The sequence below is a fragment of the Thamnophis elegans genome, chromosome 8 (genome assembly GCF_009769535.1).
Source record: "Thamnophis elegans isolate rThaEle1 chromosome 8, rThaEle1.pri, whole genome shotgun sequence".
NCBI classification, from domain to species: Eukaryota; Metazoa; Chordata; class Lepidosauria; order Squamata; family Colubridae; genus Thamnophis; species Thamnophis elegans.
The window spans coordinates 37,986,792-38,196,032 of NC_045548.1; the positions used below are offsets into that span (position 1 = coordinate 37,986,792).

Here is a 209,241-nt window from a genome sequence, read left to right on the forward strand (position 1 = left end):
GACTGTAATTATTATTTAAAAATATTAATACAAGTAATAATCTTGAACAATACCTGCCCACACCAGTGGGAAAAGAAAAAATCAAAAAGAAAAGGTAAAAAAAAAAAAGAACAAAAAAAAAGACAAAAACGACAAAGGACAAGGCAGGAAAAAAGAACAAAACACAGGTATCTATTATAAACAAGAAGAAGTATATCAACTGGTTACAACATGCTTTGGTGCTTCTCTTCCATTAACTCATATTAATTCAAATATCTTAACTCAAATGTTTACCATATTAGTATCATTATACCTCCAGTTTTAATTACCTATAGTTATTTAAACATCCTTCATCCTTAGCTATGCCAAAGAATTACTCCATAACACATGCTGACATTTCATTTACTTACTTATAAAGTCCTCTATTTACATCAAATCCTCATATCCTATTTTAGCTGAGCATCCATAATATTTAGTTATATCATATATCATAACATTTTCCCAGTATTGATTAACATTTGATTGTATGTATTTTATTTAGTTTTTATAATAGTGATAATTATTATAATTAATACTCTTTATGTATAATCCAAAAGTGTTTTCTCATACCCAATTGTTATTTATCATGTCAACTCCACATTATATACATTACTATCAATATCAATTATTATTCAGCTATATCTGTTACAAAGAGAGCAATTAGGTTAGCAAAATTTCAATTGTATTCTTCAATCTATCAGCCAATTCCACATTATATACATTACCATCAATATCAATTATTATTCAGCTATATCTATTACAAATTAAAGTAATCAGATTTAGCTAATTTTAAGTTATATTCTTCCATCTGTCAGCCTGTGTCTTTCCAACAGCAAAATTTTATCAATCCAATTGCCATTCGTTGAATAAGTTTACCAAATGTTTTTATAAGCAAGTCCAGACGAAAATATCTTCGCACCTTTTGGCTCTGAATGTCAGTGCTGAAATAATAATGTTGTCCCAGGCTTGTAAAACTTTTCAAATTGACTTTAATTCTCCAGGGTGGAGTTTCCATTTCTCCTACACTCTGTCTCTTTAAATGAATCTTCTTTATAGCTCCCCCCCTCCTTTCTTCCTCTGAGATAGACCAGACGCCATTTCTCACATTTTCCATTTGTATTTCAGGAACATTCAAACATTCAGCGATCTCAGTTTTTCCTTCATATTTTAAAATCAGATGATCCAATTTTCTTTCCAATCTCTGAAAAGAGTCAAAAAGCTCTCGACATGCGGAAAAAAGAATCTTGAATGAGACCTTAGAAGTATTTTCAGGCGCCATGATGTGTCGCAGTTAAAAATTGCAAGTAAAGACACGCTGGAAACTGTGCAATCTTATCTGATCGTAAACACAGCCAGGTAATAAAAATGTCAGATCGTGAAGGGCTAATTAGTAGAAAGTTGACTTTACGATCCACTTAAAAAGAGTCAGTGAGGAGGGCTGCCGAAGGGTTCCTTGAAGCGTTTAAGAGATAAAGTAGCCACCAGACATAAATCCATTAAAGAAAAGACCAATTCGCCGCTAGATTCTTCTATTTTTTGGTTTCAATTAGCTTAAGCTTTTAGTGTGGACAGTCTCTCTTGAATAATAAAATCAGCTTACCAGATGACATCACTTCTGCCATTCTTAGGGGCAACCTGCAGTTTCAGTTAGCACGCAGCTAATCCAGAAAGGAATTGGCACGAGGAGTTAATACCCCCCCCCCAGAGACTTTGCGAATGTCTCTGAGGTCCTGGGTCTCTCCTCACCTTCACTGTCGTCTCCGGGACAGCTAGGGTCCAAAGAACCCGTCCAAAAATCCTTCGGAATAGAGGAATTTCAGGAATAGCCTGAAACTCCGTCTTCTCACTGCTAAGCCCCGCCTTCTCTCTCGGCGTGGGTGCTGTATTGAGCCACTCCTTCCCGGACGGCTCAGAGGCACCCATTGCCTTCTACTCGCGTACCTTGTCCAGGGCTGAACGTAATTACAGCCACCTGGACAAAGAGGCGCTGGCGGCCGTAGCTGGCGTAAAGAGGTTTCACCACTACCTCTACGGCCGCCCCTTCATGCTCCTGACTGATCACAAGCCCCTCCTGGGCATCCTGGCAGGGGACCGCACCATGCCCCCTATCCTCTCTCTGCGCATGACTTGCTGGTCCGAGTTCCTTTCGGCTTACACTTACTGGCTGCACTACCAGCCTGGCAAGTATATGGGCCATGCGGATGCCCTCAGCCGGTGCCCGTTGCCCCTCCCACTCTCCGACCCAGCCCCCTCCGTGGCCTCCGGCGTCTTCCTCATAGACGACCTGGAGCTGCCTCTCTCCGCCTCGGATATTGCCACCTCCACGGCCAACGACCCACTCCTATCCAGGGTGTTAGCTGTCGTTCGCCGGGGCTGGACGGCGGACTCTCGGTCTCCCGAGTTCCAGCCGTTCCTCCGCCGCTGCACCGAGCTTTCTGTCCTCCAGGGATGCCTCCTCTGGGGATCCCAAGTCATCATTCCGCCCTCCCTACGCCAGCTGGTGCTCCGCCGGCTCCATGAGGGCCACCTGGGCATAGTCCGCATGAAGGCCCTCGGCCGCGGCTATGTCTGGTGGCCCTCTCTGGACACCGACATCACTGACTGGGTGCAGCGGTGCCCTCCCTGCCAGGCAGTCCGCCCCGCGCCTCCCTCCTCCCCGCCCCAGGAATGGGACATTCCCTCCTCTCCCTGGAGCCGCCTTCATGCCGACTTCTTCGGCCCCATTGATGGCCGCTCTTTTCTCCTAGTCGTTGATGCCCTGTCCAAATGGGTGGAAGTTGTCCACCTCCGCTCTCTCACCTCCGCCACGACTATCCATGCCCTGGAGTGCCTGTTCTCCACCCACGGCCTCCCTGACACATTGGTGACCGACAACTGTCCCCAATTTACCTTGGCAGAATTCCGCCTCTACCTTGCCAGCTTAGGAATCCACCATGCCCTGTTGGCCCCATATCACCCTGCCAGCAATGGCATGGCGGAGCGCCCTGTTCGCTCCGCCAAGGAGGGCTTGGCCCGCTTGAGCCACCAGCCATGGACAACCCGCTTGCCCACCTACCTCTGGGCCCAGCACTCCATCCCCTGCGCTGCCACTGGGAAATCGCTGGCCGAGATCCTCATGGGCCGCTGGCTCCGCACCACCCTGGACCGGCTACACCCCCACTTCTCTCCCCTCTCTGCTTCTCTGGCTTCCACCCCTAGGGCCTTCCATGTGGGGGAGGAGGTCTACGCCCAAAATTATTCGGGCGAGCCTAAGTGGATCCCGGCCGTGGTCCAGGAACTAACAGGACCCTGTTCCTACAGGGTCCAACTTGGTGACGGAAGAATTTGGCGGCGCCATGTAGACCAATTGCGCCTCCGCGCATTGGTCCCACTCCCAAGACAAGAGGGCCGAGCCACTCCACCGGCTGCACCTGACTCTAGCCTCCAGCCGCAACCGCAAGAACCTCGGCACGCACCACCCGGCGACCGCCCACCTCCACCCATTTTGTCCGCTGCCGTGCCTACCTGTTTCGGTGCAAGGCTAGGGGCTGGGCCTCGACCTCCACTCCTCCTCCCGGCCGGAGCTCCTCGTCCACTACCGTCCTCCTCGGAGACCACACCCGAACTGAGGCGATCCCAGCGCGTGCACAGTAGACCAAGATACTTGGATGACTACGCATGCGCCATCCGGGGGGAAGGGGTGTTGCGTCCTCCTGACGCAGCCGGCAGCCAAACCACGCCCTGCCGCAACCTAATTGGTCCAGGCGCGGTTGGCTTCCGGCGGGAGATTTGTGCCTCGCCCATTGGCTGGCCGCCTGACAGCTATCCGTATAAATAGCTGTCAGGCGGCGCTGTCCAGCGCGCATGTTCTGAACTGTCAGTTGTATTGTTCCTGTTAAATAAAGTTCTACAATTTTACCTCAGCACCTCCTCATATCTAAAAAAAGGATAAATTCTATAAGCTATGAGGCTGGGCCAAATGAGACATGATGCTAATTGAATGTATGATTTTAAAAACCTTTGCAGATTTTAGTATGTGGCTTATGGGGGAAAATGTCATAATTTTGAAACAAGGTTAGTGTCATCTGCCTGAAAAGTCATTGTTTTGACCCTAGCTCAAGATTTGGGATGGCGGTGGGTTCAACTTTTAAGAATTGGATAATGAAGTTCAACTTTCAAACAGCTTTCATGTTCAGCTTTGAAACAATTTCACAACCTGGGCAAATAGCTTATTCACTGTCACGTTTTATGGAAACCTCTCACAAGTAAAGATAATGATGCCTAGAAAAAATGTTCGCATTTGGAGTTGGATCTGTCCTTAAAAGGCAAGGAACTTTGGAATTGTCTGATTTTTAGCAGGACTGTAGGTGTTATTCAGGTAAAAATATAGTCTGCTATTTCTATAATTCTTCTATGAAGTAGCCTTTGGATTAAGGTGACCAGATTTTCAGATTGGTAAAGAGGGACACCATTGACCAGAGGGGGGGGCTTGATTAAAATTTTTATATTTTGTCAAAACGTCACATGACCCCAGCACACTGAAACCATCATAAATACAAATCTGTTGCCAAACATCAAAATTTTGATCACGTGACCATGAGGTAGCTAAGTGTGAAAAATGGTCGCTAAGTGTGAAAAATGGTCATCAGTCATTTTTTTCAATGCCATTGTAACTTTGGTCACTAAATGAACTGTTTGAAAGCTAAGGCTAGCTTGCATTGTAATGCCTTATGCTAGCTTACATTTTCAAGAGAGAGAAGCTAAACTCCTAAACACACAAGGAATTTGTCTTTGGTGAATATGCTCTCAGTGTACATAAAGAAAAATAAAATAGAATACATTCATCAAGAATCACAAGCTACAACACTTAGTGATAGTCACTAAAGCCTGGAGGATTGTTCCCTCTGTGCTTCTTTAAAACAATATACGTTAGAATAGAATAACAGAGTTGGAAGGCACCTTGGAGATCTTCTAGTCCAACCACCTGCTTAGGAAGGAAACCCTACACCATTTCAGACAAATGGTTATCCAACATCTTTTTAAAAACTTCCAGTGTTGGAACATTCACAACTTCTCTTCTTGATTAGTTTCCACCCATTGCTGCTTCTTCTACCCTCACGTACCTTGGAGAATAGTTTGACTCACTCTTCTTTGTGGCAACCCCTGAGATATTGGAACACTGCTATCATGTCTCTCCTAGTCCTTCTTTCTATTAAACTAGACATAATTAGTTCCAGAAACAGTTTCTCATATGTTTTGGCCTCCAATCCCCTAATCATCTTTGTTGCTCTTCTGACTTGTGACTGTTTTTCTCCTTTATGACCACTGCACCATCCTCATGACTACATGGTCAAAATTTGCTTGGCACCTGGCATGTGTTCATGATAGTTGCAGTATCCAGGATTATGCGATCACCATTTGTCACTTTCCCAGGTTGTTGGTTTCCATTAAGCAAAGTGACCAGGAAAAGCCAAACTTGCTTAATGACTGCATGGTTCACTTAACAATTGCAGTGACTCACTTAACAAATGTGGAAAGAAAGGTCATGAAATGAGGAACCGTCTTGCTTCGCAATGGAAATTTTAGGGTCAATTGTGGTTGTAAATCGAGGTCTAGCTGTATAGATATGGAAATAATCCCAGTCCCTTAAAATTGAAGTGTGCTTGCCTTGCATTCTAAACAACAAAATATCCAACCATTTTTTCTTAAATATTTTAAGCAAATGTTGTACAAAATCTCCCAATGCAATAAGCTTAATACTGTATCCTGAAGTATTGGAATATAGTATGTGAAAATAGCAATGAATTTAAATGTATGAATTTAAAACTAAGTTTGGAGCTATTGTTTATTAGCCAATGTTGCACTCTATTTTATACAAAATGCTTCTATATCAAAAAATACCCATGTTCTTCTATTCCAGACACCTGTAATGACCCCAAAGGTCAGCTATTTGTTTATGACCTTCTATAACAAATTCATGGCTTTATACAGAGATACAATAATATCAACACCCTACTCTGCTCACTGGGTAGTTTCAGATAACTGCTATTTGAGAAGTTTTAGAAGTTACTTGCAATCTTGTGGCGAGTTTTCTGTTTAATCTGCTAGTTTTGCAAAAGGAAAAACTACACAGCCGTAAAAATAATTCCTGTTGCTCAATGCAGCTGTGCTGAGCTGCTTTCTTGGCACAATTTGGAAGATATTTGGTCACAGTAGATCAAATATGGATAAGAGAGCCAGTTTGCCTAGTAGTGGTTCAGGCACCAGACAAGAAATCAGGAGTTTCTAGTCCCATTTTCGGCATGAAAACCTGCTTGGATGAAATGAGGCCAGTCACTCTTTTTTTCCCTTCTTTCCTTCCTTCCTCCTTTCCTTCCTTCCTTCTTTCCTCCTTCCTTCCTTCCTTCCTTCCTCCTTTCCTTCCTTCTTTTCCTTCCTTCTTTCCTTCCCTCTTTCTTTCCTTTCCTTCCTTCTTTCCTTCCTTCCCTAACTTCCCCCCTCCCTTTCTTTGTTGTGGGGAGTCGGAAGGAGCATTAGATCTGCTCACCGCCTTAAAAGTGGGATTTTTAAAAAATTGCTTTTTTAAAAAGTGATTTCAGCCGGGATGCCTTTAGTACTCACCCTATTCGTCCTCCCATCCACCTTCCAAAAAGTTGATTTAAAAAGCCAGCGATCCGCGCCCGCTTATCCAGCGTTCCTGATTTAGGGGCAGAGTCCTGTTCCCCCCTCAAGGCTTCGAGTTAAAGCCAAAAAGGACCTCCACAGAGATGGCTCTGGGAAGGCAGGGCAGGGACGGGATGCTGGAGAGCAGCGTTCGCCTATAGCCTTGGGGGGAGGGGGGTGTTTGCAACCCTGCCCTGCTTGGCGCCTCTCGTTGCTTGAAATGGGGTGCTCCGTTTGGGGGGGATGCAGGAGGTCCAAATAAGAGGCAGGCTCAGCCTCCACTGGGATGGAGCAAGCAGAAAGAAAGGCAAGAGCGGGGTGGGTGGGAAATGGGACTTCGCTGGCGGTTGCAAAGCAGCCTTCCCCCAACGCCCTCCAATCCTTTCAAAAGCCACCCCCATCGCCAGCCTCTCCTAAGCGGATCCCCGCCTGTCTCCCCTTGGCTCACCCAGAGACTGAGCCGCTTGGCCCGGGACCGAGCCTCCTGCTTGCCACGGTGCCGCCGCCGGAAAGCCGTCGCTCTCCCTGCAGAAAAACGGTGTGTGTTGGTGCGGGCACGCAAAGGAGGGGAGGGAGGGAAACCACTGCCCTCTAAAGGCCACATTGGGAACGACACTTCAGAGAAATAAAAACTTTTTTTTTAACGGCGTCCTTTTTAAAATTGATTTTCTTTCTTTTGGAAAATCGGGAGTTTTTGAACACACCGCAGGACACAGGACAAATTATTAAAAATCGTGACTGTCCTGCCAAAAGCAGGACGTCTGGTCACCTTACTTTGGATGTATTTAATGTTAAAATAAAAAAAAGTTTTCCTGAGTTTCCTAAGCTGATATGTGCTTAAATTATTCATTCCTTGTATTCATATTATAGAAATCGTGATTCATTTTGTGTTCTCTTTATCACAGCCTATGGTATAGTGTAATCCTGTTTATAATAAACTTTCCTTTGTGGTATCTAATAGAGTTAGTTATTCTGGATGAAATTTAAATGAATGATTTATGTCTTCCAGTTGCCACAACAGTTATTTCATATACCAGCTTATTCTTATGATGGAACTCTCAGTAAATTACATTAAATCTAGTGGCTAGGATTTTGTTTGAGTTTCAAAGACTTTATTTGGGGGGAAAATTCTAAAAAACCTCAAGACTACACTAGTATTTGAAATGACTTTTAAATACACATTTGATTTTGTGCCTCACCATAACAAGCATCTTGCTCAAAATATCATTTGTCTTACATTCGGTGATGCAGAGATGATTCTGGGAGTGACAGATATTGTCATTTCATTTTTATATGTTAAAAGAGATGGGATATGTGTCAAATTGCAAATTAGATTTGGGATTTTTCTTCCAAAATACTTGGATGTAAAACTCAATTTCTTCTTCAATACAGGAATTCATTATTTTCTTACAGCAGTGAAATCTGTATACAGCATATTTCCTTACAGTTAAAGTGGAATCAGTGGGACCTTCAAGTAAATGAGTATAGGATAGCCCAAGTTATGATTTTCATCAGAGGCTTCCCATTATACGAAATAGCTAACAGGTTCATCACTATTTTCCTCTAAGTAATTTTCCAGATGGAAGGGCCATCTTAAATTCAACTCATTTGCATTATCAAATGAAATGATTTATGCTAGAACTCATTTGAAGATGGAGATTAGATTTGCATCAATCAGGATGGTTCAATCCACTGAAATTCCAGTCATCTGATATAGTAGCAAAGAAGGTTCTAGATAAAACTTATTGCATGTAACCTTTAAAAGAGATCACTATTACTTATTAATATTGGTTTTGTTGTTAGAATAAAACATAAAATTTCCCAAATATAATGACATTAAATCATATCCATTCTCTAGCAAAATGAACTTTGGTCTTGTTATCTAGTATATCATGAAATATTTCTTGGACTTGTATGGTGTCCAGAACACTGTAATAACTTTTGGACAATTTCCCTTGAATTTGATTTATAGCTTATTAGAAGTAACCCCTCCACCATTTCATAACATTCAGAAAAAAAAAATAACCCTTCCTCCCCATCCCATGAAGTACCTTCTCTTTCTTTGTACAATTTTAAACTCAATTTAAGACTAAATGGTAAGTTTCTCCTAACTTTTTCTAGTGGCAATATCTGTGGTTTTGTTTTCTATTATAGTATATTTTGCTTATTAATAAAGAGGAAATTTATGTGTTATTCATTTGGTGGTAAGTAGTTTACAAATTTATTGAACTACAAGTATAAAAAAATACAGGGTAGAAAACTGGTCAACATCTAGTTTTAATACTGGAACTTTCCAGTTGGTGGCTGGATGGAGTCACTGAAGCAGTAGGCATCAGCTTGAGGATGGTAGAGGACAGGAAAGCCTGGAAGAACGTTGTCTATAGGGGTCGTGATGGGTCAGACATGACTTCGCAACTAACAATAACAACAACTTACCAGTTTAATTACTAGTTCTCATAAAAGAAAAAAACCCAAATATCTGGAGAAAGTTATTGAATCCAAGTAACCTCCAATCTCTTTTTTTTTGAGAATTTTTTTTATTGTTTTAGTTAAACAGAAAAGAAAAAAAGAAAAAAATCATCTTTCGTTACATCTTGTTGAAAGCGTATCGATTGGTTACAAATATATTCCGTGCATTTCTTCCACAGTCCTTACATATACTTCATTCAAATCATATTGTACATTTTAAGTCAAGAAAGAAAAGTTATGTATTTTACTATCCCTATACCATAATTCTCATTTGGTTACCATTGTTTAAACATGTTTTATCTAGAATCATTTATATTAGAAGACACAACCACCTACTGGCATTCATTTACAATTTCAGTAGATCTCCAATACCATTACACCTTTATGACATGTTCTAAAATTAATTCGGTTAAGTAAGATATCTAGCACCCCCCCCCCCGGTAACACACCTGTATGTATCATTAAATATTGTCCATTAACATTTCATTGTTTATTGTAGTTAACTAAATGTTATTTACTGATTATCTCACCTCTCCTCTCCAGGCCCACAAAATATTATAACTTTATAACCGTCTTTAAACAATGATTTATTAATAAGATTTATAGGACTTTTCCCTCAATCCCAAATTAGTTAATTATGTGCTAAGAAAATAAACATTAGACATCTAAGACAATCTAAGAAATATTAACATTTCTACTTGACAATCACCCAGAATGTATATTAGCATTTCTATGGCCTGGTTATTTATCCTAACTAGGGTTATTATTTCTCTATTAGTATCATAGTAAATTTATGTTAATGGATAAACATTCAGTGGTAATTTAAAACAGTCTATAAGGTACTAAAATCTCTACTTAATAATCATCAAAAATTAACTAGCTTTTTTCCATCAATTGGCATTATTAACCAGTATCTTTCCAGTAACAAAGTGGTCTTTCATCTCTCACCAGTTGTTGTGTCAATTCTATATCCAGAACCTTTCCAGGGTTTAAGACTTCTCTCTGCACATTGAACCTTAAACAATCTCTCATGTAGTTTTGTTGCCCTTGAGTTGTTATTAATGTAAGCTTAACTTTAGTTGTCAGGGTTGTTTCTGAATAGATTTGTCTTATTAACTCCATCTTTTTTGCTCTTTTTTTTTCTCCTACATCTTGGAGTTTGGGGTGGAACACCAAATTATCAAAGTCACTTTTCCAGCTTCCCTTCTTTCAACTTTCACTCACGTTTACTCCATTTATAAGTTCATCTGAGTTCTTATCTTTGTTTTCTGTATTTTCATTCACTTCTTTAATTTCTGGGGCTATAACCCCATCATCTTTTTTTGTAATATCCCATAGTCTGTCCCATTTCTTGTCAAATCTCTCAAATCCTTCTGAGATGTTTTGAAGTCCAGCCAAAATGTTTTGAATTAACAAGTTTTCTTCATCTGAGTATTGCTCCATTTTTTAGAATAAGGAAAAATATAGAGAAAGAGCAAAAAGAAAAATTTGGTACTATCTGCCACTCTAGCCTGTCAAGATTTTGAAGAATATATCTATTTTTATTTTAGACAAATGTTCTTTTATAGTTTTCAAAGAAGAAGGGTTCTAAAGTTTTTCTTTCCTTTTCCAATTCTTGTCAAAATATTTTCCACACATCACTATTTGAGTCTTGAGTCTTTATCAGGTTTTAAAGAGACGTTCCAGTCCCTTCTGTTACACAGTCAGTATAGTCAGATAAGAGTGAACAAAGAAAACATTGTTACAACAGCAAAGGAAAAAAAACTTCAGACTTGAGCTTCCAAGTGGCAGATTCGAGTCTTTTAAAACCTCTTTCCTTAAGTATCTCCAATATAATATTGCAACAAGTAGAAGAAGAAATTTATTAAAGTAAAAAGAGTTTTAATTTAAGCCAAAAAAGTTAAGGTAGTAAAGGGAAATAGGAAAAAAAAATCCCTTCACCTCAAGCGGAAAGAATGGGAGCGTTGCAATCACTCAATCCACAAAAGATTACAAGCAAGAGCAAAAAACTTTCTAAGGCAGTCCAATGGGGATTAAATACGCCTTTGTTCTTGCTTAATGGACTAATTAAGCTTAAGAAAATAATTTCTTAGGGCAATCTTCTAAAAGAAAAAAAAAACCTCACCAGGTAGAAACACTTTCATTCTCTCTTTCTGGAGCCGTCTCCAACTATGTCAGCCGGGGGGGGGCTGCCTGTTTGCTGCCGGTTGGAAGCACTCCCCTTGGGTCGATCAGGGACTTTGCGATGTCCCTGCGACCAGCAAGGTCTTGTCTTCCCAGTTACCATCTCTTCAGGACGGTTCAGGTCCTGCCGGACCGTCCAGGGGCAAAAGTATCATCGGCGGATTCGAACAGCCAAATCCGCACAATGTATTGTTGCGACGTTGGCTCCTCTCCCAATCTCTTATTATCTCTTCAAGAAATTGGATGGAGCTGTTTATTCAGAAGCAGTAGCTTGTTCAGTTCATTGGAATGTGTGCAAAAAAAAAATTCATCCAAGTGCACTCAAATTAAGGATAAGCTATTAAGGACCAATTTGTGGATACTTTTTCAAATGCTTGAATGGAATATGCTTTTTTTGTTGGAATTAGGTGACAAATGGATACACAAAACTCTCCACAAACTGACTGAGCAAGAGGAGGAGCAGGAATGGGGGTGAAGAAAGGCAACTTCGGTAACTCAGGAAGCCAGAAAAACGATTAAAGATCTTAACAGTGGATTTAGAAAATCTATGCATCCCTATTATAATGCAAGGTTTTTGAAATGTTTAAAAAAACAAACCCAAATCAAACCAAGATAAATCACTTCATAATTTTTTCCACCTTTAACCTATAAGCTGTACAATTCAATAGAAAAACAAGCTGAAATCTTTTAGGAATAAAAAAAAATAAAAATAAAAAGCTTGTACTACTGTCCTTGCATAAGTGTTTTCACCCTTAAGCTAATACTTTGTTAAAGTACTTTTTGATTTTAGGACAGCATTCAGACTTTCGGGGTAGGAGCCTATCAACCTGGACATCCTGTCTTGGGAATCTTTGTCTACTCTTCCTTGCAAAACCAGTCCAAATCTGTCAGATTGTGAGGGCATCTCCTGTGCCCAGCCTTCTTTAGCTCACCACGGATTTTCAAATGAATTTAAGTCTGGGCTCTGGCTGGGGCATTCCAAAACTTTGTTTTTCCTCTGGTGAAACGATTCTTTTGTTGATTTGGAGATATGCTTTGGGTTGCTGTCATATTGAAAAGTGAAATTCCTCTTCATTTTTGGCATTTTAGCAGAGGCTTGAAGGTTTTGTGCCAAAATATTTGGAACTGTTCATAATTCCTTCCACTTTGACTAAAGCCCCAGTTCCAGCTGAAGAAAAGCAGCCCCAAAGCATAATGCTGCCACCACGATGCTTCCCTGTGGGCATGATGTACTTTTAGTAATGCACAATGGTGTCTTTGCGCCAAAACACACTTTTTAAATTATGGCCGAAAAGTTCAACCTTGGTCTCATCAGATCACAACACATTTTCCCACATGTTTTTGTCAGATTTGATACGGTTTTTTTTTTTTTCAAAATGTAGCTGGGTTTAAATGTTTTTCTTTGAAAGAAAAGGTGTATGTCTTACTACCCTAGCCCACAGCCCAGACATATGAAGAATGCAAGAGACTGTGCCACATGTATCACAAAACCACTACTTGATAGAAATTTCTGCATGTTCTTTAACTGTAGGCCTCTTATCAGCCTCTTGGTCTAGGTTTTTTTTTATTTGATTTTAATTTTTCACCTTAAAAGATGATACAGACCATCCTGTTCTCTAACGGCCGTCACGTCCAATTTACTTATACAATGTTGACTTTACACTTTCTAGGCCATTTTATTTAAGCGACAACTTTGATTGGACTCTGTAGATCTCTGGCTTTGAATCGTTAAACCCTCAGCTTCTAGTCATATTGGCAATTCTGGCATTGTATCCTGACTATCAGATTGGATCTCTTTTGTGGATCAAGTAATGAAAGGTGCATTGTGAGGTAATGAAAATGCTGGTTTTGCCTCTCCAATCTAAGTTACTTAAATGTTCCTGCATCCAGGTTGATAGCGCAAAATGGTGAGATTTGTGTCAATACTTTTGATGGGAATGCTTGTAATTGTCAGAGAGAATTAATGATTCATGAAGAAAATCTCTTTTGTTTACTTCATCATTTCCCTTAGTCTCTGATTACAAATACGTTACTCTGGCACAAGCAACCCTAAACATCTAATTTAGTTTAGTTTATTAGTTTTGTATGCCGCCCACTCTCGAGGACTCCGGGCGGCTTACAATAAAAAGGGAGGGGGGATAAATAAGACAATACAATAGTTTAAAAATTACACCAACATTCATAATTGAAGTGGGGCTGGATACTTCAACAGCCCCAGGCCTGCCGGAACAGCCAGGTTTTAATAGCTTTACAGAAGGCCGGGAAGGTAGTAAGGGTCCGGATCTCAGCGGGGAGATTGTTACAGAGGGCCGGAGCTGCAACAGAGAAGGCCCTCCCCCAGGGGGTCGCCAGCCAACACTGGCTGGCAGATGAAATCCGGAGAAGGCCTAGTCTGTGCGATCGAATCGGTCTTTGGGAGGTAATTGGCAGGAGGCGTTCTCTCAGGTAACCAGTTCCGATGCCATGTAGGGCTTTAAAAGTAACGACTAGCACCTTGAAGCGTGTCTGGAGACCAATGGGCAGCCAGTGCAGCTCGTGGAGGACACCCACAATCACTCGCGCGGCTGCGTTCTGGACTAACTGAAGTCTTCGAACACTCTTCAAGGGCAGCCCCATGTAGAGCGCGTTACAGTAATCCAGTCTTGAGGTGACGAGGGCGTGAGTGACTATCCAAAGGGCCTCCCGGTCCAGGTAGGGTCGCAATTGGTGCAAAGGCCCCCTGGTCACAGCCGACAAGTGATGTTCTAACATCAGCTGTGGATCCAGGAGGACTCCCAAATTGCGAACCCTCTCTGAGGGGCGCATGATTTCACTCCCCAGGCTAAGTGATGGAATGGCTGGACCACCTTTGGGAGGGAGCATCAATAGCCACTCGGTCTTGTCGGGATTGAGTGCAAGCTTGTTCGTTCCCATCCAGACCTTAACAGCCTCCAGGCACTGGCACATCACTTCTACCGCTTCACTGAGGTGGCACGGGGCAGACAGATACAGTTGCATGTCGTCCGCATATTGGTGGTATTTAATCCCGTGCCGTCGTATGATCTCACCCAGGGGCTACATGTAGATGTTGAATAGGAGGGGGGACAGGACCAAACCCTGAGGCACCCCATAATTGAGAGGCCTGGGGGTCAGCCTCTGCCCTCCGACCAACACTGACTGCGACCTGTCCGAGAGGTAGGAGGAGAACCACCGAAGAACGGTGCCTCCTACTCCCACCTCTCGTAACCGTCGCAGAAGGATACCATGGTCGATGGTATCGAAGGCCGCTGAGAGGTCAAGGAGCACTAGGATAGAGGAATAACCCCTATCCCTGGCTCGCCAGAGATCATCGATCAGTGCTACCAAAGCAGTTTCCGTGCTGTAACCAGGCCTGAAACCGGACTGAAAGGAATCCAGATAATCGGTTTCATCCAAGGACCGCCGGAGTTGAAAGGCCACCACTTTCTCAACAACCTTCCCTACAAAGGGGAGGTTGGAGACTGGACAATAGTTACTTAAAATGTCTGGGTCCAGAGAAGGTTTCTTCAGGAGGGGTCTCACCACCACATCCTTTAGGAGGAGCAGGAAGGATCCCTCCCGGAGAGAGGTGTTAACTATCCTCTGGATCCAGCCACGTATCACCTCTTTGCTGGTCGAGACCAGCCAGGAGGGGCACAGGTCCAGTATACAGGTGGAGGCACTCACCGCTCCCATGGCCTTGTCCACTTCCTCAGGAGTGACAAGTTGAAACTCGCTCCATAAAATCCGCTCAAGACCTTCCCCCGGTACCTCAGCTGGTACCGTGCAATTGGAGTCCAGATCTGTCCAAATCCGAGCAACTTTATCCATTAGAAACTGAACAAATTCCTCAGCTCTATCTTGTAAAGGGTCGTCCGCATCCTTCCCTTTCAGGAGGGAGCGGGTTATTCTAAACAAGGCGGCTGGGCGCGATTCAGCGGATGCAATAAGAGCGGCAAAATGTGCACATTTCGCTGCCCATATTACCACAAGATAGGTCCTGATATAGGCTCTCATCAGTGCTCGGTCTGATTCAGAGTTATTGGCCCTCCAGCGGCGCTCTAGGCATCTCTTTTGGCACTTCATCTCCTGGAGTTCCTCGGTAAACCAAGGAGCCTCCTGGATCCGCAACCTCGGAGAGGCCACAAAGGCGCAATCTGGTTTAGAGCCCCGCCGCCGCTGTATTCCAGGCAGCGACTAAGGTCTCCACCGGACTGTGGATGAGAGCATCAGGTATTTCTCCAAGCACCGTCTGAAATCCCATAGGTTCCATCAGGCGCCTGGGGTTCCCCCTCCCTACAGGGGGTTGGTTTCCGAAAGTCAAGCCTCAGTAGGGAGTGATCAGACCATGACAAGGGCAAGATCTCAATGCCCTTCAAATCTAGATCACGTCTCCACTGCTCCAAGAGAAATACGAGGTCAAGCATGTGACCCGCTGAGTGAGTCGGACTCTGAATTACTTGGGTCAAGTCCATGGCTGTCATGGCAGCCATGAACTCCTGCGCCCCATCAGAGAGCTCACCAAGCAAAGGCAGATTGAAATCCCCCAGCATCATAAGCCTGGGGAACTCTACTGCCAGCTCAGCTACTGACTCGAGGAGCGAGGGCAGGGCTGTTGCAATGCTGTTGGGAGGTTGGTACGTTAACAGCAAGCCCACTTAAAAACATGTTTTTAAAAGAAGGATAAAGTTTATTCCTCAGTTATTTTTACTAGGTATATGTACTGACTTTACAGTGGTAGAGACCAATTTGATTCTGCACCTGATAACTGCAGCAAGACTGTTGGTGGCGCAATATTGGAAGAAGGAAGACTTGCCTACAATCCAAGAATGGACATTGAAAGTAACAAACTTAGCCGAAATGGCTAAAATATCGGCATATCTCAAAGATCATTCAAATGAGATATATAAACGAGACTGGAAAAAATGGATTGACTATATACAAAATAAATACGGGACTAAGAAATTCCAGTTAGCCTATGCTTAAGATCAGAAATGATTTAAACTGTTAAAAGTCAGTTCAGTAAGAAGAAGCTAAGGTCAATCTAGAATGTCATTAATTTCTTTATTTCTTTTTCTCAATAGATTTTAGACTGTGTTAGTTAAAAATCCATACCGTGTACGGGTTCTGGGAAGTCGGGGGGGGGAGGAGGAGGGGGGGTGGGGGGGCGGAGGGAGGGAGGGGTACACACAACAAAAAAAAATTGTACTTCAATGTCTTAATGATTGACAAATGATGACATATTTGTGTTTGTTTTTTTTAAAGAAAAATAAAAAAGTTCTGTTTAAAACAGCAAGCCCACTTGACCCCCAAGGTCTAACTTCACACCCGACAAGCTCCGGAGCAGGGATCCTACGAGGGACTAATGACCGTCGGAAGATGACAGCCACTCCCCCACCCCTTTCCTGGGGTCGCGGCTGATGGAACACATGAAATCCTTCTGGGCACATTTCAGTGAGGGGGACTCCTCCCTTTGGGCCCAGCCAGGTTTCAGTAATACATGCCAGGTCTGCCCCCTCATCTAATATTAGGTCCCGGACGAGGGGAGCTTTGTGAACCACAGACCTGGCATTTAGCAACAACAGCCTGAGACCAGGGCCCTGACAGTTCTCGCCATCTGGCCCTGGAGTGGAGCTAACAGGGCCAGAAGGGGGGATCGCTGTGATGTAGCGAACCCTCCTTCCACGGTAATGGCTAGCCCTGAAGTTCCTGTCGTACCTGCCCCTCCCCGTAATGACCGTAATGCTCCGGCCCACCCCCGCATCCGTAGACCCCAATTCCCCTCCCGTAGCCTCCGCTCCTTCCGGCAGGCAATTTATAACAGTCATTCTAGGACAGGAGGTAGGCCTGGGCCCCCTACCACTTCTGCAATAGCACTCAGTGGAGGAGGCACCAGGCTGTACTCCCAGTCCTCTCTTACATACACAACCACTCACCTATACAGTCCCCACGTAAGTCAGTTAAAAACACAAAAAATACAGCAATAATAGGATTTTAAAAAGTGGGTACAGACATCAAACAGTCACACCATCCACACCATATTCATAAAATTTGCGGAGCACTGCGCTAGTGCAATTTAAGGTAAACAGTGGTGCGGAAGGAGGAGGGAGAGCTGCTCCGCCCCTCTCCCTTCCTCTAAGTCCTGAAGAGAAACCTAAAGGCCAAAGTTCCAAAGTCCGTATTGGGTGAGGTGGTTGCAAATGGAGGGGGGCAGGGCGTAAATGCCAGATTTTAACAAGCGGTAGCTTCGCAGTCTCACCCCCTCCAGATCAAGGTATAATCCAAAACAAAAGCCAACAATGGTCCATAGAAGGTATGTAGGTGGTATGCAGGGGAATGTCTTGTCTTCCCCCTCTCCTATAGGCCCGAGGGGGTCCAAAGTCTTTGGGTGGTTGGCACAAGTCGAGAAAGAGGAGGGGGTGTCGGTTGTTGAGACGCCAAGTCCCCACCCGTATTTCTGCCATCCTCTATCGCTCCTTCCATAAAACGAATGCACCGCAAATACACAGTCCATGACATCCTGAGAGTTGTAATTAGGTGGGCGCTGTCCGAGTTGGTGTTCCAGGGGCAGTGGTGGCAATGCGGTCGGAGGAGGTTGGATGTTGAAAGGCCAAAATCAGATGGTCACAGGCCAGGATAGTGGAGAGCCAATGCTAGGCAAGGGAACAGGAGGAGGCTCCGCAGCAGCGAAGGCAAACAGAAGAAAAGATATTGCCAAAGGACAAAGCCCAGACATGCAAGGGAGCGAAGGGGAGAGGCTGCGACGAGGGAGCCGAGCGAAATGGAGGGAGGGGGGGCATCCAAGGAGGGCTACGGCGGCGGTAACCACAGTCAGCCACCCGATCCGTCCGGTCCCGGTCAGTCCAGATAGCTCCCCGCCTCTCTGGGGCAATGATGATGAGTAGTAATGTCAGATTAATAGGGCCCCCAAAGCTCGCCGCTTCTTTTATTTGTTGGAGTGAAGAACACCGGTTCATTATTATGATGCTCTATCTGGTATTATAATCAGACTTTCACCAGGGAAAAAAGATTCTGCAGTTATTTCAGAAGCACTTTTTTCTGTACTATAATCTAAGTTTTGTATTTGCTCTATTCAGTTGGGAAGTGTTGTTAGCCATAGCATTAATTTATATTAGCTATGACAGATATACTCTTAATTTTATTTTCTAAGTATAAAAAATGTTTTTAAAAATGAATGAGAAAAAAATAACTTTTCATACATACATTGTGCAGATAATTTCATCTTATAGCATCTCATTAAATCAATTACAAAGTTAAATACTCTTTCTTTTTTCTTTTTTAATGCAGATCTAGAAATTGATTATCTTTATTTTGATATGATTACATGCTATTTTGTCAGGAATCCTATTAATGATCCTGCAATTAAAAGTAAGTAAATTTATACTGCTTATAAATTTGTTTTCATCTACATACATTTCTTTGTTGAAAGGGAAACTATCAGTCATCGGCTGATTTCCATATATCTCTAGATTAGATATGGTCATACTGCAGAACCTGAATAGGAGCAGGTTGAACATGGAATGGATGGGACAGATATGTGTAAATCCAGTCCATTTTGATTATAAAACCATGAATTTTTGAAGTTAGTTTGTTTTTGTCATGCTGTTCTCCATTATTAAAAAAAGTCCTCCTGGTGTTTATGTAGAACAGTGTTTCTCAACTGTTTCTCTCAGTTCTCTTGGCAACTTTAAGGTATGTGGACTTCAACACTCAGCATGCTGACTGGGAAATTCTGGATGTTGAAGACCACACATCTTAAATGTGCCTAGGTTGAGAAATTCAGATGTAAACTCTGTGCTGCTTATAGTAAAGGGTAAAGATGAGATAGCACAAAAACAGGAAAAGGAAGTATTTAATGTCTGATACATCTCTTCTTAACTCAAATTTTCTTATCACTACCTATCTACATATCCTTTACCGTTGTCCAACTCTTCCTAAAGTTTTGTTTGAAATTTGTATCGATATTCCAACCCATAATTCACCACAATTTATCATCTGAGAGATCACTCAAAAGAAATACATTAAAGGAGCATATCTATACCTATTCCTACAAAATCTAACACTCTTCATTCCCTAACCACCTTCCAAATTTCATCTGATTGATAGAAGATAATTTACATACATTTCTGCCTTTTCTGTAAGAATCTAACTCTGTTTCTCTCCCCCCCCCCCGCCCCTGACCTTATTTGGACCTCAATAGTCATATCAAATTGCTTCTAGGATCACCCAGTCCATTAAGTACCCTGTTTCCTCGAAAATAAGACCTCCACGGATAAGAAGCCCAATCGGACTTTTGAGTGCATGCACTAAAATAAGCCCTCCCCTGAAAATAAGCCCTCCTCTCAAGTATTGCAGCACAGCAGCAGCCATGAGGTGACCACGCTCGCCGCCTCCTGCACTTCAAAAATAATAAGACCTCCCCGAAAATAAGGCCAAGTGCTTATTTCGGGGGTCAAAACACAGTAGGTAGATGAAAATGTCAGCCAGTATAGCATCTGCAAAAGAAAGTTCTGTTTCTCTAAATGAGGTATTTAAAAATATCAACCTGCATATAGATGGACTGAGAAGGGCTAAGGAAAATAATAACAATTTGCCCTATAATTAAACAAACAAATAAGCCCAAGTCATAGAGCAGATATATTTCAATATTTTTTTATGTGTGATGAATTTTATCCAGTAAAGATCAAATTTGCTGTCATACAAGAGGCTCCAACACCCCAGAAACATTTCAGAAATACACACTAGAAGCTTAAGTAAGGAAGGTACTACTAATAGTCTGAATTGATGGGTGATTTTTAATAGCAGGAAAATTTCGTCATGGTATTTTGTCCTTCTGGTTTAAATATTATCTATCAGCTATTCAAAATCTTTTCTTTGATCTTGGGCATAACACTAGAAGTTAGGTAACATTTAGAGGAGGGAGCTTTCTGACTTCTGAAGAAAGCAAGTCATACATCTGTCGGCGTGAAAATTCCTGGGAATACTTTAAAAAAGCATCATGCAACATGCAGAATTTTTAAAAATGCCAAATAACTTGTGGAAGCCATTCCAGTATCAGTTTTTATTTCCTACCATACACCAAATGTACAGCACAGAACACAGTTTTGTTGCTTTGATGTAAGAAATATTAACTGTATGAAGAAACAGTATACAAACTACCCAAAAATAAAAATAAAAATGCATACATCATTGTCCTTTACAAAAGGTCTAATTTACAGGATAGCTCATCAAAGCAAATTAACCCAGAAAAAGGAAAGGGGGAAAAAGAATGAATGGGAAGACAGAGGAAGGGAAGAATCACAGCTCACATTACAGAACATCAAATACAAAGAAGGCAAATCAATATGAAAGTACATCTTGAGCAAAAATCCAAACACAGATAAATTAACTGAAAGCCATAGTAAATAATAATAGATTAAAAAGAGATTGCTTAATTTAATTTAAATAAAATATAGAATTACTCTTAAAATATTTAGTACATTACTTCTTACTTTTTGTCATGAGTGAATGCCTTTGTATGCCTTAAACTGGTGTCAGCAAATGTCTTATAACAAACAAACCAACAAGTACAATAATTTAATAGTAATTTGGTGTTCTAATTTATATTAGCACATACTGTAGCTTTGTCAAAAAAATTTCTTTAAAAAATAAGCACAGCTTCTAAGAACATACACCTCTCCTGTCTAAACTAAGGTCTGAGGGCCAAGCCAGTCCCTCCATACACAAACAGCAAGCCCACCTAATGTCAAAGAGCAATCACAGCATATGAAAGTTGGAGAATGACCGAGAGGCAATCTGTGGATAGGAACACTATAGATATGAATGAAGACTCTTAGCAGGGTCATACCCAGCTGAGATATAATGTTGGCAAATAAAACTGGCCATTGTAGCACCGAAAAAGTAAAGCCTATGCTGTAACCATTATACACTTTCCACTGAGGCACATATGCACATGAGACATGTATGGATGGGTAAAGGCGTTTAGCTGGTGGCTTGTATTTCCTTTTTTCTTTTTAAAAAATTAGTTAACGTTCAGGGGGGATTATTATTATTATCCAACATCCCTAAACTAGCTGTTGGATCTTTATTCAGAGCAGTTACAAAACAGGAACTGAATAGAGATTATGAAAGGGCTCATCTTGGACAAATGTAAACATGTTTCTGAATGAGGGCTTACAGCACGGCAACATTTGAAGACCTCCCTTGCCATCATCAGTAGAAACTAAAACTTGAAGCCACCTGATTCGAAATTATACAAGACTCCAGTATGTACACTAATCACTTCTGGATGTTCTCTATTTTCTTCGGTGTAAAAATCAGTTTTATCAATGAAGCCACTCCTAAGATTTACTACTAGTCGATGTTGACAGTATTGAGCTGAATGATAAGTAGAGTTTAATGGCCTTGCTTTGTGATATGTACAAAACAGAGGTGGGTTGCTCCTGATTCAGTCCGGATCGAGTGAACCAGTAGTGGCAGTGGCGGGAGGCCACACCCACCAACCCGGAAATGTTTGCGCATGCGCAGAAGTGTCACACGCACATATGAGCGCGCTCATGAATGAACCGGTAGTAAAAAAAAAATGGAAACCCACCACTGGTACAAAATCATTGACTTAGGAAGCACTTTTCAAATATGAAATTATATAGATAGTACCCCCCCCCACACTTCTGTACTTTGAACCTATCTTATTTGAATGATTAAACAGTTTGATCTTCCTGCATGAATGAGCGTGAAATTAGGCATTGAGAAAGTATCCTTCAATCAGTCCAGTCTTCCCCTGAATGGTTTCAAACAATTGTTTAATGTAGGCTTAGCTGGATCCAGTGGTTTGCTAATTGCTATATTTCATTATTGCTACAAAAATTCTTGAACTCTTACTGCATGCTGTGCTCAAGGTGATTAGCCACTAGAGGGCACCATCCACCTTGGTATCACTGGGTCTTTGCCTCTCATGCTATTTGCAAACCCATTCTTATTTCATAAAAAAAATTGTTATAAAAAGCAGGATGTGGTGAAAATAAACTAGAATCACAGTTCTGTTACTTTGTTTCTTTCATAGTATTTTTTTCTTCCTGTACAAACCCAGCACATTATTTAATTTACACTATAACTTTCAGTCTATTTAAAATCCCATTGGAAAATAAATTAACAAACACATTTGTAAAAATATGGCAGGCTGCAAGAAATGCGGTTAAACAATCTTTTCTTTTAAAAAAAATCCATACAATTCTTTGATTGAAAATAAATTAAAAATGTAAAAAAATAGTTACACACACTTTGTACATTCACTTTACAAAAATGAAACAAGTGCAAAACAACAATGGCAACAAAAAGGATTTGTACATAAATAAATATGTTTGATGATCTAACTCATTGCTGTTAATACAATAGTCTGTTATGTTTAATGTCCTTTTTATGTCAGCTGGAAAAAAATAGTGCAATGTTGTAATTAAAAATGCAGCACAGCAACCAATATTTCTAAGCAGTCCAGGTGCTTTTCATGGATTCATCTGGAATTTGCAGCTGCTGAGACCTTCTTGTGCCCAGCAGTTCTTCCATCCTACACATGAATACCCTTCACTGCTTGCTTGATACTTTCCAGCAGAGCCTTGCAATCTGGGGAATAATCCTTTTCCAGATTGCTGTACATCTCTGTGAGTGTATTCACGTATGCTTCAAAATTCTGCTCGCTGATTGGGCCCTAAATAAAGGCAAAGGCATGACACAAAACAATGAAATCAAAGTTCAGTGAGATGTTAGCAGGGGAGATGAAAATTTTTATCTGTGGACTGCAAGCCTGAATCTGGCTGAGATCCATGCGAACTGAGTTTTTAAAATCTAAATCAGAATATTTTTTTGGGGGGGGGAAATGGTTGGAATTACATTAAATGGACACCTCTTTTCTCCCTGCCTATCCCAATTTTCTGTAAGTAAGTGCATTCACTTGTAATACTAATATACTTGCCATATGATGAACAAATAAAAGGCTTGTCTATACTATCTGCCTTGGATGTCCCAGCAAGTTGCTGCAGGCAGATATATGCAATTCTTCATTATCTGTGGCTGCTATTCCAACATCACAAGGACTTCTGTCCAGATATCACTTTTTTGTCTTAAAACAATAGGCATATGGAGGCTTAATTGAGTTGCAATATGATTCAAGGCAGAGGAAAGTGATAATGATGATTATTTTTGCCCAGGGGCTTTGTGTGTAAGCGTATGTGTGTTTAAATCTTTGAACATATATGGATGATGCCACCAGTAGTTCTTTTTTTGGATTACTCATACAGTATTTATCTACTTCCCTGTTTCAACTTGTGGCCCTTGGCCACAATGGGGCACCTTTCCCCCACTTGCCAAGTGATCATTGTCATCTGGTTTGTAGCAGAAGTGGAATTTTATTTCCCTGCTGCCATTAATGGAAGGGGACCAAATAACTTGGCCTATATTGGTCCCTAGCTCATGGGGCTGGCAGGGACCAGATGCTGGTTTCCCATTGATAATGTTGGCAAATAAAAGCAGTACAATATGCCATTGGCAAAGTCACTGTGTCTATAGGTTCAACCCTTGGATTTGACATTAGAAAAGGAAATCATTATCCATCTTCATGTTAGCTGTGTAAGATAGTACAGGTAGTCCTTGACTTGAAATGGTTCATTTAGTGACCATTCAAAGTTACAGCATCATTGAGAAAAGTAGTTACCGTTTTGCACACTTACAACCGTTGCAGCATCCGATTACTCACATGATTAGGATTTGCTGCTTTGCAACTGCAATTTATGATGGTTGCAGTGTCCCGGAGTCATGTGATCTGTTTATTCAACCTTCTGACAAGCAAAGTCAACTGGGAAGTCAGATTCATTTAACAACTGTATTACTAATTTAACAACTGCAGTGATTCACAGAAAGGTCATAAAATGGGGGAAAACTCATGTAACAAATGTTTCATTTAGCAACATAAATTTTGGGATCAATTGCAGTTGTAAGTCGAGAACTACCTGTATATCTCTTATCTCTCTACAAGATGACTTGTCCCACTCCAAAAATAATATTATTTTCTATTTAAAGTATTGTCATTTTTCTATCTGGAATTGCTAATACAGATTTTTCAATAATTGCACAGTGGGATTAATAGAATATAATAGAATTGTTTATTGGCCAAGTGTGATTAGACACACTTGTCTCCAGTGCATAATAGCACTTAGACTTATATACTGTTTCATAGTGCTTTACCGCCCTCTAAGCAGTTTACAGAGTCAGCATAGTGCCCCCAACAATCTGGGTCCCCGTTTTACCCACCTTGGAAGGATGGAAGGCTGAGTCAACCTTGAGCCTGCTGAGATTTGAACTGCAGAACTGCAGCTAGCAGTCAGCTGAAGTAGCCTGCAGTACTGCACTCTAACCACTGTGCCACCTCGGCTCTCAGTGTACATACAACAATAGTGATAATGGATTCTGCATCATAATTTTCCATTTGACAGTCCTGCAAGATACTACCATATGCTTCTCTATTCTTCGACTCTTAGAGAAAGTGCAGAATTCTTAGTCACAGACATACTATACCATTTGTGGAAGTTGAATGTCGGCAAGACTGGAGATGAGAGCTTGGCTTAAGCCAGCTAGTTCCTTCAATAAGCTCTCATTATTCTGCTCTATCAGTTTATTCTCTTCTTCGATGGTTTTCAGATTGCTCTCCATTGATGTGATCTGAATCCATAAATAAAAATGAGAGACGGCAGAATGAATAGTGAGGCTCTTGCAATAAAGCTACAACTATGTATAAGTACTTGCTCTGAAAGACCGAGCAGAGGATATGCAACCCTGAGGCTCCTAAAACCATGTTAACAATATTCATAAAAAAAATGGCTAATTTTAGCAACACATTATTGTTTTTGAAAAAGTGTAGAGAAATGGAATTTGTTTGCCACCTGCTTCCGTTTCCCCTTCCCAACACTTCCACCCAGCTCCAATTTGTGGAAAGCTGCCTGTCTCCACTCTCAACAGCAGCAGAAAAATCTTTAGGATGAAAGGGAGTTCACAGGTGGATGGAAGGCCCCGATTTGACAAAACAGGAGAAGGCTTAGCGGTTGGTTAAAAATGCCTGGTTAAAAAAAGAATTGTGCTGTTGGGCATACAGAAAAAGAAGCAAACAAACTGCTGTTTACATTGGTGATTTTTCCCCCCTTGCAGCATCCCTGCTGACTCACTACAATAATAACAACCTTGGTATTCGCAGTAGAGCTGGGTAAGGCAATGCTGTAGGATGACACAGATTATAACATTTCTGAATGTAAAAATTAAAGAAGCACAATAGGAAAAAAAACCAGGGACCCTCTTCAACAAGAAAGGCTAACAAAAATATCATCTTGAATGAATGATCCATCACAGTAAATAATCCTAGATTAGGAGCATCAATGAAACCTACACATTCTTAAAAAAATATTTTAGATCATATGAGTCAAGTGAGAGCCAAGCAAAGACTCTGACAGATCAGTCCATTTTGTTCAGGCACCACTGGCCATCACAATAAGCTGCGAACTTTCCGTGAGTGTATCATCACTTTGCAATTCTCACCACTGTTTGCATGCTGCTACAGGGTCAGATTTATGAGTGCAATTATAAGACTGCACATTATGCATTACAAGCAAATCTATATTTAGTTAAGATGCAGTATATAGTTAGCATTCCAAAGCTAGAGATTTAGTCACTCCTTGTGAAGGTGTTAACTATTTGTTTCAATGGAAACATCTGATAACTCTCCTGTGGTCTGGAAGAAAAAAAGGAATTCCATAAGAGAAGAGCTCCTGCCAACGGCCTACAGATTCTTTCTCACCATATTTCATTGGTAAGGGGGGCTCAGCAAGCAGATTCCATTTAGAATTAGTGGTCTGCAGATAATCAGGCAAAAGCCAGATAGGATTTTAAAAGTTACAAACATTCATCTTTAACCCAGAAATAAATCTATGCTATTAGTCTTATAATGACAGCATGCCGCATTGTGCATTGATGGCAATTTCCTGATGGTTGTGGATTGCTCATTACATATCTATATGCTACCGTATTTTTTGGAGTATAATAAAATCTGGGTGTGTCTTATACACTGAATCCAGCATTTTTTGCCTCCCGAAACTCTGCCCCTGTCAGCCTCTGCTTTGCTGCTGCTTCGGCTGCCATGAAACGGGGAGGGGGGCATGGTATTTGGGAGGGGAATCATTGATGTGCTGGAGGAATTTTCTAGATGCTGAACTGACCACCTTACTGTGCATGTGGAGGAGGGGTGTTTCCCGCCAAAGCCAACGGTCCAGCATTTCATCCTGGTGATGCCTTTCGAAGTTATCTCACACCTGACATTTGGGGGATATATGATTGGACTGTGCACAGGGATGCCAGGGGGAGGGGAATGAATTATACATTATATTATTAGCGTTCGCGCCTAATTACCCAGACTCAGCTTAGCTTTGCAACTGTTCATTTATAATTAGTAAAAGTACACTTGATTTCAATACAAATGGAGTCCAGCGGTTTTCTTTCCTGATTACTGAATGAAGTGATGCTGACAGCCCCCTTCACCTTGCAGAGTGCTCCTAGGGACTGGAGATGGCAGAAATGAGCAGAAAATGGGCTGTTATTTTGCTCAATCCCCCCCCCCCAGCCCTCAGGAGCACTCTATAAGCCTCCTAAAGGCTATGCATGCCCTTTTTTTGACAAAAAAAAACCAGACCTGTTTTTGTGAAAAATGGACCATTTTTTGCTTGTTTTTGTCCCTCCCCCCAGGAGCACTCTACAAACCTCCTAAAGGCTATTCATGCCCTTTTTGGAAAAAAAAATTGGGCCCATTTTCGTGAAAAACAGGCCGTTTTTAGGAGGTCTGCAGAGTGCAAAAATTTTTGTTTTTAATTTGCCTCTTTGCCTCCAAACCTTGGTGTGTCTTATACGCTGGTGCGTCTTATACTCTGAAAAATACTGTATTTAAATTCTCATGCCTGTAACCTTTCATTGAGCAAAATGGTTTACCATGGAGCAGAACTTTTTTGCCTCAAATAGGCTAACTTATGGAATGTGTCAAAAATCCTGTGGAATTGAAATTTGGCAAATTTTATAAAACATTTTATGACATGTAATTTTTTAAAATCATAAAGTGTTTTATGACATCAAACAAAATGACACAAAACATTTCTTGCAACCTCTGATGTTTGACTGCTGTGCATTTCAACATGGGCTACTTTCAAACCATCATCAATAATGACCATTCTAATTTCTATCCTTTGCCCCACACCCGGATTGTGACTGAAAAGACGGCAGATAATCCTTCCTACAATCTATACTTCAGAAGACAACTGGAATCCTAACAGAACCACCCTGGAGACTGCTGGTAACTCTCCAAATGCCATTTGGCAGCTAGTAGAATCTCTTCTATGCTGGGATGGGCTGATCTAACTGGATTTATCTTCTTGCATAGATCAGTAAAGCCAATCAATTCCATGGTCATTGAAAAGTGATCTGTCAATGACAATGGAGTAACTCTAACATCTACCACCACCAGATCATGCCTCAATTGCTCCAAAGTATAAACCAGTTCTCATATGTAGCCTCTGAAGCATTGTACAGTGATAACTTGGCACAAACCCCCAGTTGTCATGGGTTGTCATGCCACTATGATGTGTCAGAACATCACCCCTCAGGGATGACTGAGATAATCTATACTAGGGGTGTCAAACTCAATTTCATTGAGGCCTGCATCAGGTTTGTGTTTGACCTTGGGGGGGCAGGGGGCGTGGCCAGGTCAACATCACTCGTGTTGGGGGCGCCTGTGGTGGCTCAAGTGCTCTGCCAGCAAAAATGGGCTCCCAAGCTTCATTTTTGATTGTGATGGCTTCCTGCAATTATCAGTAGTAAAGCTACTTGTTTTTACTAGCAGTGTCTGAACTCTATTCGTCTGTTTCTACTAGCAACATTCTTTCTCTCTAGCTGTACATTCCGCTGCACTACTTTCTGTCTCCCAACGGAGATACCCCTAACAACATGCTTTTTCATAGCACATCACTTTAAAATATTTCACTTTTCTTCTTCCTTTCTTTCCAATAGATCTGGCAAACAAACATTCCTAGACTCAGCCTCAAGCGATATGAACCACTTGCCGGGTCAGGATAGTCAGCATTTTAAAATTCAGCTAGTAGTGCTCAGTGGCAGCCAAGGCCTTAGTGTGGTCCAACCAGGAAGAGGCAGAGCATGTGCCAACTGGCAAATAGCACACAGGGAAGTGTTCATGTGTTGTTCATGCTATTACCATCTGTCACTATTGCCCCCTTTTCCTGTTCTTCTGAGAAGGAGCTGCACACAGAGAATGTCTGTACTGACATGGTCACCAGTATTCTTCCTTAGCAATGGCCTTCTTCTCAATAGAGCTGGAGATAGCATCCACTTATGGGTTAACCCTGTCCGTTCTCCTATTGGACTGAGTTTGATTAATAATTAATTAGTTGCATATATAACCCACCTCTGTGAGTGACTCCACACATCTTTCGACTCAGTCCACTCTGGACAGTAGTGTTGTCCAGTATCTGATCTTCTTCATTGGCAAAATTGTTTTTAACAGGAAAAGTGAGTAACAGAGCCTTGGGCTATTGGAGAGAGAGGCTCGTTGAGGTTTCTGCTAGCCTCGAGCCACAGGTGTAAAAAAGCGGAGGAAGGATCACGTGCTGACAACCAACCACTTCAAACACGTCCCCCCTCACCTATTGTGAAAGGCTGATTGCTGCTGGGAGAGCCTTGCTGGCCTTTACATGACCTCTCCAAGGTAACTAGGGATTGGAGCAGCTGCGCTGTCAAAGAACGGCATGCTGAAGCTGCGGAGAGGCAAAATGGCCTCACTCAGAGAGAGAGAGAGAGAGAAAAAAAAGGCCTCACACATTGCCTTTGATCCCGGCAGTTGCCTTTGCGAGGCCCGCAGAGGGAGATTTGAAGCATGAGTGGCCACAATAGGCTGAGGAAGGCCTCAGGAGCCCAGAAAGAGAGCTGGTGGCTGTTTGTAAGGAGGAGAATTTTGGTGCAAGCGCCATTTTGAATAGGAAAATTGGCACAGCCGCCATTTTGAATGCCAACGGTCCCTCAAATGGCAGATAGCACAGCATCAGGCCAGCCTGACAAGTCAGGGAGCGCCCAAGGAGGTTTTCTGTCAGTGGCTGGGGGCCACGATCCACCGGCCTTGCCTGCCTCATCCCAAAGCAGCAGTGCAAGTAAACCTCAAGATAAAGGTTCTAAGGACTCTAAATCCTCCAGCAAGGGCTCCAAATCAAAAAAGACTCCCAAATCAGCAGACAAGGAGGCCCCACCCCAGGCCAAGACTGGGTCTCATTCTCATTCCCCCACTACCATCTCAGGCCGCAACCCCCCCTCACAGTTGGATTCTGGGCCTGGCCCATTTTGTCCAATGCTGTCTATTAATACCTCAGGGATCTGGGGGCAATCAGTGCTACCTCCCCCTATGGAACCTCGCCTGCCTAGCAGACACACAGAAGCCACATTTACGCCCACAGCTGCGGGCCTTTGTCAAGAGTACCCATCCCAGGCCATGCCTCTGGACTACCAGTCATTCATTGCAGAGGCAATTAAGCAGGGGATTGCGGTTGGGTTGCAGCAGCAGGTGCCGCCACCACCTCCACCAGCTACTCAGGTGCGCGCACATGATACCCTTGTTCCCGATATGAGGGCGGAACATTCACCTCAGCGCCCAGAGCGCACTCATTCTCCAGCTTCAGAAGAAGGGGTGATCAGGGAGGACGGCTTATCTGAGGAAGAGGGGGAAGGCCCAGACAAGCTGGTGGCCTTGGCCTTTTTCCACCAACCCTTTTCAAACCTCTCCTAACCAAGGCAATTGCTGCAGCTGATATGGTGGGGGGGCAGGTGGAGGATCCATCAACCTCCGGGACCACCAAATTAGCCAACAGCTGGTTTACAGAACATAAATTGTAGATGGACACCATCCCTGCCCCCCAATTGTTTATGGACACCATCCAGAGGCAATGGGCTACACCAACATCAGGCCCGTCTCCGTCCAGCTCAAACAAACGTTTTTATTACATGGCTTAGTGCCTTGACAAGCTGTTGCAGTGGCTGACTGTGGATGCCCCGATTTCGGCTCTGCACTCTAGCACTACATTACCAGGGTCACAGGAAGAGGTCCTGAAACCTGAAGTAAAGAAAGCCGACCAAACCCTCCAGCGGGGCCACCAAGCGGCTGCTTGGGCGGTCCGGGCTTCAGCAGCAGCTTCCTTTTTTTCTCATTCTAGCTTGAGCTGGTTGCAACAGCTGCAGGGGAGGATCCCAGCCAGGGACTCCAGGGCACACCAGGACCTGAACAAAATCATAGCTGTGGTGCAGTTTTCAGCGTATGCCACCCTGAGTGCCACCAGATTTGCATCATGGGCCATGGCATCCTCCGTGGCATCACGTAGACTCCTGTGGCTGCGCCTGTGGCAGACTGATCTCCTGCACAAGTGGCACCTAACCTCGGAGCCATACAAAGGGGGTGACCTATTTGGGGATTCCCTCACGCCTCTCCTAGTAGAGGGGAAAGATAAGCATAAGATCTTGCCCACCAATTATAAAAAGGGGCCGTACCACCCAAGTCCTTATCCCAGGAGGCAGGGGGCTAGACAACTAGATTATGGGGGATCCTTTAGGAATAAGGATTATGGTCCTTCCTCCTTTAGACAGCAGGGTAACTTTGGGCAACGTCAGAGACAGCAATCGTACCGCCAGCAGCGGCGAAATCAGTCCAAGTGGCCCTTTCGGGGTGGGGGCAACTATTTCTACCATAGGCCCTGAGTTACTTGAGGAGCGATTCCCCATTGGCAGCCGGTTAATGCATTTCGCGGAAGTGTGGGAGACCATCACTTCCGACAATTGGGTCATCACTACAGTTAAAGTGGGGTTGGCCCTTGAGTTCATTTCGTTCCCTCCACGGTTTTTTATTAGGTCCCTGGTCTCGGGCAATAGGCAACGGCAGCTCTTAATGAGCTCGGCCATACGTCATCTGCTAGACATTGAAGCCATCCAATCAGTGTCAGTAGACCAGCATTTTCAGGGTTTCTATTCTGTGTTATTTGTTAACCCCAAGTCCTTGAGGGGTTGGAGGGCTATTTTGGATTTGAAGCGCCTTAATAAATACTTGAAATATCGACATTTTAAAATGCACTCCTTGCAGTCTATATTAGAAGGGGTACGGCAGGGTGACTTGCTCACCTCTATCGACTTAACGGAGGCATATTTGCATATCCCTATATGCCAGGACCACCGCTGTTTCCTCCGGTTTTGCTATGATAAACACCATTATCAATACAAAGCCTTACCCTTTGGCCTCTCATCTGCCCCTAGGGCTTTCACTAAGGTGTTGGCTGCCCTGACAGCACGTTTGAGGATGGTGCCTATCAGGATTATGTCTTATTTAGAAGACATTTTGGTATTGTCACGCTCTCACGATAGGACCTTGGCCGACCTTGACACCACTGTTCATGCCCTCCAGTCCCATGGTTTTTCCATCAACAGGGCCAAAAGTCACCTTTTGCCCACCACTCACATTTTACACCTGGGAGCCTGGATCAACACGGAAGCAACCCAGGTGTTCCTCTCCAAGGACAGACAGGACAGCATCCGCCAATTGGTGTCCCAGGTGGTGAGGGAAAGGAAGGTTTCACTAGCTATCTTATCTAAATTGCTGGGGAAGATGGTTTCAGCCATCGCTATTGTTCCTTGGGCAAGACTACACACCAGGGAATTGCAATGGCTCCTACTGCCCTTCCAGAAGGAATGGAGGAGCACCTCTCTGACTAGGGTTACCTTGCCTAGCGAAGTACGTCAATCCTTGCATTGGTGGAGGTCCCCTGCGGTTACGAGAGGGTGTTATTTCAGATAGAGGACAGGATCACGATCACAACTGACGCGAGCCTCACAGGTTGGGGCACCCACCTTGATACACACTTTGCCCAGGGCAGGTGGTCAGAGGTGAAAAGTGCCTTGAGCATTAATCTCCTCGAGCTTATGGCCATCCGTCTTGCCCTCCTCCACTTCGGAGACAAAGTCGAGGGGACACAGATAACATTATGGCCAAGGCCCATGTCAACAGGCAAGGGGGCACCCAGTTCAAGCAGCTGATGGGGGAGGCGGAAGAGCTGGGTCGCTGGGCTGAAGAGCATCTCCTGTCCCTGGCTGCTGAACACATTTCAGGGGTTGATAATGTAAGGGCAGACTGGCTCAGCCGCTTTACCCTGGATCAGGCGGAGTGGAGATTACATCCTTCTCTCTTCCAGGAGATTACACGTCAGTTCGGGGTCCTGATCATGGATCTCTTCGCCTCTCCAACCAATGCTCAGCTGCCATGGTTCCTCATGAGGTTCCCCATGCCAGGGGCAGAAGGGACGGATGGTCTCCGCTGGCTCTGGCCTCAGGGACTTCTATACGCCTTCCCGCCACTTCCACTGTTAGCCAGAGTCGTACAAAGAATCATTACATCCAGGGCAGAAATCATACTGATTGCATCACACTGGCCATGCCGGCCATGGTTTGCGGATCTTCAGACATTGTCTGTGGAAGGGCCCTGGAGGATCCCGCCAATCCAGGCATCCCTCACCCAGGGGTCGCTGGAGCATCCGGACCCCCAGTGGCTCCAGCTAACTGCCTGGCGCTTGAGCGGGAAGGCCTGAGACTCAACAGGTTCTCCGCTAGGGTCATAGACACTATACAGGCATCCAGACGACCCTCCACAGATCTTATTTATAATGCTACCTGGCGGATGTTCTGTGAATGGTGCTCTGATAGGGTAACGCTGGTTTCAGCCTCGGTTCCCCAAGTCCTCGAGTTCCTCCAGGATGGAATGGAAGAGGGATTGTCACCCAATACCCTTAGGCGGCAGGTAGCAGCCTTGTCCACTATGTTGTCCTGGGGAGGGGGACAATCATTATCTCAGCACCCGGCTTAAAGGTGGCCTAAGATTAGAAGCCTAAAAGGGGCTTCTAATCTTAGGCCACCTATAGTGCACAGATATCCCACATGGGACTTGGCGAAGTTCCTCGCCTCCCTAACGAAAATGCCATTTGAACCTCTAGACACTATTCTTCTACTATTTCTTTCCCTGAAGGTTGCATTCTTAGTGGCCATCACATCTGCATGAAGAATATCAGGGCTCCAGGCGCTATCCATTGGCGAAGGGCTGTGCAACTTTTATGAAGATAGGGTGGTCCTCAGGCTTGACCCTTCCTTCCGCCCCAAAGTCAACTCGTGGTTCCATAGGGCGCAGGACATTGTATTACCTGATTTTTGTCCCTCGCCTTCGAGACCCTTGGAAGAGCAGTGGCACATGCTAGATGTCTGGCAGGCCCTTCAAACCTATATTCACAGGACTGCAGCTTGGCGGAAGATGGAATGTCTCTTCGTTTCTTTCCAGCCTTCCTCTCTGGGGCAGAGGGTTTCGATCACTACCATAGGCAGGTGGGTTAGGAAATGTATAGCCACAGCCTATTTCTCCAATGAGGAGCCAGTTCCGCAAGGGATTACGGACCATTCCACCAGGAGCTCGGCCACTTCTGCGGCATAGAACACCTAGTCTTCCCTAGGGGAAATTTGTAGGGCAGCAGCCTGGGCAACCCCATCGCCCTTTGTTCAGAACTATAAACTGGACAAATTCGCTTTGGCAGACGCTGCCTTTGGCCGCAGGGTTCTACAAGTGGTCCATACTGCAAGGTGATACGACAGTCTCTCCCTCCCTATGGGGACTAGCTTGGGTATGTCCCATAAGTGGATGCTATCTCCAGCTCTATTGAGAAAGGGCGTTGGTACTTACCTGATATGCCTCTTCTAATAGAGTGGAGATAGCATCCAGCCCCGCCCTGATTGGAGACTGTTCCTTAAGTGATTACCTGGACAAAGGGTTGATGAAGTTGTTGGTCATTGCATTTTGTATCGTTGTGGAATTTAGTGTTGGGTTTATTATATATCGTTACTAAAGTTGAAAGTTGGATAACATGTGGAGTCTGTGTTTTTGTTCTTCGTTGAAAGATGGGTGGAGTCACTCACAGAGACGGGTTATATATGCAACTAATTAATTATTAATCAGACTCAGTCCAATAGGAGAACGGACAGGGTTAACCTATAAGTGGATGCTTATCCACTTATAGATTAAGAGGCGTATCAGGTAAGTACCAACGCCCTATCTCCCCCCCCCCAAAAAAAAACAAGCTAACTTTCTGAAGACCAGATTCTTTCAAGCACTAAAAGGGATGGCTGGGGAAAATGTGTATTATTGCTATATCAGTGAAATGGTTACGTTCTTACCTGTGTCTGGAGTTTCATCATGTCAGCTTCAATTTTAAGGTTGGATTCATTTAGTTCTTTAATTTCTTCATCCAAGTGTCTGATTTCATGTTCATTCTCTAAACCTGCATAAGATTTACTAATTCAAATCAAGCATTAAAATTTCTTCCTGAAAATATCCACATCTGTCTTTAGAAACACTGTGAAATTGAGGCTTACATTGGTTAGATAACCACCCATTTAACTGGAATCAAAACTAGATATTAGCAATTTCATTCTACACTTATCGGAATCAATATAAAACTCTCCGTTGTGACATATCAAGGACAAGGAAGTCATGAACGACTTCAAAAGGTTTATGCACGTCTACTACATTTCTCAATATTTTCGTCATCTTCCTGCTTTACTACTGATTTAGATGCCTATTGTTCAGGAAGTGTTATATCTAATGGGAACACAGTTTTGGTATGTAATCTATGCATCAATGTCAGCTATATTTATAGATCAATTTCGCCTATATGAAACAGGTCCAAACATTAAGCGATAATGTGTTGTATTATATTGGAGTAGGGACTGCTGATCTTCCCTTTCATATCAGTAAAGTGATAAAGTGGTAAATATAAATTTATAATTAATGCAATTCAGGAGTGGGATCCTACTGGTTTAACAACTGGTTCACTGAGGGCACACTTCACGGGTGCACACTTGCTTCTCTCACACACATGCCTGATGTGCGCTCTGCACAAATGCACATTTTACAGCGGAATCACCTTTTGCACTACTGCTGGGGAGGAAAACAGCTGAGGCATGGCAATCCACTCTGCCATGCCTATCAGCTGGCCTTCAGAAAAGGGAATATAGGTGAGTATAACGCGGGGGTGGACCCAGCTGAAAGTTGGAGCAATTGGTTCATTCCCAGCTGATAGTTGAAGCTACTGACTCGGGCAAACCGGTAGAATCCCACCCCTGATGCAAGTACATCTATGTTTATGCATAATCACAAACTTCAATAGCTTTGAAAAGGGGATCCATGGTGGCTAATCAAAATGACTATGTTACTTATATTCAATATTTATTGATGGAAGACAGAGAGCAACGTGTATCACATAAATACTGAGGGAAAATAATACATAGTCAAACCTTTCACAATAATACTATCGTATTGCACCACAACAGTTCTTATAATTGTCAGTAAATTAATGGGTTGATACTATATTTGTGCAATCTAATCTCCTTACCTCCATTTGCTTTCAATTTAACAGTCATTAGTTCTTCAGATATTTTGCCTTTTTTTAAGGCTTGTGCATTCAGGGGACATCCAGACAAGCTAAAAAGAGTAGAAAAGGGACCTATATGAAAGTTGAAACATATTTTGATTGCCACAACTCAGCTTCCAACATCTTGTCAGTATAAATCCGTTTTACTGTGCTGTCCATTATGATCCACCCTTATAATAATGTTAATACAATAGCATTTGTTGTGTATGATTTCCAGGGACATGCCTACAATTGTCTTCTCTTTCAACTCATTGTTCAGTTCTATTATGGCTGTACCTTGATAGCACTTGCTCCAAAGCACCAAATCTGATATTTTTACACTACTGTTTTACTAACAGCCATGCCAGCTACATTCATGCTAGGAAATCTACGACCTTGAAGTCACATTAGAAGATCAACAGAACAAATTATGCACAGCTTATGATGTCAATTCTTTATAGACCTTTGGTCTATAAAATATTAGTTCAATGATTTGATTCTAGGAATAATTTATTGTTATATATAGTATGCATAAGTAATCATTAAAGGTTCGAGCCCCAATCATCCCTGAAAGATGGGCTATTTAAAATGCATGAAAAATTGGATTGTCAATAGGATTGTCAAATAAACAAAACTCCATTGATTTACAGATGTTTGCTAAGAGAAGGGAAGAAAAGGGAATAAAAACAAAGGGATACCTTCTGTGGGTGACAAAAACATTATTAACGTGACCCAGCCCATTGCAGCCTGGCAAAGGGCAGTGTGGCAGTTCTTGCTTGTTCAACTTCCAGGGTAGTGAAGATCCATTGAGGGGACTTTCCTTCTGTCTCTTGGTAGCCATGGGACAACCTGAAGCTGTGCGATGGGAAGTGTATTTACCTGATACATGACCTTGGCCATCACAGCCGAGCACTGGGCATCTGTAGGAGCACAGCAAAACTGATATTTATCTAAAGATCTCTCTTTAGAGGGAAAATAAATTCAAATTAGCAAAATAATTTGCACGGCCAGGATTTTTAATGGAAACTCTTAGCATATTTGATCTCATAAATGACATAAGTCACTAGAGCTATAATGTGGGTTGCTTTGGAGTGAGTGTCCTGTGTTAACCCACATTATATCTTGGCATTTTATGTGAACTTAACTTTGTGTTAAACTACTCATTCATTTAGTGAACAAGTAAAGGTTAGTCTTCCAGAGCCACTTTAAAAGATTTAAAATATCCAATGATATTTCATCATAGAGCCTTGACAGCTATTACATTTATCAGTGTCTGTAACTTCATGGATAATTGTCAATCATAAACTCAGGGTAGGAAAAAAATTGCTGAGATTATATTCAGGGGAAGGCTTAGAAACTTTCCTGCATTACACCTTTTTTTTTTTTTTTTTTTTGCAATATCAGGAATAGTGGTATTCACTGAAACTATGCATATGTTAGTGAGATCAACTGGGGTGTGTTTTGTGATTTACCACAAACCTTTGGAAGCCTACTTACTTAAGTTCAGGATCTTCTTTCTCTTCCTTTGTAGGAGTCACTTTCAGACCACTTTTCCTGGCTCGGGGACAGCCAGACAAACTAAAGAAAAGTATGCAAAACAGTTTATTTCTCTTCCTGACTTCCTAATCGTTTACTTTTGAATAAGTAAAGGGTCCCTACCTTCTGTGAGAGGCATAATTTCCCGTCACATGACCAGAGCCATCACATCCAGGGGTGGGGCACCTATCAAACAAAATACAGAGAAAAAGAAGAAATATTTAAATGAATACTACTGTATTGAGAACTTTAGCAATTTTACTTTCGTACATTGCAATTTTCCTACTTCATGGTGAAAATCTAGAAAATGCGTAAATATCTTATGTTTTATCTTTAACTTAAAGTTTGTATTATTTTTACTCTGTGAAAAAAACTTTTATATGCATATTTAAAAATTCCTTCTCATCCCTATGAGTGGTATGTGTCTTTTTCAATCTTGGGGATTCTGCCAGAGGCCTGGGAGTGTGAAGGTTCTGCATAATATCTTAGCCATTCCTAGCACTGCATGCATCTGGACAGAAAGCTTTGATCTTCTTCCTGAAATCTGATGGAACCATTGTTCAAGTTTGGCAGCCCTGAAATGCTCCTATCACCACAGGGACCATTCGGCCTTTACTTTTGACATCCTCTCCAGTTTTCACTTCTGGTCTGATACTTCTCCAGCTTCTCATATCCCCTCTTCCTGATGTTGCTGTCACTTGGCACCACTACCTCTATTACCAGCTCTGTCTTCTGCTTCTTGTCTACCAGCATGTTGTCTGATTAATTGGCCAGTACCTGTGTGTCCATCTGGATCTGAAAATGGATCTTAGTCCTGTTATTCTCTACGACTTTCTGTTGAATATCCCATCTGAACTGGGGACACTCCAACCCATACACAGTGCAGATATTCCTGTGCACAATGCCAGTTGCTTGGTTGTGCCACTGTTCTTATCTGCATCTTACACCCTGCCACTATGGGTTTGATTGCACCTGAGGCCTCTCTGCACAGCCTGCACCTTGGATCATGTCTAGTTGGTAGACCCCATCTATGGATTTGGTGCTTGATGCTAGTTTTATGCTGCTATGACCAGTGCCTCAATGCTGTCTTTTAATCAAGCTGCAACTTTTCTTATGAATTGTTCTGTTAGTGATTTATAATGTTCTGTTAGCGATTATTCATCAATAGTTGCTGTAAAGTACCAGTATATTGCCCACAAGTAACTCCTGACACATAACCTTAGATGGACAATGAGTTATTTTGACTAAAAAAAATCTGAAGGTAGAATATGCATGCATCTGTATCTATAGTACAGGTATTCAATTTTTTAAATAGATATAATTTTATGCTTCCAGCTTCACTTCCAGTACAATCATATTATAGCATTGATAAAACATAAAGCACTTCACTCTACCCTCCAAAAATTGTGGTATGCATACCCTGGCCCAGAGTAATTTCTGCACTCTTCAAACATGAAATGCCAGGTAAAAGAACTCGGGTTTGACTGTCCTATAGAAAACTGTAAAAAGAACATTGTCTGGGCCTCTGAAGTCAGTTTTCCAAAGGACAGAGAAGTAACTTACAGATCTATGTTTCTCTCCTTAGATGGCCTTTAACATATTTCTCTGGACTGACTGCACTGAACAGATCAAATCAAGAGACAGTCTTTGAGACTCACAACACTGTCTAGCGTCAGGACGGGAGTGTCCCACTAGAACAGAATTTCCAGCCATTCATTTCCAGAAGAGGTTATTCCTGATTCTGCAGCAGGCATAGTTATGCACTTCCATCATGTACTGTAAACTTGACCTTGGACAAAAGTTTTACTCTAAAAAAAGCTACTCTACCAGTAGCAGATGACCAGGTGAATAAAAAACATCCAAATGTCAATAGCTAAGTTTGCCCTTCCTCTTCATTCTCTTATTATTTGTCAATGAGATTTACCACTGGGTTTTAAAGAAAAAAATACATTAAGATTCAACTATTATAGCAAAAGCAATAGCACTTAGACTTATATACCACTTCACAGTGCTTTACAGCCCTCGCTAAGCAGTTTTAGAGTCAGCATATTGCCCCCAACAATCTGGGTCCTCATTTTTACCCACCTCAGAAGGATGGAAGGCTGAATCAATCTTGAGCCTGGTGAGATTCAATCTGCCAAACTGCTGGCAACTGATTATCAGCAGAAGTAGCCTCCAGTACTGCACTCTAACCACTGCACCACTGTGGCTCATTATTGATCCTAATATAATGTTCAACTATTTTTTAATGATCCTAATAGAATTATTATTATACAATTGTATCACAGCGGCCAGTTGTTTCGCCGGATTTGGCATTGGTTACTAGTCGGGCCCCACCCAGGGGCCTAGGACGTCATAACGTATTTTCGTAATATGCGTGCAGATCCAAGCAGTGCGGCTTTTTGCATTTGACTGATGGTGATTTTGTCAATTTTTAACTGTTTTAAATGTAATTCCAGTGCTTTTGGAATAGCACCCAGTATGCCAATTACCACTGGAATTACCACTGCTGGTTTGTGCCATAATCGTTGAATTTCGATTTTTAAATCCTGGTATTTTGCTATTTTTTTCATATTCCTTCTCATCGACCCTGCTATCACCTGGTATTGCAATGTCTATGATTGTAACCTTATTTTTCTCAACCAGTGTGATGTCTGGTTTATTATGGGCCAGTATTTTGTCCATTTGTATGCGAAAATCCCACAAGATCTTGACCATCTGATTTTCGGTGACTTTTTCAGGCTGATGTTCCCACCAGCTTGTTGCTGTTTTAATATTATAATTTTTGCACAAATTCCAATGGATCATTTGTGCTACTGAATTGTGCTGCAATTTATAATCAGTCTCCGCGATTTTTTTACAGCAGCTGAGTATGTGATCAACAGTTTTTTCAGCTTCTTTGCAAAGTCTGCATTTGGCATCATCAGAGGATTTTTCGATTTTGGCCTTAATGGCATTCGTGCTGATAGCTTGTTCTTGCGTAGCCAGGATTAGTGACTCTGTTTCTTTCTTTAATGTACCTGTTGTTAATCATAACCAAGTTTTTTCACTGTCCACTTTATCTTTTATTTTTTCCAGAAATTGGCCATGCAATGCTTTGTTCTGCCAACTCTCCATTCTTGATTTTATCACATCTTTTCTGTATTCTTGTTTCGTCTGTTGGACCTTCAATAGATTTTTTGTCCTTTACTTCGATTAATAGATGTTCTTGACTTTCTTTTAAATAATCAGCCAGTGCATGTTTTTCTTCTTCAACTGTTTGCTTCACTTGTAATAATCCTTTGACACCTGATTTTCAGGGCAGGTATAGTCTATCAGTATCACCACGTGGATATAAACTGTAGTGCATTGTCATTAGTTTCCTGGTTTTTCGGTCCAAAATGTCTAAATCAGCTTGTGTCCAGTTAACTATACCAGCTGTGTATCTTATAACTGTATTGCCCAGGTATTTATGGCCTTGATTGTATTTCCACCATTCAATTTCGATTTCAAAATTTTCCTAACTCTGTTGATGTACTCTCCCCTGACAATAGTTTTTACTTCTCCATGCTTGACATTATCCATCTGCAGAATGCCTAAATATTTGTAGGCTTCATTTTTGTTGCATTTAATTAGTTGGCCATTGGGCATTTCAATTCCCTCAAATGTAATGATTTTGCCCCTTTTTATGGATACAGTGGGGCATTTTTCCATGCCAAACTGCATTGAAATATCGGTGCTGAATTCTCGGACTGTGTTTGTCAGTGATTGGATTTCTATTTCTGACTTTCCATAGAGTTTTAAATCATCCATATATAATAAATAAATGCAAAAAATTTTCAGCTTCTTTGGCTGTTTGGTAGCTTAATTTCATTGTTGTTGTTGTTGTTGTTGTTATGTTAATCTTTGGTGAGATTCACAGCCTTTGGGGCTGGTTGGTAGCTCAACAGCTTGAATCCTAACCAAGGACCTAGGAACTGTTAAGGTAATATCGGAGGATATAAGCTGTTCCAAGTAGGGAGGTTTTTTTTGTAGAATCAAAATGTTCAAGTCTGATAAATTTAAAATTTCCAAATAGCGAGGTAGCCCTTTAGATATTTCTCCAAGGGCTCCAATTACAATCAGGACAACACACAATTTCTTTTTCCACAGTCGCTCAACTTCAATTTGCAAGTCCCGGTACTTTGTGATTTTTTCTTGCTGTTTATCTTCAATTCGTGCATCTCCAGGTGTTGCAATTTCAATGAATCATACTTTTTTCTTTTCAACTATTGTTATGTCAGGTGTGTTGTGGGCCAAGTGCCTGTCAGTCTGGATTCTGAAGTCCCACGAGATCTTGACTTTCTCATTCTCTAAAACCTTCTCAACCTGATGGTCCCAGTGGTTTTTGCTGTACTCAAATCCAAACTTTTGGCATAATTTCCAGTGAATGATCTTAGCAACCTGGTCATGGCATTGTAGGTAGTCAGTTTGTGAAATTTTGCTACACCCACTGATCAAGTAGTCGACTGTCTTGTCTTTCTCATTACAGAGGTGATATTTGCTGTTCGTAGAAACACGTTGAATTTTTGCCTTGATGCAGTTTGTGGCTAAGGCTTGTTCTTGAGCTGCCAAAATAAAGCATTCTGTTTCTTTTTCAGTGTTCCTGATCTTAACCAGTTCCAAGTTAGCTTTTGGTCAGCTTTGCCTTCAATACTTTTCAAGTATTGGCTATGCATAGCTTTGTTTTTCCAATTTTCAGCTCACTTCTCAATTACTTCTTTCTTATATTCAGCTTTTGACTTAGTTGTCTTTAAAAGGCCTCCTTTATTTACTTCCTTAATCATTGGTTCTTCACTTTTCTGGATGTAATCATTCAAGCTGTATTTTTCTTCTTCCACAGTCTGTTTTACTTGTAGGAGTCCTCGACCACCTTCTGCTCTTGGTAGATATAATTGGTCAGCATCACTTTTAGGGTGCAAAGCATGATTCATTATCATAAGCTTCCTTGTTTTTCTGTCCAAATTGTCCAACTCCATCTGGGTTCAGTCAATTATTCCTGCAGAGTATCAAATCACAGGTATAGCCCAGGTATTTATGGCTTTTATGATATTTCCTCCACTCAATTTGGACTTTAACATCTTGCAAATTCGTCAAATGTACTTGGCTGAAGTTAATTCCTTGACTTTATTATGCATTAAGTCAGAGGCCTCTAAAATCCCCAAGTATTTGTAGCCTTCTTCTGGTTTTACTGCCTTTATCATTTCTTCATTCTCAAGTTCTATTCCATCATCTTCTATGACCTTGCCTGCTTTGGCTGCCATTGTTGCACATTTGTCAATTCAAAACTACATACCAATGTCTTGGCTAAATTCTTTTGTGCTTTCAGTTTATTGGTCTTGTATGGTCTTGTATGGCGCCCACTCCCGAAGGACTCCGGGTGGCAATTAATAAATTCAGTTCAGCTTTTGTTTTACCAAACAGCTTCAAATCATCCATGTACACTAAGTGCGAAATTTTCAGTCCTTTCTTGTTTGTATCCATAGCTCATCTTCTTCGAAATGATTGTCAGTGGTAGCATTGAGAGAATAAAAAGTAGGGGTGAAAGGGAATTGCCCAGGAAAACGCCTCATTTAATTTCAACTTCACCCAGTACTTCTTCATTAGCTGTAAGCTTTGTTTTCCAGAGGTTCATTGAAGTTTCCTTGAATGTTTGTATGTTGCTGCTGATGCCAAAGATTTTCAGGCATTTCTTGACCCAGCTATGGGGAACTGAATCAAACACTTTCTTATAGTGTATCCAAGCCATGAACAGGTTGGTTCGTCTTTTCTTTGAATTCTTTAGGATTAGTTTATCAATCAGCAGTTGGTCCTTTGTTCCTCTTGAATTTTTGCAGCATCCTTTCTGTTCTACAGGAAGCAAGTTATTTCTTTCCAAGTATCCATAAATTTGGTTTGCAATGATACCAGTAAGGAGCTTGTATGTTGTTGGCAAACAGGTGATTGGCTTATTATTATTATTATTATTATTATTATTATTATTATTATTATCTTTATTGCACTAATAGCAGCATCTAATTTATGGGACCTTTGGATCAGCTGTTCTCCATGCAATCAAACTGGTGGGTCTGGATCATTTTAATGTTTATACTATTAGAAATTCATCCGCAAAATGGGAGAAATAAGTCTCCAACACTACCACCACTGTTGTCATTGTAGTCCTCCAGGAGATAGAGGACAAGGGTTTTACCACAATACCTATCTAACTGGATCCTTTCCCACCCACAACCACATCCGTCTGAACTTTCCATCATGCAATTTTAATTACAAGATATTGGAATGGCTTAATTAAGCTAAAAAAAAAATATTCCTGGTAAAAGTGATTTATGATGTTTGAAAAAAGAGAGCATTAATAACCTTACTTGCTGCTCTTATTAAATAATGGATTTTGAGGAGGGAAAACCCTGCAAAGAAACATATCAGTCAATACCTCCCCTTTCTTTGGAACAAATACATACTTAAGTTCTTGAGAATTGGCCGCCATTAAGGATTTTAACGTCTTGTCAGCCAAAGGACACCCAGAAACACTAAGAAAATGAAATGCAAGACAATTTTAAGGATATTGTAACAAAATAATAATTAAAAAGATTACTGTTTGTTTTCTTTTTAGAAATAAATTAAAAGCTTAACCACCAAATCCAAGACTTCAGGATTAATATTATTTTTTTTGTTTCAGTAAATACATGCAGTTGAAGGGGATCTTGTGAATTACCAAGTCCAAAGTATTTAGAATCTTACAGATTAAAATATATTTTAAATTGGGCCTAGAAATGTATACTGGTCTTGGTTATTATTATTACAACTACTTATTATTACAACTGGCAATTGCAGTCTTGTATCTTTATAGTTTGTTAAATTCTCTCACATTTCATTTTTTTTACCTGCGGTGAGATGCATAGTTTCCCGTTACGTGACCACTACCATCGCATCCTGGAGTTGGACACCTAAGAAAATAAAGTGAACCAGTCAGACACAAATTAATTAAGAAAAAAAAAAGCATAAGAGGGAATAACTATTTTCTGATGGAGGAACCATGTTCTGATGCTCTCCATGATCATTGGTCTGCGCAAAAGATTTGATGTATTGCAGTAGTCTGTACTCCAGTAGGATTGGCACCAGTGGTGGGTTGCAGGCGGTACGCCACGATACGGGCGTACCGGAGCCTGTCTGGGGCACCAGGTACCACTCCGGTATGGTGCTCCAGAGGGGCCACCCATCTGCCCATGCTCCTTACCTGTCTTTACGTCTTCTGCGCATGCACACGGCATGTACAGTGCCTGTGTGACACTCCGCCAAGCAGCTGGAGCATCACGAAGGCTTGCGGAGACATTGCTGGACTGAAAGACGCATGTGTGTGTTGTGCGCAGTGCGCTGCGCATGTCCATGTGGACGACGTCAGGCCTGTTCCAACCGTACCAGCTAGAACAAGATCCGGAACCCACCACTGGTTGGCACAGTTGTTTTGGGAGGTGCCTGTGTACCTGTATACAAGCAACACTCATGGTACCAACCAGAGGTGGTATTCAGCCAGTTCTGACAGGTTCTGGAGAACTGGTATTGAAAATTTTGAGTAGTTCAGATAACCGGCAAATAGGCTGGCCCTGCCCCCACTGCTTCCTAGCCTTCCAGCTGATCTTCTTTTGTTGCCCTGAACAGGAGAATGGAGCTGGAAAGCAGGTTAGTGGGGTAGGAAGGGAATTGGGATTTTGCAGTATCCTTCCCCTGCCATGCCTACAAAGCCATGCCCACAGAACCAGTAGTAAAAAAAAATAAAAAATGAATCCCACCATTGGTACTGGCAATATGAAGTGGCTTCATTGACATGCATGGATAATTTGGGAAACTTCTTGAAGCAACTGCACAGTATTTCTCAACCTTAGCAACTTTGGAGTGTTTTGACTTCAACACTCAGAATTTCTCAAGCAAATAGGTGGAGAATTCTGGGAATTGAAGTCCAGACATCTTAAAGTTGCTAAGGTTGAGAAACACACTTCTAAAGGATGTTCCTGCCTCTGGGCTTTGAGGAGAGCCATTCCATTCAAGTCACTATGCTTTCTGAAGTGTTCCTTCAAATGCTTTATATAATGATATGTGTAAGTAATGAGGAAGCTGTCTATCTTCTTTCTGTCCTTGCTTGCTTATGGCTAAGCAAAGCTCATATTTCCAATATTTCTGGGAAGGAGGGAGGGAGGGAGAGAGAGAGAGAGAGAAAGAGAGAGATTCTTTCTATATGCCTGTTTTAATTCCTTTTTATCAGGATCTGAACCTTAGTTCAAATCCTGGTTTGAAAAAAACTTAAACTTCTTTTCCTTATACTGGAAACAGTGACATTCAGGCATCAGACATCTGGAACTTTAGAAGTCCACCCCCACCTCTTGGTTCACTTCTACCCTCTGCCTGACATACTTTTTATTACCCTTATTTGTCTATTTCTCTTTTCCAGTAAATCTCCTCTACCTAAACTGCAATAATCTGGCTCACTGCTAGAGTTAGAACTTTCTGTGTCTTGTAATAGTTGTAGCAACCCAAATATCTTAGGATGTGACTAGATGCAATGAATTAAATGCAGAAAGGAAATGCACATGGAAAAGCACATAGTTGACAAGTTTCACTGTGGCAAGCTCCTAATCTAAGCCCTTTAAAAGAAAAACATATTTTAGTGGCTTCCAGTGCTAGTTAAAAAAATAAAAAATAAATGAAGTTTACTACTGGTTTTGCCGACGCTGGTATTACCTGTTATAAAAAGTCAAAAGTTCCACATATATAGAAGAAAGAGATGGGGAAAGAGAAAAGCAAACATAGAAAGCTATGTGTGTATGATGGAAAAACATGTAAGAGTGAAAATATAGACTTGCTGAGAAATCAGATAATATTACTGTTTATTTTAATAGTGTTTTAATTGGAGGTGCACTTAGTTTAATTCTATAAAATACCTTCTCATGATTGTCTTCCTTTCTACCTGCTTATAGCTGCCTTACTCAATGTTAACTAGTGACATTATAATTATTACTAATTAGTATAACAAGAGCAGCTGAACTCAGGTCCCCAAAAGAGGAGGGAAAGACTAGTTTGGGAAAATACTGCTTTAGTGTAATAAACATGGATTATAATACTATAAGTATTTTCACTGAGATGCATCTGCATTTTTGATAGGGGAAAATGAAGATGGGAGCTGCAAAGCTATAGCCTGAAGAGATGAAAATGTATTGTTTTCTCATAAAGTAACTAAACCATTTAATTATTCAGTCAGCTATCCACTAATGAGTTGAGCCTTCTAACATTTTTTCTATTTTCTTTTTAAATAATTAATTGAGTACAACTTTCGGTAATATCCTTAAACCATCAGTGAATCTCCCCATTGTAGCTGCTTAATAGTATTTCAAAAATAGACAATATAGTTTCTTTTAAGTAGCAGTATAACACATCAGATAACCTTGTTCATTCTGTGGAATGCAATTTGCCTTGGTATAATATAATCATTGAAGAGGTCATTAATATTCTAAAAGATGTAATCCATATTTATATTTGCATTGTAATTGAGCTTCAGACAGAATTTCTCTGTATAATTGCTGTTGTCATTCTTGGTATTTCCTCATGATGGAGCCATTTGCATTACAAATTCTGTCAGCAAATATTTGGTAAAAGTTCCTTGCCCTGAGTGTTACTTTTAGACCTTTTACATACTTGTATTGAAACATATTTCAGTTAAATTACACAGCCAAGCATATTATAGATGCACATTAGCAAGCAAAAGAACTATTACTGGGTGCTTTAAAATCTAATGCAAAGTTTACAAGGTATGTAAGTTATTATATGCAGAGTTTAATTATATTCTGTGTTTATTGTGTTAAACCATCGGGGAGCCTGGGAATTAACATTCTACAAGTGGAATTCATGAATCAGTGAATGAAAAATATGATTTTAATCCAATACATTCCATTAATATTTTCTTGATACAAGAAAACTAAAACACAACTGATGCAATGTATATGTATATATGTATGTATGTATGTATGTACGTACGTACGTACCGTATTTTTTGGAATATAAGATGCACCAGAATATAAGATGCACCAAGGTTTGAAGAGGCAAATTAAAAAAAAAAGTTTTTGCACTCTACAAACCTCCCAAAAATGGCCCGTTTTTTGCGAAAACAGGCCCGTTTTTGTAAAAAAGGGCATGAATAGCCCTTAGGAGGCTTGTAGAGTGCTCCTGGGGGGGGGCAAAAAACAAGCAAAAAAAGGCCCATTTGTTTTGCAAAAACAGACTCATTTTTTGTCAAAAAAGTGCATGGATAGCCTGTAGGAGGCTTGTAGAGTGCTCCTGGGGGCTGGTGAGGCAAAATTGAGCAAAAAATGACCCTTTTTTGCTCATTTCCGCCCTCCCCAGCCCCAGGAGCTCACTGAAAGCCTCCTAAAAGCTATGCATGGCCATTTTGGTGAAGGGGGTGGGGTTTCTGGAGGCAAAAAATGCTGTATTCAGTGTATAAGATGCCCCCAGATTTTCAGCCTCTCTTTTGAGGGAAAAAGGTGAATTTTATACTTCGAAAAATATGGTGTCTGTCTGTCTGTCTGTCTGTCTCTGTCTGTCTGTCTGTCTGTCTGTCTGTCTATCTATCTATCTATCTATCTATCTATCTATCTATCTATCTATCTATCTATCTATCTATCTATCTTGGGAGTCCTCCTGGACCCTCAGCTGACTTTTGAACACCATTTGCCAGTTGTAACCAGGGGGGCATTTGCCCAGGTTCGCCTGGTGCACCAGTTGCGTCCCTACCTGAACCGGGAGGCCCTCACAACAGTCACTCGTGCCCTTGTGACCTCTAGGCTGGAGTACTGCAATGTGCTCTACATGGGGCTGCCCTTGAAGAGTATTCAGCGACTTCAGCTGGTCCAGAATGCAGCCGCGCGAGCGATCGTGGGTGCACCCCGATTCACCCACGTAACACCTATCCTCCGCGAGCTGCACTGGCTGCCTGTTGATCTCCGGGTGCGCTTCAAGGTGCTACTTGTCACCTACAAAGCCCTTCATGGTATTGGATCTGGGTACTTGAGAGACCGCCTACTGCCAATTACCTCCACTAGACCGATAAGATCGCATAGATTAGGCCTCCTCCGAATTCCATCAGCCAGCCAGTGTAGACTGGCAACTACCCGGAGGAGAGCCTTCTCAGTGGCTGCTCCGACCCTCTGGAACGAACTCCCCATGGAGATCCGGACCCTCACCATCCTCCAGACCTTCCGCGCCGCACTTAAAATCTGGCTATCCCGGCTGGCCTGGGGTTAAAGACTCTAACTCCTACTCGAATTGTATGACTGTTGAGTTCTTAAATGGTGTAGTGCTTTTATGTTGTAAATTGTTTGTCCTTCCCCCCCCTTTTTGAACTGTGAGCCGCCCTGAGTCCCCCCAGGGAAAAGGGCGGCATACAAATAAAGTGAAACTAAACTAAACTATCTATCTATCTACTCACATGATCAGTTCCTTTTTGAGATCTCTTGAATGGACCTTGAGTTTTGGACTAGGTTCCGAGATGTCCGAAGATTTCTTTTCCTCCAGTGTTTCAGGACAGATTGCAGGATCTTTCTGAAATAATAGAAGAGACTGTTATTTTGAAGAACTGCTATCTTTTAATCCATTTCTCCCCAACCTGATGCCACCCAAAATCTGTGGACACCACAGTTTCAGTTACCTAATCCACTCAGCTAACTCAGAATAAATAGAAACTGTTAAAAAAACCCAACAGTTTTTAGTTTAGTGCTATTTCACCCAAATCTTTATAAATGTAGTGGGAAAATGTATAGAAATTTTACTTTTTTATGAGTAGTCATTATGTACTCATTGAAACAGATTGTTAGGTCTTGGGGAAATTGTGCAAATTATTCGCAATTATAAACTTATTTTTATGCTTCTCCAAACAGAAGTTAGTCAAAATAAAGGAATGCCAGATTTTATAAGCTGATTCTTGGTTTGTGGTAAACCATGATGTGGTTTATTTGGGTTTGGTTTAACAAGATATATGATTGCAGCCAGGGTCATTCAATTTCTGTGTTGTATGTTGAATGCCACTATGATTTGTTCCTCAAACTATGGCTTAATAAGTCACATGAATCTGGGGTGGGTTGTCAATTTTTTTTACCACCGGTTCGGGCGCACTTCCACTTGCGTGCAATGATTGTGCACATGTGCAGAAGCTTCTGCGCATCCGCAGAAGCGTCTGGGTGGGTGGAGCCTCCCACCATCGCTACTACCAATTCACCTAATCTGAGCCGAACCGGCAGCAACCCACCTCTGATATGAATCTAACCATACCATCTGGACAGAAAAAGTAATCAGCATGTTCACCATGCTGCAGTAGTTCAATACCAAATAATAATGTCATGATCACCTTATATCATCTGTCATCTTAAAGTCTGTACTCAGAGTGTGTTGTATCTACTCAAATATAAGAGACAGCTATTGGAAAAAAGTTTATTAATGTGACCTTTTCTGTATGCTTGTACAATCTGTCTTCAAAAGCAGAAAACTAGAGGCAAACCTCATTATTGAATACAAAGGTATATTAGACACAGTGGTAAGGTCCAGGAAGCTAGTATGAAGTAAACAAAAAGTCTCCCACAAGTATGAGTTGTTTGTTTGTTTGTTTGTTTGTTTAATTAACGTCTCCCTATTCTGTTTCTAAGTGATTAGTTAGGCTGTCTCTATGTGTGAGCATTATTTGAGAAGCCGAGTTACATAGTTCTTAGGATCCTTGCCAGCCTCCATATTCCTACCCATTCAGGAGGAGGGGGAAAATCAAATGAAATTCCATTAATGTACAGATGGACATTTATATTGATTTTTGCAAAGACCAGAACATAATGACAACACAAATAACAGATAATAGCATCTGGCACTTTTAACATTTTAAGCCCTGAAATCTTTGGAAAACTGACAGTTGAACTAAACTAAAAGCTGCAGTTATTTCTCAGTTTTTTCATTCCTTTTAAAAAGAATATCAGCTTTTTCCAATTATTATTTATTTATCTATTTTTGAGGAGGACATTTGGACAGATAGGCTATTTCTTTCTTAGGAAAAAACCTTCTAGAAATGACCTTCAAGTTAACAATCAGTTCTATCTGTGTCTATATGTATGTATATATATTGAACTAGACATAATAATGATTACTTGCTACATCTAATATAGTACCTAATATCTAATATAGTATGCTGTTTTTGACCTAAGATTTTTTTCATTTATAGCCAATATTATTTGGATCTAATACATTTTAGACATGAATCGGACACAAAATTATTCAGATAAAAAGATAAATATTTTATCTCTTCCTTCCTGTATTCCCAAGGCCCATTTGGAGAATATTTTTGGTTCATGCCTGACCCATGTATGCTATCATACTTTTACTTTTCTTTATATTATAAATGACAGTATAAACATCTCTATTTGATGAATGTTTCGTGGACTTTTGGACTCGTGCTGGAGCCCATCCTCCAGATTGGTGAGACAGAAGTTCCCCAAGGATGGGCTCCAAAAACTGAGACCAAAAACTCTGAAAATTAAACCTCTGGTCCCAGTGATTGACCCATATTGGATTCTGCATCTTTATTTGAGTACTTTATGTAAACATTTAATTTCAGTTCACAATCCTTCTCAGCTGTTCCAGCTGCAGAAAATATTACTCTAGATTCATCCTTGAAGATAAATATTATCAGAAAGACTCACAGGGTCATAGAATTAATGTGGCCTTAAAGCAATTTAGCTCAACTTCTGCTTAGTGCTCGACAGTTCTTATCATTGGGAAATTCTTCCTAATATTCACCCTTAGTTTTAATTTACATTATTTTGTCTTTGTTCAGCTTCCAGTCTGAGTCAAGAACAGATATGTCCCATCTTATAACATATAACATCATATCATATTAGCCTGCCTCCAAGCCTGGTGTTAGCCACAAATTTGATAAGCACATTTTCCAATTTTGTAAGGCTACTTATAAAGAAACTCAATGGCACCTGAACAGTGATAGAACCATGATATTCATTTCCATGATGATGTGGAATCATTTAATTTATACTCTTTGCATTTGATTGATATGTCTGACTTCAGAACTATCTAAGTCAGACATATTCATCTTGGCCATGAAGATAAAGAGAGGCTATATCAAGAGATTACTTTACTGAGATCAAGTAAAGTAAATTTACTACATCTATCTCATTCATCTACCAAACTAATTTCTCTGTCATAAGAAGATAAAGGTGTACTTGAATAGAACTTGTTCCTCTGAAACTGATGCTGGCTCTTGGTAATGGTACTGTTTCCCCTCCCTAAGTGTTCACAGAGACAATTTTTGATAAATTGTTCTAAAAACTTGCCCAGTATAGATATAAAACTAACTGGTCTGTAACCTCTCAGGGCCTTCTTACTCCACCTTTTAAATTCTGACAAGATGGATGCTGTTGTCAGCCATTCAGTCATGCCCGGTCCTCTAAGGATCAACACTTTCCATGCCCCTCTGCCTTGCACTGCTTCCTTCAGATCTGCCATGGTCATTCTGATGTCATCCTTTATATATTGTCCAGCCAACAGATATTAGGATAGTCTCTTCTCCTTTTTCCGTTGATTGCTCCCAGCATCATTAACTTTTTGAGTCAGTCAGTTTGCATGACATGAACAAGGTATGACAGCTTCTGTTTGGAGATCTTGACTTCAAGTGATATTTTTGATGAAGTTTGGTCTAGCACTTCTTTATTTGTTATTTTTGCACTCTGTGGGATGCATAATAGTTGCCTCCAGCAACATAGTTCAAAGGTGTCCACCCTTCTCCTATCTGCCTTTTTTAGAGTCCAAGTTTCGGCAGCCTTAAGTAGACATGGAAAAATTATTGTGTTAACTAATTTGCATTTGATTGTGACTCTTCCAGATGTTAATCATGCAAGACATTACAGTTCTTCCAAGTGCTATACACTTTCTGATCTCAGGGCTGCAGTCATCACTTTGGTCAATTTTAGAGCCCAGAAAGATGAACTCCTTTACTTTTTCAATGGTCTCATTGTTGATCTGCACTCTGACCTTTGTGTTCTTTTACTAAATGTTTTATCTGTTTGCAAATAAAGATTCCTGTTACAACTCTATGCTTTTTGCATGTAAAACTACTCTGCCTTGCTTTCTGTTAGTTTTATTTTTTAGCATTTTAAAAATATCCTTCAAGGTATCAGTTCTAGACTGCATAAACAGAGGGATAGAATCAAGATCATGTGAAGTGTTAATGCCACTTTATAATGCCTTGGTAAGGCCACACTTGGAATACTGAATCCAGTTTTGGTTACCATGATGTAAAAAAGATGTTGTAACACTAGAAAGAGTGCAGAGAAGAGCAACAAAGGTGATTAGGAGACTGGAGGCTAAAACATATGAAGAATGGTTGCAGGAACTGGGTATGTCTAGTTTAATGAAAAGAAGGACTAGGGGAGTCATTACAGCAGTGTTCTGATATCTTAGGGGCTGCCACAAAGAAGAGGGAGATCCAAGAGAATTGTTCCCTCAGAGAATTCTCCAAGGGAACAAGAAGCAATGGGTGGAAAATAATCAAGGAAAGAAGCAACTTAGAACTAAGGAGAAATTTCCTGCAAGTTAGAATAAAGAATCAATAGAACAACTTGCTTCCCGAAGTTGTGAATGCCCCAACACTGGAAGTCTTTAAGAAAATGTTGGATAGCCATTTGTCTGAAGTAGTGTAGGATTTCCTGCATAAGCAGTGGGTCTCCAAGAAGATCTCCAAGGAACCTTCCAACTTTGTTATTCTATTCTATCTTTTATGTATAATCACAACTGTAATATTATCAGATTTTGGAGATGCCTTTGGACATATTTTCTAAATTAAGATTTCTAGTTCTACCTCTTTATTGCTATCATATTTTGTGAATTGATACACAAGTTACTGAAGACTGAAGATATCATATTTATTGGTCTCCCTACTGTTGTTGATTTTTGAGCATACTTTTCTTGGGCTCCACCATTATCATCTGCAAGTATGTACATAATGCCCAGCATTTTTCCAAGTGTGTTCCTCTGGAAACGTCTTGATAAAATTTGCAAGATTCTTGGCATTACGGGTTCCCTATTCATGAAGTTTTCATTTGAAGATGGGAGGTAGTAGAGATTTTCTATACCTTAAATTATATCATTATACTTTTTTTTTACTATTATCAAATTTGAATGGCTGTATGCAATATAAAATATCCTTCTTTCAATATTTTGAAATAGTCACACATTAAGTTAATTTACTTGAATTTTTTGAGACTCAAAATGTAATAGATTAGATATAAATCATTCCACTAACAAATCAGTTTGAATATCATGATATAATATTAATAGAAAATTGCATTTTGATCTTTTGTTCATGCCAAATTGACATTATGAGCTTATAAATTGTTAAAAATTGTTATGTGAAATGTTTGAATGGTTAATGGGATTTTTACTTTTAACCAGTTACTTAATTCATTTTCATATGCCCACAAGCAATATTTACAATTATAACTTCTAGTGACACATTGATGTGGGCCTGCAGTATTTTCAGCTTCAGAGACACTTAAATTATTAGATATGATTACCAAAAGTATAAGAATATAAGATCCCACAATTAACCTTTATAAATCTTTGTCAATGAATTAATTTACTACGCAAATGTTAAAAACTAAATAGAACAAAGAACAAAGAATTGGAAGTTCCCATTTCTTTTGTCAAGAAATTTTCATATATAAAAATTAAATAGTTCCTAGATTATGCCATATTTAATTAAAATAAATTGGATCTATTGTATTTTTACTGGAAAAATATTAATGTTCATTATGTTGTTTAGTACATGGTAAGAATGTTTCATTCAGACACATTTCTGCAATGACCTAAAACTGCTATATTCTAGGAAGAAGTCATATATATTACTTCAACAGTTGATTTTATAAAACTTTGCCATTGTTCCATTATATTGTGGATTCAGGAAGATAGCACACTTTTTTGTGAGAACTTGTTTGATCTACAAAAAGCAGTACACCAACTTTATTTTATTTTGTGAATCCCTGAGGTGATAAAATCCATTGTTCTAGGGAGATTCAGAAAGAGGAAATATCTCAAAAAGTTGGAGTTTGCTCTTCATGTCCATATCTTCAGGCTGATTGCTCAGCTCAGACACAAGCCTTTATTGATTTTTTTTTATATGTTTTTATGAACTCTCTTGGACTGCAAGGCGATCAAATCGGTCAGTCCTAGAGGAGATCAATCCTGACTGCTCTTTAGAAGGCCAGATCCTGAAGTTGAAATTCAAATACTTTGGCCACCAAATGAGAAGGAAGGACTCACTGGAGAAGAGCCTATTGCTGGGAAAGATTGAAGGCAAAAGAAGAAGGGGATGACAGAGAATGAGGTGGCTGGATGGAGTCACTGAAGCAGTAGGCATGAGCTTAAATGGACTCCAGAAAATAGTAGAGGACAGTAAGTCCTGGAGAAACGTTGTCCATGGGGTCACAATGGGTCAGACATGACTTTGCAACTAACAACAACAACAAGGAACTCACTATTTCCACAGAGCTTCCTTCTTTCTCCTGTGCACCGCTTGGAGAGTCCAAGCGGACTCTCTGCCCTGGAAACTGAGGAAACTTTTCCCTGACCACGCCTCCTGGCGTGATCTGTCTCCAGAAATTTTTCCTCAGTTTGCCCGTTCGGAAGCATTTGTGTGAGTTCCAGCTGAATTAATCTATTTTCTTTGGCTTGGACTCTCCTTTCTTCCTAACTTTTCCCTTGTAAAACAAATTAATTTCCTCTCCTTTCCTTCATTGACTGCTCTTAATCTGCTACAGCAAGCCTCCAGGAGGACAGGAGGTAAGCGTGCTGTGAGGGGAGGGCTTCCTATGCTGATCTGCTCAGGCCAGCTTTGGAGGCTTGCCACGCGCTTTTAAAAGGCGCAGCAGGGCGGCAGAGGGCTTTAGCAAGCCAGCAACTCCCCGTTCTCACCGTTTGTTGTTTTTTTCTGCAGTTTTTTTTATTTCTGGGCCATTCCCTCTCTAACTCTGCCGTGGAGGAGCGCGCGATCGTCAGATTGCTGAGGTGATCGCTGCATGGCCTCCTAGATCCCCCTCGCTGCCCGGTGGCCATTTTTAAGTGTTTTTTTCGCGCCCTTCTTGGCCTCAGCAGGCCGCGCAGCCATGCTGAGTCAGGAGCCACTGGGTGCCAGGGGGCCAGCCCGGGGTTGCCTACTGTCAACCTGTCACCCTCCTTTTTTCTACCGTGGTGCTGGGGCTCTGGTCTACTTGAGGCCACCGCACCGGCTCAGGGAAGGCCTTACAGGCATAGCCCCTTATGTCTCCCTTGCTTATAGGCCTGGGCCTCCCTGCCTCTCTGACTGACCTGCTAGCTTACCGCTGCAGGCCACATCCTCCAGGTTATACACTAACGCTGCTTAAATTGCATTAGAGTTTTTTATACTTCCTCTTTACCTTTTGTATGTTTTTTTCCATTACTCCATTTAACAAAAAAATTTCTTTTTCTCTTGCAGTGTAGCCTATATCAACTTCAGCTACTCTTGTTATCAGCCTGTGCTTGCCAACAACCTGTGCGGTCATTGACATGGAGAAGTCGGGTTCAGTAGAACCAGTAGACCAGGACCCTCCAAGGGCCTGGACAAGGTTTCTCCCCCTTCCAAGGGCAGTGGGGCTGGTAGAGGCAGGGTTCCCACCCAGACTCCTCCCATCAAGGCCCCTATAGCTGCTGAGGCCAGAGATGCTGCAAGGCGCCAATGGGCGCTTGACAAACAATTTGAGAAAGCCTGGCAGCAAAGGACACTCCCTCTGGGGGTTCATTCATCCTTCCCCTCCCTAGGAGGGATCCTATGGCTCTGATGGCAGAGGAGGTCGAGTCTCAAGACCTGTCCACGGACCGGTCATTGACTGAACCTCCTTCCCCGGCCCCATCTTGGTTCCATGACCAGGACCCTGTCCCAGAGGACCCCCCCAGGGAGAGTCTCTTGAGGACCCTCCCTCTCATATGGAGGAGTCCACTGATCTGGACCCAGATTCAGATCAAGAACCCGAGTTATCCGCCTGCATGCAAGCAGTGGTTGAGCGCGCCATCGCAAAGGGCATTGCAGATGCCATGCGGGAGCACGATAAACCTGTAGCTCCTGTCACTCACCCCTCCAATCAGGGCGGGCCTCCCCCGGCTAAGCGGGTTCATCATCCATCCCTAGAATCCTCCGTGGTTAGCGAGGCTTCGGCCTTGGAGGCTCCTGACCCGGTGGAACAGGGGCTCTTCGAGGATGAGGATCTTACCCCGGATGCCCCTTCCTTCTTGGGCCTTTTCAAGCCCAGCTTGTTCAAATCTGTTTTTTGTAAGGTCAAGGCGACCACCATGGTGGGTATTAAACCTGAGCCCGCTCCACCTCCAGCTGATTCGGCTCCGGTTAATCCAAACGCGGCCATGTTTGATGCCCCAACTCCTCAACAGGAGTTGATTCCAGTCCCGGGCTTATTCCTGGATCTCACCCAATGCCAGTGGGTCCAACCAACCACGTTGTCCTCTCCCAGCAGGGTGGACAAGAAGCTTTATACAATGGAGCCTGTCCTGGAGGATCTCTTGGCCCTTCCGGCTGTAGATCCACCTATTACGGCCCTTACTTCTAATGCCTCTCTGCCTGCGGACCTGTTAGAGGGTCTCAAGGCGGAGGATAAGAAGGCAGAGAAGGTCTGCCACAAGACCCATCTTGCGGCGGCCTGGGCCATTAGTGCGTCTTCTTCCACCTTGTTCTTTAGCAGGGCTACGGCCATTTGGCTGCAGGAACTCGCAAACAAAATCCCCGCGGGAGACACACGCCTCCATCAAGATGTGACCAAGCTTATTGCGGCTTCGCAATATGCGGCGGATGCCGCTCTCAACGCCACTAAATTCGCCTCCAGGGCTCTGGCTGTGAATGTCATGTCTCACCGTTTGGTCTGGCTCTGACATTGGCAAGCGGACCAGAAGCACAAATGGAAATTGGCTTCAGCTCCCTTTAAGGGATCAAAATTATTTGGGGATGTTTTGGACCCTTACTTCATTGAGTCAAAAGATAAGAGGAAGGTCCTCCCATCAACCTCAAAAAAGCAAGACTGTAAGTCCAACCCATATCCGAGGAGGCAGTCCTTTCGGCCCTCTGAGCCTTCCACCTCCTCTTCCTTCTACTCCCCTAATAGGTCGTCCGGGCAATCGGGGGAGGGCTCAGGACAGGTCTTCCTTTCGAGACAGAGACAGACAACAATTTGGATTCCGTAAATTCAATCGCGGAGGTGCCTCCAATAGGCCCTTCTGCAAATGTAGTGACACCCCAAGCTCGTCGCCCATTGGGGGCCGACTCCAACTGTTCACCTCTCATTGGGCTCAGACAGCTCAGGACGCTTGGGTCCTGCAGATTGTCCGGGAGGGTCTGTCTCTGGAATTCCTATCCCCTCCTCCCAGGAACTTTATCAGGTGTCCTGCCCCCTCATGTCCCATCAAGAAGGAGCAGATGAACCAGGAGGTCCTACATCTCCTGGAGATCAATGCAATAGAGCAGGTGCCCCCCGACCAGGAAGGGAGAGGGTACTACTCAATTCTCTTCCTGGTCCCGAAGAACTTAGGGGTGGGGTGGAGGGCCATCTTGGACCTCAAGAACCTCAACAGGTACATCGCCTACCGGAGGTTCAAGATGCAGTCCCTCCAGTCGATCCTGGCGGGGATCCGCCAAGGAGACCTCCTCATCTCTATCGACCTGAGGGAGGCTTACCTCCATATTCCCATTCACCCCCAGCACAGGAAGTTCCTGCGCTTCTTTTATGCAGGCCGCCACTTTCAATACAGGGCCCTTCCATTTGGCCTCTCGTCAGCACCCAGGACCTTCACGAAGGTGCTGGTGGTGGTGGTGGCCCATCTCAGACGCAGGCCCATAAGGCTCCAATGCTACCTGGATGACATCATCATTCAGTCGTCGTCCAGGCGGCAGGCCTTACGGGATCTTCAGATCACTATGAGGACCCTCAGAAACCACAGGTTTTCACTGAACTTAGAGAAGAGTCACCTCACCCCCACAACCAAGATCAACCATCTGGGGGCGTGATAGACACTATGTCCTACAGGGTCTTCCTATCTCAAGACAGGTTAGAGGCCCTCAGGTCCATGACCCACACGGTAATGCAGGCAAGGCAGATTCTGATTGTCCTCCTCTCCCAGCTGTTGGGGAAGATGATCTTCTGCCTGTTGATCGTGCCCTGGGCTCGCCTCCATTCCAGGGCCCTGCAGTGGCTTCTTCTACCTCACCAGAGAGCCAGCAGGAGCAATTCGACCAGGCTGTGAAGAGGTCCCTCCGGTGGTGGGCATCACCTGCACTCCTCAAGGGACACCTATTCAAGGAGCCCGACCGGTTGGTCATTACCACCGATGCCAGTCTCGCCGGCTGGGGAGCACACATGGGACGTCTCGTGGTCCAGGAGTCGAATTGCAGCATCAACTTTCTGGAACTGCGAGCAGCGAGGTTGGCCCTTGGTTACTTCCACCGTCCATACATCACCGCCACGTCTTACTGATGATGGACAATGTGGCCCCCAAGGCACACATCAACTGCCAGGGCGGCACCAGGTGCAAAAGACTGATGGCGGAGGCAGAGACCCTGGGTCTCTGGGCAGAACAACATCTGGAGTCTCTCTGCTCTGACCACATCTCCGGCGTGAACAACACACAAGTGGACTGGCTGAGCAGGACCACCATCGACTCCGCAGAATGGCGGCTGGATCCTGCTCTGTTCCATCAACTGTCTTGCAGATTCAGACTTCCACAGGTCGATCTTTTTGCAACCAAAGACAATGCCTAACTACAACGTTTCTTCTCCCGCTTCCATTCTCCGGGGGTGGAGGGAACGGACGCCCTTCGTTGCAGCTGGCCCCGGGGCCTCCTCTACGCATTTCCCTCTCTTCCTCTTCTTCTGCAAGTTCTCCACAAGATCATAGAGGAGGAGGAGGAGGTACTCCTTGTAGCGCCCCATTGGCCCCGGAGGTCGTGGTTCGCTGACTTAGTCAGCCTGTCAGTGTCCCCACCGTGGCGGATCTCCCCGGATCAGGTCTCCCTCAGCCAAGGGGCCATTGTCCATCCGGAGCACCAATGGCTCCAGTTGGCCGTCTGGCACTTGAGGGGGACCTACTGAAGGCTGAGGGATTGTCAGACGGGGTTGTGCGTACCATCCAAGCTGCTCGGCGTCCCTCGACAACGAGGATATAAGACGCTACTTGGGCTACATTCGCCCAGTAGTGCGAGGACTTACGGCTCGACCTGGTCATGATGCCAGTGTATCGGGTGTTGGACTTTTTGCAGGGGGGCCTTGAGAGGGATCTCTCCGGCCACGCTCCATCGCCAGGTGGCGGCTTTGTCAACCGTTTGGTCTGGAGATCCCTTCCTACCACTCAGCAGGGTTCCCAGGGTGCGCTGCTTCCTCAAGGGCGCCTCTAACATTTGGCCTCCCACGGTCCACTGCTACCCTACCTGGCAGCTATCCATAGTCCTGCAGGCGCTCACGGCACCACCCTTCAAGCCTCTCCAAACAACTTCTCTTAGACATCTTTATCTGAAGACAGCTTTTCTTATAGCTAATATATCTGTCCGTTAGATATCAGAGTTGGCAGCCCTGTGGGTTCGTCAGGACTTGTGTGTTGTTCATACCGACAGGGTCGTTTTGTGGCTTGACCCGACCTTCATTACGAAGGTCAACTCCTGGTATCATAGGGCGCAGGAAATTATTCTGCTGAACTTTTGTCCTCGTCCCTCCCATCCGAGTGAGCACAAGTGGCACAAACTAGACGTGCATCGGGCCTTGAAGATATACATCCATCGCACTTCGGACTTCTGAAAGTCCGAGGCCCTCTTCATATCTTTCCAGCCTAGGTCCTAGGGCAAGAAAGTTTCGTCTTCTACCATTGGCAGATGGCTCAGAGCTTGCATCACGTCTGCATATTAGCTCCAGTCGAGGATGGTGCCTCGCCACATAACTGCCCATTCAACACGCAGTGCAGCTACTTCGGCGGCTTAGGCCACTCAAGCCCCAATTGAGGAAATCTGCAGGGCTGCCGCTTGGTCTTCGCTGTCTCTGTTCATAAAACATTACAGACTGGACACCTTTGCCTCTGCTGAGGAGGCCTTTGGCAGGCGGGTGCTACAGGCAGTGACCTCTTCGGTCGAATCCTGGGACTCTTCTTCTGCCCGCCCAGATGAACATTAACCTGGGTATGTTCCACTGCTTGGACTCTCCAAGCGGTGCACAGGAGAAAGACCATTGGGCTTACCTGAAGGGTCCTTCTCTGTGCACCGCGGGAGAGTCCAACCCACCCTGGTCCATCCAGGGATTCGAAGCCGCCATGTCAGCAGTATGGAAATCCTTGGTCGCTTTTTTGCTGCATCCTCATGGCCAAACCATCTCAAATTTCTGGAGAGAGATCATGCCAGGAGGCGTGATTAGGGAAAAGTTTCCTCAGTTTCCAGGGCAACCAGACTGAAAAAACCCACTGCTTGGACTCTCCCGCGGTGCACAGAGAAGGAGCCTTCAGGTAAGCCCAATGGTCTTTCTCTTTGGGGTCTCTTTTGCTCCTAGACACCTGCATCTGCCTGGTTCTCCTTGAGATATTATCCTCCTGGCTAATATCATGAAGAATGTTCTTATGTAACACTTGTATTTTCCCAAAGGAGTCTTAAAGAAAAAGATTGTCCTCTGGTCTTTCATCTCTATAGAGCCGAGGTAGTGCAGTGGTTAGAGTGCAGTACTGCAGGCCACTTCAGCTGACTGTTATCTGCAGTTCAGCGGTTCTAATCTCACCGGCTCAAGGTTGACTCAGCCTTCCATCCTTCCGAGGTGGGTGAAATGAAGACCCAGACTGTGGGGGCGATATGCTGACTCTGTAAACCACTTAGAGAGGGCTGAAAGCCCTATGAAGCGGTATATAAGTCTAACTGCTATTGCTAACTGCTATTGCTATCTCCTTCAACAAGGAAAATAACTTATTCTTGTAATTAGCATACTCTTTTGGTAAGAAGACAAATAATAATAAAATAAAATAAAGTTGCTTTGTAAGAATGGTTTTATTTATGTAAGAGCAAGAATACTTCCAGACAGAGAGCTGCACTGCTAACAATAAAAAATATTATGAAAGTATTGCATCTTCTTTTGTTTTTAATAAAAAATAATTGATACAAAATAATCGACATAGCTTCTAAACTGACTACATTCTCAAAGTATAATTCCTTGACACGTTTTTTTCAGTTAATGGTTCCTTTTTAAGTTTGATGTATTAAGGTATGTTCTGTATGATTCATAAAAATGGTGCTCTTTGAGCTTGATGGGGTTTTTTTTGCAGACATTTCCTTAGCATGGATGATATTAACTAGTTTGGCAATGAAATGTCTGCAAGATAATCACCAAGCTCAGAAAGCACAAAGTCCCCACAGTTCAACCCTGAATTACAATTATTCTCTTCTCTCGGTTGTTCAAATTGTACCATTCTCTTCTTATGTGTTTTATTGAAGTAAAACAGAGAATGTGTTATTGTAAAGTTTTAAAGCAGCTGTTTAACTGCAGAAAGCCAGAGATTGGGGTGATGGCTCTTCCTACACAACTGCGATCCTTCTTTGCAATGCAAGATTGCAATGACATGGAAATAAATCTCCCACTTTCTGCACTAATTTTCATGTAATTAATATGGTCTCCACCTGGCAGTCATTATACATGCGTTGTTCTTATGTTGTACACAAAGATAAATCTGAATAAACAGTGCTGATTCCTGTTAATTTATCTAAGTGTCATTCAACTCGCATTATAAGAATCTGATGCTGATTATTCATCATAAGAGCAGGTCTAAATAATACTCTACTTTGCTTAATTCTGGCAACAATATTCGTATAGAAAACATGGGCAAAAAGTTGGGGGAAGGGAGAAAACAAACAAGAAATGTACTATCAACAGTCAATAAACATATAAATGAAAAGGGCATAACAAAAATCAAGGAAATCATCAGGTTTTAAATTATAATTTAGTATAGTATCTGTTTCAAATGATGATTCCCTTTATGTAAATATTTGTCTTATTTATGTAAGGGAGAGTATCAGCCCACAGCTGCATTTTTGTTTCCTGTTCAGCTTCTATTGTAAACCAAATTGATGCACTATACTGATATGCATGTTGATATTTTGTGAATGCCTTGATGAAGAATACAATGGAGTAAATGAAATATGGTTATGTTTTAAGTGCTTGATTGATTTCTTTGATGATCACTGTCCGAGAGCCAATTTCTATATGATTTATATTTTTCTGGCAATTGAGATTTCAAATTCAAAGAAATACACAGCCAAGTGATATTTAATCCTCATGTATCTATTGTATTCCTGCCTGATTCCACTCCCAACACCAAAATCTGGGTATATTGATTCCCAGGATCAAAACTGGGCTGAAAATATAGATGATAGGGAACAGTAGATGTACATCTAATATCTTTGATCGGCACACCACTTTCTACCTTAATTGTCCCTCCCTTTTATTTGACTTAGGGTTGGTCAAATCGCTATTTGAAGATAATTATCCTGTTATATAATATGGCTTAAAGTCAAAGGCTTAAACATAATAAATATTAGACCTAGATGGGTTTTGGCTTCTATATGATGAATACCAACAAGATAGAAAGCAGCAAGAACAGAAAAATGTGGCCATACATGTCTTCTTTGAGACTGATCGGGAGCTTTTTTAGACCTAGCTTTTAAGAACAAAATTAATCAGAGATTTAGCAAGCTGCAAAGCAGAATGCCAGTCTAAAGCATTAATTTGTCTGTACAAGGATGCTATTCAGTTCTACAAAGGAGTTATAAACATTCTTTGAAAATAAAATAAAGGATGACTGCTTTGTTTAGAAACATGTTCATCTACTTTAAAAAATGCAGGGAGTGTCCTAGCATGACTAAATTAGAGAGAAGAAGCATCCCCATTTATGTGTATTTGTGTATTTGTGTGGATGAACAAATTGTCCTGCAGCAGCCATTTTAAGAAAACTCACAACATGCTCTCTAAACTTCAGGCATGGCCTCCTCCTGCCTAAAAATATTTAAAAATGCATATCTGCCTTCCTAAAATAGGGTTAAAGAACTTATTGAGCTGGTCATTCAGATGTTGCTAAACTGCAATCCTATCAGCCATGGTCACTATGAGCAATATTTTTAAAGTACAGATATGTGTAGAGGGTTGAATGTTTTCTTTTCATTCTCATAAAAACTGGCCGCCTAATGCTATTGCTGGTTTCTAGGAATGCCACCACACCTTCAGAAAAGAACATAACAATTAAAGGGCACATCATTCTAATTACCTCTTTCTGCCAGCATCGGACAGGCAGAAATAACCTAAACCAACAAATGAATTATATTTGTTTCTATTTATATTTAGGGGTACAGCAATATCTATCATTGACTCAAATTATGCATTGGAAAACAAACAATCCAAAATTAGAGATGATTTCCATCACCTCTGGGTATCATCAAGTAAAATAAAACAAAATACCTCTTTCTCTTCCTCTTTTTTGCCCTGGCTCTTGCTATAATTGATTGGTGTATCCCAACCTTCTTTTTCATTCAAAGCTTGGTAGAAAGTGGCATTGACCAGAATGCTGCCTGTTTTGAAGGGTGAGGAGGAAGGAGTGGGGACATTGGCACTGAAGGAACTTAGAGAAGTAATATTTTCTTGACTTCGGTTCTTTTTCATGCTCAGATCCAAAGTGCCATTTTCATCTACTTCTATTTCAGTTCCCTGAAACACAAGAGAGAAATGTTTAAAGAGCTGTTTGCAGAGGCACCCTAAGACATGTGTAGCTTTTAAAGGATAAGTGAAAATGCCTCCTATTATTTAAATATACCTAAATCTAAAACCAGCTTTACCATTTACACCCATTAATATTTAATTCTTAGGCAGACTTAAGTGATACTTCAATAATGCTCTTTCTGTGTTTGAACACTTACATATTGCAAGCAGAATTGGAAAAGAGGCTTCCTAAATATAAACTATATATACTAAATCAGAGGATATTTTTAAATTTTCAATCTTGCTCATTTTATTTGCAAAGAATTATGATCGCTTTTGGACCAGAGTATTAATTTATTGCTTATCAACCTTATTCTTGTATTCCTTCTTCCCCCCTACACTAGACATGGTACATTTGCATCAGAGGAGAATAAAGAAATGCAAAAACATTTGCTCTTTATATAGGAGCTACAATCTCACTTGATCTAAAGTGCACTCTGAATTCTAAGATCATGTTAAAGAATTATTGTAATAAATGTGGGCAGTATCCCTCTCTTAAATATAATTTCTCATTGGAAATTGTGAAGAACAAAATCAGATAGAAATTATTCTTGTTGATCTGTAGCTTGCATTATGGCCAAATCACGCATATTTTTCCAAATGATACTCTATGCGTGTTTGGTATCTACAAAAGTATCTTAACTAAACTATTGAAAGGTTTTGACCTACATAGGTTCAATTAGGATGTTTAATCTGATGCTTCCTTAGATGCATTGATCTCAACATTCTTTCATACAGAGGAAGAATGGAGAATTTAAATATATTTTCTAATTCAGGAGTACTCAATCTATAGCAAATGAATTATCATTCCTGCTTAATTTTGTGACCAAGATAGCCCCAGGAACTATGCTACCAAAATTCAGGAGGAATACAAATTGTAAAGTTGTAGAATTGAGAAAGGGAATTCCAGCAGAGAGATAAGTTTTGTTTAAAGATGGATGAATCAGAAATGGAACAGTGCTTTCCCTTTATATATTCCCTTTATATAATATTGCAAACTGAAAATGGTTTAGTTACTATGGTACTCAGAAATTGTTAAACCCACTCAGAGAGCTGGATTATTACACTTTGATCCAAAAATTATTCAGAAAAAAACAAAATTCACCCATCCCATCATCTAGTATTAGAAAAATTGGCAGCATTTATATTCTGAATCATAATATCACATTTATAGTAAAATTGGTTTTCATTGAAAAGAATATCCCTAGCAAATTTTACACAGGTTGAAGGAATTTGGGGTCAAGTCTTAATTTAAAGGGAAGGAATGTTGGAAAGAAATGATGATGATGTCCTCCACAAATAAGTTATCTTGAGAGTAGAGCAATATATAAAAATTTCCTCAATAATCTTTTCAATAAAATATCAAATAGACATCTAAATTGGGTCATAAAATATCACCATGCAGGAAATAATAAGTAAAGCAAATGACAAAACATCCACTTTAAGGTATCTGCAACCCTTCATAGATGTTGTAATGCTAGTCTGATCTCAAGAGGAAGCCCTGTTAGTCATTCAGTCTAATTTTTGTTCCCTTCCCAGCACAACCTGGATGTAAATTTGAAGCAACAAATTGGCCAAATGCATTGTGGGGATGTTTTAATTGGGAGCAATCAGGATAGAGGGATACATTCTACCTCATGCACTTCACAATTTATCTCAAATTATCTCAATAAACCTTGATGCTCAGCTTTTAACAGAATCCAATGCTAAACACTTTTACTGATTTATCATGAATTTCTCCTAGATAGTAGGAAAATATAGGAAGTGAGGTAAAAATTAAAGGGCATATACCAGTCTAGTATCTGGTTTTTTTCTTCATATAAATGAACTGTGCTTCAATGGTTAGTTGAGCTAGACTTTGGTAACTGAATATAGATCTTTTTAACATTAATATTTTGTTGTGTTTTTTTTAATCTAGGTGAATGTTAATATACATTGCAAGTCCATGTATGATATGCCATATGCTAAATAAATAAATATGTCAAACTAGTATGATTAGCTGGCTGCTTGGTGTTTATCTTCCTTAACCTATGAACCACATGTTGCCTAATCTGATCAACTATTGCTTTAGTGACTAGAACATTCTGGAATTATTCTTATAAAAAGTTTTATTATAAATCCTGACTAATAAATGTATCTGAGGTATGATTAGTTGCTCCACCAAACATGCCGGGCCACCAATTCAATATGCTGGTTACTGAGAAAAAGACAAAGGCAACCGAACAGAATAAATCCTGAAAAAAGTTACAAAAGAATAAACTATTTTGGTATAGCTGCTAAAATATCAATCTTTTAAAGAGTATGTTGCTCATATAACTACATTGTTAGAAAATAATCCAGAAAATATAAAGTTTTCATGATACTTGTGTAAGGTTTTAGAAATATCAGTTCTCTTGCTTTCCTCGGAAAAAGCCGAAAACAATTGGGCCAATTACTTCGCTTTGTACAAATGAGAAATTCTTCTATGACAACAATCACACTTTAATCCCTCATTTTAAGAGAGATATACTTCATTATATTTATGGGAAGTAAATATACTTATAATATGTTCATGCTAAGATGCTTTCACTATATCTTTCTGTCCCTTTTTAGTAAATAATTTAATCTCCTGTGATAGTTTTAAGCCCTGAATTTGCCAGTACAGCTTATCCCGGATAATAACTTAGTAACCACATCTTATGCCATCTGTATAAAATCAAATACAGTTTTATATCAGCATTAATAACCCTTACTTACAAAAATCCAAGATATTAACTGTATCATTGCCAGCTGAACTTTCCAGGGCCTGACTACATTGCCATAATTACCCTTGTGTTTTTTTGGCTTCATAGTTGATATATAAGTGCAGCCATGAAACAGAGCTACAAGTAATCAAGTTTAATAACCACTGTAAAGTAAAACGCTAAATATTGTAGTTGCAAACATTTTTCATAATAAAAAAAAACTTGGGTTAAGTCTGCCTGGCCAACATTCACATAAAATGCCAGACCTCTGTGACAGATGGCTTAGGAGAAGATGCCATGTGATAGGGCTGCAGTAGTTTTATAGTAAAAAAAAACCACCCCATAAATAGTGCAGATTTTCTGTCACTAAATAAAATACCAGCTATAGGGAAGGCAGAGACAACAGCAAACAAATTCCATAAAACAGTCAAAGTCTTCTCAAATTAAAACACAAATCCAAATATGTTAGGAAACACATCTGACGATTGGGAACCAAGCCCTACTTAACTGAACTAAAAAGGTCTGGTTGGAAAGCAATTCATATTCAGATATGTGAACATTCTTGGTTTTTTTCTTTCCTTTTCAACATTTATCATTTCATTGCTTGTGTTTTATCATTATTGTTAACCGGCCAGAGTAGTGTGCCAAAAAATGGGTGGCCGTATAAATCTTTTCAAGTAAACAAAATTAATAAAGTAGCTAGGGTTTCTTCTGATGTGTAAACTTTGGTGAATACAAATTTAATTATGATCAGAAGGTTGTGCATTTGCAAAAAAAGGGTAGTTGACATATATTTGAGCTCACTGTTGAACACAATGATCAAATGGAGAAATTGGTCTTGGGTTTGTAAAAGAATGGACTGCATTTTAACATTTTGACTATTTATTATATGATACTTTTCCTCTAACATTTTTTACAGTCATAGCAAAGGCCAAAGGAATACTACTATGGAATTCACCTTTCTGTTTCATGAATTAATCTTTTAATCATTTTAAACATATATTACTAGAAGCGGATGGACATCTATTCAAAGAAGTAGGGTTTTTCATCTTGCCAAAATATATAAGATGTACTTAGAGAGCTCTGGAAGATAGACTTTGGAGGAAAAAACCACACAGGACAACTCTTTGATTTCTCCCCAGCCAATAAATTGGCTGCATAGAAAATCAACAACTCGGGGAAATGGCTAGGCAAAGATATTTCTCTGTCATATTAGGATTTGATAGGCAGAAAGGTTTACAGAACATGCAAGTGGTTCTATCAGTGGTGGGTTTCAAAAATTTTTAGAACCTCTTCTGTAGGTGTGGCCTGCTTTGTGGGAGTGGCTTGCTAGCCATGTGATTGGGTGGGAGTGGCTTGGCAGTCATGTGACTGGGTGGGCGTGGCCAACTTGTAAAATGTAGTGAAACTCACTTAACAACACTCTTGCTTAGCAACCAAAATGTTGGCTCAGAAACTGGCATTTGAAGCACGCAAGTCTTAAAACTGTCAAGTTACAAGACTCTTGCACCCCTAACCCTTTAGGAAAAAACCCCCAGGGGTGTTCAAACTTGACAGCTTTAAGATTTTAAGGTTTAGATAGGACTCTTAGAGGCGGGTGAGGCGATTAGTGAGCCAGTCAATCAGTGAGCGGTGGGCGGGGCAAGCATGGTGCGGACGGGTGGGGGGAGGGAGCTGGAACCTGTTCTAAATGGCATGGTAGATTTGTGGAACCTCTTCTATAGAAGAGGTTAGAACTGGCAGGAACCCACCCCTGGGTTCTATTTATTGTCTGCATTCACATAACATATTTCACCTTTTTTTAATATATTAGACCATAATATAAATCATCAATAAGAAATAATATTAAGAAACAAATGTGGAAATTTTATCCAGGAGGAATCGTTGTTATCTTTTGGGATGATTTGGGATTGATAAAATGCCATGGTAAATGTTCTCTGTGTTTATTACAATAACAGTTTTTTAACAGAGGGGTTTGGACACTTAATCTTGCCTTTTTATTACTCTTGCTCTTCTTTTTAACTATTATGTCATTAATATAGTATATAGATGATAGGTTAATAAGGTGTAAATAGATTCAGTAGTTTAAAAATTTGGGGCAGGCTGTTTCTCAAGGGGTGGGAAGCTAATATTGTTTAACATATTAATCAGTATTCAACTAGAGGGAATAATATATGCAAATGTATTTGTGTTTTTCCTTTTTAATGCACTTTTTAAATGTCTTTTGTGGTTTTTTCCTTTGTTTTTTTAATTTTGGAGTTTGTGTTTGTATTTTATATTTTACCTTTTTAAAAATAATTGAAAAATAAAATTGAAAAAGGACTATAATATATATCACAGTTTCTCAACCTTGGCAACTTTAAAATTTGTGGATTTTAATTCCTAGAATTTCCAAACCAGCATTCTGGGTCACAAACAAACAAAGAAACAAGTAAAAATGTCTGCCCAAAGTTAACACTAACTAAGCTACTTAGTAAATTGTGCAAATGTGTCACCTAGTTTTACCTGATCTGGTTAAGAATGTTACCTGACTGTTAGTCTGAAGTCATATAGTCCAGAAACAGCTGAACAACAACATGTTTGGAATAAGAAAGATCAACTGCAGCAGTGGTTACCAAGTTTAAGACACATCAGTTATTACTGGTTTACAATCCCCATCATCCTTAAATATTAGACATGGTATGATGGGAATTACAGAGAATAATATCTGGGGATCCCAATACTAATGCAGCTGATAATCTAAAAGATCATGAATATTCTTAAACCTACTCAATCCTATAATCTCAGTATGGAACACAAATCTCATGGCACACATAAGAATTATGCTAAATTAAATCAAGGACTTGCCTAGTCTGGTATCCTATTTCCACAGTGAGCTTCTGATATTTCAACAAAATTTACAAGAGGAATCAAGCAGAATCAATTTCTTGCTTCTGTACTATCAGCAGTTGCATTTCATCAGCAATATTTTTGTTTCCTTCCATCAGAAATAAAGTACTAGAGATGTAATGCAAAGAATATGGAGATTCCTCTTGGGTTGTAATAATTTCCAGTCATTGAGTTACATACTGTCTATTTCTTTTAAAATAATCTGAGCCAATGGTCATATCACATTTCAGATTATCATTGTGGGAAACTATTTTCCCCTAATACAAACTCCTGCAGAAATGTGTCTTGTAAGGTTTTATCTTTATCCATTTTCTCTTTCATCTTTTGTAAAAAATGACCATGGAATATTCCTCCTTGCTGGTATTTTATTCTTGTTTTTATTACATTTCAATGTTCATGTTTATTTCCTGTACATTTAGTAAGTTCCAAATTTTTAACTTGCATCAATGCTTGTTCTGCCATCTTTTAAATAACCAGCTAATGCAAGCTTCTCTTTTTTGACAGTTTGTTTGACTTGAAATAAACTTCTGCCTCCATTTATGCAGGATAAGGGTGATTTATCAATATCATTACAGGAATGGTATACATTGTGAATAGTCATCAATTTCCTGTTTTTCAGTCCAAACTGTCCAAATGAGCTTGTAGGTAGTTCATAATTTCAGCAGTGTATCATATCACAGGTATGGGTCAAAAATTCATGGCTTTGATGGTGTTTCCACTGTCCAATTGTATTCTTTACTAATCACATTTTAATTTGTCCATGCTTGATGTTATCCAACTGTAAAATACCCAGATACTGTGTAAACTTCATCCTGATGGTTTGGCCATTCAGCATTTAAATTCCATTACTGTTCATTATTTCACCCGGATTTATTGCTACTTTAGCACATTCCTCTAAACCAAATTCCATTGCTGTATCTGTGTTAAATATTTATCAATGATAAATATTTTGATTTCTGATTTTACATAAAACTTCAGATCATTTATAACTGTAACCCTAACCCTACTATTCAAAAGTTCAGAATATTTTATGAATTTGTTTGCCACCAACTGATGAATGGGAATGTTGGCTTTATTTGTCTGGATAAAAAATCTGCTTCCAAAATTGTTACTTAAATGATTTAACCTATTCGAAATAAGCATTGCAAAGGAGAGGAACCTATGGAACAGATACTACTCCATAGAAGTCCTGCCATTGGACAGAATAAAATATGAGGAAAAGAAATTAAGAATATGAAACAAATTTTACGAAATAAATTTACGCAAAATTCATTGAGCGGGCCTGTAATGGCCTAACATCTCATGCTATTCTATTTAATTAAAAATCTGTGGATTAAAAATAATAATCAAAAAGCAAACTGCAATAAGCACTAGTTTAAAAAAAATATTCTGCTTAGCATTTATAGTGCAGTGTAATAGTTTTAAATGTATTGACTGCAATGGTATCCCTGATTTATTTTTAAATATAGCCTTAATACCACAGTCCAGATTCCTGGGCTCTGTTTTGTTATCTATTCAACAGTTTCAGCACCAGGAATAATTGAGAGACATCAGATATGCTTGTGTGCTAAATATTTCATGCTGTTTGTTTTCCTGTTGTGTTTTCTTTCAAGATACAGTACACATATGCCTCTCTGTCTAAACCTGTGTGGGGAAACACCCAAACATTAAATAGATTTCTTGGCAAAACACCATAGCAAGATAAAGATAGACTATACTACATGCGTCTCCTTCTTTGAATGGCAATTACACAAGGAATGAGATCAAATCAAACTGTGGCAAGAAGTGATACCACAACAGGCATATTTCCAAGAATTTAAATAGAAGGAAAGTTGAAAATGTCACCATTTCCCAAATCATTTTCAGAACACTCTCTAACACAAACAAACAACCAATTTTCTTAAATCTGGATAAATGCAGGTGATTCAAACTCATATTATACTGTGGTGCCTATAATATAAAATATTTACATTAAATCATTTGTAGTTGTTTAAATGTATTGGAATCATTAAAAACAATGCTAGAAAAGTGTCCCATCTTTTCCATGTAGTAATAGAAAATATAAGATTTTGAGCACAATCTGGTTTAATTTATTTGATTATTCAAACTGATCCAGAGAATTCATAATTATGCATTTAAATAAGTTGTATTTCACTGATGTTACTACTATGTGTTGTTTTTTTCCTTGCTTCATTTCATACAGAAAACTAAGTTATGGAGATCCTTGTTCTTAAATAAATATGCAGTTTGATTATAGATCACTTCTATTCTTTCTTAACATGGAAATACAAAAAGATCCCTTAAAATAGCTGTTATAAAAACAGATTAAAGATCTCAGTTAAACTTTAGAATGTTTTATTTTATTTTTTTAAGAGGTTAATCAACACATATTTTTTTCAACAAAAGATGCTTTATAAGTGCATTAAAAGCAATTTAGAAATTAATTATACAACAATGTAAAAGCATTACAACTAAATTATTAATATAAGCCTCATTAAATTTATTATCATTCTTGATGTTAAGTTTGAAAGTGGATAGTCATTTTCCTCCATATGATTTTCCACATAAAGGTAATATTTTATTGGCTGATGGTGAACAGACAATATACAATAGAAAAGCGTGATGAGCAATCTAAATAATTTTGCCTGGTTCTTTATCTGTCTGTCTGTCTATTTCTTTCTTTGCTAGACTGAAGTTAGAAGTATGTGGCCTATTGATGTTTTTCTCTTATCATTCTTTTGATGATTTATGGGCTGTTTGTTTAGAACACTTTCTCTGCAAAGAGATTGGAGGGGAAAGCCAGTTTCATTTTTTATTTCATAGAAAATGTTCCCAGCTCAGTGGAGAGGGAGCTACAGAATTTTAGATTCCTTGCTTTATATTATTTTAAATGTAATAACAGTACCTTCTGAGAAAGTTATATGCATAATTAAAAAATAAATTATAAATATTGTTTGGAGAAACAATATTGAAAATCAGAGTGATTATCACACCGAAATAAAGTTTTGGTTAAAGTTCATACAGTTTTAGAATAAGTTTTGGATCACATTATTTTTCTTTCTTTCATGCATAAGCAACAAAAATATTATAATGTATATTATTCTGTTTAAAATCTCAAATTTCCTAAAAGGGATCAGTATTTTTTTAAAAATAAAAGAATATCTTTGATTCTGGCAAATCCATCTCTTTCAACCTTTCTTTGCTTTTTTTTGGACAAAAACTAATTGTTACAGAAGGGCCCTGGTTGTCATTTTTCCCTACTGGAATTTTGGCAAAAGTAAAAAGCTGGCAGAGGATAACACATTATATTTTTTAACTGTATATTAAAAACTTTTTTGTATGCTCTTTATCCTTACTGTGTGCTACAGTTGTCACTAGGAATTGCTTCAATCGCATTCCCTTCTTTGGCAAATGCAAAGCAGGTATATAACTGAATGCGCGCGCGCGCGCGCACACACACACACACACACACACACACACACACACACTATTACTCTTCTTTGGCAAGAACGATCTGTTTCTAAGGTCAGCCAAAGGTGAGGGCAGCAGTTTAATATTGCCTCTGGCGCCTAGTACTAGAATACTTACTTGGTCCAAGGTAGTAAATACAATTGTGGCTCCAGTTAAACTTGTTAGAAATCCTATACCTTAAAAAGAAATTGCCTGGATAGTTGACTTCTTTAGTTGTTGGAAAAGGCAAAGTAGAATATCCTTGTTTAACATCTGAGCTTCGATTGATTTTCCATATTTTGATATGCTATTAACATTATACATTTGCCAGAAGGAAACAATCTTCCTGAAGAAGATCCTCCAGCACCACATAGCAGGACTGAGAACTATGGCTAAAATGTTTAGTACAAGGCAGTGGTGAGTTCCAGATCCCGTTGCAACTGGTATTGTGTAACGGGGCCGGGCACCCACCATGTGCATGCACGCGTGTGCACAAATGGCCTGATCGACTCAAATAGCGGTAAGGAGAGCGGGCAAGTGGGTGGGCCCTCCGAAGCACTGGAATGGAACGGTACCTAGTGCTCCCAGCAGGCATCGTTACGCTCGTATCGGGGTGTACCGGTCATATCCCACCACTGGTACAAGGCCTGGGGAATAGTAATTTATCTTTTCCAGCACAAATACTGTGCATAATACTTTTTTATTAACCTACCTAGTTCTACACATCTGTGCCTGTTCATTTTTTCTACAAAACCATCTCAATGTTCAAGACACTACTGGCACTTTTTCCAATGATGTTCTTGCTGCTATATTGGTTGTGAATGGTGCTAATGCAGCCTAATTTGCCTACTTGCAAGGCTGCATTGTTAAACATTTCTGGGATTCCTTAACAAAGTTGAAGTCCAGCAAATCTAAAAGACACTGGTTGAGAATCCAATCTTATTAAGTAACAAAACAACAAAAATAATCTGTTGCTTTATAATTAATGAAAACAAAGGCTAATTAAAATTAAAAGTTAACAGCTACACATTTTCATCAACCATCTCACCAAAACCTGTATATATCTCCAAGTTATCAAAACGTGAATTTCTTAACATTTCTATTAATTTTATAGTAGTCTTTATTTCATGTGAGAAGAAGCCTCTTTTAAACCACTTTTGCACCATGTCTTTCCATAGTTCTTTTCCATGTAGAAGCCATTTATGACAACTCTCCAGAACATAGTCCTGTCACTTTTCAAAGGAATATTCAGAAAGGTGCTGCTCTTTTTAGGGGTAGGAAGGGGGAGCAATTGCATGCAATCACTAATAGGAAAGACAGTTTATTCACACAGTTCAGTAGCTAACGCACCCTCCAGGTTTCTGGACTTGCCTACCTTGGCAGACAGACTCCGTGGTTTGCTGGAGAGGATCTCTGTAGCTTCCCTACAGTGAGTGGAAAGGTTCAGAATTGCAGCAGCTGCTGCTATGTGGGTGTCTTCACTACATTGATCGTAGCGATAAGAGCTGGCATGGCAAGGACTCTGTGTGTGGGCACTAGCACTAGGCTGCCGATTAGAAAATTTCCCTGGATTTGAAAAATGCTTTGCTGTTGAAGAGAGATTTGATTAGAAGTAGTTCTATGCAACTGTCCTCCTATTAAAGGGACAAAGGCAATCAGTTCATACAGTAAAATAGACAAAGAATGCATAAAATAAAAGCTACTCTTGACACAAAACTCAACATTTTTTTAAGTTTCAGAAATTAATAGATTTAAAACATTAAGACTGTGTTGTTATATAAATGTTCAGGTACTTCCAAATTCAATAGAGGACAACATTATAAATCCATTTCCTAAAATGTTCTCATTCCATGTGAAGAAAACTTTGTAGAAGTTTGATTATGATACCATGCCTGCCATCTAGCAAATTCTGAAGCCATCCCCCATGGACATTCCTGCCTTTTGGTATAGTTTTGTCTCTTTATAGTAAAGGCTCCCCTCCCATATATGTGCTAGTCATTCCCGACTCTAGGAGACGGTGCTCATCTCTGCTTCAGATTTGAAGAGCCAGTGCTGTCCTAAGACATCTCTGTGGTCATGTGGCCAGCATGACTAAATGCTGAAGGCGCACGGAACGCCTTCCCATCAAGATGGTCCCTATTTTTCTACTTAGGTGCTTTCGAACTGCTGTGTTGGCAGAAGCTGGGACAAGTAACAGGAACTCACTCTGTTACGTGGTGCTAGGGATTTGAACTGCCAAACTGACAACCTTTCTAATCAACAAGCTCAGCATCTTTGCCACTGAGCCACTGCGTTCCTATTTTGTCTCTTTAAAAAAAGCTTTATTGCTATTTTATATATGTTTAGCCTGAACTCAACATTTTATGCAGCATTCATTTTGGTTCTTGAATTGAATCTCTTGGGATGTATTATCATTTTCCTGCAAAAGTGCACATTCACTTAGAGTGCAATTGAATTCCAGTTATTCAGTTTGAGTGAGCTGCCAGTTAAGTTCCTATATAATTGTACTTTTAACTGAGAATTTTAAAGTGGATATTTATAAGATGACAATTCATATGGGGTACAATACAATATTGTGTCTATCTGTATCTTAGCAATCAACTGGACTTGCCAGTTAATAATGCCCATAGTCATGAGTACATGACTCATAGTTTATCAATATCTTCTCGCAAGCATGAACTGAAAATAATGTTGCCAAAGCATTGGATACTCTTAAGAAATATGAAGTCAACGACTCATTATTATTATAACGTATATATATATATATATATATATATATATATATATATATATATATATATATAGAGAGAGAGAGAGAGAGAGAGAGAGAGAGAGTGTCACAACCCCTGGTAAGCCCCAATTATGGGAGGAAGCTAACCGCTTCCATCATCTGTCCTTCGGCTCGTCACAAGAGTCCATCACGACAGAAACCCAATATTTTTACTGTTGCCTTTGTTATATTTGTGCTGATAAATAAATAAAGGGAGACTAGTATAGATCTATTTCAAGCTATTTAGCTCTCATCAGCTAGCCATACCCTTACTGGGATTCGAACCTGTGCTATGTTACATCTTAGGCAAACGTCTTAGCCATTAAGCCACAGGTCTCCTCCTTATCAGCTGAAGCCAGGGAGGAAGGTATATATTTAGTGTTGTGACACTAAATATATATATCTCAACTCAAGGCAGCAAGCATAATTAATTGGAGGTTCTGAACAATGTTCTTCCCACTCTGATAGAGTTAAAATAAGCTTTTAAATTTAGAGGAAGTAAAATTTATACTTTGAGAATTATGTTCACCTTCTCTCTAGAGATAGCCAAAATTGTATTTCAAAACAATCTCCTTTCTTTTCTTGAGCCACTTGAAGTGCAGATTTATTTAAGCAAGCTTCACGGAAACTTCTTTAGCAAGAGGACAGAGCAAAAAGAACAGATGGACAATTTAACCACAGAATCGTGTGGCGAAATGTAAAAAGCAACCAATAAACAACCAGTACATCTGATAAAGGGATTACAGGGGACCACAATACAAACATCACAACAATCACTCTGACCTTATAAAAATGACAAGATCTTATTTTAACAATGTAATTCTAGTAACTTAGATGCCAGTAGCATTTCCGTAAGAGATAATGAGCTTTGTATAATTACACCTTTTTACATTAATTAGTGCATATACGTTTGGGTGTGAGTCTTATCTAAACAATATATTGTTTGCTATCCGCAAGAGTTGTGATCATAAGAATGAATATGTACTCTGTGTGTGTGTGTGTGTGTGTGTATACACATACAGATGCGCATACCCAATATATTCTAAAAGCATCAAGCACTGTTGAAGTGTATGTACTGTAAGATATGCAACAGCAAGATTTGCAGAGACCTCCATGATTTCTCAGAAGGAACTAGTTATTTTTTACCATAATGAAGCTTTTAACTGTGCTAGTTGCATGTTTTGCTTGGTATGTATACCCTGGGAGATAAAATGCAAACAAAACACAGTTTAATTTTGTCAGTCTCTTACTTACATTCAAAGGATTGTGTGGGCTTTTGTCCTTGTATAGTTGGCATCATTGTGCATTTGCCAAAGACTTGGGCGTCAAAGCTAGCATAATCAAAAGGTACTTTCCCATATTTCTCTTGTTCTCTTGTAAAAGTGGTTCTGGAGGAAGGGATTGTTTGGGCAGATCGGCAGCTGTACTGAGATAACTCAAAATGTTTCACCAAGTTTGCCCTTCATAATGAAGACATGAAATATCAGAATAATAACAATTATTATTAGATTCATTCTCTAACACAGATACATTTAATAGAGTAATTTGTAAGAGATGCAGTTTAGCACTAACTGCTTAGAACTAGGAAACACAAAATAGTAAGATATAAAAACTAATATTGTTCATGTATTTTCTTAAAGGTCCTGTCTTATATATAAATATGTGCAGATTTCAAATCCTAGAATTCCTCAGCTAGCATGCTTAAAGCTGCCAAGCTTGAGAAACATTAGTCTACAGAATCATCTTTCTCACCATAAAACTCCTACAGCTGAGGCAGACAAATTTAGTGGGTTTTGTGTTTAGGCATGCCTGTTACCAGCTTTGACTGATTCATCTGTTATGCCTTTTCCTAAATACAATGCTCCACACCTACTCTTGGTTGGTGTTTCTCTGAGAAATTAGAAGGATAGAGTTGAGTTGAATTTATTCTTCCCAACATAGGCCTCATGAATGTATAGTTCACAGGGGAGAACGCCCAAATCCCACTCCTGGCTAGCCCTGCCCACTCCTCTCCTCCCACAAGTCTCCACACTGCCCGTTTTGGATGCAGGTAACTCAAGGGTACACACGGAGGCTTGTGGAGGGTTAAAAACAGGTCTATAGGAAGTTTGGGAAGGCCAAAAATGGCCTATGGCCTCCAGAGGGTTTCTGGAGCCTGGGGAGGTCATTTTTGCCCTCCCGGACACCCGAGAAAAGCCTCCGGAGCCCGGGCAGGGCAACCCCACCACCATGGTGCAGGAAGCCAACTAGGCCACGTCTACCATGGCCATGCCCACTCAGCAACTGGGCAGAGAACCCCCTTGCTAAAAAATTTGAAGCCCACCCCTGGTATTACGTCAGTTCTTTATCCATGATCAAATAATGGATAACAGTAGTTATACTGTGAACCAACCTGGCATTTACCAGATACCTAAAAGAAAGGCCTTTGCATTTTTTACTTTTGTCAGGAAATTTCAGTTTCTTTTGAATTTCTCTTTAGTGTTAGTGATGGCAACACTAGCACTGCCAGCATTGGGGTTTTCCCCCCCTATATGCTATCTATTATTCTGAATTCTTCATAGTTGTCCATACTTCTGGAAAAGACCAGTCCCTTTTCTGGAAAAGAATAGCCTGATAATTGCTGTCCAAAGGATGGTGACCTGACATTTGGATTCCTGAAATAAACTATATGTGGGGCTTCTTTGTTTCTGTCCTGCAAGATGCAGATGAGTGGCCAGTTTTCGGGGTCGGCTCCTAGCCATACTTATAGTATCCATATGCTGACGCTACCACACTGACTACCCGTTAGCTACCATGCCAATTAGTACTGGCTTATAATGCCCTGAGTTACAACAGATGGCATCTCCTAAATGACCTTGGCTGATTTTGAAAAAGCTAAGCAGCGTTGGACCTGCTTTGTATTTGAATGGAAGATCACCACAAAAGCACAGGGTTATGGACTAATTTGAGATGTCATATAGCCGTGATGGCAAACCTATGACACGTGTGTCAAAGGTGGCATACAGAGTCCTCTCTGTGGGCATGCGTGCTGTCACCAGTTGCTCTTCTGGTTTCTGGCGCACTGGTCTTTGCAAGCACCAGAGTGCTGGAAAACACCCCCCAAAATACCCCAGAAACGCCCTGAAAAATGGCCAAATAGCAGTAGACTTATATACCGCTTCATAGGGCTTTCAGCCCTCTCTAAGCGGTTTACAGAGAGTCAGCATATTGCCCCCAACAATCCGGGTCCTCATTTTACCCACCTCGGAAGGATGGAAGGCTGAGTCAACCCTGAGCCGGTGAGATTTGAACCGCTGAACTGCTGATCTAGCAGTAGCCTGCAGTGCTGCATTTAACCACTGCGCCACCTCAGCTCCAAAAACAGGCATGTTCGCACCGGCCAGCTGCCTTTGGGTTTCCGGTGCTCCAGTGCATGTGAAGACCAGCTGCTTGGTGCACATATGTGTGCCGGAAACCCAAAGACCAGCTGACTGGCATGTGAGCGGGCCAGCTGGTCTTTGGATTTCCAGTGCTCCGGTGCACGCACGGACATGCATGAGCATTCCAGTTTGGGCACTCGGTGCCGAAAAGGTTCTCCATCATTGTCATATAGCATTTCTGGAAGAAATCGATGGCAAGAGGTGGATGTGAACTTAACTGCAGGGAGACTTTACTTCTTTATAAAGCTTGGAACAACTTGGAATCATAATCTCAATGTGCCTATCTTTCCTTTAATAAATATGTACAATAAATATGTATTGCTACGATCATCTTGAGAGGTTTTGCTGCTGATTTCAACAGGGAATTGTCATCTTCCAGACATTCCAGTCTTTTTAATGGTAGCAAATATTCTTTGGAAGGCTGTCCTTGAAATTAGAGGGTGCTTCCTAAAGATGCACCTTTTCATCTAGATCTTACCTGTGTAAAAAGGTAGAGAGGTTTTTTTTCTTTCTTTATACATTTTAATGTATCATATATTTTTATTATCCTTTTTGTAATAAAATAAGAGATTTAATGGGATTCGGGATACAAATAGATTAATGAATATGATTTAATAAATAAATAATGAATTTGAGTTAATACAGATAGTCCTCGACTTACAACAGTTCATTTAGTGATCGGTCAAAGTTGCAACACCATTGGAAAAGTGACTTATGACCATTTTTCATACCTATGGCCCAGTGGTGGGTTTCAAAAATTTTTAGAACCTCTTCTGTAGGTGTGGCCTGCTTTGTGGGAGTGGCTTGCCAGCCATGTGACTGGGTGGGCATGGCCAACTTGTAAAATATGGTGAAAGTCACTTAACAACCAAAATTTTGGCTCAGAAACTCTGGCATTTGAAGCATGCAAGTCTTAAAGCTGTCAAGTTACAACAGCCTTGCATCCCTAACCCTTTAGGAAAAAAAAACCCAGTGGTGTTCAAACTTGACAGCTTTAAGAGTTGTGGACTTCAACTCCCAGAATTCCTCCTCTCGCTCTTCATCTTGATGATGTGTGAACAGGCGTGGGGAAGGAGCTGGAACCTGTTCTAAACGGCACTGTAGATTTGTGGAACCTCTTCTATACAAGAGGTTAGAACTAGCAGGAAGCCACCCCTGTTATGGCCTGTGCAGCATCCCCATGGTCACATGATTTTCATTTGGGTACTTAACAACTGGTTCATATTTATGACAGTTGCAGTGTCCTGGAGTCTCATAATCATCTTTTGCAACCTTTTGCAAAATTCAATGGGGAAGCCAGATTCACTTAACAACTGTGTTGCTAATTTAACAATTGCAATGATTCACTTAACAAATGTGGCAAGAAAAGTCATACAATGGGGTAAAACTCACTTAACAAATTGCTCACTTAGCAACATAAATTGCAGGCTCAATTGTGGTTGTAAGTTGAGGACTGCCTGTAATGAATAGATTTATAAATGAAATGATAACAAAGTCCCAATTTTCCTGCAGAATAACCATGATCAGTTGTTGGGTTGTGATGATCTTTCAGGTGGGAAGGCATGATGAGTGTTAATGTAACGTGTGGCGGCTCACATGTTTGCAATGCAGTTAGAATGCAGTATTGTAGGCTAACTTTAAATGCAGTTAGAATGCAGTATTGTAGACTAACTTTGCTGACTGCCAGCAGTTCGATCCTGACCGGCTCAAGGTTGACTCAGCCTTCCATCCTTCTGAGGTTAGTAAAATGAGGACCCAGATTGCTGGGGGCATATATGTAAGAGAGTGTAAAGCACTATGTAGTGGCATATAAGTCTAAATACTATTGCTGTTATGATGCTTAGATCAGCCAAATTCCCCTTGAATTTCAGTAGTAAATCCTCAGGGGATTGGGGCTGCATTAGGACTTTATATTGTTTATTTCTGTAATAATGAATGATGAGGTCTCATCTGCATCTTTTACACGACATTTTATAATGTATTAACAATATCTGTGAAAATATTTCAAACCATTAGACACTATAGCATGAATATAACATGAGTTATAAATGTCTATTTCCAGAATTCATCTACTTTAAATATGATTCAATTTTTTTTACCTGTGGATTTGATCATGGCACTGCCCTGTTTTGAATGTTTCATGTTGACCTTTTTCTTGAGACATTGTCATTTTCTCAGCTGCAGCAATTGGACATCCAGAAAGACTATTGAAAAGATTTGTCATGCAAAAGTAATTGTTAACAATTTATACTCAGAGGTATTAGGATTTCTAATAAGTATTTTGCATCAAAAATAAAATATTATTCAGCTTGTTGCCCTTTTTATTCTGCGTATCATGTTAATTGCTATTACAACCTTTAAAATCTAACTATATCTTCTTTTCACTGTTACCTCAGGCTATTTGGCTTGCTAGAACTTCCTCTCCTATACATTCCCTGATGATTTCAATTCAGCTAAGTTCCCATGCCCATTTACATACTAGGAGGCTATTCAGTGGTGGGTTTCAAATTTTTTTAGAACCTCTTCTGTAGGTGTGGCCTGCTTTGTGGGAGTGGCTTGCTGGACATGTGACCGGGTGAGAGTGGCTTGCGAGACATGTGACTGGGTGGGCGTGGCCAACTTGTAAAATGTGGTGAAACTCACTTAACAACGCTCTTGCTTAGCAACCAAAATGTTGGCTCAGAAACTCTGGTATTTGAAGCACTCAAGTCTTAAAGTTGTCAAGTTACAAGACCCTTGCACCCCTAACCCTTTAGAAAAAAAACCACGGGTGTTCAAACTTGACAGCTTTAAGACTTGTGGACTTCTCTTGTGGAGAATTCCTCCTCTCGCTCTTCATCTTGATGATGTGTGGACGGCACTGTAGATTTGTGTAACCTCTTCTGTAGAAGAGGTTAGAACTGGCAGGAACTCACCCCTGAGTTATCTATTCTTTCCAACTCAAAGTTGCTAACACAATTATTTTATTACTTCCATAACATCATTACGTCAGACTTGTAAGATCTTTGACCCCTCTAGTAGTAAAGTTGACCTTGAATGTTTTGTGATATAATACTTGTTTCTTTCTTTCTCTGGGAAATTAGCCAAGTAAACCTGATCAATGATTTTAATGTGGTAAATTAAACCATGATCTATCATAAATGAATCATAGAATCTTAGAAGAGTAAATCAGTACACTAAATCAGTATATCAAGTCATATGAAATAAAACGTTCTACCTGTCAATGACTACTCCACCTTCAATCGCAATAATACACCGGCAAACAATAGATACAAACTAAATGTAAACCACTCCAAACTCGATTGCAGAAAATATGACTTCAGTAACAGAGTGGTCAGTGCCTGGAATGCACTCAATTGTTACATCCCACAACCCCCGTAACTTTAATCTTAAACTGTCTAGCGTGGACCTCACCCCTTTTCTAAGAGGTCTGTAGGGGGCGTGCATAACCGTATCAACATGTCTACCTTCCCTGTCCTATTTTACTATGTCCTATTGTCCCCATTTATCTGTATCCATTTCGTGTGTTCATATCCATGTTTATACTTATACTTGTTATCTCGTATATGCATGACAAACTAACTAACTAACTAACTAACTAACTAAATAAATAAATAAATAAATAAATAAAGTTTGAATCTAATCAGGTATTTTCACTATGCAGAATTAATCACTTGATTCGTCTTTACGGTTCTTTGTAAGTCATTTTAAATTCTTTGTCATTTTAGATGTTTTAATATCTCGTTTACACTAAGGATTTCATATGAAATGAAGATGCCACATTCCTGTATAAAGTATACACACAGTAAGTACATAATTGAAAGCAAAAAGATGGGGAAGTGCCTACATTATCTGAGATTGGGCAGCATGTATTTATATTGACATCCTGGCTTTCTTAAGCAGAGCTGTCAATAGATTATGATTTAGGAATACATGTATTTGATTCAATTCTAACATTTCTTAGTACTGAAAAATGAAATAACATAATTTCTCCAATTATGTACTTATCTTTTTCATTGCTTTCAACAGGAGAATGAATTATATGTGGCATTGTCTTTCAGTAAAAACCTTGGGATCTAGAAATATTTCATTTTCTCTGAAGATTCTTAAATTTATGTTTGTGAAGTTTTCTAGGAGGAGTTAAAAGGTTATATTGATAGTCCTCAGCTATCTACAATACTTGGACCAGGAACTCCATTACTAAGTGAGGTGGCTGTAAAGTGTGACATCATGTGAATGTGTGTTGATTTATGATGACAGTTACAACAGCTCCAGTTTCAGATTTTAGGAAAATCCCACACAGTTGTCAGGTGCAATGTTGCATGATCTCCATTTGTGATCTCCTGCTAGCTTTCCCATAAATTTTCTTGTCAGTAGCCAGCAGTGAAGGTCTCAAATGGCAATTACATGACTGCAGGACAGTGTGATCATTATAATTGTGATGTCAACCCTGGAGGCCATCTTTTATTTTCAATTTAATTTCAGTTTCAATTTTAATGGATTTGTATGCTGCTCAATCCCGAAGGACTCCGGGCAGCTTACATAAAAACAGTTCAAGAAAATATTAAAAGAATTTTAAAAAATACAAAACAGATTGGATTAAAAAAGACACAACATACACTCGATTTTAACGGGGCTGAAGCTCAATCAGAGATCAGCAGCCGCAGGCCTGCCGGAACAGCCTGGTCATTACAGACTTTTGGAAGGCCGAGAGAGTGGGGAGGGTCCGGATCTCAGGGGGTAGATTGTTCCATAGGGCCAGAGCAGCTACAGAGAGAAGGCTCTCCCATGAGGAGCCGCCAGACGGCATTGTGTAGTCGACGGCACCCTTTTGGATCTGCAGGGCTGCCACCTTTAGTGCTGTGGGACAGTGGGAGGGGGGTTGTATGGAGTTGGTAGAGTTATTTAGTCATAACAACATTCTTTTCTCTGAGAGTCAAGGATGTTTAGCCTGCACCTGGAGTGGGGTGACTGGGAGACATCTCCAGTTGGGATAGTGGATTGATTGGACCATGTGATGGACATGTGGGTGTACAGGGGAAGGGACTTTGACTTTCTTTTGGGTGGGGAAAACCTGAGAGCTTTCAAATTCAGGTTTTCCCAGATGTGCCAATATGACATCTCTAATAAAATGGATCTTTGAGGAATTGATTGCCTGAGAGTCTTACTTAGTTAGGGATGTTACCTGAAACCCTGACATGTGAATTTCCAAGTGCCCAAATACCAATCAAATGATTGTGGGGATGCTGCAATAGACATAACTTCAAGGACCTGCCATAAATCTTCTTGTTCAGTGTCACTGTAACTTCAAATAGTTGCTGAACAAATGGTCATTAACTGAGGATTGCGCATATTATTGCTTTATGTGAAGTCACAAAGATAGATAGATAGATGATAGATAGATGGATGGATGGATGGATGGATGGATGGATGGATGGATAGATAGATAGATAGATAGATAGATAGATAGATAGATAGATAGATAGATAGATAGATAGATAGATAGGTAGGTATAAAGCATAACCTTCTTGAAGATATTAGATTATCACCAATCGAAGCAGGGTTAAATTACCTTCTGTGAGTGTTGCGGTTGCTGTTGACATGTCCTCTTCCTGTACATCCAGGAGTGGGGCACTTTAAAACGTTTTCATGCATGGCAAGGACTAAATAAAAAGAAAAAACAAACAAACAAACAAATCCTAAAATCCATGCTAATTTTACAGAATAGTTCAAAGTTGTCAATTAAGGGGAGATTTACACCCTTAAGTGTCTACTAGTGAAGTTTCAATAAAAAAAAAATATTAAGACCAGTCAAACTGCAAAATGGGTAGCTATATAAAGTGATTAAATGAATGAATTAATAGATGAATAAATACATAAATAAAAAAAACCATCTCACCCAGTTATTATGTAATTCAAAATAAGCAGAGAATTTAAGAATTTGAATCACCATATAACTCCCCAGATAACAAACCTGACATTTTTAAATAGTTGCCCATCTTCCTTAGAGAATAGAAATTAGTATCCACCCTTGAAAAGCCCTTATCATCTGAGTGTTCCTATCTCTGAGATCTGATGAGAGAGAGAGAGAGAGGGAGGGAGGGAGGGAGGGAGGGAGAGAGAGAGAGAGAGAGAGAGAGAGAGAGAGAGAGAGAGAGAGAGAGAGAGAGAGAATGAATGTCTGTCTGTCTGTCTGTCTGTCTAATCTATCTATCTATCTAATTTAACACTGTCAATCTCGAATGGACATTGGAAGTTAGAAGGTTGTTTTTACTGGCAAACTGACTTCCAAGCAGTGAAATAATACCTGCATTATCCTCTCAAACTGTATAAGCTACTAAACTATTTTTGTTCATTTCGCGCACTTGCATTCTGTAATTTACTTCAGTAATTCTTGATAAAATAAAATGATTCAAAGATATAATTAAGGCACTTTGTAAACAGCTGTGGGAAATATAACCAAAATACATTTTTCCTAGCATTAAGTTCCAATCATAGCAAAGCAATTTTACTTCTATAAATATTACCACATTTATCACCAAAGCTTCAATACCAACCCCATAGGATTAAATTTAAATTTAAGTTGATACATTTGGGATATAGGTTGATTTTGGATCAGGTTATCGGTTGCTGGTCATACAGTAGAAAAGAAGAAGATAGCAATGACAAGTATAAGAAATATCCAGGGCCCAATCTGAGTTTGTCACCAGGACCAGAGGTTTTGTCTTCTGAGCATTCCAACTGACTACTCTGTGCGCTTTGGTCTACTCTCTGTGTGGTAGTTCTCTGAGGATGGGTTCTAGCACAACTCCAAAAGTTTCCAAAAGACAAAAGTTCTGGTCCTGGTGATTAACCCAGATTGGATCCTGAAACATAATCCTGAGACACTTATAGTCACCTTCATTCATAATAGATATCCTTTAATTACAAGGCTATTACTGGCCTCAGCCTTTGCTTAAATTCACAGAACAGCACAGCTGTGTCATTTAAAAGTTCTGAAGGTGGATGGAATATTTTCTGAGTCATCATACAGTCTTGAAGAAACCACAAGTCACCAGCTCTGTGCCACATAATTGCTTCTCTGACTGTCAGTGGAATTGTCTTCATATACTGAGTGAAATGAAAACACCAAAGGCAGTACACCTACCATTTCAAGGCACAGTGCCTATTCATATTAGTAGAAGGGGATTGTATAAATTTAATAAATAATACTCTTCCTGCAGTTTATTTCTGCTTTCAACAAGTTGGAATTAAATTATCCCCTTTTGTAAGATTGCTTGGGAATTTTCTTCTTCTGTTCTGTTAGAGCAATCATGAAATATGTTTTTTTTTAAAAAAAAACCTACAGGAAATAACAGTTTTGTGATCCTCTCCATAAGTGTAACACACCTATTTTATATTTTTAAGGAATCACAAATAAATAGCCAAATATATAACCCTTTCCCTCAGGAGGCACCAAGCACATTACTTTCATAGTCTATCAGTGTAGCAATTATTTTTAGCACAATAAGAGGCCATAAAAATCAATCTGCCAAGAGAGGCAAAGGGTTATAAAGGTATTCCCTGGGTATATAGTCTTCAATAAATCATAGGGAATTTTATTTTGACCAAGAGCACAAGGCAGTATTTTCATTTCAAATGCCCACTTATGTTTATTTCCTAGAGTGATTGCAAAGTAGAAGTTCAATTCACTTACATCCTAGAAGGTATGTCTGAGTGTGAGTATGTATGTGCATGCTCATTGATACTAGACCAGATTGGTTTTTGCATTTGAGAAGCAAAATAGCATCCAATGTAATTTTTATTTTCAGTATGAAAATTTGATTTTAAGTCCCAAATCAAATTTAGTTCCAGTAATATTAAGGTAAAGGTAAAGGTTCCCCTCATACATATGTGCTAATCACTCCTGACTCTAGGAGGTGGTGCTCATCTCCGTTTCAAAGCTGAAGAACCAGCACTGCCTTAAGATGTCTCAGTGGTCATGACTAAATACTGAAGGAGCATGGAACGCTGTTACCTTCCCACCAGGGTGGGTTCCAGCAGGTAGTAGTGCGGATTTGTTCGCATGTGCACTTTGCGCATGAACTTTATGTGCAGCGCACATGCATGTGGTTTAGGTTTAGTTTTAGTTTTATTAGATTTACATGCCGATTTATGTGCATGATGTGCACTGCATGCGCATGTGCAATGCAATTAAAATGGTTATGTGCATGTTTAGAATTAAAAAAACAAGATGGCGTGCTGCCCATGCAACTGGTTTGGGGGCATGGCAGCTCTGGGTCTCTGGCAGTTCCAACGACCCAGGCTGCCAAAACACTACCGGTTTGGTCGAACCTGTTCAAACCAGTAGGAACCCACCACTGCTTCCCACCAAAGGTGGTCCCTATTTTTCTACTTGCATTTTTAAATGCTTTCAAACTGCTAGGTTGGCAGAAGCTGGGACAAGTAATGGGCGCTTACTCCATTATGCGGTGCTAGGCATTTGAACCGCTGAACTGCTGACCTTTCTGATCGACAAGTTCAACGTCTTAGCCACTGAGCCACCGCGTCCCTTCCAATAATATTGGAATGATACACATTCAGTCAGTACCAGTAGTCTTCAACTTACAACCATTTGTTTAGTGATCATTTGAAGTTACAACAGCATTGACTTAGGACCATTTTTCACACTTACAACCATTGCAGTATTCCCAGGGTCACACGATCTACATGTGGCTGCCCCTGAAAAGTATTCGGAGACTACAACTAGTTCAGAATGCAGCTGCGCGAGTGATATTGGGTGTACCAAGTTACACCCACATCACACCTATCCTCCACGAGCTGCACTGGTTTCCCATTGGTCTCGGGGCGCAATTCAAGGTGCTGGTTATCACCTTTAAAGCCCTACATGGCCTAGGACCTGGATCTCTGCAAGACTGTCTTCTGCCACATACTTCCCAATGACCGATAAGATCACACAGGGAGGGCCTTCTCCGGGTGCCGTCAGCCAGACAATGTCGGCTGGCAACTACCCGGGGGAGGGCCTTCTCTGTAGCCGCTCTGACCCTCTGGAATAAACTGCCCCCAGAGATCTGGACCCTACCCACTCTCATGGCCTTCCTTAAGGCTCTTAAGACCTGGCTATTCCGGCAGGCCCCGGGCTGTTGAACTCATGATTGAATTCCAGCCCCGATCAGACTGGGTGTATGTTGTGGTCTTTTTAATCTATGTTTTTGTGCTTTTAACTTCTATTTTTAAATGTATTGTTGTAAGCCACCTGGGGTCCTTCGGGATTGGGCAGCCTATAAATTTATTAAACATCAAACATCAAACATGATCAAAATTTGAATGCTTTTCAACTGGCATGTAATTATGACAGTTGTACTGTCCATGTGATCACCATTTGTAACCTTCCCAGTCAGTTTCTGACAAGCAAAGTCAATAGTGGAAGCCAGATTTGCTTAATGACTGCATGATTCACTTACTAACTGCAGTGATTTGCTTCACAACGGTGGCAAAATGTCCCAAAATGGAGGTGCAACCTACTTAAAAACTGCTTTGCTTAAGCAACGGGAATGTTAGTTCAGTTGACTACCTGTACTGAACTAAGATGGTTGCTTATTATTGTAATAAATTCACACATCATAAAATAGTAATACGATCTTAAATACAATTAATTTTATAATACCTCAAACTTTTGTAGGCCCTAGGCATTGTGCTTAATGGATAATAAGATGGTGCTTTGCCCATCCTTTAATTTAACTTGGTATGGCTTGATCTCAGGATATTGTTCTGATTTGTCTAATCTTCTTAAATTACAGATACAGTTATGAAAGTAAAGTAATCCTAACGAGGGCCAAGGTGTTCATACAAAACAGGAGGGAATCAATATTGAGGATTTGTGGCAGCCTCCAGCCTCCATTCCCCAAATCAAATTTAAAAAATGCATAAAATTGGGCCAGCTTACAAATCTAGGTGTCTGGGTCACATGGTGCTTCCTCGCCCTTCTCTTTTTGTCTCAAATGATACAGTAGGAGGACTGTTTAGAAGTCTATTTTCTTATCACCAATACTTATTGCTCACTAACCCTTCAAAGAAGGAGAAAAAGAGAAAGTCTTTTTTTAAAAAAAGAGATTACCTGCAAGCAACGGAAAGAAGATCACAATAGGTAAGTCATTTTATAATGTAAGGTGTCAAATACTGTACAAATAAGAGGAAAAGGCACCAAATGTTAAAGCTTTATCAAATTGTAGTGTTTGCTGCTGTTGAAGAATTGAAAGATGCTCAGTGAATGTGTTGGCTCCTTTTGGCTTAATTTTTAACGGCTAAGCAGGTTCAGACCTAGTTAGTGTTGGTAACCAGGTCTGGAACTTAGAAATATCAAAACTATGTGAGAGTCTCGGAAGTTGAAAAATCATCCAAAAATCATCAATGTCAAACCATTTCTGTATGGTTAGCAAGAAGTCTCCGCATCCATTTCCAGCTTGACTCAAAGTCAAAGAAGGTTTGACTTGTATTTATTTGTAAAATCTTGGCACCCATTTACTTAATCTAGGAGTCTGGGCACTTGAAATAGAACACTCTGGTAAACACTATGAGATACCTAGAATTTGAGGGATACTTACCCAATTAAGGTTCATAGTGCTGAGTTTTTGTTCTGGAGTTTTACCCATGCAGTATTACCCAGCAGTGGTAGGGTGAAGTAGATATAAGATTATCATTTAGTTATGATGGCATGGTTTTTATCTGATCTGGTCCCTTAGGCCAGGCTGGTTTTGCTCAGCAATGGACTGTATTCAGCTTAAGCAACACCCTTCTGGATCTGAGATTTTTCTGGAATATTAATTTCAGCTGTTTAGTTTAGTTTAGTTTAGTTTCACTTTATTTGTATGCTGCCCTTTTCCCTGGGGGGACTCAGGGCGGCTCACAGTTCAAAAGGGGGGGGGGAGGACAAACAATTTACAACATAAAAGCACTACATCATTTAAGAACTCAACAGTCATACAATTCGAGTAGGGGTTAGAGTCTTTAACCCCAGGCCAGCCGGGATAGCCAGATTTTAAGTGCGGCGCGGAAGGTCTGGAGGGTGGTGACGGTCCGGATCTCCACGGGGAGTTCATTCCAGAGGGTCGGAGCAGCCACCGAGAAGGCTCTCCTCCGAGTAGTTGCCAGTCTACACTGGCTGGCTGATGGAATTCGGAGGAGGCCTAATCTATGCGATCTTATCGGTCTAGTGGAGGTGATTGGCAGTAGGCGGTCTCTCAAGTACCCAGATCCAATACCATGAAGGGCTTTGCAGGTGACAAGTAGCACCTTGAAGCGCACCCAGAGATCAACAGGCAGCCAGTGCAGCTCGCGGAGGTTAGGTGTTACGTGGGTGAATCGAGGTGCACCCACGATCGCTCGCGCGGCTGCATTCTGGGTGCTTTAGTGATTTTTCATCCCATAAATAATAGTGTATCTTCATCACTGAAATGGACATGAAATTATACCACTGTTATAATGCAGATCCTTGCTCTTGATTAATACAGTTATGACCCTTATAAAAGGCTATGTCTTGCGTCATCATGCCAGTGGTGTGACATAGAGTTTTCTGTATTGAACACATTTTACTTACTTTCAAGTGGCACTCTGACTTTATGTGGACAGCCCGAAAGACTGCGATGATGAGGATACAATCCAGTCACATGACCTGTTCCATCACACCCTGGAATGGGACATTTGGTCTCTCTTTTTTCTGGTCTGGATACATCTGTAAAAAAACCCAGAATGGACAGTCTGGCTGGAACACTGTAAATTATATATTAGGCTCATATATATGTGTGTGTGTATACATATACATATACATATACATATACATATACATATACATATACATATACATATATACATATATACATATATACATATATACATATACATATACATATATATATATATATTTATCAGCACAAATACAACACAAATGTAACAAAGGCAACAGTAAAAATATTGGGTTTCTGTCTGGATGGTCTCTTGTGACGAGCCGATGGACAGAGAATGGAAGCAGTGGACTTCCTCCCATATTTGGGCATACACACACACACACACACACACACACATATATGTGTGTGTGTGTGTACATATATATATATGTGTGTGTGTGTGTGTGTGTGTGTGTGTGTGTATAATATATATTATATTATATATTATATTAGACTGAGTACTTTTAAGTAGTACGATAGAAAGCAATTTTCTTTCAAGGTATTAATGAATCCTGAAATGCTAGACAACATTTAACATCCTATTTTAAATAATGACTTGTTATTTTTGCACTAAGACATATGGCATTAGAATTTGCAATGACATTTGCATCATGTGCCAAAAATTCGGAACTATCTATGAGTGGAAAAATAACTAGTTAAACAACTAGCTATCACGCTTTGGAAATGTTGGATTGCTGAGAACAAATCATCCATCCATCCCAAAAATATAGAACCCTAACAATGTCTTAGAACCTTATGTTGAATTGTTTTTATCAAGATGTTTTAATAATGAATTTATACAAGGAATTGTATGAAATCAATATACCAGCATAGCTAAAAGTATGGTGTAGGATTTGTTGACCAGCTAACACTATAATTATATAATATTTCATTCATATTAGATGTAAAGCTCTTGTTTGTGCAGCAAAAGTAAGCATGCAAAATATGCTAATCTCTCCATTAAACACTGTAAAAAGTTCTGTTTGCCTTATATTTATTTATTCTAACATAAAAAGGATAAATATAATGATTGTATAAACATTTGCATTTTGAAGCTAATGGAATGATAAAGTTTAAAATTATTTGATATTCTTTCTTTACAAATATACATGATTTTAATATATATTTAAAATATATAGAACATTTCACTTCTCTCTCTCTCTGGAAAAGGGACATAGAAAGCTGAAATAATATTATTGTTTGACTTTTTGCATCTTTGTGGGCAGATAAAAACAAAATTGTCTAGATGTATCTGCTCCATCCTTAGGTATAACTTTTAAAATCTTAAATACATATGCATTTTTCTTCAACATAAAGAAATGCCACTGAATTAAATACAAATAATTTTCAAGAGTGATCTCTGCATCTTCAATAAAATGGTAGACAAATCAAATAAGAGTTTTTCTACAATATATATCATTAAAAAGAACTGGATCCATTAAGTAGGTATAGTTTGATCAGTTTATCAAAATGAAAAAAATTACAGTATCTTCTATATTAGCCAGCTGCATTTTTTTTAGCACATACACATTTTAATATTTTTAACTGCCTCCACCACCATCAAGTGATCTGCTTGCTTCCATAATATTTTCAAATTACAGTGGTAAGTGTTAGAGAGAGACTGGCCAAACCAGAGGGATGAGTCAAACAGGGAATTAGTCTGAAATCCCTATGGAGTCACAAGACAATTTGACTCTGCCACACTCTTGAATGTCACTCAACTGTATCTAATCTCACTGACATGCAAACTGTTAGTCTGAGAATATTCCTGTGTATAGGCTTGAACAATAAAACAACTAAGTGAATTCTTCACACGCGAGTCTGGATGTTTGTGTCTGAAAGTAAGGCAAATATTTTGCAGATACATGTACTTATAATTGGAATAATCAGTAAGTATACAGTTATGACTTCCTGTCTTTTTCCATGCAGTTAATTTAATAGCTCTTATTCAAGTTTTCTCCATAATGTGGCCTTCATATCATCTTATTGAAGAAATCCATGACCTCTCTCAAGAATTCCATCTCTAGTACTTCTCCAATCAAAATTAAATGGCTCCAGTGAAGATATATCATCCATCTCAGGTAGATCTGACAGGAAACATGAGTAGATGAACTAATTTTCTACTTTATTGAAAGGCTATATTAACAGAATCTTGCATCTTTGACAGTACAAATCTCCCATAATCTCCTTTACAGGTTGAGAAGTTAGGGAGGATCCCTCTTGAGCCTCTTTCTATTTTATTATGCAGCTGTAGGCTATGCCCTGTCTTATGTGACAATTCCCTAGACATCATCTTTTTGCCTATTCTCAAGATCTTTCTCATATACCATTTCAAGAGGCTCCATCTCAAAATGGTGAATGTTATCAGGTATCAGATTTCCAACATCTTTGTATTTTTCATACTACCATTGTGGGTGTTTGGCTTTATGGACATTTCTTGTAATTATACATTTATATGTTCCAGTAATATATGATAAATCTTTGTTTATTTGATGGAATGCTTAAATGATACCATTTAAGGCACTGTATGACATTTCTGGGACCCTAAATAGATTGCTTAGGTCAATGAATGTAGATTCTCTATCTCATGTGAACAAAATCTATGCTACTGTCACAAGAAAACATGACAATAGATTTGGAAGGTATCACTTAGCAGAAATAAAGAGAATGTAACAACCCCATATTTCTACAACAGATAAAAGCCAGTCAGGCTAGTAAGAGTTTGCAAAAAAATTATTCTTTAATATAGCAGGCATATCTTGCAACCCATACATTGTATAGTCTTCTTTAGTATAATAGTTTCAGATAGACTATAATTAATAGATACAATATACAATACAATTCAAAGTAAAATTACATTCATTCATTTACATGGGATTATTTTATCCTAAAGATCTTCCATTGCTCAAACAATTTAACATCATAAAACTTACCTATTGATAAGTTTGGCAGTGAAGATTCTAAAATTCACAGCTTAAAACACTTTGAAATCCATCATATTATCTCTGAATGTTTTAGCTTTTATTAGAAACTTATCATTTGACAAACCCAATAAAATATGCAATGATGTGTATTATATGCAGATATGATTTAGTTATTACATACTGTATCTATACAGTATGGCAATATTTCCTCTAAAATGATTTTATTGCTTAAAATCTAATTTTGGACATCCATAGAATTGTTTTCTCTACTCTGTAGTACACTATTCTTTATCACTGGGGAATCCAAAGAGCCTTGTTACACTTCCAACTGAATCAAATGCAGGTAGTCCTTGACTTACAACCATTCATTTAGTGTCCATTTGAAGTTATAACGACACTGGAAAAATGACTTATGACCGTTTCCCCCCATTGTAGCATCCTCAAGGTCATGTGATCAAAATTCAGATGGTTCATATTTATGATGGATTCAGTGTCCTGGGGTCATGTGATCACCTTTTGTGACCTTCTGATAAATCAATGAGGAAGCCAGATAGACTTAAAAATCGTGATACTAACTTAACAACTACAATGATTTACTTAACAACTGTGGCAAGAAAAGCTATAAAATGAACTGGAACTCACTTGATAACTTCCTTGCTTAGTAATGGAAATGTGGGGCTCAATTTTGGTGATACGTCAAGGATTACCTGTAGTATTATGGAAGTAAAGAAAGTGATCTCTTTCTATTCTCCCCATTATCTGAATCATAACACAATAAGGAGATGTTTGGAAGAAGAAGACTACTGCACCATTGCAAACAAATGATGTGAATGTAATCCACTAAGTGTTGGCATGATAACCAATTTTGTTGTATTTATTTTGTACAATGACAATAAAGGATATGTATGTATGTATGTATGTATGTATGTATGTATGTATGTATGTATGTATGTATATAGGATAAGTTGAAATCTTTCACATATAGAAGTCATGTATAAATTACCATTCAAGCAGTACTTTTCAACACAGGAGTGGGGGAAAGGGCAAAGAAAGGAAATATTTTGGGGGGGCAATCATGTTGTTGAAGCCCTGCAGAAAATGTCCCATTCATTTGGTATCATTTTTGTAATAGCCATGGGGGCAGGAAAATGCATGAAATTCCTTATCAAAACATTTAAATCATATTAAATATGAGTAAAAAACCCAATGGCGTGCTCAAAAGCCAATTTACTAGCTAAAATGCAAAACAGTTCTACTCTGGAATCAGGGATGGGGACCAGGATTTAACAAGTCTTGAACTGAATGTGTAATTTATTGTGAACAAGAAAGTGGACTTACGCTTGTGGTTATAGACTGGTCTACCACCAAGGTCAACTATTTTGGCTTGTCTTCTTTCACTTGCAAGATGCTCCAGTAGGAACCTATCCAGTTCTTTGTAAGTGCTATGAAAGACGTGACCCTGCTCTGCCTGAAGAGCTATCGCTTGTTCCAACAAATTTAAGTTCTGTTTTGTTTTATCCAAGTCAAATGACTGTTCTGTGTTTTCTGATAGACAATCATCTTCTTCACAATCTGGAAATGAATTCTGCATTCTATTGTTGCAAGTGTCAACATGTGAGCCCTGTGGTTCTTGCAGTCCTGATCTCAAACTACTAAAAGTTTCAGAACTGTTAACATCTTTTTCTTCAGCATTGACGTCAGGTGTTTTTAGGACTTCTTCCTGATTACATCCTACAAGATATGTCTTATTTAAAGGCAGTTTTATACTGATCTCTTCAGAAAAATTTGAGGAACTATCCCATTCATTGTCTAGAATTTCAGAGCTACTTTCATTATCTTCTGAGGAACAGTATTGTGGATGTGGAACACTCATTCTGTCCCTTACCGAAGAATTAATTCCATAACATGCAGCAATGTTCTTCTCTGTTTTTAAGGGCTGGTTGTCACTATCACTTCGTTTATCATTCTCTAGGGAATTTGGTACATCTTTTGCTATTTGTTCAAAATTAATTAATGTATTGGTCATTGTTTTCTGGCAGTTAGTGAAATTGTCCTTCTTTTGAAGATCATTTTCTTGCATGTTGAAATAGGAGATACTTTTTGCTGACATTAAAGTGGTGTTTTCTAGATAGAGAGAAACAGAGAAGACAAAGTTAAAGTACTTCTATTTTGGCCATAATCAACAAATCTGTATACTATAAATTAATCTACCTATGTCAAAGAGATCCTGGGGAAATGCTGCCTATGTGGTTGTTGATGATACAAAATCAATCAATGCCAGTGAGAACACTCCAGAGTCAAACATTCTTAAAACCCTCTTAAAATTTCTTTCTTGATTTATATGAAAACATACTGTGCAATACGTCCCTTTAAAGAAATAGATGGAAAGTACACTAAATAACCAAACTATTATGCGAATCCATGATAAAATTATATAATTGGTCCCAAAATATAAAACAATTATAATAATGTGAAGTGTGACTTGTATTGTGATCACCGCTTCATATGTTGAGGTAGGAAGACAGATATATCTGTATCTCTTCTTAAGTTAAAGATTATCAGAAAGAGACTTGCTTTGTATGCAACACTATATAAAAGAGATATTTTGTACCTGGCTTACTGAATTCATGAAAAGACAATCCATAGATACAAAGTAAAGCTAGGGGCAACTCCATCATTGAATTCAAAATGAAATCAGTGAATTATTGTGTGCTAAATTAGTTACTATCAATGTGGACATGGATATGCTGAGCAGTGGGGAAAGTGCCTCTCTTACTTACAGGTGTATTTAATTTTTTGCTTTGAAGCAATAGAGCTTGGAAAAACACAAATCTAATACAGAAACTGGCAGCTGAGACTTTTCTCATGTTGGTGAAAACATTTTTCCCTGAATCCCCTTTGACAATGTTAATTCTTCCCCATTGCTTATGTTTCCAATTGATTATATTATTAAAAGATGATGTATTGGATTTCTTAAAGAATTTCAACATATACAAGGCCTGTGAACACTTTTTTCTAAACACCTTTTCTTTGAGATTAATAACAAAACAATTGGTAGTAGCTACAAGGAAAAGAATCACAAATGCCAAAAGACAATAAATCCTTTGTGTTTGGTCTACTTTTTTTTTCTAAACATTTTTTTTTCCTGACAAGGACACTCCAAAATACATCTCCATCATCTTCCTTTCTGGTAATTATCTCCCTAAAATCAACACTGGTCTGCCAGGATCAAGTAAATATTACCATAGTAACTAAAAGCATTTTTGGATGAAGGGAAGAATTTAGCCACAACACTAGCCCCTTCAATAATGCTGATTATAGGGTGTATTCTTTTGTTGGGATGCATTCAACATAAACTGGACCGTTTTGCACTTTACTTCCTAGAAGAGAAAAAAATGAGATAAACAAGTGCATAATAAAAAATAAGACAGTCTGGTTCTTTGCGGAATCCATGTCAAACCAACTCTGGGTTTAAATATTAACTTAAATATCATCCAGAAATGCAAATCAAGTTTTGTCTCAGCAACAGTAAGCTATTAAGAGAAAGTATAAAGGGTTATCATAATTTCAAAGTATTATCAACTACTGAAAATAAATAAAAAGCATTTTCGGTGAATATGTCCAATTCATTGAACTATTCTCTCAAGCCACTTAACTACCCACATGTGTACAATAATGATTTATAGACATTATACCTAATTATGCATATTTGGGCTATGGTGGAGTGCCTAACAAAAGCTCTAGAAAGCAACAATTACCTCTGTTGCTTAGCTACATAGTTTAAAATATTCCTATTAAGTGCAGATTATTGTGGAAGGGGGGAGGAGGATAGAAGTGCACATGTGCCTCTACAATGCGTTTCACTTTATAGCTGCCAAACTGTTAGCGTTTTGGGTCATTTCCAGTTTACATAATTGTTTGGTTCAACTGTTTGTTATACATTAAAAGAAAAATATTTATTAATTGTTTCTTACACATTTTCTTCCAGAAACTGGGCCCCATACCAAAGGATGGAGCCCTTGTTGAACTACTTGTCAGGCATTTGTTGTTGCTGTTGCTGTTATTGCCTGACTTGAAAACTCCAACACAACTTTATTTGTAGATGTTCTACAGATGTTCTGCAGGCAAAGTAACAAAAATCCAAACACTTATTAATGGATGTTATAATCAAGGACAGAGAATAGCAATAGCAATAGCAATAGCAATGGCAGTTAGACTTATATACCGCTTCATAGGCCTTTCAGCCCTCTCTAAGCGGTTTACAGAGTCAGCCTATCGCCCCCACAGTCTGGGTCCTCATTTCACCCACCTCGGAAGGATGGAAGGCTGAGTCAACCTTGAGCCAGTGAGATTAGAACCGCTGAACTGCAGATAACAGTCAGCTGAAGTGGCCTGCAGTACTGCACCCTAACCACTGCGCAACCTCGGCTCAGAGAAAGTCTGAGTAAAGTTCATATTGTTCCCCCTTTACTCCATTTAAATTAATTAAATTATAATAAATAGAGGAAAGTGGTAAATAGAGAAAAAACTCTTATTGAATGTTTTACATTTTTGCAACAAAAAAAATTCCCAACAGCCAATCTAACATTCATGAGTCAATAGTACAGAAATGTCCTATAAAGCTATTTTCCTTGTAGTTAGATGCATGAATTGCAGTTTCTGTCATGTGAAATCAGTTTGAGGTTATTCAGAAGAGATCATTAGTACCCTAACAGCTATTCAGAAATAGGAAATAGGGCATGATTTATTCTAGCAATACATTCCTCTTCCCCCATAGAAGAAGAATTTATGTGACTATTAATCACATATAAGTACATATAATTATCACAATAATAACTGTGGGGCTGAAACAACATGAAACTTGCTGGATATCAATATGATATGTCCCTCGGTCTATAAATGTCCATTAAATTCATGAAAATACTAATGCAAAGCAGCCTCCTAGCACTGGCAGTGCTTAAATCTTTTTCTAGAATGGACTCTGAACTATACACAAAGATTATTTATCCATTTATTGGACAAATACAATTACCAGTAAATTCTGCACATGAACACATGCATTCACATCCACATTCACACCCACATGCTCGTGTAAAAAAGCAAGATAACATTATGACTTGACCATCAACAATCAGACAAAAGCTCTATGTGAAGAACTACTTGTGAATTAAAAGGATCTAAATTATACCTCTTGTATCACTCCAACTTTACTTGAGAATGGGAGCCCATTTTATTTTATGGAATTCCTCAGTGCATCTTAAACTGTGTCATGTAGAACTATCATGAGTTTAAATGATTTCTCTTCAAAACTATGCTTAATGCCTGGAAATATGAATCAGTCAGGCATGCATTGTTAGTTATAGAGTCAGAAGACAAGTTGATTAATCCTATGAATGTTAGCTTACATATCACTACAGAGAAGTCTTTTCACTTATGAACAGATGCAATCTTTCATTCTAAGGCTGACAGAAAAGGCTAGAAGGTCTTCTAAGGGCTATACCTTTGTTCTGCGAAGTATATGGATCAATAGACATAGATCAATATGGTAAATTCATGTGCAACATAAGAGTAAGAGTGATTTGCCAAGGTCTTGATAGTGTACTATCATAGTCATGAAACCTAATTCAGATAGCTTCTATCTATTCAAATCCAATTTTAAAAACTCAAGTTCCAGATCAATATTTGAAAACAATAAGGGGAAGGGAATGAGGATGGGGAGGATTGAATTTTAGTCCATTTAAGAGAGTTGATTAAAAAAAATACATCAGAAGAAAGAAAACATTATGCCTTATTTTATACTTTGGATTTATTTCTAAAATCTGCCACGACCCTTGTTATACAGATGTCAGTGTCAATTCTATCTGCTCATGTAATATTGGTTTTAGACTATTAAATCATAATTAGCTAGGATGACATGTACCTTAAATACATATTATTTGAATTGTCTATGGGATGACTTTTGAAAGTATTTCAAAAAATCCAAGTGTTTTAGAATGCTATAGCTAGACTGTTAACTGGTACCATTTATGAAAGGCTTAATCTTTAATATATTTTTGAATTTTAAAAAAGTTTTTGAATATTGGAGAAATGAAGACCCTTTGGATTGGCAAGGTTTTATTGAACTCATCAGGTGAGTTTCCACCTCCTTAAAAGACAGTGAGATAATTTTGATTTTAAAAGTTTAAAAAATATTGGTTTTTTTTTTAACTATACAGCAATAGGATGCTTAGTATATAGATTTTTGAAAATTAAAAACTGATTAACGAGCAGAAAAATTTGGAATTATAGTTTTGATTATTTACAAGATTACTATTTGCTTGTGGGAAAATGGGGATTGCTTTTTTTAAAAAAAAATGATAAGGAGACTTTGAAAGCTGGACATTAGAACCAGAGGATAAAGAAATGGGAGCAGAAATCCTTGGTGGAAAGTTTTGAATACTTTTCAGCCACGTTTTAGGACATAATGCATCAAATGCTTAATAAAATTGATAGAGCATTTTGTAATGAAATTGTAAAACAAGAACGGGTTGCAATGAATGTCTATGAAATTAATTTGAAGGGGGATTTACATGTAAAACAAATGAATCTGTCAGATGACTCATTCCCTAAAGGCGATGAATAGATATTAAACTAGGAAACTGATTTGGATATATTTTTCTTCTGGATGCACAAAAGAGCTTTGCTAAAATTTGGAAGTACTTTTTTTAAAAGTGAAAAACAGAAGGATAAATTTTACTTATTGATGTCAAAGAAATCTGTTAAAGTTTTGATGGGATTTTGTTTTGAAACACAGATGAGAAGCAAACTACTTTTTTTTTGAATGGATTAAAAATGGTTTAAAAAATCAATGATTTATAAGATTGCCTTGTTTGATTAGGCTTTATAGAGGAAAACAGTTATATCTAGTTGCCCTTAAAGGACTTTTGATATTGAAGTATTTGGACTTTGTTTTCCTTAACTATGAGATGAGCTATTGGGAGAAGAGAGATTATGCTTTATTTAGAGATAGTGATGAACTGTTTAAAAACCCTGCTAGGGGAAAGTTACCTCTTTTTTCTTCCTCCTTCCCTTCTCTTTTTTCCTTTTATCCCTGTTTCCCATCCCCCAATTATTTACTCTTTTATACTTTTATTTTGGTATTTTTTGTAGTTTGTTTTGATTTTAACTCTCTTAATTTATAATTCTTAATATTTTAATGCCCTTCTGTTCTTTACTTTGAATTCTAGGAATCATAACAATTAGTCTCAATTTAATAAATGAAATGAACTATGAAACAAACGATTGCATCTGGTCTCTCACATTCTGGAGGAATTTAGTCATGTGCATAATCCTCTGCTACCCCCTCCCTCCCCCCACCTCCCATGGCACTACAACTACATTATTATTATTTACACAAAAATGTGAAGTCATAGTTGCCAGTTCTTTTAATTGATGTTGGCCTTCATAACCATTGAGTTCTTCCCAAGAACCAAAGAAGTTGTAGTGCATTGGCATAGTATATAAGTGCAGATCTAAGTAGTGTGACCTTTTAAAATTGACATATGAAAATTTTGTCAATGTGCAGATTTTCTAAGTGCCACACAAGATCTCCTGGTATGGCACTCAGCATGCCGATGACCACAGGAATGACCATGGCCATTTATGCTATCTTGTGTATGGTTGTTGTTCTTTGATTATTATATACGCAAAAATGTAAAATCACAGCTGCCAGTTCTTTAGGTGGTGTTGGATTTGTACGGATCAATTTATTTGATTATCATTATTATTTTAGAACATACCCCTGCTTCCTATTTTCCGACAACAATCCTGAAAAGTACATTAGACTGAAAGAGATTAGGTAACTTGTATGCAATTATAAAGACAAGTCATTAGAATCTGAGCCAATAAATGTAATGGAATTTATTATCATGTGTATGATTGCAGACTAAGGGACCCTACCACCTATAATTCAAATCTTACACAAATGAATTTATGAAGAAAGTAACCAATTACAATTACAATCCCATTATTTTAGATAGTTGACAAAGCAATTTCCATGATCAATTCTGTATTAATTTGTTATTAAATTTCTATAAATTTACAGGAATTTTGATCTGAGCAAAGACGTGTTCAAGTGGTTTGTTTTCCTGACTCACACTGTATATTCAGCAGAAGAGAGAATGCATGAGCACATATAAATTCACAAATTCAAACCAACATAATAGACATGATAGACCTACCATTTCATCCCACGTGATAAGCCAATAGTAGTATCTGTTATAACTCTTGCTCTACTGGATGGGCTGGGATATTTATTTTTAAATAGTAACCTAATTACAATTTAGAAAATAGTTTTGAGAAGAATCTAGAATATTTCATTCTGGTGTTTGAAACACTGAGCATGTTTTGCTTAGAGCAGCGAATAGCTGGAATGGCTATTTTGAGCTCAAAATGTTTTCAGTTTAGAATATTTCACACACCCTAAATCCTAAACCTGATCCACTTTTAATTTTATCATTATTATTATCATAATCATCATCACTATTACTATTATCACCCTCACCAGCATACCATCCTTGCACTACAAGTCAGGACAATGGGGATAATATGAATGATTGGTTCAAAGTCCTCCAGTGAGCTATGTCCCCAATTGTCTTATATGCTAACAATGATACCACATTGGTTTTCTGATACAATTCTAAAGAATGTCTAGTATAGGATTTCCCTTGTGTTCTTTGGCAAGTATTAGGAAATATTGATTAAGTTAGAATCTATGCTTTTTCATACCTGCTTGGAGAACATTATTATTGTCCTGAAAATGTGTCCTGCCTTCATTTTCTCCTTTGCCTTCCAAGGTGGGATTGTAGTGGCGAGGCTTCATTAAGAGAGATTTCCTTTTGTTGATTGGAACTTCCAAAATCTCTTCTTCAGCTTTTCTCTTCTTAGCCATGGAGTTTTTGTAGGTGCTGTATTTATACAAAAGCTTTTAATAATGGGGAAAAATAAAATGAAAGATATTGCACAAGAGAAATAGTATAACCAAAACTGTAAATGAACGGATCCTGTAAAAGTGTGTATGTATGTGCATGGACATATGTATCCTAACCAGTTTACTACCAGTTGGCTGAGAGAGGGCGTTTTGTGTCCGCACAAAAATTTTGCCTCCAGTTTGAAATTCCCCCATTGGGATTCCAAACCATTTGGCGGAACCAGGTTTTGAGGTTCTTACAAAAAGTCAGGAGGGTGGGAACTAATCTCATATCGGTGTAAGATGTTCTAAAGGGCAGGAGCCATGGCACAGAAGGTTCTTCTTCTAGACCCCACCAGCTGAAATTCCTTGACCAGGGGATCCGCACAGTATGCCTTCTCTGTGACTCAATTAATTTATTAAATTTAAATGAAAATGAAACCATATTTAATATGTATCCTGATCCCATTCGCTTCTTTCTTTTGGCTTCATTTTCTGGATTATGGTAACAACATTCCATCCAAAGATCAAATGCAGCTGGTAACTTCAGGAAAAAGTTGAATGCATTTCCTACTCAACAAAGCATATGGAGGTGTTCCCTAAGACTTATTATATTTTTTAAAAAATATTATTTGTTACATTCTAAGAAAGTATGAAAATGTGTTATTATTTGTTAACAAAGTTGAATGGCTGGAAATGAATATCTCTCAGCCATAAAGAAAGGCCTCTCAGAGGGGCTATAAAAAACTTGAAAAAATATTCAAACTTGATATATTTGTTCTTTGAAAAGTCCAGTGTCACCTGCTGAAAATTCTACATTTACTCTTTAAAAAATCATTATCTGTTGTTCTCTCTCTGTTATGCAATATGAATAAAACCATTATATCTGTCACAGATGAAAAATTGCATTTATGGATCAGTGTAATCCACTCATTGGTTGCTGGACTCAACTCCCCTAGGGAGTATGACAATTCAACATGATACCACTGGTTGTTAAATTTTGCATTTGGCTCATTGATCTAGCAGAAAGATTTGCAAAAATCCCTGTCTCCAGACAGCTCCCTGTTGGTTACACATATTATGAGACTCAACAGCATAAATTCATCTTTAACTTATGTGCACTAAATTGGCTCCAGTTTGGATTGTTTTGGATGATGGCATATGACGAACTTAAGCTTTTTACTTTTTCTTTTTAAATCCAAGTTGGCAAGGCTTCTTCTTGGCAAGCTATCATTACAAATATGAAGGACAGGGAAACAAATGTGAAGATCTTCACTGCGGCAAAAGTTAAAGCACAACCAAATGCATTTTAAATTGTAAATTCTCTTGCTCTGTCACAATGTTGCACAAAGCAAGAGACCAAAATAATGGATTCATTCCAATCCCTCTATTTAAAATGACTATGGTTTATGTGGAATATTTATCTGTTACAGCAAAGCAACTGCCACAAAGGAGTAATGATTTTTTTCAATGTACATAATTCTAGAAGTAGATGGCATACAGGTAAACTGATTGGATTGGAATAATTAAAATTGTGCATCAAGTTGTTGTTTTTTCCTTCATGAAACTTTTGAAAAATCTTTTGCCACTTAAACTCTGCTAGTTATATTCGGAATACAAAACAGGCAGTTTTTCTCAGGTTGCATATACAAACTGTGTGAATATAATAATAAATAAAGTACTTTCAAAGGAAAGTAAAAGAGAAATATTCATCTCACTTATAGTTCATGATTGTATGGGTTTTAATCCTTTATTCTACAGTTATTATAATAACACAAAAATGTGTTGGGCTGCCATTTATGCATCCAAGTGGCTGCCATGAACTTTGATCTTTGTGTTATTTAGTCTATTTATGAACACTTCAACATGTTTGTTCCTAGTCATCTCAGTTTTCTTATGAATAGAAGGAGTTCTGCAATCCAAAGAAAAAATAGACTGGTTTTATAGTGTCATTTATGATAGGCATGATTCAAAGAACTTGGAGACAATTCCTTTTTTGTTCCCTTTCATCTATTTTCTTCTTTATCCAAATTAGTATTCCATTGGCAAAATTATCTGATATTGATTGGGAGCAGGTGGTGGTGGGAGAATTGATAAGTAACTGAAAACTTTAAGATACCTTGAATCTTAATATTGACATAAAGGTATTAATAAAAGAAACTGGAATGTTTTACAATTTATTAGATAATAAATGTGCATGCAAATTTCTTTGTATGTGTTTATTAATCATGCACGTATGTATATCAGTGGTGGGTTCCGGGCGGTATGGCCCAGTACAGCTGTACCGGGAGTAGCCAGGAGAAGCGACCACCATACCGGTATGGTGGCTCATTTGACCCACTCACCTGCCCATGTTCTATGAACATTTAATACCGTGAGCAGCCCATTGCGTACATGCGCACAGTGTGCAGCACCTGTGCGACCTCCGCTGGGCAGCTGGGTGTCACAGAGCGGTGGCGTGCGCATGCAGTGCATGTGCCCATCTAAGACACCCAGCCCCCTGCACAGGGTACCGGCTGTGCCGGGGTCCAGAACCCACCACTGATGTGTATGTGTTAAACACATCCAACTGTGTCAGTCAACTAATGAAATTATTCTGTACATGGAAGTACCTAACAGCTCAGAAGTAAAGAAACCAAGAATTTTCACCAATGGGAAAATATACCTTCCCAATTCTCTATAGGACCTTCTAATTTTAAATTGGCTTCAGATTGATTACTTAGCTCATGTGCATTTGAGATTTCCATTTTGCTTCTACTTTCTGGCCATCCCGTTCTCATCAGCTTTTTCTTCCCATCTTGTTGATTTCATGTGTGATCTCATTCCTTCAAATTAATTTGATCCTAATCTGGCAGTTTAAATGTGAACCTGTGGTTTCGAACTTCAACTATATTAAACACTTTCCAGACTTGCTTTCATATAACAAAGTTATCAATATGTGATTCACCACCCAACATATGGCAAACATGTATTTAATCTTTAACTTTGAAGTGGGAAGTCATTTATGTTCCTACCATCATTTGATCATTTTGGTACCATGAACACACAAAAATTGGGACACCAACCATATGTATTCATATTTTTCAAAGAAATAGGTCTGTTTCAGCTGTTCTTGTAGCTCTTATTTGTATTCATATAGTAATTAATAACATAATGAGAATAAAGTCTAAGGCTATGCAAATACAAAAAGAATGGCTTTACTTTTTATCAATAATTTGCATATTAAAATGTTGCCTTTTATTCTGGTACTACAAAACATGTCATGTAATCTATTCATTATGGCATTTCTGATTATAATATATGCTTTGTACAAAATTTACCAAAGTGTTGCCTTCTGCTAGAGAATTCAATAAAGAGATAGTTAGTGTGTCTCTTTGTATATGAGGTTTAGTGAAGTGCATCCATATTTCCTACATAGCAAAGAGAACCTTGTCCATAGTAAAATTGTTTCTTCATTGAATATACATCGTAACTACTTTACTACTATTACCTTTCAGAATGTTTTAAACAAATTTTCCGAATCTCCTCCAACTTTTCCATTAAAAGAAAAACTAGGAAGGAGAAAGGGGGAGGAGGAGGGGGAGGAAGAAGAGGAGGAGGAGAAGGAGAAGAAAAAGAAGTAATAGTAGTAGTAGTAGTACTACTACTACTACTACTACTACTACTACTACTACTACTACTACTACTACTACTGTAGGGCATTGATTATACTGTACCGTAAAAGGCAATTTAGCCTGCAGGAGGAATGATTCAAAAAAGCAGAAACAGCAGAAATTGGGACAAAATCACTGCTAGTGCTATAGGTAGAGTTTGATAAAGGCTGGAAGCTAGGATACCATAAGTTCAGACCTATCTTAGCCATGAAAGCCACCAGTTACTCTCTCTCACCAAAACCCACCTCCCAGGGTTCTTGTTGTGGGGAAAACAGGAGAAGGAAGGTGTGATGGGTATGTTTGTCACCTTGAGTTATTTGTAAAAGCAATAAAGGCTGGAAATAAATAAACACGTACATTCATACATAACTACATTTAGAACAGCTTATGCCATAATACAAATTCTTAACTATTCAACATGCAAATTACATAGTTCTCATTGCAGTAATTCTCTATGTAAATAGCCTATTTATTCAAATTATCTTTGAATAATTTAAAAAGTTCTCCTTGAATCAAAGAAAAAGAATACTAATATAGACCATTTAAAATACAAATTCACATACTCATTAATTGTATTAAGCCATTTCTAACACTGAAAATAACAATGTATTTTGCTCGTAATTTTAAAATATAAGCAAAACCCTATTTTTTTCTTTAGAAAATATTTATTTCTTAAATATCAGGTACACAATATCAGGACCCCTTCCAGTCAGGCTTTTTTTTTCTGCGCATGCGTGGGAAATAGAATGGCTGCCGAATTCCACCGCTCCGAATGCTTGCGACCAAGAAGATATTAACCGTGGCGACCAGGACCCCTAATATGGTAACGGAGGGGTTCCTTTTGGGCACCAGCCTTCAGCCTTCCCAGGGAGGTGGTCGTTTAGGGAGGGGGCCGCCCTTAAGCGGCTCCAGGAACAGCTCCGGAACGACGAGATCCTCCCTGGCGTGGCTTTTTACATCGGACTTTTTAAACAGCTGGGAAGCGGCGGCGACGGCTCTGTGCGAGAGGCGGAGGCTTTGGCCCTGCCGTTTGGAGAAGTGCCGAACCCCCTCACTGATTGACCAACATCGTGGGGCTGGCCTATGCCCCGAAGAGGAGGTGGGAGGCCCAGGAGAGATGTCTAGACTGGACTGGGACTGGGACCGGGAGGCAGAGGAATTGATTCCCTGTCTCCGTTACAGCTTCACTCCTATCCCCCCCTGCATTTTAAAAGGGCGTTTTGCCACGATTTCATCGCTGTGCCTGCAGGACCTTAAAAGTTCTGACCATCTATCGGCTTGGCTTAGGAGAAAAACTGGAAGAACCAACTTACGGACTCCCGGTGGCAGCCATTACCATCAGCTGCCTCCATTACAATTAGCACTGCCTCAAGAGTGCTGTGTTGGCCGGGAAACTGAACTCCCTCTAGTGGCCATTACGGGTATTTATTTGAAACCTTTACCATTACCCAGCACTATTACATCAGGGAGGCAGTGTGTTAAGAACTTAGACGCCCTCCAGTGGACATTGTTAGTATTTCTTTTTGGACATATACTTTTCTGGACCATTTACAGCTTTCTATTGGACTCCCACTAGACTTTATTAATTAACTTTGCGCAATTTATAATTTCTCTCTTTTCTTTCATCTTTTTCTTCTCCCTTTGTATGGGTTATATATGAGGTACGCATGAGATGAATGACTGTCCCACTTTTATGACCATATTGTTGTAAATTTTGTGTTTTTTTAACTTTCACGTGGGGACTGTTTGGGGGAGTGTTTGAGTATGTATGATTCGGAGGACCTGCCGGGAGTTGCGGGGGCTATGGGGGTGGCTGAGGGGACCAGAGACACGGGAGAGGGTCGGGGTATTGCGGTCGTAACAGGGAGGGGCAGATACGGCGGGGACTTTAGGGCAGGCCATTACCGGGGAAGGAGGGTTCGCTACATTGCAGAGATCCCTCCTTCCGGCCCTAGGAGTCCCACTCCAAGACCAGATGGCGGAAGTAGTCAGGACCCTGGTCTCAGGCTGTTGTCGCTAAATGCCAGGTCTGTTGTTCATAAAGCTCCTCTCGTCCGGGACTTAATTTTAGACGAGAGGGCAGACCTGGCATGTATTACTGAAACCTGGCTGGGCCCAGAGGGAGGAGTCCCCCTTGTAGAGCTGTGCCCAGAAGGATTTCAGGTGCTGCATCAGCCGAGAGCCCAGGGAAGGGGTGGGGGTGTGGCCGCCGTTATCCGGGAGTCGTTAGTCCCTCGTAGGGTCCCTGCTCCGGAGATTGTCGGGTGTGAGTCTTTGCTGTTAAAGTTGGACCTCAAGGGTCAAGTGGGTCTGCTGCTAACGTACCTGCCTCCCAACAGCGTTGCAGCAGCCCTCCCCTCGCTCCTCGAGTCGGTAGCCGAGCTGGCAATTGAGTTCCCTAGGTTGATGGTCCTGGGGGACTTCAATTTGCCGTCGCTCGGTGAAAACTCTGATGGGGCGCAGGAGTTCATGGCCTCCATGACAGCCATGGGCTTGACCCAAGTAATTCGAGGCCCAACCCACTCAGCGGGACACATGCTTGACCTTGTATTTCTCTCGGAGCAGTGGATTTGTGATCTTGGTCTGAGGGGGAGCGACATCATACCCCTGTCGTGGTCAGACCACTGCCTACTGAGGCTCGACTTCCGGAGGCCAAACCCCCACTGTAGGGAGGAGGAACCGACCAGGTGGTTCCGCCCCAGGCGCCTTATGGAGCCGTCAAGGTTCCAGACAGAGCTTAGGGTTATTCCTGACACTCTCGCCCACAGTCCGGTGGAGACTCTGGCTGCTGCGTGGCACTCGGCAGCGTCGGAGGCCCTCGACCGGATTGCGCCACTGCGGCTCCTCCGAGGCAGCGGATCCCGGAGACCCCCTTGGTTTACCGAGGAACTCCGGGAGATGAAGCGCCGGAGGAGATGCCTAGAGCACCGTTGGAGGTCCGATAAGTCCGAATCGAACCGAGCAATGGTAACCACCTGCACCAGGGAATACACCAGAGCACTTAGGGCAGCAAAAAGATCGCACATAGCTACCCTGGTTGCATCCGCTGAGTCCCGTCCAGCCGCCCTGTTTAGGATAACCCGCTCCCTATTGAACAAAAGGGAGGCAGGGGAACCCTTGCAGGGCAGGGCTGAAGAGTATGCCCAATTCTTAGCGGACAAAATTGCTCGGTTTCGGTCGGACTTGGACTCCACCCCCGCAGTTCCAGCCGAGGCACAGGGGGACCAAGTAGAACAGCTCTGGGTTGAGTTTCAGGACGTTACCCCCGGGGATGTGGACAAGGCCATGAGAGCTGTAAGTACCTCCACCTGTGTTCTGGATCCGTGTCCCTCATGGCTGGTTACGAACTGCAGTGAGGTGACACGAGGCTGGATCCAGGCGGTCGTGACCGCCTCCCTTCGGGAGGGGAACTTCCCCGCCGCACTGAAAGCGGCGGTGGTGAGACCCCTCCTGAAGAAACCATCTTTGGATCCAGCTGTTCTTAATAGCTATCGTCCTGTCTCCAACCTTCCCTTTTTGGGGAAGGTTGTTGAGAAGGTGGTGGCCTTTCAGCTCCAACGGTCCTTGGAGGAAGCAAACTACCTAGACCCCTTCCAGTCAGGCTTCAGACCCGGTTACAGCACAGAAACCGCTTTGGTCGCATTGATTGATGATCTCTGGAGAGCCAGAGATGAAGGACATTCCTCCATCCTGGTCCTCCTTGACCTCTCAGCGGCTTTCGATACCATCGACCATGGTATCCTTCTGCGACGACTGCGGGGGGTGGGAGTGGGAGGCACCGTGCTACGGTGGTTCTCCTCCTACCTCTCGGACAGGTCGCAGTCGGTGTTAGTGGGGGGGCAGAGATCATCCCCTAGGCCCCTAAATTATGGGGTGCCTCAGGGTTCGGTCTTATCCCCCCTGCTATTCAACATCTACATGAAACCGCTGGGAGAGATCATCCACAGGCACGGGATTAGATACCATCAATATGCGGACGATACTCAATTGTATCTGTCCGCCCCGTGCCAACTCAATGAAGCGGCAGATGTGATGAGCCGGGGTCTTGAGGCCGTTATGGACTGGATGAGGGTTAACAAGCTTGTGCTCAACCCAGAAAAGACCGAGTGGCTGTTGTGTTTTCCTCCCAAAGATTTGACTAATATTCCAACACTCAGGCTGGGGGGTCAAATTTTGCACCCCTCAGAGAGGGTTCGCAACTTGGGAGTCCTCCTGGATCCACAGCTGTCATTTGACCACCACTTAACGGCTGTGACCAGGGGGGCATTCGCCCAGGTTCGCCTGGTGCGCCAGTTGCGACCCTACCTGAATCGGGAGGCTCTCACAACAGTCACTCGGGCCCTTGTGATCTCTAGGCTGGAATACTGCAATGTGCTCTACATGGGGCTGCCCTTGAAGAGCATCCGGCGGCTTCAGCTAGTTCAGAACGCAGCCGCGCGAGTGATTGCGGGTGCACCTCGATTCACCCGCATAACACCCATCCTCCGCGAGCTGCGCTGGCTGCCTGTCGATCTCCGGATGCGCTTCAAGGTGCTATTAATCACCCATAAAGCCCTACATGGCAGTGGATCTGGATACTTGAGAGACCGCCTTCTGCCAATTACCTCCCTGCGACCAATAAGATCCCATAGACTAGGCCTCCTCCGTATTCCATCGGCCAGCCAGTGTCGGCTGGCAACCACAAGGAGGAGGGCCTTCTCAGCAGTAGCCCCGGCCCTTTGGAACGAGCTCCCCGTGGAGATTCGTACCCTCTCCACCGTCCAAGCCTTCCGCATAGCCTTGAAGAACTGGCTCGCCCGTCAGGCCTGGGGATAAGGATAGTTACCCCTCCCGAATGATGAATGTATGTTGCCTACCATTTTATTACATGTCTTCTATCTTGATGTTTGTGTTCCCCCCTTCCCAGTTTTATGTGAGCCGCCCTGAGTCCCCTCAGGGAAAAGGGCGGCCTACAAATTCTAATAAAACTACAAATAAAACTACAAAACTACAAAAATATAGAAAGTTTTCTTTTAAATTGTTTTCAGTATAACAAATCAGTAAAGTTTTGTTTTTTTTCTGTGATGCATATATTCATTTCTGTGATGCATATATTCATTTGCGGATATATGCTAAATTGTAGTTTCTTAATAGTAAGTCTAATTTAGCATCTCTATTGTGCATCTCATACATTTTCTCATTAATAGTTTTGTTGCTATTTATCCATGGTCCACTTCTTGTCATGGAATAGCAATAGTGATAGCAATAGCACTTAGCCTTATATACCGCTTCACAGTGCTTTACAGTCCCCTCTAAGGATTTACAGAATTAACATATTGCTCCCAACAATCTGGGTCCTCATTTTACCGACCTCTGAAGGATGAAAACCTGAGTCAGCCTTAAACTGCCAAACTGCTGGCAATCAACAGTCAGCAGAAATAGTCCTCAGTACTGCACCCTAACCACTGCGCCACCATGCCTCATATTGGTTCAGCTGTCAAAGTTACTAGATGGTCTCATAGAAAAGATTTTTTTTAAATGAATTAGGATCTATTATAATTTCATTCCTGTGCCTGATATGGCATTTTTGATGAAATATTGATAAAAAGACATATTTTAACTAACAAATTCAGTTTCTGTATTGTGAAATGACACCCAATGACACAAAACTCATTGGGTGATTTGAACATGTTGAGACCTTCTAAACATACATCCCTGATATACAACTCTCTCTGTAAGTATAGCAATAACATTTCTGAAAGATTAATTGATTGATTTATTATGCTCTCCAATTAGGGGACTCGGGACTCTAAGTGACTTACAAAGAATAAAAAGATGAATATAAAAACAATTAAGATTTTAAAAGCAACATAGTGTATATATATATACATATATATATACATATATACATATATACATATATACATATATACATATATACATATACATATACATATACATACATACATACATACATACATACATACATACATACATACATACATATATATATATATATATATATATATATATATATAAAATATACTTTATACAGTATATAATTTATCTATACAGTTTAAAGTTTAAATATATAGTTATATAGGTTTTTCTCTCTCAAAAAAGTATATCTTTTAGCTTACCAAAGAAATCTTATCCAAGATTTGGAATGGTTGGTTATAAACCTTTGGAATAAATTTTCTTAATATATACACATAAAAATATTCTTAAAACTGCAGAAAAGTCAGAGACCATTTATTTGTGCTCTTAAAATATAGATGAAATATTCATGTATTCTCACAGTTTTGATGATTTCACAACAGAATCATTAATAACAACAGCATATATTCAAGTATAAGTTTAACTAAATTCAAGCAAAAGTGGCATATATATATATATATGAATCCAAACAAATGTAAACATTTAGAATATAGTACTACAGCAGGATAATTGATTAAAGAACTGAAGTTAGAAACATATGAAAATTTTAAAATGTTTATAAATATTGTATATCCGAGTATAATTTAGAAGTTAAATATTTATTGAATAGTGTTTTAGTTAGATTTTTTTTCTTTTTTTTCCTGTTAATTGATTTACCTTTGAATAATTAAACAGGAGAGATATTGGCATTCAGCTCAGAGAATTAAAAAGTCTTTTAAAACCCTTTTCACTTTGTTAAATATAATTCAGTGTATTCTGCTTTTTATGATTAATCCTTCATCAATGATTTACTGAGCACCAACTATATAAATTTTGAAATGGTTTTCCTACCTGATGATGTATATCTGTGCATTATTTTTCTTCTCTCTCTCTCTCTCTCTCTCTCTCTCACACACACACACACACACACACACACACACTTTTCATTATGGTTGCATATCACACCTGCATATGCTCTTACTCATTAATTATTTATTAACTACTTGTATCAAAAACATTTGTGGAAGCCCAGGGGAATCCAAAGTGAGACTGTAGAAAAGTGAACCATTTCAATGTTGCATGCATGCATTTTACTACCACTGATGACACTTAAATCTTTTTTTAAATTATTATTTTTTAAATGTATGTTGCTTTTCCTAACCAGGTCTTCTCAGAGAAAGAACACGTAAGTCAAACAGTTGCAGACACATATATAAAATAAAATGATTGATATCACCATTGATTTGCCAATAGTGCTTCATGTTTAAATACCCATCCCAGGATACTGTGTTTAATAACAACATTTTCTACTGGTTATTGCAACATGGAATCATTTTTATGGCTGACACCTGTAATGTTTAGTTTCATGGATGAACCAAGCTTCCTTCAATAGGAGAAGGGTTTGTTCAGTTGGGCTACCTAGATTATACATCAGAGCCATACCAAATGATCTGGATCCATGGTAGAAAGGGGGCAGAGAAAGATTTCTTTGCAATAATACAAATGAATGATATTCCCTTACTAATACTAACTAAAGTTCCAGTTGTGGAGTTCAATTATATTTACATTTTATAATGTCAAAAAAGGAATACTGACCACAGAGAGATGAAAGCAATATACAGAAAGGTTTAGCTGCCAATGAAGATAAAAGAAGAATCAGGACTGATGAGTAGCAATCTTAGAGAAAGGTAACATAGAAGTTATTAAAATATGCAAGTCCAAATATATTAATGTGAGGATTGGCAAAGAAGAAAGTAAGATAGTGCCGAGACCAGGGCATATATAATAAGTTAGAAAGCAAATACATTGTGATTTAACTGGAATCAGGATGCAATTTCAATATCAAAGGATAATTTCTTTAAGAGAATAAAATAGGGAGCAGAGGAGATAGTGTAGCCTTGTTGGGGATGGAAAGTTTATTAGTTCTTCTAAGAGAAGCCTGGAGAGGAATGGATAGTGTTATTGACTCATTATGCTTAGAAGCTGTAGATTTTTCAGACAATAAACTAATGTTTTGTCCTACCTGACTAAGATGAACAATTGGACTGTGAAATACAAAAGGAGCATGTAAAAGGGCCAGAATAACAGAACGTTGGTTATAACCTGGATAAGGCCTGCAACCAGGGGTGAAATCCAGCAGGTTCTGGAGAACAGGTAGCGGAAATTTTGAGTAGTTCAGAGAACCGACAAATGCCACCTCTGGCTGATCCCAGAGTGGAGTGGGAATGCAGTATCCTTTCTCTGCCATGCCCACCAAGCCATGCCCACCAAGCCATGCCCACCAAGCCACATCACGCCCACCAAACCATGCCATCAGACCTGCTGGTAAAAAAAAATTGAATTTCACCACTGCCTTCCACCAATAGGAAAATCTTGATGTGATTGAACTCCATTTGAAAACGAGAGGGGGGGGGAGACCAAATGTGGACATACAACAAAGGTACAAGGAACCCAAAGAGTTCCACTTCTCATATTCAAATCCTTGACCATTTACTTATGTTTATAAAACTTGGAATACTGTGGTCAGGTTTGATCACTTCTTGGGGAAAAAGTCATTTTACAAAAGGAACAATGCCACCAGTTTTTTATGGGGCTTTCTCCCCTTTTTTCAGTTCCTATTGGAAGAAATAACTGTATTTATCAAAATAATAAAGAAAATTGAATATCACTTTAGAAACGGTAATGTTTTCATACTGATGTTGCCTCCTTATTTTAAATTAATTTCCGTTAAAATGGCTGTAAAGTGGAGAGAACTGTTCAGAAAGTAAAAGCATTTCCACATAATTTACAGTGTCATCCTGCCATCACTTTAGCTATGCAAAGGCTTCCTGCATTAAAGTATAGATTTTATTGCTACATTGATGGCAGGTGATAGCATAAAACACTATTTTCAAATCTCAAATTCTACTTGATTTGAACCAAGCTAAAGGCTTATTTAAACAAACTTTCATTTTCCTTACACAAGTTAATAAATCTGTACATGTATTATTTAAAGTAGTCTTTAGAGTAGCTGTCTAATGAACTCCCTGAGTATCTAAGGGTTACCACCTTAAGTCTTGCTATCTATTACATAAAACCATACGAACATTTCTACTCTTCACAAGAGATTGTCAAAGTCCAAAGAGTTAAAGTGTTATGAACATCAATATTTAAATATTTGCACATTATTTCTCATTCCTAAGAAAAAAGGATTTTAAAAGATACAACTAATTACAGGGCAGATATGTGATAAAACTAAACAAAATTTTTCAGGAGCAGGTGAAGATTGCTTTTGAGGCTTTCAAAATGACGTAAAATCAATATTTCAGACAGAAGAAACTGAGGTTGTATTTAGTTTTCAGTCATTGGCATCCAATGTTTGAATGAAAAAGCTATGTATTGAATCATGAAAAATCCAACTGATATCATTAAAAATATTTAATGGGAATAATTGCACTTCTGATTACAGCATATTTAGTTTTTATTTCTAGCCTTAAAATATGATTACATTATTAAATGATATACTTTCTGATTTATCCCAATTACAAAACAGCCATATTATTATTGATATTTGAAATACTCTTCCTTCTCCTTATTATCATCCTAAATGAAGTTTGACAGTATGGAAAATCTGAATTATTATTTTTTTTTAAAGCCTAGATTGCTCCATTGATGTAAGAGGGTTATTCCATAATGGTACTAAACCATTCTTGCCATGAAATAATCAGAGTTATTGAGCAGATAATACAATTAATCCAACAGAAATTTTTAATGTGCAACTCTAAGGTTCTTCCAGATAAAAGACTGTTAGTATTACCAGTCAACAGAAACTGAAAATGGAAATGAAAATTATGGTAGCAGTACTTTAAAAAGACTGGAAAAATATATTCACATTAAATGAAAAACCAAAATGTTTTGAAATAGATGTAAAGAAGTATATTTCTATCGGAATATGCTACAGTGATCACCAGGATCCCTGCCAACGAACATCTGGAGAGAGAGAGCCCAAATGAACCAACTCTACAGAAAATATATATTTTCTGGTAGATGGTGTGTCCTAGGGAGCCATTGGGCTTTTTGTAGATTAGGATGCCCAGAAAGGGAAGTTGGTTGTTTGCTTCTATTTCCATGGTGAATTGTATTTCAGGGTGTAGGGTGTTGAGATGTGTAAGGAAGTTATCGAGTTTTTCTTTCCCGTGTGGCCAAATCACGAAAGTGTCATCAACATATCTAAGCCAGAGTTTGGGTTTGTGTTCAGATTTATTTAAGGGGTTAGTTTCAAAATGTTCCATGTATAAGTTTGCGATGACGGGTGAGAGGTGTGATCCCATGGGTGCTCCTTCTATCTGTTTGTATCTTTGTCCATTATGGATGAAGTATGTGTTGGTTAGGCAGTGGTTGGTCAGATCCAGGATGTGTTTAGGGGGGTTGTGTTTGTTCTGGATAGCTTTCAAGGGTTCTTTTATAGGCACATGGGTGAAATGTGCAATGTACTCTACATGGGGCAGCCCTTGAAGAGCATTCAGAGACTTCAGCTTGTCCAGAATGCAGCCGCGCGAGCGATTGTGGGTGCACCTCGGTACACCCACGTTACACCTATCCTCCACGAGCTGCACTGGCTGCCTATTGGTCTTCGGATACGCTTCAAGGTGCTAGTCGTCACTTATAAAGCCCTTCATGGTATTGGACCTGGGTACTTGAGAGACCGCCTGCTGCCAATTACCTCCAATAGACCGATTAGATCCCACAGATTAGGCCTCCTCCGAATTCCATCCACTGGCCAATGCCGACTGGTGACCACCCAGAGGAGGGCCTTCTCTGTGGCTGCTCCGGCCCTCTGGAACGACCTCCCCATCTAGATTCGGACCCTCACCACCCTCCAGGCTTTCCGCAAAGCCCTTAAAACCTGGCTGTTCCGACAGGCCTGGGGCTGATGAGTTCCTGTCCCCGCTCGAATGGTCTGCCTGTTGAGTTGTTTTTAAAATTGTGGTATTGTTTGTCTATGTCTTTTTCCCCCCTTATTTGTATCCCCTATCCCCCCCCTGACTTGGGTTGTGAGCTGCCCTGAGTCCCTTCTGGGAAAAGAGCGGCATAGAAATATAATAAATTCAATTCAATTCAATTCAAGAGGGATATGACATCGAAACTCACAAGTAGGTCGCTGGGTTGTAGGTTTTGTTTCTTTATTGTTTCTATGAAGTGGAATGAGTTTTGGACAACTTCCTCACAAATCTCAACAGCCTACACTGATAAAATCAGCAAATTTCTCCACAAACACAATATCAAGACAGCCTTCAACACTGACCAAAAAATTGCCAACACCTTAAGAAACCCCAAAGACAAAATCCAGCTAGAAAACCAAGGAGTCTATGAAATACCATGCAAAATCTCCCCTGCAACATACATAGGACAAAGGAACAGGAGAATAAATGCACGCATCGCAGAACACAAGAACTCAGCGAGCAACACCCCCCACACACATCAAGATTTATAGAAAGACGGCAGCTCCGATCACACTATAAGCCCAAAACCCAGCCTGAAGATGGTGAGTGAGACAATCTCAATCTTACATGGGAAAAGACCTGAATACAAGAAGATCAGCATACCTACACCTGTGAGTGAATGAATATATATATATATATATATATATATATATATATATATATATATATATATATATATATATATATATATATATATATATATATATATATATATATATATATATATACTTAAAGTCACAACCCCTGGTATGCCCAAGTATGGGAGGAAGGTCACACTTCCACTCTTCACACTCCAATATAACAAATATAACAAAAAAGGCAACAGTAAAAAATATTGGGTTTCTGTCTGGATGGTCTCTTGTGACGAGCCTAATGACAGAGAGTGGAAGTGTGACCTTCCTCCCATACTTGGGCATACCAGGGGTTGTGACTTTAAGTCACAAATATTGGACAAATATTGGAGTGTGAAGAGTGGAAGTGTGACCTTCCTCCCATACTTGGGCATACCAGGGGTTGTGACTAAGTATATACCTCCCACCCTGGCTGGCTGATAAGGAGTCGTTCTCTGTAGCTCAAATGGTTAACTCCCCACCTGGGAGGCAATGGAGCACAGGTTCGATTCCCAAACTTGGGTATGGCTAGCTGATGAGAGCTAAATAGCTTGAAATAGATCTATACTAGTCTCCCTTTATTTATTTATCAGCATAAATATAACAAATATAACAAAAAAGGCAACAGTAAAAAATATTGGGTTTCTGTCTGGATGGTCTCTTGTGACGAGCCTAACGACAGAGAGTGGAAGTGTGACCTTCCTCCCATACTTGGGCATACCAGGGGTTGTGACTTTAAGTATATACCTCCCACCCTGGCTGGCTGATAAGGAGTCGTTCTCTGTAGCTCAAATGGTTAACTCCCCGCCTGGGAGGCAATGGAGCACAGGTTCGATTCCCAAACTTGGGTATGGCTAGCTGATGAGAGCTAAATAGCTTGAAATAGATCTATACTAGTCTCCCTTTATTTATTTATCAGCATAAATATAACATATATATATATATATATATATATATATATATATATATATATATATATATGTGTGTGTGTGTGTGTGTGTGTGTGTGTGTGTGTGTGTGTGTGTGTGTGTGTGTGTGTGTGAATATTATAAATGAAACACTACTCTTACACAAGAATGTCTTTGACAGATAAACTGGGATGACATAAATAGATAATAGCAGATACACCAAATGTTGTTAATTGTATTCACATTCTTTCACACTATTCTACTCACACTTAGGAGATAGCACAGTAGTCTGGTTTCTATATCAAATGGACTGTATATTGGGAAGGACAGTTGTATGCAAATCTCAAAGTGATTATACAACTGTCAGAGGCATCTTTATTTATGGTAGTGACAGTGTGTCATCAGTATAAACAAGCAGTCATTGTGACTGGAAGAGTCTATTCCATATAAACCAAATCTATTTCAGACCAAATCTTGATTCTATCCCTCTATAAACCAATCTTAATTCTACCCCTTTATTAATGCAGCCTAGGATTGCATTGGCTTTTGGGGCAGTTGCCACACAATGTTGGCTCATATTTAAGTTGGAATACTAGTGGACAATTACTTACCTGTATTTTTCAGAGTATAAGACACACAGGAGTATAAGACGCACCAAGGTTTTGAAGAGGCATTTTTTTAAAAAAGTAGGTAGGTAGATAGAGGTATAGAGAGGGAGAGAAAGAGAGAGAAATACAGTAGGTAGGGAGGGAGGGAGAGGGTAGGTAGGTAGGTAGGTAGGTAGGTAGATAAAAGGATAGAGAGACACAGAAAGATAGAGAAATACAGTAGGTAGGTAGGGGGGAAGAGAGAAAGTGTAGGTAGGTAGAGAGATAGAGAGAAATAGAAAGAGATCAAGAGAGAAATACAGTAGGTAGTTAGGGAGGGAGAGAGAGAATAAGTAGGTAGATAGAGGAGAGAGAGAGAGAGAGAGAGAGAGAGAGAGAGAGAGAGAGAGAGAGAGAAATACAGTAGATAGGAAGAGAGAGAGAGTAGGTAGGTAGTTAGATGTTTCCAGGTGTATTTATCCGTGTGCTGGAGAAGGAAATCACTGACAATCTGCAGCACCTAAGACTTTGTTTCTGCTGGCACAGCACTTGATCAATGTAATTCTCATCAATCAGTTAAAGAGCTTTCCAAAAGGAAAAAAAGTTTTTGCACTCTGCAAACCTCCCAAAAATGGCCCATTTTTTGCAAAAACGGCCCCGTTTTTTTAAAAAAAGGCATGAATAGCTGTTCTGACCCCCCTCGTCCTACACCAAAGCACGCCAAGACAAAGATACTGCAAGGATTTATTGACACACAGACAGGACCTTGGCAGCAAGCCAGCACAGACAAGACGTTGGCAGCAATCCAGCACAGTCCAGGCTGTGGCAGCAATCCAGCCTGCCAAGCTAGCCCCAAGACTTCTCCAACTCAAGTAAATACATTGACTCCTGCAAAAGGGCGTGTGCACAATCATTCCTTTTATAGTCTTGAGAGGAGCCTAATTACCACCACCTGGGTGCAATTATCTCCTGTAACTGCGTAACTGCACCTTACGCCTATTAGCTGTTCGATGCCGGGCATCCAGGAACAACTCCCTTGGCTCCTCCCCACTACTCCAATGCATGACGTCCGGATCACACTCCGTTGTCTCCCCACTGGTCCAAGGCTCAGGCGCCTCCTGGTGGCCAACCAGCCTCTCTGCGCCCTGCTCGGAGTCGGAACCCTGTCCAGGGTCCTCCACATCCTCCAGAGCTGACTCATAGGGCCCCTCGCTGTCGGAGTCTGGTGGCAGCTCCAATGGCTCCTGCTGGGCCACAACAATAGTCTTGCGGGGGGGCTTGCAGAGTGTTCCTGGGGGGTGGGGGCCAAAAATGAGCAAAAATGATCCATTTTTCATGAAAACGGGCCCATTTTTTGTAAAAAAACCTTGCATGCATAGCCTTATGGAGGCTTATAGAATGCGGCTGGGGGCTGGGGGGGGCAGAAAACAGTCCATTTTTTGCTCATTTCTACCCTCCCCAGCCCCCAAGAACTCTCTGAATGCCTCCATAATAATGCACAGCCATTTTGGTGATGGGGACGAGGCTTCGGGAGGCAAAACATGCTGTATTCGATGTATAAGACACATTCAGATTTTCAGCCTCTTTTTTGAGGAAAAAGGTGTGTCTTATACTCTGAAAAATAAAGTAAGTATAAGTGAACAGTGTGCGGTAGCAGTACCACTTTATAAAGCCTTAGTACTGCTTTACAATGTTGTGGGTCCTTCATCACTGGAGGCTTTCAAAAAGAGACTGGACAATTATTTGATTTTGATTTGATTTGATTTGATTTGATTAAGTTTGTATGCCGCCCTATTCCCGAGAGACTCAGGGCGGCTAACAATAAAAAGGGAGGGGATACAAAAATATAAAATAAAAAACAACAATTTAAAATTCTACAACAACCGTAACCTCGAATGGGGCTGGATAGTTCAACAGCCCCAGGCCTGCCGGAACAGCCAGGTCTTAACTGCTTTGTGGAAGGCCGGAAGGGTAGTAAGGGTCCGGATCTCAACGGGGAGATTGTTCCAGAGGGCCGGAGGAGCCACAGAGAAGGCCCTCCCCCGAGGAATCGCCAGCCGACATTGGCTGGCAGATGGAATTCGGAGGAGGCCTGAAATGGTATCAGGTCTCCTGTTTGATCAGGGGGTTGGATTAGAAAACCTCCAAGATCCCTTCCAATTGTATTATTCTATATTCTATGTTTATAAAGAATCCAGCAGAATGGCTTTTTTTCCTTCTGACAATACCAGAAAAAGAACTATTTTCAAAATTTATGAGGTTATAACTGGTAGAATTACTAGGCATTATAAGAAATGTAGCCCTGAGTTTAAAATGTGGTTAATTAATGATAGCTCTGAAAGACTAGAAAAATGCTAAAGCTGTATAAAGACTACAAGCATATAAAAATATTGCATACGTTTATAAAATGTAGTAATGTGTGAATGCTTGACAGACAGGAGTAATATAAGTGAACTTTAGTATACATCCAATATACTGAATAAACTAGTGTCATGCTTTATACTGATATAATTTCAGTGTACTATAAATAAGCAAATGTATATGCACACATAATAAAGATTTTGCTGAACCATACCACTTGTACTAGTGGTGGGTTTCAAAAATTTTTAGAACCTCTTCTCTAGGTGTGGCCAGCTTTGTGGGAGTGGCTTGCCAGCCATGTGACCGAGTGGGATGGCTTGGCAGTCAGGTGACTGGGTGGGCATGGCCAACTTGTAAAATGTACAAATGTGGTGAAACTCACTTAACAATGCACTTGCTTAGCAACCAAAATGTTGGCTCAGAAACTCTGGAATTTGAACCACGCAAGTGTTAATGTTGTCAAGTTACAAGACCCTTGCACCCTAACCCTTTAGGGAAAAAAACCCCAGGGGTGTTCAAACTTGACAGCTTTAAGACTTGTGGACTTCAACTCCCAGAATTCCTCCTCCAGTCATGTTGGCTCAGGAACTCTGGCATTGAAGCATGCAAGTCTTAAAGCTGTCAAGTTACAAGACCCTTGCACCCCTAACCCTTTAGAAAAACACCCCCAGGGGTGTTCAAACTTGACAGCTTTAAGACTTGTGGAATTCAACTCCCAGAATTCCTCTCTCGCTCTTCATCTTGATGATGTGCGGATGGGCGGGGGTAGGGAGCTGGAACCAGTTCTAAAGGGCACTGTAAATTTGTGGAACCTCTTCTATAGAAGAGGTTAGAACTGGCAGGAACCCACCCCTGACTTGTCCGCTCTGCTAATCATACCTCTTCCCAGGTAAGAGGCTCTAAATAGTGGTTAGTGATTTAAGATATCAGTATCAGAGATAAAGTATTTCTCAAATCTACCTCCTAAAACTGTGGAATGTGGTTGGATGTTCAATCTAGTGCTACAAAACTATTGGTGTCCTTCTACAAGATTGCTGAAACTGTTGGCTGGTTGCCCTATCCATTTTATTTGGTTGATTGTACAAAGAGCAATAGGCAAGTGCTGTTCATCCTCACCCTGGGAGCTCCCAAAAAAATTAAATCCTGTCATTTGCTATGAATATATTCATAATATGCAGACATTAGGTGGCTGTAAAGCAAATAAATCACTCTGAAAGATTGCAATACCAATCACTTTCTTCTAACACCATCTAATTCTGATATAGTATGTTTTATTTTTAAAGGCCAACTTCTCGATGGAGAGATCTTAGCAAATGGGTAATACAATGTCATTTTAAAAAAGTTATATCAGATTTCAAAAGAGGAAATCTTCCAAATGTAAAAGGTTTGGCTTAAAAAGAAATGAAAGGAGAAATTTAAAAATATTTTGTAGAAGTATCTTATTCTTGCATAATATGCAAACATGGGGTCATCTAATAAGTACTGAAATGTTCAAGATGCAGAAAATAACACTATAAACAATTTACTTAATGTGAAGAGATTCAGTTCATGTCATACTTAAACTATGCAACGATACACATTCTGTGGTAGCATGACTGATATCTATGTTTCTTATCAAAGGCAGTCTAATGTTATATAAAGGCTACAAGATTTGGGAAAATACACCTCTATATATCAATCTTTGGAAAACATAATCAAGACAATGTTATCATGAAGACTGGGTATATAGGTATCTGCCTAGCTAATGAAGATAAAGACTGAAAAAAAATCCACAATTGATTCTGTTAGGAGAATGAAAGCTAGTTACTTTGTCCTCACTCAAAAAAATACACCGTGGGAGTAGATTAGGATTTCATTTACTTCTTAAACATGATGAGATAGTCAATAAAATCTGTTCCAGCTTTATAAATGTTTTTAAAAGCTCTACATTCTTGTATGTTGCAGAATCAAATGGCCACATTATACAAAATGGGAAGAGTTTTACTGTTCAACCTATCTAAATATGCAACCTTTTTGAAAATTAAGAGAGCTTAAACCTTATCATCAATCAGATCCAAGATGGTATATCTTACATGAATTTAAATTAAAAATCAGTAGAAGGATTTGCCATCTTGGAATTATCCTGACAAACTTAATTATATTACTGCAGCAGGAGAACAAGATGCCGCCTTAAGCCCCATTTTTGTGGCCCTCAACCTTTCCCCACAGTTATACTGCTAAAGATCACAACACACTCATTATTGATTAAGTGCTTTTGGGATATTGGAATCCAGATTATCTTTGAAGAAGCCTCTAATAATCTATTTTTAAGTGAATTTGTCAAATCTTGTCTTCCATTCACCCTTTTGTTTTGCTTGCCTTCTTCAAAGACATTACTATATCATTGTGTCATATGTGGCCCTTGGAACTCTTCAAATAAATAAAGACTAACTACTGGATGGAAAAAAATACCCATGGTCTAATGAAACACATCTCTTTTCATATCCCCATATCACATTAATTCAGTTTTTACATTCACAAATAAGAAGATACACACACACACACACACACACACACACAAACACACACATATACATACATACCACAATTATAGCAGCCAATAACATTGGGTGAAAAAATTCTTAAGAATTCACAACTACAAAGTTTGAGATTTCTGTTTTATTACTATTTGAAACTTTATTACTAAAGAAATACCACAAATTTGTACCACAAAAAGCTACACATTTGGAATCTAAAAAGATGAACTCCAAGCTACTATCGGTTCAGTCAAACCAGTCTGAACTGGTAGGAACTAACAACTGGACTGGGCCAAAGTCACCAAGCTAGCTTTGGTACTTAGGCAAGATTTAAACTCACAATCTCTCAGTTTCTAGCCTGGTGCCAAACTGGTTCTCATATTAGGGTATACCATTTGTCACAAATGTAAGGATACTGATCTTATGCCAGAGATAACATACTCTTTTTAGAGATTAAGATAATTATTAGTATTATTTTCGTTTTAAAAAATAGCGCCCAAATCTTCGTTATTACCCATATTTGGAAAAGGACTATTTTTAGTTGCTGTTCAACTGAAATCTCACTTTCACTGTTACAGACTCCTACTGCATGTACTTGAAATGCCTTTGATTGAATAATTTAGAAATAGAATATGAAAAAAAAAATGTTTTTAATTTTATTTTCCCCATTGAAAAATTTCTGGAACTTTTTCATTTACATAATGTGTTTATATAGTAGTTACTTAACTTTTCAGTGACCAATAGCAATGTGAGCTAGATAAAAATATGGAGTAATTTTGCAATTATCCCCTTTGGCTTCAGTAAAATGCTCAATAGGACGAGGTAGGCAGCTGAATGGTGCCAATAAAGAGAAATAGTTATCATTTTCTTTTACATGGCATAATTGCTACATAAACCATGATCATTCCACAGATTTTGTTAGATCTAGTTCCATCTTGCAGAATAACAGGAAAGGAGATATACCTTCTCAGCTATAATCTAATGCAACACTAGCTACTGTACTTGCAGTGATAGAGAACAACAAAATAGGAGATTTTAGATAACTTTTAAGGTTTTTTTTAAACTTTATTCATTTCAAACTTTATTAAGAAAGAATAACCATAGCACAAAGCTAAAATTTTGGAATCTAAGGAGATAGACGAACAGTGTTTCTATAATATTTGAACAATGTCTTCACACTAGATATATTCGAGTATAATGTTTAGTGAAATCTTTGGAAAAGTTATGACAGAAGAACTTAATGCAACAGATATGACTGCCTGCCTGTTTAATCACTAGAGTTACCTATTTGATATACCAAATAATGCTAGGAGGTGTTTAATAACCAACTTTAACATTTTGTTTCACCAGCATTTCTTTTAAAGAACCAACTATATAACAACTACGAACAGGCCTACTTGTTCTGGTGGTTATTTTGTTGTAATAAATGCTTAAGATAGGGATGTCAAACTTGCGGCCTTTGGGCAGGATGTGTCACTTGCTGGCCATGCCCACCCCGATTTAGTGAAGGGGGAAAAAGTCACGATACATCACATGACAACAACATGACAACGTGAGTTTAACACCTCTGGCCAAAGAAAAATAGCCAGTGATGAAGTCAAGATATAAACTTTAAAATCTTACCTGAGTTCCTGCACGATTGAATCCACATGTGCTGTAAAAGAAGGGAAAACTGAATCAACTTATATGTTGCTTTTTTTAATCTGCTCACTTCTGATAAGAAATATAACCCTTTTCTTAACAGGGTTACTTTAATTTCCCCCCAGCCACAAGATGATTATTATTATGAGTAGTAACTATTAAGTAGTAAATTCTATGATGACTTTTTTAAAAAAATGCAGATCGTTTTCTACCACACTGGAAGATGAAAAATACTGTACAATGGATAAAATTTACCTCATACATAAATACAATTGCTAATTATAGCAGTAGTAATGTTGATTGTACAATGAAAAACCATATTTTGGTAGAGATGATTTGAGAGTGGAGAACTCTGGTGTTTACTTATTTACTTACCTGCCTGAAAAAGATTAGATGGTTTATTGGAAAAGCCATTAGATCATTTATTCATCTTTCACCCTATCTTTGGGAAAACATTTATGCTTGTAAGCCTCTTTGTACAAGAGAAAAGCATTTAAAGCTTAAATATGCTTAACTGTTTTGGTAAATAAGAGTGATAGCCTTCTTAATATTTAAAGAAATTATGGTAGTGTGTTAACTTTGATTAGAAACTACTAAAGAAACTCAGTTAGCCCATAGCTCCCTGCAGACTTAGTCACATAAAAGCTTACAACAATGTTCAGATGTGCCACAGTAACTTCATTATTTCATTGCAATTAATCACCTCATTTGGGAGTTGTTTTTCATCCTGCTGATCTAAATGGAACTACTTTTATTGATCTCATCTGAGGGTAAAGGAAGCTTTTTAAAGAATCATATAGATCTGGATTGATATCATTATAACTAGTTATATTGCTAGTACTAAGATATCTGGGTTGATAACTTATGGATGACCACAAGATGGCAGCAAACAGTCACATTTATCTGTATCTCTTGGCTACCATCTACTGTTTGAATTTATGCAGTTTACCATAGCTCCATACTTTACATTCACTAAAATGAATATCAAAATGTGCATGGATGTAGAAATTTTATAGCAATTTGCTTGTAATTTTGGGAAGTGCTTTACAAAATTCTAAGCAACTTATTTTTAAAAAGACAGACATAAAATAGGAAATTATTGGATTGTATTATTTAACTCCATCTGTAAATACAGTTTTATGTGATCATGATAAATTCATGGTTTGCACATTAATTTCTACATGCATAGATATGTCACATTGAAATGTTATAATGCAGTAGTTCTCAAATGATGGGTCATGAAATTCTGGTAGTTCCCAATTAAATACAGAGGTCCTGATAACTATCCACAAAAGTGTAAGTAGCCAGGCTTGGAAACAGCAGTCATTGAATCCAGAATTAGCAACGACATGGTCTGGAAATAGGAGTAGGAATCTCAATGGGAACAAAAACAGGACAGGAAGACTCCAGAAACTGGCCTTGAAGAAAAAAAAATGGAACTACCAAATGTCTTGCAGGGATTCTGCTTCAATTCAGCAAACTGCACAGGGGCAGATAGCCTAATGCTCCAGAGGGTTAATGTCATTGCCCAGAGGATTATTGGTTGTCCTCTCCCCTCCTTGGAAGAGTTTTATAGCTCCCGCTGCCTAAAGAAAGTTCAAAGCATTCTTAAAGATCCACATCATCCTGGGCACCCTTTTTTTGAACTACGACCATCTGGCAGATGGTATAGGATAATAAAAACAAGGACAAGGCTGAAAAACAGCTTCTATACCAGGGCAATTCTATGGTATAGTGCAATATTAATGCAATATAGGGTTTCAATTTCAATTATATAGCATGTGAAGGATGTGTCTTTATGTTTTTATTTTTATAATTATAATGTACACTGAAGATGGCATTTAATTTTGTTGTACAATGTGCAATGACAATAAAGTAAACTAAATGAAACTAAACTAAACTGAATACCAGGAACAAGTTACAAGGGAAGATACAAATCCATGGAAAGATATACAATCAGGGGTGGGTTCCGGATTCTTTTACTGCCAGTTCGGTCAGGGATGTGCTTCGTGCGCACATACACTTTGCATGCTTGATGAGCGATACACGCACATGACAGAAGCAAAAATAAAAAAACTGGTTCGTATGCGTGGGCGGTTGAGTTACTACCTACTCAGCCAAACTGGTCCAAACCAGTAGGAACCCACCTCTGTATACAATGATGTTGATGGAAGAATTAATATATATTTCAGCAGAATTGTAGTCAAGAACCCTGATCCAATCTCAGATAGGAATCTGGATCTACTTCTGGAGAATACAGCATCCAAAAGCTCCATCCAGTGCTTCTGGAACCTGTGAGAACTCATTCCCAAGTCAACAGTAAAACTGAGTTCTCACCAGGCCCTGATTTTGCACATGCACAGGGCTATGACACATTTGAAGCTAGCTATCACTCCTAGTACTCAAGAAGAAGAAAAAACTCATTACAACAGTGGAAAATATATGCAGCTCTGATTTGAATTGTTTGATTCTTGATTTTTCTGAAACTTGCTTTTCATTTTGAAGACATTTTGTTACTGGCTAGGTAACATCATCAGTGCAAAGGAGAGTGATATTTGCTGGCTGTTTATATATGGCAGCTTGTCCTATCAGTCTTGATTGGAGTATTATTTTTTCCTTGATTACTCTTTTGATTGCAAACAGATAGATGACTGGCAGGTAGAAAACTGGCAGAACATATGCATGAACATGGCAGTCAGAAAACATAATGAAAATACCTTAATTTCACAACACATTGACAAGTTCCAGCACAATTTCAACTGGAAAACCATAGACTTAATCAAGGTAGATCCAAAAAATAATACAATTTCTAACATCTTGGCAGTCTGACCAATCAACTAGTAACAAAAAAGTGAGATGAGCTCTACCTAGAAACCATTCAAAAAAGGTAGCAATTAAAGGTCAGAAAACAACCAAACAACCTTAACTACATTGATCCTCATCACACCATCACTTGTTAACCCACATCCAGATAAGCAGGAACAATCAAGAAAGAAACAATGGCCAGTTGAAAGAGCAGTCAATGAAACAATATAGCAGTCAAGGGTGATAGGACAAGCTACCATATCTAAACAGTCAGAAAACTTCACTCCCCTATACTGTGTACTGATGAAGTTACCTAGCCTGGTTATTAAATATCTGCAAGAAGAAAAAGAAGTTCAAAGAAGATTTCACTAGTCAGAGGAACATGAAAGCTATTATTTTAGAAGGACCCACCTCCACAAATTTTGATAATTGCTGATTTCTGCTATAATGAGCTAAGCATCTCTGCATCTTTTAAACAAAAACTTCATAGGGGTCAAAGCACTGTAAAGAGGGGTCCCCAAACTTGTCAAACAACTATGAAGCACATCTTTTTGAATTGTTAAAGCAGCTGCATTTGTTACAAGTCTCAGATGACTATGATAGAAACTGTTTTGGTCATCTTCAATAATACAATAGCAGAGTTGGAAGGGACCTTGGAGGTCTTATTATCCAACCCCTTGCCTAGGCAGGAAGGTGTAGCTGTTTTAATGATTCAAAAAGAAACATTTCATACCCATTTCCACGCATTGCAGTTTTTGCTTTTCATGCAATCTTTTCACAGCCTCAATATTTGAAAATGCTTGCAAATGAGAAGGAAGAAAATTGCCATATGGTTGACCTTTAATAAAATAATTTATTTAAAATATGTATGTTGACACTGAGCTTATTTTGAATTCACTGCATTAAGAAAATGCATTCAAATCAGAGATGGGCAAGCAGGCCTCTGTTCATAAACTGAAAGGAGTTTTCTGAGATTCAGACAAAATATTTGGAAGGCCTTGAGTATAGAAGGCTACTTATCCAGTTAGGCTACTTTCTTTGGTTAGAACTGATGTTTAGAGCATAATTTTCTACTGGGGATAATTGAGTCTGTAATCCATTCCCATCACAGGAATCACTGACACATTTTTGCTACTAGTGTCCTTCTCCAATTTCTATACCTTATTATAAAGGAGGTTTTTCCTGCAATGGGAAAAACAAGGCAGAGAATGCTTGGGCAGGACCATTTATTCATCTATTAGATTTTTATCTTACTTTTATTGCTTTATAAGTTACTCAAGATGGCAAACATACATAACACTTCCTCCCCCTCCTCCTATTTTCCTCAAAACAACCACCTTGTGAAATGGATTGGGTTGAGAAAGTGTGACTGGCCCAAGATCATCTAACTGGCTTTTATGCCTAAGGCAGTGTGGGAAGAAAGTGACTTCAGTACCCACTATGACATATTCTATGTCACCTTTGTCATGCACGTCATCCACCAACCTTGGCTATGTTTGAGCTCAATAAATCCCAGGTCATAAAACAAAGAACTGCTTAAGTTTTTCTGCTCATACGGCCTCTTGGGCTGAACTGGCTGAGTGCATCTCCCTTAAGATATTAGCAACTCAATCAAAATCCATAGAAATATTTTAGGGCATGTAAATTCTTTACACAGAGAAAGAGTTTGCAATTGGCCAAAGGTTGAAAGCCCATTGAGCTAAACATTGCTTTTAAGAATAAACAAAGGATCCCTTCCTCTGTGGGATTACCATTTCTAACTACAATGTTAATGGGGGGGGGCCCTGCAAACTCAGCAGGATGCCTAATTGAGCACACACACACACCCCTTGGCTATCCAGCTAATTACAGTTTCCAATAATTTCTACTGGGCAGGATCTATTATTGGGAGGAACAAAGGGGAGGTATAAAGGCAAATACTTGAGAACTGTCCTGTATTGAGAATTGTTGTATTGCAAGTTATGTTGGCAAAAACAAACAAACCCTGACCCATCAAAATAAACTGATCCATCCTGTATATTCATAAGATGAGCTAGATTTGAATCCAGAACAGGAAGAGTAGAACTCAGAATTTCCCGTCCCAAAGGTGTTTTTAAAAAGACAACAGGACTTTCTTGATTTTTTTTTGAAGATGCTTCACTTCTAATCCAAGAAACTTCTTCAGTTCTTGTTGGATGAGAAATGAAACATCTTCAAGAAAGGCCAGTTGCCTTTTTTAAAAGCACCTTTGGGACAACCATGACCTGGATGACTGACAACCTACATAGAGATTCAGAGTCTCCAAGTTCTGGGTCAGCACCCTAACCACTAAATCAAACTACATATTTCAGTTCAGTCTATGGTGGTCTTCCATATAGCTGTAACAGCAGTGGTAATGGGATGGTATCTCATAGGAAGAAGAAGGTGTCTTCCAACTGTACGTTACGAACTTTTAGGTCATTTCAACAATTAGTGCTTGAATTACACTACTTGCCCTGAATTGTTCATTATATGCATTACCTCCTTGCACCAGCGTATTCAAACCTGATGTAGCTAAGCAGATGCTTCAAAGGTCCTTCATAGAGTCATATGTCAAAGTACCCTTAAAGTGCCCTTAATGTACTGGATTGTAGCAAATTAGATTTGTTAGCATTACATTTAGTCATTGAAGTTCTGCCACAAACTTTTCAGCTAAAATCTGCTTCAAATGAAAGTGAAATATCCCCATTTATTTACTTTTATATATGCCCATATCCCATTTTCAATGAAGGGTCACAAAGAACATTAACAATTATAATAAAAAGTTATTTTCCTTAAGGGGTTGTATTTCTAGTCAATCATGTTTTCCAGATGTTTAGATCATTAAGGGGCCTTTTAATCTCAATATTGCATTGCCATCTGTTCCACTCCTTACCCAATGAGAATCAGAAAATGGGTTTAGCAAATATTTGAAAAGGTATAAAGAATACACCCACCCACCCACACACACACACTTTAAAAAATAGGAATATAGCAGTGTTTTAAATAGACAAAGATTTATTTGGAAAGGGTTTTTTAAAAAAAAAAATGTTATAGCACAGTTTGTGCTATAACAGGGAACAGAAAATCACTAAAATGCATGTCCCTCGTTTACCAAAGTTAGCATATAATTTGAAAAGGATCAGTTGCACTGAGGAGTTTATATTGTGTTCCAAAATAATTGCTTGCATGGCAAAAGCCATTTAGTGTCAAAATATCAGAAAGCTTCTGTTGGGAGATTTTTTAAATTGTCTATGTGAAATTTATCATGCATTAGAAAGATTGTCTTTCCTCTTTCATTCCCCAATGCATGTAATAACATTTCACCTCATAATGCTTGCATTTTCTGTCCTGACTTGATTAAAATGAGCCCTAAGGAAGGTGTTGGCTCAGTGACTACACATTTGGGAGCCTGTGCAGATATCATTATGTTTCATGGTGTGGTGGGCACAGGGTCAGAGAAGGGGGTCTTTTAAGCTAACTCACCCTTGATTCCTCTTGAACGGGTACGTAGCTTTTTATCTTCTCCATCGGCATCCATCTGCAAGAAAACAGGAAGCATTCAATTAATATGTTTACCACTGAAGACAGTTTTGATGTCTTACAAATGAAGGATTTATTAATCTGTTGTAACTTAGTTAAAAAGTCATCCATGAATGACTTTCAGTGACAGTTCAGAATAGTATTTCTTTAATATGCTCTCAACACAATTGCCAATGAGCTACAAATGACTGGTGATTTAGGGATTTACATTCTAATTGCAAACAAGGAATTTTGTGTATGTGTGTATGTACTCAGATGACAACTCCCTCTAGCCTAGAACATAGCCTAGAACGTTTTTTCCCTCCCCAATAAATGTTTCCATCAAGATTCAAGCAGGGCATGAAGGCTACTGTGTATTCATGCCTTCCAGGAAGTGGCATACAGTAACAAACTGCATGCAAATATTGAAGTTTCATTTATCTGTCATAATCATTATTACCAAGAGATGTGTCACTAGATGAATTTGTCTAATGTCCTTTTAAATTCATGGAGGGATGAATTGTATGGCAACAAATTTCATACATTTCTGTTATTTGGAGAAGGCAATTTTTTGTCTGCCCTAAACTGACTCTCATATCAATTTTGTTTAAAATTATAGGAAAAGAGTTTAAGTTTAAAGTTATAGGAGAAGAGAAAAGGATAATAAGCTATTTTCTCAGCAGTACGGTGAGATTCAGCAACCAGAATCAGGCACATCATATCCCTAGAAACATGTACTGTATGTTGGTACAGTTTGGAAACATGCTGAAATGTTTGTAAATTTAACACTGTATATGAAAATCTATGCCCATACTACTAGATAACCCATTAATTATTTTATGTTGTTATATTTGTGATATTTCTCACATTGTAATTAAATTATTTTCATATTTCTGTACACCAGAGGTGGTTTCCTACCAGTTCAACTAAACCAGTAGTAATTTGGCGGCCTGGGTCACTGGAACCGGCAGCGACTCATGCATACCACATCCCCCAAACCGGTTCTCCTCCAGCGGCACCATCTTGATTTTTGGTTCTGCACATGCACAGAACAATTTTCATTGCAGAAATGTAATTTTTTCCCTTTTCTAACATTTTGTGCATGCACAGACCTTTTAAAATGCAAATGTGCACGCCGAACCGGCAGTAATGCCGGAAGCAACCCACCCATGCTGTACACCCTCTAGAAACACAGAGCTGACAGAAAATAAACAAGTATTTTAAATAAACCTTTTCAAGAAAGAAATGTGAAAAAAATATCCTAAGCCACAATGTAATACACATAGTCTTTTTTTTAAAAATCTTTCATGTTCTTCTTTTTCAAGACTATTTTATTATTTAAAATGTTTAGATTTGTGTTCTGCTTTTTTCCTCTGTAATTTCAAGTTACTATATGAATTTCTGGTTCCTTTTGATTATTCCCACAATAACAACTCTGCAAAATAAACAAGATCATTGTCAGCCTCCGTTTTGCTACTGCTTCGGCTGCCATTGAAATGGGGAGGGGGGGCATGGTATTTGGGAGGGGAATCATTGTTGTGCTGGAGGAAGATTCTAGATTTTGAACTGACCACCTTACTGCACATGTGGAGGAGGAGTGTTTCCCGCCAAGGCCAACGGTCCAGCATTCCATCCTGGTGATGCCTTTCGACGTTATCTCACACTTGACATTTGGGAGAATTATGATTGGACTGTATACGGGATGCCAAGGGGAGGGGAATGAATTATACAATATATTATTCGCTTTCGTGCCTAAATAATCAGACTTAGCTTAGCTTCTTTTCATTTATAATTAGTAAAAGTACACTTGATTTCAACAAATGGAGTCCGGTGGTTTTCTTTCCTGATTTGTGAATCAAGAAGAGAGAGGCTGTATGCGCTGCTGAAAATGTTCCCCAGCATTTCCAGCCGGAGGAGGAGGGAGGCGTTAGTTCCAGTTCATCTGAAGAATCAGATGATGAGCACTCTCATCATTGGGTAAGTTCAACCAGAGGCCCCATGCTTATCCCAATTGAACTAAGAGTGCCACTTTCTGGCGCGACTGAAAAACTTTTAGCTCTACTGGATTCAGGCTGTTCTCGCTGTATGATAAGTCCAGCAATGGTGGAAAAACTTGGCTTGAAATTGAGAACTTTGAAAACCCCTATTTTTGCCAAATTGATGGTTCTATAGTAGGAGGGGGTCCTGCTCATTTTTCTACTGAGCCCTTACAAATGAACATGGGGACCCACCAAGAATTAATCACTTTTATTGTGGCACCTGGGATGGACCGGCCCCTTATTTTGGGACTCCCCTGGCTTCGTAAATGGAACCCTCGCATTAACTGGAGGAAGGGGTGGTTACGCATTCGCACTAGCGCACCCCCTGAAAGGGAGGTTGAATCTCCAGACACTGCTGATTCTAACCCCACTTTGGCAGCCAGGGGGCAGGAGAGGATTGAAGGGGAGGAAAAAATTCCGAGAGAATATTGGGATCTAAGGGGCGTATTTAGTGAGAAATCTTCTGATAAACTCCCCCCCCCCCACAGGCCCACTGATTGCACCATTGATATTTTGCCTGGGGTGAAGCTTCCCAAGCCCTGGATATATTCAATGTCCCTTAGGGAGATGGAGGAGATGAGGAGATTCATTGACAAGAATTTGGAAAGAGGTTTTATTGAGCCAGCTAGACCTAAGGTAGCGGCTCCTGTGCTCTTCAGAGAAAAGAAAGATGGCTCTCTCAGATTATGTGTGGACTTCAAAAATTTAAACTGCATCTCTGCCCAGAATCTGTACCCATTACCACTGATGAAGGACATACTGGCCCAACTGGGAAAGGGTCGCATTTTCACTAAACTGGACTTGAGAGAAGCATACTATAGAGTCCGTATAAAAGAGGGAGACAAGTGGAAAACAGCTTCCAACTGCCCCCTTGGCTGTTTCCAATTTCGAGTGATGGCGTTTGGCCTACAGGGAGTGCCTGCGGTCTTCATGCAGTTAATTAATGAGGTGTTGCATGACCATCTTTACAAAGGTGTTATCGTATATTTAGATGATATCCTTATTTACACGGAAACACGTGAGGAACACGTAAAGCTGGTTCGTACTGTGCTGAAAAAGCTTTGGGCCGTGGAGCTTTATGCCAAATTGTCCAAATGTGAATTCCACCAGGAGAAGGTTGACTACCTAGGCTATCGTATTTCCCACGTGGGTGTGGAGATGGACCCCGTTAAAGTTAAAGCGGTCACTGAGTGGGAGGCCCCTTGTACACACAGGCAGTTGCAAAAATTTTGGGGGTTTGCCAATTTCTATCGTCAGTTCATCCCTTCTTTTGCTAAGATAGCTCTTCCCATAACTAACCTATTAAAGTCCAAAGGTGGGCCGAAGCCCAAGCCTAGTCAGCCATTGGATTGGACCATGGAATGTCAAGCTGCTTTTGAGAAGTTGAAACACCTTTTTGCCGAAGAACCGGTCCTCAAGCACCTGGACATGGACGCGCCTTTTGTGGTTCAGGCTGATTCCAGTGACATGGCTGTGTGGGTTGTATTGCTTCAAGCCAATGATCAAGGTAACTTACAACCCTGTGCATACACCTCTCTCAAACTGACTGACACAGAGAGACGTTGGGCTATGTGGGAGAAGGAGGCATTTGCTGTTCGTTGGGCTTTAGCCACATGATGCCATTTTCTAGAGGGCGTGGACTGACCATAAAAATTTGGAAGCTTTGAGAACTCCCAGGAAACTTTCTCCTAAACAGATGCGCTGGGCTCAACATTTCAATCATTTTAATTTCACTTTGAAGTACATTCCGGGGGGGTAGAATTTTATGGCTGATGCTTTGTCCCAGCTTCCTCAATATAACTGTTCTAAGCTCAGCGTGGTCCAGCCTGTCATTCCCATGATGAACGTCGCTGCTCCAGTGGTTACTAGGCATCAAGCACGTTCTAAAGTGGAGGTGTCCCGGGACTTTCTTTCCAACCTCAAGAAAGCCCTCCCTAATGATGATTGGTTCCAGCAGCACATGGGTGAATGTACCATGAGGGATGACTTGCCCTGGATTGGGGTGAAACTTTACATTCCTATGTCTCTTCGACTAGTTGTTCTTCAGCGAGCTTATGATTCCCAGATGGCGGGGCATTTTGGTTTCGTGAAGACGTTCCATCTCGTCAAGAGGCAATTTTGGTGGCCTTCTTTGAAAAAGGACATTGAAAGTTATGTTGCCAGTTTTCCCGTTTGTGCCGCTGCTAAATGCCCGCCGGGGAAGCCTCAAGGATTGCTCCAGATTGTAGCTCGCCCCATCGCGCCTTGGAAGCAAATCTCTATGGACTTCATTGTGGAACTCCCTGAGAGTCAGGGACAGACCGTTATTTGGGTAGTTGCTGACTTGTTCTCCAAGCAAGTCCATTTCGTTCCAAGATTCCGTCTGCTAAGACTCTTGCTAAGATGTTCATCTCCCACATTTACCACTTACATGGGGTACCCAACCGCATGATTTCGGATATGGGTGTGCAGTTCACCTCCATGTTTTGGAGGGAGTTTCTGAAGCGAATTGGCTCCGCCCAGGGCTTAAGCTCCACCCACCACCCTCAAACTTATGGGGCTTGTGAGAGGACTAATTCTGTTCTGGAACAGTATTTGCGTTGTTTCATCAACTACCAGCAGGATGATTGGGTGGATTTGTTGCCGCATGCAGAGGTGGCTTTTAACAATTCTGTGCATAGCAGCACTGGCTTCACCCCTTTCCGGGTGGTGTATGACCAGGATTTTGTACCCATTCCTGAGGCTGCTCGTGAACAGCCTCAAGTGGTGTCTCTATCTGAGTGGAGTGATCGCCTTCGGCACGTTTGGCCTTTAGCACTCCAAACTTTGGATGCTGCGCATCGCGCGCATAAGAAACAGGCTGATAAGAAACGGACTAAGCCTTAGTTGGTGATCAAGTTTATCTGTCTACTAAATTTCTTCAGACTCCACAAAAGTCGAAGAATTTGGGGCCTAAATATGTTGGCCCGTTTCCTATTATCAAGATCATCAATCCTGTTTCTGTTCAGCTGCAACTGCCTAAACACCTCAACCGGGTTTACCCTGTTTTTCATGTTAACCTCATAAAGCCTGTTTGCACTTCATCTTTACGTCTGCCTGTTCCGCCACTGCCCGTCCCGCTGTTGATTGATGGTGAACAACATTTCGAGGTTTGCGAGATTTTGGACTCCCGTAAACACCGGAATCGTATCCAGTACTTGGTGGCTTGGAAGCATTTTCCACCCTCTCATGCTGAATGGGTGGACAAGTCCCATGTTCGGGCCCCTACATTGCTCCGCCAGTTCTATTCCACTTATTCTGACAAGCACTGATTTGGTCTATTTCCTGACGAGTTTTCTCTCCTCTCTCTCTCTTCCTCTCCCCTTTTCCCTTTTTGTTTTGTTGTTCGTCTGTTTGTTTGTGTTTTGTTGTTCTGCAGGTTTGACCGCCTTTTTCTGGAGGAGGGCCGGATGTCAGCCTCTGCTTTGCTACTGCTTCGGCTGCCATTGAAACAGGGAGGGGGGCATGGTATTTGGCAGGGGAATCATTGTTGTGCTGGAAGAAGATTCTAGATTTTGAACTGACCACCTTACTGCACATGTGGAGGAGGAGTGTTTCCTGCCAAGGCCAATGGCCCAGCATTCCATCCTGGTGATGCCTTTTGACGTTATCTCACACCTGACATTTGGGAGAATTATGATTGGACTGCCAAGGGGAGGGGAATGAATTATACAATATATTATTCGCTTTCGCGCCTAAATAATCAGACTTAGCTTAGCTTAGCTTCTTTTCATTTATAATTAGTAAAAGTACACTTGATTTCAACAAATGGAGTCCGGTGGTTTTCTTTCCTGATTTGTGAATGAAGAAGGGCTGACAATCATTGATTGATTCCTAATTATCCAGTATTCTTCATGGGCAAAGATTTGAACCTAAGTCCTAGACCACTACTCTTATATCTCATAGATTTTAGATTTGTTTTGTGGGAGATGCTAAGTCTATTGTTACAATCACTATTGTAACTATTCTGGTGGTATGTTGTGGATTTGGAACATACCTTGCCACTGGAGGTATGTTTCACACAATTGGGATATGATCATTAAATTCATTGTGGTCTATGATTAATTCACAGAATTTTAACAAAGCAGTGTATTCTTGTAGAATTATGCCATGAAAATTGGTCCAGCTTCTGGTGACATCTCATCAGTATGAAGCAATCATAGCTTCAACTGAAACAAATATATTCAAACTATTTAATTCAGAGTATATTATTTGATATAAATTTCTTTGGATAGACTGATAACAAAACCACAACCAAGAAGGACTGATTTTGATCCTATTGCCTCCCTACAGTTACCCAGGAAGTTATGCATAAAAACACTCTGTCAATTATATGTAATGTCATTTGATTATATTTGAAAACTCTTAACATTTTTCTGTAAAGTAAAAACATTAGCTTTTATTTACAGTATGAAGAAATTCACTATCCAGTTAGAAATGGGAAAAAAATTTTCTCCATCATTGTTGGTGATAAACAAAATTTCAGACTGACAATGAAAGCAGGAGGAGCAGCTGTTCTTAAATTGTTTGTATGATTGTGTGTTTTCCACTTAAACAGAGGAAGGAAATGTGAGGGCTTTCATCCTGGATCTGGACAAGAAGAAGGGACAAAAAAGTAATTGGAGGTTTTGAGCAAAAGAGCTAATTAAATTCTGAAAAATACAAAGGAACCACATTTTTGAGATGATGAAACGTTTGCTTATTGAATTAAGATCTGGTAGTATAGATTTTGAAATTAGTAAATTAGGCACATATGCAACTGATTTATTCACTATGACTTTTTTTTAAAAAAAAAAACTCATTTTAAGGCAGCTACCCTGTTCATTGCCCCTTTGATAAAAATAAAATTCTGCACAATTTTCATGATTTGTTACATTTAGAAATAAACATTTTTTTAGTTTGCTAAGAATATTTGTTAAGAGTAGAGCACAATAAAGATGCAGGAAGCTTTCTGAATCTTCTGATCTCATCCAGCCTACCAAGACCTCAGGACTGGGGCCACACTCCGCCATGAACCACAGAAACCTCTGTACACTCTGTGGATTAACCTGAAACACCAAAATATATTTCACAGCAAAGATATTATACAACAATTATGTATTGTATATTATTTGTTATAAAGAATTCTAAATTTTAAGAGAAGGCTGGTGTCTCCAGATGTATTGGGATTATAGTCTTCAACACAAATTAAAGGCTGGGGAAAACTGACTGACATTCATTTTCTTCACCCATCCATAATTCAAAAGCTAGGAAATGTTTGTGTTCCAAAACTATGCATTTAGTTTATTATTATGAATTGTAGCCTATAATGATTGCAGTTAAACATAACTAAGAAACTTGACTATTGGATGGTAAAACAATTGCAGATTGAAGTCATTCTGATTTTGAGTTATTGTGCTTTATGTACTATTTGATCTCTGTTAAAAAAACTGATTAATAGCAATAACAATCTGATGCTCAAACCTGCTCAAATCATAAATATTATCTGGTTTGTATTTACCATTTTGTGTATTATTTAATTTGAAGCTCAAGTTGGTTTACATGGGTACCCTACTTTATTTTATCTCCATAACAAAAGGGCAATTATATGCCATAAAGTTGGTATCAACTCTTAGGGATATAGATGGATTTTAAGTGTTGGTGATATAAAATCCCATTCCTATTTGTCCAATAGTGCACTCCTCGACACTCTGAGCCCATCCATTTTGCTGCTGGTCATCCTTTTTTTTCCCTTTCACCTTTTTCAGAATTATAGACTTATCAAGTCTTTGCATAAATCTTTGCATAATGTGTCCAAAACATGATAATTTGAGCATCATGAATTGTCTCTCAAGTGGTAACTATGGATTTCGTTTGTTTCATGATTCTTTAATTTGCTTCTTTTTCCATTCATGATATGGTACCTCAGGAATGTTTTCCAATATCAAAGTTCAAAATCATTGCTAGTCTTTCTATTCCTTTTCAGAGTCTTGACTTTCACATTCATAGAGCAAAGAAAATCAGTATTTGCATAATTCTGATTTAATTGGCATTTGCAGCTTCTTTTCCAATACATTCATTGCTATTGTACCAAGTGTTAGTTTGTGGTACATTTCTCGACTTTTATTAGATTTTTAAAAGCAGAAGGTATCCATCATTTAATATGTTCATTGTTATTTCAAATGTTGGTTACTTTAGTTATTATTAGTTTGGTCTTTGCATTTAATCATAGTCCCATTTTATGTGTACTCCTTGACTCATATTACTAGAACTTCAGATAATTTGTATGAGGACAATGAGATGTTGTAGGATTTCCATTTTCATAAGCACATTGCATAGCTTGACATGGTTAACACAAATGAAGGGTTTTTCTAGCAGCAATTGAATTACACTGGTGCACATTTTATGGCCATGTAGCTTCAGCATTTGGTTGCTTGCTCTTTAGCAATTTCTTTTCACATGCATTCTTCACAAACTCGACACTTCCTCTGGTTCCCAATCAATGAAATTCAGGACACCAAAGCCAATCCTGTGGTCCATCTTGAAAATTATGGATATATCTCAAGATCCTATCATGAAAACGAATTTGCTTTCTTCTTTCAAGCCTTTTCAGCTTGACTAGGAAGTTGCACATGAGCAATCTGTGATCTGTTCCACAATCAGTTCCTTATTATATCTTTGCTGTTGCAATCAATATTTGATCATTGTTTGCATTTTAGTCAAGAACTGTCCTTACTCATATTTCCTGACTATAAAAGAAATGCCATTCCTTCTTTCATGTGTCCTAAATGTTAAAAACCATGATTTTCTGACTGAAAGTGACCACTTCCATTCAGTTCAGTTCTCTGATGAAGTTGTCAAAGTATAGTCAATGCATTTTATCTTTCAAAGTGCAAGTACTGAGTTGACCTATATTTATGTTCTTTGTATTTCATGGTCCCATTCTAATTCTCTCTCTTTTCAGTTTTGGCTTTTCTGGTCTTCTTATGGTAACAACTATTATATAGTCTGAAGACTAATCTAGCTATGTCATAAACACCAATAGAATATGTCAAATGATTCTCAATGATTCCTTGAAAGTATGTTGAGGGCTCCTTATTATCAATATATATATATATATATATATATATATATATATATATATATATATATATATATATATATATGTAGGTCTCTAGTTGTTCGGGTTTTCTCCCGCGTAGAATTGGAGATGTCTTGGCGACGTTTCGACGAAGTCACATTCGTCATCTTCAGGCTGCTGCTGACTACTTCAGGTTTGGTGTTTCCAGGAGTAGTGTGGGATCTTGGCTGGCTGTTTGTTCCTTATAACTGCTGGTAGGGGATTAAATTTTAACTGCCAGTAGGGGATTAAGTTTTAACTGCCAGTAGGGGATGAAAACTGATTGAATGGGGGCTTGGGTGTGTCTTGATTAGGTGGAAGTGTGTCCTTATTTGGTGGAGGGGTGTTCTGTTCTGATTGTTTGGGGGGTTGTGTTTCCTGTGAGGGTGGGAGGGGTTTTGAAGAGGCTGATTGTGCTTTAGCAGTCTGGCTTCTGGTTCTGGGTCGTGCCTCCTCATCAGTTTGTGTTTTTTGGTTGTTTTCTTTGTGGATGTTTTTTGGTAGTGTTCTGTGTGGCTATTGTGAGTGTGGGCCTGGTCTCAATCTTCATGTTTGGGATTCGTTTGTTAATGAGGGCGGGTTTCCAAAGGGCTGGCAGGCGGGAGGTGTCGTCTCGCCTGTTCATGCTATGTGGGTGTTTTTCTATTTCGATTGCTTCCCTGATTATACGGTTGTTGAAGTGTTCGGCCTTGGCGATGGTTCTGGTCTTATTGAAGTCAATTTTATGTCCTGTGGCTTTGAGGTGTTGGACCAGGGAAGAAGTTGGTTCTTCTTTTTTGATTGCATTTTTGTGTTCTTCAATGCGTGCACTTATTCTTCTGTTGGTCTGTCCGATGTATGTGGCGGGGCAAGTAGTGCATGGGATTTCATATACTCCTTGATTTTCTAATTCAATTTTGTCTTTGGGGGTTACAACCCCCCCAAACACATCCTGGATCTAACCAACCACTGCCTATCTAACACATACTTCATTCACAATGGACAAAGATACAAACAGATGGAAGGAGCACCCATGGGATCACCCCTCTCACCTGTCATTGCCAACCTCTACATGGAAAACTTTGAAACCCAAGCTCTAGAAAAATCTGATCACAAACCTAAACTCTGGCTCAGATATGTAGACGACACTTTCATAATCTGGCCACATGGGAAAGAACAACTGGACATCTTCCTTACACACCTCAACAGCCTACACCCCAAAATACAGTTCACCATGGAAACAGAAGCAAACAACCAACTCCCCTTCCTGGACGTCTTAGTCTACAGGAAATCTAACGGCTCCCTAGGACACACCATCTACCAGAAGAAAACACACACCAACCGCTATCTGCACACACTCTCACACCACCACCCAGCCCAGATCAATTCCGTAGCCAAGACACTCATCTCCAGAACAAAACGCCTAGCTGATGAACAACACCTAAAAACCGAACTACACACTCTCACCAACGTACTGACATCCAATGGATTCCAAAGAAATAAGATCACCAACCTAATCCAAAAAGAAACCCCCACTAAAGTCCAGGACAGAGAACAAGAAAATGGAAAAGCCCTCCTCCCATACATAAAAGGCACCACAGACAAAATCAGCAAAATCCTCCGCAAACACAACATCAAGACAGCATTCTGCACAGACCGGAAAATATCCACCATCCTAAGAAACCCCAAAGACAAAATTGAATTAGAAAATCAAGGAGTATATGAAATCCCATGCACTACTTGCCCCGCCACATACATCGGACAGACCAACAGAAGAATAAGTGCACGCATTGAAGAACACAAAAATGCAATCAAAAAAGAAGAACCAACTTCTTCCCTGGTCCAACACCTCAAAGCCACAGGACATAAAATTGACTTCAATAAGACCAGAACCATCGCCAAGGCCGAACACTTCAACAACCGTATAATCAGGGAAGCAATCGAAATAGAAAAACACCCACATAGCATGAACAGGCGAGACGACACCTCCCGCCTGCCAGCCCTTTGGAAACCCGCCCTCATTAACAAACGAATCCCAAACATGAAGAATGAGACCAGGCCCACACTCACAATAGCCACACAGAACACTACCAAAAAACATCCACAAAGAAAACAACCAAAAACACAAACTGATGAGGAGGCACGACCCAGAACCAGAAGCCAGACTGCTAAAGCACAATCAGCCTCTTCAAAACCCCCCCCACCCTCACAGGAAACACAACCCCCCAAACAATCAGAACAGAACACCCCTCCACCAAATAAGGACACACTTCCACCTAATCAAGACACACCCAAGCCCCCATTCAATCAGTTTTCATCCCCTACTGGCAGTTAAAACTTAATCCCCTACTGGCAGTTAAAATTTAATCCCCTACCAGCAGTTATAAGGAACAAACAGCCAGCCAAGATCCCACACTACTCCTGGAAACACCAAACCTGAAGTAGTCAGCAGCAGCCTGAAGATGACGAATGTGACTTCGTCGAAACGTCGCCAAGACATCTCCAATTCTACGCGGGAGAAAACCCGAACAACTAGAGACCTACATACTAACACCCGCGAAAACCTCAGAAAACATATATATATATATACACACACACATACATACATACATACATACATACATACATACATGGTTTTCTTGGTAGAGTACAAAAGCTTTAGTTAGGATGACTTTATGCTTTGGTTCACCTGGTATTATAAATTCTTCATTATCCTTCCCAGGAGCATACAGACACATGCACATATATACTGTCATGATGAAGTCAATACAGTAGGATTTGAGAGGAAATCAAATCATTATATGGTCCAAAACAGTTAATTTTCTATAGCAAGTTCAGTCCATTTAATTTAGAAAGAAACTAACTATTGCTTAGTTAATAAATGATGTGAATAGAATTTACTTATTAATCTTGTGTATCTGTATTACTCAATCTGCATTTCCATTCCCAGCAATCTTTTTTTAAGATTGCATATTTACTGCAATCAAATATTAGAGAATTCAAGGAACTTTTTAATCTGCATATATCCACATTATTCAGTCTTTTTCAGTATTATGACTATAAATGTAACCAACTTCAAAATGTAACAAGAATTTGAGCATCTCTGTTCCCCACTACAGCTCATATTACAGAAGGCTATATGAAATATGTAACATATGGTGTATGACATATGACCTAAATAGCTCTTTATAGGAATAAACAAGCAGTCAAACAGTTGAACTGATTTTTGTAAATGTTATGCAAATACTTGAATAAGTCTGTTTCTTTGCATAATCTAAAATTAGAAATGTGTTTGTGGGTCTCTCCCCCCCCCCTCTCTCTCTCTGTGTGTGTGTGTGTGTGTGTGTGTGTGTGTTTGCAATGAAGGATAATGGAGGATAATAGAAAATGCTCCAAAGAAAATGGCTATCCATGTAGATAATTAAAAATAAAGTGTTTGATCAGAAAGAAAACTTCTCTGTTGCTTGCTGCCATTCAAACCTTAGATGGGGTAGCTTGCAGTGTGATTGCAATAGTAATGGGAAATGTGGCTCTGTTCTCTGATGCTGAGTCGTGATTGAAGGCACTGACCTGCCATAGACTTATAATAGGGGAGCAGGTGTGGCAATGATGGACTTTAATTTCCTTTAATAAACCTTTTATGTGCCACACTTTTACTGCCATTCCATGCTCTCCAAGGTCCTGCACATAATAGGTTCATTACTTTTGATTACTATAGTCTATTGAGACAAACAACTCCAGATCACACTATATATTATGTGCAGTTAAACCAATACAGACTATTTATCCAATGTGCTGTATTTCACCTGCAACTCTGCTGAAAAAAATTAACAGCCACTCTTAGAAGTTAAAACTATTTTTTTTTAAAAGCAGTTAGAATTCCATCCTCATCATTTCATAATAAATGCTACACCAATCACTGCAATTCTTTTTTTAATTGTGAAATAAACAAAAAGAAGTGCAGAGAATTCTGGCTCTTTTTAAGCAGCGTTTATTTGAGTTTTTATTTGGTCATGAATATTTAAATACCACACAGTGGGTGCAAAACACTAGTCAAATCAATATAGGTGATTTTTTTTCTATTGATTTTCTTTCTTTAGGAAAATCATTTGAATTTATGACAGATGTTTAAACAGATTAAGATTAATCTGGCTAGGCCTATTTAGTATGATGAACATAGCACTGTAAACCCATCATCACGGGCTGAGGGTGTCTGCTGCATATAAAGTAGTCCTTAGAAAACTCAAATCACCCTCCCCTTCCCCCAACTTCCTCAAAAAGCTGAAGTTATTTACTATGTCCCAATGCAGTGCAGTTTTCCATCCATTCAATGGCATATTTTAAAGAGTTGTGATGCAAAGTTGGGCAATTACTTCCATTCTCTTCAAAAGTCTACTTGAGCTCTTTGATAGAGCCTTGTTTTATGACACATTGCTAAATATTAAGCAGCCCTTTCTTAATAAGAAAAATTGAAATAAATCAACTGGCTATTTAACTAAAGTAATTGAATGAAGAATATACTCATATTGTGGTAAAAAATATATGTCAAGATGGAGGCTGAAATGGTACAATCAAAGTTCCAACTCATTTATCTGATGCACATAAAAAACAGGTGGAGCTTCATTCACATTATCACAGCCACCATCTTGTTGTAGTTTTTTAAATCACATTTTGCAGACCCTCCTACTTTGGGGCATGGTACTCGAGCCGCCTTTTATTAACTCAAGCAATACTACATTTTAAAAATAATAATTTAGCATCCTTTCTCCATTAAAACATACCACATTTTTCAGTATGCAGCAACAACAAATAAGAAGCAGCAGAATATCACCATAATCCAGCATATCACATTTTCTCCCAATTGCTGAACACTACAAGGTAAATATTACTATATCCTTTCTTAATTCTACTTGTGCGCCAAACAACTACCTAATTCAATTTTTTCAACCTGGTGCCCACTATTAAATGTAGTGTCTTCATTATACTGCTGTTTTTGCATCATGCTTTCCTATTGTTTTTCATGCATTGTCTTTTATTGTAAAGCCACTCAGAGCTAATGTTAAACGGGGTATCATACAAATCTCAACAACAACAATAATAACACTAGTCAGTGTGATTATTGGAAGTTGACAACAAATCTGGAGAGAAATTAATTAAGAAATCAGTCAACCTGATATGATTATTTTTCTGAACTCTAGAAGCATTGACACTACTAAAGACAAAATGTTTGATGTTTCCTTAAATAGCTTGTACATATTTTAAGTTTTCAGAGCATAATGAACTGAAATAAGCATTCCTAAAATAATGTTCTATAATTGTAAGACAAATATTAACATTTATAGGTTGGTTGTATGGATGAAATGACCATGAAACAGCAATTACATCTACCCTGTGGAATAGCATATACCTGGAAATTCAGATTATTCCAAACTTGTTAGCCTTTTGCGAGGCACTGAAGACCTAACTGTTTCCCCAGATGTCTGGATCAAGAGGTTAAGTTAGTATTGATGCATTTTCTTTTCTTTCTTTTTTCTTTACTTTTCTGTCTTTTTTGGGGGGTAAGTGGGGTTATTTTTATTTACTCTTGCATGCCAGTTATTTTACATTGTAACCTTGAGTTTTAATTCTGTACATTATCCAAGTCACCTGTATGAGATGGAATGTAAGTATGATTGGTCACATCAAATATATCAGCCATCTAATCAATTGATAAGTTTCTTTGATTCCAGTGGAATTATTTTATAATGTATATAACATGCTCTCCATTGCACATTATATGTATGCTCAAATTTATATTTGTCAGCAGTTTGAGATAGGTCAAACAGAGCCTGAATAGAGCCAAATTGGTGCAGGTAGCAGGCTAGAAACTGTGAGTTCTTGTCCTGCCTTAGTCTCTCTCTCTTAGTCCTAGGAAGGAAGCAAAGGCAAACCACTTCTGAAAAATCTTGTCAAGATAATTTAAGTCTAATCCAGACAGTTGCCAGAAGTTAAAAACTGACTCTAAGGCACACAAATGCAGGTACACATACACGCACCCTGAAGATATTCCAGCATGGTATTTGATTGTTGTAGGGCAGGTGTCAAACTTGTGTCATCATGATGGTGTCACATGATGTATCTGGACTTTTTCCCCTTCGTGGGTGTGGCCAGCGTGTGACACATCTGGCTCATGGACCAGGAGTTTGACTGCCATGTTATAGGGTATTAAAGCAAGCTCACAAAAGCCTCTCCAAATTTCTCTCTGTCCCACCTTATTGAAAGCAAAATCAATGCAGAATTGAGTTTCTTTCTTATTCTTGCTTCAGTTCTGTGTAATCTTTTTTGTAAATCACTCTGATAGTTCTTTCATACCTTTTTCAAAGCCCTGTCTCAATTACTTTATACCATCAGATCAACAAGACTCCTTCAGTATGTTTTCAATTCATCTGATCATAGAGAAAATATATCCTTTCTCTACTATACCAGTAGTGTAGATTTTTACTGACATTGTAGCTTATTCTTATTCTTGGTTTTTAGTTTTCCATGTGCGGAGTGTTTGATTAATTGACTCTAACAGAATATCAAACATCTGCAGTTTGAAAAGAAACAGCTTGGTGATAAGAAGGCTGAAGAGTTATGGCCATGCAGTTCCATTCTTTCGTTTTCTCATGCCTCTTTGGTCTATGTAATAATCTACTAAAAGCTTGCTTACTTCACACACACACAGACACAGAGAGAATGCACGTGGTTACCCATTGCACAAAGTAACACTGAATGGCATAGAAAACTTGGAAACAATTTAGTAAACTTAACACAACAATGATCCCAACTCATAAAAAGACAAAATAAGCCAGCATAAACTCACCTAACCCCCAACCCAAATGCCTGAAGGAACATCCAGGTTCTTGATCTCTTACCAAAAGCTAAGAGGGTTGGGGATCATCCAAATGAAACCATAACGTATCATAAAGAAGCAAAAGTTCCAACTAGTTCCTTCCTCTATTTGACCAAACTTTGTTCAATATGTAATAGTTTGAATCTGCATTCTTTTGAACTGCATTTTAAAAATTGTAGGGGGGAAAAAGCACAGTGAAATAAACTGAACTATGTCATTCTAACCATAAGTTGGAAAACAGATAAGCATTTCTTTTTTTTAATGTAATGGCATGATTTTAAAAAGTTTCTTTGACATCATTAAAAATAACATACTTGAAATTTGAAAAGTAAAACTGTAGGAGGAAGAAATTTTGTTAGGCTTAAAAGATGAGAAGCTTATATATTACTTTTATGTGGAGTTTACATTGTAATTCCCAATAGCCTACTAAAAGCTGCCATCTTAAGTACACTTATTGGGATGCATATTTCACCCACAGACATAAAATATGTGATTTAATCAAGAGTTCCTTTAAGTACGTGTTCACACAATAGAGCATTATAGTTCATTTGACTAATGATTTTCATTTTAATAACGCCTTCAAAGAGCTTTTATATTCACTAGTGACAGGCAATGTTTTATGTGATCTTAAAATGAAAATATTATGCTTTGCCCTTAGTTTCTGGGAGCAACATTTTTTAATATTTTGGAGTAAAATGCAATGAGATCATATGCAATTAAGGAAAAAAGTATATAGCAAAGCAAACCCCTCATAAATTCTGCAAAGTAACCAATATTTTCATATTAGACAGTAAATGTATCACTATGCATATATGAGTGTGTATATGAGCAGACATAAACGCTCATGGTTTTGTGTACAAATAACTTTTGACATATCCATTTTAAATTTCAATACTTCAATACTGAACTCAGTTTAACTTAACAGAATTAAGTATACATGATTTTGGTACCACTGAGTTTAATTGTCCAACTTTTAAACCTGAAACATTTCCCAGTTTTAACCTGCATAATCAAAACACAGACCCAAGTAAACTGCACATTTGATTGAGCTCTTGTTTAGATTTCTGTTTGCAGTGAGCATTTTATAGAAGTACGTATAGGACTACATATACTGTAAGCAGCAAAAGTGATCCTCCAAACTTTTGCCCATCTTGTTATAAACGTTAGACATTCACAAAAAAGTTGCAAGCATCAGCTGAATGATTTTGTTCTTTGTGGCTAAAAACAAAGGAGTTTGAACTGTCTCCTGCCCTCCATCATGTTCCCAAATCAAATTGCTTGCTTTTATAAAATGAAAATGAAGATTTTGATCAAAACCTTAAAATGAGCCTTGCAATTTGAAGCTCTTGCTTGCAATTGATAAAATGAAAAACATTTTCATGAATAAAATGGCCTTAAGTGAAAAAAATTTCAATATGTTTATGTTCTTAGTTTATTAAATTTTTTTGTTGCCCATCTTGCCTTAGGACAACTTTAGAAGACTTACAAGTTAAAAGCAATAAAACTGTACAGGTGTATGTCTATCTGCATGTATGTATATGTGTATCTATACAATACAATACAATACAATACAATACAATACAATACAATACAATACAATACAATACAATACAATACAATACAATAGCAGAGTCGGAAGGGACCTTGGAGGTCTTCTAGTCCAACCCCCTGCCTAGGCAGGAAACCCTATATCATTTCAGACAAATGGCTATCCAACATCTTCTTAAAGACTTCCAGTGTTGGACTTCCGGGGAGGGACCTTGCCGTCGGCGGCGGCTTAATTGAGCTGCCCCCAGATTTCTGGTTCGTTATCTATTTAATATCCAGTAGATATCTCTTTCTTCAGGCAAGAAAAAAGCAGAGAGTGACCCAGTCAGTAAAAGCCTTCTTTGAAGTTTGCAGTTTTTTTGGGGGGGGCTGCGAACAGAGGGGGAGAGACAACCAAGGCTGAGTCATTTAACTCCGGCCAGAAAACCTCAGCTGTTTTTTACAGCACAAGGCAAGGAGACCCCCCCCCCTTAGGACAATTTTTGAAACTATGTTATTGGAAATTAATACAAGCAGAGCCCGAACCTGAGAACTTTATTTGCTTTTCCTACCAAAATACTAGCTTCAACGTTATAAAAAATTCCTTTGTGTAATTGCTTTCAAGATGGCGATCTTATAGCTTTCACATTTGTATATGCAAAACATAATACTTTCTGCAATGCAAATAAACCCGGCAGGTGGTTGGCTTACCAGATTAGGAAAAAAAGAAAAAATCGAAACGTATCCAAATTGCTTTATAGAGGGAAGGAGGTGTTTCAACAGGAGGAGATTCAAAAGACATTTCGAGAATTTTATACAGAACTGTACAAGGAGGACAAAATTAGGGGTTTAGACATAGATAAATATTTAGATAAAGAGAAAATCCCCCTAGTTAGAGAAGAATTATAGACCTATCTCATTACTTAATGTAGATTATAAAATTTTTACTAAAGTATTAGCAAATAGGTTAATGGTGGTTATTCAACAACTGATACATACCGACCATCAGGCTTTATACAGGGGAGGCAGATGAAGAGCAATGTTAGATTAATCATTAATGCTTTAGAATACTTGGGAAAGAATAATCAAATCCCTGCCGCACTCACATTTTTGGATGCTGAGAAGGCCTTTGATCGAGTTAATTGGCAATTCCTGTTGAAGATATTGCAAAAAATGCAGATAGGAGATAGTCTTTTACGGTCAATTGCTGCAATATATCAGCAGCAAACAGCCCAAATCATAGTCAATGGAAGTTTAACAGACTCCTTTCAAATCGAAAAAGGTACAAGACAGGGCTGTCCTTTGTCCCCACTATTGTTCATTATAACTTTGGAAGTATTGCTGAATAAAATACGGGGCCTGGATGGTTTAAAAGGGATCAAGATTAGACAGCAAGAATATAGAGTCCGCGCCTTCGCGGATGATCTGGTCATAATATTGGAACAACCGCAGGAATCCAGTACGATCTTAATGAATACAATTAATTAATATGGTCAAGTCTCTGGCTTTAAAATAAATTTAGGAAAAACTAAAATATTAGCCATAAATATGGATACTAAACAAAAGGAAGAATTAGGAGCGATGCTAGGATGTGAGGTAGTTAAGAAAGTCAAATACCTTGGAGTTAATATTCTAACTTCAAATGGGAAATTATACAAGCATAATTATGAACCACTTTGGCATAGTATACAGACGGAGATGAAAAGGTGGGAGAAATTGCATCTATCCTTGCTGGGTAGGATAGCTGCAGTAAAAATGAACATCTTACCAAAATTTTTATTTCTTTTTCAAATGTTACCAATACTTAAAAGAGATGCGAATCTTTTAGAATGGCAGAAGGGTATCAACAAATTTGTATGGGCAGGAAAGAAGCCGAGGGTAAAGATGAAAATAATGCAAGATGTACGTGAAAGAGGAGGATTGAAATTACCCAATTTAAAATTATATTATGATGCAGTGGCATTATCTGCAATCAGTGACTGGACCCATTTAACCAATGATAGAATATTGAATATCGAGGGACATGATTTGGTATATGGTTGGCATGCTTATTTGTTATTCAACAAAAAATTAGATAAGAATTTTAAAAATCATATTTTAAGAAATGCTTTATTGCGGGTCTGGAAAAAATATCAACACAGACTAAACGATAAGCTGCCCATGTGGGCAATTCCTAGACATGCAATTCAAAATATGAATATAGAACAAAAACACGATAGAACCACTTACAGACAACTTCTCACTTCAGAAGGGGGGGGGGTGTTACAATTAAAATCTTTAGAGACACTTAAAGAGGAGAAGGTAGTTCAGACATGGTTTCAGTATGGCCAATTACAGGCTAGGTGGAAAATAGACCAAAAAACTGGCTTTGAAACAGTTGAGGATAATTTGTTTAAACAAATAAGAGATCAAAGCTTAATGCATATAAAGAGGATATATAATGTATTAATACAGATGGATTCCGAAACGGAACTGATTAAAGACTGTATGATAAAATGGGCACAGAATATTGAGGAACCAATAATGTTGGACACATGGGAAAGAATATGGGTAAGAAATGTGAAATTTACACAAGCACAAAACTTGAGAGAAAATTTTTATAAGATGTTTTATAGATGGCATTTAGATCCCAAAAAGCTCGCTTCTATGTATCCGAATGTACAGCCTAAATGTTGGAGATGTGGTTCCCTTGATGCTACATATTTTCATATATGGTGGACATGTCGAAAAGTTAAGGCATTTTGGATAAAACTGTGGTGGATTATGCAAAATATCTTCAAAAGAAGGATAAAATTCACCCCTCAGTTATTTTTACTAGGTATATGTACTGATTTTACAGCGGTAGAGACTAATTTGGTTCTGTACTTAATAACTGCAGCAAGACTGTTGGTGGCGCTATACTGGAAGAAGGAAGACGTACCTACAACTCAAGAATGGACTTTGAAAGTTATAAACTTAGCCGAGATGGCAAAAATCTCAGCATATCTTAAAGATCACTCAAACGAGAGATATAAACGAGACTGGAAAAAATGGATTGACTATACACAAAGCAAATATGGGACTAAGAAATTCCAGATAGCATATGCTTAAGATTAGTAATAACTTAAACTGTTTAAAGTTTGGGTAACAGTAAGAAGCTGAGTTCAACGCAGAGATCCTTTCGATCCTTTTCTTATGCTTTGTTTTTAAGATACCTTAGACTGTGTTTGTTAAAAAGCTATACCGTGTACGGGCTCTGGGAAGTCGGGGGGAGGGAAGGGAGGTGGGGTTTTAGGGGGAGGGGGGAAATATAATATGTCTTAGATCTCAAAGCACATGATTGCACTTGTATAATGTGGCTTTTTAATGTTAGTGTAAAAATAGGACAAGCTGAATATATTGATAGACAATAGAAATACACCGAAGGGAGGAGTAGAGTGAAAGAAGAAAGAGGGGTAGTGAGGGTGGGAGAGAGGATTGGAGGTAGGAGGAGAAAGAAGGGAGGGAATGTATTGGGAGAGAGGAGCGATAGAGGGGGAGAGGAAGTAGGTAGTAGAGGGGAATGTTGGAAGGAAGAATGTAAGTTGGAGGGGGTGAAAGAGGGTGTATGGTGGGTCAAGGTGGCATATTGGGTTTGTATTTTGGGGGGTATGGTCTATGAAAGCGAGGGCTGTGTTTATTATTCAATGTTATATGCCCTGGTCATGCACAGTATACATGTGATTGTATGAAATGAAATGGAAATGGAAATAAACGTATTTAAAAAAAAAATTAAAGACTTCCAGTGTTGGGGCATTCACAACTTCTGGGGGCAAGCTGTTCCACTGATTAATTGTTCTAACTGTCAGGAAATTTCTCCTCAGTTTTAAGTTGCTTCTCTCCTTGATTAGTTTCCACCCATTGCTTCTTGTTCTACCCTCAGATGCCTTGGAAAATAGTTTGACTTCCTCTTCTTTGTGGCAACTCCTGAGATATTGGAACACTGCTATCATGTCTTCTTTCTATTAAACTAGACATACTCAGTTCCTGCAACTTTGTGTAAAATCCTGATTAGAATAGGGTGACTGCAGTGCTTAAATACCTTGTATTTAATATAATTTCTAGTTTCACCATCATTCAAATATGGGCTCCAATTTGTTTTTTTTTTAAATTTTGTGTCTGACTGGGATTGAGCTTATACAAACAATTTTTTTGTGTGATGAATAACGTGACTTGATTGATTGGAGCAGATAAGAATTATTTAGGAACCATGCAACCTACTCTTCTTTGTAACATAAAAATATGAAAGTAAATAAAACTGTTGAAGCAAAATAATAAATATCTGATCACAATCCCTCTTGATTTCTACTTCTTCTTCCCTTATAAATTTCCACTTGATATTATAGATATACCTGCTGCTTTACTATAAGAAAGTTGATAATCTGGTGTCCATTTACACTTGGATAGGAAGAAAATCAGATTGATGGATTGCTATCTCAAATGACTCTTCGGGTTACAGAAGAGGCCAAGGACTATGTTTATGGCAGAAAATCCTAACATTAGAATAATAAATCTATGTCCACACAGAGATTATAACATTGTAACTTAGTAAAAAACAAATTCCTAGGAGCTTTCTAGGTTGCCCACTACTATTGGCCTTCTTGGTAAGCAAGATGTCAATTTCATTATGCTTTATAAAATGTAGATTGAAAGAAAATTATAACCATCCGAAAAGAATAAAGCTGGTTAAATACATTTTATAAGAACTCATGAACTAATTAAACTAAGTACAATTGGATGAATATTAAATTTCATATTTTACATACTTATACATGTTACAGAATTAAAATGTGGATAATAATAATTTTGAGGTTAAGGAAAGAACAATATCATATTATGAGATATTAGCAGATACTTAATAATGAAAGAAAATTAAAAGTCAGTTTAGAATGTTACTTTAGAATATTATCTGTATTGTTTTCGTTTTTAAATCAGCTATACATCAACAGCATCAAAGCTGTAATTAGAGTATTTTCTCTGATGCTTTATAGCTTTCAGGATTTTGAAAGCTGCTTTTGCACACATTATTATTCATATGATCATTAATGTTGTTGCACCCTCAAAATGAAAAATAAATGATATGAATCTGACTACTGTACCAATATTCCTGTTCTCCGAAACTAGAATAGACAAGTTTAAATGCTAAACCTAAATAAGAGAGAGTTTTAATTTGAGACTATGCACCTTTCTATGATCCTTTCTATGATAGCATGGTAAAAGAGGACATCTATTTTCGAAAAGGGATCTAAAATTCAAAACTGGGTTAACAGTGGAATACATGTTATACCAGAGACAAGCTTGAATGAGTCTTTAATGAGGATGATTTATTTTGATTCTCACTTCTGATTTTGGAGTTGTCACTGCTGTTGTATACCTCGTCCACGCAACTTTGCACAACTGGCAGGACTGAATATAAACCAAAGCCATATGTTTATGTCCTTTTGCCAAACGATTACAGCAAATAGTTCTATTATTCCCTTAGGTAACTCATGTGTGCCAAGGATTTCTATTAGTCTGCTTTATCAAGGCATCAGAGGGTAAAGTCACAGCTTTATGAAATGGGGGTGGGATGGGGGCAGGTGCTAACTTTATATCTTCAGAATAAATATGCACAAATCTTATGCTCTTTAGTAAAAATAATTTTTGTAAGAAAAATAAGTATCTTTGGGGTTTTATAGTACAAGGATATCAGTTTTCTGGATAATTCATTGCAACTACAAAATTTAAAAAGAAAGAAAACTGATTGTTAATACAATGGCAGAGTATAAATAGAATAAAATAACTTTTAGTTTAAAAGAATAAAAGCTTCAATATACTGTGATGGAAGTATTTAATGAATGTTTTGCACAATATTTATTTATGTGAAAATATTTATTTTTAATACGAAGGCATACATGTATATGTGAAAATATCATTGCTGCTTGCCTCATCTGAAAGGGAAAAAAATAGAAGCACCATTCCCTTATTTAAAAGATCCTTTGGGAATTAACTAATCATATTGTCTGAATAAATCAAAAGTTTTAAAATCCAAACAAAATGTCCAAATGAAACAAGTTTGACAAATGAGATAACATACTTTCCACTCAAAACTAAACACCAAAAATGTTATCCCACCTTTGTTTGCTTCGGAGTAAAATTATGTGCAAATTCCAAATGACCAAATCCGTCTCTTGGACCAAAATGTCTTGTCTGACTTAACAGATAATCCCAAAATTCATTCTCTGTAAGAAAGAATGCAAGGTTTACAAATTGTTACTGAAATTGAATTTGGACAATGACTATGTGAAGCATTGCATGATTCAATGGCCAAAGAATTTGCAGCATAATATAATGTTTGAACAATGGGAAAACATGTGGATGAAGGGTTGCAAACTTACATTAAACTATTATCTAAAAGAAATTGTTTATAAAATGATGCATAGTTGGTATTTAACACCTCCCCCAAATTGTCAAAGATATGCAAAGTGATTTCAAATGTATGTTAGAAATGTAAATACAAAGAAGGAACTTTTCACTATTTTGTGGAGTTCTGATAAGTAAAGAAATACAGTAAAATTCATATTTTACTGCAGAAGATTTTTAAAAAAATGAATATATAATTAAGGTAGAGACTTTTCTTTTAAGCTTAATGGACAAAGAAGTTTTTTGGGGGAGGGGGATCTGGAACCTTGTTGCTATACATATTCACAGCAGCAAGAATGCTTTATGGCTAGAGAGAAGTTCCCTGAAGATGGGCTCCAGCATGAGTCCGAAAGCTCAGAAGAGAAAACCTCTGGTCCTGGTAACCGACCCAGATTGGACTCTGCAGAATGCTTCATGCACAAAAATGGAAAGATATTCTAATTTCCACAATGGATGAATGGGTAAAAGAACTGATGGAACTAACACTGATGGCTAAATTCATTGCACTAACCAGATAAAGTAATATATCTAACTTTTGTATTTTGTACTTGAGATGGAGGGGAAAAAAATGAAACTTTGGATTTTGCAAATCAGAGAATATTTATTTACATATGTTTATCATTTGGTGTTATCATTTGAAAATTCAAAGGAAACTGTACCCAATGTATGTTATGAATTATATTGTAATTCCATGTATGTATGTCAATAAATGTAGTAAATAGACAACTTTGTTTGGAGATGAATTACACAGATCTTTATTTAGAATTTGTAGTTTTACTTAAGTACAATATCAGCAATGTGAACTAAAGATGAGAAGATTCAAATCAGGGAGACTTTGTGTGTTTTCAGGCCATATCATGTGCCATATCATAAAAAGTTATCTTCAGTAAAGAAACATGGGCATCCATATCAAGTAAAGCTTTTCCAAATCATGTGATCTTATGTTATATGCAAGTTTCACCCTTATATTTTTGATTCCATGCATGTGCTTGGCTTGCACACATGCACCCAGCTTAGAAAATGTGGCTAAATAGGACAGCATAGTGCCAGGGTGGGTGGGCAGTGGGCAGGTCTTCACTACCAGTCACCCAAACCAGTCTGAACCGGCTGAATACCATCACTGGTCATGATACAAGTAAAACAAAGAGTAGAATTTGCATTGCAGTATTACATGATTTGTTATTATTTGTGTAATTATAAATATATGAGAGTAATATATCTACTATGCTTTCTTAGATAAAAGGGACAGTATAAACATTGTGGAAAAATATAGTGGGGGGAAAAACAGAGCTGTACATCTATTCTAAAGCTTTATTTCAAAAACATATATCAACTGCTCTTTGAGGATCAATACATTTCTCATATTATCTATCATCTATCTATCTATCTATCTATCTATCTATCTATCTATCTATCTATACACACACACACACACACTTCATAATAATATACTTGGAAAGTACTATAGAAATTTCATTATTGTTACTGTAATATTGAACAGCTTTAGATATGGGACACTTATAAGTCAATAATTATATGATATAAACTTAGGAAACACAATGGATTTGCTAATGGTTTTCTCCAGCTGAAAGAACTACAAGGTTTAATTCTTACCCTGACATCTGTTTATAATTTAAGCAAAGAAGTGTAAAATATAAGAAAAAAAGGTATATATAATGCTGGCTAAGGTGCTAGTCTAGAAGCAGCAAGAACCAAGGTGTAGTATTTCCTTGGCCACTGATGGCATCTAAGTGAGTTTGGGCCAGTCACTGCTGTTGTTTTTTACTGAAAGACCCTGGGCTATGAATATCTGATTGAAGAATAAACCTTGGATATGAACTGGCTGCCTATTACTAAAAATGGCAGATGGTGTTGTCCTTTCTTAAGCTGACAAACCACTGAAACCACTCAGTGCTTTCAGGAACTGCTGAAGCCAGACACTTTTAATATGCAGCCTTTTCCCAACAGTTTTCAGCAGTTCCTGAGACCATTCAATAGTTCGTCCGCTTGAAGAAGAACAACAATGTCTGCTATAGACAGTGTGTTTTTAAATACAAGTTCTGACCTACATACAAATTTGAGTTAAAACCTGGGAATGCCTCAAATTCATGATAGGGCCTGGGAGATGATGATAACCTTCTGGCTGAACATTCAATTCTTTCCAGCTGGCCTTCCTTCCATAGTTCTGATAAATAACTTCTACTCTCCCTGGAAACATAAGCTGGCATTGTATGGACTTTCTCCATTGTTTTTAATCTCATTAGGCTATGATCAATCCAAACAATTGGTTTTCAATAGAATAAGAGCTATGGAGTTCCAGTTAGACGTTAATAGGATACTTCTACATAATAGAAATGGGATAAGATAGGGTATATGGCAATCAGAAAGATATCTGAGAGATCTAACTGTCCCTAAGTTCAAATAGAATTTTTAGAGGTAGATTTAAGCACTATATCAGCAAGGCTGATATAATAAAATCCCCCCAGCAGAATGAATATGTACATGTGGTAATATGGAAGTTGAAAACATTACACATGTTTTATTACGCTACAAATACTATAGGGCTATTAGATCAAAATACATCCTCCCCAGGCATGAAAACTTCTTACCTTTGCTACTGGTTCAGAACCAGGAGCACTTGCATGCGGGGCTTCTGCGCATGCACAGAACCTTCTGCTCATGCACAGAGCATCCGTGATGATGTCTGGGCAAGTGGGCGGAGCTCCCCACTGCCAATACTACCAGTTCATCCGAACCAGAGCAAACTGGCAGAATATCACCTCTGATCCTTCCCATAATAGAGTGATTCCTAGGTAGACCATATAATTTTTACATGAATTCTCCAGGACTTAAATCCTGGCATTACTTGTACAGTAGCCAAATGTTTATGCTACTACAATGAAAATAAGGCAAAACCGAATAAAGAAGTAATGACTCTTATTTTCACTAATATTTTGTTCAGTTGTACTTTAATAATTTTTGGTGAATATATATTTGTTATATGGTCTTAATACTATATGTAGGCTTTATTAATATGTAGATTAACAAATACAATCGTGTTTTAATAGGGATGTGTTAATAGGGATATACTCTGCATTTTATTTACTTAACACTAGTCAATATATATTTGTGCTCATTTGCCTTATTTTGATTCTGATTCTACTTATTATCTTTCATTCCTTTTTGGCTGTTTTATGTTGCTGGTCATAGAATGAATAAATATTACATGACATTACATGAGTCCCGAGGGAGTGGGCGGCATAAAAATCCCAATAAAGTCAAAGTCAAAGACATGAGTTAAAAGCTGAGTTAGGAACAAAATTTGTTCTTGACTAGTGTGGCTGCCTGCATAGAATTGGGTGGTTAAAAAGACTGGATCAAAGTGATAGATTACAGTTCATAGTTTTCAGTAAAGAGACGTTCATTTTCAGTGGATTGATTTGTAATGCACACACACACACACACACACACACACACACGTAAAAGAACGTGTGTGAGAGTGTGCGTATGTATAAGTAATTTTTTAAATATTGTTCTACCAGGTCAAAGGTCCAAAAAGACTAGAGTCCTACTATTAACACCAGTTCTGGCATACAAAATGCCTTATGCATAATTCCACTTAGAATCAATACCATTTTTAAAAACTCACAGTAAAAAATATCTAAAACATTATACCACACAAAGTATATATTGGATTGCAGCATCTTTGTCTGCATATCTTTTTTCTACAAGGCAAACTGGACAGTTAAAAATGAATTTTAGAACATTGACTCATTAATATCCTTTAAGGTGTCTTGACAATTTACTAAGGAACATGTTTATAGTCCTGAATGCTACTTAGTCTTGAGCAGTCCATAGTCTAGAATGTTATACAGTTGCAGCTTCAACATGAAGGAAAAACATGAAAAAGGTGAGGAACTTTATAGTTCAGTGTTTCTCACCTTTTACAATTTGAAGAGGTCTGATACAAATTTCCCTAAGCTTGCTGAGAAATTCTGGAAGTTGAAGCTATACATCTTCAAGGCGCCAAAGATGAGAAACATTGTTATAGTTTGAAGATCAGGGCCAGTTAGATGGCCTCATTCCCCAGAAATAAGAGACATCTTGCCTGCCTGTTTGCCTACTTGCTAGTCAACCTATCTACTTCTCTCATACATCAGTATTTTGGTCACTACAGTTTAAGTTGATCCATAGGATTATATTAGTATCTATATGCAATCAAGGACAGCTATGGTAAAGAAACTGATTTAGAGAGCTCCAAAGGATGTTTTCCTCTTTGACTTCAAACTGCTGTAACTATCTAATGATTAAACAGAGCAAAAGTTGGTTGTTCAGAAATTACTGGTATTCCCACTATCTGAAAAGTTGCACTCATTGATTGATTTCTTGACATTGCAGTTTGATAATATAAATCTTCAAGCACAGACCCCTTCTCTTTAAACGTTTTGTAGGTGATCTTGGTTGGATAAGGATATCACTGAATCCCAGTGCATGCAGCTATTCTCATAATTTCAATGAAAACATTAGAACATTTCTATTGTACAAGAAAAGTTTGTGATGGATTGTATTCATTCACCTTTATTTTCAAAATATTTTAGATGTTTAAACTGCATTTTGTATGTTTCATTGAAAGAATGCCTTTGAATTTCCTAGATTGCAATAAAAAACCTTTTATCACAGCATTTAGAAAGAATATTCAGATCAATGGTATTTTGGAATTAACGATGAACAAAGTTATCTTTTGTCAGGATATCCAATTATAAATCTGATGATTTGTTTCTTTAATCTTTTGTTTTAAAAACAAACTGAAGAAGGAAAAGAAGGGATTTAAATTCCTTTTTCTAGCCATATCCCATTTTAGCTCCTTGTTTTTCTGGAAAGGGTATTTTTGAAGCTGAGTGACATTCAGTAATGAGCAGCTAGAATTTCCACAATTGGTGGACATTACTAACTTTCCTACCAATACTATCACTTTGGAGATCTATCCTAGGGCACATCTGGAATTAAGATACCACCAATTTCTTCATGGTGTAAGATTACTTTTGACGCATATTATTTTAGTGTCTATAATTTTGAGTATCTCCTATTGAAGCTGAAAATACTGTTTGTAATATTTATATCGATAATAAGTAGAGGCACATAGAGAGAGGCACAAGTTGAGTTAAGATTCTTTTCCAAATTTGGATGTGTCAGACAGACTAAGGTAAGTATTACAACAAAGAAAGAAAATGGCATTATGGATGACAGGAAATAAATGACCCTAATAACTAAAAGCATGTTAATCTTATAATAGACACACTTCTAGAAAAGTAGGTTGTGTACCCTGATAAGATTTTAATTTACTAATCTAGTTTCTTACAACAGGCACTTTGCATCTGCCTCAGTCCTTTTGTTTGTAATACATTATTCTAAAACAAAAGATTACTGAAAGGAACTCTTTCAACATCCTCAAATTTAGCAGTCTTCCCCCAACACACACACACAGACACATACATACACAGACACAACTTCCTTATTCTCTAATGCTCCATCAGGTTCTATATTTATTAGCAATACAGTTTCTACTTATTTTCCCAAAGATTGCCAATAAAGCTCTAAATCACATGAGGGAGTAGCTGTAAACGCTTGGAGTTCCCTAATGTCAAACTCATTAGCATCCGAATAACCACACGCCAGCACATCATCTGCACAATTGTGAATTTTACTACTTTTAATAACATTTCTCAAAAGACTCATTTTTAACTTTCTTCAATGGCTAGTCCTCAAGGGACAAGGTGCTTCCTGACGCTCACAGCTTCAACTCAAGAACCAGGCCGTTTGCTGTCAGAAGCGTCACCCTCTGCCCTAACCCCATCTGCTGTCTCTTGCTTCCTAAGGGACTGAGAGTTAAGGCAGCACAGCTGAGATCTACTTAGGAAACTGCACTGGGGAGGGTGTAGCTGTGCAGATTGACTGCACAATGTGCTGGATTTCTAAGAGAAGTAGAGATGTTGCAAAAAGAGCTTGGGAAAATATCGAGGAACTACTGGGATTTTATAGCCCCTTTACGTCACTGAACATCAGGAGGTCGGTTTCAAATGGATTGGAGGTTCAGTCATTTCAAATTGTATGGCTTCTTATGAGAGACACATGGATCAATATTAACAGTTAAGTTGTTAAGAAGAGGTTTGGGGAAGTTTCTTTAGCAGCAGATGGAATTTCCCTCTCTTGTCATTTTAGCTATACACTCCTGAAAAAGCACTCTGATTTCCAAGTGGCTATTTTAGATCAATTAATATTTTAAAAATAAGATATGTTTATGTACTGTGATTTTCTGAACCATTTATTTTAAAAAGTTACATAAGTAACACAACTAACATTCAATCTAACTTCTATCTCATTATACAAGTAATCCATTTATTTAATTATTGTCTATACTGCCTAGCAAAAGTTCTACCTGACTATTGTATGTATTGTCATTATTACATATATCCAATGAAACTGGCGGAATGGCCAATCTGTAGTTGAACATTTAAAAGTTTAGACTGCAATAAATTTTCAGTTTATTACAATATTTACTTGTACATCATATAATTTGTTCACGATCAAGTCATCATAATATATATATATATATATATATATATATATATATATATATATATATATATATATATATATATATATATATATATATTTTCACATATTTGAATGTTCTCTCATGAAAATAACTTATGCGTTTAACAAGGCAATCAGAAGAAGGTTAGCATAGGATCAGTTTCAACAACTTGTTAATTTATTACATGTAAATATTTCCATTAATGAGGGAGCCTTCAAAATTCCTCCCCTGAATATGTTGATAGAGAAATGCCACACCTTGTGCTCTGGCTATATATTTGCAGCAGTTGAGTTACAATTAGAGAAGTCAAATTGGTCTGGGCTACTGTTCACTGCAGACTGCTCCTAAGCTGTTTATATCGATCTCACAGAGCACTTTAACATGCACTCTCTTATTGCTGTCTTGGGTGTTAGTGGGCTGGCCAGAGTACAGCACAAACAATCAGAATGGCACTGCTGCTTGCCCATGAGAAAGAAATCTAGATCAAAAGCTCTCAGAGGAAATTGTGTGCTGATAAAGTCTGCAAGCTGTGTGTAAACATTTTAGGAAAGCTCCGAATCTCAGGCCGCATTCTAATTAAAAGTAGAGTTCACATCTGCATGTCATCATTTGACAACTGCCATATGACATCCCAGGTATTTTATGCAGATTAAAAAAACCATCCCTTTGGAGGACTATAGGTTCCCTGCTTATATCAGCCATAACTAGCCTAACTACTTGCCAGTATTTTAGTCAAAGAAGGAAAGGGGAAATGAAAGGAATATATATATATATATATGGGGGGGGGGTATTTGTGGCAAAGGCAACAGTAAAAATATTGGGTTTCTGTCGTGATGGTCTCTTGTGACGACCCGATAGACAGATAATGGAAGCAGCTAGCTTCCTCCCATAATTGGGGCATACCAGGGGTTGTGACACTAATATATGTATGTATGTGTGTGTGTGTGTGTGTGTGTGTATATATATATATATACATTATATATATATTATATATATATATATATATATATATATATATATATATATATATATATATATATATATTATATATATATAATTATATATATATATATAATTTGTGCTAATAAATAAATAAAGGGAGACTAGTATAGATCTATTTCAAGCTATTTAGCTCTCATCAGCCATACCCTTACTGGGATTTGAACCTGGGCTATATTGCATACTAGGCAGACATCTTAGCCATTAGGCCACAGGCTCTTATCCGTTATAGGTGAAGCCAGGGTGAAAGGTATCTATTAGATTTTTACAACCCCTGGTAAGCTAGCTGTGGCTAGCTGATGAGAGCTAAATAGCTTGAAATAGATCTATACTAGTCTCCCTTTATTTATTTATCAGCACAAATAAAAAACACAAATATAACAAAGGCAACAGTAAAAATATTGGGTTTCTGTCATGATGGACTCTTGTGACGAGCCGATTGACAGATGATGGAAGCAGTTAGCTTCCTCCCATAATTGGGGCTTACCAGGGGTTGTAAAAATCATATGTATGTGTATATATATATATATATATATATATATATATATATATATATATATATATGTGTGTGTGTGTGTGTGTGTGTGTGTGTGTGTGTGTGTGTGTGTGTGTGTGTGTGTCTATATATGGGTCTCATATATATATGAGGAGGGGGAGGGGGAGGGAGGCCATTGGGCATTTCAATTCCCTCACATGTAGTGATTTTGCCCCTTTTTATGGATACAGTGGGGCATTTTTCCATGCCAAACTGCATTGAAATATCGGTGCTGAATATTCGGACTGTGTTTGTCAATGATTGGATTTCTATTTCTGACTTTCCATAGAGTTTCAAATCATCCATATATAGTAAATGCGAAATTTTTTCAGCTTCCTTGGCTGTTTCGTAGCCTAATTTCATTTTTTTAAAGATTACTGATAGTGGGATCATTGCAATGATGAAGAGAAGAGGTGAAAGTGAATCACCCTGGAAAATTCCTCACTTGATATTAACCATACCATAGAACTCATTCCCTACTGCCAACTCAGTTCTCCATTGTTTCATCGCCTTTTCAGTAAGGGACGTAATATTTTTGCTAATGCCAGTTGTTTCTAAGCATTTTATGATCCAACTATGTGGCAGTGAGTCAAATGCCTTTTTGTAATCAATCCAGACCATATTCAAGTTCGTTTTTCTGTTCTTACAATTTTCTAATATCATTTTATCAATTAGAAGCTGATCTTTTGTGCCCCTGCTCCTTCTTTTGTTGCCTTTTTGCTCTACTGGCAAGATGTTGTTTGTTTCCAAATAATCCATCATGTTATCTGCAATAATGCCTGTGAGTAATTTGAAGGTTGTTGGTAAGCATGTTATTGGTCTATAGTTTTCAGGTGTTGTTCCTTTAGTTGGATCTTTCTGAATCAAGTATGTTTTTCCAGTTGTCAACCATTCATCAATTTGGCCCTTTTGTAAAATTTCATTCAGTTGCCTGGCCAATATTGCATGTAAACTGGTCAGATATTTGAGCCAGAAACCATGTAATTGGTCCTTTCCAGGTGATGTCCAATTCTTTACCTTTTTAACTCGATTTTTGATCATCTCAGTTGTTATTTCTAATACTTGCATTTGTTTGTTGCCAATGCTTTTCTCAAAGTCATGTATCCACTTTGCTTCCTTGTTGTAGTCCTTTGCATTTTCCCACAATTCTTTCCAGAATTCAACTGTGGCCTGCTTTTCTGGTTTTTCACTTTTGGTGTCACCATTCACATTAAGACTTTGATAAAAACGCCGTTGGTCTGATCGAAATTGCTGATTTTGTTTATATTGGATGATTCGTGCCTCATATCTTTCAATTTTTCTAGCTGTTGCTGTTATCTGCTGTTTTACAATCTCTACAGCTTCATTGATGTTTCTTGTATCCAATCTATATCTTCTGATTAGCCGATCTATGATTTTGTTGTTTTTAAGCCGTTGCTCATGCATGTTCTTTAAGTTACTAGCATCTGCCCTTAATTTTTTGATTTTTTGTTCTAGACGGATTTTCCACTTTGGCTTTGATGCTTTTTCTGTTGTGTGACTAGGTACTTTAATTTTAATGCCTAGTTCGTTAGTGACTATTACAGCTGCGCTGTACATTAACTGGTTTGTTTCCAAGATGGATCCCGGTTCAATTGTTGAAAACACTGCATTAACCATTTTCATGATAGGGGCCAAAATTTTCTTAGGCACAGTTTTTAGTGATGGTAAACGTTGCCTTTCCTCATTAAGCAGAAAATGCTCCATGATCTTATCCTTCAATTCTTTTTGTTTTTGAGTTAGTTCATCAGTTGGTTCAGTGATAACTGGTTCTAGTGGTGGTGATGTTATTTCCTCCCTGAGAGCTTCTTCTGGGAGTTCTACTATAGTGTCTTTAGTTGTGTCTTGAATATCAGTTATTTCCGCTTGTGATATTGTTTTTTGGGTTTTGCAATTTGCCTGAATTTCCTCATGTTCAACTTCACTAAACACTTTATTCCGTATAATAAATCGCCTTTGATCTGCTAGTCGTTGTTCACTAACATTTGAATCTGGATATTGTTGTTTCCATAATTCATACATTCGCTTTAAATATCCTCTTTTTTCTGGCTCTGAGTTGTAGTAACAGGCCATTATGGCACGGTTTTCATCTGCACTATATTTTTGTCGTTTTGTTGGCTGGTCCACTTGTAGCCCACTTGTCGACGGATGTCCAGGGACCCCAACATCCGCCGCGGCCCTTGTTAACCCGCGCGACGACCGATGCGGTATGGAATTCTTATTCGTTTTTTTCACCATATTGTATGGGTTGGCGGGGTTTTTTTTACGGGACCAGATGCCAACCTGATCCCAACCTTCCTCCTTTCTCATCCGGGCTTGGGACCGGCAACGGCGGAGTTGTTATTATTATTATTATTATTATTATTATTTGGTTAATCTTTGGTAAGATTCACAGCCTTTGGGGCTGGTTGGTAGCCTAACAGCTCGAGTACTAACCAAGGACCTAGGAACTGTTAAGGTAACGTCGGAGGATATAAGTTGTTCCAAGTAGGGTGTCAAATGTTCAAGTCAGGTAAATTTAGAATTTTCAAATAGTGAGGTAGCCCTTTAGGTATTGCTGCAAGGGCTCCAATTATAATTGGGACAACACATGATTTCTTTAATTATATTATTATTATTATTATTATTATTATTATTATTACTATTATTGTTGTTGTTGTTGTTATCACAACAACACAATTGTATCACAGCAGCCAGTTCTTTCGCCAGATTTGGCATTGATTACTAGTCAGGCCCCACCCAAGGGCCTAGGACGTCGTAACGTATTTTTGTAATATGCATGTAGATTCAAGCAGTGCGGCTTTTTGCATTTGACTGATGATGATTTTGTCAATTTTTAACTGTTTTAAATGTAATTCCAGTGCTTTTGGAATAGCACCCAGTGTGCCGATTACCACTGGAATTACCACTGCTGGTTTGTGCCATAATCGTTGAATAATAATAATGGCCAACTAATTAAATGCAATGAAAATGAAGTCTACAAATACTTAGGCATTCTGCAGTTGGATAACATGAAGCATGGAGAAGTAAAAACTATTGTCAGGGGACAGTACACCAACAGAGTTAGGAAAATTTTGTAATCTAAATTGAATGGTGGAAATACAGTCAAGGCCATAAATACCTGGGCAATACCAGTTATAAGATACACAGCTGGTATAGTTAATTGGACACAAGATGATTTGGACATTTTGGACCGAAAAACCAGGAAACTAATGACAATGCACTACAGTTTACATCCACGTGGTGATACTGATAGACTGTACCTGCCCCGAAAATCAGGGGGCAGAGGATTATTACAAGTGAAGCAAATAGTTGAAGAAGAAAAACATGCACTGGCTGATTATTTAAAAGAAAGTCAAGAACATCTATTAATCGAAGTAAAGAACAAAAATCTACTGAAGGCCCGACAGACAAAACAAGAATACAGAAAAGATGTGATAAAATCAAGAATGGAGAGTTGGCAGAACAAAGCACTGCATGGACAATTTCTGGAAAAAATAAAAGATAAAGTGCACAGTGAGCAAACTTGGTTGTGGTTAACAACAGGTACATTAAAGAAAGAAACAGAGTCACTAATCCTGGCTGCGGAAGAACAAGCTATCCACACCAATGTCATTAAGGCCAAAATTGAAAAATCCTCTGATGATGCCAAATGCAGACTTTGCAAAGAAGCTGATGAAACTGTTGATCACATCCTCAGCTGCTGTAAAAAAAAATCATGCAGACTGATTATAAATTGCGGTACAATGCAGTAGCACAAATGATCCATTGGAATTTGTGCAAAAATTATAATATTAAAACAGCAACAAACTGGTGGGAACATAAGCCTGAAAAAGTCACTGAAAATCAGATGGTCAAGATCTTGTGGGATTTTCGCATACAAACAGACAAAATATTGGCGCATAATACACCAGACATCACACTGGTTGAGCAAAATAAGGTTACAATCACAGACATTGCAATACCAGGTGATAGTAGGGTTGACAAGAAGGAACACGAAAAAATCACAAAATATCAGGACTTAAAAATCAAAATTCAACGATTATGGCACAAACCAGGAGTGGTAATTCCAGTGGTAATTGGCGCACTGGGTGCTATTCCAAAAGCACTGGAATTACATTTAAAACAGTTAAAAATTGACAAAATCACCATCAGTCAAATGCAAAAAGCCACACTGCTTGGGTCTGCACGCATATTACGAAAATACATTACGATGTCCTAGGCCTCTTGGTGGGGCCCGACTAGTAATCAATGCCAAATCCGGTGAAACAACTGGCCGCTGTGATACAATTCTATAATAATAATTATTATTATTCATTAAACATAAAATTCAGTCAACTGAACATTTTAAAATGTGCCACAAATACCATTGACTGGTACAAATAGTTGATACAAGTTGTTGGCAATGTCCTAGGTATCAACCAAGTATCTTCTTAAAATATATGCTGTTCCGAGTAGCATAGTTTTTGAAGTTCCAGTGGTGTTATTGCAGGAAGCTGCAATTTATTGATGTGTTTTATAATATTCTTGGACATGGTATCAAGTGCCCCGATGACAATGGGTATCACTGTTACATGCTTATCATCATCATCATCATCATCATCATCATCATCATCATCATCATCATCATCATGTTTTGGTCTCATGTAATGCTATTATAATTATTATCAGTGAGGTGCTGGTGAACATATTTAGAGTATTCTAATTCTGTTTTTATTTAGAATTTTACAATTTGTTATAAACTTTACTATTCCAAAATCTTTAAATGATCAGAACATATTCTGGAATGGATTGCAATTTTTTTTTTTGAAGAAAAAAAGATGCTGCAATTTGCAGTTATTTCAGAAAGACAATATGTAGACCTGTGACTATTATAACTATTATATTAATTTGTGCTGGACTAGGATTGTTATATTTAGGGTTGCAAAAGTCCAGATCACCACTAAAAGGAAGAAAAGGAGTACAGAAAATTCTGAATTTGCAGCCCAGATAAAAACTTTTTTTATTTACAGTTGTAAGTATTCTGAGTCACCTGAATGTCGATTGGTCCTACCTACTTATTTACTGTATATTATTTATAATTCATGTAATATTTGTAGGCTACCATCTGCTCTCATGACTGTAGATTAGACTGCTACTAGCAGATAGCATGGGATTTTGTTTATCTGCTGCAAAGATGGGAAGAAATTGCCAATAGGAACTGCAAGGACTTGCACATCTACGAATGAAATATGATATTGAATTTGCTGGAGGGTGGAAGGGACCTGGCTTAATAGCCTGGACTAACCTTGATTACCTTATGGCTCATGGCATATGAATAAGACTTCCCATTATGCTAAATTTTTAAAATGGGTAAAGTATTTATGTATAATCTCAATTTTAAAGGGCATTGTGACCAAGGCTGTTGGGAGGAAATGTTCATGAGTGGAAGGCCACAAGCTTTCAATCCTTACTCTACTATAGAGACCATAGTGCTCTACTTCGAGGCAGAATCTGTACATTCCTTCTATGGACACCTTTTCTGTAAGTAACTGGTTTATTGAATGCCATTAAATTGGATTTAACTCCATCACCAAATGATTGACATCTTGACTTTTCTTTCATCGTAACTAGTCACTCTGGTAAATAACTAGTAGTTCAAATTGAATATAGTCTCTTGTTGAAGGGCCAGATAGGTAGTTGAGATGCTTGTCATGCCATCGCTCAAGTGGCTGTGTAGCAGTGTGATCTCTGCAAATATATCAACCTTCTCTGTTCTTTGTCTCCCAAATGATGTTGGTGAGAGCAAGGCCGAGTCTTTTATTTGCAAAGTGGCTTCCTATGGCAAGCTTTTCTCCCTCCTGTCTTTCTTTATAGGCATTTGGGGACAATATGCTGACACTGTAAACTGCTTAAAGAGGGCTGGAAAGCGGTATATAAGTCTATTGCTATTTCTCAGTCAAGCTTGGCTTTCACAATTACTGACACCTGCCTCTTTATGCTATCAGCTTCCCACTAGACCCAATATTCTACTATGGCCCACAGCTATAAAAGGTTCTACAAACCAGAAGCATACATGAATAAAACATGATTGGATCTTGAAACATAGTTTGGGATCAAGCCAAAAGACTAGAGGTAATGTTTCTTTTTAGCTTTTACACTGTAACAGACACACTGAATTGAGTGTACAATAATCCATAGTGTTTTAAGATTCTTAGTTTAACTCTGCTTGAGCTCTTGGCATGACACAATGAGAACAGGTGAGCTGCTAGCTGTACAAAAAAGACTTTTCACCTCTATAGTTGTCTACACCTTACCTCTGCATGGCCGCTTCTTTCTTTTTCTTTTTGTAATATCTAGCAGCAACCTGTATTGCCTTGTATAAGCTATTTTGCTTAGCAGGAGGGTTTAACTTTTACTTGATTTAAGCTACAAAATCTGCCACAAAGATACCCAACTCCTTATGTTAATTAACACAACTGCATTTAGATACTGTTGTGGATGATAGTTCCAACACCTTGTGCTTTAAGAGAGAGAGAGAGAGAGGCAGAGAAGGAGGGAGGAAGAGGTGCCTGCTGTAAACATTATAAACATATTCAAATAAGCTTAACACAATCTGCCATGCTTATTTCTGCCTAGATCATGGACCAGCGAAATGGTTAATGCAAATGGATTTATAATTTGCTTTGGGGGGCCAGTTTCTTCTCCTTATTTATTAGCCCAGCTGATGGGGCAGATTTGATGAGGCACTTCTGGAATAATTGAGTCATCACACAAAGAAGGCTGCTAGCATTCAGAGTGGTTTTATCAGCAGCAAGCAGGCCTGATTACTGACAATTACACTCTGATCCGGTGATGGAGGAGAAAGAGCCAACGAGTGGGAAATGTCCGTGTTTCTATCCAGGAATAATTTCTACATTCATTTTACATGCTAAGTGTTTCCTATCTCTGCATAATAAACTGTAAACAGGAATAGATGGCACAATGTGCCTTAATATTTCCTGGTAATGAAGACACAAACGTACAGTGAGTGCTGATAAATATAGATGAAACATAAGCTATTCTCCGAGTCAGTATTGTTACCTTTAAAATAAATGCATTTTGGTGGTAAAAGCATAATCATAGGTAATGCAAAAAAATGACAGAAGATTGAAGCTGTCCTTGTAACTACACAGAAAGTTTGCAAAAGTCGTGTTAATCACTGCTGCTTTCAAGCTGAAGGTGAAATCGGTAGAAGTGCATCATTTTTCTCCCTCTCTGCAACTATCAAACGGGCAAAAACTCTTTTGGCTGTACCCAGAAAAAGGAGGCAACAGGAATGACCTCCATTAACACTTTTGGGAGAATGCATCTGGATATTAAACAGGCTTCAAAAAGAAAAAGAAATCTAGTGATACTGATGCTAGAAGATGTATACAGGGTGATGAATTCAATTTTCTTCCCAACAAGCCTTTCAAGGGAGTGTTTGTAATGAATAAAGTTGGGTCTGGGAATAGATTAGGTGTTAGGCATAATCAAGTCTCCCCCCCCCCCTTGTTGTTGATTGTATGTTGAATAACTCATATGTTGAAGAACTTTGTTGACTGCACATTAAAAGCATAACCCAAAAGCAGTTTCTCTCATGTTTTGAAGAAGCAAATAGTTGAAGCAGACTTTCACATTTTTTAAAATCAGGTAAGTGTATGAGAGCTAAAATATTAAAATGACAAAATCTGAGGACTGTAATTTTCAGGTTAATCTTTATGAATCCACTTTTTTTAAAAAAAAAAAAACACCATCCATTGATTTGCTTGTTTGTTTTTTTGTCTCTAATTTCAAAGAATACTGCAAAAGAAAGAAAAGTTGTTGTCTCTTCTCCAGGGGTAGCTATGGCAACTCTGTGCTAATGAATTAACCACTTAACTTCAAGGCCTGGGTTAGAACTATATGCAATATTTGTAATACAATCATGCCACAACAGCTTTATAATTTCAAAGTAATTTATTTTAAATTCAAAAACAAAGTTCATTTTAATCAAAATGCCATTTACAGCAAAAAAAAAAGTATTTGAACACTTTTATCAAAATAAATAATATTTTGGAAAGAATCGGATAACTGGTTCCCAGATCAGGTTACAAAAATCTGGACAACCACTAAGCTGAATACAGTAAATGTGCTGCTGTCTGGAGGTTGTCTATATATTTTATACCCCTGATCTGTTAGCCTTACTATTATTTGTTGCTACTGAGAAAAATAGACTATAGACAAAGATATTTTTAAAAAGGGGAAAAAAAGAAAATTAACACACTAAAATGGAAAATATATGCATTTACATATATAAAAGTTGTCTATAGATAAATGATTTGTTCATAAGCAACCATAATATAGTAGCACTCCTTAAAGTTCCCGGGTTTCTTCTAACAAGAATACAGATAAACATTTTGTTCAGTTATTCATATACAGAACTTTTTTATTTTTCTTTAAAAAAAAAACACAAATATGTCATTTGTCAATCATTAAAACATTGAAGTACATTTTTTTTTGTTGTGTGTACCCCTCCCTCCCTCCACCCCCCCACCCCCCCTCCTCCTTCCCCCCCCCCCCCGACTTCCCAGAACCCGTACCCGGTATGGATTTTTAACTAACACAGTCTAAAATCTATTGAGAAAAAGGAAATAAAGAAATTAATGACATTCTAGATTGACCTTAGCTTCTTCTTACTGAACTAACTTTTAACAGTTTAAATCATTTCTGATCTTAAGCATAGGCTAACTGGAATTTCTTAGTCCCGTATTTATTTTGTATATAGTCAATCCATTTTTTCCAGTCTCGTTTATATCTCTCATTTGAATGATCTTTGAGATATGCCGATATTTTAGCCATTTCAGCTAAGTTTGTTACTTTCAATGTCCATTCTTGGATTGTAGGCAAGTCTTCCTTCTTCCAATATTGCGCCACCAACAGTCTTGCTGCAGTTATCAGGTGCAAAGTCAAATTGGTCTCTACCACTGTAAAGTCAGTACATATACCTAGTAAAAATAACTGAGGACTGTTCAGTTATTCATGTATGGCTTTAGAAATCAGATGTTCATTCAGAAAACAAAGGACAAATTGGAATATCTTATACTTCCTGTGCTTCCAAATTTTGCTCAAATTGAAATTAATAGTTTAACTGAAGTATTCACAAAATACAAATAGCTTAGTTCAATCTGTATTTTGTACAATGTTACAAAAATAAATTGTATTGATGTACAATCTTAAAAAAAAGTAAAAGTGAAGACTATAAGAGTTTTCATAATTATTATTTTTTTAAAAAAAGAGAGAAAATGGCAGAGATCAGAATTTCCACGCAGTCCTATTGGTTTGGAGAAGCTTAATACGAATATTTGATGCAGACCAGTAAGAAAGCTCCGAGGCCATCCCATCAAGTGTGCCCTGTGCAAATGTCACTGAAATGCAGGAAAGTTGTATAGTCTCTGCCCGATATCAGTTGCGTATATATTGATAATACATCCAAATAAAGCAGCACTCAGAACCAAAACACATCATGATGGACTGGACAGAAAATTAGCAAAACCATCTTTGCTATATTCTGCAGAGATAACTATAGTGGTTATCTTATGCTTTTGGACTGCAATTGTTTGTTTGTTTGTTTGTTTATTGGATTCAAATGCCACCCTTCTCCCAAAGGACTCAGGGCGGCGTACAACATTAAAAAAACACATATTACAAAAGTTAAAAAGGAAATTAAATAAAGTATCCAAAAACAAACCCAATTAATATTAACAATACAATTTTAAAAATTAGATTAAAATTAACAATTAAATTAATCATTTATTTTATTCTGTTCAGGCCAAGCCGGCTTGCTGGAAAAGCCAACTTTTTAATTCTACAACAGTGGTGGGTTGCAGATGGTATGCCCCAGTACGGGCGTACCAGATCCTGCCCGGAGCACCGGCTACCGTTCCGGTATGGTGCTCTGGAGGGCCCACCCACCCACCCGCACTCTTTACCTGTGCTTTAAGCTTTTGGCACTTCCACGCACGTGCATGGCATCACAGATGCTTGCGGAAGCATCATTTGACACTACAATGCATGCGCGTGTGCATGTGAGTGACTCCGGGCCATTCCAACCGGAATCTGGAACCCACCACTGTTCTACAACTATATGTAATAAAGAAGAAGAGAGTTCCTCCTCAATAATAAGAGTTTTTCCACACTGATTGTTACAGCTATGATATTTCCACTACCACAGAGCAAGGAGTTACCTTCAAGAAGGGGGAAAAAAGGTGAGGAGAAGTACAGCTGAATAATCAGTTCTAGAATTTCTCTATTTCCTTGACTACATTGAACCACGGTGTCCACATATGATGATATAATCTATTGTTGTTCCTCCAGAAGACAAGATAATATACTTATTTGTAAATAAAGTGTAAGAAATTTTAGGGAGATCTGAAATCCCAATAGGCAGTGGTGGTATTCAGCCGATTCTCTCGGTTTGGGTGAACAGGTAACAGTGGCTGCAGGAGGCTCCTCCCACCTGCCCTGACATAATGTGTGACCTTCTGCACATGCATGTGCTCATGTAGGGAAGGGAATCTCACCACTGCAGGTAGATATACTATATTTTGCACTGAGCAAAAGTTGTCAATGTATTTTTGTATTTTTGATCTTTATAAGAGTTGGCATGAAAGATACAACTTCTTCATAAAGAAACTTTAAACTTGGCCTGTTACAACTTCAATAGGAGGGGAAAGTTAAAGCAGAACGTGTACTGTAATTCTTTTTTTTTGTCTGGGTTTTTGTAATTATTTCAAGGGGCCTTTTGCTCTGCCTTCCAACTTTAGATCTTATTAGGCAAATGCTTTAAAAGAAAATATAAGCATGATAAAGCACTTTGCACACTGGAAGTACTTTCAACCAACAATTACAACATGAAGAAAGATCTATGCCATTCAGCTCTCAGACACAGTCTTGCTCTTCTCTATGAACAAAGAATTCTCCCTTCAATAGACATGACAGACATACCCTAAGGAGGGGAGGAGGTAGTCACACAAAAGAAAGAAGTGTGCCATCTTTGAGCATGCAAATCACATATGTTCATTAAATTCAACAGGACCTTGTGAAAAGCAGTCTGCTGCTTCTAAAAGATTTGCAACTGCCCTAATAGTTATATTCACAAGCTACTTACTGGACTGTGATTCTAAACAATCACTGCTGATAATGCATGCCCTATGAATATGTGTATTATAAAATAGATGCAATCCTGGAATATCTCACATTATAAGAGTTTCCTATGACTTTGAACTACTTCCTTAAAGCAACATGACTGGCCAATCTTATATTGAAATTGAGGAACATCGTTCACACATAATTCAGATTGAATATGTTTTTAAGCAACTAGTGACCCACACCCTACAGCGTTTGTTACCATCGAAGTTACCCTACGTTGCCAGATGAAAATGTGAGAAATTTGTCTGGGATATCAACATCATGATGATATTTCAAAGGCATTATATGCCATTTTGTAAAGAGTGTTTAATGACTAAACAAATTTTTATAGTAAATCTCTTGCTAGTCTAGAAGATTTGGATTAAGAAGAATACATTTAATGGTTGCAAGTAATCTGGTTTGTTTGAAAGAGGTATCAGATATTTTCAACCACCATACATCTAAATTAAATCAAATTATTAGAGCTCAACTAATATTTTCAAAATATGTATTTTGGAAAAAGGAGGAGGAGGAGGAGGAGGAGGAGGAGGAGGAGGAGGAGGAGGAGGAGGAAGAGGAGGAGGAGGAGGAGGAGGAGATATCATGCAGCTCTAAATGTGTCAGGCAGTTCATGACTTCTTTTTAAAATCCCTAGAGAAATCCCTTCCCCTAAATCCATCCAGATGCTTGAAAAGTGTAAATGCAGAGAGACCTAAAACCAACCTCCAAAGCAGTTGTAAAAGTCTGGGAAACTGAAGCAATGTGCTTTAAGGGTTAATACTACATTTCAGCAGAAGTGGTCCAAAGCTTCTCTTTCGAAGGTTTTCTACATCACCATAATTATGTAACTTTTTATCAAAACCTAGGAAAACTTAACCAAAGCCACATATGCCATATCAAAAACATATACATTTCTCATTCTAACTTGAGTTTTTTCCCTGATGTACCTTTACTATTCTTAGCCTTAGCCTCAACTTCCATCCCAACCCCACATACATCATCCCACAAAGAAGTCTCTGTTGTTTGTCCAGATAAGCCAATGACAACTATCCAAATGAGTGTCAGTGAATGCTAAAAATCAATTCAGGCAATCAACATTTTTTTTAAAAAAGTGCATCCATTTCTTCTTTTCAGATAAAAAGCCTCTGGTTTAATATCTATTGGATTGTTTCAGTTGTTTTACAGAATTTAAAGATGTCCTCAAAATAGCCAAGAAATCATAATAAGAAAAGTCAATTGGCAGCCAAACAGGTGGGTCACATTCACTCAGGCAACATTTTCATTTTGAGAAGGACCTTTAAAAAAGCACCTAAGTATCATTTGAGGCCCCCTTTTAGGAGGCCACACCTGAAAGTGAAAGTGAATGATCAATGACATTTTTTAAAAAGAATCAGTGGTTTAACACTAATTTCTAATCAGATCCTACAGAAAGGAACAGCTCGCATGGCAGCTGTACTTTTCCCAGGGTTAATTACCTTTCGCTGCTCTCTGCTAATGAGTCAGCTGTTCCTGTCATCACAGAACTACACTCTGCTCAAGCTCCGAGCTGTGGACAAACACAGAACACCGGTGATATTTGTTATGCAGAAGTTTTGCAAAGAAAAAGAACTCCAGCCTCCCTTTCATTTAATGGAAATACATGTGAAATGTGCATTTTCAGGGAAATAGGAATGGACATATATCTCACCCTAAATATTCTCCTATCTGCCTTCATTTTACCTATGCCTGATGTGTTGAAAACTTCCATCAGTTAAATCTTTCTTGGAATCTCTTGCAAAGTAGGAAGGAAAAAAAGGAAGGAAGGAAGGAAGGAAGGAAGGAAGGAAGGAAGGAACTCTGACAGCTAATGCAGAGCTGTGTAACTTTGAACTTTAGTTTTTCTTAGTGTGTACAGCAATGAAACCTCAGCAATTTGGCAAATTATTGCCTGCCTTTTTAATACAATGTGCAAAGTGCGGAGACTAATATCTCTATTTTTAAAGTTGCTTGGAATGTATCATTTTTTCCCCTCTGAAATTTCATTTGGAGCTTCTGGCCAAATAGTCATGAACTGAAAGCTTAGATCTCAGTTACAAAGCTGGGAAGGTGACAAGTGTATCTCCTCATCTACCCTGGTGAGCATGACTAGAATTAACCTCTATCATCCTGTGAGCAAGTTTGAGGTACTGTACATCTTGATGCATTGAGGTAATACTTAATAAATATATACAGTTTAATCTTATACACACACACTAGTTAATAACTTTGCTGTTTGATCTTTCAGTATGGAACAAAAGGAATTTTCAAGATGTTCAAGTGGAGGGAGTGAAGAGAATTTTGTCTTAGTGTATATATTCAGTTGAATGGCACCTACAATTTGGACCACTGTCAATAGGTACAAATTTACGATGTTTATATTTTTTCCCTTATATTTTCAGTAAAATTTAAAAAGTGTTTAAAAAACAAACTACATTTCTCCCACAATGTAAATAGCAATAGCAATAGCAGTTAGACTTATATACCGCTTCATAGGGCTTTCAGCCCTCTCTAAGCGGTTTACAGAGTCAGCATATCGCCCCCACAGTCTGGGTCCTCATTTCACCCACCTCGGAAGGATGGAAGGCTGAGTCAACCTTGAGCCGGTGAGATTAGAACTGCTGAACTGCAGATAGCAGTCAGCTGAAGTGGCCTGCAGTAGTGTACCCTAACCACTGCGCCACCTCGGCTCCTTGCCCCATTCCATCTTTCCAGTTGCGATGTTTGGACCTTTACCCAAAGAAAAAATAGAATTTCCCTACTTTATAAACAATTCTTACATAATAGTACAGAAATACTGATTGCATACTAGTAAAACATTCCACTGTCCAAAGAACTACAAATGACTTGGTGACAGATTAAAAAATATGATTATAAAATTAAGAAATACCCTAAAGGACCATATCAACATTCACGAGAATTGTGACATTGGGCAAAAATCTGTAAGAGAAGTTTAAACAAGGAAAAATCAGAGATATGACTATGGGACAGAGGGACATACTAAGCAGCAGAAAATGCAAAAAATATCTAGGTATCTTAGCAGACCATGAACAAACAGTGTGATGCAGCTGCAAAACAAAAATCAAAACAAATGCAATCTGAATCTGAATCTGTACTAATAGAAGTATGCATTGTTTTTCCTATCCTGGTTTGGTCAGGCTGAACCAAGAATATTGTGTTCAGTTCTGGACACCACATTTAGGAAGGACTTGGACAAATATGTCTGTCTAAAGCAGGGGCGTCAAACTCAATTTCATTGAGGGCTGCATCATGGTTGCGTTTGACCTCAGGGGGTCATGTAGGCATGGCCAGCTCAATGTCACTCATGTCGGGAGGACCTGTGGTGGCCCAAGCACTCTGCCAGCAAAAACAGACTTTGGGAGAACCATGCACGCTCACATTTGCAAACCGATAGATTCCACCCCTGCAGAAGAGGCATGTCACCAGTCCTGTCTATTAAGAAGCATCATGTGATGGGATTCAGTAAGAGAGACTTTTCTACATGGCACCCACCTTCTGGAATATCTTCCTCTTAAAGATTAAATTGTCCTTGACCCTACCTGCCCTTTGGGAAAGCTCTGAAAACATGCTTCTGTTTCTCTGTTTCAGGATCTAATGGGTTGATGCAGAACTCATATTTTTCCACTGATTATATTTCATAGGTTTTTTTTAAAAAATGGTTATATTTGTTGTTCTTGTTTTATCTGTATTCTGTTTATTCTTTTTGTTTTTTGTTTGTTTTAATGTAAACCCCCAGAGTCACAATGCGAAACTTGAAAAATAAACAAATAAATAAATAGATATCCTTTCCATTTGAAATAGCATCAGAAGGGTAAAATGATATGGATCACTTCTTCAAAATAAGTTGAATGGTCTCCATTCCATGTTCACTAGCTATCCAGCTAGTGCAAAATCTGCAAAACTTTGGTCCCTGCCCTTAGAATGGAAAGTCCAGGCATTTTGTTATTACAACAAGCATTATGGAAATGGCCACAAACATTTTCTTGCATTATTAACACATATTATATTGGGGGAGCTAGTAGTGAATGTATTATTATACTGAGTTGTTAATTGTAATTTGTAGATTATTTACATCTAATTTGAATTTTAAAATCTTTTTTTAAGTATCAAGTAGCCCTTAACAGTTTCAGGCTTCTTGAATTGTTTATTCACATTGGAAGACACTGAAGCTGATGATAACACCGCATTTGTAAGATAGCAGATTTTATAGTTTATATTATTTTATCTAGCAGAATCCCAAAGTATTTACTTTCATAGGTTGAACTTGATTTCTAATACAATGGGAAGGAGAAAAAGATTTATCTATTGTTCCTACTTCATGCATAATTTTATACAGTTCTCTTTTGTGATACCAAGCTAAGAATTGTAATTGGGCTTTTGAGGATGGCCAACAATGTAAAATAAAGTATCTGTAACAGACATCAAGACTGCATGCTTTGACCCATTCTCAACTTTTATAAATCTTATGTGGGCTGTATTTATGTGTCCATCTTTATAATTCCCAACAAATGCATGGAGATGGCTTGGTGAATTCAACACCTGCATTTCTATGGAATGGGAGAAGTAGCTACACAATATTCCAATATCATTAATTTTAACTTGCAAATGATTAGTGAAAAGCAAAGCTGTTTTTGTTAAACGAGTGGTCACTATTGCCAGCCACAGATAAATATCTGCTTCTTTTTTATATTTTATGCTTTTAATGAAGAAATATATATATTGTGACATGAACATGTCAGAGTCACCAAAAATTATTTTGAGTCTGTGGGTCAGAATGCTGGGTAAAAATACTTATAGAGTTCCTTAAAAAATCAAATTTTACTTACCTACTCCACACTTTGGAAGGGGGAGGGGTTGTCCAGTAGACAGGCAGAGCATGACCCTATGCTAATCTTTGTTCAAATGCTGTTGCTAACCAGAATAATTTATCTCAATTAAAAAGAAATCTGTTTGGGGTTAAAACTGAATCTCTCCCTCTCTCTCTATCCTCCCTCCCTCTCTCCCTTTCCCTTCTCTGTGTTTTGCTTGACAACTAACTCCAACCCAGGATTCAATTAAATACAACATGCAAACAGGTAGGTATGATTTTAATCTATAACATGTGCCCTATATTATACAGTACATCATTTGATGTGTACAATATGCCAGACATAGAACTTTAAAAGAGACAAAATTAACAGAAATAATATATTATTTCAAAAGCAATTAGCTAAAGCCCAAAGATTTAATCCTTTAACAATACATTATTATGAGAAAAAGGGTAGTGAGTTACTTACATTTCAGTGACATAACACAGAGAGAGAAAGACAGAAAGAGAATATATACATATACATATACATATACATATACATATACATATACATATACATATACATATACATATACATATACATATACATATACATATACATATACATATATATGCTCATGCTGGTCTTGTTGTAATCAGGTCTTTTCCCGTGCAAGATTGATATTGTCTTGGCAACGTTTCATCGAGGTCTCACTCACCATCTTCAGGCTGGGTTTTGGGCTTAAAGTGTGATTGGAGTTGCCGTCTTTCTATAAATCTTGGCGGGTGTGTGTGGAGTGCTAGCTTTTTTCAGTAAGTGGAATGAATGGTTGTGTGGTTGTATCATGATTGGTAGATTGGTGCTGATTGGTGCTGGCTGTATGTCCATTGTTGTTTTGTGTTGTAATGACCTGGGTGGTGGGTGGGGCTTGTTTGTTGACTGGGGCTGGTTTCCAGATATCTGATAGGCAGGAGGTATCATCACGTTTATTCATGTTGTTTCTCTATTTCCATAATTTCCATAATTATTCTCTTGTTGAAGTGTTCTGTTCTGGAGATTAACCGGGTTTCTTCAAAATTAATTTCATGTCCTATAGCTTTAAGGTGCTGGAAAAGGGAGGAAGTTTTTTCTTTTTCTTTTTTACTGCGTTTTTGTGTTCTGCAATGCGTGCATTTATTCTCCTGTTCCTTTGTCCTATGTATGTTGCAGGGCAGATTTTGCATGGTATTTCGTAGACTCCTTGGTTTTCTAGCTGGATTTTGGATTTTGTCTTTGGGGTTTCTTAAGATGTTGGCTATTTTTTGGTCAATGTTGAAGGCTGTCTTGATAATGTGTTTGTGGAGAAATTTGCTGATTTTATCTGTGGTGTCTTTGATGTAAGGGAGGAGGGTGATGCCATTGTCCTGTTCTGTGTTTCAGTTTTTTGGGGGGAGTCTCCCTTTGGATTAGGTTTGTAATTGTTTTTCTTTGGAATCCGTTGGAGATTAATACGTTTGTGAGTGTGTGTAATTCAGTTTTCAGGTGGTCTTTGTCGGCTAGGCATTTGGTTCTGGAGATGAGAGTCTTGGCTACAGAGTTGATCTGTGCAGGGTGGTGATGGATTGTGCATTTAAGTAGCGGCTGGTGTGTGTGTTTTTCTGGTAGATGGTGTGTCCTAGGGAGCCATTGGGTTTTTTTGTAGATTAGGATGCCCAGAAAGGAAAGTTGGTTGTTTGCTTCTATTTCCATGGTGAATTTTATTTTGGGGTGTAGACTGTTGAGATGTGTGAGGAAGTTATCCAGTTTTTCTTTCCCGTGTGGCCAAATCACGAAAGTGTCATCAACATATCTAAGCCAGAGTTTGGGTTTGTGTTCAGATTTATCTAAGGCATTAGTTTCAAAATGTTCCATGTATAGGTTTGCGATGACAGATGAGAGGGGTGATCCCATGGGTGCTCCTTCTATCTATCTGTATCTTTGTCCATTATGGATGAAGTATGTGTTGGTTAGGCAGTGGTTGGTCAGGTCCAGGATGTGTTTGGGGGGAGGGGTTGTGTTTGTTCTGGATAGCTGTCAAGGCTTCTTTTATAGGCACTTGGGTGAAGAGGAATTGAAATGTTGCCAAGACAATCTCAATCTTACATGGGAAAAGATCCGAATACAACAAGACCAGCATACCTACACCCGTGAAAATCTATGAATATGAATATGAATATGAATACACACACACACACACACACACACACACACACACATATACATACATATATATATATACATACACTAAGTATAGTTAAACTATCCTAAAACTATTTTTGATCATGGAGCCCTATGAAAACTTGCCAACACAAGTTAAAATATATTACAATGTCTGTCTCTGTGCTAATTTCTATCTGAAAAGCAAGGAAGCCAAGCTGCATTTTAGCTTCCTTCCTTTTTTAATTTCAACATTAATTCCATAATCCAAACCCATTGTTCCGAAAACAATGAATTTCATTTTTGCAAACTGGCTAATTATTTATTTTAGTTTTGCATTCCATTGATAATGTAGCTATTTCTACAGTGGGCTTGATGCAGAATCTTCAAGCATTAGACCTATATGATAGAGATGAAAGTTTTATAATCAGCCACTTTAAGGCAAGGGTAGTGATCTTTAAAAACAAAAATACCAGTCACATTCCCTGCTGGAAAATGAACAAAATTGTTGCAAAAGAAACTAAGACACTAAAATATGTGAGAATTATTTTTCAATCTTCTATGGCCAGAATCAATACTTGCTTCAATATTCAATTCAAGACTTGCCTCATTACATGGCATTTGGTCACTCTGAAAAAATGATATTAAACTAGGGTTTATTATTTTTGTTTTGCCTGCTTGATTCTTTGCAATAGTTAAACTCTTGGCAAAAAAAAAAAAAAAGACATTGAATTAGATTTTCCGTACTTTAGCTTCGTTTATCCAGCACTTGGTTTCATAAGGCTTGGAGAGGGTCAATACAGAATTAATATAATATGTCCTTGATATCAATTTGCATATTGGCTGGAACATAATCTCCACTTACTTTGAGTTGTAAGGCCATTCACACCACCTATCTACTTAATGCCATCTTGTCCATTAAGACTCCTATACTCCTCAACATTGTAATTAATTACTTAAATAAGATAGGGAGAGAACACTTTTCAAATCTGCAGGTGATACAAAATTGGCTAGAAAAGCTACCAACTCTAAAAGACAGAAACATAGTTAGACAAATGGACTTAAATACCAATGTGAAAGGGAGAGAAATATGAAGTTATCATTATTTATAATTACAGTGTAATATGTTTAAATTATACCTGATATTATATTGTAAAGCAATACACTGTATGTAATATACAATATTATGTAACATACAACAATAATATACCATATAGACATATGCATAGTAAAAAGAAAACAAAACTTTTCATACAGAAAAGAACTTGAAGAGATAAACATCATATAGATGCCCTGAAAAACCCAATTATATGACAAATTTCAAGAAGGGGAATATTCCAGAATATAAGTATCACCCACCAGTAAGAAAATCTGCCTTAATGTGATTACAAGATATAGAGTAAAATCTCATACAGAGAAACATTTCTCCTAACAAAAATACTGACTGTGGCCTGAAATAGTGAGAGCAGTCCATCAAGTATCCTATCCAATATTGTTCAGTGGTTGACATGTTACAAAGTAATTCTTTACCCTGGCATGGTAGATAATGTGTGACCAAAGACATTGCTTAAACAAATATGTAATGTCTGTAGCCATGTACTCTTCTTAGCAAACTGGAGGCTACATCTGGAGCAGCTGTAACCTTCTGGACAAAGCGCAAGAATACCCTCACATAAAATCCATCTTTGTGTGAAGTTCTCAGTGCATGGACAATAATAGTTGTAGTGAACAGTGCAGGATGGTTGGTCTATCACTGAAGCTGATAATGGGTGCTTCTGGCCAGAGACAGCACTTGGTTATTAGAGGTCCAAGTGATCTCTCTGAACATGGACACCTATTACCAGCTTCGTAATTATACACTGATGGAATATAGGAGCAACCTCAAACTACATATCTGTTCTTTCTGTGTAAATGCAAATTCACTGAGAACAGACACATATTACATGTTATACCTGGGAATCTTATTGGCTTACAAAATTGCAATCTAATCAGGCTTTAATCTCAATGATGAAGTTTAAAAATGAAAATCAGATGCAGGCGTAGATATTTGGTTCACAATAATACTTGTGAAAAAATATTAGTAGTGGATTACAAATAGAACAAGTCAGTACTTTATGGCAACTACAAAACAGGAAACTGCAATCTGAATCAGGGGGTATAATTATTCCAGTTTATTCTATATAGGTCAGACTTCACTTTAATTATTGTGTCCAATTCTGATTGTTGCACTAAGAAAGAGTCAGTGGGTTCAGAGAAGGCCAATGAGGATATTAGGTGAATAGTATAAGTTCTTTGAAAAGGGATGGAAGAGTGGAAATGTTTAGCCTTGAGAATTGTAGAATGTAATTCAATCTGCTCCCCAGTTAAAGAATGTATTACTTCAGCATTCCACCAGGCTCCTGAGGCTGTCAGTTTCAGTAAGATACTAAAATAGTATACAATAGCATTATTCAAGCACCTGAAATGATTCACACAGAAGAAGATTGGGATCTGCTCTGTATCATCTGATATGACAGGATATGACTTAATGAATTTAAATTATTGCAGTCAGATTCCAATTTTTAAAAAGGACATTTCTCTTAACAGCGGGAACACATTCAATATGGAAAGAAATACCAAGAAGGATGATTTCTCCCACATCTCAGGATGTATGCAATAAGGAATGTGCAACTATCTATTTCAGGGGTGTCAAACTTGCATTGTCATGGCAACATCACATGACATATCGGGATTTTTCCCCCCTTCGCTAAACCAGGCATGGGCGTAGCCAGCGTGTGATACATCCAGCCCGTGGGCCCCAAGTTTAACAGTCCTGATCTATTGCAAATGCTTAAATATGGATTGTTGCACTGAGGGAAGTGATCTGAATAGGCCTTTTAAATCTGTGGTTTTGTAATTTTTATGACCTATTAACACACATTTCTCAGAGAGCAAAATCAAATGATACTTTAGGTGAATATAAAAGAGTCTGTGTTCGTTTCAGAGCTACCTTTTGAGATAGTCTGGTCTTGTCTTATATATGTTAAAAACTCTACTTCAGTTCTTCAGGATCTTAAGTAGAACTTTCAAACAACTTGTTAGATAATCCATGGAATCAGGCTGAACATGAGGCTTTTTGTTTGGAAACAAAAGAAAATCTGAGTGATCAATTTCTCATTTTTGATATTTGACTTGGAAACTTTACCATCCAATATTCTTGGCTATTTCAGCTAATATGGTTTGGGGAAAAAATATGATTTAGGCACCATTAATTAAAAAATATAGAAAAGTTCCCAATTGATCCTGCTTTTGTTTTTCATTTTAGAACTCTGCATAAGTGATTTAAAGGCTCGCTCAAGTATTACTTTACTACCAACAATAAATCCTATTTGTGTTAGCAATGTATTACTAGGTGGTATTATAAATTGCTAGTATGGAAATACTTGTTATAACTTTAAATAAAAATGGGGGTATGCATTTGTATTTATAGCAGTACCTATCCTAAATATAATGAGTTAGTTTTGTGGTTTGGCAGGTAATTCAAGCAATGAAGCAAATATTGACTAGTTTCAAACTTTTGCCCATTTTTTCAAGGAAAACACTGAACCCAATTAGACCTATTTCTGAGTAGATGCTCTCACATTATCTATCAGCAATTAATAGACGGAAAGAAGGAATACTAAAGGACCAGAGATTTGCATCTTGATCTCTCCTTTGTGAATCAGAAATACCCAGTCTATGTTTCAATTATTTTTCTATAATCATGAAAAAGGTATACTGAAACAATATTCATAAGTATGCACCTTTCTCTCACTTTTAGCAATACATCACTACATTTTCAGATTTAAAGAACAGACACTTATTCAAGACAAACAAATTCTATCAGCCTGTAATCTAGCATTTCCTTTTTTAAAAAAATTAATATTATATTTGTAATATTATAGTAGGTGGTTAGATGGAGTCACCGAAGCAGTAGATGTGAGCTTGAATGGACTCCATTCAATGATGGTAGAGAACAGGAAGGCTTGGAGGATTGTTGTCCAGGGGGTTGGGATGGGTCGGAAACAATTTCACAACTAACAACAATAATGTATCTCCAATTCACACAACAGATGAAAGATTTTTCTAAACCATTGAGATGTCTTGCCTACAGAGGTTACAGATGATAGCAGTCAAATCACCTGAGATCCCACTGCTAGGGTCCTCAATATCTAACTTGCTAGGCCCCTCAATATCTAACCTGTAATCCAAGCAATGGAAGCCACAGCAAGTCCAAGTAATAACTTGACACAAAGTCCTGCCTATATTCATTACCTCTTTCTCTAGATAGCTAACTGGAAATAGGTAGAATTCCAAAGGAAAGCCACACAGTGGTTTAACTACATAGTTGTCAACTATTATTCTGGTTTAGAATACTAGAAAGGTAACTAACCTACATCAAGACTGCTGTGTACAAGAAAGGGTGTATAAGGAGGAATGCCTAATTGCCCTCACATACCTCTTGTTTAAGAAAAAGATACTCAACAAATACTTATATTTGCATTTAAATTTTTAAAGCTGTACTTCAGTTATTTTATTAAATTAATCAACATATCTGTGCTTATATTTTTTGCAAATGAAATATGGGTGAATACTGTATGTTCAATATAATCTCATTTATGAGACACTCCTATGACCTGGTAGGCATCCTTTCAGGGGAAAAAAATATAATACAATATGATGTGATCAGAATGAACATTAAATTTTAGGCTGACCATATTTTTTTTTTTACTTCAATGCCAAACAGTCCTATGATCATCTAGTATATATCTGTGGTGAAATTACCAGCTAAAGGCAAGTGAGAGTAAAGAGCAATGGTGGAATTCAAATAATTCAACAACCGGTTCTCTGCCCTAATGATTTCTTCCAACAACCAATTCACCAAACTGCTCAGAAAGTTAATAACCGGTTCTCCCGAAGGGGTGCAAATTGGTTGAATCCCACCACTGGTAAAGAGACATTCCAGATTGGAATCAGATTGCAGAAGAAAACATCTGAAATCAAACTCTTAGACTTTTTTTGTAATATATTTTTTTCTGATCATCAAAATAGATGTTAATAAGTTAAATTTTATCTGTTTCATGCAAAAAGTCTATAAAACGTTTCCAATCAGCATTAGATAATGTCTTTTCTCTGGTCAAAGATGTCAATTTAGTTATCTCAGCAAGTTACATCAATGTCACCATCTATTCCTCCATTATGGGTAATGTAAAATCTTTCTATTTTTATATTATAATCTCACTGCAGTTATGTATAGAAACAAAATGCCATATTTTTTTCAAATTGTTTATAAATCAGTCTTAAAAAAAGCCTATGGTTTTAATTGTATATTAATATTTTAAATTTAAAATTTTATGGCTTGTTGACACATTCACATTATGGTATAATGTCCTCTCTTTTTGTTCACATTTCCAACTTAAATTTGAAGTACCTTTATATACTCTAGTCCAGGATTTCTCAACTTTGACCACTTGAAGAGGGGCACATGTTCTCTAGGGAGTTCTAGGAGCTGAAGTCCATCCCTCTTCAAATGGCCAAGATTGAGAAACACAGGCCTAGACAAATTCATCAGTGACATATACCAACTTTTAAAGATGAAGCACTGAGGTAAAACAAGTCAGCTTTATTAATGAAGAACAGGCAACAACAACTCAGAACACGAACAAGAAGGAGCCCGCCTGACAGCTATTTATATTTGACAGCTGTCAGCCGGGTAGCCAATCAGTGGCCGGCATTTCTTCCACCGGCCGGCTGGCGCGCCAGAGCCAATCAGGAGCATGTGGCTCTGGCCGTGCCTGCCGGCTGCATCGAGACAAAGCAACACCCCTTCCCCCCAGACAGCGCATGCATAGTCCTTTAAATAGGCTAGTCTTCTGTGCATGCGCTGCAAACACCGAGAAATGGGAGTGTCCATCGTCGCTGGAGGAGGAGGTCTGCTGCTGTGATGCACCAGACTGGAAGACCCGCCCCCTGGACCAGCGGGAATGTTTGAAGGTAAGTGTCCTTCACTTGAAATGGGGGTGGCGCGCGCCAGCGTGGAGCGGGGAAGGCAGCTGGAGAAGGTTGAGCTGCAGTTGGTCGTGGCTGGGCAGGTCGGGCAGCCAACGGGCAAGCAGGCCCTGGCTGCGGTGCTTGTGCAGACGATGTGGCCAGTTGGGGTGGCCCCGCGGTTGTCCGGCGGTGCAGCTGGTTTAGATGGCGCTGCCATAGTCGTCCATCGTCAAGCTGGACCCTATAAGAGCAGGGTCCAGTTAGATCTAGTATGACCCTTGGTAGCCACTTTGGGTCTCCGGCATAGTTCTGCGCGAAGACCCCCTCACCCACCAGAAAAGCCCTAGGGGGAGAAGGGAGGGGGCCTGCAGTGGGGGCGAAGGAGGGGTGTAAGCGGTCGAGGGTGGTTCTCAGGCACCGACCCATGAGGATTTCTGCAGGAGTTTTGCCAGTGGCCTGGCAGGGAGTGGAATGCTGCGCCAGGAGGTAGGTGCGGAGGTGGGACGGCCAAGGCAGGTGAGAGAGCCGGGCAAGGCCTTCCTTGGCTGAACGAATCGCCCGCTCGGCCATGCCGTTGCCAGCTGGGTGATAGGGGGCAACAGGGGCATGACAGATGCCCAGGGAAGCCAGATAGGAGAGAAAGGGCGCAGAGAAAAATTGAGGGCCATTATCAGAGACGATAATGAGATGATGACGTCAGGGATGCCGTGGGTTGTAAAAAGGGAATCAAGAATTTGTATGGTTGTGCCGGACGTGGTGGACATCATGGGGAAGATGTCCACCCATTTGGACAGGGCGTCCACCACGAGGAGGAATGTGTGGCCGTCAATGGGGCCAAAGAAATTGAGGTGGAGATGACTCCACGGGGAGGTGGGGGTCTCCCAGGGATGGGTAGGGTCAGAGGGCAGGGCAGGACAAACGGCCTGGCAGGGAGGGCACCGCTGGACCCAGGCGGTGATATTGGCGTCCATGGAGGGCCACCAGACATAGCTGTGACCGAGAGTCTTCATTCGCACTATGCCCGGGTTGCCCTCATGGAGGCGGCTGAGGACCTGCTGGCGGAGGGCAGCACGAACTATGACCCTGGAACCCCAGAGCAGACAGTTCATCCCGGCGGTGAAAGAAAGGGAAGAACTCGGCCGAGCAAGTCTCATCTGTCCAGCCCCGGCGAACTGTGTCCAGGACCCTCTGGAGGAGGGGTCAGACCAGGAGGCCTGGGAGATGTCCGAGGCCGAGAGGGACACGGGAGGTCATCCGTTAAGGCAGCAACTGAGATTGTAGGTGCCGGGTCAGAGACAGGGATGGACAGCGGCTAAGGGCGTCAGCGTGGCCCATATGTTTGCCAGGGCGGTAGACGAGGGAGCAGGAGTAGGAAGAGAGGAATTCGGACCAGTGACCCATGTGGGGAGAGAGAATAGGGGGGTGGGTCGATCGCCAGAAAGGATGCACAAGAGGGGCTTGTGGTCGGTCTGAAGGGTGAACTTGCGACCATATAGGTAGGGGTGAAAGCGTTTTACCCCTGCAACAGCCGCCAGGGCCTCCTTGTCCAACTGGCTGTAATTGCGCTCAGCCTTGGACAAGGTGCGGGAGTAAAAGGTGATCGGGGCTTCTGAACCATCGGGTAGGTGTGGCTCAGGACGGCCCCAACACTGAAGGGGGAGGCATCACAAGCAAGTATGAGCAGGAGGTGCTCATCATATTGGATGAGCACGAAGGCAGAAGTTAAAAGGGCTTTGACAGCCACGAGCTCATGCGCCTTGAGTTCTGTCCAAACCCAAGGGGCAGAGGCATCGAGGAGGCGGTGGAGAGGCTCCGCAACGGACGCCTTATGGGGGATGAATGAAGCATAGAAATTGAGGAGCCCCAGGAATGCCTGAAGCTCCGCCTTGGAGGAAGGAGGTGGGGTGGAGGTAATAGCCTCAATTTTGGAAGAGGTGGGGTGGATTCCTCTGGAATCCATGAGAAACCCCAGGAATTCAACAGATGGAACGGCCAGCTGGCACTTTGATCATTTCAAGTGCAAGCCAGCATCACGGAAACGAGAGAGAACTGCCCTAAGGATGTTGACGAGTCCTGATTGGTCCGGGGCGGCAATCAGGACATCATCAAAATAGGGCACCACACCCGGGATGCCACGGAGCACCTGCTCCATGAGCCCCTGGAATATGCCGGGAGCCACACTGACCCCGAATTGCAAGCGGAGGCATTTGAAAGCCCCGCAGTGGGTCACAATAGTTTGGGCTGTGGCGGAGGCCTCGTCGACAGGCAACTGTTGGTACGCTTGGGCCAGGTCCAATTTCGCAAAAATCTTGCCGTGGTCCAAGAAGTGCAGCACGTGCTGTACAACTGGCACGGGATAGGGATGCTCCTGCAGAGCCTTGTTGACGGTTGCCTTATAGTCCGTGCAGATCCTCAGGGATCCATCGGACTTTAAAGGCAACACTATGGGGGTCTCCCATGGGGCATGATCTACGGGTTCCAATATGCCCTGGGAGATCAGTTTATCGATCTCCGCGTCCACACGAGCCCGCAGGCAAAAGGAACCCGTGGCGCCTTGAGGCGAATGGGCACCACCATAGGGTCCAGATTAAGGGAGATGGGGTTGCCTTTGTAGCAATCCAGGGCATCAGAGAAGACATCGTCGAACTTTGACAGGAGAGAATCTAGGGAAGAGGCAGGGCGGAGAGAATTAATGCCGGCAATTCTAAGACCAAAAGCTCTGAACCAATCTAGCCCCAGGAGGGAATCTAGGGGGCTCTGGACTACAACGAGGGGCAAGGAACCCTTAAACCTCCCAAATTGGACAGGGAAATTCCTGCAACCCAGGATGGGAATAGGATTGCCCTGGTAGTCCCTCAGGAGGCAGTTTGCAGGGGACAGCTGGCTCGGCATAAGATGCGGGATCAGTGCACTCAGAGTGTCCCAAGACATAATGGTGCCTTACCCTGGCCGCCGAAGAAGGAGGCAGCGGAGTTGGGCAGCCAGTTGGGCAGAGAGGCCTCAGGATCGGAGACAACGTAGCACCCCAGGCAGGTGGCAGGAGGCCCAGGAGGCGGACATTGGGAGGCTGCAGATGGGGCAGAAGAAACAGACGGCGGAGGCCTCGGGTTGTGAGCATCCCCCAGAGCGGAGCGGCAAACAGCTGCAATGTGGCCCTTCCTACCGCACCTGTGGCAAAGGGCGGTTCTGAAGCGGCAGGAGGCCCTGGAATGGCAGCCGCCACAGCTGAGGCACACGCCGCTATCCCAACCGGGCAGAGACCGGAGGTGGTCAACGGATGAACCAGCAGCAGCATAGGGGTCGTCAACCATCATCTAGCAATGTACAGCGGAGTGAGGCAAGGCAGGCATCACAGAAGGAGGGAATCACCGGACATCAGGGGTGGACTGGCTGGCCATCTCATATGCGTGGGCTTCGTCCACCGTGATTTTCATAGACAATTCTGCGTGGGACAAGATGCGGCAATGTAGGTTAATATTGAGCAGTCCATAAATGAACTGCTCCAAGAGGGCATCCTCGAGGTCAGCGAACTTGCAATTTATTGCAGCAGCCCTCAGCTCAGCCACATACTGGCTGATCGTTTGTCCCTCACATTGGATACACCGCCTGAAGTACTGCCGGTGGGAATACTTAGATGCCATTGGCTCATAGTGGATCTTGAGCCTAGCCATGAGGAGGTCAAGAGGCATCGTATGCACCGGGGTTGGTGCAGAAAGAGCCCTTGCGGTGGCAAACATTTCTGGGACACAGTAATGGAGGAAGGTGCCTCGTCTCCTCCCCTCAGGGAGATCGGAGAGATCATGAGTTTGCAGGAAAACCTCGAACCTCTCTAGAAAAGCATCCCAGGATTCAGCCTCTGGACGAAAAGCGGTGAAAACCGAAGAAGGAGCCAAGGCTGGGACAATAACGGGGTCCGTGTCACTCATCCTCGTCGCCAGTTTTAAAGACAAGGTGCTGAGGTAAAACAAGTCAGCTTTATTAATGAAGAACAGGCAACAACAACTCAGAACACGAACAAGAAGGAGCCCGCCTGACAGCTATTTATATTTGACAGCTGTCAGGCGGGTAGCCAATCGGCAGCCGGCATTTCCTCCGCCGGTCGGCTGGCGCGCCAGAGCCAATCAGGAGCCTGTAGCTGTGGCCGCGCCTGCCGGCTGCATCAAGAAGACGCAACACCAACAGTACATCTTTTTTTACAAACATTCTTTTTACAAACATTTTTAAGATGACATAATTTAAATTTGAATGTTTCAACTGCATATTCTCCCAATTTTCCATTTCTATGTTGTAACCAAAATGTTTAATCCATTTTATTATGCATTCACTTGTTTTTCTACTCACAACCAAAAATTATCTTACCTACTTTTAATCTTTCTAATCATTGCTAATAAGAGAACAATTGACAAGTTGCTGCTGCTGAATTTTCTCTTGATTTTATTTTACATTCCCCTTGACAAACATCTAACATGATAAGTTAGCCATTTGTATTTACTTATCATTGTCCTTCTATATTTCTTGTGTTGAGAACACCAAAGATATTTGGGGGCACAATCTGGGTTCATATGGCACACCTAACAAAATGTTTTCTGAAATCTACATTAACCACAGCTTTGTCATACCATAAATATCCATACCCACTAAAATATCAATTCATGTCCTTATAACTCCAAAAGCCTTTTATTTTCCATCAGCATCCACTCTTTCATCCAAATCAACAAGCTGCAAAATATAATTTCAAATCTTACGAACCTCCTCTTTCTTTAACATCTCGTAACACTTTATATTTAATATGTTTGTTTCCCTCACCACACAAATTTAGACATATCTTTCTTGTTCAAGAAATTGTTTAATTGGTACATCAGTTATCAAAATGGGTATTGTTTAAAAGAAAAATAATATTCTATCAAAACATTCACCTTCATCACAGAATTTCTCTCCAACTGTAATTGTAACTGTAATTTTTACCATCTTACCATTTTACCATTTTAACTTCATGCCTTTTTTGAGATTTACATGATTTTCAATTGACTCAATTCTCCAGTCTGGAGATATTTCACAGATATATTTATTTGAGGCACAGAACTATCATAAAATGTCATGGGATAAAATGAAAAAAGAAAAAAACATATTTAATATCATTAACAAAATGTCTTGTGCTCTAAATTTCTTTTTTTAGACTACATATAAAGATTATAACTGGACTAGAATAGAAACTACCTAGTTAAACAACCTGTTTCCCATAATGATCAGCCTGATTCCATAGAAAACCTGGGAGTGAGACTTGGGAACAATGTCTGCCTCCTTCATTGTCCTTCAATTTTTGGTGACTGCAACCATGCAATTTTCTTGACAGTGTTATGGAAATGATTTGCATTGTCTTATTCTGTCCTGCTTTTCATCTTTCCAGTCTAGCCAAAATAAAAACCAGCAATTCTCTGCAACTGTTTTTTTTTTTTTTTTTTTTTTTTTTACAATGGACCAGTTGTAGAAAACAAAAATAGCAATTCAGTTTGCTCTTTGAAGAAAAGAATAAGATTGTGAAGCCACCTAGACTGGCAATTTGGTTGTTCTTCAACACTGATAATGGACAATAAGTAATTGATACTATGAAGTCAGCAAATTAGCTCATAGGTTTAGAACAAAGTTATCTCTTCAACCTGAAGTTAGTATGTATCACCCAGCACCTGAGATAATTTTATAATAGTAGGACAGCAGTGTCCTACTGAGGTAAACTATAAAAGTAAAAGAAATAGAGGGAATATTTTCTGGTTAAACTGTTAGGATTACAAAAAGATTTTTTTTCTGGTCACATCTGTCTATCATTTTAAAAGCCTTTGGAAGTTATTACCATGTTAGACTTCCATTGCAATATTCTTTGTCTATGCTTTCTTCATATAAGAATATATTTTATGAGTTATTGTTCAGTTGCCCTACTCTGATTTTCTTCCAATACCCTATTTTCAGTCTATATACATATTTGTGTATTGGGCATGGTGAAAAGGAATTCTAGTGATAACAGTAGTCTCTGCCTCTCCCTTATTAAGGCATCCAAAAGATTTGCTTCCAAATCTTTCTTCAAATTTTACAGTCTCTTGAATCCACTTACAGTCTTTATTAGGTAAAGTTAGACATGAATGTATAGCATGTGACATCCAGAATAGGATGTATTTTTTAAAATCACCCTTATCAGATAAGACGCAATAAAAATAAGTCTTGTGCAGTAACCTACCTAATTTTAATCTAAAGGAAGAGCTGAATGTCCTTTTCCAAAAAACACCACCAGATCATTGTGATTTAGCTTAATTTGTGGGTACATGGGCACTTTGCACCTGCATTTTCAAGAACTGTAATTTATTCCAGTAGTCATACTTCACTTCTGTACTGCACATACTGCCATTTCAGTGGAAAGTAAATTAGTGCTATTCTTCTTTACATTTTCCTGATGGAAAGAAATTAAACATAGCACAAATCTATGGTTCCTTTGCAATATTTATAAAAGAGGATGGAGAATTAGGCCTATCAAAAGGACATTTTATCTAATTCTTTCTAATTAGGGAACATTTTAAAAAATGGAAATCTTTCACATATTCCAAGAAAAAGTAGACAGCTCCTACTAGACATTCAAACAGAAAATTAACACAGGTCAAGTCTGAACTATACATCTTTAGAACAAATCGGAATTATACAGCACTAGAGAGATGCCACAGGTCAATTTCAAGGACCCTGCCTGGGGCTCAGCTTAAACTCAACCACGGAACAAAACTAGGCTGATTTCAGATTCAGCAGATGTTCAAATCAATGAAGAAAGTCTCCTACACATTAAATCTAAACCTTGATACTCCAGGAGAGATTCTGGAGTTGGATATATATACAGTATATATGTAAAATAATTATTTTTCTGAAACCCTAATCAAAATGCCAAAGTGAAGGGAGGAGAAGGAAAAAGCATGACTAACTGATAGCTTCAGCTTCTAATTATAGAGTGTGGTTTTCCCAGGAGTCTCCACTGACAATGATTTGAACTATAATTGTTGAAGTAATATAGTGAAGGAATGTCTTAGTGCCATTTTTCACTTCTCTTTTCCAGAATCAGACAGATTAAAAGATGTGTTTTTAAATAGAGACTCTGGGATTGGGGGTAGTGTATCCAACCTACAGGTGTGTACCATAGCTTGGGACTTTTCACCAAGTTTCAGTCCTATCTTAAGTACAAGGACGTTGTTACAATTACTCATGTCCTCATTATTATATGGTTAAATAGGGTATATAGGGCTCTAAATAGGGCTGTTGTTAAAGGCCACTCATTTCAATTGATTCAAAAGGCAGCCAACCAGATATTATTCAGCTTTTACTGATCTGCGTTATGGACCCTATACTGTCCTTCTATAGCAGGGCTGTCAAACTTGTGGCCTGCGGGGCGGATGAGACACATGCTGGCCACACCCACGCCTGGTTTAGTGAAGGGGGAAAAAGTCCCGATATGTCATGTATGGCATACGCTGTGTACGCTGTGACACCATGAGTTTGACACCCCCATTCTATAGAGTTTTGGCTGCAATTTAAAGTGCTGGTGCAATTTAATCTGCAAAGACCTTTAAGAATGTTTGTACATTTGAACTGATTTTCCCAAGAAAAGTAGCTCGTGATTACTACTGTCAAGAGATACAGGAGGTCAAGGTTAGAGGTTCTACTCAAAACAGTTGAATAACCATTAAAAACAATTGTATTCCACTATAAAACAATTTTAAAAGTTATTGACAATTCCTTAAAAAAAAAAAACAATGGCAACTTGGGCTATTTCCCAAATGGAAAATGAAACTTTGTGACTATCTTCACACTTCAAACATTTCCAGTCTTTTTATTTTTCATCCTTCTTCATGGTACTTTCATACATTATAACCATGGAATAAGTAAACTAAGGAGAAAGATAATGTCTTGAATAAGATAAAATACTACCATAAGCAGGGTTAATTGGAGGAAAAGTCCAGCAGATAGGATGAAAAGCACCAGCAAGTCTAATGCCTAGTTCTTGCTATGTCTTCTGGAATGCACACATTAAAAATGGGAGATGCCAAATTTGGTTGCATTTGATTTCCTGTTTTTCTATATTTAAGTTTGCTTCATTAGAGTCAAACTTAATCATCTATTTTTTAAAAATCTGCCTTTTCACATGTGTTACTCTTAATATACCCTTTTGGTACACAATTTTCCTAATATGTGCAATTTTCCTAGGTAACTTTATCTTAACATAATAAATTTTACATGATATATTCATTTTTACATATATGTTGGACATTTTCTCCTAAAATATACATATTTATATGTATTTTTTAAAAATAAATTGGGCTGAAAGAGGCATTTAGGAAAGTATTAATATATCATTGCAACTCTGTATTAGTTCTGATTCTGGTTTTGTGCTCAAGACCAAGTAAATTCACAGGCAAATAAAATGGACCACATTTCTTTCCTGTTTCTACTCAGATGTGTGAATTTCTAGCAGTTAAAGTCAAGCACAAGCAAGAGTCAAAACAGTCATTATACAAAATGCACGTCTGCTCTGAAAAGAGTAGCTGTGTATTGTGTCTCTATGTCACAATATTTTGCATTTTCTTCTCTCCCTTTCTGTTCCATATTACTGGTATCTTCTGATAAGAAATGGAAACATAAGAACATTATGGGCATTGGTACATTCAGCTAAGCAGTACTAGGAGGGACATACAGCTAGTTATGTGGCTACTTCTAGACTGGATTTCAAGGATTCAATAATCTCCTAGGAACTGGAGCTACACAGGTTACTATTAAAATAGAAATATAGCTAATTCAAGTTATTGGAGAATATAGTCAAAATAAATTAGCTGGGATTATGCAAACAAAGAATTTGAATGGTATAATGAGCTGATGTCATTTTAGGTCCTAGATTTCTAATGGACACCACCATTAGCCAAATGGACACCACTGACAACAGCCAAAGAACAGGAAAATTCAAAAAAAGTGCAAGATTGGAAGGAGTGGAGAGACCTGGTCCATAGACTCACCAAAAGTTGGACCCAACTGAATGAATAACAACACCCTATCATCATCATCATCATCATCATCATCATCATCATCATCATCATCATCACTACATCCTCTATAACATTAGATAAGGAACATCAGAAAGAGTCTGATAGCATCTATTCAGACTACCACGTTTTAAAAAGCGTAAGCCTTTTGAGGTACAGCACATGATCAAAGTATGGAATATACATGTATCTCAATGCATATCTATTGTTAATTCTATTCAAACTGCAACAGTGTGCAATAGAATAAAAAGAGGTAAGATTCCTGTATTATAAACTTGCATATTTAGGAGCAACATGTAAAATATTCTTTCTATAATCCCTCAGAATAGCTTACTGTACCTTTGCTTTCAAACTTAAACGCACTACAAATCATATAGTGATGGAAGGAATGATCCTAGAGGCCATCTAATTTGCTAAGTGCATGATCAGTAGAATGGTTCTGAACGATTGACAACTTTCAATACAATCAACCATAGTACCCTTTCATGTTGGCGAACCTATGGCACAAGTGCCAGAGATGGCACGCAGAGCCCTCTTGGTAGGCACATGCGCCATCACCAGCTGCTCTTCTGGTTTCCAGCCCACTGGTCTTTGCGTGTGCTAAAGCACTGGAAACTTGAATACCAGATGGTCAGTGTGCATGCATGCACTGGCCACCTGATGTTTGGGTTTCTGGTGCCCCAGAACGTGCAAAGACCAACTGGCTGGTGCACATACACGTCCCGGAAGACCAGGTGGTCGTTGTGTGGATGCGCACCAGCCACTTGGTCTTCAGGTTTCTAGTGCTCCAGCATGTGTATAGGCATGCACGTACATTCCGGTTTGGGCACTTGATGCCAAAAAAGAGTTCACCATCACTGTTCTAGACTGAGTCAGAGTACTGCCGGTGGGTGGCATGGTATTGTGCTGGTTTACCTTCTTTCTCCAAATCAATTCTAGTCACTGGTGTTTGGGGAAGAATATCAAGACTGAGTGGCTTTGGGTTTTGTGATTCTTGGATACTGTTTTTGGTGCTAAATGAGGTTGCACTACTTCAAAAAGTCCCAGTGAGTATATGGGGCGGGGGTCATCCTGTACTGATAAGTCTTGCTGAGTGAGCAGGTGGCAGTCATGGCTAGGCAAGTCTTTGAACAACTTCGTAAAGTGCATCAGTTGTCCCTGTTCTTAGATCAAAAGGCCCTAGTCACAGACATTCATGACCTGGTCAGCTCCCAGTCCTGTAATGTGCTCTACATGAGGCTGCCCTTGAAGGGTATCTGGAAGCTTCAGTTGATGCAAAATGTGGCAGTATGAACAATTATGTCTGTTGCTCTTAGAATACATGTTACACCCCTGCTTCACAAGTTGTATTTCTTGCCAGTTTTTTTTTTGTCCAAATCAAGATGCTGGTGTTAACCCTTAAAACCTTTCCTGGTATCGGTCTAGGTTCCTTTGCCTGAGTTCATCCCTCATCCCACCATATCCAGCAGAAAGGGCATGCATTAGTTCCATCAGTTAGCATGTGTGTATGCACATGTGCATGCATCTTTGAGTTAATGTTGAATCCTGATGACTGCCTGGAGAAATCCCAGGAGGGTTTTATTGGCAGGATTCTCAGAAGTGGATTGCCACTGTGTTCTTCCTAGAGCTGGAAGAGAGAGATATGCTTAGTCACTTGAGGATTAAAAGTCACAGTCTCAGTTTCCAACCTCATGCCTTAAACCACTGCACCAAACTGAACCTTTTAGCTTCTACTGGGACTTCAATTTTGATTATTAATATACCAGAACAGGGGTATCAAACTCGCGATGACACATTGTCATCACTTGACGTATCACAACTTTCCCCTCCTTCATAAACCAGGAGTGGGCATGGCCGGTGTGTGATGCATCCAGCCCATGGGTTGTGAGTTTGACCCCCCTGTACTAGAAGTAAGGCATGTCTGTCAATAAAATAAAAAAACATAAATTATTTATAAATTGTACTTTTTAATATTTCTATACAGAAAGAGTAAACTGCAGAAAATATACCCCAACTGAACTGAAAGGAAAAAGGGTAATTCTGGTAAAGTTACAAAAAAGAAAAGTCTTAAGTAAATGGAAAAAATTGAGTATGAAAAAATGCAATAATCAACAAACAACAATTAAATCAAATATAGTTATAGGTCAACTTTTTAAGGGGTTATCTTCATTATCTGCAGATTTATAAATAAAAAATTGAAATTTGAAAAAAAAATCCTGCTCTTTATATGTTAGCTGGATAAAAGCCCAGAATGCCCAGGTCAGTTAGAATAATGTTTAATAATAAAGTAGTACTATTTTGGAAAAGTGGAAGGATTTTAATAGTGCTCGGTCTGACTTGGACTTATTGGATCTCCAGCGGCGCTCTAGGTATCTCTTTTGGTGCTTCATCTCCCGGAGTTCCTCAGTAAACCAAGGAGCCCTCCTGGATCCACTGCCTCGGAGCAGCCGTAAAGGCGCGATTCGGTTAAGGGCCCCTGCCGCTGCCGAGTTCCAAACAGCGACCAGAGCCCCAACCGAATTGCGGGCGAGAGTATCAGGTATAACACCAAGCGCCGTCTGAAAGCCCATAGGGTCCATAAGGCGCCTGGGGTGGAACCACCTAATCGGTTCCTCCTCCCTACAGTGGGGGATCGGCCTCTGAAAGTCAAGCCTCAGTAGGCAGTGGTCCGACCACGACAGGGGCAAGGTCTCAATACCCCTCAGACCAAGATTGCAACTCCACTGCTCCGAGAGGAATACGAGGTCAAGTGTGTGACCCGCCGAGTGAGTCGGATCCCGAATTACTTGGGTCAAGCCCATGACAGCCCATGGCTGTCATGGAAGCCACATCCTGCACCACATCAGAGTGCTCGCCGAGCGAAGGCAAGTTGAAATCCCCCAGCACCATAAGCCTGGGGAACTCAACTGCCAGCTCGGCTACTGACTCGAGGAGCGAGGGGAGAGCTGCTGCGATGCTGTTGGGTGGCAGGTACGTTAGCAGCAAGCCCACTTGACCCCCAGGGTCCAACCTCACCAGCAAGGACTCACACCCAACAAGCTCCGGAGCAGGGATCCTACGAGGAACTAAAGACTCTCAGATAACTACGGCCACTCCCCCACCCCTTTATTGGGGTCGCGGCTGGTGAAGCACCTGAAAACCCTCTGGGCACATCTCGGTGAGGGGGACTCCTCCCTCCTGGCCCAGCCAGGTTTCAGTAATACATGGCAGAGCATAACTTTTATTTATAGAGCTCTGGATTTGTCTAAAGCTTTACATGCATTATATGCATGCAATGATAAGGAGCAACATTTCTTCTACAACATTAGGCATAGCATCAATCTCCTACCTACCTACCTGATGATAATTTGTTCCTCAAGTCCCTAAACAGAAGTTTGGGGATGCAAAACCTTGTTATAAATTCATCTCACCACAGAGAGTAGGCTAAACCTGGCCATTGGTAATGGTATTAGTAGATATGAATCTATACAAGTCAAGCAATATGTCTTCCAATGGATGGCCATTCTCTTGCTGTAAACTGGGGTGTGTACTCCACCTGCAAAGAAACATGTGGTACAAACCCAGCCTTTTAAAAGGCTTTCCATTGACTCTGCGCATCATCTTTTGGATTTCTCCAAATGATGCTTTCTGATTTCCATGTGAAAGGCAAGCCATTCAAATAACTCCATGAAAAGGGGGAAGGGAGTCTTGATTTCTTGAGTTTCAACAGATGTCATACTTAATTGGTTGCAAAATAAACCAGAGATGCAGTCAGCTGGTTTGCCTAGTTTCAGCTGTGCAGACACTTTTCAACATGTGCATTCACCTCCTGTTTTCCGATAAAGGGCTGGGTGGTGTGAGAATCAAACTTCCCCAAAGGTGCAAAGCAATATGCATACTGCATGAAGTGTTTGGGGTTCTATTAAAGAAGACGCAAGCTGACAGCTGGGAATGCAATTAAAAATATAACAAAGTAACTTCACCACATTTTATTTGGGGCATTTCCTTAATACTTACTAGATATTCCAGGTTTTACATCTATAGCATTTGGTGTTACCAATTTTTCCACCCACCTGCTCAGTTTTATTCTATATTCCAGATTATTCATATGTAAAATCATTTCAACATAATTCATGCTGTGTCATCCGTAAACTTTCCCTGGTCAGAAGTCACAATGTATGGCATTGTAAAAATACAGGCTAGGGAGATATGAACAGGCCTCAAAGGTTGTTTTTTTTTAAATGACATACAATAAAGATATTATGCTTTGCATAGTGCAATTCTACTTCTTAAAATTTAGAGGTCCAGATTTGTCATGGTGAAAGGCAACTATTGATGCAAAATACCCCTGCTCTCTTACTAGACATGAAAAAGTTCTGTTAAGGCCCCCAAAGAAGTTACTGAACTATAAATAAAAATGTATATGCTGCTTTCCAATGTTCAAATATCACTGTTATAAACCATGCCTCATCTTGTCAATTTGTTATCATCATCATCATCATCACTCATGTTGCCAATAGTGGCTGAAGCAACACTGACTCATGGAGGTTAATTGGGATGATCTGAGTCCAGATCTTGATATGTAGCTTTGCATTTTACCCTCTTTTCTACCCCAGTTTTTTTAAACATTTGTACTTCAAATGTGAGCAAGGTCAAAAGAGCTTCATTCACCTGTGACAACCAAACTGAGCACTGTTCCTCCCTTTGGTTGAGAAAAGAAATAAGGTCTCAAGTGTAACAGGAAAGAGTTTAATCCCCAGAAAAAATCAAATTCCTCAAATGCATTGGAGAATAATCTGTTCCTGAAGATGGAATTAAAACACACACACACAATACCCAGGAAATTCCTTACACTTAAGTCCAGGTTTGCTAATGCGCAGGGATGCTTTTTAACAGGTCTGACTTGGCAGATGACCTCTCTTGTTTGTTCATATGTGTTTTCCAAAATATAAAAGTGAAATAGAGTCCCAAAGGCACTGTACTTGAAAGGTTATGAGAGTTAGAGATTTTAACCATGCCTGCCAAATCAGCAGATGGCTTGTGATTATAATTATATGCATCAATAAAACGAATAATCTTACAAAATTTGAATTTCTACTAAAGTAAGGGATTTAATAAGCAGATGCAACAGAATGCATTTTCTTTAACCCTTTTTGTTAAGAGTGACAGCTCACATACAGAACCCAACAGGTTCTGCTGAAGCAACTTGTTATGTTAAACATTATGTATTTTCTTTCTACAGCATGAGTGATCTTTGGCTGAATAATTATTTTGCTTTCACTCAACATACTACCCTGTTATCTTTGCTTCCAAATATCTTTTATAGAAAAGTCATGATCCTTTGACAAAAGCTGATAAACATAACATATCCTTATTGAAAAAAGGATTCCCAAACAAAAGATTGTTTGGGAAATTCATCCAATAGACTTTGGATCCAAAAGTATCTTGTTACTTCTACCGAATTTTAAATGCTTTTAAGGTCTGCATATAAAAATAATAAATGCTACTCTCTCTTTTTAAAAAAGCACATTCATTGCATGCCTACAATTGGATATATAAGGTTTAGTTGATAATATAAAACTTAGATATAGCACAACAAATTGGCAGGCAGAATTATAAAGTGGCTGTCCAAATCTAAACTAATGAGTAGTGCATTTTTATACAATCCATATGCACAGCTTGAGAGTAAATAGTGAAATCCAGTAGGCTTACTTTCAAACAAATATATTTAGGATCAGGCTGCATGGGACAAATGTAAAGGAGCACATTAAGTTTAAATTGCTGGGCTATTTTTACGAGCACAAAATAGAAAAAGAGCAATTTTGTTTGCAAATGGATTTATATCTTCATACTATAATTAAGGGACAAGAAAATGTCATTGAAGAACAATTTGGTTCAGCACGATGAAAACATAGTCTCCTTTGGAGATAAGTCCTATTTAATGTTTGATTGCATTTGGACATTGTAAATATCACTTACTGGCTACAGAAGCAGTTTTTGAACACTGCTTTATTCAGTATCATACATCTGATATTGATAGGCTAAGAATTTTTTGATCATTACTGTTTTTTTCATTGAGAATAAACAAAACCAGTTTTTGATACTATATAAATCTTTACAACCTTTACAAGGTTGAAACTAATATTGCATTTGGAAATACTAACATTTCATTTTGCAATTCAAGTGCTTCATGTACAACTAAAGAATGATGTTTCAATATAAATAGAGTGAATGTCATCCTTCTACATCAGATATTATATGGGTAAATATGTTCCTTTGAAAACTGAATATTGATAATAATTCTTAGTAGTTTTCAGGATAAAATATTTCAATAACTTAAAAGAACATAAAATTAATTTAAGAAGGATTCTGTGATAGAATAGCCCAGATCCAAATCTCATGTCAAATAAAAATAGCTTTGACAAATGCAATTATGATTTGAGGGAAAAAGAATATAAAGGGATCCTTAGATACATCATTTCAATTAGTTTGCTTACAACAGCAAACTTAAGCACTCAGAATATTCCGTGAAGCTCAGGATCCTTGTGTATATTGTTTTTGCTAGAAAGTTTTCTGTCAAGATATTGTTGGTTTCTTGTGTAAGTGAGTGAGTGAGCGAGTGAGTGAGAGAAAAGTCAGACTGGCAAAAAGTTAACTTTTGTCAGGATTTTCACATAAGCCAAAATTTATGACCCCCTCTCCCCCACAGACAAGCAAACATAGTAGGAACAAACCTTAAAAACTCAATCTATCTTGACTTCTCTCTTCCTGATACACCTCTAAGACTTTCTCATTACTGTTCTCTCCCTTGGAATTATTTTATTTTTCATTTGAGTGACAAATGGAACCTAACTTTATATTTTGTAAGCAGTCTAAGCTTTTCAAATTAAAACATTTTTTAAAAAGTTACCATACAATTAACATTCTATAGTTAACACAAGACTTGACTTGCAAAGTTTGAGTGATTCTATCAAGATACTTCGATTTCAACTACTGCTGCATTTATGTTGTTATAGAGATAATACAATGGTGCAGCCTGGGATATTATTTTCTCTAAATGCCTCAAAGAGATTATTCTATACATATTTAAAAAGCATACATGGCATCTTCTGAACTTGAAAAAAAGGGGACTTTCCATATCTATAAACAATAGGAACAAGCCTGTAAATTGAAACTGTTGGTTAAAACTCTTAAAAAGTCAAGAAGCAGTTTCATTCTGCAGCATGCCATGTTTCAGTTATAAAATGATAAACTTTTTGAAGGTTGCAAGGTTTACTTCTAATGATATTTTTGAATTACAGATCTACTCATGAAAAACATGGGAGGAATTAAGCAAATATATCAGATATTTGAAATGTTCTTCAATAGTCTGGTGGCTATAGGAAGAGATATAATGGGCAGAAAAATTGTGTAGCCATAGTTTCTTATGAATATATTGCAAAATGTTCAGTTAGATCTTGAACCTGGCATGTGGTCATTTTGTAGGTTTGTAGACTTAACAAATACATGTTTTCTATTACAATTCTCCAAATTGTCTAAACAATCACTTGGTGCTACTCTGAAATTTTTCTATGAGCAATTACAATCATAGGCAAGATTTTAACTTACTGAAGAAAAATGAACCATAAAAACATAAATTAGAAATAACACGCTTTCCTGAGAAATGTAATGCAATTTGCAGATAGACTTACTTGAATGCAGCATTACTTTTTTCCACTATATTTTATGTTACTTTTGTAGCAGTTAACAGTTTTGTAGAATTACACAAACATATGTGTTACTGGGTTACAAACACTCAGGAACATATGGTACAATTGTAATTACTAACTTGAACTTGACACACTTCTAATTCAGCTTTCCTAGCAGAAGAAATTGAAGGTGTAAAGAACAGTTGTGGATGAATAACCTGGTACACAACATGCACATATTGCTTTTCATTCTACTCACAATTTAACTTTTAAGCATTCATAAAAAGGGATCTGAATTTTCAGCATCTGCTTTGTAATGAAGGTATTCTCTAATAATATTAATTCTGTGTTTGTGGTCTTCTACCCACGTTAATATTTTCACTGATTGCAGCATGCTTTGATTTGCAGTTTTATGTTACAATAATAAGCCTCTTTTCTGTTCAAATTTGATATAACAAATTTGTGATGTTTGTTTTCAAATAAATATGTTCCGCTAGGTAGAAAACTTTCAATAAGCCTCTTATAAATACTTGAAAAAAAAATAACTTTGTAAATTACCTCAGAATGCTTGCTTTCCAAAATACAATAACTAAATAAAAAAGTGACTATACCAGCATGGTAATGAAAAAAACACTGCATTTGAAATTTTAACTATTAGTCAAAGGCAAATAATATCATATGATTTTTTTTAGCAACAGAGACATTCAAATGCATATCTTACACATTTGTAATTGATGTTCACTTTTCATCTATTACTTTGGTTTTGAAGATAAGAGCAAAAGAAAGTGCTTCAGGTAGCAAGACTTTTCTACAACTTCCTGTTGCCATTTTTCCCCAGAATAAGAATAACAACAAGATAATATATAAACAGAAAAATCCTTTGATCTCCTAAACTCAGTGATTGCTACTTCAATAACAAAACCATACAAGTTTGATTAGCTACCATTTTTTACACTTTTATAGATTTTATGACTGTAATCAAAAGTACCTTACATTATTCTTTTATTTTTTAACTAAAGCATGGAGACTGACTTTGACATAATGCTATGGCTTCTATCTGAAATATTATTTTATAAAAACATCATTCTCAATGCCATTTTTCTTAAGCACTTGGCAAGTTGATGGAAATGTGAAATTAATCCACAGTTATGATTGTTCTATAGCTCCAAGCACTTTCAGTTCTGCAGAGAACTAGAAAAGAGTAGGTTCCTGAAAAGTTGACCATATAGGATGAAGAAACAGCAGAGGTAGCACTTATTAGATTCAGAAATGACAAAAGAATGCATTTCTCCCCACTACCACCTCTTAAGTCCCCCACAACATTAAGTTCACTGAGCATCCCATCTTTCCACTTTACTTTAGAAATTCAAAACTTTTGTGAAGATGACAAAGAGAAGAAAAAGCACCATGTCTTTTTTTAAAATCCCTTATACTGGAGTGGCACAAAAGCTTCCCTTGCATCATGACCTACTTGTCCAGAAATGGACTTCCAAGCCTATGCTTAGGCTAAAATTTGCTCTACTTTCTCCCCAGGGCATAATTGTCAGACTGACTTACCGTGTGCCTTTTAGCCTTTGTTCTGTCTCTTGCGCTGACATCAGGGAAGCAGTGATGTAGAATAACGCAGGGGTGGGTTAGGTTAGTCCAGTGTTTGTGTCGTTGTGTGGTGTGCAGGGACACTCTGTGATACTCTAGTGAGCTGCTAAGCTTTTTTTGTAGGCTTTGTGTCATTTACTTAACGACCAATCTCATTAGCTGCCAGGGTACAATGGGCTGATGCATTTTCTATGTACATACTCCACACGCTGACCCTCAAGGTTGCCGAAGGTCTATTTAATCAGTCAGATGCTGAATATATTTGCAGTAAATCACTAAAAAAAGACTACAGAGGTATCTCATGAAGCTTTAATGTTTCTTGGGAGCTTATTGAAGGGAAGAGGCATGAGATTTAAACCTAGACAATGGGGCAGAATGGAATGGGACAGTAGGAAAGCTTTGCACTGGTGACCTTTAATAATTGTCACAACTTTGTCACCTAGATCCTGAACATTTGTGAATGTTAATTTCTGCATACAGATCATGCTTCAGGGTAATTAGATTTTCAACCTGAAATCCCTTTAAACAAATGAAACAAAATAAGATGGATCTTTTTTTTAACCCCACACAGGTGGGCAAAGGTGTGCTTTCCTCACTCTCTCATTCCATGCACCCTCAGAGCTGGCATTCATGAATCTCTGCTCTCTCTTCAGTTACAAGCCATAAACCCTTTTAACTCCTATGAAGAATGACATGCTCAAAACCCCACTGAATGACGACAGCTGTCCATAAGTATCAGGGAGAGTTCTATTGTCCAACTTGTCCCTAGATAAAATGAATACTTTACAGCAGAGGCTGTTCAGCTTGGCTAAAGAGTATGGGGATAAGGGGAGGAGGTCACTGGAGATTTCGCTCACTAATTTAATCTGGGAAAAGGACAGGCACTGCATTTCACTTGAACAGACTGGCGGCAATCTGGGCACTCACAGAACTATCTCCTTTTGCCTGTGCTCTATTTATTCCTTATCTCTGTTTACCAACCGCTAGGTCCCTTTCATTCACACCATGAGGCCGTTCTCCTACTATCAGTCAGCAGCTGACACTGTAGAAGAGCCTCAAAGGCAAAAAAAGAAAGAAAAAAAAGGGGGGGTCAAAACTAAACCAAAGCTGTATAAACAATGAAGCAGAGCAGAAGTAAATGCATAAATCCTAATTCTTAACCCAACCCACAGGGTGTGAACAGAACCTTTATAGTAAATCCAGCAAGCCCAGCATAATGAACTATGGGCAAGAGAGGAAACATAGTTAGTCAAATATCATTCATGAAATCATCTTTTCAGGAAGAAACAGAAATACACACATTTTATATGCTCAGCATGGCATGTATGGTAATTGCTTTACTATTTAAACTTTATCACTCAATATGCTCATCAGGCAGAAATGAGTCAGATTTGCCTAGCAATGCCTGGTTTAAAAGTTAAGGAGTTTTGTTTTAAAGACTATCAAACTTTTGATAAATTTTTCACTCATTGCTGGATTTTAAGCACAGACATAACAGAAGAGAGACAGGAATGATATGGTCATTTCTGTAGTACTGTGACATTTCTACAGCACTGTACTGTATTAAGCATTAAGTCATATGTCCCAAAGTAATGCCCTCCAGAGGTTTGGAATTCAATAACCTTTATACTCAGGACAGCATTGCCAGTGGTTGTTCTGATCTAATCAAATAATTCTAGCAAATAAGCAAAACCCCAAATATAACTCTTGTAAAACTTTAGTAGATGTGAAAGAAGGCGGGTCAAAGTGTAGGAAATAAATATTTCCTCCCACTTTTCTTTCTGTGCACAAGGCAAAAATATATATTCCTTCCTTCAAGAATACATCTGACTCTTGAATTTTGAATTTATGCATTCAGATTTAATTCTCAATTGTAAATTCAGTTCACTTTAACCAAACATAGACAGTTGCTTAAATTGTTTTACTGTTGGGGAAAGAAAATCAAATGTATTTATTTACTCATTTAATATAAGCCGGAGAGTAGTTTCCCA

The 209,241-nt window shown here is 39.0% G+C and overlaps 1 protein-coding gene across 1 annotated transcript; it reads right to left on the reverse strand.

The window, feature by feature from the left end:
* Positions 1 to 22,894: 22,894 nt before the first annotated feature.
* On the reverse strand, positions 22,895 to 207,385 carry ST18 (ST18 C2H2C-type zinc finger transcription factor). Its single transcript, XM_032223013.1, has 21 exons — positions 207,212 to 207,385; positions 132,608 to 132,662; positions 126,302 to 126,332; positions 102,985 to 103,163; positions 95,557 to 96,342; positions 91,168 to 91,302; positions 85,144 to 85,234; positions 81,671 to 81,775; positions 77,407 to 77,612; positions 74,758 to 74,969; positions 64,024 to 64,269; positions 48,925 to 49,037; positions 44,333 to 44,395; positions 43,910 to 43,978; positions 37,557 to 37,619; positions 37,395 to 37,475; positions 36,596 to 36,817; positions 35,880 to 35,968; positions 34,663 to 34,766; positions 24,898 to 25,041; positions 22,895 to 23,035 (listed from the first exon to the last, which is right to left on the reverse strand). The coding sequence occupies exons 1-21, from the start codon at positions 207,383 to 207,385 to the stop codon at positions 22,895 to 22,897; spliced, it is 3,309 nt and encodes a 1,102-aa protein (XP_032078904.1).
* Between the last annotated feature and the right edge of the window lie 1,856 nt (positions 207,386 to 209,241).

What these genes read in the sequence shown, in the direction of transcription:
- ST18 (XM_032223013.1), bottom strand. Translation starts at nt 207,385, where the DNA reads ATGACACAAAGCCTACAAAAAAAGCTTAGCAGCTCACTAGAGTATCAC. An exon ending in GCCAATTCTCAAGAACTTAA is followed by an intron (nt 37,620 to 43,909) that starts GTATGTATTTGT and finishes TTTGTTTGATAG; the next exon opens with GTGCCCCACCCCTGGATGTG. An exon ending in AATTATGCCTCTCACAGAAG is followed by an intron (nt 37,476 to 37,556) that starts GTAGGGACCCTT and finishes ACTTTTCTTTAG; the next exon opens with TTTGTCTGGCTGTCCCCGAG.